The sequence below is a fragment of the Coregonus clupeaformis genome, chromosome 12 (assembly GCF_020615455.1).
Source record: "Coregonus clupeaformis isolate EN_2021a chromosome 12, ASM2061545v1, whole genome shotgun sequence".
Classification (NCBI taxonomy): Eukaryota; Metazoa; Chordata; class Actinopteri; order Salmoniformes; family Salmonidae; genus Coregonus; species Coregonus clupeaformis.
In genome coordinates, this window is record NC_059203.1 from 30765468 (window position 1) to 31053825 (window position 288358).

The 288358-nt window shown below is 45.5% G+C and overlaps 9 protein-coding genes and 5 non-coding genes across 23 annotated transcripts; 2 read left to right on the forward strand and 12 right to left on the reverse strand.

The window, feature by feature from the left end:
* The first annotated feature begins 4207 nt into the window (after window positions 1-4207).
* LOC121577766 (lysyl oxidase homolog 2A) lies at window positions 4208-63556 on the forward strand. Of its 3 annotated transcripts, none has more exons than XM_041891641.2 (14): window positions 4216-4535; window positions 6733-7067; window positions 9366-9541; window positions 28113-28321; window positions 33281-33497; window positions 45037-45220; window positions 49735-49886; window positions 51968-52135; window positions 55258-55423; window positions 57328-57568; window positions 57894-58009; window positions 58230-58366; window positions 60835-60946; window positions 62407-63556. In XM_041891641.2, the coding sequence occupies exons 2-14, from the start codon at window positions 6773-6775 to the stop codon at window positions 62478-62480; spliced, it is 2247 nt and encodes a 748-aa protein (XP_041747575.2). In that variant the 5' UTR covers window positions 4216-4535; window positions 6733-6772; the 3' UTR covers window positions 62481-63556. The 3 variants fall into 3 exon arrangements, with proteins under 3 accessions (XP_041747577.2, XP_041747575.2, XP_041747576.2); XM_041891642.2 differs by lacking the exon at window positions 4216-4535 and adding an exon at window positions 5693-5812; XM_041891643.2 differs by lacking the exons at window positions 60835-60946; window positions 62407-63556 and having other exon boundaries at window positions 4208-4535; window positions 57894-58033; window positions 58230-58321.
* On the reverse strand, window positions 61115-67197 carry r3hcc1 (R3H domain and coiled-coil containing 1). Its single transcript, XM_041891644.2, has 9 exons — window positions 67124-67197; window positions 66829-66972; window positions 66338-66475; window positions 65401-66070; window positions 64815-64987; window positions 64510-64580; window positions 64226-64321; window positions 63911-64035; window positions 61115-62241 (listed from the first exon to the last, which is right to left on the reverse strand). Exons 1-8 carry the CDS (start codon window positions 67135-67137, stop codon window positions 63923-63925), a joined length of 1419 nt encoding a protein of 472 aa, XP_041747578.1. The 5' UTR covers window positions 67138-67197; the 3' UTR covers window positions 61115-62241; window positions 63911-63922.
* Window positions 67198-68973: 1776 nt separating this feature from the next.
* Window positions 68974-71765, reverse strand: golga7 (golgin A7). 2 transcript variants are annotated; one of them, XM_041891646.1, is made up of 6 exons: window positions 71669-71765; window positions 71242-71367; window positions 70906-71058; window positions 70574-70675; window positions 70308-70367; window positions 68974-69013 (listed from the first exon to the last, which is right to left on the reverse strand). In XM_041891646.1, exons 1-5 carry the CDS (start codon window positions 71675-71677, stop codon window positions 70320-70322), a joined length of 438 nt encoding a protein of 145 aa, XP_041747580.1. In that variant the 5' UTR covers window positions 71678-71765; the 3' UTR covers window positions 68974-69013; window positions 70308-70319. The 2 variants fall into 2 exon arrangements, with proteins under 2 accessions (XP_041747580.1, XP_041747579.1); XM_041891645.2 differs by lacking the exon at window positions 68974-69013 and adding an exon at window positions 69121-70008.
* Window positions 71766-78179: 6414 nt separating this feature from the next.
* Window positions 78180-82191, reverse strand: LOC121577765 (60S acidic ribosomal protein P0). Its single transcript, XM_045223800.1, has 8 exons — window positions 82124-82191; window positions 81514-81622; window positions 81003-81178; window positions 80623-80710; window positions 79977-80123; window positions 79389-79574; window positions 78763-78903; window positions 78180-78418 (listed from the first exon to the last, which is right to left on the reverse strand). Exons 2-8 carry the CDS (start codon window positions 81565-81567, stop codon window positions 78263-78265), a joined length of 948 nt encoding a protein of 315 aa, XP_045079735.1. The 5' UTR covers window positions 81568-81622; window positions 82124-82191; the 3' UTR covers window positions 78180-78262.
* LOC121578832 lies at window positions 78998-79126 on the reverse strand. Its single transcript, XR_006002835.1, has one exon. It is a non-coding gene; the product is annotated as a small nucleolar RNA SNORA63 (small nucleolar RNA).
* On the reverse strand, window positions 79716-79864 carry LOC121578830. Its single transcript, XR_006002834.1, has one exon. It is a non-coding gene; the product is annotated as a small nucleolar RNA SNORD15 (small nucleolar RNA).
* On the reverse strand, window positions 80251-80379 carry LOC121578834. The gene has a single exon (XR_006002837.1). It is a non-coding gene; the product is annotated as a small nucleolar RNA SNORA63 (small nucleolar RNA).
* On the reverse strand, window positions 81304-81432 carry LOC121578833. The gene has a single exon (XR_006002836.1). It is a non-coding gene; the product is annotated as a small nucleolar RNA SNORA63 (small nucleolar RNA).
* A 6310-nt stretch (window positions 82192-88501) lies between the features above and the next one.
* Window positions 88502-145321, reverse strand: LOC121577764 (paxillin-like). 3 transcript variants are annotated; one of them, XM_045224055.1, is made up of 11 exons: window positions 145134-145321; window positions 104662-104852; window positions 104317-104402; window positions 104079-104209; window positions 103688-103883; window positions 103359-103482; window positions 92804-92962; window positions 91878-92051; window positions 91061-91142; window positions 90515-90663; window positions 88502-90256 (listed from the first exon to the last, which is right to left on the reverse strand). In XM_045224055.1, exons 1-11 carry the CDS (start codon window positions 145144-145146, stop codon window positions 89990-89992), a joined length of 1572 nt encoding a protein of 523 aa, XP_045079990.1. In that variant the 5' UTR covers window positions 145147-145321; the 3' UTR covers window positions 88502-89989. The 3 variants fall into 3 exon arrangements, with proteins under 3 accessions (XP_045079990.1, XP_045079992.1, XP_045079991.1); XM_045224057.1 differs by lacking the exon at window positions 145134-145321 and adding an exon at window positions 106388-106445; XM_045224056.1 differs by lacking the exon at window positions 145134-145321 and adding an exon at window positions 106355-106438.
* A 208-nt stretch (window positions 145322-145529) lies between these two features.
* Window positions 145530-158430, forward strand: LOC121578564 (coiled-coil domain-containing protein 63). The gene is made up of 10 exons (XM_041892932.2): window positions 145530-145981; window positions 146389-146526; window positions 146788-146910; window positions 147401-147582; window positions 147681-147865; window positions 148013-148230; window positions 148707-148781; window positions 148967-149159; window positions 157337-157528; window positions 158205-158430. Exons 2-10 carry the CDS (start codon window positions 146398-146400, stop codon window positions 158348-158350), a joined length of 1443 nt encoding a protein of 480 aa, XP_041748866.1. The 5' UTR covers window positions 145530-145981; window positions 146389-146397; the 3' UTR covers window positions 158351-158430.
* A 3310-nt stretch (window positions 158431-161740) lies between these two features.
* On the reverse strand, window positions 161741-166767 carry LOC121578563 (myosin regulatory light chain 2, ventricular/cardiac muscle isoform). Its single transcript, XM_041892931.1, has 7 exons — window positions 166702-166767; window positions 164302-164394; window positions 163348-163423; window positions 163118-163222; window positions 162818-162896; window positions 162675-162723; window positions 161741-162393 (listed from the first exon to the last, which is right to left on the reverse strand). Exons 1-7 carry the CDS (start codon window positions 166702-166704, stop codon window positions 162289-162291), a joined length of 510 nt encoding a protein of 169 aa, XP_041748865.1. The 5' UTR covers window positions 166705-166767; the 3' UTR covers window positions 161741-162288.
* A 4118-nt stretch (window positions 166768-170885) lies between these two features.
* Window positions 170886-221833, reverse strand: LOC121577763 (citron Rho-interacting kinase-like). Of its 5 annotated transcripts, XM_041891633.2 has the most exons (41): window positions 221752-221833; window positions 221342-221531; window positions 218975-219080; window positions 218387-218530; window positions 217992-218111; window positions 212462-212632; window positions 212004-212057; window positions 211694-211747; window positions 211130-211270; window positions 210873-210998; window positions 210255-210350; window positions 209871-209987; window positions 201013-201122; window positions 200663-200837; window positions 200046-200243; window positions 199765-199818; window positions 199431-199628; window positions 198950-199143; window positions 198488-198623; window positions 193717-193821; window positions 193354-193494; window positions 192936-193043; window positions 192374-192572; window positions 191541-191690; window positions 191382-191405; window positions 185956-186093; window positions 180342-180522; window positions 180013-180104; window positions 179733-179837; window positions 179304-179473; window positions 178881-178925; window positions 178242-178322; window positions 177847-177982; window positions 177439-177578; window positions 176989-177190; window positions 176697-176825; window positions 176425-176505; window positions 176212-176290; window positions 175946-176116; window positions 171504-171894; window positions 170886-171128 (listed from the first exon to the last, which is right to left on the reverse strand). In XM_041891633.2, exons 4-41 carry the CDS (start codon window positions 218528-218530, stop codon window positions 171105-171107), a joined length of 4980 nt encoding a protein of 1659 aa, XP_041747567.1. In that variant the 5' UTR covers window positions 218975-219080; window positions 221342-221531; window positions 221752-221833; the 3' UTR covers window positions 170886-171104. The 5 variants fall into 5 exon arrangements, with proteins under 5 accessions (XP_041747567.1, XP_041747569.1, XP_041747570.1 ...); XM_041891635.2 differs by lacking the exon at window positions 191382-191405; XM_041891636.2 differs by lacking the exon at window positions 178881-178925.
* trnaa-ugc lies at window positions 188827-188901 on the reverse strand. Its single transcript has one exon. It is a non-coding gene; the product is annotated as a tRNA-Ala (tRNA).
* A 39986-nt stretch (window positions 221834-261819) lies between the features above and the next one.
* On the reverse strand, window positions 261820-264381 carry LOC121578794 (cysteinyl leukotriene receptor 2-like). The gene is made up of 3 exons (XM_041893172.2): window positions 264135-264381; window positions 262954-263344; window positions 261820-262823 (listed from the first exon to the last, which is right to left on the reverse strand). The coding sequence occupies exons 1-3, from the start codon at window positions 264139-264141 to the stop codon at window positions 262004-262006; spliced, it is 1218 nt and encodes a 405-aa protein (XP_041749106.2). The 5' UTR covers window positions 264142-264381; the 3' UTR covers window positions 261820-262003.
* Between the last annotated feature and the right edge of the window lie 23977 nt (window positions 264382-288358).

Genomic DNA, 288358 nt, shown 5'->3' on the forward strand with positions numbered 1-288358 from the left:
CCCTGAGGGGCCCCCGTGTTGAGGATCAGTGTGGCAGATGTGTTGTTGCCTACCCTTACCACCTGGGGGCGGCCCGTCAGGAAGTCCAGGATCCAGTTGCAGAGGGAGGTGTTTAGTCCCAGGGTCCTTAGCTTAGTGATGAGCTTTGTGGGCACTATGGTGTTGAACGCTGAGCTGCAGTCAATGAACAGCATTCTCACATAGGTGTTCCTTTTGTCCAGGTGGGAAAGGGCAGTGTGGAGTGCGATTGAGATTGCCTCATCTGTGGATCTGTTGGGGCGGTATGCGAATTGGAGTGGGTCTAGGGTTTCCGGGATGATGGTGTTGATGTGAGCCATGACCAGCCTTTCAAAGCACTTCATGGCTACTGACGTGAGTGCTACGGGGCGGTAGTCATTTAGGCAGGTTACCTTCGCTTTCTTGGGCACAGGGACTATGGTGGTCTGCTTGAAACATGTAGGTATTACAGACTCAGTCAGGGAGAGGTTGAAAATGTCAGTGAAGACACTTGCCAGTTGGTCCGCGCATGCTCTGAGTACATGTCCTGGTAATCCGTCTGGCCCTGCGGCCTTGTGAATGTTGACCTGTTTAAAGGTCTTGCTCACATCGGCTACGGAGAGCGTGGTCACACAGTCGTCCGGAACAGCTGGTGCTCTCATGCATGCTTCAGTGTTGCTTACCTCAAAGCGAGCATAAAAGGCATTTAGCCTGTCTGGTAGGCTCGCTTCACTGGACAGCTTGCGGATGGGTTTCCCATTGTAGTCCGTAACAGTTTGCAAGCTCTGCCACATCTGACGAGTGTCAGAGCCAGTGTAGTAGGATTCAATCTTAGTCCTGTATTGATGCTTTGCCTGTTTGATGGTTCATCTGAGGGCATAGCAGAATTTCTTATAAGCATCCGGATTAGTGTCCGCTCCTTGAAATCGGAAGCTCTAGCCTTTAGCTGGGTGCGGATGTTGCCTGTAATCCTTGGCTTCTGGTTAGGATATGTACGTATGGTCACTGTGGGGACGATGTCATTGATGCACTTATTGATGAAGCCGGTGACTGAGGTGGTATACTCCTCAATGCCATTGGATGAATCCCGGAACATATTCCAGTCTGTGCTAGCAAAACAGTCCTGTAGCATAGCATCCGGGTCATCTGACCACTTTCATATTGAGTGAGTCACTGGTACTTCCTGCTTTAGTTTTTGCTTGTAAGCAGGAATCAGGAGGATAGAATTAAGGTCAGATTTTCCAAATGGAGTGTGAGGGAGAGCTTTGTACGCGTCTCAGTGTGTGGAGTAAAGGTGGTCTAGCGTTTTTTTTCCTCTGGTTGCACATGTGACATGCTGGTAGAAATTATGTCAAACGGATTTAAGTCCCCGGCCACTCTTGTTTGCTTATAGCCTTAAACAGCTTGTTGAGTGTGGTCTTAGGTGCCAGGGTCGGTTTGTGGTGCTAAATAGATGGCTACGAAAAATATAGATGGAAACTCTCTTGGTAGATAGTGTGGTCTACAGCTTATCATGAGGTACTCTACCTCAGGCAAGCAATACCTCGAGACTACCTTAATATTAGACATCGCGCACCAGCTGTTATTGACAAATAGACACACACCCCCACCCCAAGACGTAGCTGTTCTGTCCTGCCGATGCATGGAGAACCCAGCCAACTGTGTATTATCCGTGTCGTCGTTCAGCCACTACTCGGGGAAACATAAGATATTACAGTTTTTAATCTCCTGTCGGTACGCAGACGAATCCTCACAAGGCACCCTGATCTCTGCCCCTGTATTTCCTTATTTTCTTCATGCGAATGACGGGGTCATCAGTTACTCCCCAAACCTGTAGGTTCATGAATTTCATATGGGCATATTTTACATAAAATACAGCTCTCGTACATTTGTTCAGTCTCCCTTTCTGAATACGTCTGGTCGTCCCATAGACTGGTCACTCTTCATGGACACACAGCTGGGAACAGGTGAGTCTGGTCTCCTGCTGCATTCGGCTTCAACACCACAGAGACATACCTTCAGTCTCTAATGTATGCTGTCTAATGATTATGTACAAGCTCAGATACATACATGTGGTCCTCTGTAGCTCAGCTGGTAGAGCACGGCGCTTGTAACGCTAAGGTAGTGGGTTCGATCCCCGGGACCACCCATACACAAAAAAAAAAATGTATGCACGCATGACTGTAAGTCGCTTTGGATAAAAGCGTCTGCTAAATGGCATATTATATTTATTATTATATACATGTAGGCTGTACAAAACAGTGTACAAAAACGCACTGCACATACTCACGTTCGCTCGCAAACGCACACACACTCTTTCTCTTTTTCTTTCTTTCTTTCTTTCTTTCTTTCTTTCTTTCTTTCTTTCTTTCTTTCTTTCTTTCTTTCTTTCTTTCTTTCTTTCTTTCTTTCTTTCTTTCTTTCTTTCTCTCTCCCTTTCCTCCCACCTTTTAGCTTTTGTGTTGGTGTCATGTTCCCCAGAGAGACTTATTTTAGAGACAGTGCCCCTGTTCTCTCTCTCCTCAGAGACACTTATTGAACGTATAACCAAAGACATCCAGCATACAGTATGTTACAGTCAAATAAAACAATAATACAGAAGGTCTTATGATGGTCATAAAACACAACAGCTAAAGGAAAATACAATGAAGCACAATAAAATCAGCAATATCTGGAAACATCTTGATAGGGATAATTTGGGAATATGGAATACCTTTTCTATAACATTTATATTTACATTTCTAATTAGTTTTTTTTGCAGTTTCTGTGTTTCTTGTTCTCTTCTCATGTCTGTGAATTATTTATATCTCGGATCCAAGGTCAATGATACAGACTGTTGCCTTCTCAATGTTGTATCAATAAACCAGCTCACAGTCTAGTGAAACAAATTGTCACGTTTGCATAAGCACCTGTTTTAGCCTTTAATAGTATTCCTTTACTAGAATAATTACTGTAGCCTATAATATTATTTGTAGGTTGTGCTTTATCTAGGTAGAGATTGTGATAACAATTGCACTAGATAAAATCCTTATCTCTATTATGTGGATAGCTCTCCTTCCTTTGTTACTAGAATCAGACAATACATTTAATATGTTTTCATCATTAGTTGGGTCCTTACATTGTTGTGGCCTGGAATCATAACTAGAACATCTCCAGATCAACTCACTGAAGTTTTTTCATTTCTGTTCTTGAAGACGCTTGAGAAATGTTGTTTGTGCACCTCTTAATTAAATAACATGTACTTTACCTTCTACAACTGATCTTTGGATACCATAATCCCAGAAATAAATGACGGAAGGGAAAGTTCTGGGTGTACAATAATATTGTAATGATAAGGAATACATCTCTTTTAAACACCTAACCCAACTTTTAAATGAGCAGACTGACTCAAATGACATTGCTTGGGATAGTTGTATTATTATTATTTTTTATTTACTTAAAGGAAACTAGAGCTGGTGTGATCTTACTCATGCAGTAGCCTTCAGTGCCCTCTGTTAGTCACTTGGTGGTGGAACAGCACAGCGATATCAGACCTCAGGCTACAGTATGCTAAGTCTATGGCCCAGTTTGAATACCTTTTGGATATATTAAATGCACTCTTCCTTCCTCGAGGAAATCAATAATCTGACATGGAAAGGTGGTGAACGCACTGGAGTGGAAAACATGTTTTTAACCTATCCTCTCACTTCCAGATCAGTGATTATCTTAAGGAAGGATACATTTGAAAGGTAGGCCTACTGATAGGACTACCATAGATAGGACTTATACCTAGTTTAACTACATGTCAGAGTCAGATACTGGAGATACTCAACCAGGTCAGAGTGAGGGGGTATCTATCTCAACCACTTTGCCTTTACTTAACATTGACATTGAATATGTTGAAAACTTCCATCACAGTCTTCCCAGACTAGATTAATATCCACTTGTCACTTCAGAACATTATTGTTCACAAGAGTTTGTTCACACCTCTAGAAATGTTTTGTTGTTGAAAGTGCTGGGAGTCTGTCCACTGACATTCACATTCTTCTAATATTAGAATGTTCGTGATGGTAGTTTAGGCTGCAATGATGTAGGCATGCTAGTCTCTTGTATTGGGTTGCAGCTGGTGCAATCTAATGTCAATTTTAGGGGATCTATATAGCAAGCCTTTATGGAAAAGTAACCTAGGTAGGCTATTTGTTTTGGTGGAAATGTTGTTTTCTTCCCCTAGCAACAGGCCAAACGTATCGTAATAGTCTTTAAAACAAGCCATGTTTTGCTGTTTTCGTAACCCCCCTGTGGACACCGGGCAGGAAGGATGCCGAAGACGTCATGACTGCAGGACTCCGCTTCCATAGATAGGCCTATTACGGGAGGAGGAGAAAGTTTCGAGGAATCACCGGAGTGAAGGTGGTTATAGGACTGAGGCGGACCTGTTGAGGCAGAGGTTGGAGGCTGCAAAACATATTCAATAAAGGGATCAAGTCACTGCGGCAGCATAGACATTCGATTGAAACGGTTCTCCTTTTGGCGCGAGGGCGTCTTCTGCATTTCTTCAAGTAAGTGGGTCTTTTGTATGCATGTTATAGTTGTTAAATTTACAGATCCAATGCATTTTAATTAAATAACGATCGTGAATAGCCTTTACGCGCATTATAATCGTCAACATGAGGTTTGATCAGGCTATATGGTTGTTCTGAATAGCAGTAAGTTCGACTAAAGGTATGCTAATTGAAGGAAATGATGTTCCATTTAATCCCGTAGCCACTGTATTTAATATGTATAGTTAACTTGTTTTTCAATTTGCTCCACATTTTTCTTTAAAAGCCACCGTCAATTACTTGTTGTATTAAAGTTTACTGCCCACTTAATAATTAAACGATTAGACACATCAAAGGGAAGGTAAAGTGACATGGATACTAAATAGCTTACTTGATTAATAAATGGTGCAATTCAAATCAGCAAAAAAAGGACTTAAATAGCCTACTTCACACGCCAATAATTAAAAAAAGTTTGTCCTCTTATGTTGTAATAAGGGCTTTGAGTCTGTTAAACTGTCTCAACGTGATTGATCTTGATTCTGGATTGTGAACGATCAAACCAAGTTATCATATTAAGCCTGTAGGCCTAGCACATTCTACAGTCATTTGCTCCCCAAAATACTTAAAGTTGGAAAAAATATAGCGTTTAATCATACCCATGGCATGTAATAGCTATCCAAATCAACATTAGAACTACTAACCCTGGCCTTAACTTGCTTTGTGTACAGGAGCACATAAATTATGGATGTGGTATTTTGGACTTGTAAATCTACTTGAATATCGACTTTGGCTGCCTGTTTCTGGGAAACTGTTGCTGGGACTTTGATATGTGTTCTTTACTGTTTGAGGTATTTATATTACTTCAATATTTAATGAAATCAAGCTCCTTGTTTTACTGCTGCTGAAGTGATTGCAGCTTTTGAATCTGAATTCAGAGCCACATTGTGGTTGCAGACAGTTAGATTCACCATGGAGTGGAGTTTAGTTTGATAGGTCAGGGAAAGATTGAAAGCCAGTCAGAAATGTTGAAAAAGTGGGGACAAATCACTTTTAATATGTTTCGATATAAGAAACGTCCGGGTTATATATAATATGAAGGGAAAACAATGATATTCATGAGTACTTGATTAAGGGTGATTATTTTGAACTTTGCCCCCACGCCAAAGTTTGTCATCACCATGACGTCTACAGGGAAAGTGGCCCCTGGCTGGGGCTTACAAGTTGCAGGGCTGTCCCGTCACCCCCCTCAAAGACCACTCTCCGTTGACACTTTCATGGCCTGGCTGAAAAGAGAGGTAAAGCAAAAATTCCCTTTATCTGGTTCCACAGCCCTGAGGGGTAGCATGAGCTCTGGCCCAGCGAGAGATGAAAAGATAGGAACATGCGGAACATAGCATGAGCCCACATGTGAAACGCATTAGGCCCACAAAGTTGAGTCCCTGTCTGGGGCATGCCATTCCTTCAGCCCAGCAACAGCAGAAACCTCAATCTGTGCTGCTGACGACCCTAACACAAACTTCTCTCAGTAAATGGTGAAGCAACACAGTTTCATTAGCATAATAATTAGGGCGCAATCATTTTTTGGGGTCTAAAATGTGTTAGGGGGAATTTTCACTTCAACTTTGAACTGGATGGGGACATCTTCCCATCCATCATTCCAATCATCTCTCTCTCTCTCTTGCTCTCTCGCTCTCTGAAACTAAAATCTCTCCTTGTTCACCGCAAGATAAATCTGTTTTGCGACCACCATCCCCAATCCTCAGTCCACCCTGGAATTGTGGTGAGGTCTAGGTTGTTGGAGAAGGCTGTGAGGCTGAATGTCTGCCAGATAGCCAGTCTCTAATGACTGCTTGATGACTGACAACTGAGGATGATGTCAAAATACAAGAAGACTCTTATTTCTGGCCGATGAAATGCAACACATGCTGAGCGTGTGACTCAAACCACTCACCACACAAACTGTAGCTGGTCCATTGAATAAGCTTCCGTTTTCTGTTGGTATTAGATATTCAATCATTTCAGAAGTCCCTCAATTGTTAAAAGGTGTAAAAAGAAAACTTTTTATACACTCAAGTTTGAATTGAAATATGACCACATTCATTTCAGCAACCCATAGCACAATACAGTCTTCAAGTTGCCTAAATGTAGTTGAATACATTACCTTGCTTATTTCAGTCATTCATTGGTCATTCTGGTTCGTGTCTCCCTCCTCCAGTTTACGTACAGTGCGGTGAGTTCCCTGCCCTTTCCGAACCATGCCGTCTCGGTGCCCTCTCCTGTGTTGCCTAGCCACGATACTCTGTGTGTGGGCACTATGCCAGGCCCAGTCGGACACTGAGCTTCCCCCTGGCACCCCCATCATCCAGCTGCGTCTGGCAGGGGACAAACGCAAGCACTACGAGGGCCGGGTGGAGGTCTACTACAATGGCGAGTGGGGCACGGTGTGCGACGACGACTTTTCTATCCATGCGGCCAACATAGTGTGCAGAGAGCTGGGCTACGTGGAGGCCGTGTCCTGGTCCCCGTCCTCCAAGTACGGCAAGGGAGAAGGTAATGAACACAGAGGAGTAGGGGCTTAAAGGGATTGTTCAGTAACATGTTGTAATTGGAAATCCACTTTGACCATTAAGACTTAATTAAAGGGATAGTTCAGCGAAATATATAACAAAATATATTTGTTTCCTTTGAGAATCAATGACAGACTGCAACAATAATTGGGTCCAGCATATTGTAGCACGGAGTGGTCCAATATTTGGAATTAGAATGATCATCATTCTTGTAACGTATTCCAGAGAGACTTTTTCTATTACCCTGGAAAGTTAGAAAGATGAGATGCAGTATGTCCCTCTTTGCAGGAACTATGATTATGATTAAGGAGGAGATGTCTCAATGGGAACACATGAGTCTTTGACGATGGGAGGTTGGGTTAATAACATCTTTCATCTGGCTTTTATAGAGAGCAGCCAGAGCTCCATATATCTCAATACTGTTCCATTTACAACCTTCAATCAGATTTATGGAGTTGGGAAAGTCATTAGACAATACTAGAGATATTCTTACAAGACAAGGGGGATGATGAGATTATGTCTATGTGTCTGGCTTAGTGTGTTTCCATTTTCCAGTCTTTTTCCCCTCGCAGAGGTAGATTGGTGTGTATCAGCTAGCTAGACTTTAATGGGGAAAACAGTGTTTTTTGAGGGATTACGGTCCCAGACAGGGGAAACGTGCTGCATTAGTTACGGGATTTCCATGGAACATATGACTCTGTTCTGAGCTGCTGAGATAGAAGTCATATAATGTCAGTGGTGTCTAGTTCACTGCATGTGCAGCCCAAAGGGTTTCTTGATCTTGAACTATGTAGACTGGAGAGTTGGGAAAGCTGGGAAAGTTAGGCTTTTGTCGCAGCCAGTATACTGTATAGGTATCATAGGAATAAAGTGTGAATATCCACCAGCATAGGCCCAACATTCCCAGAGCAATTCTGAAACTTTTACAATCACAAAACGTTATCAAAATGTTATCTGCTGGGTGTTTCCTGCCAGGCAGCTGTATGTACTGTATAAGGAAGTATAGATAGAACTGAAGTCAGTTGTAAGTATTAGCTAAGAAGTAACATTTATTGTTGTGGCTCATATTCATCTTCTCCAGTGTCTGGGTTATAGACTACAGAAAGAGCCTGAGGCATATTCTGTCTTTACATGATCAATGTGCTGCCTCGGGTTTCCCTCATCCCACACCACTGATTCAGACTATTCTGGAACACATAGCTGGAGAGCAGACTGACTGATGATCCCCACCATGTAGTTGGATTGGATTCCAACAATGTAATGTGGTTGTAGTGGTCTGTTGTGATTGATTAGACCATTTAGATTAGTCTAAAGAGCCATACACATTTTTTTGACAGGTGATGGCAACAGAAATTCTATAACACTTATATCTTGCATGAAATTGTCAAATTTGGTCAGTCTAACCTAAGCGAAAAGGTGAGTTGTCATGAACTGTCATGATAGAAGTTAAAGGTCCAATGCAGCCGTTTTTATCTCAATATCAAATCATTTTTGGGTAACAATTAAGTACCTTACTGTTATTGTTTTCAATTGAAATGGTCAAAATAAACAAAAATAGCTTTTTAGCAAAGAGCAATTTCTCAAGCAATAATTTTGCTAGGATTGTCTGGGAGTGGTCTAAGTAGGGAGGGGAAAACTGAAAACTAGCTATTATTGGCAGGAAGGTTTGGATATCTCTTTCTTATTAGTCAATTAACAAAATTTCAGGCTGCCTTTTCAAACAGCTCTTACATTAAAAGGGCATTATCATCATTTTAACAATATTATTTCAACCTCATAGTGTGGAAATATATATACAACACAGGAACATCACATTGTTTTTGTTTTTTTGTCATTTAGCAGACGATCTTATCCAGAGCGACTTACAGGAGCAATTAGGGTTAAGTGCCTTGCTCAAGGGCACATCGAAAGATTTTTCACCTAGTCGGCTCAGGGATTAGAACCAGCGACCTTTCGGTTACTGGCACAACGCTCTTAACCACTAAGCTACCTGCCGCCCCGACTTTGACTGCACTGGGCCTTTAAAAATCCTTAAAAAATTGATTTGAGAAATATCATGGCCACTTTATGAAGGTCCTGGACCCAGATTTTGCCTAGTCCTGGACTTAAAATGAATTTCAATGGAGAATATACAGTACATTGAAAGTATGTTTTAGTCCACAATGAGACTGGCCCAAAGGTGTTGTCTGTTGACGCTTCAAATTGATATAGGGCGTTGGTGAGGGTTCCCTTACATTCATGTGTGGTCATCAGAGGTGTCTCCGTCCCCCATTGTTCATAGGTCGGATCTGGCTGGACAACGTCCACTGTTCGGGGCGGGAGAGAACACTGGCCCAGTGTAAGTCCAATGGCTTTGGAGTGTCCGACTGCAAACACTCTGAGGACGTGGGAGTGGTGTGTAACCAGAGACGCATCCCCGGCTTCAAGTTCATAAGTACCTTCACCAACAATGTGGAGGTAAGCCTAAAAACATAAAGACACGTGAGCGTATAGAAATACAGACATGCGCACACACACACACACACGCGGAAAAGCACGCAGGCACCTTCATACACACACTTTGTAGGTGGAAGGGTAGGGAGGGAGGGAGGTGGAAGGGTAGGGAGGGAGGGAGGTGAAAGGGTAGGGAGGGAGGGAGGTGGAAGGGTAGGGAGGGAGGGAGGTGGAAGGGTAGGGAGGGAGGGAGGTGGAAGGGTACACTCTTAGAAAAAAAGGTGCTATCTAGAACCAATAAGGGTTCTTCGGCTGTCCCCATAAGATAACCCTTTTGGGTTCCATGTAGAACACTTTCCACAGAGGTTCTACATGGAACCCAAAAGAGTTCTACCTGGAACCAAAAAGGGTTCTACCTGGAACCAAAAAGGTTATCCTATGGGGACAGCATAAGAACTGTTTTGTAACCGTTTTTTCAAGAGTATCGGGAGGAAGGGAGGTAGAAGGGTAGAAAACAGGATGATGTCTGTGTAATCTTTTATGAGATATTCATGAGAAATGAATTCACATTCCATCCAGACAAAGGGTTCCATTTAAAGGTCTGGACTGTGATTGTAACTAAGGATGAATCAACCAAGAGTTCCTGTAGAGAAAGTTAACTTAGCACCAACAGAGACACATATCGTTGGTAATGTTTGTTCATTGAGAGGGGGTCTGTGTACACAACACTAATCCTTGAGTTTAGTTTAATTCAAGATTAACTGTAGCTGTATTGATTTTGACACTTCGCTGGGAGTTGAAAAATAGCCTTAGCTAAGTTTAGGGATCACACTAAGTTTTGACTTTGACTTTTGACTTCACAGGATGAAGCAGATTTTGCAATTCTGCAAATACTGTTTATTTCGGTTTCACTTATTTAGAATGACTTTAAACGTCTAGAAAAGGTTAAAAACAAACCAGGGCTTGAACATGTTAAATTAAACCTATCAGGGCAACAGGGACATTGAGAAAGTATTTTAGGTTGAGACTTGCTCAGGAGAGAAAATGTGAATGGAACCAGACGACGAAAGGGGAACCCACCCAGTAGGCCAGGAAACGTGACATCATACAACGCCAACAGACATGACAGAGGTGGGCCACATTTTAAAACTTCCACTAGTGCTCTCACATTCGCCTACAACAGGAAACGAGATACATTCTAGCCCACTGCACTATGGTCCGTCTGTGGCCTGAGGACTTTACCACAGTAGGCCCTTCTTTCTTGCATAACCATGGTGACGGCCCAGTTGAGAACCCATCTCTGCCCCTCTCTGGTGTCTGGGAAGCTTACCAGGTGACTCACAGGGACCCAGACCCTGCTGACTGGTGCGGAGGAGATGACGACAGTGTGGATGAAACACACACACACACACACAGGGGGAATACCATCCCATGATGTTGATGAGAGCACCTCTGTGCTGGGATGGAAATTCTGTGTGGGTTTATAAACATAAAGGAAGGGGGGCATTCCTGCTTTAGCATGGAATACTTCAACACTAATCTAAAACTCCTGCCGTCCACCATACAGACAGCAAGGAATAACATGACTATGGCCATTTATGTGAGCCTAGCTCAACCAGTAGTGTTTGTGTTTCCTTTGAATGTGTTTGAAATTAAATCTGAGTTTAAAGCCATCTAAAACTGAGAGGCCAGTCTGTGGTTAATCATTTTAACAGTTAGCAGTTGAGAGCAGCAGGATAGTGAAATGCCACTGACTGCGCTAGACTAGAGAATTGGCGGTGTTCAAATTCCAGTGGATTCTTCTCCAGTGTCTGTTTTCACTCGACTTCATAAGATAACAAGACCCTGGAGAACGTCTCAGATCCCTGTGTATCTTTCTCATGAAATGAATGATCAGCTCTATGAGAAGGTATGAGGAAAAGGGAGAGTGGAGGAAGAGAGGCATTGGAATAGGACATGTGGTCATGAAATGAACTACGACTTTCAAGGCTTAATGAAGCCTTCATACACCCTTTATAAAACGACATGCTTCATAAATGATTCATAAGCTTCTAGCTTGGAATCTAAATGGGAAAACTTAGTTCAATAGATGAATCCCTATCCTCAAACTTCACACTGTTCTTTTTATACCTAGATGTCTGCTATACATGAACAAACGGCGCCCTCCCACTGTTTATTTGTGCCCTGTTTATATTTAAGTCTCTTTGGGTATTATTACAGCTAACTGTCCCCACTATGTAAATATTTCCCTGGATTGACCAGCATCTTTCAACTAGCAGGGGACTGGACTGGGAAAATGTATCGTTTCGCCCCTTCACCAAGCCTGACCTTGGGTCAGAAACAGGAACAAGCAGCTCCTGTCTTCCATTCATTCCTGGAATGAAGTGGTATTCTATTCAGGGTTTCCAACCAGGTCATGCCCTGAGCCAACTGTGTCAATATGCCTTTATGTAACTAGACCCAACCAGACACAACTGTGCTACATGCTAATGCTAATTCAGTTATTAATATTTCCCAAGAGATATACTCCTACAGTATCTTGTGTGTGTGTGTGTGTACTCTACACTAGTTAGGTGTCAAAAAGGAACACAAGACCACACAGATTGGGCAATTACATTAACATTTTACCACAAATGATAGGTTGTCCATAATGAAGACATCAGTACTGCAGCTGACTAAAAGTTGTCTTTCCAAAATTTCAGCTAAATCGATGCGCCTTTTGTGGAAAAAGTAGACACTGAATTCTCTCCATCTCTTGATAATCGTTTCACAGACTCGCATACATATTTTTTGTTATTTAAGCAAAACTTAAACGTCATGATATACTTGCCTATGACCATTTCTTCCATCTCACGTTACACTGGGACTTTCAAGTGTCTCCTAGCATTTATCCCTTATAAATCATCTCAGTTGTTCAGCTCTGCTCCAGGCAGATTCTCCTTGTATGTGTTAACCCCCTGCTTTCATCTATCCAAGCAGAGCATCCCAGACCCCCACAGAGCTGTGTATTTACCTTTGACCCCTGTCATCTAGCTACAGTATTTCCTGTAAGTGATGTCAACATTTATTTAGTGCCGCCTCATGGTGACCTTCTTTGGTCAATATTAGCCATGTTTTAACAATGGAACTAGATCAGCTCTGTGTGTCACACCCTGATCGGTTTCACCTGTCTTGTGCTTGTCTCGTCAAGCTTACCCGTGTTTTTCCCGTACTTCAGACCAAAACGTTAGGAGGTGGGCAGGAAGCATTGTTTATCATTAGCTAACTAACACCATGATTCAACAAGGTTGGCGGCTCACGTAATGCTGCACATGCAGCTAGGGATAATGGCATGCCACACGTGGAACCAATCGCCAAGGTGCCTGGGGAGTTGGCTCTCAGATGGACAGCTGGGAGGAGCATGCTGCGGTGCCTCGATGAGGGATATTCCGTGGGGCCGGGTTACAAGCCGTATCGTATGATGTATAGTTTTATTATGTAATTAGGATGTATGTAATGAGGATGCACATGAGTTATCTCCTGATTTTTCCTTGTAGTTTTTTAAAATGATCCTACCTACAGTATCTATAACATCTTTGATTATGCTTCATGATCGTGAACGTTGAATTTTCAGCATCGATCTAGGCAGAGACACACCAGCACCCGTGCAATATGAACTCTCTGGTGTGTTCAAGCCTTTAGGGCCAGTTTTCTGGACTCAGATTAAGCCTGGTACTGGATTAAAAAGCAAGATCAATGGAGAATCTCAATTGAAAGTGCCTTTTAGTCCAGGTCTAGACTTAATCTGTGAAATCAGCCCAAAGAGTGTAAAGTCATTGCATGTTTTAATGAGTTCTTCTTGCCCCAAGTACTTATGAGTTATGACAAGACATGATGTGAAGTCCTTCCATAAGAAGAGCAAAGCAGCAGCTGCTAACACTTGACAGACACCGATAACGATTGTGTCTGTTGCTCCCTGTCCAAACATATTTTCAACATACCGCCTAGCGACCAGTTATAATAACCCAACATGATGGAAGTGGGCCTTTGAGGTCCATATACAGCTACAGGGGGAGCAAAGGTTGCATTCCACAGAGCAAACTAAGGTGTCCGTTTCCAAAAATCGGATTCTTCACATTCTCCCTGCAGTACAACAAAGGGAAACTCGAGCTTCAGATTTGTATTTGTATGTGTATTTATTACGGATCCCCATTAGCGGCTGCCAAGGCAGCAGCTACTCTTCCTGGGGTCCAACCACAATTTACATACAATAAAACAATACATAACACAACACCTTATTACACATTACTCTACCATTGTGACACTCTGGCTCCATGGACTTTGATATTTGAGCCAGGGTTGTTCATTGTCTTTGGTTTGGGTGTATTTCATTTGGTGGTGTTGGGGATGGGTGAGTTTCATTTTGTTTGTGTCTAGTGGTGATTGGTCTATGACTCCCAATCGGAGGTAACGAGTGTCAGCTGTCGGCTCGTTATCTCTGATTGGGAGCCATATATATTCTGTGTGTTTTCTCCTTTGTTTTGTGGGTTATTGTTTCAGTGTTCCATGTTTCTGTCAGTGTTACAGAGGACTTCACTATCGTCATTTGTTGTTTTTTCGTGGTTGCTTTATTCAATAAAGTCATCATGTTCACTCCACGCGCTGCGTATTGGTCCGCTTCCTCAGACGATCGTGACAGAATAACCCACCAAAAAAGGACCAAGCAGCGCGTCCAGGAGCAAAGGGTCTGGACATGGGAGGAACTGTTGGACGGTAAAGGGTCCTGGACGTGGGAAGAAATCCTGGACGGCATGGATCGCCGTCCATGGAGCGAAACAGAGGAGAGGCGACGGAGAGAGGAGCAACGGGCGTCGGCAGAGCCAACGTCGGAAGGACGAGAGGCAACCCCAAGAAATTTTTTGGGGGGCACATGGCTTAGGCGGCTGGGCAGCAGGAGGCTGCCACAGGGAGACGTGGAGAGAAGGCTATCGGATTACGGGAGCCATTGGCGAGTAGAGGAAGGGAAGTTGTTGCGGCACGGCGTGAGAGACTGATGTGTGTTACCAGTCCGGTCCGGCCCGTTCCTGATCCCCAGTTAAAGCCAGTGGTGTGTGTTCCCAGTACGGACCGGCCTGTTCCTACGCCACGCATCAAGCCCACGGTGTGCGTCGCCAGCCCAGCCCGGCCTGTTCCTGCTCCACGCACAGAACCTACGGTGTGCGTCGCCAGCCCAGCCCGGCCTGTTCCTGCTCCACGCACCAAGGATACGGTGTGCGTCGACAGCCCTGCCCGGCCTGTTCCTGCTCCACGCACCAAGGATACGGTGTGCGTCGACAGCCCTGCCCGGCCTGTTCCTGCTCCACGCACCAAGCCCACGGTGTGCGTCGCCAGCCCAGCCCGGCCTGTTCCTGCTCCACGCACCAGGATACGGTGTGCGTCGACAGCCCTGCCCGGCCTGTTCCTGCTCCACGCACCAAGGATACGGTGTGCGTCGACAGCCCAGCCCGGCCTGTTCCTGCTCCACGCACCAAGGATACGGTGTGCGTCGACAGCCCTGCCCGGCCTGTTCCTGCTCCACGCACAGAACCTACGGGGTGCGTCGCCAGCCCAGTCCGGCCTGTTCCTTCTCCCCGCACTAGCCCTGAGATGCGTGTCCTCAGCCCGGTACTCCAGTTCCGGCACTACGCGCCAGGCCTAAGGTGCGCCTCAGACGGCCAGAGTCTGCCGTCTGCCCAACGGGCGCTTGAACTGCCCGTCTGCCCTATGGCGTCTGAACTGCCCGTCTGCCCAACGGCGCCTGAACTGCCCGTCTGCCCAACGGCACCTGGACTGCCCGTCTGCCCAACGGGCGCCTGAACTGCCCGTCTGCCCAACGGCGCTTGAACTGCCCGTCTGCCCAACGGCGCTAAAGCCGCCCGTCTGTACTGAACCTGCAAAGCCGCCCGTCTGCCATGAGCCTTCAGAGCCGTCCCGCCAGACCGGAGCCGCTAGAGCCGTCCGCCAGACAGGAGCCGCTAGAGCCTTCCGCCAGACAGGATCAGCCAGAGCCTTCCGCCAGACAGGATCAGCCAGAGCCTTCCGCCAGACAGGATCAGCCAGAGCCTTCCGCCAGACAGGATCAGCCAGAGCCTTCCGCCAGACAGGATCAGCCAGATCCGTCAGCCAGCCATGAGCAGCCAGATCCGTCAGCCAGCCCTGAGCAGCCAGGTCCGTCAGCCAGCCCTGAGCAGCCAGATCCGTCAGCCAGCCACGAGCAGCCAGATCCGTCAGCCAGCCATGAGCCGTCCCAGCCAGGATCCGCCAGGGCCGTCCAGCCAGGATCCGCCAGAGCCGTCCAGCAAGGATCCGCCAGAGCCGTCCAGCCAGGATCCGCCAGAGCCAGCCAGCCAGGATCCGCCATTTAGTCCGGTGCTGCCCCCTAGCCCGGTGCTGCCCCTTAGCCCGGTGCTGCCCCTTAGTCCGGTGCTGCCCCTGAGTCGGTACTGCCCCTGAGTCCGGTACTGCCCCTTAGTCCGGTACTGCCCCTTAGTCCGGTGCTGCCCCTTAGTCCGGTGCTGCCCCTTAGCCCGGTGCTGCCCCCTTGTCCCGGTGCTGCCCCTTATCCCGGTGCTGCCCCTTATCCCGGTGCTGCCCCTTAGGCCGATGCTGCCCCTTAGTCCGGTGTTGCCCCTTAGTCCAGGTGGGGTTAGTTGGAGGGTGGTCTTGGGAGGAGGCTACCGAAGCAGGTTGTGACTGTGGTGGGGTGGGGATCACGACCGGGGCCAGAGCCGCCACCGTGGACAGACGCCACCCAGACCCTCCCTAGTCCTGATATTGGTGCGCCCGGAGTTCGCACCTTTAGGGGGGTACTGTGACACTCTGGCTCCATGGACTTTGATATTTGAGCCAGGGTTGTTCATTGTCTTTGGTTTGGGTGTATTTCATTTGGTGGTGTTGGGGATGGGGTGAGTTTCATTTTGTTTGTGTCTAGTGGTGATTGGTCTATGACTCCCAATCGGAGGTAACGAGTGTCAGCTGTCGGCTCGTTATCTCTGATTGGGAGCCATATATATTCTGTGTGTTTTCTCCTTTGTTTTGTGGGTTATTGTTCCAGTGTTCCATGTTTCTGTCAGTGTTACAGAGGACTTCACTATCGTCATTTGTTGTTTTTTCGTGGTTGCTTTATTCAATAAAGTCATCATGTTCACTCCACGCGCTGCGTATTGGTCCGCTTCCTCAGACGATCGTGACAACCATAACATATTTACAATACAAAATCAATAATACAGCAAAATAACAATATTAAAATGTGTGTGTTAGCATGTGTTTTTTTTATTTTTTTGTTGGGGGTAGATCAGCTTAATATTGCAGATAGATTGTAACTTCTATCAATGTAATTGTCTGCATCACTTCCAATCCCCCATGTTTTTTATATATATACTCCCCTTTATTACTTTTCAACCCCGCCATCCTTTCCCTACTTGGGGTAAATTAGTGAACAACAATGCCCAGGCCTCTACTTCCAGCCTATACTTACTATCTACACCTTATGGACACAGTCAATTTTACAATAATTATATTTTATTTGTTTTTGCTCCTGAACTTCTTCTACTCTCAACCTCTCCGATCATTTTCATGATGTCCATCCGGTTTGCTTCTATATGCCATATCTTTCTAACTGTGCTCTTTCCCAAAAGCTCCCAACATACAACCTATATACTTATTATGGACACAGTAGGCTTACATTATTAGTTATCTTGTTATTATTTGTTGTTATTTGTTATTAGTCCCATCCTTCAACTCCCTTCAATACCTCCCATCTATCTCTTAACACCATCCATATAGGATTTCTATTTGCCGTTCCAAATCAAATTGAATATTTTTTTCTCATATAAATTAAAAAACTGTTCGCTAGGCGTAGGCAAGACCATAAGCAAATAGGTAAACTGGGATAATACTAAAGAGTTAATCAGGGTGATTTTTCCACAAATTGACAGGTATTTACCTTTCCATGGTAGTAAGATCTTATCTATTTTTGCTAACTTTCTATTAAAATGTATTGAAGTGATATGTATTCCGAGTATATCCACATCACCATCAGACCATGTTATTGGTAAACTACATGGTAAAGTAAAAATTGTATTTTTTTGTGATCCAATACGTAATATAGTACATTTGTCATAATTTGGTTGTAATCCAGATAGGTTAGAAAATGTATCTAGATCCTCTATCAGGCTGTGGAGGGATTCTAGTTGTGGATTTAAAAGAAAACATGAATCATTAGCGTACAATGACACCTTTGTTTTTAAGCCCTGGATTTCTAATCCTCTGATATTATTATTGGATCTGATTTTAATAGCTAACATCTCGATGGCCACAATAAATAGATATGCCAATAGTGGACAACCTTGTTTCACTCCTCTTGACAGTTTAATACTTTCTGAGAAATAGCCATTATTTACTATTTTACTCCTAGGGTTACTATACATGATTACTATACATGATATTTGCATTGCTACTGAGTAACCCTTCAATTGTTCTCCACTAATTCCCCCGCTAAAGCCCCTCCCCATCCCAAGTTGAGCCGTCATCCCAGTGATCGGCATCCCACCCATGTTCCTCCGGATCCCTAAGGCCCCGAGAGGCCAGGACCCATCCATCGAAAACAGCACACAGTGCCACCCACAAAACAGAAGCAGATTAACCGCCAAAAGCATTTCCAATGCTGTCACCTCTATATATATATATATATATAAAACTATTTTTTTTAAATTATGCATATCCTATTTTCCATCATTATCAATTAATATGCGTAATAATGTTGGCAGTTCATGCGTAGGATTTTAACATATAACCCGGATTGCCATTGTATTACATTTAATTTATTGACAAGCAATTATTATCCTAGCAAATAATTCCCGTGGTCCATCCCATACCCCCCCCCAACATCCCCACCCCCTCACAACAGATGCCGGACAAACACACACGCACATACTCACATACTCCAACACACTCAACCCCCCTCCTCCACAATTCACCATAAAATCAGATACTCAACGGCTGTTATATCCCAGAGTCCAACTCAAGAAAGAACCTGATTTAAGAGTGCACATACAGTTAAAGCTGATTGAGAAAGCATGCAGATTGAGCAGAAATTGACAACAATGTGAGATTTGATTAATCTACTTAATCTATGTCAAGTCCTAGTTGATGGAGATCAGATCCACCCTCTTCACCTGAGACACAAACACTCTGATCCCCTGTTGTAACCATTTCCCCAAGCATCTCCGTGCGGTCAGACCTTTGATTATTTTGTGCCACCTGGGCCACAATGATAAACCTCCTCTCTGAATGTCTGAGTGTGACCCCCTCCCCATGGGTTACTGCAGCCAGTGTTGCCAGCACTGCCACTACCTGGGTGGGGGTACCCCACCGGAATCCCCACCGGCTAGGTAAAAGGTCGTCAAGGTTCTCATTAGCAGCTTTGAGAATTTCCTTGTATATAATGCTCTCCCATCAGGGGGCTCTGGCTTTGTAGGACCAACCCTGCCAGGTAGGCTCAGAATCATGAGGGGGCGGTGCTACTCAAGTAGGTCTCTGACCGCATTTATTTCTCTGTTTAGGCTGCATACTCACAGCAGGTCCATAAAAGAGATAGGAACTTCTCTTTGGTGTATGGGTCGCTCAGGTGGGTGTCCAGGTTATAGGGTTAGGGATCTTTCCGTCATGATAGGACAATAAAAAATTAGATTAGATGTATACTATATTTAAAAATGTATATCCCTCATCTACACAAAATTGAAAGCTCTCTCTCACTACCCCTGCTCATAGACCCCCGTCGGCTCTGGGATATGCAACCATTTCCCCTCTCACTCACTTAACGCCGCACCTTTTCAAACACAAAAATGCACACCACATGGTTGACTGCGGAAGAAATGGGCCGAGCGTGCAAACACACCCGCATCCACACCTGCCGCAAGGGGGAAAGGACGCCAGAGAGAACACAGGACCAACCACAACAACCATCCGCCAAAACAACAACCACCTGCCAAAAAAGCCATGTTCTAATTATTTGTATTTAAAGATGTATTATTCTGCTTGTTATCTTTTCTTGTTATATCGTTTTATCCTTTTATAAAATACTATACTTACTATAAATGTTCTTTAATATTACAATCCCTATCATTGCTAGTATTGGGTGCTCCATTATTCGACTCCTCTATTACAACTTTTAGAATAGCCATGGAGTAGTCTTTGTGTCTCTGAACATTTGGTTGTCGATATACAGTTTATCCACCACGAGTGCAACACGTTGCCCTTTTAATCTGTTTTCCTTGAGGATTGGATATAGAACTTTGCGCCTTTCTGCAATCTCCCTCGGGAACTGATCATTCATGCCTATTTTCGTGCCAGCAAGTCTTTTCCCTAGGCTTTTAACCATTGCTTTATCTTTAAAAAAAGCAAATTTGGCAACGATTGGGCGCTCATATTTCTGTCCTCTTTTTCAGAAACGGTGTACACGTTCGAGTTGGATTTTATCGACAGCCTCGAGTGGGATTTGTAGCGCTGTATGCAGGAAGTCCTTCATAATATTCTCTGTTATTTCTCCCTCCTTTTCCTGAATACCCGTAAGTACTAGATTTTCTCTCATCGATCTAGTCTAGTAAGGCTTCTCTCAGAAGGTTGTTCTCCTTTTTAAGTTCCCTAACGTCCGTTTCCATCTTAGAGACTGTCACTTTTAATTTTTTGGTTTCTTTCTCCATTACCAAAGCTTTTTCGTCACTCATTTGAAGACTCGCTTTCAACTCTTTTACGTCCTTACTGGCCAATTCTAGTATGCCCAATTTGTCATTTATGGACTGATACAGGTCGCTTTCCACACTTACCAGACCCAGTGGTGAAAAGCATATATCATCTGTATCAGTAGATGAGTCCCGTTTCCTCTTGGGGATCGGCTCTCCACGCTTATCTTCCGCCATGTTTGGGTGTTGCGTGTTGTTGTAATATTTGTCGATATATTTCTCTAGCCTTATGATCTGTTTTGTGTTATTATCCAGATTGAATTATATTAACTGCGAATATATGAAATGCTAATATTTAGTCTAACTTACTGATTTTGAATATTATGTTTTTATCTTGAGGTGGTTTGTACCGCTTTCTATTCAATACGCCATCTTGTCTACGCGCACCCTGCGAATGCTGTGTTTGTGTGCCTGTGTGTGTGTGTGTCTCTTCACAGTCCGCGCTGTTCTATAAAGTGTAGTTTTATCTGTTTTTGAAATCTGATTTTACTACTTGACTGAGTTATATGATGTGGAATAGAGTTCCTTGTAGTCATGGCTCTATGTAGTACTGTGCGTTTCCCGTAGTCTGTTCTGGACTTGGGGACTGTGAAGAGACCTCTGGTGGCATGTCTCGTGGGGTATGCATGGGGTGTCCGAGCTGTGTGCCAGCATTCCAAACAGACAGCTCGGTACATTCAGCTTGTCTACACCTCTTTAAAAAACAAGCAGTGATGAAGTCAATCTCTCTTCCACTTCCAGGAGAGACTAACATGCATGCCATTAATGTTAGCTCTCCGTGTACTTTTAAGGGCCAGCTGTGCTGCCCTGTTCTGAGCCAGCTGTAATTTTCCCAAGTCCCACCTTGTGGCACCTGACCACACTACTGAACAGTAGTCTAGGTGCGACAAAACTAGGGCCTGTAGGACCTGCCTTGTTGATAGTGTTGTTAAGGCAGAGCAGCGCTTAATTATGGACATACTTCTCCCCATCTTAGCTACTGTTGTAACTCAAGTTCTGTGGGACAAGATGGTTGGAGGGTTTAAGAGTTTAAGGGTTGAGGGCGGCAGGTAGCCTAGCGTTTAAAGCATTGGGCCAGTAACGAAAGGTTGCTGGTTTGAATCCCCGAGCCGACTAGGTGAAAGGTCTGTCGATGTGCCCTTGAGCAAGACACTTAACCCTAATTGCTCCTTTAAGTTGCTCTGGATAAGAGCGTCTGCTAAATGACTCAAATGTCAATGTAAAAATGAGCGAGGGGAGGAAGGGTTGATGCATGTTTGGCTGGAGAACAAGGAACATGTATTAGGCGGTGATGGGGCCGTCGGACCAGAATGTCCTTCTTTATCGCCTTCCCTAACGCCTCACATGTTCGACAGCTGTACCAAATCGCTCAAGGTTTAGGACTTTTTCAGAATTATGATGCGTAGCTAGCAAGCAATGGTGTTGCTTCTCATGTTTTCATCCATGCTTGGCATGTTGAATTCATAAAAAACCCTGGCCTTATGTGCTGTTGTTATCATAGGAAAAAGTGTAAATGAGATGAAGCAACAACAAGATGTGGAAGTCAATGTAAAGGCTTTCAGACTTTTTTTTATCAGGACTGCCTAGGCCTAGGGGGTAGCGGCTAGGGGACCAATTGGGATTCTTGGAAAGGCTCTGTTGCTAACAAGACTCCCCTTGTTAGTTAGATTCCTCCTGTTTTTAAATAAAAGTGTGTGTCTACTACATACAAATAATGATGATAAGCCTAATATTAGATTTTATAACAGATTTCATATATTTGGCACTACTTTTTTCACTACTACTTCTCAATTCACCATTGACTCATCGAGGCTGTAAGAGCAGTGTCAGACTGGAATGTAGTGACGTGCTGTGTGTGTGGTGCTTTCCACTGACTGGACACATAAGGGTTTAGTCTGCTGGTAGGACTGATGGAACTTGGCCCTGCTTGGCTTGTGTGAGTGGGGGTTATGAGGGTGTTGAGCAGTGGGCCTAGTCTAGGCATGTGTCAAGGGTTTCTACTGTTTTCCTTGTACTTTCTGTCTCGCGGGATAGTTACACAAGAGTAGATATTCCAGATGCCAAACACACAAATCCGCACGCACACAGACACACACACTTGTTCCAGTCAGTTAGAGTGAAAGCCTATGAAACGGCAAGGCTAGGGGCAGATGTGAAAGCAATTTCAAATAATTTCTTTTTTTCTGGCTAGGGCTCTTTCGCTACTAAACTGCGGCAGCATGATTAACATACATTTTCCTATGTTTAGTACGAGTTAACCTAACGTAGCAGGCATAAAAATACACCTGAGTGGTGTCCCCACATTTTTCCTGAGAAACGGAAGTTAGGTTGAAAATACTGTATCCCTGAAAACCGGAAACATCTTCTTTCTGCCGACCCCGTGGAGAGTGAGTACGAGTAGACAGGCACGTGTTAGCCCAACGTGAAGCATGGTGAAGCAGGGGGGTGAATAAGAGGAAAGAAATGCACAGTAGTTTCAGGCTGTTTCAATTACTGGAATGACCGTGGCCTGCTTCACATTCACACAGACACCTACAGACGGACGGGGAACCCAGTCAGAAAAACATTCTGCCCTATTCCAGATGGCTGCTGTGGAAATGGTTGAGTAATCACTAGGGTATTGTATTAAAAACTCTAACTTACATGAGGACATTCCACTAGTCCAGTCCACTAGTACTACCATTATCACTTTGAGAAGTCCATTGAACTGGCAATGACAATTTTTTTGACATATTTACAGTGCCTTCAGAAACTATTCACACCCCTTGACGTTTTCCACATTTTGTTATCTGTAAGGTCCCTCAGTCAAGCAGTGAATTTCAACCACAGATTCAACCACAAAGAACAGGGAGGTTTTCCAATGCCTCACAAAGAAGGGCACCTATTGGTAGATGGGTCAACAACAAAAAAAGCAATTAGATACTATATTTCTGTATTTTCTTTTCAATAAATTTGCAAAAATGTCTAAAAACATGTTTTCACTTTGTCATTGTGGGGTATTGTGTGTATATGGGTGACAAAAAAATCATATTTAAACCATTTTGAATTCAGGCTGTAACACAACAAAATGTGGAATAAGTCAAGGGGTATGAATACTTTCTGAAGGCACTGTAATTGTTGTGAACAGTCTTAGGATAAATCATACAAGCAGTCTTGTTAGGCCCTAGCGGTGAAAGTTCAGGAACTCCCACCCACACACAAACACATACATATGTTTTTAGTTATGGCGAATTACTCTCTTATTTTAAGTATTTAACTACATGATTACTACGTCTCGAATTTGGCTCTGCCAGGGCTCTCACCTCCTCCCTGTAGGCTGTCTCATCATTGTTGGTAATCAGGTCTACGACTGTTGTGTCGTCAGCAAACTTGATGTACATGGCCATACAGTCATGGGTAGGGCTGTGGCAGTCATAAAATTATGTTAGCCGGTTATTGTCATGCAAAAGACTGTCGGTCTCACGGTAATTGACTGTTAATTGACATAAACACATTTAGAATCTCAGGCCTCCACCCATACAAGCCATATACAAGCTACTGATGCGCACCTTTGGAACATCTATATTTTAAAAAAAGTTTAATAAATCAATTTAATATACACCATCACAATAAATCCATTATTCATTTTAGGCAGGTCTAAAGAAACATTATGATATGAAGAAAGTGTATTTCAGAAGAACAGAAGATGAGTTGGCCTGCTGTATGTTCTCTGGCTATGCACCATGCCATAGGCTGTAGGCTTGTTCGTTTAGCTGACAAGATATGCTTATACAGTGAGGGAAAAAAGTATTTGATCCCCTGCTGATATTGTACATTTGCCCACTGACAAAGACATGATCAGTCTATAATTTTAATGGTAGGTTTATTTGAACAGTGAGAGACAGAATAACAACAACAAAATCCAGAAAAACGCATGTCAAAAATGTTATAAATTGATTTGCATTTTAATGAGGGAAATAAGTATTTGACCCCTCTGCAAAACATGACTTAGTACTTGGTGGCAAAACCCTTGTTGGCAATCACAGAGGTCAGACGTTTCTTGTAGTTGGCCACCAGGTTTGCAAACATCTCAGGTGGGATTTTGTTCCACTCCTCTTTGCAGATCTTCTCCAAGTCATTAAGGTTTCAAGGCTGACGTTTGGCAACTCGAACCTTCAGCTCCCTCCACAGATTTTCAATGGGATTAAGGTCTGGAGACTGGCTAGGCCACTCCAGGACCTTAATGTGCTTCTTCTTGAGCCACTCCTTTGTTGCCTTGGCCGTGTGTTTTGGGTCATTGTCATGCTGGAATACCCATCCACGACCCATTTTCAATGCCCTGGCTGAGGGAAGGAGGTTCTCACCCAAGATTTGACGGTACATGGCCCCGTCCATCGTCCCTTTGATGCGATGAAGTTGTCCTGTCCCCTTAGCAGAAAAACACCCCCAAAGCATAATGTTTCCACCTCCATGTTTGACGGTGGGGAGGGTGTTCTTGGGGTCATAGGCAGCATTCCTCTGCCTCCAAACACGGCGAGTTGAGTTGATGCCAAAGAGCTCCATTTTGGTCTCATCTGACTGATTCGTCAGTGGATCTGTTGGGGCAATATGCAAATTGTAGTGGGTCTAGGGTGTCAGGTAAGGTGGAGGTGATATGGTTCTTAACTAGCCTCTTAAAGCACTTCATGATGACAGAAGTGAGTGCTACCGGGCGATAGTCATTTAGTTCCGTTAACTTCGCTTTCTTGGGTACAGGAACAATGGTGGACATTTTGAAGCAGGTGGGGACAGCAGACTGGGATATGGAGAGATTGAATATGTCCGTAAACACTCCAGCCAGCTGGTCTGCACATCCTCGTGAGCATCGGGTGTCCGCGTCGGGCGGCTCAATGTTGTTTTCCTCTATGTGGGCGAAGAAAGTGTTTAGCTCGTCCGGGAACAAGGAATCGGTGTCCGCGACGTGCCTGGCTTTCCCTTTATAATCCGGGATTGTCTGGAGTCCCTGCCACATACGTCTCGTGTCTGAGCCGTTGAATTGCGACTCCACTTTGTCCCTGTACTGTCGCTTTGCCTCTTTGATTGCCTTATGGATGTCGTAGCTGGTCTGTTTTACACGTTCGTGTTCCCAGTCACCATACCATAGTTAAATGCGGTGGTTCACACTTTCAGTTTTGCACGAATGCTGCCATCTATCCACAGTTTTTGGTTTTGATCAATTCTAATCGCCACAGTGGGAACAACATCCTCTATGCACTTCCTAATGAACCCAGTTACCGAGTCAGTGTATACGTCGATTCTATTCTCAGGGGCGACCCTGAACATTTCCCCGTCCACAAGATCAAAACAATCGATTGGTGAGACCAACGTTGAACAGTCCTTACCACGGGAACGTGCTGTTTCAGTTTCTGCCTATAGGTGGGGAGGAGCAGAATGGAGGTGTGATCTGATTTGCTGAAGGGAGGGCGGGGGAAGGCCTTGTAGCCGCCCCAGAAGGGAGAGTACCAATGATCCAGGGTCTGTGTTGCGCTTGTAGCACAGGAGATGTGTTAATAGAATTTTGGTAGCGTTTTCCTCCTTTATTAAAGTCCTTTATTAACGTCCCCAGCTATAGTAAATATGGCATCAGGATATGCAGTTTCTAGTTTGCACATATTCCAGTGTAGTTCCTTAAGAGCCGTCACAGTAATCATGAAACAAACCCCTCCACCTTTCTTTTTCCCGGAGAGTTCTTTCTTCCTGTCCGCGCGATGGACAGAGAACCCCGCTGGGTGAATGAATAGGGATAATATATCCGGAGAGAGCCATGATTCCGTAAAACAGAGTATGTTACTCTGGAAGGAGATCCTCACCCTGAGCTCGTCTACTTTATTGTCCAGGGACTGAACATTAGCAAGTAATATACTCAGAAGCGGTGGCTGGTATGCATGCCGCCTGAGTCTGACTAGGGCCCCACTCCTTCTACCGCTTCTCTGGTGTCTGTGTTTTGGTGCAGCCCCCGTGATAAATAGAGCTGCCTCGGGAAGTTTAAACAAAGGTTCCAGGTCAGGGAAGTTTAATTTCTGCTTGAATTTCTGGTGAATGACCACCGATCTTTCCAGCTGTAGGTAATAATACAAGAAACGTTCTGAGGAAATAACTCAAGAAATAACATAAATATATAAATAAAAATACTAGAAACAGGGTGACCATGTCTGTCGGCGAAATCATGTAAATCTTGTGATTTATAAAGGTCAATAGTTCTGAGACACTGGTGTCAGAAACTTCCCAAAATAAAGTTACCATGTTTGATAAGCACGATTTCGACATTCGTACCCCTTTCATGCAGTCAAATGATCAAATTGCCCTCTAGTGGCCTCATGGGTGGAATATTATTAATATTTTTCATAATTTCATTGATGAGACGGTTTTAAGAGCCACCACTTCAAACTGGCCTCCCCTCCTCCTGTCATGTATTTACATTAGAGAGAAACCTTGCCCGTTTTGCGTCTAGAACCTCAGAGTCCTTTCAAGGCACTCTGCCCATGACCACATGACCACGCTCACCCTGCCTTGCTCTGCTGTTTTGATGGAAACTCGTGATTACATTTATGAAAGACAGTCTTCTCTCTCGCCACTGTGGTCAGTATTCGGGTGACTGGGGTCTCTGCAAAAACAGTCTGATTCAGTCACGTCTTTCCCTCCACTGCACATTTTTGGTGTTGAGGGGATCCAAACATTCCCAGAGGCTGACACCATTTCTGGAAATACCCCCATTTTTATTAAAAGCTAATGTTTCTGGATTCTGGATTCACACAGAAATGTTGGACTGGCTTTCTCCAGGGGCGAGATGACTGGGTTGTTGAAGAAAAGGCTGAGCTCAGCATTCATAGCTTAGCAAAGCAGTTTTTAAAGGGTTGGCACTCAGCACTCCGTGTCCCCACAATACACATTACAGCCCAGCCAGGAGTTAGACTGTGGGTCTATGGCTGTATGGGCTTTAATAGGGGGCTGAACAGTCAGAGGTCTATAACATGGATGCGTGAGGGAGCATAGAGCAGTCTTCACACGCAACCTAGAGGTCAAAGGTGAAGACGCCACTCTCCTTTAAGGGTCCTTAGGACAGACAGAGGAGGGTAATTGAGGACCATGACCCCCCTACTGACCAGTTGGGTTTACAGACCCATAGTATAGGGTTAGGATTAAGGTTGACCGGAGGTAGGAGAGGACCACACAGCCTGCCTCAGCCCTCAGCCCTCAGGCAACAGCTTTTGTTTTCACTGTTATTGTAGCTTGGTGAAAAGGGCAAGCAATTCTTAATTTTTGTTATGTTTGATCAAGATAGCATAAAAGCGTGACTTTTTACACGTGTTTTTGCAGCACCACCTCTTGGTATTTTACTGATTGATTATGATTGAGAGAAGATCAATGAATTGAATTATTGATTATGCAAATGTCGTTCCCCTAGTCCCAATCACTCATATTCTCAACGTCTTATTTACTTTCTCAACAGTTGCGTAACATAGGCCTACAGGAACAGAAACATCACCAACATTTTTATAAAATAGATTGATGATGTGTGTGGTTAAAGGTTATCTCCATGTTGAGAAGTTAATCTGTTGATGTATGTTCCTTCACCCTGAACTCACCTCTCTGGTCACGTTGCTGATAGAGCACAACAAATTCCAGACATTCATATAGGGTTAACTAAAGCAGTGCAGTTTTAAGGCAAAAATGCACTCAAAAATGAAAAAGAAGGGGTCCATACCATGTCCTGAAGCAAATCAAATTAGTTTCATTGATAATCTTCATGTGAAATAATAACTGATTGAATTTGACTGTGGCTGATCCAGGGTCTCTGTATATCTCTTTATCTGCAGAGTCTGAATGTCCAGGTAGAAGAGGTGCGTATTCGGGCTATCTCCTCCCAGCGTAAGAGGGTCCCCATCACAGAGGGATACCTGGAGGTGAAGGACGGAGGGAAGTGGAGACAGATCTGTGACGAAGAGTGGACAGAGATGAACAACAGGGTCATCTGTGGGATGTACGGCTTTCCTGGAGAGAAAGGATACAACACTAAAGTCTACAAGTAAGCCTTACTATTACTAGTTCATTACTGTGGACTAACTCCTTCAGCCTTACTATTACCAGTCCATTACTGTGGACTAACTCCTTCAGCCTTACTAGTCCATTAATTGAATATTAATAATTGAATATGCCATTTAGCAGACGCTTTTATCCAAAGCGACTTACAGTCATGTGTGCATACAATTTTTTTAAACGTATGGGTGGTCCCGGGGATCGAACCCACTACCCTGGCGTTACAAGCGCCATGCTCTACCAATTGAGCTACAGAGGACCACGGACTATCTCCTTCAGCCTTACTATTACTAGTCCATTACTGTGGACTAACTCCTTCAACCTTAATATTACTAGTCCATTACTGTGGACTAACTCCTTCAGCCTTACTATTACTAGTCCATTACTGTGGACTAACTCCATCAACCTTAATATTACTAGTCCATTACCAGTGGTGTAAAGTACTACTTAAGTAGTGTTTTTTGGTATCTGTACTTTACTATTTATATTTTTGACTACTTTTACTTTTACTTCACTACATTCCTTAAGAAAATAATGTACTTTTTACTCCATACATTTTCCGTGACACTCAAAAGTAGGCCTACTCGTTACATTTTGAATGCTTAGCAGGACAGGACAAGGGTCCAATTCACACACTTATCAAGAGAACATCCCTGGTCATCCCTACTGTCTCTGATCTGGCGGACTCACTAAACACAAATGCTTCATTTGTAAATTATGTCTGAGTGTTGGAGTGTGCCCCTGGCTACCCGTAAATTTAAAAAACAAGAAAATGGTGCCGTCTGGTTTGCTTAATATAAGGAATTTTAAATTATTTATACTTTCACTTTTGATATTTAAGTATATATTAGCAATTACATTTACTTTTGATACTTAAGTGTATTTAAAACCCAATACTGTCACGATCGTCTGAAGAAGCGGACCAATACGCAGCGCGTGGAGTGAACATGATGACTTTATTAAATAAAGCAACCACAAAAAACAACAAACGACGATAGTGAAGTCCTCTGTAACACTGACAGAAACATGGAACAAAACCCACAATACCCACGAGAAAACACACAGTATAAATATGGCTCCCAATCAGAGATAACGAGCCGACAGCTGTCACTCGTTACCTCCGATTGGGAGTCACCTGAATAATCACGAACAATCACCACACATAGAAATGAAACAACCAGAATACCCAACATAGAAATACACCCAAAAGAAAATGAACAACCCTGGCTCAATACTCAAAGTCCATGGAGCCAGAGTGTCACAGTACCCCCCCTAAAGGTGCGAACTCCGGGCGCACCAACATACAGTCTAGGGAGGGTCTGGGTGGGCGCTCTGTCCATGGTGGCGGCTCTGGCACTGGTCGTGGTCCCCACCCCACCATAGTCACTACCCGCTTACGTAGCCTCCTCCAAATGACCACCCCCCAACTAAACCCCACAGGATTAAGGGGCAGCACTGGACCAAGAGGCATCACCGGACTCAGGGGCAGCACCGGACTAAGGGGCAGCACCGGGCTAAATGGCGGATCCTGGCTGGCTGGCTCTGGCGGATCCTGGCTGGACCGGCTCTGGCGGATCCTTGCTGGACGGCTCTGGCGGATCCTGGCTGGACGGCTCTGGCGGATCCTGGCTGGACGGCTCATGGCTGGCTGACGGATCTGGCTGCTCGTGGCTGGCTGACGGATCTGGCTGCTCATGGCTGGCTGACGGACCTGGCTGCTCGCGGCTGGCCGACGGATCTGGCTGCTCATGGCTGGCTGACGGATCTGGCTGATCCTGTCTGGCGGAAGGCTCTGGCTGATCCTGTCTGGCGGAAGGCTCTGGCTGATCCTGTCTGGCGGAAGGCTCTGGCTGATCCTGTCTGGCGGAAGGCTCTGGCTGATCCTGTCTGGCGGAAGGCTCTGGCTGATCCTGTCTGGCGGAAGGCTCTGGCTGATCCTGTCTGGCGGAAGGCTCAGGCTGATCCTGTCTGGCGGAAGGCTCTGGCTGATCCTGTCTGGCGGAAGGCTCTGGCTGATCCTGTCTGGCGGAAGGCTCTAGCGGCTCCTGTCTGGCGGAAGGCTCTAGCGGCTCCGGTCTGGCGGACGGCTCTGAAGGCTCATGGCAGACGGGCGGCTTTGCAGGTTCAGTACAGACGGGCGGCTTTAGCGCCGTTGGGCAGACGGGCAGTTCAAGCGCCGTTGGGCAGACGGGCAGTTCAGGCGCCGTTGGGCAGACGGGCAGTCCAGGTGCCGTTGGGCAGACGGGCAGTTCAGGCGCCGTTGGGCAGACGGGCAGTTCAGGCGCCGTTGGGCAGACGGGCAGTTCAGGCGCCGTTGAGCAGACGGGCAGTTCAGGCGCCGTTGGGCAGACGGCAGACTCTGGCCGTCTGAGGCGCACCTTAGGCCTGGCGCGTAGTGCCGGAACTGGAGGTACCGGGCTGAGGACACGCATCTCAGGGCTAGTGCGGGGAGAAGGAACAGGCCGGACCGGGCTGGCGGCGCGCACCGTAGACTTGGTGCGGGTGGCAGGAACAGGCCGGGTCGGGCTGGCGACGCGCACCGTAGACTTGGTGCGGGTGGCAGGAACAGGCCGGGCCGGGCTGTCGACGCACACCGTATCCTTGGTGCGTGGAGCAGGAACAGGCCGGGCAGGGCTGTCGCGCACACCGTATCCTTGGTGCGTGGAGCAGGAACAGGCCGGGCTGGGCTGGCGACGCACACCGTAGGTTCTGTGCGTGGAGCAGGAACAGGCCGGGCTGGGCTGGCGACGCACACCGTAGGTTCTGTGCGTGGAGCAGGAACAGGCCGGACTGGGCTGGCGACGCACACCGTAGGTTCTGTGCGTGGAGCAGGAACAGGCCGGACTGGGCTGGCGACGCACACCGTAGGTTCTGTGCGTGGAGCAGGAACAGACCGGGCTGGGCTGGCGACGCACACCGCGGGCCTGGTGCGTGGAGCAGGAACAGGCCGGGCAGGGCTGTCGACGCACACCGTGGGCTTGATGCGTGGAGTAGGAACAGGCCGGTCCGTACTGGGAACACACACCACTGGCTTTAACTGGGGATCAGGAACGGGCCGGACCGGACTGGTAACACACATCAGTCTCTCACGCCGTGCCGCAACAACTTCCCTTCCTCTACTCGCCAATGGCTCCCGTAATCCGATAGCCTTCTCTCCACGTCTCCCTGTAGCAGCCTCCTGCTGCCCAGCCGCAAACCATGTGCCCCCCCAAAAAACTTTTTGGGGTTGCCTCTCGTCCTTCCAACGATGATGGCCCTGCTGACGCCGTTGCTCCTCTCTCGCCAGGGCCTTGATCTTCCCCCAAGGTCCCTTGCCCCCGAGCATGTCCTCCCAGGACCACGATTTGCCCACCTGGGCCATCGCCAGCCTCTCGATCTCCTTACCAGGCGCTTCCTCCCATGTCCAGCTGTCTTGCTCCTGGACACGCTGCTTGGTCCTTCTATGGTGGGTTTTTCTGTCCCGATCGTCTGAAGAAGCGGACCAATACGCAGCGCGTGGAGTGAACATGATGACTTTATTAAATAAAGCAACCACAAAAAACAACAAACGACGATAGTGAAGTCCTCTGTAACACTGACAGAAACATGGAACAAAAACCCACAATACCCACGAGAAAACACACAGTATAAATATGGCTCCCAATCAGAGATAACGAGCCGACAGCTGTCACTCGTTACCTCCGATTGGGAGTCACCTGAATAATCACGAACAATCACCACACATAGAAATGAAACAACCAGAATACCCAACATAGAAATACACCCAAAAGAAAATGAACAACCCTGGCTCAATACTCAAAGTCCATGGAGCCAGAGTGTCACAAATACCTTTAGACTTTTACTCAAGTAGTATTTTACTGGGTGACTTTCAATTTTACTTGAGTCATTTTCTGTTAAGGTATTTTTACTTTTACTCAAGTATGAGGATTGGGTACTTTTTCTACCACTGTTCATTACTGTGGACTAGTTCCTTCAGCCTTACTATTACTAGTCCATTACTGTGGACTAACTCCTTCAGCCTTAATATTACTAGTCCAGTACTGTGGACTAGCTCCTTCAGCCTTAATATTACTAGTCCATTACTGTGGACTAGCTCCTTCAGCCTTAATATTACTAGTCCATTACTGTGGACTAACTCCTTCAGCCTTAATATTACTAGTCCATTACTGTGGACTAACTTTTCTTACTAGTCCATTACTGTGGACTAGCTCCTTCAGCCTTAATATTACTAGTCCATTACTGTGGACTAACTCCTTCAGCCTTAATATTACTAGTCCATTACTGTGGACTAACTCCTTCAGCCTTAATATTACTAGTCCATTACTGTGGACTAACTCCTTCAGCCTTAATATTACCAGTCCATTACTGTGGACTAACTCCTTCAGCCTTACTATTACTAGTCCATTACTGTGGACTAACTCCTTCAGCCTTAATATTACTAGTCCATTACTATGGACTCACTCCTTCAGCTGTGGACTCCTGAGTTCCTTAATATTTTACAGGCTATGAGATCAGGAGTCAGGAGGGTCAGCTAGTACATTTTAATATTAGCACTCCTCACCTCCATCAACCCTCCAGACAAGATGATTATACTCATTATCAACACGGTTGAGCTAACCTAAAATGTGCTGTGCAGTGGGGTTAGCCAATTCCAGAAGTCATTGTACTTTTAGCACCAGATGCAGATGGGCACAACCTTGCTCTTAAAACTGTCAATAAATAAAAGTCTAAAACTCCCAAGTTGAACTGGAAAATGTCTTCATTCAGGAAGGGTAGGGTAATATTTCTGTAAGTGTTTTATGTATTAAAAAACAAGGTTGTTTGTATAATGTTTCCTCATCTGGTACTGTAGAGAAGATCATGTTTTCACAGCAGGCTAAAATAAAAAATAACCATTTTAATTCAGTGCAGTTCAACTCAATTCAATCTCTTTGTTCTCCTGTCTCAGGCTGCTGGCCAAGCGGAGGAAGAAGAACTACTGGGACTTCGGGGTGAACTGCACGGGGAACGAGGCCAGCCTGCACGGCTGTAAGCTGGGCCGCAAGGTGGATCTGAAGGAGAACGCCACCTGTGAGAAGGGCATGCCCGTGGTGGTGAGCTGTGTCCCAGGACGGGCTTTTGCTCCCAGCCATGCCCAGGGCTTCAGCAAGGCCTACAGAGTGGAGGTAGGTTGAATCATCTGGAACGAGAGAGAGCTTAGAATTCCATATAGAAGTGATTTATAGGACCTCTGTGTGGGAGGAGGCTTATGATGGAGATGTGATTACTACAGTTTGAGCTGTCTCTGGCCTTGTATCTTGTATTTACATTTAAGTCATTTAGCAGACGCTCTTATCCAGAGCGACTTACAGTTAGTGAGTGCATACATTTTTCATACTGGCCCCCTGTGGGAATCAAACCCACAACCCTGGCGTTGCAAGCGCCATGCTCAACCAACTGAGCTACACGGGGTATTGAAATTGAAATCATTCAGAAGAGGAGAAAATTATGAAAGACAAACCTTAGGAAAGTCCTGAGTTGTTAAAGACATGCTTCGGAACTTTGACGACTACTTTGGGCTGGATGTGTTAATGTGTTGTTCATACGTGCATAATCTATGAGTATAATTACTGTTTTACCTCAATTAGCCACAAAATCCCTAGTTTGAAATAAACTGTTTTTCTGGAAGCTGTGCTGCGCCATATTCCCTAAATTTTTCCCCACGTGGGCCAGCCCCCTAAGAATTCGAGTTCTAGCCAATGAGCTAGAGGTCTTCATGGATCCACCTGTACCCGAATACCCGAGACCCGAGTGGTTCCGGATCCAGAATTCTAAATAATGTCACAGGTCTTGGTCAGACCTGATATGATTGTCACGGGTCTCGGGTATGTGTAATTTTAACTGACTTGTCCGGAAAGGCCCATACAGATCCAAACACGACTGCTGCAAAAGAGAGTGAAATGTTATCATTTATGCTGCTGCTCTCGCTTTTTACGAGCATGGCGCGTGTAGCTTGTTGTTGTTGTTGGCCAATTATAAGTCATCAAAGCAGCCTCCATGTGTGACAAAAGTTAGGAGATATCTAATCAATGGAAGATGGAATTCAAATGACGGAATTAAAAGTTAAAGGAGAAGGACAGGCTACAACGACCAAGAGCCAACAGGTAGGCTGCTACTTAATATTCTGAATGGAGTTGTTGTTATTTGTAACTGTAGGATGAGAAAGCGCATGCACTGCAGCCTCAATTAGCCTAGCTAGCTAAGGTACTATGTATTCATATTTGATGATAAATAACCTAGCTATGTCAGCTATTAGTCTACTATAGTGCGAGTCTGTCACGGTTTCGGCCGAGGCTGCCTCTCTCCCTTGTTCGGGCAGGTTTCGGCGTTCGTCGTCTCCGGAATTCTAGCTGCCACCGCTGTATGTTTCATGTTCGTTTGCTTTTGTCTGTTTGTTTCCACACCTGTTTCTGTTTTGGCGTAATTAGTGTCCTATAAGTTTCTCGTTGTGTTTGTCTAGTGTTGTGTGTAATTATTTCCGTCAGTATTGTGTTTTGCTCGGTTGAGCTTATTCTCCACTGCGCTGGAGCAGTTTCGCACCTGTGTGTGCACAGTACATTTTTGTCGCACCTGTTTGTGCGCAATTTACCTTTCGCCTTCGTGCGTGTTTTTTCGCTTTCGGGCTAAGTTGTCCTGTTGCCTTAGTTTGGCCAGTAATACAGCCTTTGGAACATTCAGTCTGAGTCCTGCGTTTGATTCCTACATTACACCTACAACACGCCCTGACAGAATTACACACCATCTATGGAATCAGCAGGAGCCGGAGCAGCCCAGACGAGACTGGAGGCCCAGGTTCGGGACCAACAAGATCAGCTCCTGCAGATGGGGACCGCCCTGCAGGAGGTGATTTCCACCATCCGAGGCTGGGGTCCGCCTCCACCGCCTCCCGCCCTGCCAGCACCATCGGCCAGCCCGCCCATTCCAGCGCCGGAACCTCGAGGAGTCCGACTATCTCTCCCGAGGGCCTACGACGGAGCCGCGGCTGGGTGTCAGGGATTCCTACTCCAGGTGGAGCTATACCTGGCCACAGTGCACCCGGCACCTTCAGGGCATGAGAGCGTGTCCGCCCTGATCTCCTGCCTGGCCGGAAAGGCGTTGGAGTGGGCCAACGCGGAGTGGAGGAAGATCGACGCCACGACGATTACTTACAACGAGTTCTCCCGCCGCTTCAGGGCGGTGTTTGACCATCCCCCGGAGGGGAAAGCGGCGGGGGAGCGTCTGGTCTTCCTCCGGCAGGGGAGGAGAAGTGCCCAGGAATTCGCGCTCGAATTCCGTACGCTAGCGGCAGATGCAGGGTGGAATGATCGGGCCCTCATCGATCTGTACAGATGTAGCCTACGAGAGGACGTCCGTCGGGAGCTGGCTTGTAGGGACACCAGCCTCTCCTTCGACCAGCTGGTTGACATGTCCATCAGGCTGGATAACCTACTGGCTACCCGCGGACGTCCTGCGGAGGGTCCGCCCATTTCACCCTCCAGCGCCTCCGAGCCGTGTCCTATGGAGCTCGGGGGCGCTGGCGCTAGAGAGAGGAGGAGTCGGCAGGCTAGGGGGTCCATCCACTGCACCAACTGTGGTCGGGGAGGACACACCGCGGCTAGGTGCTGGGGATGGCCTCCTAGGGGAGATGACGACAGGTCCCGCACTGGGGATTCCCTCCAGGTGAGTAGGCGCCCCACTCACCCAGAGCTCACTGTTGCCCATTTTTGTATGCCTGTACGTTTTCCACAGGTAGCACCTCATTCCCAGCATAAGGCGCTGGTAGATTCAGGCGCGGCTGGGAATTTTATTGATAAAAAGTTTTGTTTAGAGTTAGGGATTCCCCTCATTCCTGTTGATGTTCCTTTTCCCGTTCACGCCCTAGATAGTCGTCCGTTGGGTACGGGCTTAATCAGGAGGTCACGGCGCCACTTAGGATGTGTGCGCAGGGGGATCATCAGGAGATGATTCAGCTGTTCCTGATTGACTCTCCTGCGTATCCGGTGGTGCTGGGCATGCCCTGGTTGAGTACCCATAACCCAGCTATTTCGTGGCAAGAGAGGGCTCTGATGGAGTGGTCTGCTCAGTGTGTGGGTAGATGTTTGGGCGTTTCCGTAGGGGCTACCTCGGTGGAGAGTCCAAACCAGGTGCCCGCATTGCACGTTCCACCTGAGTATGGAGATTTGGCTATTGCGTTTAGTAAGGCGAGGGCGACGCGGTTGCCACCCCATAGGCAGGGGGATTGTGCGATAGACCTCCAGGCAGGAGCTGCGCTCCCACGGAGCCATGTGTATCCTCTGTCTCAGGAGGAGAAGAAAGCTATGGAGATTTACATAGACGAATCACTGAGACAAGGATACATACGGCCTTCCACTTCCCCCGCGTCCTCGAGTTTCTTTTTCGTGAACAAAAAGGATGGTGGTTTGCGCCCGTGCATCGATTACCGTGGTCTCAATCAGATTACGGTGAAGTATAGTTATCCACTCCCGCTGATTGCGACCATGACTGAGTCGTTGCATGGGGCGCGTTTCTTCACGAAATTAGATCTCAGGAGCGCGTACAACTTGGTGCGCATCAGGGAGGGTGATGAATGGAAAACAGCCTTTAGTACCACCTCGGGCCATTACGAGTATCTGGTCATGCCATACGGGTTGATGAACGCTCCGTCAGTTTTCCAATCATTTGTGGATGAGATCTTCAGGGACATGCAGGGGCAGGGGGGTGGTGGTGTACATTGATGACATTCTCGTGTACTCACCTACCCGTGTCGAGCATGTGGCCCTGGTGCGCAGAGTGTTGCGGAGGCTGGTGGAGCACGACCTGTATGTGAAGGCAGAGAAGTGTCTGTTTTTCCAGGAGTCGGTCTCCTTTTTGGGTTATCAGTTGTCTGCGTCAGGGGTGAAGATGGAGGTAGACCGGGTGTCGGCCGTGCGTAATTGGCAAACACCAACCACTGTGAAGGAGGTGCAGCAGTTTTTGGGGTTTGCAAATTACTACAGGAGGTTTATCCGGGGTTTTGGACAGGTGGCAGCTCCCATCACGTTTCTGTTGAAGGGGGGTCCGGTGCGTCTGCAGTGGTCGGCCGAGGCGGACAGGGCTTTTGGGAGGCTGAAGGACCTGTTTACCTCGGCCCCGGTGCTGGCGCATCCGGATCCCTCTTTGCCGTTCCAGGTAGAGGTGGACGCGTCGGAGGCCGGTTTAGGAGCCGTGCTTTCCCAACGGTCTGGCGCGCCACCTAAACTCCGCCCCTGTGCTTTTTATTCTAAGAAGCCTCAGTCCGGCGGAGCGGAACTATGACGTAGGGGACAGGGAGCTGTTAGCCATGGTACAGGCTCTCAAGGTGTGGAGGCACTGGCTTGAGGGGGGCTCAACACCCTTTCCTCATTTTGACGGACCACCGTAACCTGGAGTACATCCGGGCGGCGAGGAGGCTGAACCCTCGCCAGGCAAGATGGAGTATGTTCTTGACCAGGTTTACTTTTAAGATCACGTACATCCCTGGGTCACAGAATGGCAAGGCAGATGCGCTGTCTCGGCGGTATGACACGGAGGAGAGGTCCGTGGAGCCCACTCCCATACTGCCTGAGTCGTGTCTGGTGGCACGGTAGTGTGGGGAGGTCGATGCTGAACTCGAGCGGGCGTGTACGCACCGACCCTAGTCCACCACAGTGCCCGGAGGGTCGGAAGCACGTTCCGCTCGAGGTTCGGGATCGATTGATCTATTGGGCTCACACGTCACCCTCCTCTGGACATCCGGGTATCGGCCGGACAGTGCACTGTCTTAGTGCCAAGTACTGGTGGCCCACGTTGGCAAGGGATGTGAGGGTTTATGTTTCCTCCTGCTCGGTGTGCGCCCAGTGTAAGGCGCCTAGACATCTACCTAGGGGTAAGTTGCTACCCCTGCCCGTTCCACAACGACCATGGTCCCACCTCTCAGTGGACTTTATAACAGACCTTCCCCTCTCCCAAGGGAATACTACCATCCTGGTCGTTGTGGACCGGTTCTCTAAGGCCTGTCGTTTGCTCCCCATGCCGGGTCTTCCTACTGCCCTACAAACTGCCGAGGCACTGTTTACCCATGTGTTCCGGCACTACGGGGTACCCGAGGACATTGTGGCTGATCGGGGTCCCCAATTCACCTCCAGAGTCTGGAGAGCGTTTATGGAGCGGTTGGGGGGTCTCGGTGAGCCTCACCTCGGGTTACCACCTGGAGAGTAATGGGCAGGTGGAACGCGTAAACCAGGATGTGGGTAGGTTTCTCAGAACATACTGCCGGGACCGGCCGGAGGAGTGGTCAAGGTACGTTCCCTGGGCCGAGATGGCCCAGAATTCCCTACGCCATTCCTCCACTAACCTAACTCCATTTCAATGTGTGTTAGGTTACCAGCCGGTTCTGGCACCCTGGCAGCAGAGCCAGATCGAGGCTCCTGCGGTGGATGAGTGGGCGCGGCGCTCGGAGGAGACTTGGAACGCTGCACACGTCCACCTGCAGCGGGCCCTCCGACGTCAGAAGGCGAGCGCTGATCTCCACCGCAGTGAGGCACCGGTGTACGCACCTGGTGATCGAGTCTGGCTCTCTACCAGAAACCTGCCCCTCCGCCTGCCCTGTCGGAAACTGGGTCGGCGGTTTGTAGGGCCATTTAAAGTCCTGAGAAGGTTGAACGAGGTATGTTATAGATTACAGCTACCTGTGGAGTATAAGTGTATTAACCCCTCGTTCCATGTGTCCCTTCTCAGGCCGGTGGTAGCGGGCCCACTCCAAGAAGATGAGATCTTGGAGACTCCTCCGCCCCCGTTGGACATCGAGGGGGCACCGGCGTACTCCGTGAGATCCATCTTGGATTCGAGACGTCGGATGGGGGGTCTCCAGTATCTAGTGGAGTGGGAGGGGTACGGTCCGGAGGAGCGGTGCTGGGTGCCGAGGAGAGACGTTTTGGACCCGTCGCTCCTGACGGAATTCCATCGGGTGCATCCGACGCGCCCTGCTCCGCGTCCTCCTGGTCGTCCCCGAGGCCGGAGTCGGCGCACGTCTGGAGCCGCGCGTCAAGGGGGGGGTACTGTCACGGTTTCGGCCGAGGCTGCCTCTCTCCCTTGTTCGGGCAGGTTTCGGCGTTCGTCGTCTCCGGAATTCTAGCTGCCACCGCTGTATGTTTCATGTTCGTTTGCTTTTGTCTGTTTGTTTCCACACCTGTTTCTGTTTTGGCGTAATTAGTGTCCTATAAGTTTCTCGTTGTGTTTGTCTAGTGTTGTGTGTAATTATTTCCGTCAGTATTGTGTTTTGCTCGGTTGAGCTTATTCTCCACTGCGCTGGAGCAGTTTCGCACCTGTGTGTGCACAGTACATTTTTGTCGCACCTGTTTGTGCGCAATTTACCTTTCGCCTTCGTGCGTGTTTTTTCGCTTTCGGGCTAAGTTGTCCTGTTGCCTTAGTTTGGCCAGTAATACAGCCTTTGGAACATTCAGTCTGAGTCCTGCGTTTGATTCCTACATTACACCTACAACACGCCCTGACAGAGTCGGCTTATTGGTTGGTTGGTGTCTGTCATCTCTCCCTGCCTGCTCCCCGTGCCACTCGCTCACAGTACGGACCCTCCCCCACCTGCTATAGTGGTTCCTCTCTATCCCTCCTTTCTCGCTTTATCAGCTCCGGTTAATAAAGTAGCTTAAAAAATGAATTGTCTGCTGCTTCCATCACTCGGCACGGGGTCTGTATCCAACTAGGTCTATACGGAACGGGTCTAGTTGTCCTCGGGTCCGTTCGGAACGGGTCTCTATATTACATTTGATTTATTTATGCATATCGTGTCCGGGTGGGAAAGCCCCAGGTCCATTTTGTAACGGGTCCAACTTTTTGGACCCGTGGAGACCTCTACAATGAACTTCAGCCCATTGCCATTTGTGTGATAGCTAGCAAGATGCACACACAGCAGAGAGAGAGAGAGCAATGACGTGGTGCACATATCTGCACATTTTTGGGGACCACTTTTGGCTCGTGAGCGCTACTTTCAGAACTACTGGCTAAAAAGTATACAAAAGTACCGGATAATCTCTTTAATGTTATGTAAAATCGACTCTTCTTAGATTTCTCCAAGCACAGCTACATTGTGAACATTCTGTTTTCATGTGATTAAACTCAGGAGACCCCATCTGTAGAACTCTGTGTTGGAACACTTTACTAATGAGTCATGAACTCTGGACTAAATAGAGAATAGATACACTAAATAGACATACTTTTTTTAATTATTTTTTTATTTAACCTTTATTTAATGAGGTAAGCCAGTTGAGAACAAGTTCTCATTTACAACTGCGACCTGGCCAAGATAGAGCAAAGCAGTGCGATAAAAACAACAACACAGAGTTACATATGGGGTAAAACAAAACATAAAGTCAAAAATACAACAGAAAATATATATACAGTGTGTGCAAATGTAGCAAGTTATGGAGGTAAGGCAATAAATAGGCTATAGTGCAAAATAATTACAATTAGTATTAACACTGGAATGATAGATGTGCAAGAGATGATGTGCAAATAGAGATACTGGGGTGCAAATGAGCAAAATAAATAACAATATGGGGATGAGGTAGTTGGTGGGCTAATTTCAGATGGGCTGTGTACAGGTGCAGTGATCGGTAAGGTGCTCTGACAACTGATGCTTAAAGTTAGTGAGGGAGATAAGAGTCTCCAGCTTCAGAGATTTTTGCAATTCGTTCCAGTCATTGGCAGCAGAGAACTGGAAGGAATGGCGGCCAAAGGAGGTGTTGGCTTTGGGGATGACCAGTGAGATATATACCTGCTGGAGCGCATACTACGGGTGGGTGTTGCTATGGTGACCAATGAGCTAAGATAAGGCAGGGATTTGCCTAGCAGTGATTTATAGATGGCCTGGAGCCAGTGGGTTTGGCGACGAATATGTTGTAAGGACCAGCCAACAAGAGCGTACAGGTCACAGTGGTGGGTAGTATATGGGGCTTTGGTGACAAAACGGATGGCACTGTGATAGACTACATCCAATTTGCTGAGTAGAGTGTTGGAGGCTATTTTGTAAATGACATCGCCGAAGTAAAGGATCGGTAGGATAGTCAGTTTTACGAGGGCATGTTTGGCAGCATGAGTGAAGGAGGCTTTGTTGCATAATAGGAAGCCGATTCTAGATTTAACTTTTGATTGGAGATTCTTAATGTGAGTCTGGAAGGAGAGTTTACAGTCTAACCAGACACCTAGGTATTTGTAGTTGTCCACATACTCTAGGTCAGACCCGTCGAGAGTAGGGATTCTAGTCGGGTGGGCGGGTGCCAGCAGCGTTCGATTGAAGAGCATGCATTTAGTTTTACTAGTGTTTAAGAGCAGTTGGAGGCTACTGAAGGAGTGTTGTATGGCATTGAAGCTCGTTTGGAGGTTTGTTAACACAGTGTCCAATGAAGGGCCAGATGTATACAAAATGGTGTCGTCTGCGTACAGGTGGATCTGAGAGTCACCAGCAGCAAGAGCGACATCATTGATATACACGGAGAAAAGAGTCGGCCCAAGAATTGAACCCTGTGGCACCCCCATAGAGACTGCCATAGGTCCAGACAACAGGCCCTCCGATTTGACACATTGAACTCTATCTGAGAAGTAGTTGGTGAACCAGGCGAGGCAGTCATTTGAGAAACCAAGGCTATTTAGTCTGCCAATAAGAATGCGGTGGTTGACAGAGTCGAAAGCCTTGGCCAGGTCGATGAAGACGGCTGCACAGTACTGCCTATTATCGATCGCGGTTATAATATTGTTTAGGACCTTGAGCGTGGCTGAGGTGCACCCATGACCAGCTCGGAAACCGGATTGCATAGCGGAGAAGGTACGGTGGGATTCGAAATGGTCGGTGATCTGTTTGTTAACTTGGCTTTCAAAAACTTTCGAAAGGCAGGGCAGGATGGATATAGGTCTGTAACAGTTTGGATCTAGAGTGTTACCCCCTTTGAAGAGGGGGATGACCGCGGCAGCTTTCCAATCTCTGGGGATCTCAGACGTTACGAAAGAGAGGTTGAACAGGCTAGTAATAGGGGTTGCGACAATTTCGGCGGCTAGTTTTAGAAAGAAAGGGTCCAGATTGTCTAGCCCAGCTGATTTTGTAGGGGTCCAGATTTTGCAGCTCTTTCAGAACATCAGCTGTCTGAATTTGTGTGAAGGAGAAGTGGGGGGGGGGGGGCATGGGCAAGTTGCAGCGGAGGGTGCAGAGCTGGTGGCCGGGGTAGTGGTATCCAGGTGGAAAGAATGGCCAGCCGTAGCAAGATGCTTGTTGAAATTCTCGATTATTGTAGATTTATCAGTGGTGATAGTGTTTCCTAGCCTCAGTGCAGTGGGCAGCTGGGAGGAGGTGCTCTTATTCTCCATGGACTTTACAGTGTCCCAAAACTTTTTGGAGTTAGTGCTACAGGATGCAAATTTCTGTTTGAAAAAGTTAGCCTTTGCTTTCCTAACTGCTTGTGTATATTGGTTCCTAACTTCCCTGAAAAGTTGCATATCGCGGGGGCTATTTGATGCTAATGCAGTACGCCACAGGATGTTTTTGTGCTGGTCAAGGGCAGTCAAGTCTGAGGAGAACCAGGGGCTATATCTGTTCTTAGTTCTGTATTTTTTTAATGGGGCATGTTTATTTAAGATTGAGAGGAAATTACTTTTAAAGAACAACCAGGCATCCTCTACTGACGGAATGAGATCTATATCCATCCAGGATACCTGGGCCAGGTCAATTAGGAAGGCCTGAAGTATTTTAGGGAGCGTTTGACAGTGATTAGGGGTGGTCGTTTGACCGTGGACCCGTTACGGACGCAGGCAATAAGGCAGTGATCGCTGAGATCCTGGTTGAAGACAGCGAAGGTGTATTTAGAGGGTAAGTTAGTCAGGATGATATCTATGAGGGTACCCATGTTTACGGATTTAGGGTTGTACCTGGTAGGTTCGTTGATAATTTGTGTGAGATTGAGGGCATCTAGTTTGGATTGTAGGATGGCCGGGGTGTTAAGCATATCCCAATTTAGGTCACCAAGCAGTACGAACTCTGAGGATAAATGGGGGGCAATCAATTCACATATGGTGTCCAGGGCACAGCTGGGGGCTGAGGGGGGTCTGTAGCAAGCGGCAATAGTGAGAGACTTATTTCTGGAAAGGTGGATTTTTAGAAGTAGAAGCTCAAACTGTTTGGGCACAGACCTGGATAGTATGATAGAGCTCTGCAGGCTATCTCTACAGTAGATTGCAACTCCACCCCCTTTGGCAGTTCTATCTAGACGGGAAATGTTGTAGTTGGGGATGGACATTTCAGAATTTTTGGTGGCCTTCCTAAGCCAGGATTCAGACACTGCTAGAACATCAGGGTTGGTGGAGTGTGCTAACGCAGTGAATAACTCAAACTTAGGAAGTAGACTTCTGATGTTAACGTGCAGAAAACCAAGGCTTTGACGGTTACAGAAGTCAACAAATGATAGCTCCTGGGGAGTAGGAGTGATACTGGGGGCTGCAGGGCCTGGGTTAGCCTCTATATCACCAGAGGAACAGAGGAGGACTAGAATAAGGATATGGCTAAAGGCTTTAAGAACTGGTCTTCTAGTGCGTTGGGTACAGAGAATAAAAGGGGCAGATTTCCGGGCGTTGTAGAAAAGATTCAAGGCATTATGTACAGACAAGGATATGGAAGGATATGAGTACAGTGGAGGTAAACCTAAGTGTTGGGTAACAATGAAAGAGATAACATCACTAGAGGCACCGATTGAGCCGGTCTCGGCGTGTATGGGGGGTGGAACAAAGGAACTATTTAAGGCAGTTTGAGAGGGACTTGGGGTTCTACAGTGAAATTGTATAATAAGAACTAACTGGAACAGCAATAGGCAAGGCATATTGACATGGGAGAGAGGCATAAAGCAATCACAGGTGTTATTAGAGAGAGCTAAGACAACAACTGGTAATGGCGATAAAGTTTGGGCTGAGGCTAAACAGAATAAACAGGACAGGGTACCGTGTAAAGGAACAGTCCAGCAGGCATCAGCTGTGCAGCTGAGTGATCATAAGGTCCAGTGAACAGCAATATGTGAATCCGAGAGCATTTCAAATTGGTGCTTCAGCACAGCGAGCAGGAAGCACGGTTGTAGTTTGCGTGTGCTAGCGGGCCGGGGCTAGCAGATGGATCTTCGTGGTCGTCGCAACGGGAAGCCTGTTGAAACCACAGACGATTATGTCGGCATACCAGTCGTGATGGATCGGCAGGGCTCCGTGTCGACTCTAGGAGGTCCCGTCCGGTTGACAGAGAGGTAGATAGCCGGGAAATGTGCTTGACTCAAGGCTAGCTCAAGGCTGATTAGCCAACAACAACGTTCATTTGGTTGCAGCTAGCTAGTTGCGATTATCCAGAGTTAAAGGTCCAGTGAATACTGAATAGATACACTGAATAGATACAGTACACTGATCTCAAACCCCCCTCTCTCTCTCATAATAAGTCATAATTAGCCCAAAATGTATGAAAAAATACAATATTGTTTGTCTGTGTGGATGTACTAACAAAATCGATATGGACTGCTACAGTAAAGAATACATACAGATGTCTCAAAGTAAATGTCTCATTGGACCTATTCAAAACAGTATGTCAACTGGATGTGAACTATTGTTTCTCAGTAACAGAAGGCCTAACTGTTGTACCATGAATCGTCTCCGCAGCAACCCCTGGTGCGTCTGAGAGGCGGGGCCAACATAGGAGACGGGCGAGTGGAGGTGCTGAAGAACGGCGAATGGGGCACCGTCTGTGATGACAGCTGGAACCTAAAGGCAGCGTCCGTGGTGTGTCGAGAACTGGGCTTCGGGAGTGCCAAGGAGGCCCTCGCTGGAGGCAGGCTGGGACAAGGTAGGTCTTCTCTCTCTCTCTCGCGCTCTCTCTCTCGCGCTCTCTCTCTCGCTCTCTCTCTCTCGCTCTCTCTCTCTCGCTCTCTCTCGCGCGCTCTCTCTCTCTCTCTCTCTCTCTCTCTCTCTCTCTCTCTCTCTCTCTCTCTCTCTCTCTCTCTCTCTCTCTCTCTCTCTCTCTCTCTCTCTCTCTCTCTCTCTCTCTCTCTCTCTCTCTCTCTCTCTCTCTCTCTCTCTCTCTCTCTCTCTCTCTCTCTCTCTCTCTCTCTCTCTCTCTCTCTCTCTCTCTCTCTCTCTCTCTCTCTCTCTCTCTCTCTCTCTCTCTCTCTCTCTCTCTCTCTCTCTCTCTCTCTCTCTCTCTCTCTCTCTCTCTCTCTGCCAGGTAAATGCATTCTACATGCCAACCAAGTATATTCACCATCTGTAATGGAATATGGAATCATTGATCCATAGTCATCTGATAAGTCTCAGACCAACCACCTTCTACCAGAGCCTTTTGAATCGCTGCCATCATCCACTATTAAGATACAGTATAACCACACAGTGACTCTGTAACATACTGTCTTTTCTACTGTGTTTCTCTATCTGCTGTCAGACCATCTTGGCTCTACTTTCAGAGAAGACACTGCCAGAGAAATGTTCCTGTCCAGTCACATGCTGGAGACAGACACAGCAGGAAGGGAGTGATCATATGTATTGTTGTGGAAAATCCAATATTTTCACATGGATTATTTAGTCTTGCTAAATGTTTTAAAAGGGAGAGAGAGAACCAGAGGTGGGACCAAGACACTATTATTAGAGTCACAAGAAAGTCTTAAGTTACAAGGTCCGAGTCTCAAGTCCAGTCCCAAGTAGAACGGGTCGAGTCTCAAGTCTAGTCCCAAGTAGAACGGGTCGAGTCTCGAGTTAAGTCCCAAGTAGAACGGGTCGAGTCTCGAGTCAAGTCCCAAGTAGAACAGGTCGAGTCTCGAGTCCAGTCCCAAGTAGAACGGGTCGAGTCTCGAGTCAAGTCCCAAGTAGAACAGGTCGAGTCTCGAGTCCAGTCCCAAGTAGAACGGGTCGAGTCTCGAGTCAAGTCCCAAGTAGAACGGGTAGAGTCTCGAGTCAAGTCCCAAGTAGAACGGGTCGAGTCTCGAGTCAAGTCCCAAGTAGAACGGGTCGAGTCTCGAGTCAAGTCCCAAGTAGAACGGGTCGAGTCTCAAGTCATCTCCCAAGTAGAACGGGTCGAGTCTCGAGTCAAGTCCCAAGTAGAACGGGTCGAGTCTCGAGTCAAGTCCAAGTCGTGCATTCTAAGAGCAAGTCAAGTCAAGTAAAAAATATATATACATGCAACTACAAATCTTTGTCTATTTATTGAGGGCTACCAGACAGCCCTTTTCATCAATTTGTCTACAACATATTTTGATTATGTAACAATTCATTTTAACAACAAATTCCAAATGCAAGCTTCATAAGTAATTGATGAATTTCAAGCAATTTTGACATACCAAAAGACCAGTAGGCCTATGCTAGAAATTGTTGCTTGATGCCCCAATGCTGGTGAGTTTGCAAAGTAAACCGTTCATATTCTTGATCACCAAACATTCTTTGGAGCTGCATATTTATGGAAATCATATCTCCCTATAATTTGACGTTTGCGCTGCACCCGATCCTATAGCAGTACAGCAAATCACCAATCTGTTCGCTAGCTCAGTAGTTCTCTAACTTTTTGACCCGTGGCCCCCCAAAAGCAGTGGTACAAAACTTGCGACCCCTGCGCACGCACATACACGCACAATGGCTGCGCAAATGTAGCCTGTCATTACAGCCATAAACGGCAATTCATTTTCAAAAGTTAATATACAGAAATAAACTATGTTTTACACCTGCATTTTTAGCTGAAAGTAATTCATGTTAGCAGACAATATCAAGTCACTTCTCTGGAGTCCAGAGCAAGCAGCATCATAAGGCCAACTGGGTAGCCCTTTGCTTCCTCACAAATACTGTCATTAATTTGCTAGAATATGTTACATTTTCATCCCATAATATTGAAGGCAGTGCGATGTTACAGCTACAGTATCTTTAGACATATAGCCAGTAGCCACCCAAACTAGGCCTGTCTGAAATATGAAAATTATTTAATGAAATCGCCAGGTAGCCTATTATCGTTCTGGCGAAGATGCCTCCATAGTCGTTTTCTAAATTGTATTTTATATGGATAATATACAGTGGGGAGAACAAGTATTTGATACACTGCCGATTTTGCAGGTTTTCCTACTTACAAAGCATGTAGAGGTCTGTAATTTTTATCATAGGTACACTTCAACTGTGAGAGACGGAATCTAAAACAAAAATCCAGAAAATCACATTGTATGATTTTTAAGTAATTAATTTGCATTTTATTGCATGACATAAGTATTTGATACATTAGAAAATAAGAACTTAATATTTGGTACAGAAACCTTTGTTTGCAATTACAGAGATCATACGTTTCCTGTAGGTCTTGACCAGGTTTGCACCAACTGCAGCAGGGATTTTGGCCCACTCCTCCATACAGACCTTCTCCAGATCCTTCAGGTTTCGGGGCTGTCGCTGGGCAATACGGACTTTCAGCTCCCTCCAAAGATTTTCTATTGGGTTCAGGTCTGGAGACTGGCTGGGCCACTCCAGGACCTTGAGATGCTTCTTACGGAGCCACTCCTTAGTTGCCCTGGCTGTGTGTTTCGGGTCGTTGTCATGCTGGAAGACCCAGCCACGACCCATCTTCAATGCTCTTACTGAGGGAAGGAGGTTGTTGGCCAAGATCTCGCGATACATGGCCCCATCCATCCTCCCCTCAATACGGTGTAGTCGTCCTGTCCCCTTTGCAGAAAAGCATCCCCAAAGAATGATGTTTCCACCTCCATGCTTCACGGTTGGGATGGTGTTCTTGGAGTTGTACTCATCCTTCTTCTTCCTCCAAACACGGCGAGTGGAGTTTAGACCAAAAAGCTCTATTTTTGTCTCATCAGACCACATGACCTTCTCCCATTCCTCCTCTGGATCATCCAGATGGTCATTGGCAAACTTCAGACGGGCCTGGACATGCGCTGGCTTGAGCAGGGGGACCTTGCGTGCGCTGCAGGATTTTAATCCATGACGGCGTAGTGTGTTACTAATGGTTTTCTTTGAGACTGTGGTCCCAGCTCTCTTCAGGTCATTGACCAGGTCCTGCCGTGTAGTTCTGGGCTGATCCCTCACCTTCCTCATGATCATTGATGCCCCACGAGGTGAGATCTTGCATCTAGCCCCAGACCGAGGGTGATTGACCGTCATCTTGAACTTCTTCCATTTTCTAATAATTGCGCCAACAGTTGTTGCCTTCTCACCAAGCTGCTTGCCTATTGTCCTGTAGCCCATCCCAGCCTTGTGCAGGTCTACAATTTTATCCCTGATGTCCTTACACAGCTCTCTGGTCTTGGCCATTGTGGAGAGGTTGGAGTCTGTTTGATTGAGTGTGTGGACAGGTGTCTTTTATACAGGTAACGAGTTCAAACAGGTGCAGTTAATACAGGTAATGAGTGGAGAACAGGAGGGCTTCTTAAAGAAAAACTAACAGGTCTGTGAGAGCCGGAATTCTTACTGGTTGGTAGGTGATCAAATACTTATGTCATGCAATAAATGCAAATTAATTACTTAAAAATCATACAATGTGATTTTCTGGATTTTTGTTTTAGATTCCGTCTCTCACAGTTGAAGTGTACCTATGATAAAAATTACAGACCTCTACATGCTTTGTAAGTAGGAAAACCTGCAAAATCGGCAGTGTATCAAATACTTGTTCTCCTCACTGTAAATGTAGGCCTAATCTGTTTTTGTCAGGCAAAACCGGAGAAAATGAAGCAAGTGCTTTCTGGTCTTGGTATGCGCACCCCCATTTGCACACCAATGCTGATGACCGGTCATTGGTCAACAAGCAAGACAAGCAACACATTTCGGAAGACACATTTAGCTTTAAATCATTCAGTTGTGCAACTGACTAGGCATCCCCTTTCCCATGCTGCGGCTACTGTCTCTGGCTGCGTGGAGAGTAATCCATGGAGACTCTGTGCCACAAAATGAGTGACAAAACGTTACAAAACCTGGCCACATAATGTCAAAGTCGAGTCCCAAGTCTTGAGGCTCCAAGTCTCAAGTTATTTTATTTTATATCAAGTCATCAAATTTGTCAAGTCATGTGACTCGGTCCACACCTCTGGAGAGAACAGTTCAATGTTCCCAAGTGCCCTACTCGAATGGGTCAGAGTTGTCCTAAAATTGGCAGGAAAGTTAATTTCAACTCTCAGAGTGTGATTCTACTCCTGTTAGACATCATTGCCATGCATTTAAACATAGTGGGCCGGTTTCCCAGACACAGATTAAGCCTAGTCCTGAACTCAAAAGCTCTTTCAATGGAGAATCTCCATTCTGTCTGTCTCCTGGAGTATTGAAAGCATAGTTCTGTGATTGAGAGAGTGGGATGGAGCTGACTCCAGGTGTGTCTTCTTCTCTCCCCTGTAGGAATGGGCCCAGTCCATATGAATGAGGTGGAGTGCTCTGGCTTTGAGAAGTCCCTCACAGAGTGCTATTTCAACAGAGATGCCCTGGGCTGCAGTCACGAGGAGGATGCTGCGGTTAGATGTAATGTTCCTGCCATGGGCTTCCAGAACAGAGTGAGTAGGCCTAGTACATGCCCACCGCTTATGGGTATTACTCATATAGTACTTGTGTATTACTCATACATAACTTGTATTAGTGGGTAAGAGCATTGTGCCAGTAACCGAAAGGTCGCTGGTTCTAATCCCCGAGCCGACTAGGTGAAAAATCTGTCGATGTGCTCTTAAGCAAGGCACTTAACCCTAATTGCTCCTGTAAGTCGCTCTGGATAAGAGCGTCTGCTAAATGACTAAAATGTTGTATAGTACTTGTATATAACTTGTATATAAGTCTATTGCCAACTGTTGCCAAATGCAAATGAACAAATCCACTGAATATTTGTTTGATGTCATCTGTGGATGTGCAAACTTTAGAGTTGTTGTGATTCCATCATTAATGCCAACCACACATTTTTGCCAAACTATTTTCATAATAGAAGAAATGCTTTCATGTTTTCTAGCTTCTCAAAATACTTTAGGTAAAGCATTTCACAGCCAAAGATTTGTTTTCTCAGAAGAACAGAATACTCAACACAGATTAGGGAATATACCTCATATTTGAATCAAGTGTCTTTTTTGGCTCATAATAAACATCTAATATGTGGCCTAGTGGGTGGTCTAGCGCAGTTTGTTTTTTTACTGGGGTCCGCGGAGGTACTGCAGGGGGTCCGCAAATGTATTATTATAATTTTTATAAAAAATATATTGGGATTTTTTTATGTGAAAAAAGACAATTTTATGAATATTGCTAGCTGCAAGAGATTTTTTTACCTTTATTTAACTAGGCAAGTCAGTTAACAACAAATTCTTATTTACAATAACAGCCTACACCGGCCAAACCCGGACAACTTGTGCACTCCCAATCACATCCGGTTGTGATACAGCCTGGAATTTGAACCAGGGGGTCTGTAGTGATGCTTCAAGCACTGAGATGCAGTGCCTTAGACCGCTGCGCCACTCGGGAGCCCAGAATACCACCGTAAATAGCATTGTTATGTCTCTGCGTCCAGTATAAAGGAAGTTAGAGGTAGTTTCACAAGCCAATGACAGAAAGTCTAAAGGAAGAGTTAGCATGGTAGCGGTTCTTGTTCATCCGACACTGCGGAAGTAGATAAATGGCTTCATTGACAAAATCTCAAACTATCCCTTTAATATGGAGGAAGTTACAGTCATTGGAGCTAATTACAGAGTTTCTTCTGTATAGAAAATTCTTAGGTAGGCCGTCTAAGTGGTACATTTCGGGATGGAAAAACAGTTTCAGTGTCAACTTAAACAACTAAAACCAGATATAAAACGTGCAGAAAAGATATTGAAATATATCTTTTTAGATAATACAATTTTTGAAAACTAATAATCAAATTAAAGCTAGACAGTCAGGGAGAATCAAAAATAAAAATAAAACAGCCATTCAGGGCACATGCCCATTGATTTTATTATATTTGAGCAGAGGAACAAAGCATTAGCCATGGAAAAATGCACAGAATTGCAGGAATTTAGCTTTAAAACTTCAAAATTATCTCTCAGCTCCATGCCAAACTGTGTAGAATTGCTAGAAATTAGCTTCAAAACTGCAACATGTTATCTCAGCTCAATGGGAAAATGTGTAGAATTGCAGAAAATGTGCTTTACAACAGCAACATTTTCTCTACGCTGCCAAGATATCTTTCTAGCTAATAGACTATGTTAGAGTTTACACTTCCTCTTCCAATGAACTGTGGGGAGGTCACAATAATGAAACTATCTACCAAATCTATTCATTTTAAAATGTTGATTACTTCTACTTGACATTATCATTCACCTGATGATAAGGCAAGATGTGATTTTAAATTGTTTTGCTAACATATGATAAAGGCCCCTTTGTCACCGGTTTGCCTGGGCGGGGGTCCCTGGGCTAGACCCTTGGTATAATGGTCTAAGCCGCTGCCCCTAGAACACATATACTTCTGCATCATGGGTTCCAAACCGACCCACTGCTATCTCAGCACACGTTCTCCTCCTGTCTTTCCTCTCTATCTCTGGCGTGTCCAATAAACCCAAAACATATGAGCAGAATGGGACTGCCTTTATAAACATCTAATCTCTCCTTTACTGTGTTGCAGCTGCGTCTGAGTGGAGGGCGGAACCCGTTTGAGGGGCGTGTGGAGGTGCTGGCGGAGAAGAACGGCTCGCTGGTGTGGGGCACGGTGTGCAGTGATAGCTGGGGCACCATGGAGGCCACGGTCGTGTGCAGACAGCTGGGCCTTGGGTTCGCCAGCAACGCCTTCCAGGTGCGTTTACACACATCAAACTCTCATCCCATTGGCTGGTCAGCCAGACGATCAAAAGCCTAACATTCTTTGACAAATGGTCAATTTCATCTCAGAATGTTTTGGGGATTATTTCGATATCCTGTATAGTAAAACTATTACTATTGCATTTCCTGTTTCTGTGTAAGTATCGACAACATGTAATAATATCAAGGGTCAATTATACCTTTTGTGTGATTTTGTGATTGGAACTCACAGATAAGCACAGGTTTTTACCCCAGTGTTATTTGTGTGGATGTTGGGGAAATAGTCACGTCTAACACTGGTGCTATTACTTCATAAAAGTACATTATTTGGTCCTCCTGTGTTTCAAGTTGGCCTCATTATATACGTCAGAGCCATATAATCACCACCAGCAAACCTCATATATCCCTATGGGTCTGATATACACCCTTTAGCTGTAAACAGCTGGAGATGCTCACTAAAGGAAACGGGCTCTGACCTTAGAGTTTATAGTCTCCACACTGACTAAGGGGATGGAGTGAGGAGAGGCTACAGGCTAGCCTGGGTACCATAAACATGTACAGGCATGTGGCGTATGTGAACTGTATACACTTGGTGGTGGGGAGTCCGTTCCTGCTCTTTGAAGTTTAATTGGCCCACCACCATCAGCAACCCTATATACAATTAAGTCATTTAGCAGACGCTCTTATCCAGAGCAACTTACAGTTAGTGAGTGCATACATTATTTTTTATTTTGGCCACCTGTGGGAATCGAACCCACAACCCTGGCATTGCAGACACCATGCTCACCAACTGAGCTACATCACTGCCGGCCATTCCCTCCCCTACCCTGGACGACACTGGGCCAATTGTGCACCGCCCCATGGGTCTCCTGGACGCGGCCGGCTACGAACCAGGATCTCTAACGGTACTGCTAGCACTGCAATGCCTTAGACCACTGCGCCACTCAGGAGTATAGGCTAGATACGCTTTTCTGCTGACGTACCAGACCTATTAGTGTTGCTATTTTGATTATTTGCTGTGTTTAAAGGGTTATACAAGAGCTATCTTTAGTCCCACGGTGTGTATATACACCAGCTTTATGTGCATTCTTTATCAATTTCTTTTTTCTTGGGGTTCGGACGAGTCTACTGTTTGAGAGACTGTCATTAACTATTTGCAGTGTACTAACAAGTGCTGAATGCCACTGGCAGTGGTGATATAAGTCTGGAAAGTATTTATGAATCATGGAAGAACTGGGTTGATGGGAGGGAGAGTTTAATGAGTGGAAATTGGACTGGGCTGATAGAGCTCAGAGTAATTGTGTGATTAAGTGTGACTTCGATTATTGTGTACTAATCCACCTCTTAATGGCAGTCTACATCAAATTGTCATGATGTGTTTGGGGATCCTTTAAATGTACTAGAACGCACGCACACACGTGCACAGACAGACAAACAGACAGACACACAGAAAGACACACATTTCTTATTTGTATTTCTCGTGTGTTTTTGTTCTACCTTATGTTATGTTTAGTGTTACATTGATATTGATTATTGCATTGTTGGGTTTGGAACTTGCTAGAAAAGCATTGCACTGTACTTGTGCACGTGACATTAAAACTCGAAACTTTCCTGCAGAGATACAGTCATGTTATGTTAACAGAGAGGTTAGTCTGTTACAAAAGCCTGGTGGTGTGGAGAGCAGAGCAGAGTCCGTCCCGTGGAGAGTAGAGCAGCAGCAGATTACATTTACGTCATTTAGCAGACGCTCTTATCCAGAGCGACTTACAGTTAGTGAATACATTTATTTTTATACTGGCCCCCCGTGGGAATCGAACCCCAAACGCCATGCTCTATCAACTGAGCTACATCCCTGCCGGCCATTCCCTCCCCTACCCTGGACAACGCTGGGCCAATTGTGCGCCGCCCATGAGTCTCCCGGTCACAGCCGGCTGCGACAGAGCCTGGATTCGAACCAGGATCTCTAGTGGCACAGTTAGCACTGCGATGCGGCGCCTTAGACCACTGCGCCACTCAGGAGACTGATTAGAGACTGATTAGAGAACAGTCCATCATCAAACACACACAGCCTCCTGGCAGCCTGCTCTGGTGCCTCTTTCCTGACTTACTGCTCTGCGCTCTAAGGATGTGTCCCAAATGGCAACCTATTCCCTATATAGTGCACTACATTTGACCAGAGCCCTATGGGTCCTCCCAAACCACCATCCGCCCTCCCCATCCCACCCACCCGTACTCCTTTTCTGTGGGAGATCTCGGAAATAATGAGTTTTACAGGATTATTCTCTTGGCTTTGGGCTTCGATATAGATGCATACAGATGATACAGTATAAAGAGGCTGAGTCAGATCCATGAGGACAGTTGTAATACATTACTCACTCACTCTCTTTCTCTTTTTTTTTCTCTCTCTCTCTCTCTCTCTCTCTCTCTCTCTCTCTCTCTCTCTCTCTCTCTCTCTCTCTCTCTCTCTCTCTCTCTCTCTCTCTCTCTCTCTCTCTCTCTCTCTCTCTCTCTCTCTCTCTCTCTCTCTCTCTCTCTCTCTCACTCTCTCTTTAAATATGGTTGAGTTTTACAGCAAAAGACATGACATAGCAACATTTAACTTCAGATGGAGTGACTTTGTTTCCTTAAGGATCTTGCTACTTGCTTTAGAAAGCCTCATCACCAGAAACATAAAATCTAGAAAACATCCACCAGGGAAAAAGAGGCCTAACCAATATCCTGCTCTTCACTTCCTCAATTAAATCTTGTCTATCTTCTCAAGGAGTTTTGGACAACAACTATCAGAATGGGTTCTACTAGGTAGATGTTGCCGTATCCGAACAATAGCAAAATTAGGGTTAAGTGCCTTGCTCAAGGGCACATTAACAGATTTTTGCACCTTGTCGGCTTGGGTATTCAAACCAGCGACCATTCGGATACTGGCCCAGTGCTCTAACCGCTAGGCTACCTGCCGCCCTATAGCTATGCAGGTTCATGACCTGCAGGGATGGAAATGTAGATAGGGAAACCTCTTGCTTTAAGATTATGAAATTACAGTTTCCCCTCTTAAGTTTAGAGAATTAAAGCTGGGCCTATGTTTGATCAGTTTGCCTGTGTGGTGTTATTTCTCCCTACCAGGAGACGTGGTACTGGCCGGGAGATGTGAGGGCTGATGACGTGGTGATGAGCGGGGTCAGGTGTTCAGGGACGGAGATGACCTTGGCCCAGTGCCTCCATCACGGGAAACACCTCAACTGCCCTCGAGGGGGAGGGCGCTTCGCTGCTGGAGTCTCCTGCTCCAAGTGTAAGTCACTGATGATAACTACTGTCTGTAATTAAGGCCTAGATTCAATCAGATCAAGAGTTAACCGGCAATAGCAGACACCCGTATTGCGGAAGTTTTGGCGGTTTCGGCGGTTTCGGAGGTGGAACCGCTTTGGAGACGTCAAATCGGTGAGCAGTTGCTCTTGCGATCATTGTCACGAAGCCACACCCATCCCACTCACGTTAGAAGTTCAGAACAAGAAAGTGTAGGCTATATAGAAATAATTACACTCAAATTGAAAAATCATTCAACAAAATAAGGATTTCTATCATCCTAATCAAGGTGTAGATTACATCTCACATTCCAGTGTTCAAACTTTTAAATAAGGCTGCATGGGATTTCTGTTAATGCAACTCCATGCAGCCAATGGCAATGTCTGCTTTACAGTGGTGGAAAAAGTACCCAATTGTATAACTTGAGTAAAAGTGAAGATACCTTAATAGAAAGTTACTCAAGTAAAAGTGAAAGTCAGATAGTAAAATACTACTTGAGTAAAAGTCTAAAAGTATTTGGTTTTAAATATACTTAAGTATCAAAAGTAAATGTAATTGCTAAAAGATACTTAAGTATCAAAAGTAAAAGTAAAAGTATAAATAATTTTAAATTCCTTATATTAAGCAAAGCAGATGGCACCATTTTCTTGTTCTTAAAATGTATGGATAACCAGGGGCACACTTCAACACTCAGACACTATTTACAAAAGATGCATGTGTGTTTAGTGAGTCCACCAGGCCAGAGGCAGTAGGGATGACCACGTGTTCTCTTGATAAGTGTGTGAATTTGACCATTTTCCTGTCCTGCTAAGCATTCAAAATGTAAGGAGTACTTTTGGTTGTCAGGGAAAATGTATGGAGTAAAAAGTACAATATTTTCTTTAGGAATGTAGTGAAGTAAAAGTAAAAGTTGTCAAAAAATATAAATAGTAAAGTAAAGTACAGATACCCCAAAAAACTACTTAAGTAGTACTTTAAAGTATTTTTACTTAAGTACTTTACACCACTGCTGCTTTAGGTACAGTATAATGCCAGCAGCCACTTGTGGATTTGGCAGTTCCACCTCCGACACGTCAAAACAACCGCTATGCGGATGTCGACTAAAGCAGATCGGGATTGAATAGAGCCCTAAGACCCTGAAAAACTCTTGACCAACCCTCAACCCTAATACTCAAGGCGCCACTGCAGGCACACAACACATGCAACAACCTCTGCAATCGTTAGATGATTAGTAATAATGAACAATAAAATCACCATTCCATTCCAAATCACTCCGCGTGTCGTGCCTAAGAACAGCCCTTAGCCGTGGTATTGCTTCAATATATTCCACTCATCTGAATTTCATTGATACACTGTAAGCTGATGAATTTCAAGCAGAGACAGGCGATAGTGTATCAGTTGACTAGTCATGTAGAAAATGTGATCTTGTACAATATTGCATGGGCCAGAATGGCATACAACACTGCGCTACGTTTTTACAGTAGCCAACTGCTTGACAATAGCCCTATTTCTGATTATTTATCCTACTTATGTACTGTATAAGGATAATGAAACTTTAAGACTGACATATTTCTCAACATGCTCACAACTTGCCATTGGATACAAATGTGTATTTTTTGCTATTGGATTAAATGGTAGTTAAAATGACTAAATGGTGTATTAGTGACTAAACTAAATGTTCTCATTGTATTTCATGAAAAACTTAGATTTTGCATGAATTTCTCAGGGATGAAAGATGTGTGAAACCCCAATGAATGAACAATTAAATGTTCTAAACATAAGATAAGTGTTATCAGTTTAGAGTTTTGAAAATATACCACTTATATCTGAACAATGTGCCAAAGTGATTGAAAGAAAAACTGTAACAACCTCTCCTGCCCTGGCACGCAGCGGCCCCAGACTTGGTTCTCAACGCTCAGGTGGTGGAACACACCACATACCTGGAGGACCGTCCAATGTACATACTGCAGTGTGCCAACGAGGAGCACTGTCTGTCCAGCAGTGCCGCCACTGCCACACCCTCCTCCTACCGTCGCCTGCTGCGCTTCTCCTCCCAGATCCACAACAACGGACAGTCCGACTTCCGCCCCAGGGCTGCACACAACTCCTGGGTCTGGCACGACTGCCACAGGTAAAGTGGAGGATGAATTCTTTGGTCCTTCAGTTTAGTAATTTAGTTATGTAGTGGAAGCTATGATAAAGGGGGCTGGACAAAGGCATGCAAACAAGCATCATGAGCAGGAACTCTTTGTGAGTATTACATGAGTTGAGAACAATCACAGTGCTGGAATAAAAGTCCTCTGGAGGTTGTTATTGTCGCAGCCTTGTGAGATCATACATTTGTGGTCATCTTGAGGCAGTGCCTGCTGTGGTTGTACAAAGGCTGGTTATGATGATGATGAAGATGAGGAGGGTGGTGATGATGAACATGATTGACTGTCTATCTCCCGGTCCAGGCACTACCACAGCATGGAGGTGTTCACCCACTATGACCTGCTGAGCCTCAATGGCACCAAGGTAGCAGAGGGACACAAGGCCAGCTTCTGTCTGGAGGACACCCAATGTGAAGAGGGTAAAGAGTGTTAATGTGAAAAGGGTAAAAAGGCTTTAATGTGAAAAGCAAATGATTAATATTATCACGACAAACCTCTTGACTACATTCCTGATTCTCTGCTCTAACACTCTTCACTGTTGTCTCTCTGATCTAACACTCTTCACTGTTGTCTCCGACCTAACACTCTTCACTGTTGTCTCCGACCTAACACACTTCACTGTTGTCTCTGGCCGGGCAGGTATTGAGAAGAGGTACGAGTGTGCTAACTTCGGGCAGCAGGGCATCACTGTTGGCTGCTGGGATACGTACAGACACGACATCGACTGTCAGTGGATAGACGTGACAGACGTCGTGCCAGGAGACTACATCTTCCAAGTGAGAATCTTATTGAATTTTTATTCTTTCAAAATGTTTGTTTTTCCCCCCAGTTAGAATTTAAAATAACTATTATATTAGAATAGACATGTGATTCTATACATCCAAATATGAAATAGGAGCAAGGTGCTTGTCTTACATGAGAATCTTATAATAAACTGGGAGTAGTGACAGTTCTTCCAATCACTTTTGGTTCCATGGGGATAACAGGAGTCAATTCATTTCAATGGAATCCACATTTAGTCATTCAGCTTGTCACTTTCCCAGCATTTTATAATTGTTACAATTTCACTTAAAGCCATCTGTGTTGGCAGCATCTACAGTGAGGGAAAAAAGTATTTGATCCCCTGCTGATTTTGTACATTTGCCCACTGACAAAGACATGATCAGTCTATACTTTTAATGGTAGGTTTATTTGAACAGTGAGAGACAGAATAACAACAACAAAATCCAGAAAAACGCTTGTCAAAAATGTTATAAATTGATTTGCATTTTAATGAGGGAAATAAGTATTTGACCCCTCTGCAAAACATGACTTAGTACTTGGTGGCAAAACCCTTGTTGGCGATCACAGAGGTCAGACGTTTCTTGTAGTTGGCTACCAGGTTTGCACACATCTCAGGAGGGATTTTGTCCCACTCCTCTTTGCAGATCTTCTCCAAGTCATTAAGGTTTCGAGGCTGACGTTTGGCAACTCGAAACTTCAGCTCCCTCCACAAATGTTCTATGGGATTAAGGCTAGGCCACTCCAGGCCACTGCTTCTTCTTGAGACACTCCTTTGTTGCCTTGGCCGTGTGTTTTGGGTCATTGTCATGCTGGAATACCCATCCACTACCCATTTTCAATGCCCTGGCTGAGGGAAGGAGGTTCTCACCCAAGATTTGACGGTACATGGCCCCGTCCATCGTCCCTTTGATGCGGTGAAGTTGTCCTGTCCCCTTAGCAGAAAAACACCCGCAAAGCATAATGTTTCCACCTCCATGTTTGACGGTGGGGATGGTGTTCTTGGGGTCATAGGCAGCATTCCTCCTCCTCCAAACACGGCGAGTTGAGTTGATGCCAAAGAGCTCGATTTTGGTCTCATCTGACCACAACACTTTCACCCAGTTCTCCTCTGAATCATTCAGATGTTCATTGGCAAACTTCAGACGGGCCTGTATATGTGCTTTCTTGAGCAGGGGGACCTTGCTGGCGCTGCAGGATTTCAGTCCTTCACGGCATAGTGTGTTACCAATTGTTTTCTTGGTGACTATGGTCCCAGCTGCCTTGAGATCATTGACAAGATCCTCCCGTGTAGTTCTGGGCAGATTCCTCACCGTTCTCATGATCATTGCAACTCCACGAGGTGAGATCTTGCATGGGGCCCCAGGCCGAGGGAGATTGACAGTTCTTTTGTGTTTCTTCCATTTGCGAATAATCGCACCAACTGTTGTCACCTTCTCACCAAGCTGCTTGGCGATGGTCTTGTAGCCCATTCCAGCCTTGTGTAGGTCTACAATCTTGTCCCTGACATCCTTGAAGAGCTCTTTGGTCTTGGCCATGGTGGAGAGTTTGGAATCTGATAGATTGATTGCCTCTGTGGACAGGTGTCTTTTATACAGGTAACAAACTGAGATTAGGAGCACTCCCTTTAATAGTGTGCTCCTAATCTCAGCTCGTTACCTGTATAAAAGACACCTGGGAGCCAGAAATCTTTCTGATTGAGAGGGGGTCAAATACTTATTTCCCTCATTAAAATGCAAATCAATTTATAACATTTTTGACATGCGTTTTTCTGTTGTTATTCTGTCTCTCACTGTTCAAATAAACCTACCATTAAAATTATAGACTGATCATTTATTTGTCAGTGGGCAAACGTACAAAATCAGCAGGGGATCAAATACTTTTTTCCCTCACTGTATATGGGTGTATATATGGATGTATTGAAGAATGCATAGATGGATGTATAGATGGATGTATAGATGCATCCTTTCCATTGTCTTCTTTACGTATAGGGATACAGAAACCTTAACTGAAACTGTAGTCTTCTTTGTATATGGCATCATGCCTGTACCTATAATCTCTCGTGGACAGAGCTACGTAAACATAACTGGTACCATAGAATCTGTTGGGAAGGAATGGGATGTGTGGGATAACGAGCAGCAGTAGTTCCGGAGTTTGGGTTTTTTGTCACAGGTTATTTGAACAAATCACAATTTTGCAGGTGTTAGCATCTTTCGAATTTCGGAAGGGGAGGGGAAAACTCCACATTTGACATGTGTTTTTCTGGATTTTTTTGTTGTTATTCTGTCTCTCACTGTTCAAATAAACCTACCATTAAAATTATAGACTGATCATGTCTTTGTCAGTGGGCAAACGTACAAAATCAGCAGGGGATCAAATACTTTTTTCCCTCACTGTATTTTGGTAATAGCAAGAGTATCTGGGTTCTCTGATGACATCATCAATACGTTGTTTCTCTCCCCAGGTTGTAATCAACCCCAACTATGAGGTGGCAGAGTCCGACTACACCAACAACATTATGAAGTGCAGGTGTCGATACGATGGCCACCGGATATGGACGTACAACTGTCATATAGGTGAGAGACTGGATGACAACAGTGGCGATTACTGGCTACAACAGTATTGAATGTGATGGACACAATGAACTTTTCATGTTCAAATACATTTTTTCTATGGATAACAAATGACCACATTCCAAAGAGGCTTACATTCATTTAGTAAATAAATGGGTGAAAAGGCAATCGCAAAATTCAAAAACATTTTAATGAGATAATGTACTGACATAATACTAACATATTCACAAGGGATTGTCCCCAAACACGTGTGCTTTAAGGTTTGTCTTACAAACTGGAGAGCCAGACATCAACCAATTTCCTCTGCTGGATCATGTTGGCCATTACAAATATATATATATCATAAAACACCAAAAGACAATGGCATATAACAGAACCCTATATAATAATTGCATTCTATTTTTTTAAATCCCCCTGGAAATGCTCGTAAACATAAATATCAACTTGAAATAAACTTTTAAAAAAGTTATCAAGTTTATCGTTCAGCTTGAATGTTTCAGAAAATGTTTGAGTGAGTTTTTAGCATTAGAAATCAACCATTTTATTAATTGCGTAAAATGGCAATCCTGAATAGTTGCATCGAGTTGTAATTGCATCTGCGGACGTTTTTTTCTTTCAAAAACAAAATCAAACTTTATTTACATAGATGACTTAAAAGATAATTAATCACATGTTTATCTGAAACCTACAACATGAACGATCCAGATTTGCTTTCCTAACAGAGTTGTCCATATCCTGTATTTTTATTCCATCTCCTGACAGAACATCTGTCTTCATTTTTATTCTTTCCATTTTATTTTTGCTACGCAAGTACACAATGTAGAAATTAGGCTTAATAGGAATTATACAACCGGTGTATCACCAACTTTATCCATCTACGTATGGACGCAACCAGCGTAAGTTAAATTATCTGTTAAATGTTTGGCAAATTACGAAGTTAAAATACAGTAAGAACTGTGGACACCCCCCCACCCCACAGTGTAACACAATGCCCCATTCCCTTCATAACTGATGCCTGATTCACACTATAGGACCAAAAGGAGCCAAGCCAAGCTGTACTGGGCCAGCCTGGTTACACATCCACAATAGTTGTTGGAACCGTGATAGGAAAGACAATGTGAAAAGAAAATATCCAAGTCAGCATTGTATGGTTTGGGTCGGCCCTATAGTGTGAATGGCATCAACAATGAACAATGGGAACTTGAGAAAAGGAACAATACATTGGACAGCAATGGTCTGCCAGTTATTTATTAGCAAGGACATCTGTAGTTGTGTAGTCCAGTTGTAGCCTGACATTCCTGCAAAAGATCATGAAAACAATCAGTTCAAAGAGAGAGAAGGCTTGTGAAGACATTTTTTTACCATTGTAATTATATGGACTAATTTCTATTGACAACCAGTGTAGCCGGTGCTATCAAACTGTGGCCACTATTGAATGAGTGCAGTTCTTCTCTCCTCTTCAGGTGGCTCGATGAGTTCTGAGTCAGAGGAATCCTCTTTCCCTGGCCTCATGAATAACCAGCTGGGACACAGGTAGTGTGGATGGACTCAATAGAAAGACCGGGAATGACCAGCAAGACTGTTGTGACATTACCAACCACTAGAGGGAGCGCTGTACTGTGTGTTCCCTCCCTATTGGTGCTGGATGAAAATTGAAAAGCCTATCACACCTCAATGCCAACGTTTGATATAAGGATGTTGCAGACGAAGAAGCACCGCTGTCTTTACTGATTTCACTAATTTCTGTAACATGTACTGCGGAGTGCTGGTGCTATCAAATCCGTCATATTTATATGTATCTAACTCTTCTGGTCCACCATAAGGACAAAAAATAAAATAAAATAAAAACATTTGACATGACACCTGCTGCACCTTGAGACAGTTTCTTACTGTTTTTTGTTTTTTTAAGTATATTGTGTTGAGCAGGAAATTATGCAACTATGAAGTGGGTGGGAAAGTAGCAGAAGAGTCTTACTTCCATTGAGAATATACTTTAACTGATTAAATAAATTATTTGTCAATTTAGTGCAGTTTCATGCCAGTCTATGATGTGACAATTTGGTAGGAAGCCATTGTAAATATAAATAGGAAGAACCCATTTTTGTCTTGCTGTATGGTATTCACTAAGGATAAGGCAATATTATTACAACCATATAGCTACCACTTAACAGCAACTTTGTTTTTCATGAATGCATGATTTAGGTAAAGGTGTGAGTTATTCATGCAATTTGTGTTCTGATTCTGCCCAAGTTAACATATCTTGCATCACTTAATATATAACCTCTGGGAACATATTTAAAACCTTTCATCTTAGGATCCTAAGATAAATATACATTTTAGTCTTATCAGCATATTTCGCTCAGTTTAGTACATTTTTCAAAGATCCATTTTATTACATTATTACCATCATGGACTCTAAAATCGGTTTGTTTTCTCGATTGTATACGTCACGAATGATCTGTGAAAATGAATGTTTGCATCATTTTGTCCTATGTTTGTGATACAGCAACTACAGGGCCCTTCATTTGACAAGGGTGCTCTTTACATTTACATTTTAGTCATTTAGCAGACGCTCTTATCCAGAGCGACTTACAGTTAGTGAGTGCATACATTTTCATACTGGCCCCCCGTGGGAATCGAACCCACAACCCTGGCGTTAAAAAACACCATGCTCTACCAACTGAGCTACACGGGACTTTACTAGATGGGTGATTGTCCTGTACTGTATACAGTTGAATGTGGAAAATAATTTTGTGCTTGCATGTTTTCTGTAATAAAAAAGAATAAAACAAGCAAACCATGACATGTTCTTGTATTGATTTCTTAAACTGAGACTCAGCACTATGCAGTGATCACAAGCAGCAACGTGAACCAAAGACATTTCAGAGTGAGGCCCGGTAGTTTCGTCATCCCAATACTGTGGTTTACTTTGTGTATTTCTGAGTCTACGTTAAACGGCCATCTCACCTGCTGTAGCGGTCAGAAACGTTGTGAGGGCGCTCCACCTCTCTGCAGTCCCAGGGCTCTGGATACCATTCTGCGGGCCACCGCAGAGTCTGTCCGTGGCCTCTCCTTCACCGGCTGGATAAACTCTGGGAAATACAGAAGCATTTTATATTAGAGTATGGAATAAAGAGATAAGAACACGCTAATAGTATGGGACCAACAAGTTATAGTTACTTACAATGAAAACATTATTTACCCAGATAGCAGATACCACTTCATTTAAATTATTGTTTCTTAGTGCTACTGTATAGAGAGGTAACAAGACAAGGACAATACCGGCACGTCTTATGGCTTTCCCTTTTGCCTGCTTGCTCCCGTCAGACAGAGTGCGTGTCTTCAGGAGAGGGTGCTGAATGGAAAGCGCATGGAGGGCTAAACACAAACACAGGGTTGATTCAAAGACTCATCTCTGATGTCATTAGAAAGAACACCAACTTCCCCTCACCTAAGGCCAGTAGGCCACACAACCAACTCCAATGTGCCAAAAGAAACTCGTGACTCATCTTGGGACTTAAATATCCCTCAAAATATGAAAAAATAGATATACTCAAAAACCATACCTGCAGATTGACTGGAGAACACGCCCAGGGCGTGAGTGTTGTCCACCCACTTAATCTTCATGCCTTCGTCGCTGGAAGACAGACAGAGACAAGACTGGGAGAGTTAGACAGCCCTTATGAGTGTGCTGTGGGCTTTAATGAGAGGCATTGGGAGGCTTTCACCTGTGCTGCAAGGCAAAGTTTTCCCTATGTACAGATCTACGATCAGCTTCCCCTCCCCCAATCCTAACCATCAGTGGGAAAAAAGTTAAACTGATCCAAGATCAGCGTCTAGGGGAAACATCACCCTACTCGGAGGCGTTTACCTGTGGTCTGCAAAGGCATCCAGCAGGTCGCCTGTTTTGAACATGGCCGGGAAGTCGTAGATCTCGATGACGTGGGCAAATTCGTCCTGGTTGATCCACACGTTCTCAAAACAAGAGTAGTCGTTGTGGGCGTGTTCGATGGCCACGTCAGTCTCTGTCAAGTGGGCCTTGATCTGACGAGAAATTAAACCAGTTATTGACAGATATAACAACCTATCCCAATTAAGTGTTTCTCAGTAATCCCTTTACATATACAAATGTGAAATATAGCCTATACAGTAAGAACTGTGGACACCCCCCACACCACAGAGTAACACAATGCCCCATTCCCTTTAAAACTGATGCCTGATTCACACTATAGGACCGAAAGGCTAGCTTATACCTGAAAATATATAGTCTATTTAACTTGAGGACAATCCAAAATGTCATGGTCATTTGTTCCATTTTCAAATGGATTTACAAAAACAAAAATATTAGTCTCATAATTGAAGTAATTTGAAGAAATGAACAGAAATTATATAATCCCCATAGATCAACCCCCCCACTCCATTGTTATGGAATTAGTCTGAACTTCACCACACTGTACCTCTTGGCTAAAATCAGCAGCATTGCTAGCAGCATCCTTGGCTGGTGTTGTATGAGAGGCATGGTGTTGGTGGGATGTCACATTGCTACTGCCCACAGACTCCTCCATCAGCACCTCCTCTGCTACATGTTCCTCCTCCTCCTGGTCTTCCTTAGTCTGGTCCTCCAGGGTCATGGCCATGAAGTAGGACACAGTCTGGTCCCAGGCGGGGGGCCAGGGGCAGGGCTCCTCTACAGAGAAGCGAATGAAGTCGTCCTCCTGCCCAGCGCTAGAGGTGGTGGTGCTAGAAGGCAAACTGTCCTGGTTGGTGTTGGCCTGTGTTTCTGACGGCGTTCCCTCCGGGGTGTCTGAGGAGCAGCAGGAGCAGGACTCTGAGGTGGAGGTGCAGCCCGAGGTGTTGAAGCTGAGAGTGGGCAGGGGCAGGTCGAGGTCCACCCCTGCTGGTGGTCCGTGGAGGGAACTGCCGCTGTCCCGTTGCCTGTCCCTAGCCGCCCTGGGGACGTAAATGGCCTTGTCAGGACGTTTGGTGTTACCCCCGCTCCGCCGGGTCAGTGGGTTGGGTCTGGGCTGGGGGTCCGTTCTGCTGCTCTGCATCCCCATAACTCTCCTGGGAGCCTCATCGTAGAAACTGGTGTTACTGTCTGTGTCGCTTTCTTCCCCCAGATCCAGCCTGGCACAGACAACACACCATACTAAAGTCACCATGTAACGCTGTGAAATAATGGGCAATAATTCACATTAAGATGCCCCTATACCATGTAGTTACTTTAGAACTACTTTGGCAGCCAGACTTGATCAATTTAATGTACACTGTGACCTTATAATATGGCATATGAATTTGTATTTACCAGTTGTTTATCCAGGAAGTCCCATTGAGGTCAGAATACTTATTGTACAAGGCAGACCTGAATGTAAGACCTTGTTGTGTGTGCTCTACCTGAGGTGAGAGTAGCAGACAACTACCCTACGTCTCCAGCCCTCCCCCACGGAGAAGGTGGCGAGGTTACGGTGGTTCTCAGTGGTTTTGTGAATCAGGTAGCGAAGTCTGCTTGATAGAGGGGGGAAGAGTAGGGCACTGGGGAGGGAGGGGACAACACTCAAGCCAAAGCTTATTACATTTACATTTACATTTTAGTCATTTAGCAGACGCTCTTATCCAGAGCGACTTACAGTTATTGAGTGCCTCCATTTTTTTTCATTTTTTTTTTTAGGGGGACATCCAATAAGTGTCTTTGATGACATCAACTCACAGATAGACTTTGATCACCTGTAGGTACATTATGATCTGTAGGTACATTATGTCTGTGACACGTTGCTAAATGCCATTGGCAATTAACGTGAAATGGCATGGACAGGGAATGTGTCCCACAAAAAAAGTACAAGCCCTCAATTTATGATTGTGACAGAATGCAGGAAATGGCAGCTTACCTTTTCTGTTTTCCTCTCTGTTGGTAAGCATCCAGTTCGTGCAGGACTGTGTGAACAAATTCATTTTCTTGCTTGGGAAGATAACAGCCATCAAAACAAGGAAACGCCAGGGTGGCCAAAGGGGGTGATGTTGGCACTTTGTAGCTGTAAAAATAATAGTATATTTCATGATCAACGGTGGGGATGCAGTTGACTCAGTGTGACAACCGTTCATATATACATCAGTGTGGTGACAACAACCCAATGCTACGGCTAGCAAGCACTTTGTTCAGAAATAAAACATTTCCAGGCTTACGTTAAGTTCCCCATCAGCTAAATCCCACATTTACAAGGGGCGGTAGCTTTGTCCAATATTATGTATCCACTGCACTGCCCATACCAGGGTTCTCCAACCCTGTTGCTGGAGAGCTACCCTCCTGTAGGTTTTCCAGTTGTTACTAACCTGATTAATTTGATCAACCAGCAAATTCTTAGAATCACGTGCGCTAGATTAAGGTTGGAGCGAAACCTTACAGGACAGCTCTCCAGGAATAGGGTTGGAGATCCCTCCGTTGCTAAGTTTAGCTAGCTAGCTAACTCTGTTGCTATAGCTAGCTAGCAAATGCTGAACAGAAGCTATTCAATCAAATTATGCAATTATAATAAGAGATTTTGTTTTAACCTTTAGTTTATCAGTTGAAAAGATGCCCAAGTAATAAATTACCAAGCAAAAAAAGTAGAGAAATAATTCCAAACGCACACACACAACGCTTGAAGAAAAGAAAAAGCAGCCAGCCCCCATCCAAATAATTGTAATTGTGCCCCTTGCGAACTGGCGCAGAATGCATTCATAAACTGTTTAGTTATTGCTAACGATGACTAACTCCATTTTTTAGTTGTCATTTTTAGCAGACGCTCTTATCCAGAGCGACTTACATTTTTTTTTCTTCATACTGGCCCCCCGTGGGAAACGAACCCTCAACCCTGGCGTTGCAAGCGCCATGCTCTACCAACTGAGCTACACGCAGAATATTGTTGACTGCCATTAAAAATGGTATTCACTCATTTGCAGTTGTCTAGCTATGATCACTGGTTATCTTGTAAAAAAAAAAAAAAACTGTGATGTGTGCTATATTTAACTGAGTATGTCTTTACAGATTATTCAAGAAAATAGTTTATTTATAGATACACATTACACTACATATAATAACAAGAACAATACAATAGATAGGAAATAAAAGCCAGGCTTGGGATTCAAAGCATGCTTAAGGTTTCTGTGGTGGTTTTGTGGTCAATAATTATTTACACATATTGGACAATATCAAGGATAGGGGTAGTCTAGAAACTCCATAATTATGTTGAACCACAGTCAGGGTTGGAGTCACAATTCCTGTCAATTCACATTCAGTCAAGCTAAGCAGTGAGAACATTGATGTCATATCCCAGTATGTGATTAACAATTTCATCAAGATTCATAAATTAAACTAGCAAATGTGAAAACCTGATTCATATTAGCAATAACAGGCAACCTGTGTGCTTAAACACTGTGGTGAACGGTCACTATAAAACAGACACCATAATACAGACCCACACAACATGTTGCATACAAAACAAGTTCATATTGAATAGCCTGTGTCTACAAGGTGACCAAAAGTACACACACACCAAATCAATAAGTTATCTTCTGACAATTATACTGAACAAAAATATAAACGCAACATGTAAAGTGTTGGTGCCATGTTTCATGAGCTGAAATAAAAGATCCCAGAAATGTTCCATACACACAAAAAGCTTATTTCTCTCAAATTTTGTGCACATCCCTGTTAGTGAGCATTTCTCCTTTGCCAAGATAATCCAGCCACCTGACACGTGTGGCATATCAAGAAGCTGATTAAACTGCATGATCATTACACAGGTGCACCTTGTGCTGGAGACAATAAAAGGCCAATCTAAAATGTGCAGTTGTCACAACACAATGCCAGACAACTCAATTGGCATGCTGACTGCAGGAATGTTGACCAGAGCTGTCGCCAGAGAATTTCATGTTCATTTCTCTACCATAAGCCGCCTCCAACGTCATTTGAGTGAATTTGGCAGTACGTCCAATCTGCCTCACAACCGCAGACCATGTGTAACCACGCCAGCCCAGGACCTCCACATCTGGCTTGGGATCGTCTGAGACCAGCCACCCGGACAGCTGATGAAACTGAGGAGTAATTTTGTCTGTAATAAAGCCCTTTTGTGGGGAAAAACTCATTCTGATTGGCTGGGCCTGGCTCCCCAATGGGTGGCCTATGCCCTCCCAAGCCCAACCATTGCTGCGCCCCTGCCCAGTGATGTTAAATCCATAGATTAGGGCCTAATTTATTTATTTCAATTGACTGATTTCGTTATATGAACTGGAACTCAGTAAATTTGTTGAAATTGTTGCATGTTGCGTTTATATTTTTGTTCAATATACATACAAAAGGTGCAGTAACATTTTAGCAAAAGTTCTAGTTGGTTTTTGAGAAGTACAACTTAGAAGTACCTGAAGTAACACATTATAACCCAGAAACTTTGCAATGTTACTGTACATCGTTTACGTTTGTAACTTCCAGGAACAAGAATCCATGAGTCCGGAACATGCTAGCACCACCCCAGTACCACTCATTGTTTTTGTTTAAGTAAACAAATCTGAATTGTGGTGGTTTAAAGTTTCTCCTGGCCCATAGACTACTGTCAAGGTAAGGAACCATCTTACTAATGATGTAATTTTAGTGAAGCAGAGGATATATTAAAATACAGGTTTAAAAACTGTGGCTGAACTATACCTTTAAAGGCTATTTGCATGGAGCTATTACACAATGCACCTTTAATTACGAGTAAGGGTTTAGAAATAGCAATATAAAACAAAATGGCACCATTCATACTAAAGGTGTGGTCTTGCTTCACTAGAATAAGACTTTTCACATGTTCAAATTAATCATCTCAATAAACATGTAAAAAATAGGGAGTGTTGGTCTCTGTGGGAGTATGAAAAATGTATGTACGCACTACTGTAAGTCGCTCTGGATAAGAGCGTCTGCTAAATAACTAAAATGTAAAAATGTAGATATAGGCTACTAGCACACATAGCCCATACCTTACGTGAAATAAATAAAAACAATCATTGATGGGTGTGGTGAGACAATTGGGAAGCACCAGGTGAAATAGGCCATCCTGCATAAGAGCAAAAACAAAAACACCTCAAATTAACAATCCTGTGAAAGTAGTCCTGACAGCTGGAGGCTGGGAGCAGTGGATTTGTGAAATAACATTGCTTATCTGATCATTGCTGCTCATTAACCAGAGGGAATGTAAGTCAAGACATGTCATTTGACAGTATCTACAAGTCAATATTATTCTATTATTTCTAGTTATTTAGACACTAAGCTCGTGAGGTCGCTGTGAAACTTATTTCCATTGGTATCCCCTGTTAGGGTTAACAGGATGAGAGAAACTAATCTGACAACACTCACCTTTGGTGTGGTTTATCTTCCGGAGCCAATGCTTCGATCCTCAAAGATGGTGATTTCAACCTGGGGAGGGGTTAGTTAAAGAAGCTGGGATCCAGCAAATGCAAGACAGTTACACAAGAAAGGTCTAGTTGTGCGTCCCAAATAGCATCCTATTCCCTTTATAGTGCACTACTTTTAACCAGAGCCCAAGGAAAATATATGGGGATTATGGTGGCATTTGGGATGCAGCCTCTGTTAGTGTGAGCCTCTGGGACAGTAAAGGATACAACCCTGAGACCTCTCTCTATTGGGTCCGTCAGCAGCAGTCCCAGAGGAGCGTAGATCTTCTCATTCTGCTCCTTGATGAACCTAGCGATCTTCTTCAATACCTAGAGACAAAGAAAGTAAGCCCTTTCACCCATTAATTGCTTGGCCTCATAAAATGACTACACCTAATACGGCCACTGGTCCACGACATAAAACATTGTTTCAACATATTCCCAATATAGTAAGTGCACTACTTTAGACCAGGGCCCACAGGGACACGGATTGTTTTTATTTGGAATGTTCTAACAACCCTTGGCCTACATACTTCTATGGAGAAGACTGAAGGACCTACTTTCTCATAATGGGTCTCCATACAGAGGAAGATAGTGTAAGCTGTCATGCAGGCCAAGCAGCCCTCCAGGTAAGACTTGCCACCTATTTTCTCAGCCTCAGCATAGAGGTTGTTCAGCGTCTGTATTGTCTCCTCGAACTGCTGCCTGTCAACCTGAAAAAAATTATGCCCATCGACCCCTCAGTAAGAGGTATGCACGACCAAAGTCACTGAGAAATAATGATCCTTTCTTGGGGGTCTGGAGAAGTACACTGACTACACGAACTGAAAGAATGTATGACAATTGTATTTGAACCATGGTCTGCTTAGTAGCTGTGTGTGTGTGTAGTCTCATACCCTAGACTCCAGCTCAGAGGGGAACTTGGTCTGGAACCTGCAGATTGTACCCGAGTTGTAGTCCCGCTGGACATACACTTTGGAGGCGACAGCTGCTTGATGTTGCAGGTCCTGCAAGTTGTGCGTCTGAAAGCATGAATTGAATAAACATCATGGGATCATTTGCGTCCATCATTAGTCTAGTTATTAAGCTAACCCAAAAAGCTATCTAGCTAACTACACGGACAGACTGACAGAAGGCTCAGTCTGGACAGAGGGCTAGCTAACGTTAGCCATACTTGTTGACAGCATCTTGATTGGCTAGTGAACCAAGCACCACAGTACAGGCAGCCACCAAATGGTGGAATGTATATCCACAAGTTCAGTTGGTTAGACACGGCTTAGTTGTCAATGCCTAAATACAGTTAAAACAATCAATGTAATTTACCTCAGCCATAGTGGATGTTTAACTTTCAGCTAGCTTCTTCGGGTAGTACTTCCGGACAGGCTGAAAGCTTCAATGAGTATGCTGCCGCTTTTCTTTTCTTTTCTTTTCTTCTTCTGCTTCTTCTTCGATGAGGTTTAACGGCGGTTGGCATCCAATAAATATAGCATTACTGCCACCTACTAGACTGGAGTCCAACTCCCTTATAGTTTGCTTGAAAAAATAAAAAGATAAATAAACAAATACCCTACCATCTAACACAGGGGTGTCAAACTCATTTTAGCTCAGGGGCCACATGGAGGAAAATCTATTCCCAAGTGGGCCGGACCGGAAAAATCATGGTATATATAACTTAAAAACAACAACTTCAGATTGTTTTCTTTGTTTTAATACGATCAACACACAACATAAAGCTGGAGCCTGAGGACAGTGTGTCCAAAATAGTACAAGCACAACATCACTATTAATCATAAAACACGTCAAGTTTATTTGAAAATTCTAAAGAAAAAGAACACACAAACACACAATGCCTCAGTGATTAACAGAACTGTTTCACAGATCACAGAACTATATCAGGGTGTCATTTCTCAGGCAGAAATGTAGATACAAATAATGAAATCCTGTTCCCCAAACAAGTGCAAGAACCACAGAGTCAAGAATAGGTTAAATATACAAATAAAATAAAAACAATTAAAAACAATAGCACATCAACATAAAAACATATAAACATAAAGCTGGAGCCTGAGGACAGTGTCCAAAAGCACAACATCACTATTAATCATAAAACACCTCAAGTTATTTGAAAGTTCTGAGGACAAAGAACACACAAACACACAATGCCTCAGTGATTCACAGAAGTATATCACAGATCACAGAACTATATCAGGGTGTCATTTCTCAGGCAGAAATGTAGATAAAAATAATGAAATCCTGTTCCCCAAACAAGTGCAAGAACCACAGAGTCAAGAATAGGTTAAATATACAAATAAAATAAAATCAATTAAAAACAATTGCACATCAACATAAAAACATATAAACATAAATCTGAAAGCGTTGCTCAAACTCCCGTAACAGTCCCGTTATTTTATCTTTGAACCGCTTCATGTCTGCCACATGTTGGGTCGCGCACACATTTTTCAGACAGGGGAAGTGAGCTGCATCACCACCGGCAAGTTGCGTCTCCCACAATGACAGCTTCAACTTGAAAGAACGTATGCTGTCATAATACTGCGTGACAACTTTGTTGCGCCCTTGCAGCTGTTTGTTCAAGTTATTCAGGTGCTCTGTAACATCCACCATAAATGCAAGGTCCTGCATCCATTCTGCGGAATGAAATTCTATCACTGGTTTGCCCTTTTCTTCCATGAACTGTTCAATTTCTTCTCGTAAATCAAAGAAACGCCTCAGCACAGCACCTCGGCTTAACCATCTTACCTCAGTGTGGTATGGCAGGCCATAGATGTGGTCTTTCTCTCTGAGAAGGCTGTCAAACTGACGGTGATTCAGGCTTCTGGATCGGATGAAATTAACAGTTTGGATGACCACCTTCATGACGTTATCCATCTTTAATGACTTGCAACACAAAGCCTCCTGGTGCAAAATACAGTGAAAAGTCAAAAAATCACGTCCTCCATTTGCAGATTGCACTTTCTCTCTGAACTTTGTCACAGCGCCTGCTTTTTTCCCGATCATTGAGGGCGCATCATCTGTAGCCAGGCTGACAGCGCGGGACCAGTCCACTCCGACCCTGTCCAGCGCGCCGAGAGTGCAGTAAAAATATCAGCTGCTGTCGTTGTATCTGTCATCGGCACCAACTCCACGAACTCCTCGGTGACGGTCAATGTGTCATCAACTCCGCGGATGAAAATGGCCAGTTGTGCAACATCTGTAATGTCCGTGCTTTCATCAATTGCAACCGAAAACGCAATAAATGACTTTACTTTTTGCTTCAACTGGCTGTCCAAATCCACTGAAAGATCGGAAATCCTGTCTGCAACTGTGTTTCTTGTCAGGCTGATATTTGCAAAAGCCTGCCGCTTTTCAGGGCACACAATCTCCGCTGCCTTCATCATGCATGTTTTTTCAAATTCACCCTCACTAAATGGTTTTGAAGCCACTGCGATTTCATTAGCAATGAGGTAGCTAGCTTTCACTGCAGCGTCACTGATGTCTCGGCTGTGAGTAAACACAGACTGCTGTTTCTTCAGATCCCCCAACAGTTCATTCACCTTCTCTCATCTCCGCTGTCCTTGAAAGTTGTCATATTTGTCGGCATGAAGACTCACATAGTGGCGACGAAGGTTATATTTCTTTCAGCACTGCAACATGCTCTGAACACACCAAACATACAGCTTTCCCATTCAATTCCGTGAATAAATAGGATGACCATTTTTCTTGGAACACTCTGCACTCTGAGTCCACTTTTCTCTTTTTTGACAGAGACATATTGGGGCAATGAGGGTGCCAAAGCACATAATGTTAAAAGTAGAAGCCGTAATAAATATCGCGGGCAAAACAAAGTAGCTCATTGGCTGCACGTGCTTGACCTACTTGCTCTGCCCCGGTATAAACAGTTTGCTTGCTTAACACAATTGCTATTTATTGAAAAATTGCAGCGCATTTTTATACTTTACAACAAAAAACAAAAACAAAACAAAAAACAAAAAATTCTAACACTACACTCACATAATAAAAAAATAATGAAAATAATAAAAAATAACACTACCCTACTCCACTATTTAAATCTATTTATTCCTTCCTCAGGCCAACAACCTGAAAAGATGGGACACCACTACTTAACACTCCCTGTAACTCTTCTGATGTCAAGTCTTGCACACCCAAATACCTCTCTGCAGCTGCCACCACAACCTCAATTTTCTGCGACTTAGGTTCCATCCCTGCAGTACAGTTGATAACCATTGCTATAAATGCTAAAAATCCAATCTTACTGAAACATATATCACTTGTTGGCCTGTCCCTCTGTACTGGTACAGATCTACTACTCACACCACTCCTCTCAGGATCCCTCCCCCTTGACCCATCTTCCTCTACTTTCTTCCCTGCCTCAGCATATGACAACTTCTGCACTACTCTAACCCTGGAAACCTCAACCTGCCTCTCTCGCACGGGACATTTCTGATCCCCAGCCCCATGGGCACCCCTACAATTAACACATACCACTACTTTCCCCAATGCTACACATGCTTTTGTCTAATGCCCTTCTGCATACTTCTCACACCTAGGAACCTACCTCCTACACACTGCTGCCACATGCCCATAAGCTTGACACCTGTAACAATGTAATGTATTCGGCACAAAAGCTCGTACAGGATAACTTATATATCCTAACATCACTTTGTCGGGCAAAGACTCAACATCAAAACTCAAAAGAACAGACAATGACTGTTTCACCACTCACGCCATCCTGTCTGCGTCGCACCAAATGATGAGTCAACTTTTACATTTACTGCTACCCCAGTAATCACTCCTTTCAATGGCACCCTTTTCGTGAGAGCAAAACAATTCACATCTCTTGCCCCCATTAGTTTAACACGGAGTGCCTGCTCCCTCTGACCAGCAGAAACACAAACAATTATCACAAGACCACTTCTGGTTACCCTTACCGATTCCACAGCACCCAACTCTGTTTTCACCCACCCTGAAACCACAAATGGATCAGCCAAAAGGCAAGGGTCCACTTTTTCCAAAAACTTCACTCCTACTGTCACAGACTCATCTTTATCCTCCTGATAATGATCACACTTCCCAGTTGGATGTTTCCCAACCAATTTCAATGTACTATTGAACCTTGTGTGCCCCAGTCTCAGCCTTGTGACTACACTGTCCTCCCTTCTCTCTCGGTCTGAGGACGTCCCTCCCTCCCTTTTCCTGGATCTTATACAGGTGTCTTCCCTTACTCTCGCTGTTCCACAACTCTTGCTATTTGTTTTTAACCACTGTTCTTATTAAACCCTTGGCTTCTGTTTTACAATTCCAGAGCCTGCTTGGCAATAACATCCACCTCCTCTTCCACTCTACTCCCACATGAGCTGGTACCCAGAGGAACATCACAAATATCCCCATCTGTTTCACCGTCCACAAGCACTGCAAAACCGCATACTATATGATACATCCTGTCTGCTCTGAGACGCAAATTAATTTAAGCTCATCAGTGCTGCACAGGTGTCAAAGCAGATTACTACCCTGTCTGGCCACACCTCCTCCACCCACTCTGCAGCCAATAGTATGGCCAACAACTCCATTGTGTAAACAGATCAATGATCTGTTGCTCTTTGTCACTGCCACCTTAAACTCAGGAACACTAAAAGCTGCACCTGTCCTCCCTGTTTTAGGGTCCTTATATACATCTGTGAATATATTAAAGAAAGCATATTATTGTGTTCTCTTACAACTGAATCTACTCCTTCCTCAACATCTCTAACCCTCTCTAGCAACCCTAGATCTATCACTGGCTGAGGGAGAAACCAAGGGGCTAGGAGAACAACCGAGGGGTTCAAATAAGTGCATTATACACACCTCCACACGTGCAGGACAGAGGTAATCTAGTCTAGTTTCTGAACTTAATTAATCCTCTGCCACAAATGTATAATCTATGCAATCGCAAGTCTACCAAAGGGTATTTGTTTATTTCTTTACTCATTGACATCTACAGTGCCTTCGGAAAGTATTCAGACCCCTTCACTTTTTCCACATTTTGTTAAGTTACAGCCTTATACTAAAATTGATTAAATGAAACAATGTCCTTAGCAATCTACACACAATACCCCATAATGACAAAGCGAAAACAGGTTTTTAGAAATGTTTGCTAATTTATTGAAAACAAAAAACTGAAATACCATATTTACAAAAAGTATTCAGACCCTTTGCTATGAGACTCGAAATTGAGCTCAGGTGCATCCTGTTTCCATTGATCATCCTTGAGATGTTTCTACAACTTGGAGTCCACCTGTGGTAAATTGAATTGATTGGACATGATTTGGAAAGGCACACGCCTGTCTATATAAGGTCCCACAGTTGACAGTGCATGTTAGAGCAAAAACCAAGACATGAGGTTGAAGGAATTGTCCGTAGAGCTCCGAGACCGGATTGTGTCAAGGCACAGATCTGGGGAAGGGTACCAAAACATTTCTGCAGCATTGAAGGTCCCCAAGAACATAGTGGCCTCCATCAATCTTAAATGGAAGAACTTTGGAACCACCAAGACTCTTCCTAGAGCTGTCCGCCCAGCCAAACTGAGAAATCGGGGGAGAAGGGCCTTGATCAGAGAGGTGCCCAAGAACCCGATGGTCACTGACAGAGCTCTAGAGTTCCTCTGTGGAGATGGGAGAACCTTCCAGGACAACCATCTCTGCACCACTCCACCAATTAGGCCTTTATGGTAGAGTGGACAAACGGAAGCCACTCCTCAGTAAAAGGCACGACAGCCCGCTTGGAGTTTGCCAAAAGGAACCTAAAGGACTCTCAGACCATGAGAAACAAGATTCTCTGGTCTGATGAAACCAAGATTGAACTCTTTGACCTGAATACCAAGCGTCACGTCTGGAGAAAACCTGGCACCATCCCTACGGTGAACCATGGTGGTGACAGCATCATGCTGTGGGGATGTTTTTCAGTGGCAGGGACTGGGAGACTAGTCAGGATCGAGGCAAAGAACAGAGATCCTTAATGAAAACCTTCTCCAGAGCGCTCAGGACCGCAGACTGGGGCAACGGTTTACCTTCCAATAGGACAACGACCCTAAGCACACAGCCAAGACAACGCAGAAGTGGCTTCGGGACAAGTCTCTGAATGTCCTTGAGTGGCCCAGCCAGAGGCCAGACTTGAACCCGAGCGAACATCTCTGGAGAGACCTGAAAATAGCTGTGCAGCAACGCTCCCCATCCAACCTAACAGTTTGAGGGGATCTGCAGAGAATGGGAGAAACTCCCCAAATACAGTTGCGCCACGCTCGTAGTGTCATACCCAAGAAGACAAGGCTATAATCGCTGCTTCAACAAAGCAAAGGGTCTGAATACTTTATGTAAATGTGAGTTTGTTAATAAATTAGCAAAAATGTCAAACCAGTTTTTGCTTTGTCATTATGGGGTAGTGTGTAAATTGATGAAAAATGCAATTTTCTCCATTTTAGAATAAGGCTGAAACGTAACAAAATGTGGAAAAAGTCAAGGGGTATGAATACTTTCCAAAGGCACTGTATATTCTTGGTAGTTTCCATATTGTCAAGCATTTTGTCCTCCATGGCCAAAGGAAAATTTAAGTAGCGAACAGTCGCAAACTCATCTTTGCTTTGTCACAGGTTGCAAACTTGCCTGCCTTTCGTGTCAGGATACTCTGAAGAGGTATAGTCTCCACAAAAAGTTTTTATTTTACTGCATATTGAATAGTCTGACCTGACAAGAACCTCATTCACATGTTCCATACCAATTAGGTTGTGGCCCAAAACCTGAATTTAAATACACTCAGCCAACTGGCTAAAATATGAACACAAAGGTGGTTTGATTTTTCTGGAGGTTTTTATTACATTCAATGATATTCTTGAATTTGGTTAGCAACCATAAGAGCAGAGTTGGTTGCCTTCTAGTCGAATAGGCCGAAGCCCATGTCGTCGTCAGAGCCCTCCTCAGACTCCTCCTTGGCCTCCACCTTAGCGGCGGCCGGGGCAGCAGCAGTCTCGGCCACAGCCACAGGAGCAGCAACAGCGAAGGCAGTGGGGTCAGCCAGGTAAGCTTTCACCTGGGAAAAGAGGGGGTAGAGAAGCAATGTTAACTAAAATGTAGAACTCTATGGATATAACGTGCCAATGGATGACCTGGTGTCAGACATTGTGGCCCCATTCCAGAATCAAACTGTGGCCCCTTTTCCCTATGTAGATGTTACAACCAAGGATTTGACAGGCATAAGTGATGTGGTGAACATTCCTCAACTAGAGGGCAAGGTGGCGCTACAACCATATTACTTATACAATTCTTTGACTTACAGCAACATCCTGGGGGCTAGGTTGTGTGTGGACTGGGCCAGCACTTGGTCAGTCATCCATTTCAATACTATGTGGTCCAAATGGGGGTGGGACGCCATACCTTTTCTGCCAAGGGGAAGGAGTAGTCAGTCTCCACGGCAACAGCCAGGACTCTCTTGTATCCGTTGATGATGGTGTGGGGGATGGAGGCCAGAGTGGGGTATCCGATCTCAAGACACACACTGGCGATGTTCCTCACACCCTGAAAGACAACAAGTTGTGGTCAGGACAGGCATGACAGCAACTTTCAGCTTTTCACTCAAGTGTGAATGTTCCAATACATATTTAATAAATTTGTGTCTGAAACCAAGCGTCCCTGTCAGCTGTGGGATGCAGACAGACAGGGATAGTAGGAAACTAGTTGATGTGTGCAGGGGGAACGACAGAGCAGCACTGAACAAGCTGCACTGTAACTTATCCTGCTTCCTCAAAAGCTACAAGAGAATAAGTTCCTGAACTTGACAGCTAGACTGTTGTAGTCCTCTTCAATGGATCATTTTCACTTGTTTTTAGAACACTACATATGGAGACAAGACTAAGGAAGAAGGGGAAACGAATTAAGACTTAATAGGACAGTACTACATTTTAGTCCGTTTCATTTACTATTCAAGGCACCAATAATAATAATAAACTGGTTTTGAGTCATGGACTCAAAGTATCTTTACAAGGCAGTGTGCGCTTCCTCACCTCCAGGAACCTGGCGTGCAGAGCATCCTCGGTAATGTCGAGCACCTCAGGGCTATAGACACTACCGTTATCATACACCTGCTGGATGAGCAGACCGAAGGAGAAGGGCGAGATGTTCAACATGTTGAGCAGCGTGGCCTCACTGGCTCCCACCTTGTCTCCAGGCTTGATGAGCATCACATCGCTCTGTAGCGAGAAATTAAGGGTTCAGACCATTAGTCTACAGTTTTTCGTTTTCTAGAGAAGAAAACATTACAATACTAATCCTACACAAATCAGAACTTGTGTATTATACGCAACATAGCCTAGCAACATCAATCGGGAAACCCTTCTCAGACAAATGCCTCGATGTCTTCAACTGTAAAGACACACTGCTCCGGGGAGCTGAACCCAGAGACACAGAACGTGACACTGACCCAGCTACCCCAGAGACAGACTATGTCCCGTTCCGACTCGTCATCGTCTCATCACTGAAGAACCTCTTATTTAGAGGGTGACTGAATGTAATTCCACCATCTCATTAGTCTAAAGTAGAGCTCACTAAGCATAGACTGGCTGAGGACTTAAAACTGCAGTCACCACACTCACCAGGATTTCAATGGTTCCTCTGGAGATCTTGGTGGTGATGCCCAGGGCCTGGAAGAAGGAGGTCTTCTCAGGACCAAGCCCAGTGTTCTGGGCTGGCACAGTCACGTCACAGGGGGCAATAGCGCCGGCACGGGCAGCAGCTGGCACCTGAGAGTCAGAGGTTTGAGGTTAGGGGGCAATCCAGCTATGGCTCCCATTCAAACAAAAGAGCAGAGTCCATGGATACATCCCAAATGATGCAGCCCATGAGACTGAGCAAAATCAACAGGAAATTGTGTCTGAGACCAAGCGTCCCTGTCAGCCGTGGGATGCAGACAGACAGGGATAGTAGGAAACTAGTTTATGTGTGCAGGGGGAACGACAGAGCAGTACTGAACAAGCCGCACTGTAACTTATCCTGCATCGTTATTTCATATTTTTAAGCAAACTCCAAAAACAGGATTCTACATCAAGGGCTATACCGTCTATTACAAAATAATAACATTGTATGTGTTCCAAATGGCACCCTATCCCCTATATAGTGCCCTGGTCAAAAGTAGTGCTCTATAAAGCAAATAGGGTGATATTTGGGACCCCACCCCAAGTTGACAATTCAACAATAAGACCAGAGGTTCCAACAAAGGGCCTGGTTAGAAAGAACATCCACCTTGTTGGCCAGCAGCATATCCCGGATCTCAGCCAGGTCCTCCTTGGTGAAGACGAAGCCCACATTTCCTTTGATGTGGGGCAGCAACCTGTGAAGACAGTAACAATGTCAACATTGCACATAAAACCGCAAATGATACACAAATAGCAAAACTGAGAAAAAGAGTGTCTGAGACCAAGTGTCCTTGTAAGCCATGGGATGCAGACAGACAGGAATAGTAGGAAACAAGTTGGTGTGCAGGGGGAACGACAGAGCAGAACTGAACAAGCTACACTGTAAATTATTCTGCTTTGCAAATAGCCAAATCAGTGGTCATTAGATGTAGATTTTTACATTTTCACCAAGAAATTCAGGCCAAAATGTGTTTGTTCGAAACTTACTTCTCCAGGGCAGGATTGTTCTCCAGGTGGCCACGGATGGCTTTGCGCATCATGGTGTTTTTACCCATGAGCACCACAGCCTTCCCACGCAGAGAGAGACGAATGGCCTGCATCTGCTTTGAGCCCACATTGTCTGCGCCCACAATGAAGCATTTGGGGTAATCATCCAGCAGTTGCTGCAAAGAAAAGCAAAAGTTAGTCAAACAACCAGCTCTAAATTCACTGTTTGAGGAAATGTAAACCCTCTACCATCGGATAAGCAAGACTATGCAACATATTTTCAGTTAGTTACTGTGCAAAAGTGTCTGAGACCAAGCGTCCCTGTCAGCTGTGGGATGCAGACAGGCAGGGATAGTAGGAAACTAGTTGATGTGTGCAGGGGGAACGACAGAGCAGTACTGCACAAGCTGCACTGTAACTTATCCTGCGTTGTAAGTGGCCAATCATAAGATGGGGTTCTATACTTCCAAGCATCATTGTTTTCAAATTCAAAAGTGGTATGTCAACCTACGATGATCTTCATGAAATAGTTGGACTTCCACGTGGTCCTGTCTTCCCTCGGCATCTTTGCAGTGCTTCGAAGGATCGCTTAAACAGCTGGTTTAAAGACAGTATATTATCTAAGGAAAATAAAATGTGATTTTAGACATGCAGCAGGTTCAAATCAATAACACCGATCAGTAACTAGCAACATAGTAACTATAGCCATCTAACTGGCACAGTCACTCACCCGGCACTAGCTTCCAAGCAATAGCGGTTACACGGCAAAAAATTATCTTTAGCAACTAGCTGACATTATAGCAAAGTGTATACCGTTTCTCTATAGCTAGTTCCGACTTGTATACGTAAGTGGCTTTATGATGAACCGGTATATTGATAACAAGTTAGATAAAATGTTACAGAAATAATGGTCGCACGTGGCGGTAATCACACGCAGCGCCGAATAGGCCGCACAGACAAAATACATTACAAACTAAGAATAAGTCATCATAATTATATTTTTATATTAGCATAGTACTGTAGTTTATTGTAATATACAAATAATTTTTCAACCAATCCAGCAAAACACATTTTAACGCGTAATCCTACAAGGAAAACTCAAGCCCATGAAAATCCCTTACCTCACCGTCAGGACGTGTGAAAGAAAGAGAACGACACAGGAAGCGAAGAAGTCATATACAGCGCAAACATTTCTTCTTCTTCTGCTGTGGATTTTATATGGTGGTTGGCATCCAACTTTAAGGTGCATTACCGCCACCAACTGGACTGGAGTGTGGACCAGAGACAGTGAAGGTCTAAATCCTACCCAATAATCTCGTCTCCCTAAGGAAACGAAATACATAATGAAATACTACATCCCCTGAAGATTTCTGCAGCAGTTAACTTAATCCTGGCTCTTCAACCCCATTACTCCTCAAATCTAATAACAATCGCTCCCTTTCTCTCACATATTTCTGGCACTGAAATAGAACATGTTCCACTGTCTCCATCTCCTCCTGACAATGATCACACCTCCCAGTCGGTTGTTTCCCCACCACTTTCAATGCCTTGTGTGTCCCAGTCTCAGCCTTTCCAGACTACACTTTCCTCCCTTCTCTCTCAGCCTGAGGACTCCCTGCCCCCACCTTTTCCTGGATCTTATGCAGGTGTCTTCCCTTACTCTCCCTGTTTTGCTTTACTGATTGACAATTCCATCTCAACATTATGATGTTTAAGTCTGCTTGGCAGTAATATCCACTTCCTCATTCCCCTCTACTCCCACATGAGCTGGTACCCAGAGGAACATCACAAATACCCCCATCTGTTTCACCCTATACAAACACTGCAAAACCTCATACAATACATCCTGTCTGCTCTGAGACACACATTAATTTAAACTCATCAGTGCTGCACAGGACTCAGAGCAGATTACCTCGACTAACCGGTGCCCCCACACATTGACTCGGTACTGGTACCCTCTGTATATAGCCCCGCTATTGTTATTTTTACTGCTGTTCTTTAATTATTAGTAACTTTTATTTTGTATTATTTTATATTGTATATTTTTTTGATTTTTTTTTTGTATTCGTTCTTAAAACTGCATTGTTGGTTAAGGGCTTGTAAGTAAGCATTTCACTGTAAGGTCTACACCTGTTGTATTCGGTGCATGTGACAAATAACATTTGATTTGAGATGACTACTCTGTCTGGCCACACCTCCTCCACCCACTCTGCAGCCAATAGTATGGCCAACAACTCCATTGTGTAAACAGATCAATGATCGGTTTCTCTTTTGGTCACTGCCACCTTAAACTCAGGAACACTAAAAGCTGCTCCTGTCCTCCCTGTTTTAGGGTCCTTAGATCCATCTGTGAATATATTCAAGAAAGCATAGTATTGTGTTCTTAAATGTTCACTTACAACTGAATCTACTCCTTCCTCAACACCTTCCTTCCTTACCCTCTCAAGCAACCCTAGATCTATCATTGGTTGAGGGAGAACACAAGGTGGGATAGCAGGAAGGGGCTAAACTCCCTCCCAAACAACCCCATCTATCTTGCCATGCAATTGCCTATCCACCCAAAGCTTGTATTCAGAGTTTGTTCATGTTCCCAGCACTCTAGGAGCACCTTTTTTGTAGGATGTGTAACCTTATGTCCTTGTAGGTTGACCCAATATGTCATGGCTAGCTGTTGTCTTAACTTTAACGGCATCTCTCTCAACCACTGGGGAGGTCCTGAGTGCTCCACAACATATTCTTAGGGCTTGGGCCTGGATAACATCTAGCTTTTTTAAAGATGTCAGAGCTGCTGATCCATATGCTATGCTTCCATAATCCATTGATGACCTTAACAGCGCTATACATCTCATTTTCAACGCCATTCTATCTGCCCCCCACTCCATTCCTGACAAGCAACGCATCACATTCAATATTTTCTTTCCTTTGACAACTACTCTGTTGCCATTCGAGTGTCAAACCAGACCCCCAGAAACCTAAACCCTCCCAACCTATCCAGAGTCCTTCCATACAACTTCAAGTATATTTCCTCCCCAACCTTCCCTCTAGAAACAACACAGTCTGTTTTCTCCACTGAAAACTTGAAGCTCCACCTGAGGGACCATTTCTCTACTTCACTAATCTCTTCTTTAACCCTTCTGGCTGTTGGGTAATATTTCTCCCCCTCTTCCACAGCGCTCCATCATCCGCAAACAATGACCTCCCAATATCAGGTTACAGCACAAACAGCCAATCACAATCTATTACGACTACTCTTGTCCACAGACATTATTGGCCACCATCTGAGTCAATCATTTGTCGGTTGCAGTCTCTGGGTGCGTTCGTTTTATGCCCCTGTCCACACCAGCAGTGCACTACCGGAGCGGAGCCAGTAGGGAATGCAGATTAACGGTGACGGGAGTTTGTCAAGATCAAAAGAAAAATAGATGGCGCAAATTATAAAATAAAACTAAAAGACCCATCCATACCCATCTGCTTATAGTCTAAGCTCTGAGCATTCATTGTGTGTGTCTTGTGTAGTTGAGGCAAAAACCATGACAGTGTCAGAAATAAAATATGTATTTATTGGCATCAATCACATTTAATTAAAACGTATCAGCAATCAGGTAACATGTAGCCAGCCCAGAAAACATGACAACAAAGGTACATGGGGAAATAAAACATTTGAGAGGAAAAGGAAAATAGTTCCCGTCAGATAAATTATGGAGATCAAATGATTAAAACAAAAAAAGGCTAACTTTCCAAAAAAAGGCAGAGAGTAGACTCCCTAACCAGACAGGTTGCCTCCCACATAGGTCTGGGATTTCCGAGACTACAGAGAGCAGAGAACTAAAGCAAATACATGTATGCAATAGCATAAATTAAATGTAGATAAAAAAACAATTACAATCCCTGATAACTTACATAGGGTGTAAATAGTTTTTGAAGGGCCTAGAGATACACCAAAGCAAACATGCCCTCAAGCCTCTCTTTAAAGGGGCCCAGTTCCATTCCAACATTTAGGCTGGTGCCTAAACCTGAGGCCATAGCCACCATCAAGGAATCTTTCCAGTAATTTGAGGAACTCGTTCAATGTTGAAGTGTAACTGTCCAGGACTAGATTCAGGCACTCTGGCAGCACATACACCGGTTTTCATGGTCTATGCTTCCGGTCTCCAAAGCACGGCTATAAAGGCTACCAGAGTGATATTTCACTGAGCTTATTTCACAGAGCTTGATACATTATTTGGCACACTAACTTGATCATTCACTGAAAAATTTAGGATTTACTGTCTTAGAAAGAGAGCCCGTCAATAAGAAGTACTATTCACCCTACTTCTGTTACACCTCAATCTATACATTGCAAAATCCAAAATTAATTTAGAATATTACATTAGCAGCATTTCCTCAACCAGGCTAGGTGAAATGCCTCTGTGGATTCATCACGTTCATGTCAACACAGTTGCACTACTAGAGAAGCTCAAGGAATCTATGGCACAGCAAGGCTGAAAGTGCTTAAAACCCTACGTCTCAGGGGGTTGAAGAAACCAAACCTTTCCAAACACATCAGAAATGGCATCCCAGCCTGAGGAGGGCAGACCCAAAATGTCAGTCACCCAATAGCAACATGTAGTAATTTTACAGCAACGAGTACACACTTTAAATCTGCCGACTATACTGTGCTGCAAGGCCATCCTCATTGTTTGCCCCTCTAAGTTATTTGCACCTCTTTTGCTGACCCCCAAAACTCAGAGGTGCATCTCAAGTCTAAAATGGCTTCTTCATTTACACTTCACTGTAAGCTATTGGCTGGGTGACAGCAATATTAAGGTTGTATTCCAGGTGTTTGCTTTCGCCTGTCCAGTACTTTCACATCAGTGCATATGGAGGAAAATAGATGAGGAGAGGAAGCCACTTTAATTGTTTGAGATGCAACCCAGGACACTGGCTGGTGCAGCCATTGTTGTTCAGCGACATAATGGCTTCACCAATCCGATCGCAGCAAGGACTTGGAAGTCCACCATATACAGAGAGCTCCAAAAATATTGGGACAGTGAAACATTTTTGGTTGTTTTGGCTCTGTACTCCAGCACTCTATTTGAATTGATATGATGACTGAGGCTAAAGTGAAGACTGTCAGCTTTAATTTTAGGATATTCCTATCATGCAATGATTACATCAAGCATGTGACTCCACAAACTTGTTGGATGCATTTGCTGTTTGTTTAGGTTGTGTTTCAGATTATTTACCATCAATTTCAATTGGGCACAAAATAATGTAGTGTCATTTTGGAGGTACTTTTATTGTAAATAAGGATTGAATGATTCTAAACACTACTACATTAATGTGGATGCTAACATGATTACGTTTAATCCTGAATGAATCGTGAATAATGAGTGAGAAAGTTAGACGCACAAATATCATACCTCCAATACATGCTAACCCCCCTGTTATTATATATATATATATATATTTTTTTTGTTGTCATTTAGCAGACGCTCTTATCCAGAGCGACTTACAGGAGCAATTAGGGTTAAGTGCCTTGCTCAAGGGCACATCGACAGATTTTTCACCCAGTCGGCTTGGGGATTAGAACCAGCGACCTTTCGGTTACTGGCACAACGCTCTTAACCACTAAGCTACCTTCCGCCCCTAATAATGGTGAGAGGTTAGTATTTTTTGGGGGTATGATATTTATGGTTCTAACTTTCTCACTCATCATTATTAACAATTCATTCAGGATTATCCATAATCATGTTAGCATCCACATTAATGTAGATGTGTTTAGAAACATATTCTATTTACAATAAAAGTGACTCCAAAATGACACTGTAATTGATGACATTTTTGCATGCTAGGAAAATGGGACCAAATATTAAACTTTTGACTGCTTTAATACACAAGTGAATTTGTCCCAATACTTTCGGACTATGAACAAAAAAAAGTGCTGTAATTTCTAAACGGTTCACCCGATATGGATTAAAATGCCCTCAATTTAAAGTCTGTACTTTAACATCATAGTGATTGTAGCATTTCAAATCCAAAGAGTTGGAGTACAGAGCTAAAACAACAAATGTGTCACTGTCCCAATACTTTTGGAGCTCACTGTAACTCAGTGTTAAATACATTGCATTGAAAATTTGGCATTAGCACAAATATCTTAATTCTTTCAAAGTGTTTAGAAATGAAAATGAAATATATATATATATATATATATACACACACACACCACACCCAATGTGCCAAGGGATCACAACTGGTGTGGAAACCATTTAAAATGAATTAGCAAAAAAATGTGTAAAGTTAAAATCCCTTCTTCACAATGACTCAAATATGAAACATTACAAGGTCACTTTTCTTTACAGTGGATGATTAAATAAGTAAATCAATTACAAACATAAAAAACAAAACGCTCAAACCTGCCCCATTGCAGTGATTTGAGATCAGTTAACAAAGAGATCTAGGTGCCATTATTGACTGGGGGTCAGGGTTGGGTAGGTTACTTTCTAAATGTAATCCATTACATGTCCAAAATTGTAATCAGTAATGTAACTTTTGGATTACCCAAACTGCGTAACGTAATCTGATTAGGCCTCCTTTCACCTATTTTTGGATTACATTCCCCTTAAAAAAGGTCCAATGCAGCAGCTGTTATCTCAATATCAAATAATTTTGGGGTAACAATTAAATACCTTATTGTGATTGTTTTCAATTCAAATGATCAAAAATAAACCAAAATAGCTTCTTAGCAAAGAGCAATTTCTCAAGCAAGAATTTTCCTAGGACTGTTAGGGAGTGGTCTGAGTAGGGAGGGGAAAACTGAAAACTAGCTGGTATTGACAGAGATGTTTTGTACCCTAAAAAGGTATCACAGTATTATTCCAACCTCAGTGTGGAAAAATATATAAAACAGAAGAAAATCACGTTTTTGACTGCACTAGGCCTTTAAGAGGCATTAGAAGTAGACAAAAAGGATCCATCAGATGCATTTGGTGTATCATCATAGTAGTCTCAGACCTGTGCTCAGACTCACTCAGGTGAAACAAGCTTAAACTTGTGGCTTTTTACAATAGTTTTACTGGTAATGCAACTGATCAGTTACTCTCCTACCCTGATAGGGGTGCGTCCCAAATGGTCCCCATATACCTATATAGTGCACTTATTTTGACCAGAGCCCTATGGGCCCTGGTCAAAAGCAGTACACTTTATTGGGAATAGGGTGCCATTTGGTAATCAGTCCAGGTACTGATTCCAGATCAGTGTGTGTCCAGATTACCATGTGACTGAGGACATCACAGGAACCCAGGGTTGTTCGCAAAAGGTTTTGGGGATGACATGGCTCTCAAGTCCATTAGAAATGGCCCTGTTGCCTGAAACCCAACTACGCGTGCGGTATGCGTGTATATATATAATATATATATATATATATATATATATATATATATATATATATATATATATATATATATATATATATATATATATATATATATATTTATTTATTTATTTATTTATTAGGGTCCATATCTATGCCCATAGAGCCAGCTCTTTGCATATCAGTGTGAGCTAAAGAGTGACAACACTACGCCATGTCACTAAACCAAATTTTGCTCAAATTTTGTGATTGTATTAGCAATTGGCAGCAAATACATTAAAAGGACCAAGCCTATCTGTATTACTTTGTCTTTAAGTAACTGTGGGAAAACACACACATTGTCAGTAGCTAAATTTACACCAAAACATTGCCCCAAGAAATGCACTCCCCATTCACTCTGAATTAATTCATTTTAAGACTTGGATAAATGTGTGTGCTGTTTCAAATCAACATGCTCCAGTATTTTCCTCATAGAAAGAGAGAAGCCTTGCCTGGTTACACCAGACTGGAGAACACTGTGCTCTGTTTGGTTGCCAGGCTAAGTAAGAGATGCCTCCCTACCCAAAGCTAATGGAAAGAGAGGGATGAGCAGAGTTCCTACGAGATCAAAAGAGGTGCGGTACCCAAAACTCACCCAAACACCCCCACCCTCTGTCCACATAAAGGGCAAGACAATATTCAAATGTACGTTCTTTTGAAATCAGATTCACATGAATGAGAATTCATATGAGAATCGGTGAAGCAAAGACTGATGTACTAAAAATAGAAATGGAGAGTCCATAGCACAAAAAGAGCAGTAGTCTGGAGTGTGTGTGTGCCTCTAAAACAATGTGTGTATTATTTTGGACAAACTAATTTGAGAGTTAAACAAATTAGGAAAAGGAATATGGATCTACTAAATCTGTGTTGCTGAGCCGTCCTCGTAAGTATATGAAAGTTTCCATAGGAAAAGTGTACAAAAATAGGACCCTGATATCTTGGCCGTACCAGGCTGTAAAATGCCCCCATGAGGGTCGTAGAGAGGGATCTATGATTGAGTTGAGAGTGAGCACCAAGTGTTTGAATTGGTCTTAGAGAAGAGAAAGGAAGGAGGGAGAGGCGAAAGCTTTTCCTCTTCTCCGAGTTTAAAATCTGTCGGTGCGTTTTAGATCGAGAGACAGTTTATAGGTATGTATTTGCAATTGCACCGACAGTGTTTTACAACTACAAAAATAAATGTTGGACTGATTACTCCAACTCCTCCAAATAGGCACCTGTAGGGAGAGCTGTGGTTTTTCTAATGGCCAGGCTCATCTCAGCTACATGCACAGTAAGGAACAACTCTGCTTCCTCTTCATCATCATAGCCACTGACAGCCTTCTATTCCAGCCTACACCTTTTGAGAAACACACTCACCTGTTGTCCTGATTCTCTTCTTTGTCTTTGAAGTGTGCACCTGTGTACTCCTTCCCACACATTTAAAAAGCATTGGATAGGATTGGCCTGGAGTTTCCACCATATTTCTTACAACTGTTATTTCCTTTTAAATTCATTAAGGGAAGTGAGCAAGTGCACACTTAGGGCAGAACAGTAGAGAATTGGAACACAGCACGCACACACGGATACGCACACACACAGGCTGGGGGAGGCTAGCTCCCTAGCTGAAGAGCTTGATGAAGCAGCCCTGGCAGTAGGGCTTGTCATTCTGCTCCTTGAAGGTGCCCTTATTGAGCTGCTTGAGGCAGAAGGCACAGACAAAGTGCTCGGGGTGGAACTTCTTGGCCATGGCCGTGATGCAGCGGCCTGTGATGGGCTTCTGGCAGCCCGAGCAGAGGGATCCGCGGCGCTCATGGTAGTGGCCCTCACAGTAGGGCTGACCCTCGTGCTCAAAGAAGCTCCCGTTCACAAAGGGGGTGAAGCACTCCTGTAATGCACAGAGAGGTGGGAAGAGAAGAGAAGGAGGTTTTCACAAAATGGCTGAGGCAATCAAGGCTTTCTATACTGTTTTTGGAAATACCTAAAGAACTGATTAGAATAGGTAGAATCTATTGCACCCAAAACCGATTTGGTGAAGGTGCTGGAGGCAACAACAAAAATAATCTGTTTCAAGAACTGTATGTCTCACCATATGTAAATGAGGGATAATAAGCTTAGAATAGCACCACAGCACACACCCACTTACCCTGCAGACAAAGCACTCGGGGTGCCAGAGGGAGTTGAGGGCTGATATGTAGTTCTCCAGGATGGCGCGGGTACAGCCTCCACACTTGGGCGCAAACATGTCAAAGTAGTCCTTCCGACAATATGCCTTCCCATCCTTCTCATGGAAGCCTGTAGGGAGGAGCAGAGGACACTGCCTTTAGCTCTCTCTCTCGTCTTGAGGAGAGGACAGAGACAGAAGAGGAGAGGACAGAGAGAGAAGAGGACAGAGAGAGAGAGAGAGAGAGAGAAGAGGACAGAGAGAGAGAGAGAAGAGGACAGAGAGAGAAGGGAAAGAGAGAGAGAGAGAGAGAGAGAGAGAGAGAGAGAGAGAGAGAGATAGAGAGAGAGAGAGAAGAGGACAGAGAGAGAAGGGAAAGAAGAGAGAGAGAGAGAGAGAGAGAGAGAGAGAGAGATAGAGAGAAGAGGACAGATAGAGAGAGAAGAGGACAGAGAGAGAAGGGATAGACAAGAATAGAGAAGAGATAAAGGGAGAGAGAAAGGAGAGCGATAAAGGGGGGTAGCTTACCCTCTGGGCCAAAGAAAGCTCCACACTGAGCACAGAAGAAGTGTTCTGGATGCCAGTTCCTGTCCAGCGCCGTCACCACTTTCTGTAGGGGACAAATGCAGTTAGCATATGGAATTCATAATATCATATTTTTAGGTATTTTGCCCATTTTGTCTATAGCCAGCAGATGGCAGCACTGCAGAGGACAGAGTAGCATAGAGCCGTGTGTCTAGTGAGGACAGAGTAGCATAGAGCCGTGTGTCTAGTGAGGACAGAGTAGCATAGAGCCGTGTGTCTAGTGAGGACAGAGTAGCATAGAGCCGTGTGTCTAGTGAGGACAGAGTAGCATAGAGCCGTGTGTCTAGTGAGGACAGAGTAGCATAGAGCCGTGTGTCTAGTGAGGACAGAGTAGCATAGAGCCGTGTGTCTAGTGAGGACAGAGTAGCATAGAGCCGTGTGTCTAGTGAGGACAGAGTAGCATGTCAGAAGAGAGAGAGTAATAGAAAGAAAGGGAGTGATATGAATACACCACACAGGACCAATGAGGAAGCTTGTTGCCACTGAGACTCATCTGGCCTATCCTGAGGCTAAAGTTCAGTCGCTCTCCTCTTCCCTCCTTTCTGCTGTGGTGCCTCACCCTAGGCAGTGTGTGTGTGAGCACGCTCGTTCGCTCGCATGCGTGTTCATGTGTGCAGCGTGTCAGTGCAAGGATATGAGTGAGTGTTGACGTGTGGAGTGAGACAGGACACACTAATGAAAAACAGAGATGGTGTGTGGAGAAGATGGCTCAAAGCTTGGTCTGTGGCATAGTGTGTGTGTGTGTGTGTGTAATACTAACGTCCAGGATAGGTCCATTACAGTAGTGGCAGCGTGGGGAGAAGAGGTCGTGGTAGTCCTTCTCACAGTAGGGCGCTCCGTCCCGCTCAAAGAAGTTTCTGGAGCCGATCTCCTCTTGACAGTGGGTACACACAAAGTGCTCTGGGTGCCATGTGCGCCCCATGGCGGTCACCACCTGGGCACAGGGAGGAGAGGGCACAAGACAGACACTTACAATCTAATCTAGCAGCCCAACCTGAACTGAAATACAGGATTTTGTGAATCTGGGCTTGTATTAATAAACCGTCTCGGAGTAGGAGTGTTGATCTAGGATCAGGTCCCCCTGTCCATGTAATCTTAATCATTATGTTCTAAAAGGAAACACTGATCCTAGATCAGCACTCCTACTATGAGAGTTTTTACGAGTATGGGCCCAGGGGTGAATCCTAACCCGAGATGTACGTATGACCTGAACTCAGTTTCCCATGCCAATGTCCCATTGACATCAATGCATGATTGATTTACACCGGCTAACAGTGCATTTCTCCAGTTCAGATTCAGCCCTCAGTGTGGACATTGACCTTTCTATGGTGGTTGTACTTCACTTCATTTCCATTAGGAGCTCAAATGGATTATATGGGAGAATGCAAACCATGCAAGCAGCTCAGGACAACAGGGTGAGTTAACCAATCTAACCATGACCACATTATTCACACCTACATGGACTTAGGATATCCAAAAGGAAAGAAACAACCCCAGATACATGGAATTCATTAAATAGGGACCAGAAAATGTATTTAATAAGCTCAGTAAAGTTGAATGTGAGTGTGTGTGTCTGTGTGCGTGTGAGTGAGTGTGTGCATGCAGCCTGTATGTGTTCTGCATGAATGTGGCCTCTCTGTATTTGTGTGTGTGTTTATGTGCGTCTTCCTGTGTGTATAAAGTTACCTGTCCAACGATGGGCTTGTTGCAGGCCCCACACACTCCCTTGGCCACAGTCTGGACGCCCAGTTTATGGAGGTCTGACTGGAGGCTGCCCAGCATGTTGTCCAGCTTGTTGGCCTGTTTGGGGGGAGCCGTGGGTGTGCTCTTCCCCTGGGCCAGGATCTGTGGATGGGTCACACACAGAAAGACATGTCAAATAAAGAAACAGATGCACAGAAACTCACATAGACAACCACACACGCATACAGAATCACACACGCACACAATACAGTTCCCCAAATAGAGCTCCCTTCCAATTCATGTTATGCTCAATTTATCACATAAAACCTAATTAATACGTAGAAGAGTCTCTCTTCAACAACTACCCTGATTACATCTGAACGTAATTGCCCCTATGAAGTAATTTCCCCTCGGGGTTATTATTATTTTATATTGAATTGAATGTGTGTCTCCATAGACATGGCAGTAATTATTCTTGGCGAAACAGATCACCCCCCCCCCACCGGGTTTACGTGACATCCCACAGAAATCAGTGTTTTTAATGACTGAAATGGAAAATGCCACTGGCATTGCATTCCAGACTAGAATGAACATGTAAGATTCATCACATAAAGCCTTCATAACATAGAGCACGGCAGTCCGACTCTGAGACACTTCAATCTGACTACTGTCTCCAAGAGTAACTCTGCTTATCGGCTACCTATAGAGCCCATTGATAGTATGTGTGTGACAATGTGTGCTGTTGATGGGCAGAAGCAAGGTGGGAGGGAACTACACTTCTCGAATGGTGTGGTCATTGGAGATTTCTTACCCAGTCTCATTCCACAGAGGGAAAAAATAGCCTGTCCGTTACAAACGCAAACACCAGGGAAAATGGTCACACATAGGCAGACTTCACTCTAACAAAAGGCAACCCTCAGTAATCAACAGACCTTTGTTAAATCAAATACCAACTTTGCTTCTGGCCTTGCTGTGTTTGTTAAAGGGGAACGGGGATGGAACGAATTGGGACAGACTAGAAAATATATCAAGAGTCGTAGTGGCATATCATAGCAGTATCTTAACAGAAGACTATGCAGTCACCTAATTCATGAGTCAAGTTATTTCAACCTGTTCAGATCTGTTTGGCCTTGATTAAAAAGGCTTGTTAAGTTAAATAGTCAAAAGTCAGGTTTGCAATGCTTATGGTGGAGCACCATTGCGGGAAGTCCTCTTGGAGGTGGGAACTGTGCTGTCATGCTCCAGATTAGGTTTTGGTGGCATTGCAAGCCAACCATTCCAGCGCCATGACTGGAGCCAAGACAGTGTGTCAAACACCGATGAGAGGGCCATGAAGTCCCCGATGCTGCTCTCAAAGCATGGCATGGACCAAGTTGGCGCCACCAGAAGTCATTCTCCAAAAACCGAGACGGTTCAGTCGCCAGCCTGGTGTCATGCTCGTAATCTCTACAGAATGGATTTCACACATCCTTAAAGAGTTCCTACATCATCACAACCCCACTCCTAGACTCTTGGTGCAGCAGTGGCTAGAGATAGGGCCCAAAATACATCTGTTTTCTAGACACACACGCACACACACACACACACACACACACACACACACGAGAGATTTGGTTTTTACAACACATGTCCACTGACACAAACGACTGAAATATAAACCAGGAGATAGAGAAAAGAAAAATGAGAGGCAGAATAGGACAAAGAGAAAGGGAGAAATAGAAAAGAGAAAACAGAGAAGGAAAGACGAACAATGTGGATTGAGTGTCCCATGCCTCCATTGGTGGGAAGATGGGATCATATTCGGTGTGGCAGCCAACAGACACAAAGACCTTGGGGGGAGGGAGCGGGGTGACAAGCTTGAGCGGGGGGCTGGGGGTTTTGGGTGGGGCAGGGGTACGTTTCCTAGGTGGAGGGGTGGGCTCTCTGTGGATTGACGTCTAGGGAGGGGTGGGCTGACACTCCACAGGTGGGGGGATAGGGGTGCGTGGTGGGGGAGGGGTGGGCTCCCTGGGAGGAGGCGGGGGAGGAGGCAGGGTCGGAGGGGTCTGCTTGACAGGGGGTGTCTTTTTGTGCACCGGAGAGGACTGCGGAGGGGGGATGACTTTTCTCTGAGGGACAGGCGAGTCAGGCGGAATGATGATCTGGGTGTGGGAAGAGACAGAGAGCAGGAAGAGAGAGACGTCAAAGATGAGTCAAATGAAACCACAGGAAATAGAAAGCCTCAGGTGGTGCAAAGAAAACATGATTTCTCAACAGGTGGTTATAGAAGAATACGGTTGAGAAACTGTTTGCTAGTCATTGTCCATATGTGTGGAATAGAAAATGGCCTTGGTAACGTTAGTCTAGAATAACAGCACTAATCAAGAAACAAACTACTGGAAGGTGCTGTATTTCTCTAGCAGGTCCAAATGTAGCCCATGAGATGACTTATCACTGGCTCCGGCCACCTCTCTGTACCTTGTCCACCACCGGTGAGGCCCCGGGTGCTGGGTGTTGCTTCCCCATACCCCCATGATGACAGACATGTCCGGGGTGCTGTGGAGCCAGAAACGAAAAACACCAGGAAGCACAGTCCTTCAAGCAAGGTCCCTTTGCATCAATAGGCAGATCGTGAAAGTCAAAGGGCACTCCACTCGACTCCATTCCACTCTTTTCCGAGGCAGTCCATTTCACACCTGCTAGGCTGCAGTATGTGAGCATGCTGGCTGATTGAACATGTAGCAAATGGCCATTCTTCTGAACGCAAAAACCTACACAATGTGCAAAACATAAACTAGAAAATCTAATGCAATACACAGGCGGACGTAAAATGCAAGCAGCAAAACCGACAGTCTTTGACTCTTGCAGTAATGTCACTGTAGAGAAGCAGCTCAAGTCCTGCTAATGTCCATAAAAGTAGCTCCTGAAACATGGTTCCACAGGCCTAGATAAACCCTCTCTACTCCACTTGCATGTTTTAGGTTTTCCCCCCTTCCACCCAAACATGTGCACAGAGAATGTGTGTTTGTGTGTGTACAAGGGAAACAAGAGAGGACCAACTACCTAGCCCTGGGGGACACCAGTAGTGAGACCACATCGTGCAGATACAGACCTTCTCCACATCACCTGGAAGAAGCGGTACTAGGTCCTCTCTTATTCTCCATTTACACCAAGTGTGTTTGTGTACATGTATGGTGATTCATTACCCCAAATAAGATTGATTTCTAGATTGAGTCTTCAGAAAATCACCTACTTGAGGAGGTCCTCTGTAGCAGGACCTTCTCTGCTAAATGGCATATATTATATACTAGGAGAGATACACTACATCACCAAAAGTATGTGGACACCTGCTTGGTGAACATCTAATTTCAAAATCATGGGCATTAATATGGAGTTGGTCCCCCCTTTGCTGCTATAACAGCCTCCACTCTTCTGGGTTTTCCACTAGATGTTGGAACATTGCTGCAGGGACTTGCTTCCATTCAGCCACAATAGCATTAGTGAGGTCGGGCACTGACGTGGGCGATTAGGCCTGGCTCGCAGTCGGCGTTCCAATTCAACCCAAAGGTGTTCGATGGGGTTGGGGCGGCAGGTAGCTTAGTGGTTAAGAGCGTTGTGCCAGTAACCGAAAGGTTGCTGGTTCTAATCCCCGAGCCTACTAGGTGAAAAATCTGTCGATGTGCCCTTGAGCAAGGCACTTAACCCTAATTGCTCCTGTAATTGCTCTGCTAAATGACTAAAATGTAAAATGTAAATGTCAGGGTTCTGTTCAGGCCAGTCAAGTTCTTCCACACCGAACTCGACAAACCATTTCTGTATGGACCTTGCTTTGTGCACAGGGAAATTGTCATGCTGAAACAGGAAAGGGCCTTCCACAAACTGATGCCACAAAGTTGGAAGCACAGAATAGTATGCTGTAGCATTAAGATTTCCCTTCACTGGAACTAAGGGGCCTAGCCCAAACCACGACAAACAGCCCCAGACCATTATTCCTCCTCCACCAAACTTTACAGTTGGCACTATGTAATCGGGCAGGTGGGGTTCTCCTGGCATCTGCCAAACCCAGATTCGTCCGTCGGACTGCCAGATGGTGAAGCGTGATTCATCACTCCAGAGAACGCGTTTCCACTACTCCAGAGTCCAATAGCGGCAAGATTTACACCACTCTAGCTGACGTTTGGCATTGCGCATGGTGATCTTAGGCTTGTGTGCGGCTGCTCGGCCATGGAAACCCATTTCATGAAGTTCCCGACGAACAGTTATTGTGTTGACGTTGCTTCCAGAGCAGTTTGGAACTCGGTAGTGAGTGTTGCAACCGAGGACAGACCATTTTTACTCGCTACACGCTTCTGTGGTTCCGTTCAGTGAGCTTGTGTGGTTCCGTTCAGTGAGCTTGTGTGGCCTACCACTTCGTGGCTGAGCCGTTGTTGCGCCTAGACGTTTCCACTTCACAATAACAGCACTTACAGTTGACCGGGGCAGCTCTAGCAGGGCAGAAAGCTGACGAACTGACGTGTTGGAAAGGTGGCATCCTATGACTATGCCATGTTGAAAGTCACTAAGCTCTTCAGTAACGTCATTCTACTGCCAATGTTTGTCTATGTAGATACCTCCGTACCTTCAGGCTCTCATCAGTCCCTACACCCAAACGAGGGCATTGCGTTCATCCACCTCTGGCCTGCTGGCCCCCCTACCTCTGCGGAAGCACAGTTCCCGCTCAGCCCAGTCAAAACTGTTCGCTGCTCTGGCACCCCAATGGTGGAACAAGCTCCCTCACGACGCCAGGACAGTGGAGTCACTGACCACCTTCCGGAGACACTTGAAACCCCACCTCTTTAAGGAATACCTGGGATAGGATAAACTAATCCTTCTACCCCCCCTTACCCCACCACAAAGAAACAATATATATATATATTGTAAAGTGGTTATCCCACTGGCTATAAGGTGAATGCACCAATTTGTAAGTCGCTCTGGATAAGAGCGTCTGCTAAATGACGTAAATGTAAATGTAATGTAATGTAGATTGCACGGCCGTATGCTCGATTTTATACACCTGTCAGCAACTGGTGTGGCTGAAATAGCCGAATCCACAAATTTGAAGGGGTGTCCACATACTTTTCTATATATAGTGTATAATCTAGCATATTTACACAGGAGGTGGCAAGCTACACACAGCTGTGCAGTGAAGGTTTGCATCACACTTGATTGTGCAAGTGACAAGCTCAAACGAATCCTCACAAAGCTATGCACACAGTCATAAATGCAAGTTGAGACATGCAATATAGCCGTAAACAAAGCACAGTTGAAATTTCAACATGGACCATGGAAGGCAGTCAACCCTCTTGACTTTTGCGCTGACTTTTATCCTTGTGCAGTTCACAATAGTCAACATTCTCCACAAGGCGTAAAACAAACACTCCATGCATCACATCTCAGGTAAAGCAAGACGGTAAAACTTTGATCAGATGCCCAATATATTCCTATATTATGTCCTTATGTGTCCTCCAGTGGAGGCTCGTGGTAGGAGCTATAGCAGGACGAGCTCATTGTAATGGCTGGAATGAAATAAATAAAACGGAGTCAAACATGTGGTTTCCATTTGTTTGATACCCTTCCATAAATTCCATTCCAGCCATTACAATGAGCCCATCCTCCTATAACTCCTCCCACCAGCCTCTTCTGGTGTCCTCATGTTGTGTTCACGTGAGCTGCTCTCCCAAAATAAGAGCCCATCTCAATCACTTCAACATGAAAATAGCACAGTGACATACTGTTAAAGAGCTAGATGGAACTTGAATGATGGTGGAAAAAGCCTGATCACAGCTTTCACCATTCTATTTCACTTCACTTATCAGTCTGGCTAAATCCAATAGATGGGTGTTTTGAATAAGAAGTGGGTGGGTTTAGGACAAAATAAGGCCGTCCTCTGATTGATTGAAGGTGATCCAATCGCTGACAAGTTCATTTTGAATAATGCTCCTCATTACAGACTCAAACAGTTTCAATGATGAGAAATCCCATACTGATAAGTGAAGTGAAAAAAGAATGGCGAATGCAGCGATCATACCGATTCCACCAGGCTAGAATGAGCAATCATCTGATAGAAAAGCCAATGGCACCATATCACAAATATACCACCACAATTGTATATTTGTGATAATTTAAGGATACACGGGGAAGAATATGTCACAGTGGGGATTTGGTCTCAAAACTTGGCCTAATAAAATAAAAAAACATTTGGTGCCTTAGAGCCCTCAGACTCTTGTGCGTGCCAGCTTATTTTGGAGAACGTTGTTGCGGATGGGTGGCCTGCTGGAAGAGAGCGTCGTACTTGGCCCGACACGGACAACTTCTCCACGGCCGAAGGCTGGTTCAGGGGCAGGTCCAGGTTGGTGTCTGGGGTACCTGGGCAAGTTGATGGGGTCAAACAGATGTCTATCCAGCTGGCCTCGGCAAGGGGAGTCATCGTCCCCTCGCGCCTGTCCAGAGGCGTGATGTGTCCTGGGTAAATCCCTTCCTCCCTAGTTCTTTACTCGTCTCCTGCAATGGCATAAAGCTCCTCTTTGTCCTGATGGGTCTCCTTGGCATGCTCCACTTCTCCCTCTGGTTGAGTCAACTCGAAGTACAGCAATCTGTTGAGGGAGTCCTCCAGCAAGGACTCCCGACATTTACACATTATCCCCAACTCAGTACATGCAGTAGTGTGCTCTGGGGGCTGAGCAGCAGGTGTGTTTGACTGGTTCTCCTTCGGTGGGGAAGATGGAGCAACGGGGGCTAAGGGAGGAAGGGTGTTCATTTTAGGAGTGGGACTCTTGGCAACCGGAAGAGGACTGGGGCTCTTGGCAACCGGAACAGGACTAGGCGTCTTGGCAACAGTTACAGGACTAGGCATCTTGGCAACAGTTACAGGACCAGGCGTCTTGGCAACAGTTACAGGACCAGGCGTCTTGGCAACAGTTACAGGACCAGGCGTCTTGGCAACAGTTACAGGACCAGGCGTCTTGGCAACAGTTACAGGACCAGGCGTCTTGGCAACAGTTACAGGACCAGGCGTCTTGGCAACAGTTACAGGACCAGGCGTCTTGGCAACAGTTACAGGACTAGGCGTCTTGGCAACAGTTACAGGACTAGGCGTCTTGGCAACAGTTACAGGACTAGGCGTCTTGACAACAGTTACAGGACTAGGCGTCTTGGCAACAGTTACAGGACTAGGCGTCTTGGCAACAGTAACGGGACTAGGGGTCTTGGCAAAAGTTACTGGATTACGCGTCTTGGTGGTTTTTGCATCCACTGCAGGACTGGGGGACTTTTCAACTGGAGCAACAGTAGGATTGAGGTTATTTGGCAAAGTATGGCTTGTGGTGCTATAGACCACAGTGAAGGACTATGTGGGAGGTCAGTGTAGTTCTCACGCTGGGATCAGTTTCTACTCCCAGCTGTGTGTGGATCTGGGTGTACTGGAGGCTCTGGGACAAGGCCAACAGAACGGAGGCTGAAGCTGCTGAGAAGGGGGGTGGAGAGGGTAGGGGCAGAGCAGGCATCTTCATCTATGTGGAGTTCTAAAGGAACAGGGTTACAGGAGGGGAACGTGTCACTGGGGGGCTCCAGCTGCAGATCCACAGGCCCAGTTGGGTCTCTGGTTACAACTACTGGGGCAGCAGACTGTCTAAGGAGGAGGGTTCTGATCCTTGACTGAGCAGTAGAGGTTCTATATTGACAGACAACTGAGAACCAGACTGGAGATGGAAGACAGTAATAATAGGAGACAAAAAAAATTAAAAATAAAAGGAGAAATGGTTTGAGGAGAGGTAGGAATGGGAAGTTACCACAGTGGCAGACATGCATCATGGCAAGTCAATCATGACCATTTCCACAAAGCCTTGTTAAAAGTGGCATAATATATCATAGTGATGAATATAGAAATAATTCACATTCCTCACTTACAAACCTCACAGTAGCTATGTTTCCATCCAAATTGGAGACATACTTTCATGCAAATATTCTAAAATCTGCATAAAGACAATATACGCATTTTCCCACCAGTGGTGTTTCGACCAAACTGACTTGTTGTGGATAAAAAGCAGCGTGTGACGACGTAGTGCTAATAAAATAATTAAAATAATCAAAAGGTACCTTTCCGCTTTCATGTACCGAATAAAAATCTAATGTGTGTTTCTATCACATTTTCAACTCATTGGTTAGTCACAAAAACTGTTGCGTTAAATAGCAAATGTGCCCACTCTGGTCTTGGCAGTGTGGGTAGGCTAGCCTACATGATGAGATTATTATTATAGAAAAGAGAGATATTTTTTTTGTCAAACAGCAGCCAAGGGTCAAATCATCATGTCACCAGAATAAGACCCTCAATATTTATTATAAAGGAACATCAAGCTCATCACTGTGCACTTTTCACCAACCTGTGAAGTTCATCATAATTCATCTGTAGCCCAATAAACTGCCTGATTTCCTGAGTCGTAGTGGGAGGACTACACAAATATCATCACGTGACTCCAAATGTACAGTGCATTCAGAAAGTATTCAGACCTCGACTTTCCCACATTTTGTAACGTTACGTATTAAATAAATGTTTTTCCTCAGTCTACACACAATACCCCATAATGAAGTGAAAATAGGTTTAGACATTTTTGCAACTGAAATACCTTATTTACATAGATATTCAGACCTTTTTGCTATGAGACTCAATATTGAGCTAAGGTGCATCCTTTTTCCATTGATCATCCTTGACATGTTTCCACAACTTGATTGGAGTCCATCTGTGGTAAATTCAATTGATTGGACATGATTTAGAAAAGGCACACACCTGTCTATATAAAGGTCCCACAGTTGACAGTGCATGTCAGAGCAAAAACCAAGCCATGAGGTCGAAGGAATTGTCCATAGAGCTCCGAGACAGGATTGTGTCGAAGCACAGATCTGGGGAAGGGTACCGAAAAATTTCTGCAGCATTGAAGGTCCCCAAGAACACAGTGGCCTCCATTATTCTTAACTTGAGGAAGTTTTTAACCAAGACTCTTCCTAGAGCTGGCAGCCCGGCCAAACTGAGCAATTGGGGGAGAAGGGCCTTGGTCAGGGAGGTGACCAAGAACCCGATTGTCACTCTGACAGAGCTCTAGAGTTCCTCTGTGGAGATGGGAGAACCTTCCAGAAGGACAACCATCTCTGCAGAAATCCACCAATCAGGCCTTTATGGTAGAGTGGCCAGACAGAAGCCACTCCTCAGTAAAAAGCACGACAGCCCGCTTGGAGTTTGCCAAAAGGCACCTAACGGACTCTCAGACCATGAGAAACAAGATTATGTGGTCTGATGAAACCAAGATTGAACTCTTTGGCCTGAATGCCAAGCGTCACGCCTGGAGGAAACCTGGCACCATCCTTACGGTGAAGCATGGTGTTGGCAGCAACATCCTGTGGGGATGTTTTTCAGTGGAAGGGACTGGGAGACTAGTCAGGATCGAGGGAAAGATGAACGGAGCAAAGTACAGAGAGATCCTTGATGAAAACCTGCTCCAGAGCGCTCAGGACCTCAGACTGGGGTGAAGGTTCACCTTCCAATAGGACAACGACCCTAAGCACACAGCGACGCTCCCCATCCAACCTGAATACATTTGCAAAAAATACAAATGTTTTTGCTTTGTCATTATGGGGTACTATGTGTAGATTGATGAGGGTAAAAAACTATTAAATCCATTTTAGAATAAGGCTGTAACGTTACAAAATGTGGAAAAGTCAAGGGGTCTGAATACTTTCCGAATGCACTTTACTTCGGTATGATGCTATTCTATCAATATTTGCGCATAAAGGTGTTTCCACCACCATTTCTCGCATAATACATTTTACAGACACAAAAAGATCCCACTTTGTGAAGCGTATTTTGTTTTGTCGACATTTGGAAAGTTTACAGACAAAATTAGCAGTTTCCATCACGCCTGTCATTTAAAAAAAATATCCGACATGTACTTCACTCACATAAAAAGGTTGGAAACCTGGGTATTACAATAACTTGTTGTATTGTGGGATCGATAAGGTAAATGATAGTAACTGCCCGACCCAATGTACATTACATTCTAGACCACAGGATTCTACCTGTGTGAAGAACCCCCACATCAATGCCAAAAATAAATATACATTTACAACCTACCTTTTTAAAGCAACCTCAGTTGACTTTCCACCACCCGGTTTCTAATCAATATATTTATTTGAATGCACATTTCACCCTAAGTTACTTCACCCAATCTGTACCTGCATAGTACTCTTTCTCATCTTTCACCCCACCCACCCTGACACCCACCCCCCATCCATCCATCCTAGATATTTTGTGTGCATGTATTGATATGTAGGCTGTGTGTGCCGTTTGAACATTTATGTAGTTCTGTCCTTGAGCTGTTCTTGTCTATTGATGTTCTGAATAATGCATGTTTTATGTTTTCTGTGGACCACAGGAAGAGTAGCTGCTGCTTTCGCAACAGCTAATGGGGATCCTAAAAAAATACCAAATACCACACTCACCGGTCTCTTTCTCATCCACCCACCCTCGTAACAATCTTTCTGTAAAACTCACGTTGCTCTGGACTTTGAAGTCGGACAGCGAGGCCATGAGCTCGTCAAGCTCCCGCGTGGCGGAGGAGGCTGAGATTCTGGCCTGCAGCTGGGAGGGCGTCTCCTCCTCCACCAATGGGGTAGGGCTAGAGATCAAATAAACAAACATTAGGTCATAATAATGAGCGTAAAATGACCAAAGTCAAACATGAAAAACACAAAAGGACATAGCACGATCTGTGAGTAAGATTAAACGGTCTTCCGGAACTTGAGGTGCAGTGCCATTGCTTTGCGGTCAATTGTCCCCCATTTATGGTGATGGCAACGTTTTTGACCAGCTCTAATCCTTACATGGGAGAGGGCACAGAACTTTCTAGCTTGTCCAGGAGGCTCTTGGCGCTGGGGCGCACGTCTTCGATGACCCTGGTGGCCACACTGCGTTTGGGCTTCTCCATGGTGGGGCGAGGCACCTTGCCGGCCCCCAAAACCCCGTTCGCCTGCACATAATGGGTGGTGCTGCTGGAGGGGAGGGGCGGGGCTGACTCTTCTGCAACACAGGAGGATAAAAATAAACATTTACATATTGCCAGGTTTCAACAACTGCAACGGTCAAAAGACAGTGACTGTTAAATGCTTTTATGTACCAAATAGGGTTTTCTACGTGTGGGCCCTGGTCAAAAGCAGTGCACTATAATAGGGAATAGGGTGCCATTTGGGATGCACACATAATGGTGTAGCGTACCCTCAGTGGGAAAGGAGGGCGTGTTGTGCTGCACGGCGTTGAGCTCTAAAAGCAGCCGGTCCAGCTCCGACAGGTTGCAGCCCAGGGAGGAGCTCATGGCAGCCTCCGTACTCTTCTGCTTGTTGGGGAAGCTGCAAGAACCAACAGAGAGAGACACACATCAGTAACAGACATATGATGTTAATTTTGTCCTGTGTAGCTACATACAAAGTGTATTGTTAATGATGATCATTATTACCTGTAGACGTGGTCCTCTTCGCTTCGGGGTAAGGGGGGGCTACTGCTGTCCCTGGACCACAAGCTTTTCTGTGCAGGGCTGTAGGACTAAGAAAGGATAGGTCCATCTTTAGAAGTGTAGTAGGAGTGTTCTAGATGGGTAATGTGGTAAATGGGTGTATGTCAGGGGTGTACAACTTTATTCTCAATGTGTCATGTGGGCACAGGCTTTTGCTCAACCAATCATAGTCTTCACCAAGCCTTTATTAGTTGAATCAGATCTGTTACAAACTTGAGCAAAAGCCTGAACCCACACCAGCCTTGTGCGTGTGTATGGGAACACAAATATGTATATATGTGTATGTACCTGTGTGGACAAGGGGGTGGAATCTAGGGGGTCAAGCAAGGTTCCGTTCAGGGCCTCAGCAGAGGGAGGTGGTGGTACAGGGGGAGGGGCCTGTCCTCCCGTGGGGAAAGAGTAGGGCGACTCGTCCGGCGGAAACACTGGCCGCTTGGAGATGTGGGAGGTCGTCGACTCCAAGTCCGCCAGCAAAGCATCTAGGAATATAAGAGTAAGACCCTTTTAATATTTATTCCTATCCTGGTAGACTGATGTATCTGGCCTGGTAGACTGATGTATCTGGCCTGGTAGACTGATGTATCTGGCCTGGTAGACTGATGTATCTGGCCTGGTAGACTGATGTATCTGGCCTGGTAGACTGATGTATCTGGCCTGGTAGACTGATGTATCTGGCCTGGTAGACTGATGTATCTGGCCTGGTAGACTGATGTATCTGGCCTTATAAATCAAAAGCAGAGCTGTCAAAAGTTGACCTGGTGTAAACAGAAAATCACTGACAAGATTGACAACCTGAACATAGGGCAATCACCTTGCTTATTTGATTGCATCTCTCAAGGAGAAGTTTTAATTTTAAAAAGTAGGTTATTCCTAGACTTCTCATCATCTCATGTATTACAATGACGGACAACACAAGCCCGCCACTAGTCTACTGTAATTTCAAACAAATTTGTTGTGCAGGTTTATTTTATATTATCATGGTATGACCTGTGATCCCATCATCATCCTTGTCAACATCCTCCTCCTAGTCATCAATAAGTACCCTTGACAGCTTGATGTTCAGGCACTTTCCCAACATGTCCAAACACAGCCAGATGTAACATTTTGACATTTTAGGAGGTGCAGCAGGGTAGTAATTCACTTCACTGAATCATCTGCACTGTCACCACACCTTTGGTTACTCGTTTACCCTGCTGTACACTGCTCTATTGCTCCCAGAGTTTCACTGTTAATTGGTGTGAAGTAGACCGCAGCGAGACATAAAAGCTTTGGTAACACTTTACAGTAAAATGTATAATTTTTAAACTATGTATATACACTATTAGTAAGCGGTTTATAAAATGTGCCTAATTAGAAACCCTTAAAAATCATTTTAAGTACGTATACTTTAATCTATGGAGTTAGTCTACTAAAGCTTTCTCTGGCCAGGTTGTAATCACTCACTGTCAACCAATTGTTGCTTTCCACCTTTGATACAAGTGGTAAAGCTAGATCATGTTCTTCCCATAAGAAACACCCAACCCCAATTTCCCACTCTAAATGCAGCCATTCTATCTGGGTAAACAAAACGGCTAGCCAGTTAGCCACCCAGTTGGTGGGCAAGAAGAGAACGAGGAAGGTGACATCATCTACACCTAAATCTATATGAACCACCATTTCTGTTACACACCCATGTTCCTTATACTGAGATGACTTCTCTTAAGCTCTTAAGTAGTTGCCTCTGATTTCACAAGTGTGTGAAACTGTGTTCAATAAAGACCCTCTCCTGCACTACGAATACATTCCCTACTCTACTCTCCAATGGACTTGACTTCAGTCATCAATATTAAACAGAAAAACAAACAAGCACAATCCATAAATGAACTGTGAACGACGTATGTACGCACCTACACTTCAAGAAGTCAAGAATACAGTCACACTAAACATAACTGATGATGACAAAAGGTGAGAAATACAGGAAACATTAGTGGAAACAACATACCCGAGGCGATAAAGAAGACTAGTACATACACACCCCGGGAGGACGAAGAGAGGAATGCAAAGGAAGACTGTGGAAGAGAGCAACCCAAACACACTGGCTGACAGGCAGGAACTGCCACCCTTAACACCAGAGACTAGTAATGAGAGACTGAGATGGGAGGAAGGAGGAGGAAAGGGCAGGAGGGGAGGCGTCACTTTTGGTGGCAGCGGGAGGATTAGGTTTACCCCTAGCTATGCCAATTTGAAGTTTCAGTCTTCTTGGCTCTCTGAAGGCTGAGGTAAGAGTTTGTTCACACTCACACGACTGCTGCAAAGAACGGTTTACAAACTAGGCAAGTAGAGCCAACACATTACAAGAAAGCCTGAGAAAAACATGAAAAAGTTGTGTCAGTGAGAGGGAAAGTTGTGAAAGAGGGAGGGTGGAGGGGAGGGTAGAAAAGAAAGAGACCATATCAGAGTGCCATGCACATAGAGGGAGTGGTGTGAGAGTGGTAATTAAATTAACCCTTCCTTCACCTGGGCTGCTGTTCTGTCGGTCTCAAGGTTCATTCCAAGTGTGCTTGAGTTCAGTGACCAAGTAATTTAATGACATAACACACTCCCTCATCGGTATGGAGTGGCTGAGATGGAGTATCCCATGGCCCAAGGAATCATGGATACCAAAAGACAGACAATGGTGACAGCTGGGCTGGGCACTGGATCCACTTTGGCTGGAGTTGGCGTTAGCATCATTAGCATGCTGGATAACGACAGGGCTACCGAAGCAGAGGGGTTTGCTGACTGACTCCGAGACACTGTAAACATTCCAGTGGATTTGATTCTGGATACAGCAGAGCCAGGTGTTTATTCAACTACAGCTAGATACTCTCTTTTAGGGGAAATATATAGCAGCCTAACAACCAACCAACTGCCCAAAGGTTGAGGGAAAAGTAAAAAACCTCAGCATCCAAAGTCAGTCTTCATGCCGGACAACAGCAATGCTCAAAATATCAATTTCCGTTTGATTTCCAGCAGAAGGCGTTTCAACAATGTTTTTGTGGGGAAGGTTCTGTACTAGTACACCTACCAGCAAAGACGCAGAGTCTCTTTAGGTTAAGGCCAGCCTCCAGTTATTATTTCTGGTAGTTCTGAGGCCTCAGAACATGAAGGAAACAGATTGCAACGGGTTGTGCAATAAGGAGGCTGGGGTTTTGACATTTCTTGTTGTAGACCTAAGCATTCGTGTGGAGGCCTATAAAAGTGTCAGTCCTCTGTGCCAAAGGGGTGAGGAGAACATTTTACATTTGAGTCATTTAGCAGACGCTCTTATCTAGAGCGACTTACAGTAGTGAGTGCATACATTTTCATACTTTTTTTCCATACTGGTCCCCTATGGGAATCAAATCAGTTGCAAGCGCCATGCTCTATCAACTGAGCCACACGGGAATATGCAATGACACATCAGCTCATAGCCAGCCATTCACATGCTCTGCTCCAATATCCAAACTCAAATACCATTCAGAATGAAGCAACATATTGGGAATGCATTCGAAGGGGTGTGCTAGTGTGCATATTGGAACTTGACTGTGCACTCTTGCCTGTTACTAGGCCATCCAGTGGTCGGGAGGGAACTGCAGTAGAAGTTAAAAGTACCCTGAATGAGGGAGAGGCAGTGTCCGAATACCCATACTAGCGTACTACATACTTAAACTGCACACTAAGTACTCTTCGTCGCATACTATTTAGCATGTACAGTTTAGTAAAAAGTATGCAGTATGCCACAGCCGCAACACAGTAGCAGCTCCTGACTGGCTCAGTAGGTAGGGCAGGGCCGAGTGCCGGTGGATTTCTCAAAATTCAACAGACATGAATCGCATTAACCAGCCTGATAATAGCTCATTTCTAATTCAATTAATTTCTCTAAACTGAATAGAATAGGCCTACTCAGGCTGGTTAGAGGCAGATATTACATATACCCTAGCCCATCTATCCTATTTAAGGACCGAAGACAGAAACAGATAATTTGGTTCCAGTTAAACATATTTATTAGTGAAACCAAAGTGCTGTAACATATACAAACTAATTCACATAGACTAGTAGGCTACACACAAACCTTTCAAATGTTCAATTAAAACGCTATTGCACAGAAAAACGTGGACAGTCGGGTGCATCGCAAATTCTGCTGGACAGCAACATAATAAACTAAAGCACTGATCATTGGGAAGGAGATCAGAATGACTGCTAAGGCTTGATCCATAAATTAAATAGGTAGCCTAGCCTACAAACCTAAAATAATCCACACATATGCGCCTGGTGGGTGAAGAGATATTTGCACAACAATGTTTGTTTGTGCTGCCTGCTAGCTGTGATCAAAACCACCATTTGTGAATGTGTTGAGTAAATTAAATTGTGAAATTTGCCCACCAAAGGATATAAAATCAGCTGTAACACACATAACATTGTAAATTATACACTAAGCATGCATTTTCCATGTAATAGGCTACCAATTGGATTATGGTATCTTAACATTATGATTCTCATATACACTGCTCAAACAAATAAAGGGAACACTAAAATAACACATCCTAGATCTGAATGAATGAAATAATCTTATTAAATACTTTTTTCTTTACATAGTTGAATGTGCTGACAACAAAATCACACAAAAATTATCAATGGAAATCAAATTTATCAACCCATGGAGGTCTGGATTTGGAGTCACCCTCAAAGTTAAAGTGGAAAACCACACTACAGGCAGATCCAACTTTGATGTAATGTCCTTAAAACAAGTCAAAATGAGGCTCAGTAGTGTGGGTGGCCTCCACGTGCCTGTATGACCTCCCTACAACGCCTGGGCATGCTCCTGATGAGGTGGCAGATGGTCTCCTGAGGGATCTCCTCCCAGACCTGGACTAAAGCATCCGCCAACTCCTGGACAGTCTGTGGTGCAACGTGGCGTTGGTGGATGGAGCGAGACATGATGTCCCAGATGTGCTCAATTGGATTCAGGTCTGGGGGACGGGCGGGCCAGTCCATAGCATCAATGCCTTCCTCTTGCAGGAACTGCTGACACACTCCAGCCACATGAGGTCTAGCATTGTCTTGCATTAGGAGGAACCCAGGGCCAACCGCACCAGCATATGGTCTCACAAGGGGTCTGAGGATCTCATCTCGGTACCTAATGGCAGTCAGGCTACCTCTGGCGAGCAAATGGAGGGCTGTGCGGCCCCCAAAAGAAATGCCACCCCACACCATGACTCACCCACAGCCAAACCGGTCATGCTGGAGGATGTTGAAGGCAGCAGAACGTTCTCCACGGCGTCTCCAGACTCTGTCACGTGCTCAGTGTGAACCTGCGTTCATCTGTGAAGAGCACAGGGTGCCAGTGGTGAATTTGCCAATCTTGGTGTTCTCTGGCAAATGCCAAACGTCCTGCACGGTGTTGGGCTGTAAGCACAACCCCCACCTGTGGACGTCGGGCCCTCATACCACCCTCATGGAGTCTGTTTCTGACCGTTTGAGCAGACACATGCACATTTGTGGCCTGCTGGAGGTCATTTTGCAGGGCTCTGGCAGTGCTCCTCCTGCTCCTCCTTGCACAAAGGCGGAGGTAGCAGTCCTGCTGCTGGGTTGTTGCCCTCCTACGGCCTCCTCCACGTCTCCTGATGTACTGGCCTGTCTCCTGGTAGCGCCTCCATGCTCTGGACACTACGCTGACAGACACAGCAAACTTTCTTGCCACAGCTCGCATTCATGTGGCATCCTGGATGAGCTGCACTACCTGAGCCACTTGTGTGGGTTGTAGACTCCGTCTCATGCTACCACTAGAGTGAAAGCACCGCCAGCATTCAAAAGTAACCAAAACATCAGCCAGGAAGCATAGGAACTGAGAAGTGGTCTGTGGTCACCACCTGCAAAACCAGTCCTTTATTGGGGGTGTCTTGCTAATTGCCTATAATTTCCACCTGTTGTCTATTCCATTTGCACAACAGCATGTGAAATGTATTGTCAATCAGTGTTGCTTCCTAAGTGGACAGTTTGATTTCACAGAAGTGTGATTGACTTGGAGTTACATTGTGTTGTTTAAGTGTTCCCTTTATTTTTTTGAGCAGTGTATTATAGCTTATGGCTTTTTCATTTTACTTACGTCATGACAGATGATTATAGCTCACTTCCTGTAAAATACATAGGCCTACATGGACATGAATGGGTACTTGGGGTAAAGGAAATTGTGGCTTTGACTTGCAAACATTGTTGTGCAAAGTCTCTTTACCCACCATCAACATCTCTGCAATCCTCCTCCATGCCATTGACCTTCTGATTTTGTCTCTATTCTAAAATCATTCTCAGCAAATAAACGAGGTAGAATTACAACTCCCCACGCCACGCTTTCCTTTTTGACATTTTTAAATTAGCCTACAAATTGCCAGCTCCTTATTTTCATGTACAGTATCTAGAATACAAGGGTTGGATTTGCACTAAACAATTAAATGTCACAAAAATCATGTAGAAAATCTGGTTTATGGTTAGCCTCATATACATTATTTTACATGTACATTTTAGTCATTTAGCAGACGCTCTTATCCAGAGCGACTTACAGTTAGTGAGTGCATACATTTTTCATACTGGCCCCCTGTGGGAAACGAACCCACAACCCTGCCGTTGCAAGCGCCATGCTCTACCAACTGAGCTACAGGAGGCCATTATCTACTGGTATCATTTTAAATCGAGAACATATACCTAGCTCATCGGTATGCAAATTATGTGTGTGTTTAGCTATTCTCTGCTTCAGATGTACAATGACAAGGGGCATATTGATTGCGCATGCCCATATGGCCAGTAATGCCATCATACTGTAGGCCTATGGCTGCATTGGTGATGCATGCCATTATGATAAGCTAGAAAATGGGTTCACATGTGATATCCTGAGACAAAGTGACCAATTGGATAGCTCACAACTGGACAAAAAGGTCATGTTCATTTGAGAAAGCAACACAGAAACAGACAGACAGATCCCCTTCACACCTTTTTATTGCAGAATTGTGATCTGTGATGAATGAACACTGACACTAATTAATCTTGAAAAATGATTTTTAAGTTAACAATTAAACACTTCAATGAACAACATTGAATTAATCAAAATATAATTTCAAAATGTACAAATAATCTAACTTGTTTGTAAACGTTAGACATCTTAGTAAAGTAGGCTATTATTACTAAAGCATCATTTCATGTATACAAAAAAAGTCCACAGCAGAGGTGACCAACCTTGCTCCACTCCCTGATCTACTGAGTGAGCAGACTTCTATTCCAGGCCAGAAATAATACACATTATCAACTAATTAGGTTTGATAAGTTGAATCACGTGTTAGTGCTGGGCTGGAACAGAAGCCTGCACACCCAGCATACCTCCAGCAGAAGGATTGGCCTGCTGCAGTTGTAATACGTTTGTAGCCTACATTGTGTGTGACTTAACTGTATTGTTGTATATAACATTTGCTAACACAAGTACACATACAACCCATGGCATAAAAGGACGTGCAAGCAGTCTTTTGGACATTCACTGGGACCTCTTCATCTGCAGATAGGCTTTCGCAGCTCTCCATATCGGAGGACAGACATCAAAGAAACATGCTTCACTTTATTACAATTAGACAGCCCTGACCATAATCTCTGTCTGTCTTCATAGTTTTCCCTCTCTAGTGTCTAAAACTGGAGAACATTTTCATGTCATCCCAAAACCCTATCTAACTAGTACACCTACTCCCTTTTCTGACAGCTGGAGCAGAACATCGTTTCGCCCTCTTCCATTGCTGTTATCTTCAAATGCAATTGGAGCATGAGTTTTTAATTTACAATGATAAACAGGCCTATATTAAAATAACAAGCTAATATGAAGTTAACTAGCTAGAGTATGTAAAGTTGGCTAGCTAGCTAACAAGCAGCTCATTAGCCTACACACAGTGGCCTGCTGTAGCTAGCTAGCTAATAACAAACATTTTCAAAATGTATACAGTGAGGGAAAAAAGTATTTGATCCCCTGCTGAATGATCAGTCTATAATTTTAATGGTATGTTTATTTGAACAGTGAGAGACAGAATACCAACCAAAAAAATCCAGAAAAACGCATGTCAAAAATGTTATAAATTGATTTGCACTTTAATTAAGGAAATATGTATTTGACCCCTCTGCAAAACATGACTTAGTACTTGTTGGCAAAACACTGCAATCACAGAGGTCAGACGTTTCTTGTAGTTGGCCACCAGGTTTGCACACATCTCAGGAGGGATTTTGTTCCACTACTCATTGCAGATCTTCTCCAAGTCATTAAGGTTTCGAGGCTGACGTTTGGCAACTCGAACCTTCAGCTCCCTCCACAGATTTTCTATGGGATTAAGGTCTGGAGACTGGCTAGGCCACTCCAGGACCTTAATGTGCTTCTTCTTGAGCCACTCCTTTGTTGCCTTGGCCATGTGTTTTGGGTCATTGTCATGCTGGAATACCCATCCACGACCCATTTTCAATGCCCTGGCTGAGGGAAGGAGGTTCTCACCCAAGATTTGACGGTACATGGCCCCGTCCATCGTCCCTTTGATGCGGTGAAGTTGTCCTGTCCCCTTAGCAGAAAAACACCCCCAAAGCATTATGTTTCCACCTCCATGTTTGACGGTGGGGATGGTGTTCTTGGGGTCATAGGCAGCATTCCTCCTCCTCCAAACACGGCGAATTGAATTGATGCCAAAGACCTCGATTTTGGTCTCATCTGACCACAACACTTTCACCCAGTTCTCCTCTGAATCATTCAGATGTTCATTGGCAAATTTCAGACGGCCCTGTATATGTGCTTTCTTGAGCAGGGGGACCTTGCGGGCGCTGCAGGATTTCAGTCCTTCACGGCGTAGTGTGTTACCAATTGTTTTCTTGGTGACTATGGACCCAGCTGCCTTGAGATAATTGACAAGATCCTCCCGTGTAGTTCTGGGCTGATTCCTCACCGTTCTCATGATCATTGCAACTCCACGAGGTGAGATCTTGCATGGAGCCCCAGGCTGAGGGAGATTGACAGTTATTTTGTGTTTCTTCCATTTGCGAATAATCGCACCAACTGTTGTCACCTTCTCACCAAGCTGCTTGGCGATGGTCTTGTAGCCCATTCCAGCCTTGTGTAGGTCTACAATCTTGTCCCTGACATCCTTGGAGAGCTCTTTGGTCTTGGCCATGGTGGAGAGTTTGGAATCTGATTGATTGATTGCTTCTGTGGACAGGTGTCTTTTATACAGGTAACAATCTGAGATTAGGAGCTCCCTTTAAGAGTGTGCTCCTAATCTCAGATCGTTACCTGTATAAAAGACACCTGGGAGACAGAAATCTTTCTGATTGAGAGGGGGTCAAATACTTATTTCCCTCATTAAAATGCAAATCAATTTATAACATTTTTGACATGCGTTTTTCTGGATTTTGTTGTTGTTATTATTCTGTCTCTCACTGTTCAAATAAACCTACCATTAAAATTATAGACGGATAATTTCTTTGTCAGTGGGCAAACGTACAAAATCAGCAGGGGATCAAATACTTTTTTCCCCTCACTGTACATACATACATACATACATACATACATAAGTGGAAATTATGACCTGTAGATGAACATGCACACGCCTGATCCACTTATAAGGAGAGATGGACCAATCCAGACCCAATGTCCAGTTGGCTCCTCTGACAACGCTGATTACAGATTAGGATTATAGCCCACTGCTGCAGGAGATAGCACTTTTACGGAAACAGGTTTCCAGGCCAACTAGTGCTTAATAGAAGCCTCCTGTCCCATCCCCTTTCCTCGGACTGAACCCTTTCCCTCCCCCACTCTCCTTCTCGCTCTCTCTCTCTCTGTCACTTAAACAGACTGATTGTTTTCCAGACGATGATGTGGCCCAGCAGAATGTTTGTTGGAGCTTCATGGCGTTCCAGGGGCTTCTATTCTATTCATGGCGTTCCATTTTTGACATGCGTTTTTCTGTATTTTTTTGTTGTTATTCTGTCTCTCACTGTTCAAATAAACCTACCATTAAAATTATAGACGGATAATTTCTTTGTCAGTGGGCAAACGTACAAAATCAAGCAGGGGATCAAATACTTTTTTCCCTCACTGTACGCCTACGTCCACGAAGCGGCCAATCTTTTGGAGCGAAGATTTGTCAAGAGGAGGTGCCGCTTTTGGTCGAAACGAGCGGCTTCGCTGTATCACTGCCTCTGGGAGAATCTCAATCTCTCGTGTCCCCCCTTCTCGCCTCCTTCTCAAAACCCATTGGAGGAAAGGTCAGAGGGGAGGGACCTCTGGCTTTTTTATCCAATGGGTTATGAAAAGGAGAGAGGACGCGAGGGGTATGCAACCGAGATTCTCCCACAGACTCTGAGTAGCCTTCCATCAGGCTACCAAAGGTTGCACCTTTGCAGAAAACATCATGTCCGGTAGATCGCAGGCTGTCAATGAGTAGCTCGCAAGTAGATACTGAGAAATAACCAATAGGCCTAATTTTACATGATAAAATCTGTGAAACAATTTCTCCCCATGCTGTTTCAAATCAAATCAAATTTTATTTGCAACATGCGCTGAATACAACAGGTGTAGATATTACAGTGAAATGCTTACTTACAAGCCCTTAACCAACAATGCAGTTTAAGAAAAAAATTAAAATGGCAAATAATTAAAGAGCAGCAGTAAAATAAAATAACAGTAGGGAGGTTATATACAGGGGGTACCGGTACAGAGTCAATGTGCGGGGGAACCGGTTAATCGAGGTAATATGTACATGTGGGTAGAGTTAAAGTGACTATGCATGAATAATAAACAGAGTAGCAGCAGCGTAAAAGAGGGGGTTGGGGTGGGGTGGGGGGGGGGGGGGGGCAATGCAAATAATCCGGGTAGCCATGATTAGCTGTTCAGGAGTCTTATGGCTTGGGGGTAGAAGCTCTTAAGAAGCCTTTTGGACCTAGACTTGGCGCTCCGGTACCGCTTGCTGTGCGGTAGCAGAGAGAAAAGTCTATGACTAGCTGGCTGAAGTCTTTGATAATTTTTAGGGCCTTCCTCTGACACCACCTGGTATAGAGATCCTGGATGGCAGGAAGCTTGGCCCCAGTGATGTACTGGGCCGTACGCACTACCCTCTGTAGTGCCTTGCGGTCGGAGGCCGAGCAGTTGCCATACCAGGCGGTGATGCATCCAGTCAGGATGCTCTCGATGGTGCAGCTGTAGAACTTTGAGGACCCATGCCAAATCTTTTCAGTCTCCTGAGGGGGAATAGGCTTTGTCGTGCCCTCTTCACGACTGTCTTGGTGTGTTTGGACCATGATAGTTTGTTGGTGATGTGGAAACCAAGGAACTTGAAGCTCTCAACCTGTTCCACTACAGCCCTGTCGATGAGAATGGGGGCGTGCTCAGTCCTACTTTTTATCCTGTAGTCCACAATCATCTCCTTTGTCTTGATCACGTTGAGGGAGAAGTTGTTATCCTGGCACCACACGACCAGGTCTCTGACCTCCTCCCTATATGCTGTCTCATCATTGTCAGTGATCAGGCCTACCACTGTTGTGTCGTCGGCAAACTTGATGATTGAGTTGGAGTCGTGTCTTGCCATGCAGTCATAGGTGAACAGGGAGTACAGGAGGGGACTGAGCACGGACCCCTGAGGGGCCCCCGTGTTGAGGATCAGCCTGGCAGATGTGTTGTTACATACCCTTACCACCTGGGGGCGGCCCGTCAGGAAGTCCAGGATCCAGTTGCAGAGGGAGGTGTTTAGTCCCAGGGTCCTTGGCTTAGTGATGAGCTTTGAGGGCACTATGGTGTTGAACGCTGAGCTGTAGTCAATGAATAGCATTCTCACGTAGGTGTTCCCCTTGTTCAGGTGAGAAAGGGCAGTGTGGAGTGCATTAGAGATCGCATCATCTGTGGATCTTTTGGGGCGGTTGAACATTGGCTAATAGGATTGATGGAAGAGGCAGTTTACTCGCTCGCCGTCGGATCCTTACAAGGCACCCCGATCTACTTCCACGATTTCTCAATCTCTTTCTCATGCGAATGACAGGGAGTTGGGCCTTGTCGGGTGTCTGTAGGATATCCTTCGCGTCCGACTCGTTGAAAAAAAAAATCTTTGTCCAATACGAGGTGAGTAATAGCTGTCCTGATATCCACGATATTTACAGGCATTTAACACCATTCTGCATTTTGCCATCTATTTTCCCAAAATCAAAATCGGTTAAATCACATTGTTAAAATGTTTTCATTCAGTTACAAAAGTAACAGTCCTGCTTGAGGCACATATGCGTGCGCACCGTGGCCGCTTGCGGTTACAATGTAGCCAAGCTGTGTCTGTATGCGCCTATGCACAAAATGAAAAAGCACAGGGTATTTGTACCTCGATAAAACAGCTCTGCTTTGCTTGGTAAGTATTATCGACCAAATAAGCCATTTCTACCCTCGTTGCATCAAATATGTATGCTGCTGAGAAGTTTTAAACATTGTCATGGTGACACTGACTGCTCTTCAAACTAAAAAAAGCCCATGTCAAAAGGTTGGGATGGGCATGAGTAAAAAAATACATCAAATACTGTTAAACTATTTGGTGGAATGTGCTTTGTGGCTGCCCAAACGTCAAGTGTTATTTTTGTATTTAACCCTTTTTCCTCCACAATTTCATGATATCCAATTGCGATTGTCTCATAGCTGCAACTCCCCAACAGGCTCGGGAGAGGTGAAGGTCGAGACATGATCCTCCGAAACATGACCTGCCAAACCATACTCCTTAACACCCGCCCGCTTAACCCGGAAGCCAGCCGCACCAAATGTGTCGGAGGAAAAACCGTTCAACTGATGACCGAAGTCAGCCTGCAGGTGCCTGGCCCGCCACAAGGAGTCGCTTGAGAGCGATGAGCCAAGTAAAGCCCTCCCGGCCAACCCCTCCCCTAACCTGGACAACGCTGGGCCAACTGTGTGCCGCCCTATGGGACTCCCGGTCACGGCTGGTTGTGACACAGCCTGGGATCGAACCCGGGTCTGTAGTGACGCCTCAAGCACTGCGATGCAGTGCCTTAGACCGCTGCACCACTCGGGAGGCCCTGCAAGTGAAATTGTCTCAAAGACAACGTAAATTTGGTTTGACTCTAGTGTTCCATTTGTAGGCCTACATGTGCATTTGCGGGGCACAACAAAAAATGCAGTCCTCCCTAAATTCCCTTTCCCCTCTGTGTGGCACTCACTCAATTGCATTATGACTGTTCCCTCTACACACGCGTCCTGAGTGCACACACACACACACACACACACACACACACACACACACACACACACACACACACACACACACACACACACACACACACACACACACACACACACACACACACACACACACACACACACACACACACACACACACACACACACACACACACACACACACACACACACACACACACACACACACACACACACACACACGTTAGGCCTACAGAAATAAATGCCTATAAAAACGTACCTAACTGATGGGATACACAAGCTACATTCCTTGCCAAATGACAACCGTTTTATCACAAATGCAAAATGGACTGGTTGATTGAAGTAGGGAAATATGTGTTCCAACAATGAGCTGCAGTTTTGGAATAATTGCGTTCCATCTATTTTCCGCTTAGGCTACTTTGCGAACTGCTAGTGGCATTTAGAATTGCTTAGCCTAGGGCTAGGCTATAACCCCCCTAAACATAGACAGGTTTCACACTGAAAATATGCCAAAAACAGTTTGATAAAGACAAAGAGCGTATTTTCATCAGAATCATTAAATTCAATGTAGAATTGTCCATTTAGAAAACTCCAAACAGGCAGAATAAACTAAATTGAATGTCTATATATTGAAAAGACAGATTTTCTTCAAATAGCCACCCTTTGCCTTGATGACAGCTTTGTACACTTGGCATTCTCTCAACCAGCTTCATGAGGTAGTCACCTGGAATGCATTTCAATTAACAGGTGTGCCTTGTTAAAAGTTAATTTGTGTAATTTATTTCCTTCTTAATGCGTTTGAGCCAATCAGTTATATTGTGACAAGGTAGGGGTGTAATACAGAAGATAGCCTTATTTGGTAAAAGACCAAGTCCATATTATGGCAAGAACAGCTCAAATAAGCAAAGAGAAAGGACAGTCCATCACTACTTTAAGACATGAAGGTCAGTCAATACGGAAAAGTGCAGTCGCAAAAACCATCAAGCGCTATGATGAAACTGGCTCTCATGAGGACCGCCACAGGAATGGAAGACCCAGAGTTACCTCTGCTGCAGAGGATAAGTTCATTAGAGTTACCAGCCTCAGAAATTGCAGCCCAAATAAATGCTTCACAGAGTTCAAGTAACAGACAAATCTCAACATCAACTGTTCAGAGGAGACTGTGTGAAATCAGGCCTTCATGGTCGAATTGCTACAAAGAAACCACTACTAAAGGACACCAATAAGAAGAAGAGACTTGCTTGGGCCAAGAAACACGAGCAAAGGACCTGTTGAAATGTGTCCTTTTGTCTGGAGTCCAAATTGGAGATTTTGGGCGAACGGATTATCTCTCTCCGCATGTGTATTTCCCACCGTAAAGCATGGAGGAGGTGTTATGGTGTGGGGGTGCTTTGCTGGTGACACTGATTTATTTAGAATTCAAGGCACACTTAACCAGCATGGCTACCACAGCATTCTGCAGTGATAAGCCATCCCATCTGGTTTGGGCTTAGTGGGACTATCATTTGTTTTTCAACAGGACAATGACCCAACACACCTCCAGGCTGTGTAAGGGCTATTTGACCAAGAAAGAGAGTGATGGAGTGCTGCATCAGATGACCTGGCCTCCACAACCCCCGACCTCAACCCAATTGAGATGGTTTGGGATGAGTCGAACCGCAGAGCGAAGGAAAAGCAGCCAACAAGTGCTCAGCATGTGGAAACTCCTTCAAGACTGTTGGAAAAGCATTCCAGGTGAAGCTGGTTGAGAGAATGCCAAGAGTGTGCAAAGCTGTCATCAAGGAAAAGGGTGGCTACTTTGAAGAATCTCAAATATATGTTGATTTGTTTAACACTTTTTTGGTTACTACATGATTCCATATGTGTTATTTCATAGTTTTGATGTCTTCACTATTATTCTACAATGTAGAAAATAGTAAAAAATTAAGAAAAACCCTTGAATGAGTAGGTGTGTCCAAACCTTTGACTGGTACTGTACGTATGTATGCATGCATATATACATATATATGCATATACATATATACATATATATGCATATACATATATACGCACACATATACGCATAAACACATATATACGCATAAACACATATATACGCATAAACACATATATACGCATAAACACATATATACGCATAAACACATATATGCATATATACACTGTGATGTCACGAGAGGCTGTGTCCTGGAGGGACGTTACATCCCCCTGAGGTGGCTGCAAACCCAGACAGCTATGGCTCCATCTGCTGGTATGGTCGGGAACTCCACCCCTCTATGGCCAATCTTCCCACGCAGCTGAAACAAATGAGGAGCTGATGAGCTGAAGGTTTGGGAAGGGAAGAGACACACTGAGGGGAGTGTGTGGGGGTGAAGAGACACAGTCTCCAACCTGGGCTCTCTGGAGGACAAAGAGTGCTGCACGTCCACTTCCATGAGGAATATAAGGATTTGGAGATACTTACCTTTGGGAAATACTCACCTTTGGATATATGCACCTGTGGAAATACGTGAGAGACATTTGGAAGGACTTTTTGCTGGGTTGGCCACTAGCTGCAACGTGGACTACAGTAAGGCTGGGGAAAAGTTATCTGAGCGAGTGAGAATTATGATTTTGGATGTGGAAGAGACATCCCTGAACTGTTAACCCTTAAAGAGCCACAAGAGAACAGAATTTTGTTATATTTTCGTTAATTTCCCAAGACCTATAATAAAATCCTTGTTTTGTTTGAACCTTGTCTCCTTGCACTACTTGAGCAATCCCGCTGAAAGCTGTGTAGCCTCTCGTGACGTCACAGATGGTGGAGAATACGGGCACGCTCAAGCGTTAATAGTGCATGTCAGAGGAGGATACCGAAGGTTTGATCACCCAGTTTTCCAAGTTGGCCGTAGGCTCCCCGCCCGACTGAAATGGAGGACATATTGAAAGCCCTTGTTGCTGGCCAGCAAGCCCAGATGCAAGCAAACGTGGCTCTCTTGGAGGAGCAAAAGAAAGCCAACCTTCTGAAGGCAGAGGAATTGCAGTTGCAGAGACAGAGGGTGGTCCAAAATACCCGCCCAATAAAGGCAAGTGACTTTATATCTAAGATGGGAGCTACCGATGACATTGAGGCATACCTGCATGCATTTGAGGCCACGGCCACTAGGGGAAGCCTGGCCCAAGCAACAGTGGGTTGGGCTGTTAGCCCCCTTTCTAACCGGGGAATCGCTGAATGCTGTCCGGGACCTGGGCCCTGACCAGGTTACTGACTATGATGCCCTGAAGTCTGAGATCCTCAGCAGATATGGACTCACAAAGTTTGGTATGGCCCAGCGCTTTCACAGCTGGACCTTCCAACCAGACCAACCTCATCGGGCGCAGATGCATGAACTTGTCCGAATCGCAAGGAAATGGCTGGATCCGCAGAGGAATACAGCAGCGGCGGTGGTGGAGGCCGTTGTGGTGGATCGTTACCTACGCGCCCTGCCTTATGAGGCAAAACGGGTCATCAGTCAACAGGCCTTGACCACGGCTGATCTGACCGTGGAAGCTGTGGAAAAGTACCAGGCCACAGCGGAGATGCTGAATGCTTCCCGAAAAGACCCCAGGAGTGCGGCCCCACCACAAATGGGAAGAACCCGTCCAAAGGACCATATGAGGTCATTGAACGCATGGGAGAAGTAAACTACAAGGTGAGGCAACCAGATAAAAGGAAAACTGAGCAGATTTATCATGTTAACCTTTTAAAGAAGTGGCACGCCAGAGAGGCGCTGTTCAGCTGTCTACCCCCCACAGAGACCAAGGAACCGGCGCGAGAAGAGGTTCAGCTGGGTCCAAATCTGTCCCCACATCAACGACAGATGGCCCTGGAACTCGTGGAGCAGAACCAGGATGTCTTCTCCTCCCTTCCGGTCACACAGAGGTGGTCCAACATGAGATCCGCACCATGCCTGGCCGAACGGTAAACCAGCGCCCGTACCGCGTGCCAGAGGCTCGTAAAGTGGTTATACAGAAGGAGGTAAGGAAGATGCGGGAGTTGGGAGTAATCGAAGAGTCCCACAGTGCCTGGGCAAGTCCCATCGTACTAGTTCCCAAGCCAGACGGTTCAGTACGATTTTGTAATGACTATCGAAAGTTGAATGAAGTGTCTGAATTTGATGCATACCCAATGCCTCGTGTCGATGATTTAATAGACTCCTTGGGGCATGCTCGTTTCCTAACCACTCTTGATCTCACAAAGGCTACTGGCAGGTGCCCCTGACCCCGGCGTCTAAGGAGAAGACAGCCTTTGCCACCCCGGAGGGGCTCTACCAGTATACCCGACTTCCGTTTGGTCTCCACGGGGCACCTGCCACGTTCCAACGCCTGATGGATCGAGTCCTTGCGCCCCACAAGAGGTACGCAGCGGCTTATTTGGATGATGTTGTTATACAAAGTCCGGATTGGGCCAGCCACATACCCCGGGTACAAGCGGTGCTGGATTCGCTCAGGAAGCAGGGCTCACGGCAAACCCGAAGAAGTGCAAGCTGGCCTTCAGTGAGACAAACTACCTGGGGTACACCATTGGGCGGGGGTTGGTCAAACCACAGGAAGCCAAACTGGGGCCATACAGGACTGGCCGCAGCCCATCACCAAGAAGCAAGTAAGGTCATTTTTGGGCCTCGCTGGCTACTATAGACGCTTTATTGCAGATTTTGCTACCATAGCTGCACCGTTGGACGGAGCTGACGACCAAACGCCACTCACGAATGGTGAAGTGGAACCCTGCGGCGGAGGCGGCTTTCCTCAACCTGAAGCGAGCACTCTGCTCCAGTCCGATCCTGGTAGCACCAGACTTCAAGAAGGAATTCATTGTCCAAGCGGATGCTTCGGAGGTGGGTCTGGGTGCTGTCCTCACCCAGGCACATGACGGTGAAGAACATCCCATTCTCTACCTAAGCAGAAAGTTACTTCCAAGAGAGAAGAACTATTCAACGGTGGAGAAAGAATGTCTGGCTGTAGTCTGGGCCCTGGAGTCCCTTCGGTTCTATCTCCTGGGCCGACGTTTCATGGTGGTATCTGATCACGCCCCTCTGCAGTGGATGGCCAAGAACAAGGAATCAAACAGTAGAGTAACCAGATGGTTTTTGAGCTTGCAACCGTTTAACTTTTCTGTTGTCCACAGGGCTGGCAAGCACCACGGCAATGCGGACGCCCCTCTCCCGGCGTGATGCCTTCTTCGCTGCCTTTACCCGACGAGGACGTCGGTCCCGAGGAGGGGATGTGTGATGTCACGAGAGGCTGTGTCCTGGAGGGACGTTACATCCCCCTGAGGTGGCTGCAAACCCAGACAGCTATGGCTCCATCTGCTGGTATGGTCGGGAACTCCACCCCTCTATGGCCAATCTTCCCACGCAGCTGAAACAAATGAGGAGCTGAAGGTTTGGGAAGGGAAGAGACACACTGAGGGAGTGTGTGGGGGGTGAAGAGACACAGTCTCCAACCTGGGCTCTCTGGAGGACAAGAGTGCTGCACGTCCACTTCCATGAGGAATATAAGGATTTGGAGATACTTACCTTTGGGAAATACTCACCTTTGGATATATGCACCTGTGGAAATACGTGAGAGACATTTGGAAGGACTTTTTGCTGGGTTGGCCACTAGCTGCAACGTGGACTACAGTAAGGCTGGGGAAAAGTTATCTGAGCGAGTGAGAATTATGATTTTGGATGTGGAAGAGACATCCCTGAACTGTTAACCCTTAAAGAGCCACAAGAGAACAGAATTTTGTTATATTTTCGTTAATTTCCCAAGACCTATAATAAAATCCTTGTTTTGCTTGAACCTTGTCTCCTTGCACTACTTGAGCAATCCCGCTGAAAGCTGTGTAGCCTCTCGTGACGTCACAACACATATATACGCATACACACACACACACACACACACACACACACACACACACACGCATATCCCAGTGCCACCCAGGATCCATTTTCTGCCCATTCATCTAAAAAGTCAGGCTTTTGCCAAGACACTTCTGCATATCTTCAATTATCGTGTCTTGAATGGTCATGTCTTCAAAAATCTCTTGCTTTTAGGTTACGATTAGCGAACTAAATCGATTTGACACACTAACGCAGACAAAATGCTCCATTGGAGCATGTCGTCAATTATTCACCTATGTAAGCCATAACTGTTTTATTTACTGCACATGGATGATATGTGTAGCTGCTCAGTATATAAAATAGATAGCTGCCATCAGCTAACGGGTTTCAGTATTGCATATTTTTCACCACTCCGCTTCATTCTAATCTAGATCAACCGGTGTCCGTTGCAGACAGAAGAGGGCGACATTGAATTGAGCACACACAGACACACGAGAGTGTGTTCAAAAATAAAGGCACACAAAAAAATACTAGACTGACCACAGTATCGGATAGAGGACACTGCTCTGGACAAGACAGAGTACAGACCACCCAAACGGCAAACCTGGACTGGTCACTAAGAGCCAGGAAACTGGGACAAGTCAGCCAAATACATAATGGATGTCAGAAAATAATTTTGTTAAAGGGGCAATCTGGGATTCAAACAACAAAGCGGTCACCACACCACTTTTTGGTATACAGAGGAGGGTGATGGGCTAGCTAGAGAATCTTAAAACACTCAAAAACAAATCAGAGAATTGCCCCTTCAAATACTAAAATTGTTCAGTCAGGCTAGCCTATTAGAGACTATTTAGGAGCATTAGGATATTTCTGAATGGAGTGTGGCATGCATGGCTACACCTACTGCTTTCAAAATAATGACGTAACATGACAACAAATGCACACACCATGCACACAAACACACACAGTCACACACCATGCACACAAACACACACACAGTCAAGATTAAAATGATCCAGAGTACTTTACTCCTCAGATGAGACAATCCAAACACATACAACCTCATCCTTTATTTTAGGTCACATTGAGATGGGCATCTCTTTTTCAAGTGAGCCCTTGAGCACAAGAATAACTTAAAAAGGCATGCTCAAGCATCAATGCAGCCCTTGTAACACAGCCCATTAACACTTCCTGTCCAAGGCCCTGTGCACATCCATGTTGCAATCCAGAACATAAGCAATAAAAACATCTCAATAAATGATGCACCAGAAAAGCCCTGGGTCGTATTCATAAGGGCACACTGTAGAAAAACATTCTACAACGGAAAAGGAAAACAAGTAATGAGTATTTCTCATTGAATGCTAGTTCCTGGTAGTCCCTCCCTGTTTAAGTTAGTTTTCTTCCGTTTGGTGCCTAATGAATACCACCCAGGTCAAAGACTCTCTGAGATATTGTACCAACTCTAAAGTGATCAAATATTGCTGCACAGGGGCACATTCTCTCTACCCTACTCTCAATTTCACACTCCACTCCTCTAGTTCTGCTTCTCTCTCCAACACTAAACAAGCCAGTAGGGGATTGTGGGGACCCTGTAGACCGACAAAAACAAAATGACCAACCCAAATGCATTATTTTCAAACGATTTCTGGGACTAGAGTTTGCGTAAATGACTACAACCCATGTCTTATTTCACAAAATGTGCAGATGCATAAGAATCCACAAATCTACAATGTTCACGACGAGCAAGAGGCTTTACTGTTTCAGTGAGCACTTGACTAGGCCTAGACAGATACTGGTTAATGGGGAGTGCTGCTGACCAGACCACTGACCAACCAGAGGCGGATGTTTGTCTCTGCCTGGGCTCTGAGCGGTTCTGTCTCTGTTCTGGAGGCCAATATGGGTCACAGGGTCCAGGACAGGCCTGTCTTTGTCCCCCTCCGCTTGGACACAATGAGAGGGGGAGGAGGGGGACGGCCCCTGGAACGCCATGAAGCTCCAACAAACATTCTGCTGGGCCACATCATCGTCTGGAAAACAATCAGTCTGTTTAAGTGACAGAGAGAGAGAGAGCGAGAAGGAGAGTGGGGGAGGGAAAGGGTTCAGTCCGAGGAAAGGGGATGGGACAGGAGGCTTCTATTAAGCACTAGTTGGCCTGGAAACCTGTTTCCGTAAAAGTGCTATCTCCTGCAGCAGTGGGCTATAATCCTAATCTGTAATCAGCGTTGTCAGAGGAGCCAACTGGACATTGGGTCTGGATTGGTCCATCTCTCCTTATAAGTGGATCAGGCGTGTGCATGTTCATCTACAGGTCATAATTTCCACTTATGTATGTATGTACAGTGAGGGAAAAAAGTATTTGATCCCCTGCTGATTTTGTACCTTTGCCCACTGACAAAGAAATTATCCGTCTATAATTTTAATGGTAGGTTTATTTGAACAGTGAGAGACAGAATAACAACAACAAAATCCAGAAAAACACATGTCAAAAATGTTGTAAATTGATTTGCATTTTAATGAGGGAAATAAGTATTTGACCCCCTCTCAATCAGAAAGATTTCTGTCTCCCAGGTGTCTTTTATACAGGTAACGAGCTGAGATTAGGAGCACACTCTTAAAGGGAGCTCCTAATCTCAGATTGTTACCTGTATAAAAGACACCTGTCCACAGAAGCAATCAATTAATCAGATTCCAAACTCTCCACCATGGCCAAGACCAAAGAGCTCCCCAAGGAAGTCAGGGACAAGATTGTAGACCTACACAAGGCTGGAATGGGCTACAAGACCATCGCCAAGCAGCTTGGTGAGAAGGTGACAACAGTTGGTGCGATTATTCGCAAATGGAAGAAACACAAAATAACTGTCAATCTCCCTCAGCCTGGGGCTCCATGCAAGATCTCACCTCGTGGAGTTGCAATGATCATGAGAACGGTGAGGAATCAGCCCAGAACTACACGGGAGGATCTTGTCAATTATCTCAAGGCAGCTGGGTCCATAGTCACCAAGAAAACAATTGGTAACACACTACGCCGTGAAGGACTGAAATCCTGCAGCGCCCGCAAGGTCCCCCTGCTCAAGAAAGCACATACAGTGGAGAGAACAAGTATTTGATACACTGCCGATTTTGCAGGTTTTCCTACTTACAAAGCATGTAGAGGTCTGTGATTTTTATCATAGGTACACTTCAACTGTGAGAGACGGAATCTAAAACAAAAATCCAGAAAATCACATTGTATGATTTTTAAGTAATTAATTTGCATTTTATTGCATGACATAAGTATTTGATCACTTACCAACCAGTAAAAATTCTGGCTCTTACAGACCTGTTAGTTTTTCTTTAAGAAGCCCTCCTGTTCTCCACTCATTACCTGTATTAACTGCACCTGTTTAAAATTCGTTACCTGTATAAAATACACCTGTCCACACACTCAATCAAACAGACTCCAACCTCTCCACAATGGCCAAGACCAGAGAGCTGTGTAAGGTCATCAGGGATAAAATTGTAGACCTGCACAAGGCTGGGATGGGCTACAGGACAATAGGCAAGCAGCTTGGTGAGAAGGCAACAACTGTTGGCGCAATTATTAGAAAATGGAAGAAGTTCAAGATGACGGTCAATCACCCTCGGTCTGGGGCTCCATGCAAGATCTCCCCTCGTGGGGCATCAATGATCATGAGGAAGGTGAGGGATCAGCCCAGAACTACATGGCAGGACCTGGTCAATGACCTGAAGAGAGCTGGGACCACAGTCTCAAAGAAAAACATTAGTAACACACTACGCCGTCATGGATTAAAATCCTGCAGCGCACGCAAGGTCCCCCTGCTCAAGCCAGCGCATGTCCCGTCTGAAGTTTGCCAATGACCATCTGGATGATCCAGAGGAGGAATGGGAGAAGGTCATGTGGTCTGATGAGACAAAAATAGAGCTTTTTGGTCTAAACTCCACTCGCCGTGTTTGGAGGAAGAAGAAGGATGAGTACAACCCCAAGAACACCATCCCAACCGTGAAGCATGGAGGTGGAAACATCATTCTTTGGGGATGCTTTTCTGCAAAGGGGACAGGACGACTGCACCGTATTGAGGGGAGAATGGTGGGGCCATGTATCGCAAGATCTTGGCCAACAACCTCCTTCCCTCCGTAAGAGCATTGAAGATGGGTCGTGGCTGGGTCTTCCAGCATGACAATGACCCGAAACACACAGCCAGGGCAACTAAGGAGTGGCTCTGTAAGAAGCATCTCAAGGTCCTGGAGTGGCCTAGCCAGTCTCCAGACCTGAACCCAATAGAAAATCTTTGGAGGGAGTTGAAAGTCCGTATTGCCCAGCGACAGCCCTGAAACCTGAAGGTCTGTATGGAGGAGTGGGCCAAAATCCCTGCTGCAGTGTGTGCAAACCTGGTCAAGACCTACAGGAAACATATGATCTCTGTAATTGCAAACAAAGGTTTCTGTACCAAATATTAAGTTCTGCTTTTCTGATGTATCAAATATTTATGTCATGCAATAAAATGCAAATTAATTACTTAAAAATCATACAATGTGATTTTCTGGATTTTTGTTTTAGATTCCGTCTCTCACAGTTGAAGTGTACCTATGATAAAAATCACAGACCTCTACATGCTTTGTAAGTAGGAAAACCTGCAAAATCGGCAGTGTATCAAATACTTGTTCTCCCCACTGTATGTATGTATGTATGTATGTATGTATGTATGTATGTATGTATGTATGTATGTATGTATGTATGTATGTATGTATGTATGTATGTATGTATGTATGTATACATACTGAACAAAATATAAATGCAACAATTTCAACAATTTTACTGAGTTATATGAAATTTAAGGAAATCAGTCAATTGAAATAAATTCATTAGGCCCCAATCTATGTATTTCACATGACTGGGCAGAGGCCCACCCACTGGGGAGCCAGGCCCAGCCATTCAGAATGAGTTTTCCCCCCAAAAGTGCTTTATTACAGACAGAAATACTCAATTTCATCAACTGTCCGGGTGGCAGATGAAGAAGCCTTAAGTGGAGGTCCTGACTCCTGGCCTAGCGTGGTTACACGTGGTCTGCGGTTGTAAGACCGGTTGGACGTACTGCCAAATTCTCTAAAACTACGTTGGAGGCGGCTTATGGTAGAGAAATGAACATTAAGTTCTCTGGCAACAGCTCTGGTGGACATTCCTGCAGTCAGCATGCCAATTGCACGCTTCCTCAACTTGAGACATCTGTGGCATTGTGTTTTGACACAAAACTGCACTTTTTAGAGTGGCCTTTTGTACCCAGCACAAGGTGCACCTGTGTAATGATCATGCTGTTTAAATCAGCTTCTTGATATGCCACACATCAGGAGGATGGATTATTTTGGCAAAGGAGAAATGCTCACTAACAGGAAAGTAAACACATTTGTGCACAAAATTAGAGAAAAATAAGCTTTTTGTGTGTATGGAATTTTTCTGGGACCTTTTGTTTCAGCTTATGAACACTTTACATGTTGCGTTTACAATTTTGTTCATATTTTTATATATATAAAAAAATTTAACATACAAATAATTGTATATACAGTGGGGAGAACAAGTATTTGATACACTGCCGATTTTGCAGGTCTTCCTACTTACAAAGCATGTAGAGGTCTGTAATTTTTATCATAGGTACACTTCAACTGTGAGAGACGGAATCTAAAACAAAAATCCAGAAAATCACATTGTATGATTTTTAAGTAATTAATTAGCTTTTTATTGCATGACATAAGTATTTGATCACCTACCAACCAGTAAGAATTCCGGCTCTCACAGACCTGTTAGTTTTTCTTTAAGAAGCCCTCCTGTTCTCCACTCATTACCTGTATTAACTGCACCAGTTTGAACTCGTTACCTGTATAAAAGACACCTGTCCACACACTCAATCAAACATACTCCAACCTCTCCACAATGGCCAAGACCAGAGAGCTGTGTAAGGACATCAGGGATAAAATTGTAGACCTGCACAAGGCTGGGATGGGCTACAGGACAATAGGCAAGCAGCTTGGTGAGAAGGCAACAACTGTTGGCGCAATTATTAGAAAATGGAAGAAGTTCAAGATGACGGTCAATCACCCTCGGTCTGGGGCTCCATGCAAGATCTCACCTCGTGGGGCATCAATGATCATGAGGAAGGTGAGGGATCAGCCCAGAACTACACGGCAGGATCTGGTCAATGACCTGAAGAGAGCTGGGACCACAGTCTCAAAGAAAAACATTAGTAACACACTACGCCGTCATGGATTAAAATCCTGCAGCGCACGCAAGGTCCCCCTGCTCAAGCCAGCTCATGTCCAGGCCCGTCTGAAGTTTGCCAATGACCATCTGGATGATCCAGAGGAGGAATGGGAGAAGGTTATGTGGTCTGATGAGACAAAAATAGAGCTTTTTGGTCTAAACTCTACTCGTCGTGTTTGGAGGAAGAAGAAGAATGAGTACAACCCCAAGAACACCATCCCAACCGTGAAGAATGGAGGTGGAAACATCATTCTTTGGGGATGCTTTTTGCAAAGGGGACAGGTCGACTGCACCGTATTGAGGGGAGGATGGATGGGGCCATGTATCGCGAGATCTTGGCCAACAACCTCCTTCCCTCAGTAAGAGCATTGAAGATGGGTTGTGGCTGGGTCTTCCAGCATGACAACGACCCGAAAGACACAGCCAGGGCAACTAAGGAGTGGCTCCGTAAGAAGCATCTCAAGGTCATGGAGTGGCCTAGCCAGTCTCCAGACCTGAACCCAATAGAAAATCTTTGGAGGGAGCTGAAAGTCCGTATTGCCCAGCGACAGCCCCGAAACCTGAAGGATCTGGAGAAGGTCTGTATGGAGGAGTGGGCCAAAATCCCTGCTGCAGTGTGTGCAAACCTGGTCAAGACCTACAGGAAACGTATGATCTCTGTAATTGCAAACAAAGGTTTCTGTACCAAATATTAAGTTTGGCTTTTCTGATGTATCAAATACTTATGTCATGCAATAAAATGCAAATTAATTACTTAAAAATCATACAATGTGATTTTCTGGATTTGTGTTTTAGATTCCGTCTCTCACAGTTGAAGTGTACCTATGATAAAAATTAGAGACCTCTACATGCTTTGTAAGTAGGAAAACCTGCAAAATCGGCAGTGTATCAAATACTTGTTCTCCCCACTGTACATATATTTAAAATGTTATACAAATATTTGTTTTTTTTGTTTAGTTTTTTCAAAATCAACAGTTTTCTACTTTTTGGGGGACCAGTCACAAGTGGGGCGCCGCCTCTAACATCATGTCACTCCCTGTTCACAGGCACTTTCCTCACTGCACTAAAAACTGCTATGGTGAAAACCCTTCTGAAGAAAAGTAATCTAGATTCTTCAACTCTTAACAATTTTCAGCCAATCTCCAACCTTTCATTCTTAAGCAAAATTATGGAGAAATTGGTTTTCAAACAGGTAAATGAATTTAAGTGTCAACTGTATTTAAAAAAACTTCCAGATCTGGTTTTCATGCCCACCACAGCACAGAGAGAGCCTTAAAGTGGAAAATGATCTTAGAGCCAACACAGATGCCAAACAGTCCTTTTACGCTTAGATTTAAGTGCTGCAATCGACACGGTTGACCATGATGTCCTTCTGGACAGACTGGAGAGGTGGGAAGGCTTTATCCGTTCTAGAGTTTTTTTTGTCACCATTGGTGAACATAATTCAGAGAAAATACATATCACATGTGGCATTCCACAAGGTTTGATTTTGGGTCTGGTACTGTTCAGTTTATATATTCTACCCCTTGCCAGTGTTATCAGAAAGCACAGCATTGATTTTCACTGCTACGCAGACGATACATAACTTTACATTTGTGTCACCAGAGGATTTTAGCTCCATGGACAAACTATTTGACTGTATTAGTGATTTAAATACTTTGATGGCTCACAATTTCCTCCAGCTAAATCATGACAAGACCGAGGTACTTACTGTTGGAGCCAAAGCACAGAGAGAGAATCTAGCCGCACATTTTAATTCACGGGCAATAAAGATAAAACACCAGGTAAAAAATCTAGGTGTTATTTTAGATTCTGAACTAAATTTCTAATCACACATTAGGAATGTGACCAAAATAGCTTTTTAACCACCTGAGGAACATTGCCAAGGTGTGGCTGTTTCTCTCTCAGGCTGACAAAAGCATGGATGAGTCTCTTTGTATTACAAGCAGGCTTGACTACTGTAATGCTCTCGTCTGGTCTACCCAAGAAAGCCATTGGTCAACTGCAAAACATACAGAATGCTGCAGCACGGGTACTGACCAAGACCAGATGGAGAGTACACATTACACCGGTTTTAAAAGGTCTCTGCACTGGCTGCCTGTGAGATTTATAATTAATTTAAAATATGTTTCTATTGGTTTTTAAATCAATTCACGATTGTGCACCCAAATACATGTCAGACATGCTTTTAAGTTATGTACCCAGCAGGTCCCTCAGGTCCTCTGGCACTGGCCTTAACTATCCCAAAGCCTAGGACCAAGAGGCAACCTTTAGTTATTATGCCCCCAGCCTCTGGAAAAGCCTGGCAGAGAACCTGAGGGGGGCCGAAACTGTGGACATATTTAAAAGAGATCCTAAAACACATTTTTAGCTTTGCTTTCCTTAGGGTGTAGAGCACATTGCATTGCATTACATGTCTGAAAGGTGCTGTATAAATAAAGCTTGATTTGATTCTGGCAATTAATTTCCAGCGATATTGCCCATCTGTCTGTTTGGTGCACGAGTTTGTCTATCACTCCATATGTAGCTAGTTAGCAATGCTAATGATAACCGTCTTGTGGGTAGACGGAAAGACTTTCCACAAAAACCTTCTAAATTAAAATGTTAACTGCAAAGTAGGCTTACCTGACAGAACTATATCATGATTATTTGTATCAATTGGGTGGCCATTGTTTTGCTAACTTTGCTGCAGCAGTAGGCCTAACAGCAGAAACATCACTAGACAGAAACATTCTGCTCTTGCTAGATGTGCAATTAAGGTGAATTACACTCAAATCAAAATGTGTAGGATTTTTCTTTCTTTTTTTTGGGGGGGGGGGGTGGGTCTGTAAAAAAAACTATTTTAATGTGATTTAAAGAGGGACTGCCTTTAAAAACAAACAAATCCCTCTGAAAAACGGACTTTGTGGCATCGATATAAGTCAAAATTGACTACAAAGTGTAAATGGGATAATTTGTCATGAAGTCAGTCTCGTCTAAAACGGAGTTTGGAACATCCGTGAGTCACGGGTAAATGAAGGTTGGGTTTTGATTTGACGATGTCGATTTGCCAACTAACATGGGGTGAACAGCTGCGGTGATGGCTCTCTATCCAATTGCGTAGACCAGGGGTGTCAAACGTCCGGCCCGCGGCTTTAATCCGGCCCGCGAGATGATTTAGAAAAAAATATATAATAATAATAATAATTAATAATAATTTTGTAAAGTATAAAAATGCGCTGCAATTTTTCAATAAAATAAACTGCTGTTCCAATTGCATCCACTGGATGGCGCAATAGCAATTGTGTTAAGCAAGCAAACTGTTTATACCGGGGCAGAGCAAGTAGGTCAAGCACGTGCAGCCAATGAGCTACTTTGTTTTGCCCGCGATATTTATTACGGCTTCTACTTTTAACATTATGTGCTTTGGCACCCTCATTGCCCCAATATGTCTCTGTCAAAAAAGAGAAAAGTGGACGCAGAGTGCAGAGTGTTCCAAGAAAAATGGTCATCCTATTTTTTCACGGAATTGAATGGGAAAGCTGTATGTTTGGTGTGTTCAGAGCATGTTGCAGTGCTGAAAGAATATAACCTTCGTCGCCACTATGTGAGTCTTCATGCCGACAAATATGACAACTTTCAAGGACAGCGGAGATGAGAGAAGGTGAATGAACTGTTGGCGGGTCTGAAGAAACAGCAGTCTGTGTTTACTCACAGCCGAGACATCAGTGACGCTGCAGTGAAAGCTAGCTACCTCATTGCTAATGAAATCGCAGTGGCTTCAAAACCATTTAGTGAGGGTGAATTTGTAAAAACATGCATGATGAAGGCAGCGGAGATTGTGTGCCCTGAAAAGCGGCAGGCTTTTGCAAATATCAGCCTGACAAGAAACACAGTTGCAGACAGGATTTCCGATCTTTCAGTGGATTTGGACAGCCAGTTGAAGCAAAAAGTAAAGTCATTTATTGCGTTTTCGGTTGCAATTGATGAAAGCACGGACATTACAGATGTTGCACAACTGGCCATTTTCATCCGCGGAGTTGATGACACATTGACCGTCACCGAGGAGTTCGTGGAGTTGGTGCCGATGACAGATACAACGACAGCAGCTGATATTTTTACCGCACTCGTCGGGCGCGCTGGACAGGGTCGGAGTGGACTGGTCCCGCGCTGTCAGCCTGGCTACAGATGGTGCGCCCTCAATGATCGGGGAAAAAAGCAGGCGTTGTGACAAAGTTCAGAGAGAAAGTGCAATCTGCAAATGGAGGACGTGATTTTTTGACTTTTCACTGTATTTTGCACCAGGAGGCTGTGTGTTGCAAGTCATTAAAGATGGATAACGTCATGAAGGTGGTCATCCAAACTGTTAATTTCATCCGATCCAGAAGCCTGAATCACCGTCAGTTTGACAGCCTTCTCAGAGAGAAAGACCACATCTATGGCCTGCCATACCACACTGAGGTAAGATGGTTAAGCCGAGGTGCTGTGCTGAGGCGTTTCTTTGATTTACGAGAAGAAATTGAACAGTTCATGGAAGAAAAGGGCAAAGCAGTGTTAGAATTTCATTCCGCAGAATGGATGCAGGACCTTGCATTTATGGTGGATGTTACAGAGCACCTGAATAACTTGAACAAACAGCTGCAAGGGCGCAACAAAGTTGTCACGCAGTATTATGACAGCATACGTTCTTTCAAGTTGAAGCTGTCATTGTGGGAGACGCAACTTGCCGGTGGTGATGCAGCTCACTTCCCCTGTCTGAAAAATGTGTGCGCGACCCAACATGTGGCAGACATGAAGCGGTTCAAAGATAAAATAACGGGACTGTTACGGGAGTTTGAGCAACGCTTTCAGATTTATGTTTATATGTTTTTATGTTGATGTGCAATTGTTTTTAATTGATTTTATTTTATTTGTATATTTAACCTATTCTTGACTCTGTGGTTCTTGCACTTGTTTGGGGAACAGGATTTCATTATTTTTATATACATTTCTGCCTGAGAAATGACACCCTGATATAGTTCTGTGATCTGTGAAACAGTTCTGTTAATCACTGAGGCATTGTGTGTTTGTGTGTTCTTTTTCTTTAGAATTTTCAAATAAACTTGACGTGTTTTATGATTAATAGTGATGTTGTGCTTGTACTATTTTGGACACACTGTCCTCAGGCTCCAGCTTTATGTTGTATGTTGATCGTATTAAAACAAAGAAAACAATCTGAAGTTGTTGTTTTTAAGTTATATATACCATGATTTTTCCGGTCCGGCCCACTTGGGAATAGATTTTCCTCCATGTGGCCCCTGAGCTAAAATGAGTTTGACACCCCTGGCGTAGACAGTGAAACAGACCTGTCCAGCTGCTCCGACTTTGTTTAGGTAAGCCAACATGTCGCCATTTCTTTACTTGAGAAATACTGCACCAAACACCTTAGATGTAAAATTGCGCAACTAAAACATCCTCGTCAAAAATAATTACAGATTTCTTGAGTTCTTAGATTCATTCTGTGGATTTTGAGGAAGTGAAATAGGCTTCCGCATCTACAGTGTCTCATGGGGAACAAACATCATTAACCAAACACGGAATCAGTCAGGAAACACACCTCCAAGATTGAAATCTCGTTTTTCTCATAAGTAACAGAAAAACAACACGTGCCAATCGGCGTGTTCAGTGGCTCTTTAAGCATTGACATGGACTCTGAATAACAATTTTCATTGTTTCTTTATGAATAAACAGAGAAAACATATTTTGGGAGAATACAGAAGACAATTTTATGGGGTGTGTCATGACAAATCTTGTGCAATAACCATTATTTTACCAGGTATATATTGGACAGAAAACACATTCTGTACACCAAGGACCCGGGGAAGAGTTGCAGGGTAAATGAGAACAATATGCCTTTTTGAAAGCTATTACAAATATATATTTTTTTTAAATAGTAGCTTGCGACACTATATATATATATTTTTTTTTTGTTAGTAGCTCTCATGCTAGAAAACATTGCAGACCTCTGCCCTAGTCACTTACGCTTCACCACAGACGCACACATACAAGCAAGCACTGTCACATGCAGCCTCCCAGACATACAGTAGGCACCCAGTCACTCAGAGATAGGACTGCTGTGCTTTGCATTGAGAGTTAATTGCACATGGGCCCTCAGGCAATCTCCCTCTGCCCCACACACCAAGACTGACAGACAGTGACAACTAAGATATTTCACTGATCCCAATCACTCGCCCACTCACTCAGACAGACAGGCCCTTTAAATACAATAAAGCGTACTGTCCCCGTCTGGTATATTCCCATAACCTTAGGCCTATATTTGATCTTACACTGGGCTATACGTGCACAGGCACAGCATCTTTAGCTACATTCTATATTATCAACACTTACACACACACACACACACGTAGTGGTCCCCTATGCAGTGTGATGGTGAGTATTAGAACCAGATGACAAGAGGAGTCTATGCATGTCAGTTCTTGTTTGGGGGTAACTTACCTCACCCAGCCCACTCCTTCCTGTGCACCAACAGCACTCCAAACTCTAACTGGCATGTTTTTGTTTTTGATATAAAGGCCTACAGAGCGTCACGAAGACATCATCCAACACTAATGAGCTGAGCGGACATGAGTATACTGACGCTTCAGAGCAAACAGATTTCACACTCTCACACACACTACATACATTTCTAGCAACCAAGCAGAAACAGATTGCTCTCTGGTACATTTTACCCTCCTTTTTCTGCACACAAACATGCACGTACACACACACATTTAGCAGGAGACTATTTCACATTCATGTCTTGTTGGTGCATGCCTAGCCAATGGGAGCTGGGCTAGCTGCCTCTGATGTAGGCTGTATCTTGGAAGTGAAGGAGAGGGAGACTTGTTGGGCCCTCTCTAACATCACACAGAGCATCAACAGCATACCACATATGATAATGCAATGATGACATCACACATGGTGACCTGCATGATCTGATTCTGCAGTGAATCCACAGAGGATGTGTCCCAATGGCACCTTATCCCCTATATAGTGCACTACTTCTGACCAGAGCCCTGGTCAAAAATTGTATACTATAAAGGGAAGAGGGTGCCATTTGGGATGCAGCTACAGACACAGCCCTGGTCATTGGGATTGGCATCTCCAGGACAGAAGAGTCAGAAGAGAAAGGAACCAGCAACAGGCATTGGTCTGGTCTTCAGCTGTCAATGGGACTGAGCCCACAGCTTCCTGTGAGGTGTACCACAGGAATCCTGCAGAAGTTGAGGGTGGGTGTGCAGCTGTAGAGCTAGGCTATAGTCCTAGCAGGGCATAGTGCATGAAAGAGCATGTATGTGCTTTCTTAAAAGTTTCATTTCTGCTAAAAGGTATTGATTGGCAAGGCAGAATGGAGGGGGGTCTTTGAGTGTATTGTGTGCACTCAGTAAGGCTCTGCGTGTGAGAGAGAGAGAAGTGTGTGCATTGGTTGTTTGTATATTTTATCCCGTGGTCACAGGGGCATAGACCTAGATATTTGAGATTGCACCTGTAAGTGTAGTTCACAGTGCACTCACTGCTCTGGTGGTCCCAATGCTGTGGTATGTGGAGAAAGTGGTTTGGAACACATGTATAACACACAACAGAGGAAACTAGTCGAGAATAAGTTGAAGTGGTCTGGTGTGTTTTTGCCTTTCACATCCACTCACTAACAAGTCAAACACATTTAAGAGGAGTAGGATGTAGGGTGTGTTCGAATGTGTTAGTGTACTCTTCTCATCCTCCTCCTGTGTGTGTGTGTTTATGCGTAGGAGCCAGGCATGGGTCAGGGCTGTGTGGGGTGAGTGAGTGCCAGAAATAGACAGAGTCCATAAAGCATGTGAGAGAGGCTATCTGAGCACTACCTCAGCACTTCAGAGAGAGACGAGGACGAACTTGCTGGGTAAAAATTAAAAAGTAGTTTCTCCTATAGGAGACAGAGCTACCCTCTGTCCCTCTTTCCATCAAATACCTCTACCTACCTAGGCTAAACCTTCCCGGTAAACACTTTACCAGTCCTTTTTCAATGAAATAACTGAGTAATTACTAAACTCTAACTCGGTCATGAGATGAACTAGGACTCAGTAAAAAAGTATGAGTAAAAAAATATGTGAATTAAGTGCTTATTTTATGAAAGGGACAGTACAAAATATAGTTTAACTTCCTCCCTTCCTTGCTCTGAGATGTGTTGTGCCTCGCCTCCCACACCCTCCAAGAATCTATATGACAACATTTACAACCCCTCACTGCACGGTTATAAGGCCACACTGGATTGTGCAACTCTCCTTTTTGAGGGAAGACTTTAAGGGGAAGCCCTTCAACTCTAAGGGGAGAAGGTGTGTGTATCCGATTCCCTATATAGTGCACTACTTTTGACCAGGGCCAATAGAGCTCTGGTCAAAGGTAGTGCTATACAGTGGGGGAAAAAAGTATTTAGTCGGCCACCAATTGTGCAAGTTCTCCAACTTAAAAAGATGAGAGAGGCCTGTAATTTTCATCATAGGTACACGTCAACTATGACAGACAAATTGAGAAAAAAAATCCAGAAAATCACATTGTAGGATTTTTTATGAATTTATTTGCAAATTATGGTGGAAAATAAGTATTTGGTCACCTACAAACAAGCAAGATTTCTGGCTCTCACAGACCTGTAACTTCTTCTTTAAGAGGCTCCTCTGTCCTCCACTCGTTACCTGTATTAATGGCACCTGTTTGAACTTGTTATCAGTATAAAAGACACCTGTCCACAACCTCAAACAGTCACACTCCAAACTCCACTATGGCCAAGACCAAAGAGCTGTCAAAGGACACCAGAAACAAAATCGTAGACCTGCACCAGGCTGGGAAGACTGAATCTGCAATAGGTAAGCAGCTTGGTTTGAAGAAATCAACTGTGGGAGCAATTATTAGGAAATGGAAGACATACAAGACCACTGATAATCTCCCTCGATCTGGGGCTCCACGCAAGATCTCACCCTGTGGGGTCAAAATGATCACAAGAACGGTGAGCAAAAATCCCTGAACCACACGGGGGGACCTAGTGAATGACCTGCAGAGAGCTGGGACCAAAGTAACAAAGCCTACCATCAGTAACACACTACGCCGCCAGGGACTCAAATCCTGCAGTGCCAGACGTGTCCCCCTGCTTCTGTCCAGGCCCGTCTGAAGTTTGCTAGAGTGCATTTGGATGATCCAGAAGAGGATTGGGAGAATGTCATATGGTCAGATGAAACCAAAATAGAACTTTTTGGTAAAAACTCAACTCGTCGTGTTTGGAGGACAAAGAATGCTGAGTTGCATCCAAAGAACACCATACCTACTGTGAAGCATGGGGGTGGAAACATCATGATTTGGGGCTGTTTTTCTGCAAAGGGACCAGGACGACTGACCCGTGTAAAGGAAAGAATGAGGCCATGTATCGTGAGATTTTGAGTGAAAACCTCCTTCCATCAGCAAGGGCATTGAAGATGAAACGTGGCTGGGTCTTTCAGCATGACAATGATCCCAAACACACCGCCCGGGCAACGAAGGAGTGGCTTCGTAAGAAGCATTTCAAGGTCCTGGAGTGGCCTAGCCAGTCTCCAGATCTCAACCCCATAGAAAATCTTTGGAGGGAGTTGAAAGTCCGTGTTGCCCAGCGACAGCCCCAAAACATCACTGCTCTAGAGGAGATCTGCATGGAGGAATGGGCCAAAATACCAGCAACAGTGTGTGAAAACCTTGTGAAGACTTACAGAAAACGTTTGACCTGTGTCATTGCCAATAAAGGGTATATAACAAAGTATTGAGAAACTTTTGTTATTGACCACCATAATTTGCAAATAAATTCATTAAAAATCCTACAATGTGATTTTCTGGATTTTTTTTCTTCTCATTTTGTCTGTCATAGTTGACGTGTACCTATGATGAAAATTACAGGCCTCTCTCATCTTTTTAAGTGGGAGAACTTGCACAATTGGTGGCTGACTAAATACTTGTTTCCCCCACTGTATGTAGGGAATAGGGTGCCATTTGGGACATATCCAGTGTATCCATAAATATTGATGGGGTGTAGTGTGATAAACATTCATGGCATGATTCTTTGGACACTAAGGACATTTTGAAGGAAGGGAGATTTCCCTTTGGTCATTTAGAAGGTTGTATGATTGCAACTACACCACTTAGGTGGGTGCAGTCGCTTAGGCAAGGAGCCACTTTCTCCTCCATTGGAAAACAAACCACTACCCTTCTCATACTACTGAGCCAAGTCAAACAGAGCCGAGCCAAGCTATACCGGGCTGGCCTGGCTATGCATCCACCATAGTTGCTGGAAGCGTTCTAAAGGACAATGTGAAAAGAACAGCTGGGCCAGTACAGTACGGTTCAGATTGTCCCCTATAGTGTGAATCAGGCATAAGAGTCAGTAGGCACCATGCTGCTCTTGCGTGTGTCATGCGAACCCGCTTCGCTCAGTCCTCCAAGTGTCAGGGCAGCACTTTTTTTAACATCCAAAATCAGATTATACATTTTTAAAAAGGACCTCACACATCACATGGTACCTTATATCAATATCATGAGGCATACTTGTACAGGACATGTATTACCTAAGTTAAGATGTTATTGTGGTGCATTTTTTGCATCCAATTAAATGCATGTTTAGCATCCAATTATGTGTTTTTCGGATGACTGAGTAAATTTAACCTCATGGTTGCCATGTATAACAGACAGACCAAGACACACCATCCCACGCACCCACAAATATGATTTGCCTCCTACATTATTGCATTGTTGAGTGAGTGTGAATTGGGTGTGCAACACCTGTAAAGACAATACTGTAGATAGGTGCCTCGGACTGTCACAAATACCTTAACTTGTATAGCCTAGTCGGTTTTGAGACTCTGCAATACAATGAACTGGGAGTGCTTTCTCTAATCACTTGTTATGGGTACCTTATGATGATCGAAGCTACATGTTCTCCACCTACAGTACTACAGCCATTCCATGTTGTTTGCAGCAAACCATAGCATGTAGGCTAGCTATTTTGGGAAGCATGTTTATTCAGGTTTACACCACTATTCATTACTAAGCCCATAAGGTTGCTAGCTGACACAGATCTGCCCACATAAACGTTGGTCGGTTTGTGTGGAGCAAGGACATTCATTGTAAAATCAGATTAATTAATTTTGTAAGACAACAGATGGTGTCTCATTGTGGACAGCACGCACAATTAACCCCAGTAGTCAAACTGTGGCTGGGGGTGGGGGTGTTGTGTTTCAGCATGACTGACCAGATAGCAAAATGAATGAACTCCCTACTCATCCTCTGTACATGGACAACATAATTGGCTTAGATCAAATATGTCAGGACAGAAGTGGTAAACCTGTAGGAAACCTTGTGGTCCTCTGTAGCTCAGCTGGTAGAGCACGGCGCTTGTAACGCCAAGGTAGTGGGTTCGATCCCCAGGACCACCCATACACAAAAAAAAAAAAGAATGTATGCACGCATGACTGTAAGTTGCTTTGGATAAAAGCGTCTGCTAAATGGCCTATTATATTAATATTATTAACCCAGATGCACACACAGTAACAGGTGCACTTGGCAAGAACTCCCCAGCTTGCTGCTGTCTTCACTCAACTTACCTTGGTAAAACATGAAGTTATATATTCGAGAATAAAAAAAGAAAGTCAACATTTAGAGATTATCATGAGAAAAATAAAACACATAGCAGCAAAAAGGGCAGTGGAAGGAAGAGATGTTTTCAAACCTGAGGCTATAGTCTATGGATCAAATCAATGACTGTATATACGCCCCAACTTGTGAAGTAGCAGAGGTGTGCGCCTGTGGCTACAGATTCTTCAACACTGCAACAGTGTTGAAAGATGAGTGTGCATGGAGCGATTTCAGTGCCAACAGAAACTGTATTTGAATTCAATATTTATGAATTTTAATATCATTTTTTAATTTTTTTATTTGTAATGCACAAATTCAAATAACTGAATTCATAAATGTAACTTGTATTTCATGATTTGAAACTGAATTGAATGAATATTGCATTCAGTTTTAATACTGCATTAATTGTCTGTGTATCAAGTTTCCAAACTATAATTTCAAGTTTACCAAAGTTTTAAATATTCAACTTCTCAGATACATTCAGATTCAGTTTTCAAATTGAATTCTCTAAATCCAGATTCAAAATTAGAGACGGCATCCTGGTACTTTGCCAGCAAGGAATGGTAGAAGAAGAGAACAGATTGAATCAAACACTGTTAAAACAGGTTTCTGGTGGTTTCTGAAGCCAATGTGGCATGTTGAATATATGTTCTTCCTAATAATAATAATAATAATAATAATAATAATAATTATTATTATTATTATTATGACCCCATTCCTGAAAGCTAAGGACTCTCTGGAACATGGTCATGCCTTCTGTTCCCCTCTATGATGCTCACAGGATGTGCAGAAGGGAGTGTGACAAAAACAGCAATTTAGCCCTCTTAGCAATATACAGTAGTTGAATAGCCCTGTCATAGTTATTCTCTTGTGACTGACTTGGTTTCGAACCGGGTCTCCTGCATGTCACAAGAATGTGTTAGTTCACTTAGCTAAAGCCCATAGGGATGAGATCAGGAAGTCATTGTAAAAGATGATACGCTGCTTGCTTAGCGAGTACCACTTCCCCCTGATTCAGCTCATATCGAGCCTCAAACTCAGGACCTCTGCCTCGAAAACCCACGTGACCGCCCTCCTGAAGTGTTCCAACCCACCGTACTATTGAAAAATGCCTTCTTCAATTGAAAAGGGGTGGCACTTCAGGCTGATGAGTGAGTTTCACAGATCCCCATCTGCTAGATTTACCCCTCAGTGACCCCAGCGGTTGAGCTGAGCGAGTAACTTGTCCGAGACCTGAAAATTACATTGTCCCGCACACAGGAGACATCAGTCAAACTAACACGTCTTCAGGTCTCAGGCAATAAGGTTGCTCATCACATGCATGGATCATCAAACCACCTCATGGTCCCGTATAGCTCAGTTGGTAGAACATGGCGCTTGCAACACCAGGGTTGTGGGTTTGATTCCCATGGGGGACTAGTACGAAAAAAGTATGAAAATGTATGCACTCACTACTGTAAGTCGCTCTGGATAAGAGCATCTGCTAAATGATGTAAATGTAAAATGTTGCACTCATTAAATGGGGTGCACGGATCCTTCTGTTTGTCATAGAAAGTGTTGTTGTTGTGCAGGAGGGCTGAGTTGGAACCGTGATCTCTAAGTATGAGGTTAAAGGGGGGTGAAATGTAACCGAGGTCCACGCGCTTTTGATGAGTAACCTTGCTGGAGACTTGTTAGCGTCCTGGACCATCCCTATGGGCTTTAGCTAAGGGGAGTATCACAGTCTTGTGACATTGAGAGCATCCTGTCGGGCTGTATCACTGCCTGGTACGTCAACTGCACCACCCACAACCGCAGGGCTCTCCAGAGGGAGGTGCGGTCTGCACAACGCATCACCGGGGGCAAACTACCTGCCCTCCAGGACACCTACAGCACCCGATGTCACAGGAAGGCCAAAAAGATCATCAAGGACAACTACCACCCGAGCCACTGCCTGTTCACCCCGCTATCATCCAGAAGGCGAGGTCAGTACAGGTGCATCAAAGCTGGGACCGAGAGACTGAAAAACAGCTTCTATCTCAAGGCCATCAGACTGTTAAACAGCCATCACTAGCACAGAGAGGCTGCTGCCTACATACAGACTTGAAAATCACTGGCCACTTTAATAAATGGAACACTAGTCACTTTAATAATGTTTACATATCTTGCATTACTCGTCTCATATGTATATACTGTATTTATACTATCGTAATAATGTTTACATATCTTTCATTACCCATCTCATATGTATATACTGTATTCTATACTATCTATTGCATCTTAGCCTATGCCGCTCTGACAATGACATTGCTCATCCATATATTGATATATTATTATTCCATTCCTTTACTTAGATTTGTGTGTATTAGGTTTTTGTTGCGGAACTGTTAGATATTACTTGCTAGACATTACTGCACTGTCGGAACTAGAAGCACAAGCATTTAGCTACATTCGCAATAACATCTGCTAACCATGTGTATGTGACCAATACATTTGATTTGATTTGCAGGAGACCTGGTTCGCACCAAGTCAGTCACAAGAGCAAGATTAATTAGGGAGTGGAAAAGCTTTTCCTTAGAAGGGCTATTCATCTATTTCATAATGGGGGCCAAATAGCTGTTTTTGTCAAACTCCCTTCTAATATGTCCATAGAGGGGAACTGAAGCTTTCAGTAATGTGATCATATTAGCTTGTAGCCAACAGTTCAAGCACTTGAGCCAAATTTATAGGAAGAAAATACATTCAACATGCCACATTGGCTTCAGAAACCTGTTTAACACAGAGCGGGTTTCATTCTCTGTTCTCTTCTACCATTCCTTGCTGGCAAAGTACCAGGATGTTGTCTCTGGTTTTGAATCTGAATTTAGAGAACTGAATTTGAAAACAATCTGAACGAATCTGAGAAGCTTAATATATGAAACTTTGGTCAACTTTAAATTATAGTTTGAAAACTTGATACAGACAATGAATGCAATATATACCATATTGAAACTGAATACCAGTATTTAATTTAATTTTAAAACAATGAAATATGCATTCAATTCAGTTTCAAATCATGAAATACAAGTTCAATTTATGAATTCAATGATTCAATTTGTGCATTACAAATTCAAAAATATTACATTAAAATTCAATATCTAAATACAAATTGAAAAATATTGAATTCAAATACAGTTTCTGTTGGCACTGAAATCGCTCCATAAGTGTGCATGCATGGTCGCTGTCATCAATTTAGTAGCATTTTCCATAAGCAATGTACGCGGCAAAACTGCATACAGGCTCGATACAAATTGTCAATCTGTCATGTAGCAGCTAATTAAAAAGTTGAGATACAAGTCAACAGATCTGGGACGACTACAATCGAGCGGTTAAAAACGAGAGGCGGCATCGATTGAATCCCTGCCGGATTCATTTAGCTGGATGTGCACACATTGCTAACACAGAGCAAATGTGTTATTGAAAACCAATGTTGGTGTGTTGCAAAGTATCCATGCTTATTGGGTAGCAACAGATTTAACAATAATCACGGGAACTAGCTGTCTATATTCCTCCCTCTCGACGCCAAGGCAAAGATCCCGTTTTCAGAACCTCCAACCTGCCGATTCCCACGCTGTGTAGCAGGCTAGCTGGATAATAACTGGCTCTATAACGTTAGCGACATTTGTGGTCCTGTGCTATAGTTAGCAACAGCTAGCACAACATACCTGATGTTGTGCGCTGAGGAACGAGCGCTATGCAGGTAATTTGGCAGTACGAAAGAGTGGGAACAATTCGGACGCTCTACTGTTAGCTAGGAAATAACACCACGCGAACTTACCTAAATCATCCATAGTGGTAGCAGAAGGAGTCGGATCTACACTACGAACCGGGCCGGTTGTCCTTAGATTCGATTGTTGGTCGCTCTACCTACACTGTGGCTTCTACAGAGAAACGCCAGTAATCTGAATGCAGTACAGAAGTTTTCAGTTCGCTGCTTGCCTGCTACACTCAACAATAAAATGCAGTCATGGGGACAAGCAGCTCGCCCCCACCTGGAGCCTCCAAATTTACCAGTAGGAAAAGTCTGGCTGCTACATTTTAACTTTTAGCTATAGGCTGCCATCTAGCGGCAGTGGGCCAATTAAGGATGTTTTGATTAAAGCGACAACGTGGGATTTGTTTTTCAGCGAAATGGCAGCCCCACCACTTGTTTTGGGCTGAGGGAAGCTCTTTATTTGGCAAGCTAAATGGCACGCACACAATTCCAATTTACACAACCAATGTTTCTTTATTGGATATGTATAACCTATCTATAAACTGAAATCAACTGTAGTCCTTTGCATCTAGTCCATGTACAGGTTCCCGATCTTGTTTCACCATTCCCGCCAACCTATGATAGAACAATTGACATTGCGTCAGAGGTGATCATCATGGAATTATTTAAGAATTCTAAAATGTGTTCTAAAAATCACGGTACTCTTTATAGCGACAATAGTAAGTGAGATCCACATAATTTATTTTTCTTTCATTCTATTTTATAAAGTCAATAACGTATCATTAGCCTTGTCAATATAATTGAAAAAACCGTGGAGACATTGGTGAAATACCAATCATCAGCGAGATAAGTTTAAAAATAATAATTCACCAACTAAGATATCGAAGACTACACGGCCTAGGCCGAAACTGGTAAGTGGTGCTATCTGGAAAATTATTTGTTGTAGCCTGGTAGGCCTATTGGAAACGAATAATTGATTTACGCATGTGTGAAACTATTACCCTTACAAAAAATATTGCAGTTTTGAAACTGCAGTAAAAGTGCAGTAACTAGAGACCACTGTGGTATTTTTGACGCAGTAATTGCAGAATAACTGCAGTGTACTGCAGTTGAACTGCAGTTACACTGCAAAATTAGTGCAGTAAAATAAACGTATTATTTTGGACGCAATATTTCCAGCATGCTGCAGTTATACTGCACTCTGACTGCAATCTGTTTTTGTAAGGGTAATTATTGACCAAGTAAAATCAAGAACGAAGTCGGTCCTTTGAATCTGACTGCATAACCATTTGATGTATTTTCCAATAATGTCACACAGGCCAAAATAATGCCCGAAAGAAATCCGAAAAAGACTGACGACCTTCACGAGCAACACCAGCGACTCCTTGTGGACAACGACAGTTACCTGGTTGCCATCCGAAAAAAGAAGGAACACCTTGCCAGTCTGGACACCAAGGTACGATATGGCCAATTAGAATGACTGTTGCTAAATGACTGGCTAACTGACTGTTGCTAAAATTGCAAAGTATTGACTTGTGAATAATAATAATATATTTAGTTATTTATATACTTTTCATTATACAGATAATCTCAAAGACGTTTAAAAACTAAAAACATAAGTACATGTAGGCCTAATTCTTGGGCTGGACAATTAATATAATTAATAGAGTTAAACTCAACACAACTCAACTTTATTGATCCCCTCTTCCCCATGCAGATGAAGGCGATGCAGACCAAGCTGTTGCAGAGAAAGAAGGAGATGGGTGGTAGGATCTGCACCCTCAAGAGACCTCTTCATCAGAGGAAGCACATCCGCATCATGGAGGACCGCGTAAACCAGGTACTGCTATCATCACCACACAACCCTAGATCTACACTCACACTGTTGACTGTTTGGTTTGTTTGGCAGTCATCATCACAGAATCCAACATCCATTCAACAATCTTACATTTATACAGTCACACACAAATCAATCACACATCACAAAACCGTGGCGGCATACATTCAACACTCACAAAATCACACAAACCTACATCCATTCCTCACTTACTCTCGATTTTTGTTGTGTGTTTGCTATGAATCAGTTATGACCAACATAAAAGGATTCTATATATGTAAGATGTACCCAGAATGTAATTTCCATTATACAATGGTTGTTCCTGGACACGCAATCTGATTGGCAGAGAGCGAGGCGTACAAAGCCATGCTAAGACTATGTTCAGTTCAGTGTAATGTATTAAATTCCTAATTGATTTGGTTCAAACTAGTTTGCAATGTGTGAGGTGATTTGAGCATCATCTTTATATTGTTCTTATCCTGTGGTTTTGCAGGCTACTAAAAGCTTTGACAAGTTGCTGTGCAAGAACCAGGCATTGCGTGATGAGATTGACCACCTGCGGCGCCAGAGGTGCTCCTTCGCCCTTATGTACCAGCGTCTGAGCAGAGAGCTACAGTCCCAGCACAACGTCATGGAAGACCTTGTGGAGAAGTCTGTCCTCGCCTACGACCAGAGGTCAGAGCTACAAACACTGTGTCTGTTTGGTGGTGTGCAGAAGCCTGTTCTTGCGCTTGCCCAGCTTAGAAAATGTGGGCTGTATTTGTGTGTTCTAGGTCCGAGGCCCTGGCCCGCATGCTAGCTGTGAGGGAGCGTAGAAAGAAGGACAGATCTTTCTGCCACACTGAGATGACTGAGCTGAAGAGGGTCATCGACCACGAGTTCAAACTCCGCAGTTTCATGGTCAAAAAGTCCAAGGAAAGTGTCCCCATGGGCGAGGACGAAGATGCCAAAAAGAGAAGTACGTTTTAGAATCATGCTTAACATTATACATCTTACAGTTGTTAATTGAATGGTTGCTTGTTTAGCCTAGAGGCTAGAGGCCTTTCTCGAGCTACATCAACCTTATTGATCGATGCTTCATGGCAGTGTTTTGTCCTTGGTGCAGGGACCGAGCAGGCTCAGTGTGAGCGAATGGGAGGAGAGAGTCTGGAGACGTACCAGGCTGTGCACCGGCTGCTCGTGGAGGTGAGCGGCGACAGCGACCTGCGTCAGATCGGCAGGACGTTTGTGGAGAACGAGGAGAAGAGCTTTGCTTACTTCAACTACATCAACGAGCTGAACAACAATAGCACCATGCTGAAGGACCGCATCAACAAGCTCAGGGTCAGGGTCCACACACATACACGCTCGCTCGCACACACGCCATGCACGCACACGCACGTACACACACAAACACAGGATGGGAGTTCATGTGTTGTAAGCTTGTAAAACTAGACAACTGCATCGCAGTGCTAACTGTGCCACTAGAGATCCTGGTTCGAATCCAGGCTCTGTCGCAGCCGGCCGCGACCGGGAGACTCATGGGCGGCGCACAATTGGCCCAGCGTCGTCCAGGGTAGGGGAGGGAATGGCCGGCAGGGATGTAGCTCTGTTGATAGAGCATGGCGTTTGCAACGCCAGGGTTGTGGGTTCGTTTCCCACGGGGGGCCAGTATAAAAACAATTATTTAAAAAACACACAAAAAAAATTCACTAACTGTAACGCTCTGGATAAGAGCGTCTGCTAAATGACGTAAATGTAAATGTAAATAAAACTAGACAAGGTTATATGACCGTGTTCTGCTGCTCTCTCCCCCACAGACTGAGATCCTGCGCTTTGAGCTGGAGAACAAGCAGTATGATCAACAGTGGCAGGGCCAGCTCAAGGAACTGGAGGTAAGGTTTTTGTTTTTAGGAAGTTTTAGTTTGACTTTGCACAACTTTTCCCTGCTCTAATGGGTCTGCTGGTGCTTCCTTGTGTATTTCTCTGTCTGACCATGCCAATCAGTTTCTCTCCCCTATATCAATCTGTTTTCCCCTTCATCTTTTGACTTTGCCTTTTTGTCTCTGGTCCCTCTCAGAGAGAGCTGGAGCAGCGTCGTGGCCTGGCCAATAATTTGGAGAGCCAGTACACTGTGGTTCTGAAGTTCTTGGACCAGCATAAGACGGCCATCGCCCACCTGTTTGACAAGATGAAGTGTAACTCTGCTCCTATCACTGGCAAGCTGGGCTGCAGCGCTCAGGTCACTGATGACAACGTCACCCAGTTTATTGGTAGGTGGACATTGTTGGACAACCCCTCTCTCTCAGGCTGTTGGCAATGCTAAAGCACTCATAAGAACAAAGATTTTAATGAATCCCAAAGAAAAACTCACAAACAAGATATTCAAGTTATTACCATTTTACCATGCCATTTCTAAATAAATACCTGGTAATGTGTCACGGTTTCGGCCGAGGCGGCTCCTCCTCCTTGTTCGGGCAGGTTTCGCCGGTCGTCGTCTCCGGAGTTCTAGCTGCCACCGCTCGATGTTTCGTGTTTGTTTGGTTTTGTCTGTTAGTCACACCTGTTTTGTGTTAGGTCTCGTTTAGCACCCTATTTAGTTTCCTTGTTGTTAGGTTTGTGTTGTGTGTGATTGTTCGTGTCGTGGTTGCGCTACCTGTTACGGTACGCTATTTTCCGTAGTTTCCTCCTTGTGTTTAGGAGAGATTTACGCACCTTTGTGTGCGCTTGCATTACGCCTGTGTGCGTCTTTTTGCCTCCGGGCTGTTGTGGATTATTTTTGTGCTAAGTAAAGTCTTGTTGGACTTACCCTCTGCTGCCTGCGCCTGATTCCACACCACACCTATACACAGCAACGTGACAGAATCACACACCACCAGATGGAATCAGCAGGAGCACCCGTCGACCCCATGGAGGAGCCGTCTCCTTGGACACGAGCACCGGATCAACCGTATCGGGCACGCCTTGGAGGGCGTCATGGACACCCTTCGTCGATGGGGAGACCAGCGGGTTCCCATAGCCCCACCTATCGCACCATCACCTTCACCACCGGACAACCAGCCCGTCCATCGACCGGAACCCAGTGGGATTCGGCTCTCGCTCCCGAGGGCGTACGACGGCACCGCTGCCGGGTGTCAGGGGTTCCTCCTACAAGTGGAGCTCTACATTGCCACCATACACCCGGCGCCCTCGGGATACGAGAGCGTGTCCGCCCTCATCTCCTGTCTCACCGGCAAGGCGTTGGAGTGGGCCAACGCTGAGTGGAGGGGAATAGACGCCGCCACCGTCACGTATGCGGAGTTCTCCCGTCGCTTCCCGTGCGGTCTTCGACCATCCACCAGAGGGGAGAGCGGCGGGGGAACGTCTATTCCACCTCCGACAGGGGATGAGGAGCGCTCAGGCGTTCGCACTGGAGTTTCGGACTCTAGCGGCTGATGCGGGGTGGAATGAGAGGGCCCTCATAGACCACTTCCGATGTAGCCTTCGGGAGGACGTCCGCAGGGAGTTAGCCTGCAGGGACAGTACACTAACATTTGACCAGCTGGTGGACATGGCCATCAGACTGGACAACCTGCTGGCGACCCGCGGACGTCCCAGGTGGGGGCCTCCCATTCCACCCTCCAGCGCCTCCGAGCAGTGTCCGATGGAGCTTGGAGGTGCTGGCGCTAGAGGGAGAGGAGGTAGGAGCCCGAGGGGGGCAGTCTCCTGCACCAAGTGTGGGCGCGGAGGGCACACCGCGGCTAGGTGCTGGGGAGGGTCCCCTGGTGAGGGAGAGAGCCGGTCGTACAGTGGGGAGTCCACCCAGGTGAGTAGGCGCCCTACTTACCCAGAGCTTTCTGTCGTGCACATTACCTTACCTGTTTGTTTCCCACAGGTTGCACCTCGGTCCCAGCATAAGGCGCTAGTCGATTCAGGCGCAGCTGGGAATTTTGTAGACCGGAGATTCTGTATTAAGTTAGGGATTCCCCTCCTTCCAGTCGACAAACCCTTTCCTGTACATGCCCTAGATAGTCGTCCGTTAGGATCTGGGTTGATTGGGGAGGTCACAGCGCCACTTAGGATGAGGACGCAGGGGGTCATGAGGAGACGATTCAACTCTATCTGATCGACTCTCCTGCGTATCCGGTGGTACTGGGGCTTCCCTGGTTGATGACCCATGATCCTACTATTTCGTGGCGAGAGAAAGCTCTTAAAGGGTGGTCTGCTCAGTGTGAGGGGTTATGTCTGGGTGTTTCCGTAGGGGCGACCTCGGTGGAGAGTCCGAACCAGATGTCAGCACTGCACATTCCTCCTGAGTATGAGGATTTGGCGCCGTGTTCAGTAAGACCAGAGCGGCACAGTTGCCACCTCATAGACAAGGGGATTGTGCGATAGACCTCCAGACAGGAGCAGCGCTCGCGGAGCCATGTGTATCCTTTGTCACAGGAGGAGAAAAAGGCAATGGAGACTTACATTGCCGAGTCTCTGAGACAAGGATACATACGGGCCTCCACTTCTCCCGCGTCCTCGAGCTTCTTTTTTGTGAAGAAAAAGGATGGAGGTTTGCGTCCGTGTATTGATTACCGCGGTCTCAATCAGGTGACGGTGAAGTACAGCTATCCACTTCCTCTGATTGGGACTATGACGGAGTCCTTACACGGGGCAAGGTTCTTCACAAAATTGGATCTCCGGAGCGCATATAACTTGGTGCGCATTAGGGAGGGCGATGAGTGGAAGACAGCATTTAGTACTACATCCGGCCATTACGAGTATCTCGTCATGCCATATGGGTTAATGAATGCTCCATCAGTCTTCCAATCGTTTGTAGACGAACTTTTCCGGGACATGCAGGCGCAGGGAGTAGTGGTGTACATAGATGATATTCTTGTGTACAGTGCTACTCGGGCCGAGCATGTAGCCCTGGTGCGCAGGGTATTGAGGAGACTGTTGGAGCATGACCTGTATGTCAAAGCTGAGAAATGTCTGTTCTTCCAGGAGTCAGTTTCCTTTTGGGTTACCAGTTGTCTGCGTCGGGGGTGAGAATGGAGGTGGACCGTGTGTCCGCCGTGCGTAATTGGCAAACCCCAACTACGGTTAAAGAGGTGCAGCGGTTCTTGGGTTTTGCGAATTACTACCGGAGGTTTATCCGGGGTTTTGGACAGGTGGCAGCTCCCATAACGTCTCTGCTGAAGGGGGGGTCCGGTGCGCTTGCAGTGGTCAGCTGAGGCGGACAGGGCCTTTGGGAGACTGAAGGACCTGTTTACCTCGGCCCCGGTGTTGGCGCACCCGGATCCCACTTTACCCCTTCCAAGTTGAGGTGGACGCGTCTGAGGCCGGTATCGGGGCAGTTCTTTCTCAACGATCCGGTACACCACCTAAGCTCCGCCCCTGTGCTTTTTATTCTAAGAAGCTCAGTCCGGCGGAGCGGAATTATGACGTAGGGGACAGGGAGCTGTTAGCCGTAGTACAGGCCCTAAAGGTGTGGAGGCATTGGCTTGAGGGGGCTCAGCACCCTTTCCTCATTCTGACCGACCATCGAAACCTGGAGTACATTCGGGCAGCTAGGAGGCTGAATCCTCGCCAGGCTCGATGGACTATGTTTCTCGCCCGGTTTGTGTTCAAGATCACTTACATCCCTGGGTCCCAGAACGGGAAGGCAGATGCTCTGTCCCGTCGGTATGACACGGAGGAGAGGTGCGTGGAGTCCATTCCCATACTACCGGAGTCTTGTCTGGTGGCACCGGTGGTGTGGGAGGTCGATGCGGAGATCGAGCGGGCGTTACGCACCGAGCCTAGTCCTCCCCAGTGTCCGGTGGGTCGGGTGTACGTCCCGCTCGAGGTCCGGGATCGGCTGATTTATTGGGCTCACACGTCCCCCTCCTCTGGACATCCGGGTATTGGCCGGACGGTGCACTGCCTTAGTACGAAGTACTGGTGGCCAACGTTAGCCAGGGATGTGAGGGTTTATGTCTCCTCCTGCTCAGTATGTGCCCAGTGTAAGGCGCCCAGACACTTGCCCAGGGGTAAATTACAGCCCCTGCCCGTTCCACAACGACCCTGGTCTCACCTCTCGGTGGATTTTGTTACCGATCTTCCCTCCTCCCAGGGGAATACCACCATCCTGGTCATTGTGGATCGGTTCTCGAAGGCCTGTCGTCTCCTTCCCCTGCCGGGTCTTCCTACGGCCCTACAGACCGCTGAGGCTCTATTTACTCACGTCTTCCGGCGTTACGGGGTGCCCGAGGATATAGTGTCCGATCGAGGCCCCCAGTTTACCTCCAGAGTCTGGAGAGCATTTATGGAACGTTTGGGGGTCTCGGTGAGCCTTACCTCGGGTTACCACCCGGAGAGTAATGGGCAGGTTGAACGAGTCAACCAGGATGTGGGTAGGTTTCTGAGGTCATATTGTCAGGGCCGGCCGGAGGAGTGGGCGAGATATGTGCCCTGGGCCGAGATGGCACAGAACTCTCTCCGCCACTCCTTGTCACGCTCTGGCTCCGGGACTGTGTAGTTTGAGCCAGGGTGTATTCATTTGGTTGTGTTGGGTATAGGGTGTGTTCATTTGGTTGTGTTTGGTTTTGGTTGTAGTGTCTTGTCTCGTCATGTGACTCCCAATCGGAGGTAACGAGTGTCAGCTGTCGGCTCGTTATCTCTGATTGGGAGCCATATTTAAACTGTCAGTGTTCACCTTAGGGTGGTGGGTTTTTGTTCCTTTGTTTCAGTCTGTGTACTGAGGACTTCACTATCCGTCATTGTTTATTGTTTTCTCGTTCGTGCACTTTAACTTTAATAAAGTCATGTTCGCTACAAACGCTGCGCTTTGGTCCACTCCTTCCGTAGACGGTCGTGACAGAAAAACCCACCACAAAAGGACCAAGCAGTGCATACAGGAACACCCGCAGGAGAGAACGCTGGTGGATGTCCTCCTCGGCTGGGGACATATTACGCAGGAGGAGGCCGTCCCGGTACCGGAGGGCGATGAAGGGGGGAGAACCTGGCAGGAGAGGAGCAACGGCGTCAGCAGGGCCATCGTCGGAAGGACGAGAGGCACCCCCAAGAATTTTTTAGGGGGGGGCACACGGCATGGGCGACTGGGCAGCAGGAGGCTGCTACAGGGAGATGTGGAGAGAAGGCTATCGGATTACGGGAGCCATTGGCGAAGTAGAGGGAGGGAAGTTGTTGTGGCACGGCGTGAGAGACTGATGTGTGTTACCAGTCCGGTCCGGCCCGTTCCTGATCCCCAGTTAAGGCCAGTGGTGTGTGTTCCCGTGCACGGACCGGCCTGTTCCTACTCCACGCACCAAGCCCACGGTGTGCGTCGCCAGTCCAGCCCGGCCTGTTCCTGCTCCACGCACTAAACCTACGGTGTGCGTCGCCAGCCCAGCCCGGCCGGTTCCTGCTCCACGCACTAAACCTACGGTGTGCGTCGCCAGCCCAGCCCGGCCTGTTCCTGCTCCACGCACCAAGCCTACGGTGTGCGTCGCCAGCCCTGCCCGGCCTGTTCCTGCTCTACGCACCAAGCCTACGGTGTGCGTCGACAGCCCTGCCCGGCCTGTTCCTGCTCTACGCACCAAGCCTACGGTGTGCGTCGACAGCCCTGCCCGGCCTGTTCCTGCTCTACGCACCAAGTCTACGGTGTGCGTCGCCAGCCCGGTCCGGCCTGTTCCTGCTCTACGCACCAAGCCTACGGTGTGCGTCGACGGCCCTGCCCGGCCTGTTCCTGCTCTACGCACCAAGTCTACGGTGTGCGTCGACAGCCCTGCCCGGCCTGTTCCTGCTCCACGCACTAAACCTACGGTGTGCGTCGCCAGCCCAGCCCGGCCTGTTCCTGCTCCACGCACTAAACCTACGGTGTGCATCGCCAGCCCTGCCCGGCCTGTTCCTGCTCTACGCACCAAGCCTACGGTGTGCGTCGACAGCCCTGCCCGGCCTGTTCCTGCTCTACGCACCAAGCCTACGGTGTGCGTCGACAGCCCTGCCCGGCCTGTTCCTGCTCTACGCACCAAGTCTACGGTGTGCGTCGCCAGCCCGGTCCGGCCTGTTCCTGCTCTACGCACCAAGCCTACGGTGTGCGTCGACGGCCCTGCCCGGCCTGTTCCTGCTCTACGCACCAAGTCTACGGTGTGCGTCGCCAGCCCGGTCCGGCCTGTTCCTACTCCACGCACTAAACCTACGGTGTGCGTCGCCAGCCCAGCCCGGCCGGTTCCTGCTCCACGCATCAGGCTCACGGTGTGCGTCGCCAGCCCGACCCGGCCTGTTCCTGCCACTCGCACCAAACCAGGGGTGCGAGTCGCCAGCCTGGTCCAGCCCGTTCCTGCTACTCGCACCAAGCCAGGGGTACGAGTCGTCGGCCTGGTCCAGCCCGTTCCTGCTACTCGCACCAAGCCAAGGGTGCGAGTCGTCAGCCTGGTTCAGCTCGTCCCTGCTACTCGCACCAAGCCAAGGGTGCGAGCCGTCAGCCTGATCCAGCCCATTCCTGCTACTCGCACCAAGCCAGGGATGCGAGTCTTCAGCCTGGTGAGGCCTGTTCCGGCTCCACGCACCAGGCAAAGGGTGCGTATCGTCTGCCAGGTCCGGTCCATTCCTACCTCACGCGCCAAGCCAGGGGTGCGTGGCCGGAGGTCCTGATCCAGCAAGCGGGGTCAGATCGGACCGGGGGCACTACGGGGGAGTGAAGTGGGGTGGTGGTCAAGCCCGGAGCCGGAGCCGCCTCCGAGGAGCAACACCCACCCAGCCCTCCCCCATTTTTGGGGTGTAGGCGCGGTCGGAGTCCGCGCCTTTAGGGGGGGGTACTGTCACGCTCTGGCTCCGGGACTGTGTAGTTTGAGCCAGGGTGTATTCATTTGGTTGTGTTGGGTATAGGGTGTGTTCATTTGGTTGTGTTTGGTTTTGGTTGTAGTGTCTTGTCTCGTCATGTGACTCCCAATCGGAGGTAACGAGTGTCAGCTGTCGGCTCGTTATCTCTGATTGGGAGCCATATTTAGACTGTCAGTGTTCACCTTAGGGTTGTGGGTTTTTGTTCCATGTTCAGTCATTGTCACTGTGGACTTCACTATCGTCATTTGTTTTGTTGTTTTCGTGGTTGCTTTAATTTAATAAAGTCAACATGTTCGCTCAACACGCTGCGCCTTGGTCCACTTCCTTAGACGATCGTGACACTCCTCCACCCAACTAACCCCTTTTCAGTGTGTATTAGGGTACCAGCCGGTTCTGGCACCATGGCATGAGAGCCAGATCGAGGCCCCCGCTGTGGATGAGTGGGTGCGGCGCTCGGAGGAGACGTGGGACGCTGCACACGTCCATCTGCAGCGTGCCATACGTCGACAGAAGACGAGCGCCGACCTACACCGCAGTGAGGGGCCAGTGTACGCACCTGGAGATCGAGTCTGGCTCTCAACCAGAAACCTGCCCCTCCGCCTGCCCTGCCGGAAGCTGGGTCGGCGGTTTGTGGGGCCTTTTAAAGTCCTGAGGAGATTGAACGAGGTGTGTTACAGGTTAGAACTACCTATTGATTACAAGAATATTAACCCCTCGTCTCTCCTCAGGCCGGTGGTAGCTGGTCCACTCCAGGACTTTGAGATTGAGGAGACTCCTCCGCCCCCGTTGGACATCGAGGGGGCTCCGGCGTACACGGTTCGGACCATCCTGGATTCGAGACGCCGGATGGGGGGTCTCCAATATCTCGTGGAGTGGGAGGGGTACGGTCCGGAGGAGCGGTGCTGGGTGCCAAGGAGGGACATTCTGGATTCGTCCCTGATGACCGAATTCCATCGTGGTCATCCTGCGCGCCCTGCTCCGCGTCCCCCTGGTCGTCCCCGAGGCCGGAGGCGGCGCGCGGCTGGAGCCGCGCGTCAAGGGGGGGGTACTGTCACGGTTTCGGCCAAGGCGGCTCCTCCTCCTTGTTCGGGCAGGTTTCGCCGGTCGTCGTCTCCGGAGTTCTAGCTGCCACCGCTCGATGTTTCGTGTTTGTTTGGTTTTGTCTGTTAGTCACACCTGTTTTGTGTTAGGTCTCGTTTAGCACCCTATTTAGTTTCCTTGTTGTTAGGTTTGTGTTGTGTGTGATTGTTCGTGTCGTGGTTGCGCTACCTGTTACGGTACGCTATTTTCCGTAGTTTCCTCCTTGTGTTTAGGAGAGATTTACGCACCTTTGTGTGCGCTTGCATTACGCCTGTGTGCGTCTTTTTGCCTCCGGGCTGTTGTGGATTATTTTTGTGCTAAGTAAAGTCTTGTTGGACTTACCCTCTGCTGCCTGCGCCTGATTCCACACCACACCTATACACAGCAACGTGACATAATGTCTGTACCATCAAATAAAGTGTAACCAAATTGGCAGTACAGTATATGTAACACTCACACAGTATCTCACACAGGCAAAGCAAAAATGGAACAAATGGAACTCAGACTTCTAGAATGAGGGACACATACTCACCAATAGACACTCACTCATCCCGTCCTGTCTGCACCACCACAGGTATCCTGGAGGAGGAGATTCACCGGCTGTTGATTATCCTGTCCCAGTGCAGCTACAAGGAGGCTGATGAGATGGAGCTGCCCCCTCAGAACCCCCTGCTGGTCAGCTACAGCCTGCTGCCCGCCGTGACCCCCTCTGCCACAGAGGCCCCCTCCTTCGACGACAGCACCACCGAAACACTGTTGGGCCTGGGTCAGTACTGGTACAGTAGAGCCTTCCAACCCAAATGGCACCCTTTTCCCTATATTGTACCATGTTGTGCTGCTGCTATGTTATGTTGCTACCGTGTTGTTGTCATGTTGTGTTGCTACCATGCTGTGTTGTCATGTGCTGCTGCCATTCTGTGTTGTTGTCTTAGGTCTCTCTTTATGTAGTGTTGTGTTTTGTCCTACATTTTTAATTTTAATCCCAGCCCCCGTACCCGCAGGAGGCCTTTTGCCTTTTGGTAGGCCGTCATTGTAAATAAGAATTTGTTCTTAATTGACTTGCCTAGTTAAATAAATAAACAATACACTATAGTGTAAAGAGGAGGAAGGGAAGCGCTACTAAGGTACACAATAGTAAATGTTGGTAGACAGAAGGTGCTCTTTGGTCAAGGGGGTGAATTGGTCATCAAAAAGAAAGGAGGACCAAGGCACTCTTCATATAATTATTTAAAATGCCTTTATTAGTATGGCATGTTCAATAGAAACAAGATTTTTAAAAAATCTGACGCGTTTCGGCTGCATGGCCTTCGTCAGGGAGTACAAAGAAATAATACAATGTCCTTAAAGTCAACACTAATCGCAAGTTACTTTTAATACTTCAAGTGGAGTGTGTCGGTGTTGTGCTCCCTTAACTTTGTGTGTTTGTGTGGTGTGTCTTACAGGCAGCGAGCAGCCTCTGGACTTCCAGACCCTACGTGAGCGGGTGCTGCCCTGGGTGATGCATACTGAGCAGGGTAAGGTGCCCAAGGCCCCGTCCGCCCCCTTGAGAGGAAAGAAGAAGGTGGGCTTCAACCCCAAGTCTGCCTGAGCAGGAGCCTCTGACTCTCACATGACATGGTGCTCACATACTGCGTTGTTTTAATCTCAATTAAACCATTACAGCATTTAGCTTTAGTCCCTGGTCTCAGTAATCTGTTCATTGTTCTATGTGTCCTTTGACCCTGGTTGCCCCCCCCCCCACACACACACACACACACACCACTGCTTTTGAACAGGTTTGTTCCCATTGTCGGAGGAAATACCACAGCTCATCTAGGCCCTTATCTCTAGTCCCCCACCCCAGGAAAGATGCTTCATTTTGGGCAATGAAATAACAAACGGTGGGTGGCTCAGGGCTTTGCACCTCTGCGTCAAGGTCTCCCAGCATGGCCAGGCACCAGCTCAGTGGAGTAACAACATGTTTTACGGGGATCACTGGCTGACAGCTTAGTGTCTGCCCTGCCTTTGGGATGCATCATGCAGTGTAACGTTACCCCGTAACCTCATCACATGCACTAAAATAAACACTGGGGCTTTGTCTTTCCAAACCAAACCCCATGTTTGGATGGAGAGTGTTAGGCCCCTCTGTACCTTGAAGACCAGTGTGATGCCAGAAGACGGCCATCTCTGCTACCTCACTGGCTCACATTGCTCCTCTCTAAATACAGAACTTAGTCTTAGGGGATCCATGATGCTTTCAGCTGCTGGGCAGGACTGCTGCCAAAACCAAACTAAAACCCTGAATCAGTTTATAAACCAGTTGAAAAGCTCTCCCTCACTGAACAGATCAATTGAACCTCACAAACTCTGCTCGTGGGCTGTTTGTGAGCAAGCAGCATTCTCCTAATACTATTTTCAACCCATACTAATGTCATTAACCCCTGATGTAAACTCTCTTGCTTGTGATGAAACCATACAGATTAAAGGTATGGATTTTGTGTATTACTTATTTACAACACAGTTTGGCTGCAGCAGTTATGTGATCAACTTGGGCAAAATAATTGAATAATTAAGGGAAGCATACATCCATTGATACATAGACTTGGTTTGTTGAGTTGATACAGAATGTCACTTTTAGCAGATCACATTCATTCCAATATGTCATCAGAGGTGGAAAAAGTACTCAATTGTCATACTTGAGTAAAAGTAAAGATACCTTAATAGAAAATGACTCAAGTAAAAGTGAAAGTCACCCAGTAAAATACTACTTGAGTAAAAGTCTAAAAGTATTTGGTTTTAAATATACTTAAATATCAAAAGTAAATGGAATTGCTAAAATGTACTTTACTATCAAAAGTATAAGTATAAATCATTTCAACTTCCTTATATTAAGCAAACCAGACGGCACAATGGTCTTAAAAATAAATAAAAATAACAATAGCCAGGGGCATACTCCAACACTCAGACATCATTTACAAACTAAGCATTTATATTTAGTGAGTCGGCCAGATCAGAGGCAGTAGGATGACCAGGGATGTTCTCTTGATAAGTGTGTGAATTGGACCATTTTCCTGACAAAATGTAACGAGTACTTTTGGGTGTCAGGGAAAATGTATGGAGTAAAAAGTACATTATTTTCTTTAGGAATGTAGTGAAGTAAAAGTAAAAGTTGCCAAAAATATAAATTGTAAAGCAAAGTGCAGATACCCCAAAAATCTATTTAAGTAGTAGTTTAAGGTATTTTTACTTAAGTACTTTACACCACTGTATGTCATCAGTCAATCAAGTAAACAAAGGACATTGAATATACAGTACCAGTCAAACGTTTGGACACACCTACTCATTCAAGGGTTTTTCTTTATTTTTACTATTTTCTACATTGTAGAATAATAGTGAAGACATCAAAACTATGAAATAACACATATGGAATCATGTAGTAACCAAAAAAGTGTTAAACAAATCAAAATATATTTTATATTTGAGATTCTTCAAATAGCCACCCTTTGCCTTGATGACAGCTTTGCACACTCTTGGCATTCTCTCAACCAGCTTCATGAGGTAGTGACCTGGAATTCATTTCAATTAACAGGTGTGCCTTGTTAAAAGTTAATTTGTGGAATTTCTTTCCTTCTTAATGCATTTGAGCCAATCAGTTGTGTTGTGACAAGGTAGGGGTGGTATACAGAAGATGGCCCTATTTGGTAAAATACCAAGTCCATATTATGGCAAGAACAGCTCAAATAAGCAAAGAGAAACAACAGTACATCATTACTTTAAGACATGAAGGTCAGTCAATCCGGAAAATGTCAAGAACTTTGAAAGTTTCTTCAAGTGCAGTCGCAAAAACCATCAAGCGCTATAATGAAACTGGCTCTCATGAGGACCGCCACAGGAAAGGAAGACCCAGAGTTACCTCTGCTGCAGAGGATAAGTTCATTAGAGTTAACTGCACCTCAGATTGCAGCCCAAATAAATGCTTCACAGAGTTCAAGTAACAGACACATCTCAACATCAACTGTTCAGAGGAGACTGCTTGAATCAGGCCTTCATGGTCGATTTGCTGCAAAGAAACCACTACTAAAGGACACCAATAAGAAGAAGAGACTTGCTTCGGCCAAGAAACACATGCAATGGACATTAGAGCGGTGGAAATCTGTCCTTTGGTCTGATGAGTCCAATTTTTAGATTTTTGGTTCCAACCGCCGTGTCTTTGTGAGACGCAGAGTAGGTGAACGGATGATCTCCGCATGTGTGGTTCCCACCATGAAGCATGGAGGAGATGGTGTGATGGTGTGGGGATGCTTTGCTGGTAACACTGTCAGTGATTTATTTAGAATTCAAGGCACACTTAACCAGCATGGCTACCACAGCATTCTGCAGCGATACGCCATCCCATCTGGTAAGGCGCTTAGTGGGACTATCATTTGTTTTTCAACAGGACAATGACCCAAAACACACCTCCAGGCTGTGTAAGGGCTATTTGACCAAGAAGGAGAGTGATGGAGTGCTGCATCAGATGACCTGGCCTCCACAATCACCCGACCTCAACCCAATTGAGATGGTTTGGGATGAGTTGGACCGCAGAGTGAAGGAAAAACAGCCAACAAGTGCTCAGCATATGTAGGAACTCCTTCAAGACTGTTGAAAAAGCATTCTTCATGAAGCTGGTTGAGAGAATGTCAAGAGTGTGCAAAGCTGTCATCAAGGCAAAGGGTGGCTACTTTGAAGAATCTAAAATCTAAAATATATTTTGATTTGTTTAAAACTTTTTTGTTTACTACATGATTCCATGTGTCATTTCATAGTTTTGATGTCTTCACTATTATTCTACAATGTAGAAAATAGTAAAAATAAAGAAAAACCCTTGAAGGAGTAGGTGTGTCTAAACTTTTGACTGGTACTGTATATTATGCTCTCTAAGGGGATGCTTCAAAATAAACATTTATTATCAGAGGTGCAAGAAGTAACAAACTGAGGATCTCTTGACAAAAGACACGAGTTACAATTATTTATTGAAAAGTGATCAGATTGTATAATAGCTATTGAATATGGATTCAACCATTTGTCTGAGCAGACCATTTACACACATTTGGCTTGACAGTTTGCTTAACCACTGTCGATGAGGGGAAAACACAAGCAGATGCATCACAGGTGGCCAGTTTAGAAGGTGGCCAGTTTAAAAGTGTCTTGAGCCTTTTGTAGAAGGTAGAGGCCAGTGAGTTTCCCTCTGGTCCTTTCCCTCCTCTTCCACGGTGGGGCTGCAGGTGGTGGGGGCTCTAGCTATGGTCTCTTGGTATAGGCGACCTGGGTGGGGAAGTGTGACTGACAGACAAAGGAGCCAGTGAATTATTCCGGGGTGGTCCACATCACCTGATCTGAGAATGTAAGTGGGCGGGGAAAGCACACAGGACCGTGGGTGGAGCCTGGAGATGATAGATGACAGCCGACAGCTGTTTTGAGGATTGAAATAGAAGCTCTAGAGTCTCTCGGGTCGAGAGCTTCTATTTCTATCACTTTGACAGACACGCTAAAGGAGCAGTGAGTTAGTTACTCTTGGTCCTTCTCTTCTCCGTGTGTGATGATGTGCACAAGGTTTTTGTAGTCTACATTTCCTGCCACGTCTGGTGGGAAGGCTCCAAACATTTGCTCCATCTAAGAAAACCATCAAGATGATTTAGTGACTCAATCAGTGACACATCATACACATCACAACAGATTCTAAGCAACACGCAACATATTTATATATGAACTGTGTTGTTACTGATTGAGTGGCTATGAGTTTAATGAAAATAGTTTGTCTGCTGTTGATAGATAGTTGTATGTACAAGGGGTCCAGGGCTTGTGTGTGTGTGTTTGTGTGTGTGTGTGTGTTTGTATACAGTATACAGATTATAGCTTATAGTGTGTTTAGGGTATGTTGGTTGGGCTCTAACCTCTTCAGGAGAGAATCTGTCCGCCTGTGTCGTCAGCATCTCGGTCACACTGAAGAGGAGCAAGAACAAGGTGTTTAGGACATTAACCTATAATCTATAGACCCGTTTACACACACACAGGGACACACACACTGGGTACTCACAAGTCCTTCCTCAGGACTCCTTTTCCTTCAGGGTCAAATACTTTAAATGCGTTGAGGATAGTCTCCTCTGGATCAGCACCTACACAGAGAACACCTCTAATTAGAATGAAATTGATGGGTAGGCAGACATTTGGATTACATAGACAGGAGTTACAATACGGAAATAAGGAGGGACAATGTCAAATTACGATTCAGGCACATCATCTGGTAAACCTTTGGGAGAAAGTGACATTCAGTACTGTTGCAAAATGTAGCAGGACGTTTAACCAACTGAACGCATCCCTTGTTTGCACACCTCACCTTTTAGCTTCTCTCCAAACATGGTGAGGAAGACGGTGAAGTTGACTGGGCCCGACGCTTCTTTCAGCATCTCATCTATCTCCTCCTGCTTCACGTTGAGACGGCCTGTTACATGGACATGGGTCAGTACCATTGCTTTCATTAGGCCAGGTCGTTATTGTAAATGAGAATAAGTTCTCACTGACCTACCTGATCAAATAGATAAATAATAGAATAGATCTTCAACCCACCCAGTGCAGCAAAGGTGTCCCTCAAGTCGTTTTTGTCAATGAATCCATCTCGGTTTTGGTCCATGATGGTGAAGGCCTGTCAACATGGTGGGTTAACATTTAATGGGAGACTTGTGAGAAGACTCATACCAGTAACTAGAGTTTGTCTGTGTGTGTATGTGTTGGGAGGAGAGTGACAGTAAATCCCATGGGCTACAGATGGCGCCACTCTGCATATCAAATCAGTCTATGTGCCAGAGTTCAGTAAAGTGGTAACACCGGCATCTTCAGCCCACACGTTATCCCCATTCCAGAATACGGGGTTCTCCTCCCTTACTTTTCTCCCTTTGTCTTTCCAACTATCTAAATAAATATCAAATATGAGAAAGAGAGGAGGGATTCGTATATAAATCTTTGTCAAAACAATCCCATCGATGCTCTCTGGAACATGGATCCCTGAACATTTTTCCTAAGCCTTTATTCGTAGTTGCTGTATTTATATGATGTTACTCCCCAGGGTTTAAGAGTGACATCCAGGCCAGGGCATGCTTCCCATTCTATCCCCAGCCCTGGCTAATCACTGATGACAGGGCCTGAATGCCTGGCTGTGATTGAAAGAGCGACACCGCTCATACCACATGCCTGGTTCATGGCTGGGGCAGAGAGACAGGTGGACAATGGACAGAGGGACATGTAAACCTACAGGCTTACAGAGATGCTGGATTCACACTACTATAGGGCCAAGCTGTGCTGGCCTGGTTACAAATCCACCATAGTTGCTGGAACTGTGCTGGAAAGGACAATATTAAAATAAAATGTCTGCGCTAGCAGAGTACAGGTCGGGTTGGCCCTATAGTGTAAATCAAGCAGTACAGTAGAGGTAGAATGGGTTATGCACTAGGACCCAGACAGAAAGGGGTGCAGGGGGACTGATGGACTGTCATCATGGTAATAAGGGGAGAGGCAGATCCTTACCTCCTTGAACTCCTGGATCTGAGACTGCTCAAAGATAGAAAATACATTAGAGTTGGCTCCCTCCGCTGACTTCTTCTTTGCCTTCTTGGGTGCCTTTGGCGGGAGGTGGAAAAGGAGTAGATCCATGAAGCCTGGTGGGTTGGTCTACCCTGAGCTGATTTATGCTAGCGCCACTCAGAGCCATATATTAAGAGAGTTAGGCCAATGTGGTTTCTGCATTATGAAGCATTTACATTTTGACACTACAACATTCTATGGCAGCCATGTTAGCTCCCTATTAACATTACAATGGATAATATTTAAACAAAGCTGTGTAACTGAATGTCTAGAATTAGAACAATATTCCAAAAGTTGACCTAACTGTCTAAATATATGTCTCTGGCGCCAGTGTTACTATGGACACAATACATCTATTGGGATATAACAGTTTTTGCCAGGACCACCCCTGAACTAACTCAACTAAATGCTATGAATTAAGGAGTTATCCTGCCCAACTTAAAATACATTACATTTTAGCATTGTATGAAGTAAACATACAGGATGGAATACTAAACATACAGTATGTACTCTACCAGTCAAAAGTTTGGACACACCTACTCATTCAAAGGTTTTTCTTTATTTGTACTATTTTTTACATTGTAGAATAATACAATGAGATTTTGTATTTGAGATTTTTCAAATAGCCACCCTTTGCCTTGATGACAGCTTTGCACACTCTTGGCATTCTCTCAACCAGTTCCCACATATGCTGAGCACTTGTTGGCTGCTTTTCCTTCACTCTGCGGTCCGACTCATCCCAAACCATCTCAATTTGGTTAAGGTCGGTGATTGTGGAGGGCAGGTCATCTGATGCAGCACTCCATCACTCTCCTTCTTGGTCAAATAGCCCTTACACAGCCTGGAGGTGTGTTGGGTCATTGTCTTGTTGAAAAACAAATGATTGTCCCACTAAGCCCAAACCAGATGGGATGGCGTATCGCTGCAGAATGCTGTGGTAGCCATACTGGTTAAGTGTGCCTTGAATTCTAAATAAATCACAGACAGTGTCACCAGCAAAGCACCCCCACACCATAACGCCTCCTCCTGCAAGCTTTACGTGGGAAATACACATGCGGAGATCATCCGTTCACCCACATCGCGTCTCACAAAGACACAGCGGTTGGAACCAAAAATCTCAAATTTGGACTCCAGACAAAAGGACACATTTCCACCGGTCTAATGTCCATTGCATGTGTTTCTTGGACCAAGCAAGTCTCTTCTTATTATTGGTGTCCTTTAGTAGTGGTTTCTTTGCAGCAATTCGACCATGAAGGCCTGATTCAAGGTCTCCTCTGAACAGTTGATGTTGAGATGTGTCTGTTACTTGAACTCTGTGAAGCATTTATTTGGGTTGCAATTTCTGAGGCTGGTAACTCTAATGAACTTATTCTCTGCAGCAGAGGTAACTCTGGGTCTTCCGTTCCTGTGGTGGTCCTCATGAGAGCCAGTTTCATCATAGCACTTGATGGTCTTTGCGACTGCACTCAAAGTTCCGTATTGACTGACCTTCATGTCTTAAATTAACGATGGACTGTCATTTCTCTTTGCTTATTTGAGCTGTTCTTGCCATAATATGGACTTGGTCTTTTACCAAATAGGGCTATCTTCTGTATACCACCCCTACCTTGTCACAACACAACTGATTGACTCAAACGCATTAAGAAGGAAAGAAATTCCACAAATTAACTTTTACCAAGGCACACCTGTTAATTGAAATGCATTCCAGGTGACCTCCTCATGAAGCTGGTTGAGAGAATGCCAATAGTGTGCAAAGGGTGGCTATTTGAAGAATCTCAAATATAAGATATATTTTGATTTGTTTAACACTTTTTTGGTTACTACATGATTCCATATGTGTTATTTCATAGTTTTGATGTCTTCACTATTATTCTACAATGTAGAAAATAGTAAAAATAAAGAAAAACCCTTGAATGAGTAGGTGTTCTAAAACTTTTGACCGGTAGTGTATGTGTTAATCATGTTCCAACTGTTAGAATGTAACATACTATAAACAAAGAAGATTAGAATAATGTCAAAACTGAAATATCTTCATGGAAATCTCCAGATGGACAGACAAATGTTGTTCTTTGCAATGCAGTTCGTTAATTTCTTCCAGTTTCATATTCATTATTCATCCTCAGCAGAACATGACATCGGACATCAAATATCAATAATCAAATCATCTATCGAGCTGTTCTTCAAGCTAAGCATATACTGTCTATCTCTCTATATAATACATTTGTCTACTCTAAGGATGCAGCGGAGTATCACATTCCCTTGCCTCTACCCCCACCCCTTTGACATAGTTGAGCGTGACAGAGATCAAAAAGTGGAACAGCACAGCACGGGGCAGGCACTTACCATGGCTGGAGCTGGAGGAGGGAGGATGGGTGTGATGCGCAGAACAATGGGACTCCCAAAGTGCCACTGAACAATGGAGCGTGCTTTGTCTGGTCTTATGTAGCCTACATGTACTCCATTCTACTGGCCGATATAAATAAACCATGCCTTCTTTAGGAAGTGACAGGTAAAAGACAACCCCGAAACATACACACACACACACAGAGAATAATCCCTTGTGCCCCCTTCCCCAAGGTTCATTCTCAACTCTCAGAGTGGAATAACAGTGGTTCAGAATAACAGGACCTTGCATTCTGAAAGGTTAACAGAACCCAATACTCAATCTCTCTTTCCTACTCCTAGAGAGCATGGCCTATCCCCCTCGCTCTCTTACTTTGCTTTAAAAGTGCAGCTGACTGCCCAAGTGTGAGTGATGATGCCTCAAACTCAAAGCAGAGGTGATGCCCATTCAACCCACACCCCATATTGTGGTGGTAGACAAAACTAGAGGAACTAAGAGCCAGCTGTTAAGTCGGCATGGTTTTAACGGAGGCATAGCCCCAATTACCCAGCCGGCTACACCCTTTTCACACTATCGTGCAGACCTGAACCGTACCGGACTGGATCTTCTTCACATTGTCCTTTCCAGTATAGTTCCAGCAAAAATGGTGGATGCGAAACCAGGCCAGCGCAGTCCAGCTCGGCTTGGTTCGGCTCTGTGAAAAAGGTTTTTAGCAGCTAGTATGCCATCTGCCTCTAGTAGGCTACTACCGCTACCTCTATCCTCCTGAATTTGTTGGATGTGTGCCTATGCCCTGCCATTACATGTTGATATTTGTGTTCATCTAAGGCCAATGAAACAATCATTTAAAAGATGAAAGGGAGTGTGGGCATATGATAGCTTATTAAGCCATTATTTATTGCCCTGCTGCTGTCAGAGGAGTGTGTGTCTGGCAGGCTGGGTTAACGGTGGATCAAGCCCAGTCACTTCTCTCACATGCTTCCATACATATCACCCATTTACAGGGCACTCAATCTACTCAAGCTGTCACCTTTAACCGAAAGGAGACCAGGAAAGGAAGCTGTTCAAAATCATTTGCACCCAGAGTTCCACGTTCCAAACTCAGCAGTAGAACATTAGCTAGGTCCCACATACTCAAGTATGACCCTGGTGACACAGAGAACAGCACCTTAAAATGTGCTAATTATATTTACAGAGTTCACAAGTTACCCAATACCACTCCTGTCATGCTGGCAAGGGAAAGTGCTAAAGTGCCAATCAGTGAATAGGGTGTTAGGGGCAGGGGGATGAACTCCAAACAGAGTCTGGGTGGGTGGCAGATCTATATAAAGGTACTGAGTCTGACATGCTAAAATCATTCTTCACCTCGTCATTGCCATCCTTCTCACTTTGGCATATGTCACTTCTGGCATATGTCAGTCAATGGCATATGTCACTTCTGGCATATGTCAGTCAATGGCATATGTCACTTCTGCTATCATATTTGTCCCTTCACAGCATGGGAAGGAGTCTCTAGTAACTTATTTATTTGAGGTCGAAAAGTCGCATCTTTATTACAGCTGTCTGCATCTAAACGTTAAAGCAACATGTATGAAGAGTTCGTCTGCCACTCACTCACCCAGCCCCTCTGACAATTGTTATTGGGCAGGCAGCTGAGAGTTATTCGCAGTTTAAAGACACAAATAGCTGCTGCAGCTCTGCATGCCAGTGGCTCTAGAATGGGATGGCATTGTCTCAGTGAGGCTTGGGCCGTTAGTGAATTAGCAGGCTAGTGGAATCATCAGACTACTATAAATACCCAATGTGCATTGTTATCCCAACACTCTGGACATGGATAAGTCACACGCACACAAAATCTTTCTTTCTCTCTCACTCAGTGTCTCTCACACACAATTCCACATCGGCCACACACACACGATTTATTCATCAGACACACACAAAACAACAGGATACGTGCCGGAGTCTGGTGTAGCAGTCTAACCTCCCGACTCCAGACCACATATGCCCCCTCGGTGACAGAGGTATGAGCCCTGCCTCGGCCGACTGTCTGTGCCCTTAACCTCTTTCTGTACCCCTCTCTATGTCTGTCTCCCCACTGCAGGTACTTACATCTGTCCTATCAAAAACAATAAAAAATTGTAAAAAAACCCATCAAAACAACAGGATATGACAGGAAATAAAGACATTGGTTATGTTTAATATTGTGTGACAAAAATCTACAGGGAAAGCTAGTAAATCATTTGTAAGACATCAACATCATCATCATCATATCGAGAACATGTTTCTCATCTAAACGGCATCAGCAAAATGCACAGATCTCACATTGGTATTTTGCTGCTCGCAAAGTTTCCAAAAAGTGAAAAAGTGGAGGGCTGGACTTAGGTAGCAGATGGTAAATTGATAGGCACGTATGAAATGAAGTCAATTTACAACCCTGTACACTCCCGCCCAGATGCTGAGTAAAATATGCATATAGATGATGTGAGCAAAATGTTTATTATTGCACATGTAGGCTAACCTGTTCTACAAGAATTTGCTACGTGACCTTTCACTGCTACACTGAATTTAGGTTGTGATGGGGGGACTGATGTTAGGCAAATATAAATAATAAGTACATCAAAAGTAAGTTGGTATATTAAAGTATAAAGAGTTGGCTTATGTGACTAAAAATACCATATGTTCTTGCTGCGTGAGGTTTTAGCAGTAGGAAAATGTCACCCATAATAGTTCAGGAGAATTTGAAGGAAAATTCAAATTGAACGCAAACTAAAACATGTATAAATATAAATGTTTTCTATCGCTCACATGCTCCAGTGTCGAATCGCCTTCACATTTCACTGAAATGAAGTTGATGCTGAAGATCATAGGATATTTCTTTTCGATTTTCGTTTTTGTACATCCATGCCTTTAACAAATCAGTCAAAGTAAAAACAAATCTTCATCAATCAATCATAAACAACAATTTGGGGGGTATATACAAGAGGGTAAGGGAGATTGTGGTAAAAAAGGAATATTGAAGTAGTATGTTGTAGCTTAATGATTTCTCAAGCCGCATGTTTGCTTTTGCATTACACAAGATGGGTCCAAGGCAAAACATTTTAGTCATTTTAGCAGACGCTCTTATCCAGAGCGACTTACAGTTAGTGAGTGCATACATTATTTTATTTTTTATACTGGCCCCCTGTGGAAATCGAACCCACAACCCTGGCGTTGCAAACGCCATGCTCTACCAACTGAGCTACATCCCTGCCGGCCATTCCCTCCCCTACCCTGGATGACGCTGGGCCAATTGTGCGCCACCCCATGGGTCTCCCGGTCGCGGCCGGCTACGACAGAGCCTGGATTCGAACCAGGATCTCTAGTGGCACAGCCTTAGACCACTGCGCCACTCGGGAGGACGTTTTAAAACAATAATATTAATTTGACATTCAAGAAGACATACATGTAACAATCACTTTTCTCTTTAACAAAAATAGACGTGGCTTTTCCAGCCTTGAGGTTCCCTTTCAGTATCTATAAAAAGCAAGGCTCTGTCTGAAATGGTACCCTACTCCCTATATAGTGTACTACTTTTGACCAGATCCCTGTGGGTCCTGGTCAAAAGTAGTGCAGTGTATAGGGAGTAGTGTGCCATTTCGGACTAAACATAAGTCTGCCTATTTACAGTGTCAAATAGCATTATGATTATTTATAAAGGTCCTGTTCCAAGAGTCAGCTGGTGCTGGGGATTGTGGGTAGAGCAGTTTTAGTGTGTTTTAGTGTAGTCATCTAGCTCAGGGATGGACCTATCCTAGAAGACTGCAGTGTGTGTTTAGACTTTATTCCAGATAAACTCTAACAAACACACCTAATTACACTTGATCTAAATTGAAGACTTTGTTTAGTTGATGATTTGAATGAGGCGTATTAGTGCTGAGCTGTAACAAAAGCCTGCACACACAGTGTGTCCCTCTAGGACCGGAGATGCCCACCACTGATCTAGCTGATATGCACAGGGGTGAGAGAAAATCCAGGAGAATGTTTAGTTGTGTTTCTAAACTCTGAGACTCATCTGTAAATTTCCTGGATTTAATTTAGCAGATATTCCAAGTGTTTATCTCAGTGTTTGTGACAAATGTTGTTTAAGTTGTTTTGGTTCTTGCAGACTTCATATGTTGGATATAAAAAATGATTTGTTACTGTATATCAACATTGCATTAACCATGATTTATTCTAGTAAAATCCCATAGTTATGACATTCAGCATTGACAGTGGGTCTTCAACGCTTTAGCTGCTTTTCCTATTGGGCTCTCTGGGTGATGCAGTATTCTGATCCACCTGCTATTCCCTAACCCGGGGAAGAACTGAGTCCTGTGCTGTGCTGGGGATGTCACTCTTCTGACTGGTGTGACATTGCTGTCACTCAAACAGATGATTGATCCCACACCTGTACAGAAAGATCAGAGACAGATAGGGTCAGGCGATAGGGCACTAACACAGAAGTTAGGCAGAGGAACTTACATTACCTGGTATCATTAAGGCTACATCAACAGAGCAGATTGATCACTGGAATAGGAAAGTATTATAGAAAAATACATTTTCAAGTAATTCAGCATATCCAAAGAAAACTATGCCACATTGAAAAAGACAGAGCATGGGGCCATAGGGCTCTGGTCAAAAGTAGTGCACTAAATAGGGAATACGGTTCACAAGTCACCCAATACCACTCATGTTATGTCCTGTAATTCGGGCAAGGGAAAGTATGAATCAGTGAATAGGGTGTTGGGGCTATTTGGGAGGCATACATAGTCTACTCTCTAACCTTGTTGACCGTGGTGAGGGGTGTGCGACCGGAGCTGGTGTGGAGTCTCTGGCGAACTCCATGCTGCTGCTCCTCAAACCCCTGTCCCGGCGACCTCTCCCTCCTCACGTCCCGGTCCATCAACCTCCCTGGGGAGCGACCGAGGCGTGGGTCCCCCCCCAAGGCTCTCCCTGGAGACCTGGCCAGACGGGGGTCCATCATCATCCTGCCACTGGGAGACTTTTCCCTCTCCACCGAGTGTGGCCGGCGGCCGGGCGACTTGTCGCGGCGGAACTCGGTGCGGGCCTCGCGGTAGCGGTGTGGCGTGCCCGGGTCACCGTGCAACGCGGGGCTGGCCGCCAGGCGCTTGGTGATGTGCTCGTTGTAGGAGGGCGGCCCACGCTTGTTGGGGCTGTGGATGAAGAGGAAGTGTTGGAGAGACCCATTGTGGAGATGGAAAGGGCAGGGCACGGCGCCACAGGACAAAGATCACAGGATAAACAGCATTACATAGTGTACTGCTGGTGTGATGTGAGGGGGAGTATCAGGATGAAGTTACTGAAACAGCAACTTATGCATTCAGCTTGAAGAAGTGATCTTGGTACAAAGTGGTCCATTAAATATATATTTATATTAAGCTAATGTCAATCATAACTATGGCTAGTGTAATACTCTCAATAGCTATGTAAAATTAAATCAAGACAGTACAGTAGCAAGCAATGGCTTTGGATGTCGAGAAAGCAATTCTCATTGAAATCCCTGAAGATAATGGGTTAGCCACTGTCGCAGTAGGAGACAAAAAATTAGCAAGTGTAAAGGACAAAAAGGAGATATGGTTGATTCTGTCACTGCACATTTGTATCCATCGATGGATTGGAGAGCCAAAGACATTTCGTCATATCGTCACCATGTTAGCTCCAGAAGTAAAATGTCCCATTTTATATTACACTGAGGATTATGGAATCAATGATATGACAACTCCAGCTGGTCTTTTTCCTAGCACTTTAACAAACATCAATTTTCCAGACATAAATTGCACAGAAAGAGTACGATGTATGGATAACGGCTGAATGAGGGTTGACAAATTACATTTTGGAGGGACTTCTCAAATTCTGTCTTTGTACTCTTATTTATTTATTTATTTATAGTAAAACATATTTTTGGTGAAGATGAAAAAAATTAAACCCTATGCCACTCTTCAACCATCTATTCGCTTCTTTAAACATCATGAAACCCACAAGGTCAAAAGCACTGTATGGGAGGGTGGTTAGAAAAGCACTGTATGGGAGGGTGGTTAAAAAAGCGACTCTAAACGAACAGTCACATTAATGCAGCTGTTTGATTGGTAGATACAGGGAGTCTCAGAAAATACAAGTAGTAACCATACTTTATTTACCATAATTTATTTGACCTTTTAAATAAACATGGCCTTACTTAGGCTTTGTTACAAATTAAAAAGGCACACTTCCTCCTGCAAAGAATAAACACCAGCATTAATCCAGGTCTCATTAATCCAGGTCTCATTAATCCAGGTCTCAGATATGCATGGTGTATCAGATGGAAGAATACCATTACCAGAAAGCTCACAAGTTATGTATGCCAACCTATGTCACCCGTATGCAGACAGGTGCCACGAGTATGCCAGACTATGCCACGTGTATGCCAATTAATGCTATGGAGCGATTCAGTGCCAACAGAAATTGTATTTGAATTCCATAATTTTGCCTTTTTGTATTAGGATATTGAATTGAATATTTTTGCATTTGTAATGGCCAAATTAAATAACTGAATTCATAAACTGAACCTGTATTTCATGATTTGAAACTGAATTGAATGAATATTGCATTCAGTTTTAAAAATCAATTTCAATTTAACTGAATATTAAAATTCAATATTTATACACTGCTCAAAAAAATAAAGGGAACACTTAAACAACACAATGTAACTCCAAGTCAATCACACTTCTGTGAAATCAAACTGTCCACTTAGGAAGCAACACTGATTGACAATACATTTCACATGCTGTTGTGCAAATGGAATAGACAACAGGTGGAAATGATAGGCAATTAGCAAAACACCCCCAATAAAGAAGTGGTTCTGCAGGTGGTGACCACAGACCACTTCTCAGTTCCTATGCTTCCTGGCTGATGTTTTGGTCACTTTTGAATGCTGGCGGTGCTTTCACTCTAGTGGTAGCATGAGACGGAGTCTACAACCCACACAAGTGGCTCAGGTAGTGCAGCTCATCCAGGATGGCACATCAATGTGAGCTGTGGCAAGAAGGTTCAAGGTTCAAGTGTATCAAGTTTACCAACTATAATTTAAAGTTTACCAAAGTTTCATATATTCAACTTCTCAGACGCATTCAGATTCAGTTTTCAAATTCAGTTCTCTAAATTCAGATTCAAAACCAGAGACAACATCCTGGTACTTTTCCAGCCAGGAGAGGTAAAAGAGAACAGATAGAATCAAATACTCTCTGTGGTAAACCGAAGCTTCTGCCGGTTTCTGAAGCCAATGTGACATGTTGAATTTATTTTCTTCCTTTGAATTTGGCTTTAGTGTTTGAACCGTTTTGGCTATAAGCTATTATGACCCCATTCCTGAAAGCTAAGCCTCTCTGGAACATGGACGTGTCTTCTGTTCCCCTCAATTCAGTTTTAACTCATGAAATACAAGTTCAATTTATGAATTCAATAATTCAACTTGTGCATTACAAATTAGAAAACATTAAATTCAAATTCAATATCCTAATTCAAATTCAGATGATGGGAATTCAAATTCAATTTCTGTTGGCACTGAAATCGCTCCATATTATGCCACCTGAATGCCAACCAGTGCCACCCATGAGAGGCTCCAGTCCACACCACCATCGTGCACTTCAGTGATTAGTGGTGGAAATTAAACAATAGCTAAATGAATCCTAGAGCGAGGAGAAGTCATAATGAATTCCTATTGTAACCACGACTGGCCCAATTCTGCCTCCACTAACCAGTGTAACCATTAACTAGCCCAGCCAACAGAAGGTGCAGTGACGAAGAATCCCATTGTTCCTCCAATTCCCAGAATTCCCATTGTTCCATTGTACCACCACCAAACAACCAATGATGGACAGTATCTCTATGCATGCATACCCAAGTGGTGTGTATGTGTTTCTGTGTGTGTGTGTATGTGTGTGTGAGAGAGAGAGGGAGTGAGTGAGTGAGTGATTGATAGAGAGTGAGTGAGAATTAGTGCTGAGCGATTAGTGCTTTTTGTGGTCGGTTTGGTTTCAGTTTGATTATGAAAAAATAATCACGGTTTTCTATTTTGATATATATTTTTTACATTAAATGCACTATTGTCACGCCCTGACTCAAGGGACTCGTATTTGTTGAGTCAGGGTGTGTATTTTCTGTGTTGTGTTTTGCTATGTTGATTTTCTATGTTTAGATCTGGTATGTGTAGATCTATGTTGGCCGGTGTGGTTCCCAATCAGAGGCAGCTGTCGATCGTTGTCTCTGATTGGGGATCATACTTAGGTAGCCTATTGGCTCTAGTTAGTTGTGGGATCTTGTTCCAGTTATGGTATGTTTGTGTGTTACCTTGGACTGTTGTTTTGTCGCGTGTTCGTTCGTTTAAATAAACATGTATGCTTATCACGCTGCGCCCTGGTCTCACCAGTCTATAAACGATCGTGACAACTATGCATTATGTGGGTTGAATGCTGTAACACAGAATAAAACAATTCATAAAAGTCCCATGATGGTAGTGACTGCCCATTACTGCTTATCACTTACCATCATTAAGTCACATTACTTTAATAAAATATTTCAGTTGTTGTGTATATTACATTTGCTTTATTTGATGACTTTATTATTTAATTCCAAGTCATCATCTCATCTCTATAGAGCTGCTGCCTATGCTGTCTGACAAAATCACTATTTTAGTAGTTCTTCAAAGTAAATAAGGCATACTTTTATGACCGCTGAATACAAACTATCAATCATGAATTTTCAGGTACAGATACTGTACCTCATCAAGCAACTGCTTTCTATCCCTCTCGATCAGCATTCTTCTCTCTTGTCTGCCCGACACTAACCTTATGTAGCAGGCGTAAAAGAAACATACCGGCGCGCAATGGATTTCGGCCATTGTAGTTAATTACCATGTTTACTGCGCTGAAATATGTAGAATTTTGTCCTGTTGGAAACTACAACTGCTTACTACATCGCACAGTTTGGGCTTGATCTGATTTATCTCTAGAGAAACTAAGCAATGTGCGCATTGAGCTCACAGAAAAAAACCGAAGGAGATGGAATTCAAATAATTGAGCCAAGGTCCATCAATTAGTTGTTTAAAAACCGAAAAGAAAAACCCACATTTCGGCTAATCACTTAGCACTAGTGAGAAATGAGTGAGTGTAGGGTGAGTGAGTGAAAGAGAGAGAAATAAATCAATAGAAAAAGAAAGATCCAGATAACCTGTGTCCAGAGCCATTCCTCTGCAGCTCCCCCTCCTGTCCCAGGTTCCCCTTACAGCAGATGACCCGTAGCTTGTTCTGGTAGGACGAAGCCAGGTAAATGGCCCCAGAGGAGATGGCTGGGCCCAGGTAGCGCGGGTTGGGGATGTCTAGGTGAGCGTACGAGTGGGCCCTGAACAAGACACAATACCCCTATTGACATCTTACAATGTTATGCTAACTCATTCAGGGTTTCAGTAAACTAAAGGATCATTGAGGTGGTCTTACCCTAGAGCAGAGTGGCCCTGGACCTCAATCACATCCAACGAGTTGAAATAGGTCACAAACAGGTAGGGTTCTCTGTAGGCTGAAATGGAGAGGAGCACTCTGTGTTATAAGCATGTATGAGCACTTATAATGTCTTATAACACTTTTCTAGATTGCAATGCTCCAATCCTTCGGAGATTATCCTTATAGCGGTAAAACATTATTTTGACTTACCAAATGAGAGCGGCAGACGGCTCCATTTGATGTCCTCACTTCGACTCCTGCGGCCGTACTCGTCCACAAACACCCCAAACTCTGGACAGGGAATCACCACAAGCAGAAATTAGCAATAATTCTTGCAGGTAAACTGTGTGGAAATTGATAGTAGCACTTTCACTAATCATAATGACAGCAGACACTCTCCCTCTCTCACACACACACGCACACAACCACACACACAACCACACACACAGCCTATAGAAGTGTGTATGAAACATGTGTCTGACCGTGGAAGCAGAGCAGGTACTCGTCTTTCTGCGGTGCCTGGGTGACCTGGATGATGGAGATGGGGAAACTGTGGGAGGAGGCCGCAAAGACGGCCGAGGCTAAAGTCACATCGTTCTTATCCAGGAACTCTGCAAGAGAGAGGTCCCCACACCAATCAATCAACCAACTATAGAAAAATAACAGTTTATTTTTGGACAAGTCCAGGTAGTCCCTCCCTGTTTCAGTCCGTTTAACCCGAGATAACAGCGTCTACCATTAACTTGCATCCTGTGTGAGGAGTCGTTGATCTACCTTCCAGTATGTACTGCTTCATCTCGATCTCGTAGAACCTGTTGGTGCCGATGATGATGCTGTAGCCTGTGAAGTGGATACAGCTGCAGGGCTCTAACGTCTCAATCTCCTTCTTGATGCAGAACTTCTTGAGGCTGTCGTTGTAGCGCAGGATGGTGATCTTGTTGGGCATAGCGGCACATATACACGTGCCATTCTCAATCTGCACAAGGGACAAAAACAAAAAACAGTCGGACAATAATCACTCCAGAGATATAGCGTAATCAGTTGTGTCTACAGTTTCAAGGAATGTAACAAACAACTTGATGCATCATCAAAAGGTATGTGAATAATTTGCTATGCGCTATGCCTATGACTGAGACTCATTTTTATACCAGAAAACATTGTTTCATTCTATTTCGATAAGATGAAAAAAATCCACGAAGAGAAACGCAAATTGGTGGCTCACACCTTGCCAGAGGAGAAGAGGTGGCATCCCTTGACCGTCTCAAAGATGTATGGGCTGAGATCTGGCTGGGCCGGGAGGTGGGACTGAGACAGAGACTGCTTCACCTTCTTGATCTCCACCAGACACAGGGCCCGCTCCTCTCCTGGACCAGACATGGTATAGACATAATCACTCATTAATAAAGCCCTTTTTACATCAGCAGTTGTCACAAAGTGCTTTTACAGTAAGCACAAACACCTACAGTACCAACTGCATACTCCATCCCACACACAATAACACAGTTGGGATAATAAACAGATACTACACTGTATTAAGATTCTTCATAATCTTGGTACTACTATACTGTTCGGTGAACTACGCTCACGTGCTACAGCAACCTTACCTGGACACAGTTTGTGCCCAACACTGACCAGTAATTATGAGCAGCTTGTCGTGCTCCTTGAGGATCCGGATCTGGAAGACGGAGGCCAGCCCGGGGATGTGAGTCAGGCTGTTCTTAATGACGTTCAGGGCATACAGGCCCTCCTCAGAGCCAACCAACACTATCTATGGAGAGGGAGAGAGAAGCCCACACAGTTAGAATGGGAAAATAGCAACATGACCCATCCGCATACATATTTTGCTGTTGAGAATTGAGCAAATAAAGCCATGTTTCTTTCACATTCTTGTGAATGATCTATTTAGATAGCCAAGTATTATTCCATCCATGATAAAGGTATATCTCAAGGCCATATCATTTACTGTATGTAACAATTGATACCAATTGTTGACCTACTTCCACATATGGTTTAGTTGCAGGACCTACCTGGTCAGTGAGGGGCAGGGTGCAGTTAATGTCCAGCCGGTCGTCTCCCTCCAGCTTCAGCAGAGAATTCCCTAGAAGTTTCTGTCATCATATAGGAGAGGGAAAGCAACACAAGTCAGCAGGTTATATGCACAATGGCTGTGACAAGAGGCAAGAGGGTAGCAGGACAGAGCAGGTGATGACACAGACATGACTGTGAGCTGCTAGGTATGGACACTTGGGGAAAAAAATATCATAAAATCAAAATGAACAACAGACACTTGAAACAACTATAAAGACATAGCAATGGATGGTGAAACTATCAATCCCTAAACAATAGACCAAACCAATTGATCAATCAATCAATCTTTGGGCTGCATTGGTGGGGCGTAGAGTACATGACCATTAACATGGAAGTGCATGCATGAAGCCAGGGGACGAAGCTGCACAGCAGTGCCATCTCACATACAGGCGCTGCATGAGTGCTGCATGTGTGGGTGGGTATGTGGCTGCCTTTCAGGGCGTGAGAGTGTATGTTTGCATTTACTGTATGTGTGATTGAGATGTGTAGTTTGTGTGCTTGGGTATGTCTGTACAGTAAGTGTGTGTACTGCATGCTCTGTCGGCCCAAGCATAAGGCAGGCTCATGCAGATCTTTACCTGGACCAATGGGGAGAGGTTCTTCTGTCTTTTAGGAACAGCTGTCTACAGTGTGGTCAACAACACCCCAGTGTATTTACACATTCAGTGTAAAATATATGTGTAAAATATGTATTCATACATCAAATCATTGACAACAAACACAGACAGTAGAGGGACAACATGCAGACAAAGAGAGAGGGAAGGGGAGAGAAAAGACTATTGAGTGGGAATACACCTGACCCTACTCTCCAGCAAAAACCAAGCAAGTCTTGCTCTCTCATGTTTGAGTGTGGTTCATCTATAAACTTTAATGCACTAGTAGGATAACTCAGATGCAGACCTTGAAAGTTACAACAATATTTCAAATATCAACTGACTAGAGATTGAAGACTGCTCTCTAGATACACACACACACACGCACACACGTACACACACACTCACCGTGTCAGCCTCCACCTTGTCCTTGGAGCCCCTGCTGCCAGCTACGACTGACTCCAGGACAGCTACCCAGCGCTGCTTGTCTGGGAAGCTGGGAGCCATGAAGTATAGGGACTGGCCGGGCCAACAGGTGGTGTGGGGGTGAGACTCCAGCTTTAGGATGTATGGGATGTCTGCACACAGCGCACCAAAACATCAAGATGACAGATTGAAGAAGCATGACTTGATCACACACCCACATCTGATTAAGCTACTTAAATGAGTAAAAGCTGGAGGAGTCATCTAGAACTTTTGTTAGGTTTAATGCAGGGACCATTAACTTCGCTTGTTCCGGATGGTGGATTTTTGCAGAAAATCAGAAGTTGAGACAGGTGGACCCTCATCTACTTGTGCACAGTATGAGTGCATTAGACAGGCGCAATGTAACCGTACCTGACTTAGCCGTGTTGATGAGCTCCGAGGCTCCCACAGCTCCATGGATGGTCACCTCTCCGTCAGGGAGACACAGCTCAAACTCCTCCTCTGGCTTCAGAGAGTCTGGAAACACACCAGGGTCATATTCATTAGAGCAAACCGTAGTAAAATGTTTTACAACGCTAAACAAAGAATTACCATTTCCTATTGGATAAGTCCCAGGAGACCATGGTCATGAAAACACTGCCAAAACACTGGTGAATAAACACTAAAGGGGAGTCAAGTCAAGGAGCAGTACCTTCTCTGGGTTCAGAATCATAGATGGACACCTTGGTCCCATCCAGCACCACGTACTTCCTCTCCCAGCCTTGCTGACCTCGCCTGGAGTTCCTGCAGAGACGCACACACCTTACATTATGAACCAGAACATTCACAGGTGTTACATTTTCCCTGTAAAGGGCCCTACCCAGAGCTCATTCCCAAGAAAGAGGAGGAGGAAGGAAGGAAAAATACGTTTAGTTTAAAAAGGGCTTTACAAAAGATGATCTAAGTGCTCTACATAAAGCAAGGTAAGGCAGGTAAACAGAAGAATGTCCATAATAAAGGGGTTACTATGAGAACACAGACCTGGGTTGTTTCATCCAGCCCTCCAGGCGTACGTGGCCAGTGGCCTCTTTGAGCTGAAGGGCAGGGGAGTTGGCCTTCTCCCGACACAACGCCTCTGAGAAGTGGGTAGCATACTCCGCCGGCAGGCCGCACGTGGCAGGAAGGCTGGGCGAGCACTTGGGGTGGCACATGGTGTGGCACTCTACAGTAGACCAGGAAGAGAGACAGAAGGAAAGGCATTAATTCTGGAGGAGTGATTTTAGAGTTATGGTGGCTGAAAACAAGTAATAACATGCCATTTAGCAGATCCAAAGCGACTTATAGTCATGTGCGCATACATTTTTATGTATGGGTGGTCCCGGGGATCGAACCCACTACCCTGGCGTTACAAGCACCATGCTCTACCAATTGAGCTACAGAGGACCACAGTACTCTGAGAAGTTGTGTTGTCAATCTATTTTATCTTCATACCTGCATACGAGTGTCAGGAATCATTCAAAAACTTATTATAGAAAATAATGACTACAAACTAGGAAAGTTTGATTTCAAGAAAAAGTTTAAATATATGGAATTATGTAGTAACCAAAAAAGTGTTAAACAAATGAGATTCTTCAAATAGTCACCCATTGCCTTGATGACAGCTTTGCACACTCTTGGCATTCTCTCAACCAGCTTCATGAGGAATGCTTTTCCAACAGTCTTGAAGGAGTTGCCACTTGTTGGCTGCTTTTCCTTCACTCTGCGGTCCGACTCATCCCAAACCATATCAATTGGGTTGAGGTCGGGGGATTGTGGAGGCCAGGTCATCTGATGCAGCACTCCATCACTCTCCTTCTTGGTCAAATAGCCCTTACACAGCCTGGAGGTGTGTTTTGGGTCATTGTCCTGTTGAAAAACAAATGATAGTCCCACTAAGCACCTTACCAGATGGGATGGCGTATCGCTGCAGAATGCTATGTTAGCCATGCTGGTTAAGTGTGCCTTGAATTCTAAATAAATCACAGACAGTGTCACCAGCAAAGCACCCCCACACCATCACACCTCCTCCTCCATGCTTCACGGTGGGAACCACACATGCGGAGATCATCCATTCACCTACTCTGCGTCTCACAAAGACACGCTGGTTGGAACCAAAAATCTCAAATTTGGACTCATCAGACCAAAGGACAGATTTCCACCAGTCTATTGTCCATTGCTCGTGTTTCTTGGCCGAAGCAAGTCTCTTCTTCTTATTGGTGTCCTTTAGTAGTCGTTTCTTTGCAGCAATTCGACCATGAAGGCCTGATTCACGCAGTCTCCTCTGAACAGTTGATGTTGAGATGTGTCTGTTACTTGAACTCTGTGAAGCATTTATTTGGGCTGCAATCTGAGGTGCAGTTAACTCTAATGAACTTATCCTTTGCAGCAGAGGTAACTCTGGGTCTTCCTTTCCTGTGGCGGTCCTCATGAGAGCCAGTTTCATCATAGCGCTTGATGGTTTATGCGACTACACTTGAAGAAACGTTCAAAGTTCTTGAAATTTTCCGGATTGACTGACCTTCATGTCTTAAAGTAATGATGGACTGTCGTTTCTCTTTGCTTATTTGAGCTGTTCTTGCCATAATATGGACTTGGTATTTTACCAGATAGGGCTACCTTATGTATACCACCACTAACTTGTCACAACACAACTGATTGGCTCAAACGCATTAAGAAGGAAAGAAATTCCACAAATTAACTTTTAACAAGGCACACTTGTTAATTTAAATGCATTCCAGGTGACTACCTCATGAAGCTGGTTGAGAGAATACCAAGAGTGTGCAAAGCTGTCATCAAGGCAAAGGGTGGCTACTTTAAAGAATCTCAAATATAAAATATATTTTGATTTGTTTACTATATGATTCCATATCTGTTCTTTCATAGTTTTGATGTCTTCAATATTATTCTACAAGGTAGAAAATAGTAAAAATAAAGAAAAACGCTGGAATGAGTAGCTGTATCTAAACTTTTGACTGGTACTGTATATTAAATATTTCGGTTGTAAAATAGTTGCTAATTAGCACAAATTTGAGAGTTAAAAAACAGAAATCATAGCTACAGAAAGCTGAAAACCTCTCTTCAGCTGTGAAAACATGATAGCGGTATTTTACCTGCATTTGGATTTTAAAATGTTATACAAATCAGAACACCTTTCTTTCTCCGGGAGCATTTCTTTCCCCGAGAAAGGAGAGAGAGAGTGGCTCGATCAAAACAGCAGCAGGCCTCAGCAAAAGAGGTATACAGTGCCTTGCAAAAGTATTCATCCCCCTTGGCGTTTTTACTATTTTGTTGCATTAGAACCTGTAATTTAAATGGATTTTTATTTGGATTTCATGTAATGGACATACACAAAATAGTCCAAATTGGTGAAGTGAAATGAAAAAAATAACTTGTTTCAAAAAAATCTAAAACATTAATAACGATAAAGTGGTGCGTGCATACAGATGAAGTCGGAAGTTTACACCGCCAAATACATTTAAACTCAGTTTTTCACAGTTCCTGACATTTAATCCTAGTAAAAATTCCCTGTCTTAGGTCAGTTAGGATCACCACTTTATTTTAAGAATGTGAAATGTCAAAATAATAGTAGAGAGAATGATTTATTTTAGCTTTTATTCCTTTCATCACATTCCCAGTGGTTCAGAAGTTTACATACACTAAATTAGTATTTGGTAGCATTGCATTTAAATTGTTTAACTTGGGTCAAACGTTTCGGGTAGCCTTCCACAAGCTTCCCACAATAAGTTGGGTGAATTTTGGCCCATTCCTCATGACAGAGCTGGTGTAACTGAGTCAGGTTTGTAGGCCTCCTTGCTCGCACACGCTTTTTCAGTTCTGCCCAGACATTTTCTATAGGATTGAGGTCAGGGCTTTGTGATGGCCACTCCAATACCTTGTCTTTGTTGTCCTTAAGCCATTTTGCCACAACATTGGAAGAATGCTTGGGGTCATTGTCCATTTGGAAGACCCATTTGCGACCAAGCTTTAACTTCCTGACTGATGTCTTGAGATGTTGCTTCAATATATCCACATAATTTTCCTTCCTCATGATGCCATCTACTTTGTGAAGTGCACCAGTCCCTCCTGCAGCAAAGCACCCCCACAGCATGATGCTGCCACCCCCGTGCTTCACGGTCGGGATGGTGTTCTTCGGCTTGCAAGCGTCCCCCTTTTTCCTCCAAACATAACGATGGTCATTATGGCCGAACAGTTCTATTTTTGTTTAATCAGACCAGAGGACATTTCTCCAAAAAGTACGATCTTTGTCCCCATGTGCAGTTGCAAACCGTAGTCTGGCTTTTTTATGGCGGTTTTGGAGCAGTGGCTTCTTCCTTGCTGAGCGGCCTTTCAGGTTATGTCGATATAGGACTTGTTTTACTGTGGATATAGATACTTTTGTACCTGTTTCCTCCAGCATCTTCACAAGGTCCTTTGCTGTTGTTCTGGGATTGATTTGCACTTTTCGCACCAAAGTACGTTCATCTCTAGGAGACAGAACGCGTCTCCTTCCTGAGCGGTATGACGGCTGCGTGGTCCCATGGTGTTTATACTTGCGTACTATTGTTTGTACAGATGAACATGGTACCTTCAGGCGTTTGGAAATTGCTCCCAAGGATGAACCAGACTTGTGGAGGTCTACAATTATTTGTCTGAGGTCTTGGCTGATTTCTTTTGATTTTCCCATGATGTCAAGAAAAGAGGCACTGAGTTTGAAGGTAGGCCTTGAAATACATCCACAGGTACACCTCCAATTGACTCAAATGATGTCAATTAGCCTATCAGAAGCTTCTAAAGCCATGACATCATTTTCTGGAATTTTCCAAGCTGTTTAAATGGCACAGTCAACTTAGTGTATGTAAACTTCTGACCCACTGGAAATGTGATACAGTGAATTATAAGTGAAATAATCTGTCTGTAAACAATTGTTGGAAAAATTACTTGTGTCATGCACAAAGTAGATGTCCTAACCGACTTGCCAAAACTATAGTTTGTTAACAAGAAATTTGTGGAGTGGTTGAAAAACCTAAGTGTATGTAAATTCCGACTTCAACTGTATGTATTCACCCCCTTTGCTATGAAGCCCCTAAATAAGATCTGGTGCAACCAATTACCTTCAGAAGTCACATAATTAGTTAAATTAAGTCCACCTGTGTGCAATCTAAGTGTCACATGATCTCAGTATATATACACCTGTTCTGAAAGGCCCCAGAGTCTGCAACACCACTAAGCAAGGGGCACCACCAAGCAAGCGGCACCATGAAGACCAAGGAGCTCTCCAAACAGGTCAGGGACAAAGTTGTGGAGAACTACAGATCAGGGTTGGGTTATAAAAAAATATCAGAAACTTTGGACATCCCACAGAGCACCATTAAATTCATTATTAAAAAATGGAAAGAATATGGCACCACAACAAACCTGCCATGAGAGGGCCGCCCACCAAAACTCACGGACCAGGCAAGGAGGGCATTAATCAGAGAGGCAACTAAGAGACCAAAGATAACCATGAAGGAGCTGCAAAGCTCCATAGCGGATATTGGAGTATCTGTCCATAGGACCACTTTAAGCCGTACACTCCACAGAGCTGGGCTTTACGGAAGAGTGGCCAGAAAAAAGCCATTGCTTCAAGAAAAAAATAAGTGTTCGCCAAAAGCCATGTGGGAGACTCCCCAAACATATAGAAGAAGGTACTCTGGTCAGATGAGACTAAAATTTAGCTTTTTTGCCATCAAGCAAAATGCTATGTCTGGCGCAAACCCAACACCTCTCATCACCCCGAGAACACCATCCCCACAGCGAAGCATGGTGGTGGCAGCATCATGCTGTGGGGATGTTTTTCATCGGCAGGGACTGGGAAACTGGTCAGAATTGAAGGAATGATGGATGGCGCTAAATACAGGGAAATTCTTGAAGGAAACCTGTTTCAGTCTTCCAGAGATTTGAGACTGGGACGGAGGTTCACCTTCCAGCGGGACAATGACCCTAAGCATACTGCTAAAGCAACACTCAAGTGGTTTAAGGGGAAACATTTAAATGTCTTGGAATGGCCTAGTCAAAGCCCAGACCTCAATCCAATTGAGAATCTGTGGTATGACTTAAAGATTGCTGTACACCAGCGGAACCCATCCAACTTGAAGGAGCTGGAGCAGTTTTGCCTTGAAGAATGGGCAAAAATCCCAGTGGCTAGATGTGCCAACATACCCCAAGAGACTTGCAGCTGTAATTGCTGCAAAAGGTGGCTCTACAAAGTATTGACTTTGGGGGGGTGAATAGTTATGCACGCTCAAGTTTTCTGGTTTTTTTTGTCTTATTTCTTGTTTGTTTCACAAGAAAAAATATTTTGCATCTTCAAAGTGGTAGGCATGTTGTGTAAATCAAATGATACAAACCCCCCCAAAAATATATTTTAATTCCAGGTTGTAAGGCAACAAAATATGAAAAATGCCAAGGGGAGTGAATACTTTCGCAAGCCACTGTAAGGGCAGGTAGACGCAGTCTGGAGCCCTGGTAATGAACATAATGCAGTGGTCTGGGACATTGCTCATGAGCTCAACAGCAGTGCTACCACAACAGTGATGATGAGGAAGAAAGGCAGTGCAGTACAGTAGGACCTACTAACCTAGGCAGGTGGCGGCCTGGCGTCCAAAGTGCACGGTGTCCAGGCAGACAGCACACTTGGTGGCCCTCATGTTGAGTCCTACGGTGAAACGATGGGGGATGTTGTGGTGCATCCTCTCCTTCACACGACGCCCATACTCTACAACAAGATTGAGGGAGGAAAAGAGACAGTGAAAATGAGTGAAAACTAGAATGAGTGAGTTTGCAGTGGTCTTGCACATACAGTGCATTCGTAAAGTATTCAGACCCCTTGACTTTTTCACATTTTGTTACGTTACATCCTTATTCTAAAATTGATTAAATAATTTTTTTCCCTTATCAATCTACAGTCAATACCCCGTAATGACAAAGCAAAAACAGGTTTTTTGAAATGTTTGCAAATGTATAAAAACATTAAAAAATGATACATCACATTTACATAAGTATTCAGACCCTTTACTCAGTACTTTGTTGAAGCACCTTTGGCAGCGATTGCAGCCTCAAGTCTTCTTGGGTATGACGCTGCAAGCTTGGCACACCTGTATTTGTGGAGTTTCTCCCATTCTTCTCTGCAGATGCTCTCAAGCTCTGTCAGGTTGGATGGGGAGCGTTGCTGCACAGCTATTTTCAGGTCTCTCCAGAGATGTTCGATTGGGTTCATGTCCGGGCTCTGGCTGGGCCACTCAAGGACATTCCGAGACTTGTCCCGAAGCCACTCCTGCGTTGTCTTGACTGTGTGCTAAGGGTCGTTGTCCTGTTGGAAGGTGAACCTTCGCCCCATTCTGAGGTCCTGAGCGCTCTGGAGAAGGTTTTCATCAAGGATCTCTCTGTACTTTGATCCATTCATCTTTCTCTCGATCCTGACTAGTCTCCAAGTCCTTGCCGCTGAAAAACATTCCCACAGCATGATGCTGCCACCACCATGCTTCACCGTAGGGATGGTGCCAGGTTTCCTCCAGATGTGACGTTTGGCATTCAGGCCAAAGAGTTCAATCTTGGTTTCATTAGACCAGAGGATCTTGTTTCTCATGGTCTGAGAGTCCTTTAGGTGCCTTTTGGCAAACTCCAAGCGGGCTGTCATGTGCCTTTTGTTGTGGAGTGGCTTTCGTCTGGCCACTCTACCATAAAGGCCTGATTGGTGGAGTGCTGCAGAGATGGTTGTCCTTCTGGAAGGTTCTCCCAATTCCACAGAGGAACTCTGGAGCTCTGTCAGAGTGACCATCAGGTCCTTGGTAACCTCCCTGACCAAGGCCCTTCTCCCCCAATTGCTCAGTTTGGCTGTGCAGCCAGCTCTAGGAAGAGTCTTGGTGGTTCCAAACTTCTTCCATTTAAGAATGACAGAGGCCACTGTGTTCTTGGGGACCTTCAATGCTGCAGAAAGTTGTTGGTACCCTTCCCCAGATCTGGGCCTCGACACAATCCAGTCTCGGAGCTCTACGGAGAATTCCTTCGACCTCATGGCTTGGTTTTTGCTCTGACACGCACTGTCAACTGTGGGACCTTATATAAACAGGTGTGCCTTTCCAAATCATGTCCAATCAATTGAATTTATCACAGGTGGACTCCAATCAAGTTGTAGAAACATCTCAAGGATGATCAATGGAAACAGGATGCACCTGAGCTCAATTTCGAGTCTCATACCAAAGGGTCTGAATACTTATGTAAATTAGGTATTTCTGTTTTTATTTGTAATAAATGTTCTAACATTTCTAAAAACCAGTTTTCGCTTTGTCATTATGGGGTATTGTGTGTAGATTGATGAGGAAAATGTTGATTTAATCCATTTTAGAATAAGGCTGTAACTTAACAAAATGTGGAAAAAGTCAAGGGGTCTGAATACTTTCCGAATGCACTTTATATTGTTTGTGTCACTTAAAAGTTCCTGACATGAAAAAGCAGCAGTTTTTTGACAGCAAGACTAAGCAAGTGGTATACGAGGCATAGTATACCCAAAAAATTATCTGCACTTGCATGTTCTCTGTTCTAGTGACATAACCATGACTATGAGTTGGATCATGCAGATGACAATGTCTGTAGGTATTTATAAAAGATGTAATGGTTTAAGATCTACTTAGCTTTGCAAAAAGAAAGGCTGGTTAACCCTTTACACTCATCCCTGTATACGGGTTGAAAATGGCAGATTTGGGCAGTGATAAGCACCTAAATTGGAACACAGTGGCTGTATGGTAACATGCTATAAATGACGTCAGAGCTCACCGCTTCACAGCTCTGTATGGGTTTTGACTGACAGCCTTTCTAAACTTGAGCACCGCACACGACAAGACGTTGCCCCCATAATCCCTCCCGCTAATTGGGGAATTTCTGCACATGTTTTGTTGTCTGAGTGAGTGATTTGCTGTAAATTAAGATGACTCAATATATTTCGAAGATGAGATGTTGAGGATTATAATAAATACCGCTTTGATGTCATACAAGCAAGCCAAACAACCGTGAGTCCAAATGTGCACTTCACATTTCCATATCATAAAACTCATGTCAATACAGTGTCAATGTTTATGATCACTATGTTTGATGTACAGTTACAAGATGACATGTCGTCATACCCTGGGTTGTTCTGAACAGAATGAGCCTGTTTGTCTATTGTGAAGAGAATTTTCCGCGCAACACGCACCTGAATGCACGCACCTGAATGAACACGACTCCTTTCTACGAGCACAAAAATTTATATATTTTCTCTGAATTGCCCTGTGAAAGCCTAACACTGTAAGATCGTATTTTATAACTTAGCTAGTCATGTTGGCAATATAACAAGCTTTAAAATGATGTCCACCTGACCCAGATTGCGATTTATTTACATTTTACATTTTAGTAATTTAGCAGACGCTCTTATCCAGAGCGACTTACAGTTAGTGAGTGCATACATTTTTCATACTGGCCCCCGTGGGAATCGAACCCACAACCCTGGCGTTGCAAGCGCCATGCTCTACCAACTGAGCTACAGGAGGCCCATTTATAATGGGACGTTTTTGGATGGCGTGTGATGGGGTTCCAAAAAAAACTACTACAAGTGTGCTTAACCTAGTTCCTCAATGGCACAGCTGGAGACTGTTCTGAAAGTGCATTGAAATGACTTAGGAACCCTGCACACCTTGGAGAGGTGTGTGGCCATTGGAGACACCAGTTAGTCCTCTCACTCAAACCCTTGGAATTGTTTTGTCTTATGTTGCACCTACACCACATTTTCCAGGAATATTCTTATGTTACTGAATGTATCCAGAGTATTTTCAGATTTCGTTATCAACAAATGCAGCGAACTGTAAACCAGAAGTCCTGAACCTTACCCTCTTCTTTGCGTTTGAGGGCGTTTGGCACAGAATTTAATATAACTCAGTGGCGGTTACATTTGCCAAGACCCACCCCCATCTTGTTTACCAACTGCTGGAGCATTTCCTGATTGCATTCTGAATCACTCGCTATTTTTGCCTACTGATACTCTAGACACTTGTTCCTTCAGCCAATAACCCTGCCAGCATCACATCATGGTTTCTGTTAGGAAACTTTGGCGCCGAACAATGTGACCGGCAAGATTTCAATATACAGGACATTTGAGAAATGTACCGGACATCTATATATGCATTGGGTGCTTAACGCATTAGGGCATCCACCCAAGGTGCTCAAAATCACATTTTGATTATTGTAATTAATCTTACCAGAATAGAAATTAGCCTGTAAAGTTTTAATAAAATAAAGGAGAATTATGTTCTTATACTAACATGACAGGTTTTATTGAAAAGCAAAACATTGCCCATTGCATATTCATCCCTGTAATAAATCATAAATGAATATAAAAAAAAAAAAACAGTAATAAAACCCAACTTCTAAATATTATATTTGTATAATATAATTTGCGAACGACCCTATAGGCTATTTGTATGAAAATTGTAATTAATAAATAAACAGCGGTTTTCAAATACAATCTAGGCCTCTCTAATTTGATTTAGCCCTAATAAATAACAAAATATGTCCGTCTACGAACACCAGGGCCAGCAGGTCATGGCGAGAAGGAATACAGCTTTTGTCAAATTCATATCAGATTTGTCTTTTTGAAGCAGGTTAGGAGAATTTACGCAGCAGTTTAGGAGAATTAATGTAGCAGGTTAGGAGAATTAGGTTAAGGTTAAGAAAAGGGTTGGGGTTTGCTAAAATGCGCAAAAAATTAATAACTTTTGACATTTGTTTGACAAAAGCTGGACCCTTCTAGCCATGACCGGGTCGGCCCGTAGCACCACAGCAGTGGAAAGAGGACACTCTAGGCGGCCACAAAATGAAGAAATTATCAAACTGATGTTGGACAATCAAATTCGATATGTAAATAAACAAAATTGGTTAAGGCTGGTTCATTGAGAGAAAGCTTATTTTACAATTCTCCTGTGAAACGAGGCCCGTGCCATGCATTTATGAAAGCACTGGTTTCCAAAGATCAAATTATATCTCACTCTTTTTACAGTTCTACTGGATGATGTTAATAAATGTTATGTTTATTGTAATTTGAATTATAGTGGGGTCGTGACTTGTGTAATGTGTGATATACGTGGCTTATTGATAACAACTCTGTGCCTAGTGAGTACAACTCTCCAATGTGAATAGTTGGCAACGATGTTTCGTTTCCAAATACTCCTGAATAAGCTCAACTAAAATGCACCAATTGCGCATGATACACATCATTACTTTAGTCTATCAATCCATTCCAATCTTCATACTATTAACATGCATTGCTGGCGTCTATACTACATGACACAGAGGTGGCATATATTGATCTTGCCTAGGGCGGCAGCAGAACTTCTAGGACCGGGCCTGACGAACACAAGAATTTGCCTCTAATTTACTTGTGTTTGCGGCAGACGATGGCCTGCTCAAAGTGAGCCACTGCTGTTGGGAAGTCAAAACTGTCCAACTCCTTGGAGCAGCTTGCGATGCGCATCAGCCTCGTTACTTTGTCCTCGAGAAGGTGTGATCTTGAGGCACTCTTTACTCTGTTTTGGAGAAAGAATCCCCTCACACTAGAAACTGGGATAATCAACACAATCTTCGTCAATTTTGCCAGTCGGGGTACACTTAGCTGAAGTCCCTTATGAGGACCTATTTTGCTTTGTCAAGTAAATTTCCAAGCAGCTTGAGGATTTATTTGCCTTTGAAGTTGGAGCACATCGACTGGTATTTAAAATGTTTTTTTAAACAAACAAAAAAAATAGCATTATTTTGCAATGGATTTTTTTCCCCAGGACAATTTGGCTGGCAACAATTTGATTTATCTGCTTAAAAAAACCAAAAAATTGCCAAAAGATAGCATTTACCGGCTAATGGAAACCCTGCATCACATGCACCTCAGATGCAGACAAGCATTGTAAATGTGCCCCATGAACCAGTTACAGCGAAGAGATGAACACAACAAGCACAAAAACAGTTTCAAACTGGGAATACACTTACTTTCAAAAGTTACTCTTCGCTTCTCTGTGAGCAGAATAAGAGAGAGAAAAAAAAGAGTTCTAAAAGTGGCTAGGTGACAGCAGAAGATAGCAAGGCGAGAGAGAAAATGAGAGAGAGAGAGAGCGACAAAAGACAGAGAGCAGGGGCTGTGGGACTTACCCTCTGGAGTGGAGCTCTCCTTGCAGCGGGCAAGGAGGCTGCTGGGGTTGGGCTGGAGCTCAGGGGACTTGACGATGGCCGACATGAGGATCTGCTGGCGGGAAGAGGCAGGCATGGCCGGGGCATGCTCTGAGGCTTTGAAATGGGCCGCTGGGGGGAAAGTTGTACAACTGAATGCATTTAACTAAAATGTGTCTTCCGCATTTAACCCAACCCTTCTGAATCAGAGAAGTGCAGAGGGCTGCCTTAATCGACATCCATGTCTTCGGCGCCCGGTGAACAGTGGGTTAACTGCCTTGCTCAGGGGCAGAATGACACATTTTTACCTTTTGACAGCTCAGGGATTCAATCCAGCAACCTTTCGGTTACTGGCCCAACACTCCTGCCCGCCAGGCTACCTGCCACCCCCGGGGAGGAAGGCAGGGGAAACGTTAGCCTTTGGGTACATCTGGCACACTTCGACACACCAGAAACGTTGCTTCATGTCCCCATCATCAATATACAATGACCGTGTTCAAATACTTCAAAAACGTATCCTCACTCCCCTGAATAAAGACAGCATTCCACTGGACAGCTCTCCCCAATATTATGTCAGATCAGTGAGAAGTTCAAGGAAAGGACAGGATACAGTCCAGGATTTGAACCAGACACTATGACAACCATCAGGGCATATATTCACAAACAACTCAGTTTTGCCTTTTAGATCATAATTAATAATATTGCATGGACAGGGGGGCACCTGATCCTAGATTAGCACTCCTGCTCTCAGAGGCTTTATGAATATGGGCCTAGATCCTGTAAGAGGTTGTTGCCAACACCACCCACCCTCTTACCCTCTTCTCTTAGTGATCTCAGCTCTATCCTCATCTTCTGCAGGGCCTCCTCCAGGTCTGAGCAGCGTGTCCTCTCCTTCTCCAGGGCCACCTTCATGTCACTGTACTGCATGGGCAGCGCCGGCTGAGCCTGGGCCCCGGATCCCCCAGCACCGTTCCCATTGGACCCCAGCTCCTCACGGCGACGGCCAAAGATACCCTGGCAGGAGAAAGAGAGGGTGCTTCTCTCACATACAGTGACATTATAATGTCTCTGTGTGTGTTTTCATTCTCGTTGAGATAACATTTACATTTTAGTCATTTAGCAGACGCTCTTAACCAGAGTGACCTACAGTAGTGAGTGCATACCTTTTCATATTTGTTCGTACTGGTCCCCAATGGGAGTCAAACCCACAACCCTGGCGTTGCAAGTGCCATGCTCTACCAACTGAGCTACACGGGACCACGATAAATGAAAAATCTGTGTGTGTGTGTGTAGTGAGTGTCCTCTCGAAGAACAATAAACATCTGCTCCTATGCAGACTGTGCGATTTACCAGATTTCCATCACTGAGTTCTCTCACCTTCTTCTTCTTGGTGGGCTGGTCCATTTTGGCCTGTAGGAAGTCAATCAGTTTGGTCTGCTGAGAAATGGTGCCCTCCATCTTGACTTTCTCATGAGAATAGACAGCCTGAGTGTGGTGGGAGAAGAAGAGGAGCAACATCTCAGAATCAGCCTCAATATAAGAGTACCAGCTAACATCTCAAATTGAACTAGCTGTAGCAGCTGTGTTCCAGCAACTATGGCGGATGTATGGGTCGTATTCATTAGGGAACGCAACAGAAAACTTTTCAAAGCGAAAATTAGCGTTTCTTATTGGACAAGACCACGTAGTCCCTCCCTGTTTCAGTCCGTTTGGTGCCTAATGAATACCTCCCAGGCCCGTACAGCTCAGCTCAGCAGTGTAATAACAGTCTAAGTGGGAGTGAGTGTAATGTCACCTGAATGTTCTCCAGCTGGTACTCCAGGTCGGTCCTCTCAGTCTTCAGCAGGTCAGTCTGATCCAGAGCATCCTGCAGGCCCTGGGTCAGACGGAAGATGTGGCTCTTCTGTAGGTCCATCTGCTGCTGCAGCTTGCCTTGCTGTGGTGGGGAGGTCACCACACAAACACACATCATTCCAAGACAAGCTAAAGCTATTTTGTTAACTCTTTACAGTTCTATCTCACTTGGGCTCGTCTTCACAAAAAGTTTCAGAGGTGAAGTGCTGATCTAGGATCAGCCCCCCTATGTCCATGTTATCTTATTCATTATTATTTAAAAGGCAAAACTGATCCTAGATCAGCACTGTGAGGTACTTTCTACCTCATCCATCAGCCTCTGCTTCAGCTCCCTCTCTGTCTCCAGTTTCTGCTGCAGGGTGCGGGCGTTCATCTCCAGCATGGTGTGCTTCTTCTCCAGGTCATTCAGCTGACAACACACAGATAAAAAATGTGTGTAAAATAATCATAATATTATGAACTAGGTGGTTCGAGCCCTGAATGCATATTGGCTGACAGCTGTCGTCGTCATCGTCGGGTGAGGTTGTGTCTCTCTCTGGCGGGAGGTAAGCTTGGCTTATATGGCTTATATACATCGTTTGGGCTTTGTCGAGTAAAGCTTAAACAATGTATTTAGATTGTAGTTAGGTATTGTAGGTAGTTATCGTGGGTTGTTGTATGTAATTATTGTAGGTTAGTATTGTATTCGGCTGAGCCCGGTGAAGCACGAAGCTAGCTAACCCACTATCTGGACTAGCTAGCGGGTAGCTACTGGTAACTATTAGCAACTGTGGATAGTTGTTTCACGCCTGAGAGTACCTGTAATTACGCCAGCTAGCTGCCTACAATAATTACATACAATAATGCCTACCATTCAGCTGTTTTTCTAACCTCATTGTCTGAAGCGTTAACGTTAGGTAGTAAGTGGCTACTGTGCTTGAAATTTAGCTAGCTTGTTGCTACATGGATAGCTACTAGTAAACAATAGCTGGAACGACCTAGCGAACAGACGCGAACTGGCTGAGTCAATTCAGTGGCTAGCTTTGCACTTGGCTAGCTAACAGTAGCTGCTAGGGGTAAGTTATAACCTACATTTGTGTTTTGTTTTTACATACTGGTAGCCAGAGTCGTTCAAGGGAATTCGGGACATGGGTGACTAGTTAACGTTAGCTTGGCTCTCTCTGTGTGTTCGTGCCGTGGGAGGAGGGGTTTCTTCTTTGTCTGAAAGCAATGGCTAGCTAGTATGCTAACTATTCTAGCTAACTAACTGGCTGAATAAGTTGACGACGGACTCGCTCAAGCTGTCGGGACTAACCCACAACGTTAGACACGGACACGAATGATCTGCTTGGCGTGTTGACACACTGGTGGTTTGTTGTGGCCGAGTATTGGTGCTAAACCGTGTTGTTGGAGCCCGGCATGCTAGTTGGTTGTGGCGTCTTATGACTAGGTGCCCTGGACAGTTTTCACGGAAGAATACTGTACCAAGTTAACTAGCTGAATAAACTAAGTTAGTCTATTCCTAGAAAACATTGAACCACTGTAGTTTACAACAATTATAGTTTCTGAGGTGGAAGTTGGGAGAGTTATATTTGGGTGTTTCAGTGAAACGTAAGTGAGGGAGGCCCCGCTCTCTCGCTTTCCCAGATGTTTAGTTCATTTCATTCCTATCTCCTTTGCATTATTGTAGCCATTTTCTGTAGCCTGTCAACTATGCCTCTGTCTATCCCTGTTCTCTCCTCTCCGCACAGGCTATACAAACGCCTCACACCGCGTGGCTGCTGCCACTCTAACCTGGTGGTCCCTGCACGCACGACCCACGTGGAGTTCCAGGTCTCCGGCAGCCTCTGGAACTGCCGTTCTGCGGCCAACAAGGCAGAGTTCATCTCAGCCTATGCTACCCTCCAGTCCCTCGAATTCTTGGTGCTGACGGAAACATGGATTACCACTGAAAACACTGCTACTCCTACTGCTCTCTCCTCGTCTGACCATGTGTTCTCGCATACCCCAAGAGCATCTGGTCAGCGGGGTGTTGGCACAGGAATCCTCATCTCTCCCAAGTGGACATTCTCTCTTTTTCCCCTGACCCATCTGTCTATCTCCTCATTTGAATTCCATGCTGTCATAGTCACTAGCCCATTCAAGCTTAACATCCTTGTCATTTATCGCCCTCCAGGTTCCCTTGGAGAGTTCATCAATGAGCTTGACGCCTTGATAAGTTCCTTTCCTGAGGATGGCTCACCCCTCACAGTTCTGGGTGACTTCAACCTCCCTACGTCTACCTTTGACTCATTTCTCTCTGCCTCCTTCTTTCCACTCCTCTCCTCTTTTGACCTCACCCTTTCACCGTCCCCCCCTACTCACAAGGCAGGCAATACGCTTGACCTCATCTTTACTAGATGCTGTTCTTCTACTAATCTCACTGCAACTCCCCTCCATGACTCGGACCACTACTTTGTATCCTTTTCTCTCTCGCTCTCCTCCAAAACTACTCACTCTGCCCCTACTCAGATGGTAATGCGCCGTCGCAACCTTCGCTCTCTCTCTCCAGCTACTCTCTCCTCTTCCATCCTATCATCTCTTCCCTCTGCTCAATCCTTCTCCCTCCAATCTCCTGATTCTGCCTCCTCAACCCTCCTCTCCTCCCTTTCTGCATCCTTTGACTCTCTATGTCCCCTATCCTCCCGGCCGGCTCGGTCCTCCCCTCCTGCTCCGTGGCTTGATGACTCATTGCGAGCTCACAGAACAGGGCTCCGGGCAGCCGAGCGGAAATGGAAGAAAACTAAACTCCCTGCCGACCTGGCATCTTTTCACTCCCTCCTCTCTACATTTTCTTCATCTGTTTCTGCTGCTAAGGCCACTTTCTACCACTCTAAATTCCAAGCATCTGCCTCTAACCCTAGGAAGCTCTTTGCCACCTTCTCCTCCCTGTTGAATCCCCCCCCCCTCCCCCTCCCTCTATGTGGATGACTTTGTCAACCATTTTGAAAAGAAGGTTGACGACATCCAATCCTCGTTTGTTAAGTCAAATGACACTGCTGGTCCTGCTCACACTGCCCTACCCTATGCTTTGACTTCTTTCTCCCCTCTCTCTCCAGATAAAATCTTGCGACTTGTGATGGCCGGCCGCCCAACAACCTGCCCGCTTGACCCTATCCCCTCCTCTCTTCTCCAGACCATCTCTGGTGACCTTCTCCCTTACCTCACCTCGCTCATCAACTCATCCTTGACCGCTGGCTATGTCCCTTCCGTCTTCAAAAGAGCGAGAGTTGCACCCCTTCTCAAAAAACCAACAATCGATCCCTCTGATGTCAACAACTACAGACCAGTATCCCTTCTTTCTTTTCTCTCCAAAACTCTTGAGCGTGCCGTCTTTAGCCAACTCTCTTGCTATCTCTCTCAGAATGACCTTCTTGATCCAAACCAGTCAGGTTTCAAGACTGGTCATTCAACTGAGACTGCTCTTCTCTGTGTCACGGAGGCTCTCCCCACTGCTAAAGCTAACTCTCTCTCCTCTGCTCTTGTCCTTCTAGACCTGTCTGCTGCCTTTGATACTGTGAACCATCAGATCCTCCTCTCCACTCTCTCCGAGCTGGGCATCTTCGGCGCGGCTCACTTTTGGATTGCGTCCTACCTGACCGGTCGCTTCTACCAAGTGGCGTGGCGAGAATCTGTCTCCGCACCACGTGCTCTCACCACTGGTGTCCCCCAGGGCTCAGTTCTAGGCCCTCTCCTATTCTCGCTATACACCAAGTCACTTGGCTCTGTCATATCCTCACATGGCCTCTCCTATCATTGCTACGCAGACGACACACAACTCATCTTCTCCTTTCCCCCTTCTGATAACCAGGTGGCGAATCGCATCTCTGCATGTCTGGCAGACATATCAGTGTGGATGACGGATCACCACCTCAAGCTGAACCTCGGCAAGACGAAGCTGCTCTTCCTCCCGGGGAAGGACTGCCCGTTCCATGATCTCGCCATCACGGTTGACAACTCCGTTGTGTCCTCCTCCCAGAGTGCGAAGAGCCTTGGCGTGACCCTGGACAACACCCTGTCGTTCTCCGCTAACATCAAGGCGGTGACCCGATCCTGTAGGTTCATGCTCTACAACATTCGGAGAGTACGACCCTGCCTTACACAGGAAGCGGCACAGGTCCTAATCCAGGCACTTGTCATCTCCCGTCTGGATTACTGCAACTCGCTACCTGCCTGTGCCATTAAACCCCTACAACTCATCCAGAATGCCGCAGCCCGTCTGGTGTTCAACCTTCCCAAGGTCTCTCATGTCACCCCGCTCCTCCGCACACTCCACTGGCTTCCAGTTGAAGCTTGCATCTGCTACAAGACCATGGTGCTTGTCTACGGAGCTGTGAGGGGAACGGCACCTCCGTACCTTCAGGCTCTGATCAGTCCCTACACCCAAACGAGGGCATTGCGTTCATCCACCTCTGGCCTGCTGGCCCCCCTACCTCTGCGGAAGCACAGTTCCCGCTCAGCCCAGTCAAAACTGTTCGCTGCTCTGGCACCCCAATGGTGGAACCAGCTCCCTCACGACGCCAGGACAGCGGAGTCACTCACCACCTTCCGGAGACACTTGAAACCCCACCTCTTTAAGGAATACCTGGGATAGGATAAAGTAATCCTTCTACCCCCCCTTACCCCACCCCCAAAACATTGTAAAGTGGTTATCCCACTGGCTATAAGGTGAATGCACCAATTTGTAAGTCGCTCTGGATAAGAGCGTCTGCTAAATGACGTAAATGTAAAATGTAAATGTGGTATATCAGACCGCAGACGGTATACCACGGGTATGACAAAACACATTTTTTGACTGCTCTAATTACGTTGGTAACCAGTTTATAATAGCAATAAGGTACCTCGGGGGTGCGTCGTGCCTAAGAACAGCCCTTAGCCGTGGTATATTGGCCATCTAAAACACCCCCCGGGCCTTATTGCTTAAATATAACATGCCATTTAGCAGACACTTTTATCCAAGCGCCTTACAGTGCATATTTTCTTAGTATATTTGACCCCAACAGGAATCAAACCCACAAACCTGACGTTGCTAGTGTCACGCTCTACACAAGACTCACCATATCAGAGAGACTCTCAGCCTTCAGTCTCTGTTCTTTCAGAGCTTGCTGCAGAGACGAGATCTCCGCCTTGTGCTCCCTGACTGCTAGCTCCACCGCCTGGCGAGACTGGGTACTGCGCTGGTCCGCACGCAGCCTATGCACACATGGAAACATAACATTCACTGTGTGTGCACAGCTGTGTGTTGGTAGGAAACTATGTTTGCATGATTAGTATGTGTGATACCAGTGTGTGTTTTGTGTGCAGGCCTTTGCGAATGTCAATATGAGATGAGCACATTTGTATATACTATGTAGTGTGTATGGGTGTTTGATGTGTGTTTATGTATGATGGTGTGGGTGTGTATGACACGTGTGAATGTGTGTACATATTAACGCTTGTGCGTGTGTGTATATCACCTGCTCATGTTACGTGTGTGTATGATACCCGGCGTGTGTGTGTGTGTGTGTGTGTGTATTTGCCTGTTCTGCTTCTCGTTGTCCATCAGGCGCTGCATGTCTCGGGTCCTCCTCTCGGCCTGGTTCTTCTCGTCCTCCAGGGCTCCCCTCCAGGCCTCCCACTGTCTCTCTTTCTCCAGCAGCTCATCATTCATGCTCTCCAGCTCCACAACCTGTTCCTCCAGCATGCTGCACGTTGTCTTCAGAGTCTCAATGTTCTACAGGCACACCAGTCACTTGTTTCATTTTGTCTTTATGTAACTAGGTATGCCTTTATGTAACTAGGTATGCCTTTATGTAACCAGGTAAGTCATTGAGAACACATTCTCTTTTGCAATAACGACCTGATACACTTGTCGCTTCCTATGCTGAGTCTGTATACATCTCTAGGTCCAGTTGATCTTCAGCGTCTCTATGTTCTACAAGCAGTCATTGAACGTATCACAAACATTCAACAAACATTCAGGAAGTTAAAGGGAACAAATGATGAGCAGACGTCTGTCACCTGTTTCTGGTTGTTGAGGTGCATCTCTCGGTCGGCCACCTCGCGGCGGAGGCTGTCCACGTCCTGTCCCAGCTGCAGGCGGTCGTCCGTCTCGTCCGAGGCCTCATCCAGCTGCTTGGATAGGTAAAAGTTCTGTCTGTTCAGCTCGGCGTTCTCCTGGCTCAGCTGGGTCAGCTGCTCCTCCAGGTCTGTGATCACCTGATGGGGGGGGGAAACACATACAAACGAACAGAATTCAATAAGTACATGTTTCATTGCTTTGCTTGAACGCACAAAAAGTCAACATGCTATACCGCCATTTCCTGCGTTTGGAATGCCGACAATTTCTACTTACTGAGCAACTGTCTCTCAGGGCGTCAAACTTGCGTTGGATTTCATCTCTGTGAGCCTGAAAAAAACAAAATAATTATGGGTTCGATTCCCGGGGCCACCGACAACTAAAATGTACGCACGAATGACTAAGTCGCTTTGGATAAAAGCATCTGCTAAATGGCATATATTATTATACATTATTATTCTTGACCTCAGTGTGATTTACATAAGTCAGGTTGGTTGTGTATATGTGTGTTGACTTGTCTGGTTGTCCTGCCAACGTCCTCTCATATCCTGTCCTACCCTGAGGGCAGTGATCTCCTCCTCGGCCTCGGCGGTGGTGTCCTCCAGCTCTGTCTTGGCCTGCTGCAGCTGGCTCTCCAGGGCGTGGCGTGCCGCCTGCAGCCCGCTGATCTGGGACTCCCGCTCCTGCAGCGACAATGTCAGCTCCGTCACCTGACGCTTGATCTCCAGCTTCTGCTCCTCGTGCTCCAGGCCCATCTAGAACACCAAAGGTTAAAGGGTCAGAGGTTAAAGGGTCATCGCTTTGCTTTGGATTTTATAATACATGGGTTTCTAAGGTATGGATTGTTTTTTTGGAACAGTAAAGTTGCTTGAGGTGATGTATCACTTGAAACTGCATGCAAGTAGCTTTGTGCAAATACCAGCCAAAGTCAACACTTTTAGGGCTGGTTTCCCAGATATTGATTAAGCCTGGTCCTGGCCTAGAAATCACTTTCAATGGAGATTTTTCACTGAGCATGCTTTTTAGTCCAGGACTAGGCTTATTCAGTGTCTAGGAAACCAGCCAATAAAGTCTTATTGTTGCACCATACAGGTGGCCCTTTCCTCTGGATCCTCTCCCATTTATCCAATTTCCCCTCTGGGGATCAATAAAGTTTATTCACTTCAACTCTCACCTCTCGGAGCCTGGTCTCCATCTCCAGCAGACGGCTCCTCTTGCTCTGCTCCTGCTGGTTCATCTTCTCAAGGTGCTCCTCCAGCTTGGCGTTCTGGGCCTCCAGCTTCCCCGCCTGGGACTCAAGGTAGAACTTCTGCTGCCTCAGCTCCGAGATCATCTCCTCCTGGGCTTTCCTGCCACAACCACAGCCAGACAGAGAGAGAGACCATTGAGGTTTCAACCCAAAAATGCATTGTTTGGGGAATAATAGTAAACTTGTTCGGTAACGTATGCAACTTTGGTTCTCTGAGGGGATGGCATGAGGGTTTAGTTGGGTGTGGAGTCCCAGTTGAAGGCCACAACACTCACATGTTTTTCTGGGTATAGATGCTACTGTTAGTGGCTAGCTTGTTGGCCTCGGAGAGTTCGTCGATCCGTTGTTCCAGATTCTTCATCTTGGAGTCCATAGCGTTGATGGTCTGAAAAAAAAAAGTGCATCACACTTTGATGTAAATATGTGAAATAATATGTGAAATAAAACCCAAATGTAATGCATTTCTACATTTCAATTTAAGGGAACATAATGTGAAAACTGTGCCAGGGCGGGTGTGACAAAATTTCACGATGTCACGGTTCAGACAGACGACAAGAGGACCACAATTGCGTCACACCAGAAAGTTTATTTAAACTTAAGGGGAAAGGGATGTAGGGAGTGAGTGAAGGCTCCAGGGGTTATCCCGTCCGATGTGCTGGGTCTGTGCCTCCCCCCAGTGGCAGCGATGCGTCCGATGACGCCGGTGGTTGGTGGTCCAGAAGTCCTGGGGGGGGAGGAAACACAGACACAACGGGGCGGATGAAAACAGGCAGAAGTACAGTTCAAGGGAAATCCAAATACGTTGTAGCAAGGCAGAAGGCTGGTCAGAGTTACCGGGGTCGAAGAGTAGTCAGGAGTCGTAATGGCAGAAAGCAGGTCTGGTTTTCCTGGGGCAGAAGAGTATCCAAGAATCAGGCAGGTCCGGGGTCACAAAACAGGGGTGAGCCAGAAGCGCGAGCACACAGGTTCCGGGTGTGAGCTTTGCAGACGATCTGACAAAGGAGAGCTGACAGACGGGACTTTAAATACTGGGAGAGGTTAGTGGGTAATGCAGCGCAGCTGGCAGAGTAATTAGAGCCGAGCAGAGCAGGGACAGGTGGAGCTCGTTAGGGCTGAGTAGAGAGAGAGAGATGAGCAGAGTGGAAGATAGTGGAAACACATTAAGGTGGTAACCCGGGTGGAGTGAGAGGGCTCATGACAGAACCCCCCAAGGGACGGCCCCAGAAGTCCCAAGAGCAACACCACGCCGGGCGGGAGGAGGGGAGCCGGAGGAGGGCTAGAACTCCTCCGAACGGTCCGAGCGAACGCCCTCATCCTCGGAGGAAGCCGGAGGGCCGTGGTCGGGGAGATGGGACAGGTCCCGAGACAGGATCAGGCACAGGACAGGAAGCCGAGCGGGCAGGGACGGTTAGGGATCCCTCTGGGGCGGCCCCCTACGGATTGCAGGTTGATCAGGATGCCGTTGGTGGAAGGCGGTGATGAGAGTCCTATCCACAATCCGACTAGCTGGCACCCAGGTCCTTTCCTCAGGTCCATAGCCCTCCCAGTCAATGAGGTACTGGAGACCCCTACCCCTCCGTCTGGACCGAAGCAGGCGGCGGACGGTGTAAACCAGACCACCATCGACGAGCCGTGGAGGAGGAGGACAAGGCGCAGCAGGGACCAGCGGACTCTCATGAATGGGCTTAATCTTAGACACATGGAAAGTGGGGTGCACCCTCATGGAATTAGGCAGTTGGAGCCGGACAGCAGTTGGGCTAATCACTCTTATGATAGGGAATGGGCCAATGAACCGAGGTGCCAACTTCTGCGACTCCACCCTGAGTGGCAGGTTCCTTGACGACAACCACACCCTTTGACCAACATGGTAGGTGGGAGCAGGGATTCTCCGACGGTTGGCCCCGGTAGTGTAGCTGGCAACGGATCTGAGAAGTGTGGCTCGGGCCTGTGACCAGGTGCGGCGACATCGACGGGCAAACGCAAGTGCAGATGGGCAAGTAACCTCCCCTTCCTGACTGGCAAATAGAGGAGGCTGGTATCCGTAAACACATTGGAAAGGGGACATACCGATGGCAGAGCAGGTCAGAGAATTGTGTGCGTACTCCACCCATGTCAATTGCTGCGACCAGGAGTGGGGGTTGCGTGAAGTCATGCATCGCAGTGCCTTCTCGAGCTCCTGATTTGCCCGCTCTGACTGCCCATTGGATTGGGGGATGGAATCCGGAAGTCAGACTGACTGTGGCTCCCAGCAGGTGACAGAACTCCTCCAAAAAGCGGAGGAGAATTGTGGACCACGGTCCGAAACTACATCCTTTGGCAGTCCGTGGATCCGGAAGACGTGTTCCAGGACCACCTGGGCGGTCTCCTTGGCGGTTGGGAGCTTGGGGAGGGGAATGAAGTGTGCCATCTTGCTGAATCGGTCAACTATGGTGAGAATGACGGTCTTGCCCCTTGAAGGGGGGCAGCCCCGTGACAAAGTCAAGGGCGATGTGAGACCAGGGACGTCTGGGCACAGGCAGGGGCTGCAGCAATCCGGCTGGGGGCTGGCAGGACGACTTGTGTTGGTTGCAGATGGGGCAGGCTTGGACGAATTCCCGTACATCCTTTCTCAGAGCGGGCCACCAGAACCTCTGGGCGAGCAGGTTGTAAGTGCGGGTGGAGCCAGGGTGACAAGCTAGGCGGGAGTCATGTCCCCACTGAACGACCTGGGACCTTAGGTTTTCGGGGACAAAAAGGCGGTCAGCTGGGCAAGTGCTGGGACCGGGCTGGTTACGGAGAGCTTCCAGCACCTGTTCCTCAACAGCCCAGGTCAGAGCTGCTACGATGCAGGGACTTGGCAGAATCGACACAGGATCCTTGGAGGGGTTGTCATCCTTCTGGAATTGACGGGAGAGGGCGTCTGGCTTGGTGTTGCGTGATCCAGGCCGGTATGACAGAGTGAAATTAAACCTGGTGAAGAACAGGGCCCAGCGGGACTGCCTGGGGTTCAACCGTTTGGCCGTGCGGATGTACTCCAAGTTCTTATGATCGGTCCAAACGAGAAATGGAATGGTGGACCCCTCCAGCCAGTGACGCCACTCCTCCAAGGCAAGCTTCACAGCCAGCAGCTCTCGGTTCCCTATGTCGTAATTGCACTCAGAGGGGGACAACCGACGTGAGAAAAAGGCACAGGGATGGAGCTTCCCATCCTCCGCAGCCCACTGAGAAATCACAGCACCAACTCCCACATCCGAGGCGTCCACCTCCACAATGAATTGCCGGTCCACGTCAGGCATCTGGAGGATGGGAGCGGAGGTGAACCTTACCTTGAGGGTACTGAAGGCCTTGTCGGCTGCTGGGGTCCAGGTGAAGGGTTGCTTGGTGCTGGTTAGAGCAGTGAGAGGGGCAGCAACGGTACTGTAGTTCCGGATAAACTTTCTATAGAAGTTAGCAAACCCCAGGAAACTGTTGCAGCTTCTTTCTGTTCTCCGGAACTGGCCATGACGTGACTGCTGATACTTTGGCAGGATCCATTTGGATACTTCCCTCTGCCACTATGTACCCCAGGAAGGCCACTGTCTTGACGTGAAACTCACATTTCTCTGCCTTGGCGTAGAGGGAATTCTCCAGAAGACGATGAAGGACTTGCTGGACATGGCGGGTGTGTTCAGACAGGTTTCTGGAGTAGATTAAGATGTCATCCAGGTAAACGAAGACAAACTTGTTTAACATGTCCCGCAGTACATCATTCACTAGAGCCTGGAACACAGCAGGAGCATTGGTGAGGCCAAAAGGCATAACCAGATACTCGTAGTGGCCTGTTGGTGTATTGAATGCGGTCTTCCATTCATCTCCCTCCCGGATCCGCACTAGGTGGTAAGCGTTTCTGAGATCCAACTTGGTAAAAACAGTGGCTCCCTGGAGCAACTCAAAAGCAGAGGTGAGCAGAGGGAGAGGGTAACGGTTTTTCACTGTGATGTCGTTGAGTCCCCTGTAGTCGATGCAGGGGCGAAGAGATCCGTCCCTCTTCCCCACAAAGAAGAAGCCAGCACCAGCCGGAGATGAAGATGAACGGATCAATCCTGTGGACAGAGAGTCATTGATGTAGTCCTCCATGGACCTTCTTTCAGGAGCAGACAACGAATAAAGACGACCCCTTGGAGGGGCTGTTCCAGGGAGGAGGTCGATGGCACAGTCGTACGGTCGGTGAGGGGGCAGAGATGTGGCTCTTGCTTTGTTAAACACTTCTCTGAGACCATGGTAGCATTCTGGGACATGGGAGAGGTCAGGGGCGGAGTTAGTAGGTACTGGCCGAGGGGGGTAGCGGCAGCAAGCAGGCAGGTTCGGTGGCAGTCCTCTCCCCACTCCCTGATCACCCCGGTCACCCAGTCGAGCTGAGGGTTGTGCCGGCGGAGCCATGGGTAACCCAGGATGAGGGGTTGGCCTGGAGAGGGGAGCAGGTGAAACTGGATAGTTTCCTGATGGTTTCGGACAGACCCATCAAGACCGGGGCCGTGACATGAGTGACCGATCCGAGTAAGTGTCCGTCCAGTGCCCGGGCAGGAATAGGAGGTGTCAAACGGAGGTTCTCCAGTCCCAGTTGGCGTGCCAGCTTGATGTCCATTATGTTGGCTTCGGCGCCAGAATCCACCAGAGCAGCCAGGGTGTGAGTAGAGTCAGAGAGGCGGAGGTGAACTTGCAGCAAGGGTTTGCGGTCGGAGGACTGGGTGGTCATTGAGCTCAACCGGACTCCCCCTATGCCCGGTGAGCTTCGGCTTTTAAAGGGCAGGTTACCACACGATGTCCATCACCTCCACAATAGAGGCAGAGGTTTGAGGTGAAGCGGCGCTGGCGCTCTGCAGGAGTGAGAGAGGCTCGCCCAATCTCCATAGGCTCAGACTGATCAAGCTGACTTGGGTGAGTGGCAGTAGCTGACAGGAGCCCAGTCGGATCTCTCCGAATGCCGGTAGTTGGTGGACCTTGGCGCCCCCTCTCACGACGACGGGTCTGTATCCTTCTGTCGATCCGGACAGTCAGTGCGATGGCTTCATCAAGAGTGGAAGGCAGTTCATGGGAGACCAACTCGCCCTTGATATAGTCTGCCAAGCTATGGAAGAACGCGCCCACCAACGATGGTGTGTTCCAAGAACTTCGTCTTGCCAGGGTTCGGAAGTCGATGGAATGGTCTGCGACTGTACGTCTGCCTTGTCGAATACTGAACAGTTCACGAGACGCCTCTGCGGTTGGTGAATCCAGGTCAAACACCTTCAGCATCTCCTCAGCAAACAGGTCGAAGGTTGCACATGCGGGGGGTTTGACGTTCGAACTCTGCTGTTCCCCAGAGTCGAGCTCGGCCCGTCAGGTGAGTGATGGCATACCCGACCCTAGCCCCCTCCGTGGCGAAGGTCCTTGGCTGCAAGGAGAACTGAAGTCGGCAGCTAGTCAGGAATGGCCGGACCTGGGTAGAATCGCCGTTGAACCGCTCGGGGTTTCCAATCTTGGGTTCCGGGGCAGCGGCTGAAATGACCGGGGCAGGTAACTCGGAGGCAGGGCTGGTGGGCAGACTGGCTGGGATAAGGTTGGTGAGGAGTTGGATGATCCTGGCGAGTTGTTGTTGCTGCTGCTGGGACTGCTGCTGGTGCTGCTGGAACTGCTGATGCTGTTGGTAGCCGACCTGAAGCAGAGAGGTGATGTCGCCGCTCATGCGGCCTAGCTCTCTCTCAGTGTGTTCCAGGCGTAGCATGGCGGTGGGTTGCTCAGGTTCTTCGGTTTCCATGTCGGGGGAAGTGTGCGCTGAGTCCATGATGGTCAGATCGTACTGTCACGGTTCAGACAGACGACAAGAGGACCACAATTGCGTCACACCAGAAAGTTTATTTAAACTTAAGGGGAAAGGGATGTAGGGAGTGAGTGAAGGCTCCAGGGGTTATCCCGTCCGATGTGCTGGGTCTGTGCCTCCCCCAGTGGCAGCGATGCGTCCGATGACGCCGGTGGTTGGTGGTCCAGAAGTCCTGGGGGGAGGAAACACAGACACAACGGGCGGATGAAAACAGGCAGAAGTACAGTTCAAGGGAAATCCAAATACGTTGTAGCAAGGCAGAAGGCTGGTCAGAGTTACCGGGGTCGAAGAGTAGTCAGGAGTCGTAATGGCAGAAAGCAGGTCTGGTTTTCCTGGGGCAGAAGAGTATCCAAGAATCAGGCAGGTCCGGGGTCACAAAACAGGGGTGAGCCAGAAGCGCGAGCACACAGGTTCCGGGTGTGAGCTTTGCAGACGATCTGACAAAGGAGAGCTGACAGACGGGACTTTAAATACTGGGAGAGGTTAGTGGGTAATGCAGCGCAGCTGGCAGAGTAATTAGAGCCGAGCAGAGCAGGGACAGGTGGAGCTCGTTAGGCTGAGTAGAGAGAGAGAGATGAGCAGAGTGGAAGATAGTGGAAACACATTAAGGTGGTAACCCGGTGGAGTGAGAGGGCTCATGACACACGAGGCAGCACTGTATCACAATATTTGAGACGTGGATGCAAAGTGATCCTATCTATTTATGAAGGCGAAGGTTTACATCACACACAAAATAATGTGTTCATTGTTCATCACTCCCATGAAAACACAGACATCTGAAATTGTTGAAGAAATGGTAGAAGATTGTAGCCAGACCCATATACAGTGGGGGAAAAAAGTATTTAGTCAGCCACCAATTGTGCAAGTTCTCCCACTTAAAAAGATGAGAGAGGCCTGTAATTTTCATCATAGATACACGTCAACTATGACAGACAAATTGAGGAAAAAAAATCCTGAAAATCACATTGTAGGATTATTAATGAATTTATTTGCAAATTATGGTGGAAAATAAGTATTTGGTCACCTACAAACAAGCAAGATTTCTGGCTCTCACAGACCTGTAACTTCTTCTTTAAGAGGCTCCTCTGTCCTCCACTCGTTACCTGTATTAATGGCACCTGTTTGAACTTGTTATCAGTATAAAATACATCTGTCCACAACCTCAAACAGTCACACTCCAAACTCCACTATGGCCAAGACCAAAGAGCTGTCGAAGGACACCAGAAACAAAATTGTAGACCTGCACCAGGCTGGGAAGACTGAATCTGCAATAGGTAAGCATCTTTGTTTGAAGAAATCAACTGTGGGAGCAATTATTAGGAAATGGAAGACATACAAGACCACTGATAATCTCCCTCGATCTGGGGCTCCACGCAAGATCTCACCCCGTGGGGTCAAAATGATCACAAGAACGGTGAGCAAAAATCTCAGAACCACACGGGGGACCTAGTGAATGACCTGCAGAGAGCTGGGACCAAAGTAACAAAGCCTACCATCAGTAACACACTACGCCGCCAGGGACTCAAATCCTGCAGTTCCAGACGTGTCCCCTGCTTAAGCCAGTACATGTCCAGGCCCGTCTGAAGTTTGTTAGAGTGCATTTGGATGATCCAGAAGAGGATTGGGAGAATGTCATATGGTCAGATGAAACCAAAATAGAACTTTTTGGTAAAAACTCAACTCGTCGTGTTTGGAGGACAAAGAATGCTGAGTTGCATCCAAAGAACACCATACCTACTGTGAAGCATGGGGGTGGAAACATCATGCTTTGGGGCTGTTTTTCTGCAAAGGGACCAGGACGACTGATCCGTGTAAAGGAAAGAATGAATGGGGGCATGTATCATGAGATTTTGAGTGAAAACCTCCTTCCATCAGCAAGGGCATTGAAGATGAAACGTGGCTGGGTCTCTCAGCATGACAATGATCCCAAACACACCGCCCGGGCAACGAAGGAGTGGCTTCGTAAGAAGCATTTCAAGGTCCTGAGTGGCCTAGCCAGTCTCCAGATCTCAACCCCATAGAAAATCTTTGGAGGGAGTTGAAAGTTCGTGTTTCCAGCGACAGCCCCAAAACATCACTGCTCTAGAGGAGATCTGCATGGAGGAATGGGTCAAAATACCAGCAACAGTGTGTGAAAACCTTGTGAAGACTTACAGAAAACGTTTGACCTGTGTCATTGCCAACAAAGGGTATATAACAAAGTATTGAGAAACTTTAGTTATTGACTAAATAATTATTTTCCACCATAATTTGCAAATAAATTCATTAAAAATCCTACAATGTGATTTTCTGGAATTTTTTTTCTCATTTTGTCTGTCATAGTTGACGTGTAGCTATGATGAAAATTACAGGCCTCTCTCATCTTTTTAAGTGGGAGAACTTGCACAATTGGTGGCTGACTAAATACTTTTTTCCCCCACTGTATTCAGACTGGGACTAAATATAAAAGCCATATAAATTAAACATATGGCTCTGATTGTAGCTACTGTATTGAAACGCTAAAAGAATTGAATACATAGGCTAAGGCTACATTTAGGTGTAGGCCAGAATCCCTTTCTGTCAATGTCAAATGTCGTCTGGCTCTGGTCCTAAAGCCTATTAGCAGGAATTACTCAAGTCTATCACATTAACCAGATTACAGACTTAATCCAGGACTTTGCAGAGCAACCCGGTGTAACGGAATACTCTGAATTATCTCAGCCTTTAACCTCCACAAGATTCCCATTGACAAATTGAGCGTAGCGCCAAAGAAAACAAACAGAACTTAGCCCATAAACATGTCAGAGAATCTGTCCTCAAACAAACACAAGCTGTAGCAGAAGTCTCTGAGCCTCCTGCCTACGTGGTCCCTTTTATTCAGCTTGCTCGCTTAATTGGCTTGCTCCTCTTCTATAACATGCAGCTTATGATGTGCTTCATTCAATGTTCTCATCTCCACTTTTAGCTACAGTCTCGCGACTGACCGACTTACACACAAGCGATTTAATTCACATTAATGTTCACTTTGCACAGAATTTTTATCTCCAAAATGCAAGCACTGTTGCACTTTACAGCCCTGCACGTACTGTATGGACAATCAACACAGCTTTGTGAGGAACATTTTTAAATAACTAGAATCGAAGTGCAGTCAGTTAAAAAGTGCAAAGCGAGTACGCTAGTTAAAACTTTTTCAGCTGCGCCTTGTTTCATGTTGGTTTCTTAGCACTGTTTGATCACTGAATTGAACAGGAGAAATAAGGCTGGAGCAGAATTGATGAGGTTGGCAGAGAAACAGAAGTAGAACACAATGTACATCTCTGTGAAAATGGTCCTTACTGCTTTCTGTTCACTGAGGAGCTTGCACTTCTCCCGGGCCTCTTCCTGGTGCTGGGCCCGTTTGGACTCCAAGCTCTCCTTCTCTGCCAGGTCCACCTTCATCTGGGCCTCAAGGACCTGGGTAGTGTTCAGTAGGGAGAAAAACTGGTTGAAACTGAGTGAAATGTGGAGGTACTACCGGACCTTGTCCAATAAGAACACAAATTTCAGTATTTCAGTTGCAAAAATTATTTTGCTACGGTCTGCCGTATTGAACATGACCCCTGGTTCAAGGGGATCAACAAAGCCAGGTGACCAGGTAGCTGACTTTGGCCACACTTTTCAATATATAAAAACAGCCTGTTCATCATGCAGGTCGCAAGGATGACTGAAAGTCCACTCCACCTTCATTTTGTCCTCGTAGAGCCTCTCCTTCTGCACCAGGTGAGCCTCCATCCGCTGGGCTGTGGACTGGGTCTCCCTCAGGTTCTCCTCCAGCTCCTGTACCAGCAAACACACACAGCCATTAATATCCACAAGTACACAACGTAACAAGAATAAACTACTAAATGAACAGAAAAGGAAACACAATATGGATGATGAAAGCACTATCCACACTGTCACTAAGTCCATTACAGAGAAACTTGCTTGGAAGAGCTGTTTGTCCATGACACAGTGGTAGTGGTGGCCTTTCATGCTGGCGTGCAGCCCAGCCAGCGTGAATGTGTAAGGAAAGACGTCCCCTGTGTGAGCGGCGGATCTGTTGTGGCTTGTGACAGCAGGCGGGACATCCCAAGTGATAAAAATGTGTGCGTGTGCATGCAATGGGGCAGCATGCAGGGTATTTCCTGTGTGAGTGTGTGTGTGTGTGTGTGTGTGCGCATGCGACTGTGCATTCTATACGACTGTGCGTGTATGTGCCCACTCTACCCTGTGTTCTGGGATAAGGGGGTAAGGCAGAGAGGGATAGAGGAGTGGTGGGGGGTCACTGTATTAAGAGGAGCCTTATCCCTCATCTCTCACCAGGATCTTATCAGCCATCTGCTGGATCTGCTGGGATTTGGTCTGGATATCGTCCTTCAGCTTGTTCTCCCTCCGCTCCACCATCTCCAGACGCTTCACCTGGTTCTCCAGGGTCTTCTTACCCTCCTGCAGGACACACAACGTTCAAGTTCAAGTTCATAATAATTCCCACAGGACAGTCAACAACACTGAAATACATTATATTACAATACAAACAATAAAACAAACAAACACAAATATGACTGTATAGTCTGTACCTCGGTCTCTCTTAGACGTCGTCGGAGGGTGTCGCTGGGGTCGGCCTTGCCTCGCAGGCGCTCCAGCTCCCGCTCCAGACGTTCTTTAGCATGCCGGATGTTCTGCAACAGCTCTGTGGCTTCTGTGCTGGCTTTCACTGCCTGGGGGTCAAGGGTCAAATGAGACACCGTATGGAGACAACAAAGCCCCTTAGGTTTCATTACTTTTTAATGCCAAGTTTTCCAACACCGAGGGAGCAAAGGGCATGACACAATACACATAAATGGCACTGGCATTTAGCCAAGAATAGTTGTTTCTCACGACTTGTGTGAACTGTGAATGTCTATGACTCATTACATTAAAACTATTCAGAGCTATGTACCTATTGGACCACAGTGATAACAGCTGATGACTAACTATTCATTTGGGTCCATTAAAGGGATAGGTCGACCTTTTTGGCAATTAAGGGCTTAATTGCCAAAATGTCTAACAAATGTCAAATTATTAGTTAAAGCAAATCCCCATAGTGTGTGTGTGTGCGTGTGAGTGTGTGTGTCGTCAGAAGAAAACAATAGAAAATGTACCTTGGAAAGTTTGTCTTGGAGTTCCTGGATTTTCACTTGCTGTTCAGCATTGGTCTGAAAAACAGTATGAAAGATTAACTGACTGTAATGTCAATGTGTGAAATTGATCTATCAATAATGGGACCTAATCTCTGCACGCTGAAGAAGGCGGAGGCCAAAACGCATCAGTGCAAGGCTATACATACATTTTTGATATTATCCATTTAATTCTCTATGGTAAAATTAGGATTCAGAACCCAACCATTTTTGAAGAGTATGGGTGAGCACATTGTCTATTATCTCCTCAGCAATACAGTTCATTACGACATACCTTCTCCAGTTTGGAAAGAAGCTCCTCTACCTCTGCTTTCCCTTGCTCCTTCGCCTTGAGAACAGAAATATGCCATTTAGCAGACGCTTTTATCCAAAGCGACTTACAGTCATGTGCGCATACATTTTTACGTATGGGTGGTCCCGGGGATCGAACCCACTACCCTGGCGTTACAAGCGCCGTGCTCTACCAATTGAGCTACAGAGGACCACAGACATGTTAGCATTCACAGTTCACAACAACTGTAGATTACTTTTAGTGGCAACACAGGGAAAACCTCCACTCTTCTGGCCTACTCAGTTTCTCGCACGCACGCACGCACGCACGCACGCACGCACGCACACACACACACACACACACACACACACACACACACACACACACACACACACACACACACACACACACACACACAAACACACACACACACACACAAACACACAAACACACACAAACACCTTCTGGATTCTCTGCTGGTAGTCCACAGCCTTCCTCTTGAGTTCCTCGCTGGTGTTCCGGGAGTCTCGAAGCTCTGACTCGTACAGGTCACTACGGCGCCGGGCGGCCGACAGGTCCTCTTCCAGCTGCCTGATAGTGACCTGCATCTCCTCCAGCTGGGCATGGTACTCCTGGAGCAGAAGGCAAAGGAAGAGACATAATATACAGTGTTGTGTTCGAGACCACCTTACTGGTAGATACACTATATATACAAAAGTATGTGGACACGCCTTCAAATTAGTGGATTCGGCTATTTCAGCCACACCCGTTGCTGACAGGTGTATAAAATTGAGCACACAGCCATGCAATCTCCATAGACAAACATTGGCAGTAGAATCGCCTTACTGAAGAGCTCAGTGACTTTCAATGTGGCACCGTCATAGGATGCCACCTTTCCAACAAGTCAGTTCGTGCTAAAGCTGCCCCGGTCAACTGTAAGTGCTGTTATTGTGAAGTGGAAACGTCTAGGAGCAACAACGGCTCAGCCGCGAAGTGGTAGGCCACACAAGCTCACAGAACGGGACCGCCGAGTGCTGAAGCAAGTAAAAATCGTCTGTCCTCAATTCCGAGTTCCAAACTACCTCTGGAAGCAACATCAGCACAATAACTGTTCGTCGGGAGCTTTATGAAATGGGTTTCCATGGCCGAGCAGCCGCAAACAAGCCTAAGATCACCATGCGCAATGCCAAGCGTCGGATGGAGTGGTGTAAAGCTCGCTGCCATTGGACTCTGGAGCAGTGGAAACGCGTTCTCTGGAGTGATGAATCACGCTTCAACATCTGGCAGTCCGACAGACGAATCTGGGTTTGGCGGATGCCAGGAGAACGCTACCTGCCCCAATGCATAGCGCCAGCTGTAATGTTTGGTGGAGGAGGAATAATGGTCTGGGGCTGTTTTTCATGGTTCGGGCTAGGCCCCTTAGTACCAGTGAAGGGACATCTTAACACTACAGCATACAATGACATTCTAGACGATTCTGTGCTTACAACTTTGTGGCAACAGTTTGAGGAAGGCTCTTTCCTGTTTCAGCATGACAATGCCTCTGTGCACAAAGCGAGGTCCATACATAAATGGTTTGTCGAGATCGGTGTGGAAGAACTTGACTGGCCTGCACAGAGCCCTGACCTTAACCTCATCCAACACCTTTGGGATGAATTGGAACACCGCAGCGAGCCAGGCCTAATCGCCCAACATCAGTGCCCGACCTCACTAATGCTTGTGGCTGAATGGAAGCAAGTCCCCACAGCAATGTTACAACATCTAGTGGAAAGCCTTCCCAGAAGAGTGGAGGCTGTTATAGCAGCAAAAGGGGGACCAACTCCATATTAATGCCCATGATTTTGAAATGAGATGTTCGAGGAGCAGGTGTCCACATACTTTTGGTCATGTAGTGTATCATAAGTTGAAACGTCTTTCCTACCTACTGGATAACGATGTCATTCTTCTGTGAGCTGCTCCATGTGACAACCAGTTGAGAGCTGCACGCTCTTGCTGCCTGCAGATGATATTCTGCTGAAACTAGACTATGTGTGCTGCGCACATGTGAATATATTTTACGTGCTTTGCGAATGTGTAGGCTACTTTGTGCATGATTTCTCTATTGTCCTTCATCATTAATAAGTTGTATACCTCCACTACACTACTTTGATACACAACAGAACGTATTAAGAAGTGCGAATAGGCAATGCCCTCTGAAAAACAAATAGTGGGTATAGGGCGTATACCTGCGTATATCCTCCACTACACCACTAGCCCTTTGTGTTTTACAAAACGTGCACTCTCCTACATGATTGCTGGTATTACCGTTGCTGTCCTTTCAGCATCACAAACCTGTCACACACTGAAGGCCTATGGCCAATAGGTTCGCCACTGCGCAAACATGTCTATAATACATATAAAGACTTATGTTACAATTTCCCCCTGTCTCCCCAGACTAATAGTGAGCATGCAACGTTCCAACAATTTCCCCCACTCTTCCCTATCAGCAAGTCAAGTAAATTCGGACAAAGTTATAGGATATTTTTCAATGAAAGTAAAGGACAGTAATGTTACCAGTAAAGTAGGAATCCCAGGTTTCAATAGGTGAAAATATATACATTTTTCAAGAAAGGAGTGTGTATATTTGGCCTGGCGAAGCGCTTTTCTGCGCTGACTGAATAGAAGCTGATAATTATGTTCTTTACTCCGCTGGTCTCGGCAAGAAATTACAAGTCCTCACTGTCGGAGACCGAGTAGAAATGTATCTGACACTAGACAAGACCGAGACACTGAATATGTGCATTCGGAAAGTATTCAGACCCCTTGACTTTTTCCACATTTTGTTACGTTACAGCCTTATTCTAAAATGGATTCAATAAAAAAAAATCTAATCAAATTACACACAATACCCCATAATGACAAAGCGAAAACAGATTTTTAGATTTTTTTGCAAATTGATACTAAATTAAAAACAGAAATACCTTATTTACATAAGTATTCAGACGCTTTGCTATGAGACTTGAAATTTAGCTCCGGTGCATCCTGTTTCCATAGATCATCCGTGTGATGTTTCTACAACTTGATTGGAGTCCACCTGTGGTAAATTCAATTGATCGGACATGATTTGGAAAGGCACACGCCTGTCTATATAAAGGTCCCATAGTTGACAGTGTATGTCAGAGCAAAAACCAAGCCACGAGGTCAAAATAATTGTCCGTAGAGCTCCGAGACAGGATTGTGTCAAGGCACAGATCTGAGGATGAAGAGAACCAAAAACATTTCTGCAGCATTGAAGGTCCCCAAGAACACAGTGGCCTCCATCATTCTTCAATGGAAGAAGTTTGGAACTACCAAGACTCTTCCTAGAGCTGGCTGCCCGGCAAAACTGAGCAATCAGGGGGAGAAGGGCCTTGGTCAGGGAGGTGACCAAGAACGCGATGGTCACTCTGACAGAGCTCCAGAGGTCCTCTGTGGAGATGGGAGAACCTTCCAGAAGGACAACCATCTCTGCAGCACTCCACCAATCAGGCCTTTATGGTAGAGTGGCTAGATGGAAGCCACTCCTCAGTAAAAGGCACATGACAGCCCGCTTGGAGTTTGCCAAAAGGCACGTAAAGGACTCTCAGACCATGAGAAACAAGATTCTCTGGTCTGATGAAACCAAGATTAAACTCTTTGGCCTGAATGCCAAGTGTCACATCTGGAGGAAAACTGGCACCATCCCTACGGTGAAGCATGGTGGTGGCAGCATCATGCTGTGGGGATGTTTATCAGCAGCAGGTACTGGGAGACTAGTCAGGATCAAGGGAAAGATGAACTGATTAAAGTACAGAGAGATCCTTGATGAAAACCTGCTCCAGAGCGCTCAGGACCTCACTTTCCAACAGGACAACAACCCTAGGCACACAGCCAAGACAACGCAGTAGTGGCTTCGGGACAAGTCTCTGAATGTCCTTGAGTGGCCCAGCCAGGGCCCAGACTTGAACCCGATCGAACATCTCTGGAGAGACCTGAAAATAACTGTGCAGCGACGTTCCCCATCCAACCTGACAGGGCTTGAGAGGATCTGCAGAGAAGAATGGAAGAAACTCCCCAAATACAGGTGTGCCAAACTTGTAGCGTCATACCCAAGAAGACTTGAGGCTGTAATTGCTGTCAAAGGTGCTTTAACAAAGTGCTGAGTAAATGGTCTGAATACTTATTTAAATGTGATATTTCAGTTTACTTTTAATACATTTGCAAATATGTCTAAAAACCAGTTTTTGCTTTGTCATTATGGGGTATTGTGTGTAGATTGATGAGGAAAATAATTAATTTAATATATTTTAATCCAAGGCTGTAAGGTAACAAAATGTGGAAAAAGGGGTCTGAATACTTTCCGAATGCACTGTATATCATATATAATAATATAAGTTGTCCTGTGTGGCTCAGTCAGTAGAGCATGGTGCTAGCAATGCCAATGGTCGTGTGTTAGATTCCCGCTAGGGGCCTCCTATACATCAATATGTATGCATGCATGACTAAGTCATTTTGGATAAATGCAGGGGTCTCCAAACTTTTATAGCGGGAGAGCTAATTTTTAATAATTAAACATCGCGAGCTACTCATACATTTCCCCCTAGCTTTCAAATAGGCTCTCTTTGTATTTTTCGGAATTCTGTTTTCTCTGTTTTATTTTTCCTGGTTTGGGATTTTTCCGTTTTTCACTCTCAAAATTACAATTATTCATAGAGAAACAATGAAATTGGATGTTCTGAGTCCATGTCCATGCTTAAATCACAAATGGAAAACCATTTTAGAGGGCTGAAAAATCTTTATCTCTAACTGGCTACACGAAGTGAATGATAGACAAATATGCGGCACCACAGACATACAGGGGCAATGATGCTGGAAATTAATTGGGAGATATTGTGTTACCTTTAACTTTTTAAGCCAATTGTTTCTGACTAGGGGTGGGATAATGTCAATGTGGATTTGATTGGATAGTAGCCGGGAGCTTGAGGTGTCTTATACTTGTGAGATTTGTTTATTACATTTTGCGATGGAACACGTGAAAAATACATACACTTTCAGAATTGTTTGGTGAGCTTATCATAGGTGGGCTGTGAGCTGCTCGCAGCTCGTGATCGACCTGCTGGAGACCCCTGCTATAATGACATCCACCCTTCAGGATGGCAAACATCTTCCTTACAATCATCATATCGTCAATAAAAAGTCATTTTTTCCTTTATGAGTCACAAACCCATTTCTAATTGATAATATCCGACTAGGGCTGGTTTGTTTTACTAACAGCAGTAGAATGAGCCGCTCATTGAGACATTTTACATTTACATTTTAGTCATTTAGCAGACGCTCTTATCCAGAGCGACTTACAGTTAGTGAGTGCATACATTTATTTTATTTATTTTCATACTTGAGATGGTGGGGTTAAATGGCTTGTACTAACAGCAGTAGAATGAGCCTCTCATTGAGACAGTGGGGTTGAAAGGCTTGTTGTACTAACAGCAGTAGAATGAGCCTTTCTGCTGCTGGACAGTATATGATGATGAATCACAGACAAAGAGAGGCTTGCTAAGCCTGATGATCCCTATAAGGTTCTCACTGACCATTCAGTGATTTCAGGAGTCCTGATCATAGATATACATCATTGGTTCTTACTAGAGTGCATTTTATTTGTTTTAGATTTTGGGAAAGTCTACAAACTGGTGTTTCCCTTAGAAGAACATCTAACAAGGGGAGATGTCTTGAGTTTGGGACACAGTCTTAGTTAGTGTTTGTGTTACAACTCAGCAAGGCAGAGGGTTAGTTAGTAGGTTTGGTGCCGTATGTATCAGTGTCTCAGAGTAGGTGCTGATTTAGGATCAGTTTGGCCTTTTACATCATCAGGATAGGCTAAGATGGATGGACAGGGGGGCCTGATCCTAGATCAGAACTCAGACTCTGAGATGCTTGATACATACGACCCTTGGTGTGAATTAAGTAAGCATGCTGTTCACCGGTAAGGGAGTGTACCTGTTCCTTGATCTCCTGCATCTTGTTGCTCTGCTCTCTGATGTCATGCAACAGCTGCAGAGCCTTGTCATCCTCCTGAGACACCTCCACACGGGCTGCCTCCAGGCTGTGCTTTAAGCTCTGTGGAAACACATGCACAAATAACACACACATACATGCATGCACAAAAAACACACACAAAACACATGCACACGTGTTACTTTGTAATTAAATCAGAATGCATAAAAATATATCACCTCAACATTTATTTTACTGCAACATGGATGTAATAGTATACATGCTATAAGGTACTCACACTGAACTGAACTCTGATATAGTTACTGTACGTATAGGTGTAGATAAGAAACCAACACACTGACATATTTTGGGATCATGCACTCTAATAAGGTACTCACGCTGCACTCTGTGATGTAGGTGGCCAGGTCCTGCTCCAGGATGGTCCTCTGGGTCTCAGAGGCCTTAAGCTCCACATCCTTTTGGTGCAGAACTGACTCCAGGTCAGTCATCTTGAGCTGAAACCTAGAGATCTCCTGCTCCATCTAGAGAGTAAGCCACAAGAGACACCAAATCTGAATATTGTACTGTCACTCAAAGGTTTCTCAGAGTTATATACATTTTGTCAAAGGAAAAGCGATATTATCACTAAAAAAGGAGCTTGACGTTAAAGTTTGCCCTATATCACTGTAAATGTCACGAGATATCTCCTGCCCCATCTGGTAATCAATACATAATTCATTAACTGTTACTGATTGGGTTAAAAGCTGATTCTAGATATGATTATATTGGTTATAGTTGCACTGAAATCAATACCCAGCTAGAGAGTCTGCCATGTATGCTATGCTGCGCAGCATCTACATTCTAACTCCACTACAACCTCCTAATTTCTCTCTGATTTCAATTAGTTATTAAAATAAAGATAAAATACTCATTAACATGTGGCCCATTTCCAGGGAAAAAGCTAAAAAACTAAAGCTGCACATTACCTTGTGACATTTGTCTTGAGTTTCAACTAGTTATTTGCTTTTAATATGAAGCTTTTTCTCCATGGAGTTGGTTTTGGCAGGAGAGTTGAGGCATGAAGCCACTGCCCTAGGCAAGACATAGGGGAGAACACATTTAATACACCATTCTTTGCAACAAAAAAAATAACATTTTTAATTGAACGCAAAGGCTTATGCTCCTTGAGTTTGACAAATATCTACTGGCACTCAATAGCTTATTCTATACAGATTCTAGGCCATCGACTAGCCTAGCGTATTTCATGACTGCCATTCAAGCTCAACAATAATGCATTTATAATACCATTTCATTTAGCTTCGCTTCAAAACAACTAGGCCTATTTCTCCTCAATATAATTTGGTACAACGTCCATCTATTCTAGACTATGTTGAGTCAAACTGAAAAGTCAAGATAGACTCGGCAGACATTGAATTTGAAGTCAATCCTCTAATGCTTCTAATGCTTAGAAAGTTCATTTGTGGTAATTAAATGACTAATTGAGATGATTAAGATATGAAAGGGAAGGTACAATAAATCGACCGCTTGATGTTGGAGGACGGAACTATCGACTTAAAATACAAGTGAAGAAAGTCTCTTATTTTATCATAACCCCCAAAACAATGAAGCCTATGTTTTTGTTGTCATAGGAGTAAACAAATGACGTCTAGGCCTAACTCTTCAAGTTATGTTTTTTGAAGGCTAAATGAAGGCTAATCTTGCTCTGTGTCATTCCTTCACCACTACAGATACAGTATATCATAGAAATTAAGTGCTATGTGTAAGCGTAAATCTCACAGGGATGAAATGCACTGGGATATTGATCCATTTAGTTTTCTGGCCCGCTCGGATGGAAAACGTGAATGACATGAATGAATATTTGCATATGCATACAATATAGATTCCACTTTCACCAATATCTATCACAGAGAATCTTGTTTACACAACGACATATGGTCCGTCAAATTGTGACCATGAGAAAATTGTAAAACGCTAAACTATAGAAATCTGCTGTGTAAACACAGATTGAGTGAGTGATCAGGACCACCAACACAGATTGAAACATTTACATTTTAGTCATTTAGCAGACGCTCTTATCCAGAGCGACTTACAGTTAGTAAGTGCATACATTTTTCATACTGGCCCCCCGTGGGAATCAAACCCACAACCCTGGCGTTGCAAGCGCCATGCTCTACCAACTGAGCTACATTTTCCCCTCATTGGGTTTAATGAACATTTTAATAAATGCTGCATATGTAACACAAGCAACTTCTGTCTTGATTGAGCTGCTTGTTTGTTATCATTAAAAGCAGTACAAAAAAGAAAACCAAGAACAGATCACTGTTTGTTAAGAGATCTACAGCACTGTGGGAGAGAAGAAGAAAAAGATGTGAATGTAAAAACAGGGAAGAGAGAGGTGGAGAGAGAAAGAGAGAGAGAACAATGGGGGTGGGGACAAATAACATCCTGGTTTCCATAGAAATACATTCTCTTCACCAATCTGCATCCCTCCTTTCTCTGACTAGCCGAATCTGGCTTTTTGCTTGATCTTTTTTTTATGCCTTTTCTTCCTCCTGCTCCTCTGTATCTTCACTAGCAGCTTCTGCAATTAACCTGCCACAAGGAACAGTCAGTGCTAGAAATGCAGCTGGGGGATTATTAGGGAATTAGCATTTAGCAAGCCACTAACTAGTTGAGTCAATTACCAACCAAACCACCCTGCTTTTAAACTGGCAAAGCAGCTATACACCGCGCGGCAATAACAAAGACAGAGCCCCTTAACATGCACGCAACTGCGGGGAGGAGGGTTGTCTCCTCTACCTCACAGCAGTGCACGACATCGAAACACTCACCGGAATACCAACCAGCTCTGATAGTTCAATAATAGCAGCAAGCTACATTATCCTACCACACAGCTCTGATCGGTCTGATCTCCACAGCAGTTGAAGAGGTAGACAGATGCCAACAAACCACTGGCACTCGTCTCATTCTCAATCCCAACATTCATTTCTCAATCAGACAGCTGTGTTTCAATGGTAAAAACAGTCAGTTAGAAAGCATGAAATAGGGGTTTGTCTCCAAGGAGACAGGAGAGAGGGGGGGAATCCCCTCATTGTCTGACAGCACATCGCCACTAAACCCATTATAAAGCCACCAGCCAAGCACTGCCACTGCAGACTATAGACCCAGGCAGCATATAGAAAGACGTGGTTGGAGGACACCTGGAGAGTGTTGCCGTGGAGATGCTCAATATCAACCCACTAGGCAAACATGCCACCACCTGTGACTGACACTTATCAAGGGGAGAGGAGAGGGGTTCGGCTGACTGACGCAGCTCAAGGTACAGTACTTACTCAGACTTGGCCAGCGCTGTCAACGCCCTGCTGAAGAACCAGCCTAGACAGGGCAGGTCCTGGCCCTGGAAGCCCGGCCGCAGGGGGTGTCGCTGAGCATCCGCTCGCCGGGACCAAGGCTTCTCCAGAGGCTCCTCGAAATTGGAGTTATCATCTTCGGCGCGGAGCGTCGGCACGAAGGGAGGGGGGGCTGCGGGAGAAGGGGAGGGAGAAAAGAACGAATGAGGGAGAGAGATAAGCCGTGAAAGAGGCAACAGATTTTTTTTTAAACGGGGGAAGTGATAGAAGAGTGAGGCAAGAGAGGGGATGTAGCGCAGCAACTCGCGTGCACACGTGCACACACACACACACACACACACACACACACACGATTTCCTCTGCCTCCCTCCCTCTTTCCCATTAATACTTACACTGTAGTGTCTCCCTCTCTCTCTTTCACTGCGGCAGCTCCGGCTAATCAGCTGGAGCCACAGCCGCCAAAGCACAGCCCTATAGCCTAGCGCGCTATCTGCTCTGCTCTGTACTCACTCAACCGTCAACAAACACAGCCCCATAAATTAGCACAACACACAAACACAAACCAATCACACACACCCACACACAATTCTGCATTTCAGACACACAGCAATCACACCATTTTATGATAATCTTTAACAGCATTTTATCCCTACGCAGTATTTGAATTCACTAACGTTTCTTTGATAATAGCATATTTGACAAATAGCTCATTAATCTGGGCGGGTGAACAGCCACACAGGTCACATCTGATATGACAGACAATTAACAGAACATGTCAATGGAACAAAGGATCCTAATAGCTCTATGATCAAGTGCCGGGACAGGCGACACTCACAACTGAATTTAGCTACAATTTTCTTTCCATCAGGGTCAACACATCATGGTTATGGGAAGGAAAGACATTCCAGTAGATCCTCTTATAAAAATAGAATTGCTCACAGTAATTATAATTTCACAGGTTCGTCTATTTACGCTGACAACAATTGTAAATAGTGACCATCAATGAGGAAATGTGCCATATCTGGTCAATTAAAGGCTCTTGCCATCTTCTTATCACATCTCTCAAAAATCTCAGTGCCTCTCAGTGATTCTGAGCTCTACCACACAAGCTTTTCTCTCATGAATATGTTCCCTCATCCTAGTGTAATGAATAGGCTATACATAAGAGTATATATACAGCCTTTTGCCAGCACGCCTGAGGATCCCACACACAGTGATCTGTTCTCACCATCCTGTCTATCTATAGTCCCGTGTGGCTCAGTTGGTGCCGCATGGCGCTTGCAACGCCAGGGATGTGGGTTCGATTCCCACGCGGGACCAGTATGGGGAAAAAATAAAGTATGAAAATGTATGCAATCACTACTGTAAGTCACTCTGTATAAGAGCTTCTGTAGCACTACAAATAACATAAGGTAGAACAAAAACACACTAAAAATAAGAAGAACATGAGAAAGTAAGCAGATATATACAGGGTCAGTTCCAATTAGGGCTGTGGCGGTCATAAAATTTCGTCGGCTGGTGATTGTCAAGCAAATACTGCCGGTCTCATGGTAATTGACCATTAATTAACAGAAACACATTTAGCAACTCCTGACTTCCACACATAGCCTACAAGCCACTGATTCAGACCTTTGCAACATCTACATAAAAAAAAGTATAATAAATCCATATAATATAGCCTACACTTTCCCAATAAATCCATTATCTATTTTAGACAGGTCTAAAGAAACATGATATGAAGAAAATGTGGTCTATTTCAGAACAGAATAGCATACTGTGGGGATCTATTTTCTTACAACTAGATGTGATGCCTAGCTTAGAAAGAATACATTAATGATTAAACATAATAGGTTTGTGCTGTACTGATATAGATTGTTTAACATAACAAGCTGTTACTAATGTGAGGAACCGTTAGGGGGTAGGCTGAGACAGGCTTGTGACTCACACAGCCTCTTTGTTAAACCGCTCAAGGACATGTGTTCTGCTACAAAGAAGGACAAACTATGTCTGAGGTTGCTGACTCGAGACAAGTTGTAAAGATAACAACTAATGCCTGGCATCAGTGAAGCGCCAAGGGGCTGGGACCAGCCTGTGCGCCATCGATAGGTTGGGTAAGTTTAAACCACACCCAGCCTCTACTCTGACAGGCCCAGCAGGGAGCGGGAACTATCTCTGTCAGAGTATTTAAAGAAGAACTTATAACAATGGCTCAGTTGTCTGACTTCCCTGCGTGATTTTTCAGTGGGCCCGTATATACGAACATCTTTTTGCCATTCAAGTGTTTGCATTAATTAAAATACTAGTCTATTTTAGAAGACGTGTATTGACCTCTTTTTGTTCCTATACCAGATTTGAATTGACGCAACTGAACAATACTCTGAGTTGTCCTTATGTTAGGTCCTGATCTGGCTATGCCATATGGCTGTGGGCTACACTAGTTCATTTTGCAGACAAGATTTGCTTAGAATTCCGTGGCATTATTTTATATTATTTTATAGTAATTACATTTACATTTACGTCATTTAGCAGACGCTCTTATCCATTGTGTCTTACAAATTGGTGCATTCACCTTATAGCCAGTGGGATAACCACTTTACAATTATTATTTACAACTCAAGGATGAGTTGATGAGCGAGGTGAGGTAAGGGAGAAGGTCACCGGAGATGGTCTGGAGAAGAGAGGAGGGGATAGGGTCAAGCGGGCAGGTTGTTGGAGGGGCCATACAAGTCGCAAGATTTTATCTGGAGAGAGAGGGGAGAAAGAAGTCAAAGCATAGGGTAGGGCAGTGTGAGCAGGACCAGCAGTGTCATTTGACTTAACAAACAAGGATCGGATGTCGTCAACCTTCTTTTCAAAATGGTTGACGAAGTCATCCACAGAGAGGGAGGAGGTGGGGAGGGGGAGGAGGATTCAGCAGGGAGGAGAAGGTGGCAAAGAGCTTCCTAGGGTTAGAGGCAGATGTTTGGAATTTAGAGTGGTAGAAAGTGGCCTTAGCAGCAGAAACAGATGAAGAAAATGTAGAGAGGAGGGAGTGAAAAGATGCCAGGTCCGCAGGGAGTCTAGTTTTCCGCTCGGCTGCCCGGAGCCCTGTTCTGTGAGCTCGCAATGAGTCATCAAGCCACGGAGCTGGAGGGGAGGACCGAGCCGGCCGGGAGGATAGGGGAGCACAGAGAGTCAAAGGATGCAGAAAGGGAGGAGAGGAGGGTTGAGGAGGCAGAATCAGGAGATTGGAGGGAGAAGGGTTGAGCAGAGGGAAGAGATGATAGGATGGAAGAGGAGAGAGAAGGGAGAGAGAGAGCAGTAGGTTGCGAGCAGCGCATTACCATCTGAGTAGGGGCAGAGTGAGTAGTGTTGGAGGAGAGCGAGAGAGAAAAGGATACAAAGTAGTGGTCGGAGACATGGAGGGGAGTTGCTGTGAGATTAGTAGAAGAACAGCATCTAGTAAAGATGAGGTCAAGCGATGTGCCTTGTGAGTAGGGGGGGACGGTGAGAGGGTGAGGTCAAAAGAGGAGAGGAGTGGAAAGAAGGAGGCAGAGAGAAATGAGTCAAAGGTGAAAGTAATGAAGAATACAATTGAACAAAGCTGAATAAAATAGAAAGGATATTTTCCAGTGTTGAGCGGTTAACAAAGGAACAGGTTCTCCTATATGCTTCATTTAGAGTTATTTATGAAACTTTAGTTGTGATACAATCGTTGGGCTATATGTTTAGATTTTTAATACATTCTAAGGCTGCATGATGCGACTCTAATGATGATTTGAAAAAAGTCTCAAGAAAGGCATGAGCTCTGCTTTGTTTTTTTTTGCGCTGGCTGTACACACTTCATCAGTCTCTCATTCACAATTTGACAAGCACTTGATAATGCCTTGAATTTCCCAGCGGCATCCCATTTGTGTGGCCTTAATGTCCCCTAAATAAATCCATGCCATTTGCGGCCAGTGGCCGTTGTGCCCTTGGGCTGAATATAATAATTATAATTCCCTTCTCCCTGCATGCTGTGTGCTCCGAAGCACCTCTCACTCACATGGCTCTCCGTCATGTGATCAGGTCTTTCTCACAGGCTACAAGTGAAGACAGACACATCGGAGACGCAACTGCGCGTATCCTTATCCAATTCTGAAGTGCATATTGAAGATATTGGAAGAACTGTCCACATTTACTTTTCGTCAGCCAACAAGATGAGTAGGCCTAACAAACAGCAAAAGCACTAGCCTATGTCAATCTACTATCCCCCATAGTACAAATGTTGACCTATTCTGTGCGAGAAATAAATATTCCAAACATAGTCTGGTACAGTTGTGAGATGCGATAGATCCCAAATTAATACAACCACTAGCTTCAAAAAACCTTTTTTATGCAATGAGGCTGATGCAACAGATCAGAACGTTTAGCTTAAAATGTTAATAGACTATTAGGCTATTTCTTCACTTTATAAACGCTGCAATGCACACACTGCAGTAGGCTATAAGCCAAATGTTCCATTAGCGGAAAACACCATTATCAAAAGTGACCGCAAATGCGATTATGCATATACAGTCCCTTGCAAAAGTATTTATCCCCCTTGGCGTTTTTCCTATTTTGTTGCATTACACAACCTGTAATTTAAATGGATTTTTATTTGGATTTCATGTAATAGACATACACAAAATAGTCAAAATTGGTGAAGTGAAATGAAAAAAATAACTTGTTTCAAAAAATGTGAAACAATACATAACGGAAAAGTGGTGCGTGCATATGTATTCACCCCTTTGCTATGAAGCCCCTAAATAAGATCTGGTGCAACCAATTACCTTCAGAAGTCACATAATTAGTTAAATTAAGTCCACCTGTGTGCAATCTAAGTGTCACATGATCTGTCACATGATCTCAGTATATATACACCTGTTCTGAAAGGCCCCAGAGTCTGCAACACCACTAAGCAAGGGGCACCACCAAGCAAGCGGCACCATGAAGACCAAGGAGAAGTACATGTGGAGAAGTACAGATCAGGGTTGGGTTATAAAAAAAGATCAGAAACTTTGAACATCCCACGGAGCACCATTAAAACCATTATTTAAAAAATGGAAAGAATATGGCACCACAACAAACCTGCCAAGAGAGGGCCGCCCACCAAAACTCACAGACCAGGCAAGGAGGGCATTAATCAGAGAGGCAACAAAGAGACCAAAGATAACACTGAAGGAGCTGCAAAGCTCCACAGCGGAGATTGGAGTATCTGTCCATAGGACCACTTTAAGCAGTACACTCCACAGAGGTGGGCTTTATGGAAGAGTGGCCAGAAAAAAGCCATTGCTTAAAGAAAGAAATAAGCAAACACGTTTGGTGTTCGCCAAAAGGCATGTGGGAGACTCCCCAAACATATGGAAGAAAGTACTCTGGTCAGATGAGACTAAAATTGAGCTTTTTGGCCATCAAGGAAAACGCTATGTCTGGCGCAAACCCAACACCCTCACACCCGAGAACACCATCCCCACAGTGAAGCATGGTGGTGGCAGCATCATGCTGTGGGGATGTTTTTCATCAGCAGGGACTGGGAAACTGGTCAGAATTGAAGGAATGATGGATGGCGCTAAATATAGGGAATTCTTGAGGGAAACCTGTTTCAGTCTTCCAGAGATTTGAGACTGGGACGGAGGTTCAGCTTCCAGCAGGACAATGACCCTTAGCATACTGCTAAAGCAACACTCAAGTGGTTTAAGGGAAAACACTTAAGGGTCTTGGAATGGCCTAGTCAAAGCCCAGACCTCAATCCAATTGAGAATCTGTGGTATGATTTAAAGATTGCTGTACACCAGCGGAACCCATTTACATTTTACATTTTCGTCATTTAGCAGACGCTCTTATCCAGAGCGACTTACAAATTGGTGCATTCAACTTATGATAGCCAGTGGAACAACCACTTTACAAATATTATTTTTTATTTTATTTTTTTTGGTTCTTTTTTTGGGGGGTGGGGTAAGGGGGGGTAGAAGGATTACTTTATCCTATCCCAGGTATTCCTTAAAGAGGTGGGGTTTCAAGTGTCTCCGGAAGGTGGTGAGTGACTCCGCTGTCCTGGCGTCGTGAGGGAGCTTGTTCCACCATTGGGGTGCCAGAGCAGCGAACAGTTTTGACTGGGCTGAGCGGGAACTGTGCTTCCGCAGAGGTAGGGGGGCCAGCAGGCCAGAGGTGGATGACCGCAATGCCCTCGTTTGGGTGTAGGGACTGATCAGAGCCTGAAGGTACAGAGGTGCCGTTCCCCTCACAGCTCTGTAGGCAAGCACCATGGTCTTGTAGCAGATGCGAGCTTCAACTGGAAGCCAGTGGAGTGTGCGGAGGAGCGGGGTGACGTGAGAGAACTTGGGAAGGTTGAACACCAGACGGGCTGCAGCGTTCTGGATGAGTTGTAGGGGTTTAATGGCACAGGCAGGGAGCCCAGCCAACAGCGAGTTGCAGTAATCCAGACGGGAGATGACAAGTGCCTGGATTAGGACCTGGCGCTTCCGTGTAAGGAGGGTCGACTCGCGAATGTTGTAGAGCATGAACCTACAGGACCGGGTCACCGCCTTGATGTTAGCGGAGAACGACAGGGTGTTGTCCAGGGTCACGCCAAGGATCTTTGCACTCTGGGAGGAGGACACAACAGAGTTGTCAACCGTGATGGCGAGATCATGGAACGGGCAGTCCTTCCCTGGGAGGAAGAGCAGCTCCGTCTTGCCGAGGTTCAGCTTGAGGTGGTGATCCGTCATCCACACTGATATGTCTGCCAGACATGCAGAGATGCGATTAGCCACCTGGTTATCAGAAGGGGGAAACCCATCCAACTTGAAGGAGCTGGAGCAGTTTTGCCTTGAAGAATGGGGAAAAATCCCAGTAGCTAGATGTGCCAAGCTTATAGAGACATACCCCAAGAGACTTGCAGCTGTAATTGCTGCAAAAGGTGGCTCTACCAAATTTTGACTTTGGGGGGGGTGAATAGTTATGCACGCTCAAGTTTTCTGTTTTTTTGGTCTTATTTCTTGTTTGTTTCACAATAAAAAAAAGTGGTAGGCATGTTGTGTAAATCAAATGATACAAACCCCCCAAAAATCTATTTTAATTCCAGGTTGTAAGCCAAAAAAATAGGAAAAATGCCAAGGTGGGTGAATAATTTCGCAAGCCACTGTAATGCTCTTATTATAAAAGGTGCATTTTAATGCTCCACAAATTTCTTGTTAACAAACTATAGTTTTGGCAAGTCGGTTAGGACATCTACTTAGTGCATGACACAAGTAATTTTTCCAACAATTGTTTACAGACAGATTATTTCACTTATAATTCACTGTATCACAATTCCAGTGGGTCAGAAGTTTACATACACTAAGTTGACTGTGCCTTTAAACAGCTTGGAAAATTCCAAAAAATGATGTCATGGCTTTAGAAGCTTCTGATAGGCTAATTGACGTCATTTGAGTCAATTGGAGGTGTACCTGTGGATGTATTTCAAGGCCTACCTTCAAACACAGTGCCTCTTTGCTTGACATCATGAGAAAATCAAAAGAAATCAGCCAAGACCTCAGAAAGATAATTGTAGACCTCCTGGTTCATCCTTTGGAGCACTTTCCAAACGCCTGAAGGTACCACGTTCATCTGTACATACAATAGTACGCAAGTATAAACACCATGGGACCACGCAGCCGTCATGCCGCTCAGGAAGATGGAGATGAACCTACTTTGAACGAAAAGTGCAAATCAATCCCAGAACAACAGCAAAGGACCTTGTGAAGATGCTGGAGGAAACAGGTACAAAAGTATCTATATCCACAGTAAAACAAGTCCTATCGACATAACCTGAAAGGCCGCACAGCAAGGAAGAAGCCACTGCTCCAAAACCGCCATAAAAAAGCCAGACTACGGTTTGCAACTGCACATGGGGACAAAGATCATACTTTTTGGAGAAATGTCCTCTGGTCTGATGAAACAAAAATAGAACTGTTTGGCCATTATGACCATCGTTATGTTTGGAGGAAAAAGGGGGTTGCTTGCAAGCCGAAGAACACCTTCCCAACCGTGAAGCACGGGGGTGGCAGCATCATGCTGTGGGGGTGCTTTGCTGCAGGAGGGACTGGTGCACTTCACAAAATAGATGGCATCATGAGGAAGGAAAATTATGTGGATATATTGAAGCAACATCTCAAGACATCAGTCAGGAAGTTAAAGCTTGGTCGCAAATGGGTCTTCCAAATGGACAATGACCCCAAGCATATGTCCAAAGTTGTGACAAAATGGCTTAAGGACAACAAAGTCAAGGTATTGGAGTGGCCATCACAAAGCCCTGACCTCAATCCTATAGAAAATGTGTGGGCAGAACTGAAAAAGCGTGTGCGAGCAAGGAGGTCTACAAACCTGACTCAGTTACACCAGCTCTGTCAGGAGGAATGGGCCAAAATTCACCCAACTTATTGTGGGAAGCTTGTGGAAGGCTACACGAAACGTTTGACCCAAGTTAAACAATTTAAAGGCTACGCTACCAAATAATAATTGATTGTATATAAACTTCTGACCCACTGGGAATGTGATGAAAGAAATAAAAGCTGAAAGAAATCATTCTCTCTACTATTATTCTGACATTTCACATTCTTAAAATAAAGTTGTGATCCTAACTGACCTAAAACAGGGAATTTTTACTAGGATTAAATGTCAGGAATTGTGAAAAACTGAGTTTAAATGTATTTGGCTAAGGTGTATGTAACCTTCCGACTTCAACTGTACCATTATCATGCACCTGTCTCGAAACAGGGGCAGGGGGAAAAATACATGCCATCTATGCACTTAAATAGCGAATGGAGGAAGCTTTTACCGTGGTTAATTTTCATGCCAGCCAGGTAGGCTATACTCCTGTTGTAAAGAGAAGCAATGTGCTTAATATTAGGAAAGTTGAGAAGTCAATATTGTAAGCCTATAGAAAGCTGATGGTATCCTCTATTTAATAGAGGCCATCACTCGGTTTTCTCACGCAATTGCACAGCCTATAGAAATGTTACGCAACATGAGCTCATGGGCTCTCATGAAGTGTTTGATTAGATTTTCGATTACATTTGCATTGATGTCAGAGTGATTAGAGGGACAATAGAGTGCTGAGTACCAGAAAGTTAGCACGTTTGGTAGGCTACTAAAGACCATCAGCAGCATTAGAGCATTAAACAGTCGAAGTGGAATTTGACTGCCTTCATGACTTGTGACCAGTGTGGCAGTAATATGGTCACCGTAACAGCCCTAGTTCCAATACCATATTTACAATGTGCAGGGATACTGGAGTGATAGAGGTAGATATGTACAGTGGGGGAAAAAAGTATTTAGTCAGCCACCAATTGTGCAAGTTCTCCCACTTAAAAAGATGAGAGAGGCCTGTAATTTTCATCATAGGTACACGTCAACTATGACAGACAAAATGAGAAAATAATATCCAGAAAATCACATTGTAGGATTTTTAATGAATTTATTTGCAAATTATGGTGGAAAATAAGTATTTGGTCAATAACAAAAGTTTCTCAATACTTTGTTATATACCCTTTGTTGGCAATGACACAGGTCAAACGTTTTCTTTAAATCTTCACAAGGTTTTCACACACTGTTGCTGGTATTTTGGCCCATTCCTCCATGCAGATCTCCTCTAGAGCAGTGATGTTTTGGGGCTGTCGCTGGGCAACACAGACTTTCAACTCCCTCCAAAGATTCTCTATGGGGTTGAGATCTGGAGACTGGCTAGGCCACTCCAGGACCTTGAAATGCTTCTTACGAAGCCACTCCTTCGTTGCCCGGGCGGTGTGTTTGGGATCATTGTCATGCTGAAAGACCCAGCCACGTTTCATCTTCAATGCCCTTGCTGATGGAAGGAGGTTCTCACTCAAAATCTCTCGATACATGGCCCCATTCATTCTTTCCTTTACACGGATCAGTCGTCCTGGTCCCTTTGCAGAAAAACAGCCCCAAAGCATGATGTTTCCACCCCCATGCTTCACAGTAGGTATGGTGTTCTTTGGATGCAACTCAGCATTCTTTGTCCTCCAAACACGACGAGTTGAGTTTTTACCAAAAAAGTTATATTTGGTTTCATCTGACCATATGACATTCTCCCAATCCTCTTCTGGATCATCCAAATGCACTCTAGCAAACTTCAGACGGGCCTGGACATGTACTGGTTTAAGCAGGGGGACACGTCTGGCACTGCAGGATTTGAGTCCCTGGCGGCGTAGTGTGTTACTGATGGTAGGCTTTGTTACTTTGGTCCCAGCTCTCTGCAGGTCATTCACTAGGTCCCCCGTGTGGTTCTAGGATTTTTGCTCACCGTTCTTGTGATCATTTTGACCCCCACGGGGTGAGATCTTACGTGGAGCCCCAGATCGAGGGAGATTATCAGTGGTCTTGTATGTCTTCCATTTCCTAATAATTGCTCCCACAGTTGATTTCTTCAAACCAAGCTGCTTACCTATTGCAGATTCAGTCTTCCCAGCCTGGTGCAGGTCTACAATTTTGTTTCTGGTGTCCTTTGACAGCTCTTTGGTCTTGGCCATAGTGGAGTTTGGAGTGTGACTGTTTGAGGTTGTGGACAGGTGTCTTTTATACTGATAACAAGTTCAAACAGGTGCCATTAATACAGGTAACGAGTGGAGGACAGAGGAGCCTCTTAAAGAAGAAGTTACAGGTCTGTGAGAGCCAGAAATCTTGCTTGTTTGTAGGTGACCAAATACTTATTTTCCACCATAATTTGCAAATAAATTCATAAAAAATCCTACAATGTGGTTTTCTGGATTTTTTTCCCTCAATTTGTCTGTCATAGTTGATGTGTACCTATGATGAAAATTACAGGCCTCTCTCATCTTTTTAAGTGGGAGAACTTGCACAATTGGTGGCTGACTAAATACTTTTTTCACCCACTGTATAGGGGTAAGGTGACTAGGCATCAGGATATATGATAAACAGTAGCAGAATAAACAGTAGCAGTTTTTTTTTTATTCTCCACACATTCAAAGTGAAAAATAAGGAATCCTCTTTAGTATATTCATTACCTTTGGTATTTACAATTGTGTCACTGTCTGATGTGTGATCATTGAAAGTAAATCTTTTACCTTTTTATTAGCAGTGAGCTTGGCAGCTGAACCAAAGTCTGCTAGCTTGATGTGTCCTGTGCGATCAATGAGAACATTATCTGGTTTGACATCTCTGCAACAGGAAAGAAGTGAGGATGTGAGAGAATGCAGGAGAAAGCAAATGGTAATGGAAGGACAAGGAGGAGTCGAAACCAGACCAAACAATTTGACCTCAACCCAGGTGAGCGATCTTACAAAGAGTGAGTATGATTTTGCTCTTATACTTGTAGTAACCTTATTTGAACCTTGACCCTACCAGTCACACTGTTATTCTGGGATTCACATAAGCAGTACACAGGTGTGTAGCACATCTGAGCGTATTAAAAGTGTGGAATTTGGAATTCACCTGTGGACAAAGCCCTTCTGATGCACAGCGTGGATGGCTGCCCACTAATTCGGCCAGGTAAAACTGGGCCATGGCCTCATCAAACTGCTCCTCATGTCTGTTCATCAGGGTCATCAGGTCTCCACCCAAATACACGGAAATTAAACACACATATGCATAGTACCGTGACAATCATATCAGACAGACTGGAACCTGCCTTGTGTGGCCAAATGGCTTGGTGTATTTTGTGTTTATTTCAAACCAAGCAAAAAGACAAGCATTACCACCACACCCAGACCACACAGTTTCTATGGTCATTGGTCATATATTAAACCACCAAAAGCTCCAAAATGTGTCTGTAAAGCAACAATGTCTCTTGTATTCTAGCAGTGCAGTGGTTGGTCCATGAATTCTAAATATAAACAGGAAGCAATGAAGGCAGCAGCTACCAGTCGGGATGTTAATAAAAGTTATGTGACGAGAAGCATACAGCAACGCATGAATGGTCGGGGAGTCTGAATGAACAGCAGCATTCTAAAGACGTTACCTAGCAACAGGGTACTGAGAGACACTTTGGAGCAGTCTGACACTTGGGTAGAGATGGATTCTTTGTATTTTCACTGGGCTCAGTATGGAAGTGTAGGCAGAGTAGAGCTGGGGGCGGGGGCTGACTGAGCTGAAGCAGACATGGAAAATAATTTATTTATAATTTGAACCGCTCAGCTCCCTGACAGAATATCTATTAGGCTGTAGTTCCGAGCAGCAATGCATTTCTCATTTGGCATTTGTATTGGATATTTTACTACCACTAAATTCCCAGGAACAATTGGACAGAGCGTTCCAGCTACAGACGGAGTACAGAGAGGAAAACACACAATAGTAGTGATGAGGTAAAGTGGGGAAAAACATGTAAACTGGCAATTTCAAGGGCCACATTTGGGCTTTAGAAATTGAATGACAGTCCATAACCCTGTATGAGTAGGCCTAATGTGGAAGGCATTTCTATTTATGTTGATACACATGGAAATCTACATGTGACTGCAATGCCTTTCGATTTCTATTACTGTGCCAAAGGGAGAATTGACCCCGATAAAGATTGCTTTTTCACAATGTTCAGCCCTCTGGCTCAAAAAAGGCTGCGAAGGAACGAAGATCAAACCAATGAACGGTGCTTGGACAAAACAAACTTTACTACGGTCTATAGATGCTATTCATGCATTCATTCTGTCTATATACTTGTTTTTGTTATCAAAAGGAAGGCCTGGCAGCATGCATACCCTGCAAACACTATTCATCAATAACATGTTATGAAAATCTATAGTACTGTACTGTGTATCTTTGGGGAATCAGCCTGAAACAGATGGTGCATGGCGCTATCTATTGGTCATATGATGTATTACAATGGACAGCCTAGATAGGCAAATTGCACAGAAACCCGGGCTCTCTGGACTGACAAAGCTCAATGCAATGAAACATTAAATTAAACTACCTCATGAAGCTGGTTGAGAGAATGCTAAGAGTGCGAAAAGCTGTCATCAAGGCAAAGGGTGGCTACTTTGAAGAATCTCAAATATAAAATATATTTTGATTTGTTTAACACTTTTTTTGGTTACTACATGATTCCATAAATGTTATTTCATAATTTTGATGTCTTCACTATTATTCTACAATGTAGAAAATAGTTAAAATAAAGAAAAACCCTTGAATGAGTAGGTGTGTCCAAACTTTTGACTGGTACTGTATATATACATGTATATAGATATTTTGCAAACATGGTACAATTTTCAAAGATTGACTAGTCAGTCAAAGGTGAATCCTTGCTTCCATTTAAAGCAGCAATCAGCAGTTGAAACAAAAACAAAGCGCCCTCCCTGCCCTTGTTTTGGTAAAAAGCTGAGGGATGGGGCTGGAGAAATGTAAGCACTCTCAAAATTATAGACAGCTATGGATGCAAGGACATGATATCAAAATGATAGTTTAACCATGTTTTGAGACTATATGGTGTTTGTTTACATTTACTTTGTTTACAAACATTGGAGTAAAACAAGTGTATATTTTGGGTTCTGATGGGATAAGACAGTTGAACTAAGCTGATGAGGAATTTCTAAGTTATATTCTTCAAGAATCAATGGGTACATTAATTAATTTATAAGTCCAAAAATGTATGTAGCAACTGCAGATTGCACCTTTAAGTCGAATTTCCATGCAGTCTCTTTGACATCGATACATGACTAAGTGAAAAATTATGACTTCAGTGGAATTTAGGATTTGGCCCCACAATGAATAACTTTGGGACAGAATGAAAATCAATGTATCTTACATTTTCTTGGGAGCGTAGGCCAGCCTTCTCCATGACCTTCAAGGCACACACATCTACTGTGGATCTCTCTCGGCCCACCTGTACTTCAGCGAAGCAGCCGCGCCCCACCACCCTGCGCTTCTCAAAGTCCCACAACCGTGGCTGCAACTCATGTAACTCTGACACCACGTCAGAGATTGAGTGTCAAACACACACACACACACACACACACACACACACACACACCCACACACACACACACACACACACACTTAAATAGGAGTGGAATAAAATTCAAAATTTACTGCAAGCATACTGTAGTAAAAAAGGGTAGCTGCAAATCAAATACTTACACTTGTTGACAAAGTTGGCCACATATTCTATGTTCATCAGGTCTGGGGACGAGCACTCCTGGTAGAGAAGGAGCAGCGCATCCATCAGCTACTCCCGTGACACACTAGCCCCTCCCTGTTGGCCATGGATGTGGATCTTTCCCTGGAGTGAATATAAAGCAACAGGGGCATACATGCGTCATTCTTATCAACTAAATGAAGCGCACTAACGACCCACCTGGACCAGAGCTAGCCTGGCACCCACCATCGACTCAGAACTTGTTGAACCTTGATCTGTAGTAAACAAAGTAGCTAGCTAGTTTATAGCCAAATGATTAAGAGTAAGTATTTCTAATGTTGTTTTCATTATTATCTCTTACTAGCCCATCTATGACGGCAGGGGTGTATTCATTAGGCTACGTCTTGCAACGAAGCCGTTTACTGTTTTAAGAACCAAACAGAAGAAAACAGAGCAAATAGAACGAAACTGGGAGGGACCTACTTGAATTTGTCCAATAGAAACTCTCATTTTCATTGCAAAATGTTTTCTGTTTGGAGTAAACGGTTTCTGTTGCAGAATCGGCGTAATGAATACACCCCAGTACATCAACTACCTAGTTAGTTACATCAGGCAGCAATATCCACCTGCAGCAGTGAATGGTGATGGGATCCAGAGACTCCAGATCCTTCACGTTCCCTTGATATTTGAACTTCAATATCAAGGGATATATGAGCAGCAATAACGTTAGCTAGGTTAGCTTGCCCTGGATAATTCAATAACCATTAGGTTTGATGTTAAACTGCATTTTTACTACTTGGTGAAATTAAACACGTCCACCCCTTGCTAATCAGGAGACTGGGGTATGTTGGGACTGTCATTACAATCACTTTAAGGCAACCTGCTAAAATGAAGCTGCCAACATATGGAAAGCCATTTTAACATATATTCATTTAATTTAAAAAAACAAAAAATAATTCAATTTTTTTATATCCAAAAATTATTTATCGATAATTAGAATTTTAGGCAGTAGTTGTGTTGTGGTCAGTGGTTGTGGTCATTAGTTGTGGTCAGTAGTTGTGTGGTTGTGGTCAGTAATTGTGGTCCTCTTCACCCTCATCATCATTTTATCCTACACTGCCATGTGCTCCTCTGTGTCTGTGAGTATCCATAGCAACGGCTCCATTTGGGCTGCTCCATGACGAGACCGAGCTGTTAGCTGATGTTAGCTACCTACTTTACACTAAACTCTGACAAACAGCTGTAACTTTTTATTGGTAGAAAATATTTCTGTTAGGATTTTTGATCTGAAAAGCAGAGAAGTTGAGGAAGATTTTTGTCTGACTTGTTGGGGGAGTGGTCAAAATGGCAGTTGTTTGGAAAAAGTTTGGAAAAAATGTGTTAATACAGTTACTAAAACAGCTGTATCGTTAAATCCGTAGCAGATATATTTGTTCTGTGAACAGATTTGAATAGCAGAGAAGTAGTGTCTTCCAAAAGTATTCATTGCCCTTGGTGTTTTTCCTATTTTGTTGCATTACAACCTGTAATTTAAATGGATTTTTATTTGGATTTCATGTAATGGACATACACAAAATAGTCCAAATTGGTGAAGTGAAATTAAAAAAATTACTTGTTTAAAAAAATTCTAAAAAAACATTACGGAAAAGTGATGCGTGCATATGTATTCACCCCCTTTGCTATGAAGCCCCTAAATAAGATCTGGTGCAACCAATTACCTTCAGAAGTCACATAATTAGTTAGATTGCACACAGGTGGACTTTATTTAAGTGTCACATGATCTGTCACATGATCTCAGTATACAGTGGGGAAAATAAGTATTTAGTCAGCCACCAATTGTGCAAGTTCTCCCACATAAAAAGATTAGAGAGGCCTGTAATTTATTTTCATAGGTACATGTCAACTATGACAGACAAAATGAGGAAAAAAAATCCAGAAAATCACATTGTAGGATTTTTTATGAATTTATTTGCAAATTATGGTGGAAAATAAGTATTTGGTCAATAACAAAAGTTTCTCAATACTTTGTTATATACCCTTTGTTGGCAATGACACAGGTCAAACGTTTTCTGTAAGTCTTCACAAGGTTTTCACACACTGTTGCTGGTATTTTGGCCCATTCCTCCATGCAGATCTCCTCTAGAGCAATGATGTTTTGGGGCTGTCAGCTGGGCAACACGGACTTTCAACTCCCTCCAAAGATTTTCTGTGGGGTTGAGATCTGGAGACTGGCTAGGCCACTCCAGGACCTTGAAATGCTTCTTACGAAGCCACTCCTTCGTTGCCCGGGCGGTGTGTTTGGGATCATTGTCATGCTGAAAGACCCAGCCACGTTTCATCTTCAATGCCCTTGCTGATGGAAGGAGGTTTTCACTCAAAATCTCACGATACATGGCCCCATTCATTCTTTCCTTTACACGGATCAGTCGTCCTGGTCCCTTTGCAGAAAAACAGCCCCAAAGCATGATGTTTCCAACCCCATGCTTCACAGTAGGTATGGTGTTCTTTGGATGCAACTCAGCATTCTTTGTCCTCCAAACACGACGAGTTGAGTTTTTACCAAAAAGTTCTATTTTGGTTTAATCTGACCATATGACATTCTCCCAATCCTCTTCTGGATCATCCAAATGCACTCTAGCAAACTTCAGACGGGCCTGGACATGTACTGGCTTAGGCTGGGGGACACGTCTCGCACTGCAGGATTTGAGTCCCTGGCGGCGTAGTGTGATACTGATGGTAGGCTTTGTTACTTTGGTCCCAGCTCTCTGCAGGTCATTCACTAGGTCCCCCCGTGTGGTTCTGGGATTTTTGCTCACCGTTCTTGTGATCATTTTGACCCCACGGGGTGAGATCTTGCGTGGAGCCCCAGATCGAGGGAGATTATCAGTGGTCTTGTATGTCTTCCATTTCCTAATAATTGCTCCCACAGTTGATTTCTTCAAACCAAGCTGCTTACCTATTGCAGATTCAGTCTTCCCAGCCTGGTGCAGGTCTACAATTTTGTTTCTGGTGTCCTTTGACAGCTCTTTGGTCTTGGCCATAGTGGAGTTTGGAGTGTGACTGTTTGAGGTTGTGGACAGGTGTCTTTTATACTGATAACAAGTTCAAACAGGTGCCATTAATACAGGTAACGAGTGGAGGACAGAGGAGCCTCTTAAAGAAGAAGTTACAGGTCTGTGAGAGCCAGAAATCTTGCTTGTTTGTCGGTGACCAATTACTTATTTTCCACCATAATTTGCAAATAAATTCATTAAAAATCCTAAAATGTGATTTTCTGGATTTTTTTTTCTCAATTTGTCTGTCATAGTTGACGTGTACCTATGATGAAAATTACAGGCCTCTCTCATCTTTTTAAGTGGGAGAACTTGCACAATTGGTGACTGACTAAATACTTTTTTTCCCCACTGTATAGACACCTGTTCTGAAAGGCCCCAGAGTCTGCAACACCAGTAAGCAAGGGGCACCACCAAGCAAGCGGAACCATGAAGACCAAGGAGCTCTCCAAACAGGTCAGGGACAAAGTTGTGGAGAAGTACAGATCAGGGTTGGGTTAAAAAAATATCCGAAACGTTGAACATCCCACGGAGCACAATTAAAGAATATGGCACCACAACAAACCTGCCAAGAGAGGGCCGCCCACCAAAGCTCACGGACCAGGCAAGGAGGGCATTAATCAGAGAGGCAGCAAAGAGACCAAAGATAACCCTGAAGGAGATGCAAAGCTCCACAGCGGAGATTGGAGTATCTGTCCATAGGACCACTTTAAGCCGTACACTCCACAGAGCTGGGCTTTACGGAAGAGTGGCCAGAAAAAAGCCATTGCTTCAAGAAAAAAAAAAGCAAACATGTTTGCTGTTCGCCAAAAGGCATGTGGGAGACTCCCCAAACATATGGAAGAAGGTACTCTGGTCAGATGAGACTAAAATTTAGCTTTTTGGCCATCAAGAAAAACGCTATGTCTGGTGCAAACCCAACACCTCTCATCACCCCGAGAACACCATCCCCACAGTGAAGCATGGTGGTGGCAGCATCATGCTGTGGGGATGTTTTTAATCGGCAGAGACTGGGAAACTGGTCAGAATTGAAGGAATGACGGATGGCGCTAAATACAGGGAAATTCTTGAGGGAAACCTGTTTCAGTCTTCCAGAGATTAGACTGGCAAGGAGGTTCACCTTCCAGCGCGACAATTACCCTAAGCATACTGCTAAAGCAACACTCAAGTGGCTTTCTCTCCTCTCTCTCCAGATGAAATCTTGCGACTTGTGACGGCCGGCCGCCCAACAACCTGCCCGCTTGAGCCTATCCCCTCCTCTCTTCTCCAGACCATTTCCGGAGACCTTCTCCCTTACCTCACCTCGCTCATCAACTCATCCTTGACCGCTGGCTATGTCCCTTCTGTCTTCAAGAGAGCGAGAGTTGCACCCCTCCTCAAAAAACTACACTCGATCCCTCCGATGTCAACAACTACAGACCAGTATCCCTTCTTTCTTTTCTCTCCAATACTCTTGAGCGTGCCGTCTCTAGCCAACTCTCCTGCTATCTCTCTCAGAATGACCTTCTTGATCCAAAACCAATCAGGTTTCAAGACTGGTCATTCAACTGAGACTGCTCTTTTCTGTGTCACGGAGGCTCTCCGCACTGCTAAAGCTAACTCTCTCTCCTCTGCTCTTATCCTTCTAGACCTATCTGCTGCCTTTGATACTGTGAACCATCAGATCCTCCTCTCCACCCTCTCCGAGTTGGGCATCTCCGGCGCTGCTCACTCTTGGATTGTGTCCTACCTGACCGGTCGCTCCTACCAGGTGGCGTGGCGAGAATCTGTCTCTGCACCTCGTGCTCTCCACTGGTGTCCCCCAGGGCTCAGTTCTAGGCCCTCTCCTATTCTCTCTATACACCAAGTCACTTGGCTCTGTCATATCCTCACATGGTCTCTCCTATCATTGCTACGCAGACGACACAATTAATTTTTCCCCATTCTTCAAGGCAAAACTGCTCCAGCTCCTTCAAGTTGGATGGGTTTCCCCCTTCTGATAACCAGGTGGCGAATCACATCTCTGCATGTCTGGCAGACATATCAGTGTGGATGTCGGATCACCACCTCAAGCTGAACCTCGGCAAGACGGAGCTGCTCTTCCTCCCGGGGAAGGACTGCCCGCTCCATGATCTCGCCATCACGGTTGACAACTCCATTGTGTCCTCCTCCCAGAGTGCAAAGAACCTTGGTGTGACCCTGGACAACACCCTGTTGTTCTCCGCTAACATCAAAGCGGTGACCCAATCCTGCAGGTTCATGCTCTACAACATTCACAGAGTACGACCCTACCTTACACAGAAAGCGGCACAGGTCCTAATCCAGGCACTTGTCATCTCCCGTCTGGATTACTGCAACTCACTGTTGGCTGGGCTCCCCACCTGTGCCATTAAACCCCTACAATTTATCCAGAACGCTGCAGCCCGTCTGGTGTTAAACCTTCCCAAGTTCTCTCATGTCACCCCGCTCCTCCGCACACTCCACTGGCTTCCAGTTGAAGCTCACATCTACTACAAAACCATGGTGCTTGCCTACGGAGCTGTGAGGGGAACGGCATCTCCGTACCTTCAGGCTCTGATCAGACCCTACACCCAAACGAGGGCACTACGTTCATCCACCTCTGGCCTGCTAGCCCCCCTACCTCTACGGAAGCACATTTCCCGCTCAGCCCAGTCAAAGCTATTTGCTGCTCTGGCACCCCAATGGTGGAACAAGCTCACCCACAACGCTCTGGATAAGAGCGTCTGCTAAATGACTAAAATGTAAAACATTTAAATGTATTGGAATGGCCTAGTCAAAGCCCAGACCTCAATCCAATTGAGAATCTGTGGTATGACTTAAAGATTGCTGTACACCAGCGGAACCCATCCAATTTGAAGGAGCTGGAGCAGTTTTACCTTGAAGAATGGGCAAAAATCCCAGTGGCTAGATGTGCCAAGCTTATAGAGACATACCCCAAGAGACTTGCAGCTGTAATTGCTGCAAAAGGTGGCTCTACAAAGTATTGACTTTGGGGGGGGTGAATAGTTATGCACGCTCAAGTTTTCAGTTTTTTTGTCTTATTTCTTGTTTGTTTCACAATAAAAAATATGTGGCATCTTCAAAGTGGTAGGCATGTTGTGTAAATCTAATGTTACAAACCACACCACTCTACACATTTTAAAGTTTGTAAGAGGAGTTGAGTGTTAAAGAAGAAGAAGAAGAAGAAGAAGAAGAAGAAGAAGCATGTCGAACATTTAACTATACAGCAGCTTTTCATCTAAATCACATTGCATATAGTGTTGCACACTTGAATAATATAATGATTCACAAATGTGTGGATATTTGAAAAGCATAGAATTTTCTATTTGGCTAACCGAGCAAAAATGCTGTCTACTGGTATTAAGGTAATTCTTGCAGAAACATGTGGTGTGGGAAAGCCGTTGTCTTTACACTGTACCACTCAGAGATGTCTCCCACACTACCTCCAGAGATAGTGTGGGAGACACCTCTTAAAGAGAGATTTGAATTAAACAACTTCTTCCGTGGTGCCCCAAATTCCTAATGAGTTAATTGTTATATGATTAATTTAATCGAGTGACAATTAAACATAGATAGGTGATTTGATAAATAACAGTCATACATTAAAGTAAGTCACGTCATGACAGCAGGAACTGGAACACGCTGTCGTACACTTCAATCCAGAGCATCCCAAACATGCTCAATGGGTGAAATGTCTGGTGAGTATGCAGACCATGGAAGAACTGGGACATTTTCACCTTCCAGGAATTGTGCACAGATCCTTGCGACATGAGGCCGTGCATTATCATGCTGAAACATGAGGTGATGGTGGAGGATGAATGGCACGACAATGGGCCTCAGGATCTCACTACGGTATCTCTTTGCATTCAAATTGCCATAGATAAATTGCAATTGTGTTTGTTGTCCGTGGGTTATGCCTGCCCATACCATAACCCCTCCGCCCCCTCTGGAGCACTCTGTTCACAACGTTGACATCAGCAAATCACTCGCCCACACGATGCCATACATGCTGTCTGCATTCTGCCCGGTACAGTTGAAACCGGGATTCGTCGGTGATTCAAGGTGCACTTCTCCAGCGTGCCAGTGGCCATCGAAGGTGAGCATTTGCCCACTGAAGTCGGTAGTGCTCATGTAACAAAAGCAATAAAAAAAAGCATTTTTTATAAAAAATGTAATTATTATTCGAAATGTGGATATTGATAATTGCATTTTTGATATAAAAAAGTATATGATAATTACCTTTTATGGGGGCGGGATTACATTTGCATGCTCCTACATACAGTTGCTAGTGAAAGTCTACACACCCCTTGCACAGTCTTCACATTTACTGCCTTAAAATTAAATCTAAAAAGGGATTACTTTCGAAGTGAAAGAAAAATTATAGAATATTTTCCTAATTCATAAAAAAAAAAAATTATTGCGTATGTCCTCACACCCCAGAGTTAATACTTGGTGGAAACACCTTTGGCAGCAATTACAGCTGTGAATCATTTTGAAAAATATTCTACTAACCTTGCACAACTCATAGGGCAACATATCCATTGTTTTTCTCAAAATTACTCAAGCTCAGTAAATTTGTTTGGGAATCATTGATGGACAACAATATTCAATACTTGTCACTGATTTTCAAGCAGATTTAGGTCAGGACTGAGACTACTAGACCATTCAGGAACACTCAACACCACTTGGAAAGCCATTTGGGTGTGTCTTTGGCATCCTTTCGTATTTATTTTGATCCTAACATACTCCCCAGCCCCTGCCGGTAAACAAGCAAACCCATAACATGATGCTGCCACCACAATACTCACTTTATTGGGTGGTGCGGTCTGCCGAACGCATTACCATTACCTCAACTACCTCAACTGGCCGGTGCCCCCCGCACATTGACTCTGCACCGGTACCCCCCTGTATATAGCCTCCCTACTGTTATTATATTTTACTTCTGCTCTTTTTTTCTCAACACTTTTTTGTTGTTGTTGTTTTATTTTACTTTTTTATAAAAAAAAAAAGCATTGTTGGTTAAGGGCTGTAAGTAAGCATTTCATGGTAATGTTGTATTCTGCGCATTTGGCAAATAAAATGTGATTTGATTTGAACTACCCGCCCTCCAAGACACATACAGCACCCGATGTCACAGGAAGGCCAAAAAGATAATCAAGGACATCAACCACCCGAGCCACTGCCTGTTCACCCCGCTATCATCCAGAAGGCGAGGTCAGTACAGGTGCATCAAAGCTGGGACCGAGAGAATGAAAAACTGCTTCTATCTCAAGGCCAACAGACTGTTAAATAGCCATCACTAGCACATTAGAGGCTGCTGCTGCCTATTGAAATCACTGGCCACTTTAAGAAATGGAACACTAGTCACTTTAATAATGTTTACATATCTTGCACTACTCATCTCATATGTATATACTGTATTATATTCTATAATATTCTACTGTATCTTAGTCCATGCCGCTCTGTCATATGTATATATTCTTAAATTCCATTCCTTACTAGCTTTTGTGTGTATTGGGTATATGTTGTGAAATTGTTAGATATTACTTGTTAGAAAGTACTGCACTGTCGAAGCTAGAAGCACCAGCATTTCGCTACACCCGCTATAACATATGCTAAACACGTGTATGTGACCAATAAAATTTGATTTTGATTTGATTTGATGAGAAACAAGATTCTCTGTTCTGATGAAACCAAGATTGAACTCTTCGGCCTGAATGCAAAGCGTCATGTCTGGAGGAAACCTGGCACCATCCATATGGTGAAGCATGGTGGTGGCAGCGTCATGCTGTGGGGATGTTTTTCAGTGGCAGGGACTGGGAGACTAGTCAGGAGAGATCCTTGATGAAAACCTGCTGCAGAGCGCTCAGGACCTCAGACTGGGGCGAAGGTTCACCTTCCAACAGGACAACGACCCTAAGCACACAGCCAAGACAACGCAGGAGTGGCTTCGGGACAAGTCTCTGAATGTCCTTGAGTGGCCCAGCCAGAGCCCGGACTTGAACCCGATCGAACATCTCTGGAGAGACCTGAAAATAGCTGTGCAGTGACGCTCCCCATTCAACCTGACAGAGCTTGAGAGGATCTGCAGAGAAGAATGGGAGAAACTCCCCAAATACAGGTGTGCAAAGCTTGTAGTGTCATACCCAAGAAGACTCGAACTGTTATCGCTGCCAAAGGTGCTTCAACAAAGTACTGAGTAAAGGGTCTGAAAACGTATGTAAATGTAATAATTCAGTTTAAAAAAATTTATACATTTGCAAAAATGTCTAAAAACCAGTTTTTGCTTTGTCATTATGGGGTATTGTGTGTAGATTGATGATGGAAATAAGAAATTAGAATAAGGCTGTAAAGTAACAAAATGTTGAAAGATTCAAGGGGTCTGAATACTTTCCGAATGCACTTGTATGTATGTATTTATGCATCTATTTGGTGATGCTGTGCTGTTTGTTGAGATGCAAGACAAATTTCCCGGAAGGGACACACAATAAATAATAATAATTATCAATAACATCAAAGGCTGCACTAAAATCTAACAATACAGCTCCAACTATCGTCTTATTATTCATAAATTTTTTACTAACAGGCAGCAAACTGATTGGGCGGCTGTTAGAGCCAGCAAACGGTGCTTTACTATTTTTAGGCAGTGGAATTACGTTAGCTTCTTTCCATGTCTGTGGACACACACTCCTTTAGGCTTTGGTTAAAGATATAGCAAATAGGGGTGGCAATGCATTCTGCTACCCTTCTCAAGAGTTTCCCATCAAGGTTGTCTACACCTGGTGACTTATAATTATTGATGGATAACAATAGTTTTTCCACATCTCCCAAACTGACTTGACCAAATTCAAAACAGTAATCCTTCTCTTTCATTATTAGATCTTAGAGGGGGTTATATTCAGGGCATGTTGTTCTCCTGAGTGGCGCAGTGGTCTAAGGCACTGCATCGCAGTGCTAACTGTGCCACTAGAGATCCTGGTTCGAATCCAGGCTCTGTCGCAGCCGGCCGCGACCGGGAGACTCATGGGCGGCGCACAATTGGCACAGCGTCGTCCAGGGTAGGGGAGGGAATGGCCGGCAGGGATGTAGCTCAGTTGATAGAGCATGGCGTTTGCAACGCCAGGGTTGTGGGTTTGATTCCCACAGGGGGCCAGTATAAAAAAAATATATATGTAATCACTAACTGTAAGTCGCTCTGGATAAGAGCGTCTGCTAAATGACTAAACATGTAAACATGTTCAGCCTAGCTCCCACAAATTTGGAGGAAAGGGTTACATTGGCTGGTTAGCTAGCTATCGTTAGCTACATTTTCAATGGTGGTGTGGTCAATAAAGCTAGCCAGTTAGTAAACAAAGCAACACAAGTATAATTTTATATTTCAAAAATACTCCATGAACAGGCTCTGCATTTCAGGAAGCACATTCGCAGTACCCCAGGTGACCTGTTCAATAAAACACTGTGCCACTATTATTATAACACTGTTTTAACTTCAAAACATAAAACACTATAATTGTATGGATGGTCAGTGCATCCCCATAGCGCTGTCTATGAATTTGAGAGTGATTACATTTCTTCAGCCCAATCCCTCAGCTGTGGAGGGGGGTCCGCTTTGTTGTTTTTCAAATCCCAGATTTCCCCTTTAACAGTTACAGTTGTTTTGCAATGTGCATGAAACTGTTAAGACTACTTAAACCAGGCCTACATAGTCTGAGAGCAAAACAATGTTCTGAATGATGCATAGGGCCTCCTGGGGTTTGTTGTGACAGTGGATGGATCTTCTCTGTGTGTTTCTCTCACGGGAACAGAGAGGGACATGCAGTGTTGCTGCGTGCTGGCTACCCCACGCCTCTCTGTGCTTCTGTAAACAGTGAAGTATTAGTGGCCTTGTCAATGAACCCACCATAACTCTTATGTCATTGCCTGTCTCTCAGCCCCCTGAGTCAGCCTATATTGCCCATTATCATCGCACCTTGCTCAGTTTCATGCTCTAAGTAGACAGTTTCCCCATCCACACAGATCTAGGATCATGTACTGGCCTACCCCCTACCTTATCCTCATCATCAGGAAGGTATAAAGAATATCTGACCCTGTGTCAGTCAGTGGTTAGGGGTAACTTGTTAGTTTCACTGCACCTTAGTGACTGACTGCTGCTCCCTCTTCCTTCCACCACAGGGTTGTGCGGTCTGTTGAGGTCCAAACACACAGTGTAAAATCCCTTCTTTTCTCCACATTCTCTCTTCGGCTATTGTGATGCCAAAGTTTTTATTTCCAACTCATCCAGAATGATTTCTGACATTAAAGACAGAGACCAGCTGGATTCAATTTATAGGTTTTATTTCAGTACAGTAAATACACAAGTTAGTCTCCATAAATACAAATGATGAGAGCTAGGGGAATAGTTGTCTCGCATTGCCAAAACTCCAAAATCACGTCGTTGTCACACTCCCTTGGAGGTCTGTATTGCAAAAATGGTTTGAATGGTCCACTGACTCCCAGCGGCAAGATTTTGATTGGATGTTACATTTCAAGAACCCTCCCCCCACATGCCCGTTGAAGGGGGTGGTACGTGTTATGTTCGTCACTGTTTACCGACCGGGTAGGCCACATTTTGTAGAAAGTTGTTCCGTATGCTAGCTAGTTGAAGAAAAGATGGAGGAAAAAATGTAATTGTGTTTTGCCAGAAGTGTGCACTACATAAAATGCATAAAATTAAGTCGATGAAGGCATTACAACTCTGATTGAACACTCTACAAAATAAAATATAAATTTTGGCGTGTTCACCTATAGGCTATGGTAAAAGTTTAGTGTATCAAGTGTGGCCGACAGTCTGCGATTTATTGAAATTAAAAGTGGATAAATCAATGGTAGTAGTAGATTCTCCTCTGATAATCAGGTTTGTGTTCTGAATTCTCAAGGAATCACCACCGCATACGCGAGTCAAATAGCTTTGGGACACATTTTAGTCAATTAGCAGACACAGAGCGACTTACAGTTAGTGAGTGCATACATTTTCATACTGGCCCCCCGTGGGAATCGAACCCACAACCCTGGCGTTGCAAATGCCATGCTCTACCTACTGAGCTACACGGGGGGCTGTGTATTGACTTCCGACACAACATCGGGAGTCTGTGTATTGGTTGGACTCTCTGAGTTGTGCATCGTTCTGTTGACTGGCGGCAGAAAATAACCCTACCACAATATAGCCGGCTTCACCGAAAAACGTTTCCTGTCAAGAATGGAATCTGTATAATCTCTAGGAGCACTACCTACCAGATGTAAAGTGAAACGTGTCCCTCGCTACCAAATAAACATCTGAATCCAACTTTTGTCCAAGCCTCACCATATTCCTGCTGTGTGTGAAGTGCGTGGTCGAATGGCAGCCCGCTGTATAACTCAGCAGGAATATGGCAAAGTTCAAATCAAATCAAATCAAATTTTATTTGCCACATGCGCCGAATACAACAGGTGTAGACCTTACAGTGAAATGCTTACTTACAAGCCCTTAACCAACAATGCAGTTTTAAGAAAAATAAGTATTAAGTAAAAAATAAAAAATAAAAATAATTAAAGAGCAGCAGTAAAATAAAATATCAGTAGGGAGGCTATATACAGGGGGTACCGGTCGAGAGTCAATGTGCGGGGGCACAGGTTAGTCGAGGTAGTGACTATGCATAGATAATAAACAGAGAGTAGCAGCAGCGTAAAAGAGGGGGTGGGGTGGGGTGGGGGGACAATGCAAATAGTCCGGGTAGCCATGATTAGCTGTTCAGGTGTCTTATGGCTTGGGGGGTAGAAGCTGTTAAGAAGCCTTTTGGACCTAGACTTGGCGCTCCGGTACCGATTGCCGTGCGGTAGCAGAGAGAACAGTCTATGACTAGGTTGGCTGGAGTCTTTGACAATTCTTAGGGCCTTCCTCTGACACCGCCTGGTATAGAGGTTCTGGATAGAAGGAAGCTTGTCCCCAGTGATGTACTGGGCTATACGCACTACCCTCTGTAGTGCCTTGCGTTCGGAGGCCGAGCATACCAGGCAGTGATGCAACCAGTCAGGATGCTCTCGATGGTGCAGCTGTAGAACTTTTTGAGGATCTGAGGACCCATGCCAAATCTTTTCAGTCTCCTGAGGGGGAATAGACTTTGTCGTGCCCTCTTCATGACTGTCTTGGTATGTTTGGACCATGTTAGTTTGTTAGTGATGTGGACACCAAGGAACTTGAAGCTTTCAACCTGTTCCACTACAGCCCTGTCGATGAGAATGGGGGCGTGCTCAGTCCTATTTTTTTTCCAGTAGTCCACAATCATCTCCTTTGTCTTGATCACGTTGAGGGAGAGGTTGTTATCCTGGCACCACACGGCCAGGTCTCTGACCTCCTCCCTATAGGCTGTCTCATCATTGTCGGTGATCAGGCCTACCACTGTTGTGTCGTCTGCAAACGTAATGATGGTGTTGGAGTCGTGCCTGGCCATGCAGTCATGGGTGAACAGGGAGTACATGAGGGGACTGAGCACGCACCCCTGAGGGGCCCCCGTGTTGAGGATCAGCGTAGCATATGTATTGTTACCCACCCTTACCACCTGGGGGCAGCCCGTCAGGAAGTCCAGGATCCAGTTGCAGAGGGAGGTGTTTAGTCCCAGGGTCCTTAGCTTAGTGATGAGCTTTGAAGGCACTATGGTGTTGAACTCTGAGCTGTAGTCAATGAATAGCATTCTCAAGTAGGTGTTCCTCTTGTCCAGGTGGGAAAGGGCAGTTTGGAGTGCAATAGAGATTGTTTCATCTGTGGATCTGTTGGGGCGGTATGCAAATTGGAGTGGGTCTAGGGTTTCTGGGATAATGATGTTGATGTGAGACATGACCAGCCTTTCAAACACTTCATGACTACAGATGTGAGTGCTACGGGTCGGTAGTCATTTAGGCAGGTTATCTTAGTGTTCTTGGGCACAGGGACTATGGTGGTCTGCTTGAAACATGTTGGTATTACAGACTCAGTCAGGGACATGTTGAGAATGTCAGTGAAGACACTTGCCTGTTGGTCAGCGCAGGCTCGGAATACGGGTCCTGGTAATCCGTCTGGCCCTGCGGCCTTGTGAATGTTGACCTGCTTAAAGTTCTTACTGACATCGGCTATGGAGAGCGTGATCACATAGTCATCCGGAACAGCTGATGCTCTCATGCATGCTTCAATGTTGCTTGCCTCGAAGCGAGCATAGAAATGATTTAGCTCGTCTGGTAGGCTTGTGTCACTGGGCAGCTTGCGGCTGTGCTTCCCTTTGTAGTAGTTTTCAAGCCCTGCCACGTCCGACGAGCATCGGAGCCGGTGTATTTCGATTCAATCATAGTCCTGTATTGACTCTTTGCCTGTTTGATGGTTTGTCGGAGGGCATAGCGGGATTTCTTATAAGTGTCTGGGTTAGAGTCCCGCTCCTTGAAAGCTCTACCCTTTAGCTCAGTGCGGATGTTGCCTGTAATCCATGGCTTCTGGTTGGGGTATGTACGTACGGTCACTGTGGGGACGACGTCATCGATGCACTTATTGACTAAAACTGTCTGAGAGATATCGGGAGAGAGAAGAGGGGGGATGGAGGTACGGTTATGTGGGGAGCACAGGAGGTTGGTGGCACCTTAATTTGGGAGAACGGGCTCTTGGTAATGACTGGAGCGGAATGGGGAGAAATCTGTACATCCAGCAGGAGCAGAGGACACACTGGAAAACACTTGCTTTTTCACATGTACCACTCAGAGACACCAGGGCACATAAAACTGCACTTCATTGCAGCCTTGAAAGATGAGTAATCTAATCCCAGAGTTGTGATGGCTACTTCAGCACTGGGAATGGGGGTAGACTTTAAGGGTGTTCATAATGTAGTCAACTATGGGCCACTTCAAGACCTTCCGTCCTACATGCAGGCATATAGAAGAGCGGGGAGGGACGGCACAAGCTCACATTCACTTATCCTGTACCATGGAAGGCACCTTGTTGGAGTTTCAGATAAGATGAGACTGTATGTGTCAAACAGTACCAGCTGCAGCCGGGTGAAACTGTTACAGCTCTTTGATGATGAGGTCACGCAATCAATATCACCCAAACATGACTGCTGTGACAATTGTGCTACCTCATGCAACTGCAAGGAGAGGCATGCAGGACAACAATTACAACCAAGACATACATTGGTCAGTGAAGGGCATAGGCAGTACCTGAGAGAGAAATGACATGACCTTGCACTTGAGATGGTGCACACAGGTGTTCATGGTAGAGGGAGCATACTTAAATTCACACAGGACACCGGATAAGACAGGAGAATAACACCATATATAACAGACTGACCCTAGCCCCCCGGCACATAGACTATTGCAGCATAGATACTGGAGGCTGAGACAGGGGGGGTCGGGAGACACTGTGGCCCCCCGTCCGACGAAACCCCAGGACAGGGCCAACCAGGCAGGATATAACCCCACCCACTTTGCCAAAGCACAGGCCCCACACCACCAGAGGGATATCAACAGACAACCAACCTACTACCCTGAGACAAGGCTGAGTATAGTCCACGAAGATCTCCTCCACTGCACGAGCGCGAGGGGGCGACAAACCGGACAGGAAGATCTTGTCAGTGACTCAACCCACTCAAGTGACACACCCCTCCTAGGGATGGCATGGAAAGCACCAGTAAGCCAGTGACTCAGCCTCCGTAATAGGGTCAGAGGCAGAGAATCCCAATGGAGAGACAGCAAGGGCGGTTTGTCGCTCCAGTGCCTTTCCGTTCACCTTGGCACCCCTGGGCCAGACTACACTCAATCATAGGACCTACTGAAGAGATGAGTCTTCAGTAAAGACTCAAAGTTTGGGACAGAGTCTGCGTCTCTCACATGGATAGGCAGATCATTCCATAAAAATGGAGCTCTATAGGAGAAAGCCCTGCCTCCAGCTGTTTGCTTAGAAATAGCCCTACTGTCTATAATCACTGAGGTTTTGTGGAATGATGAACACTTGAGTGATGATGATTATGATGATGATTCAGAGTTGGGACAACTTGGGGCTTTTGTAAACATGACTGTGTAGTGTGTATACATGAGGACTTGTACATCCTGTGTTGATTAATATTTTTGTCATTTTAGCAGACGCTCTTATCCAGAGCGACTTACAGTTAGTGAGTGCATACATTTTTTCATACTGGCCCCCCGTGGGAAACGAACCCACAACCTTGACGTTGCAAGCGCCATGCTCTACCAACTGAGCTACATACTGTAGGTATGTAGTCTAGGATATTATTGTTGTGAAAACCGGCCCTTTTACCATTGAGCTGTATGGAATAGTAGAATGTATGCCATACACGCACTGTAAATAAATAATTTAGCTTAAAGATTTGTTCTAATACTCATTTTGAGTTATCTAAAGCAGGGTTTCCCAAACTCGGTCCTGGGGCCCCCCTGGGTAGACGTTTTGGTTTTAGCCCTAGCACTACACAGCTGATTCAAATAACCAACTCATCATTAAGCTTTGATTATTTGAATCAGCTGTGTAGTGCTAGGGTAAAAACCAAAACGCGCACCCAGGGGGGCCCAGGACCGAGTTTGGGAAACCCTGATCTAAAGTATAGAGAGGGCCAAGTTGTGACCGGTCACCCATAGTTACTTGTTCATAAAGTGCGTTTTTTTTTCTTTCAGTTTTCTCCTTCACTTCACTTCAATAAATAATTCAGATTTGGAAACATCAACGCTCAGTGGATTATATGACTTTATTGCAAATGAACTTGTAATTGCCTTTTTGGATGAAATAAGTAACAAAGTGTACTACAATAAACTTTCAAAGTAGAAAATGTGTGGGCTTTCCCCTCAGTGTTGGCCCAGAGAATTGGGAAAAGGCTAGGCTATAGCAGTTGTGTTACTGCTCTTGCACGGTGTACACGTCACAGCCCATAAAACGTATACAGTTTCAGACAGCAACAACAGGAAGAATATTAACAGTACATAACAAAGTAATTACACAAATAAATGGTACAAAAAAGGTACATTATAATATTTTCAGTTAAAATAATTACACAAAACAATGCAACAAAGAATGTAACGTTATTAGTAGCGGTGCGTGGGTGAAATCACTGCGGAAGCCAAGCCAGAAAAAAAAAGCCATATTACAACCTGTGTTTTGATAATTGCGTTGTTTGCTCTATAACCTGTTAGTTCAAATGCCTTGCAACCGTGATATATAGGCCTAAGGCCAAGACAATAATAAGAATAAATTCAACCACACCTTTGTTTCATCACAAAACTGGAGAGGAGTCTCTGTCCGGTGAAGTCCACAAAGCAAACAGTTCCATGACCTACAGCATGGTCAAGCAAGTTAATGTTTCCGACATTTTTGGACTACTAAATGACTATTGATTTAGAACCACAGAGAGTTACCGCAAGTCAGAAAGAAAACAGGAGCTGCCTCCACTATTCCAGCACCATTTCAACTTCAACAACATCAAATCACCTATGCTTAGTCTAATACAGTAACAACTAAAAGACAGTTCAAACAACGTGAGCTAAATATGATGTGACTGTCCATGGTTCTGACTTCTCTGTGCGTGCGTGCATTTGTGCAACTAGAAAAAACATGTTGACTCTACTTGTAGAGAAACGCCAATGCCATCCTCCTCTCTTTCATGTTGACGAAACGGTCTATGACTCTGTCATACAGTACACGCTTAAATGTTTTGTTGTCCTAGGCTATCTAGCTAAAATGCTTGCTTGCTAGCCTAACTTCCTTTCATGGGCAACAATGCGCCAGGCCAGCTAGTTAACATTAGCCTACTACATCTAGCTACATATTGAACTTCCATCCTCTCATGCCAGGGGCACAATGTATGAATTTATGGTTGGATCAGAATCGTGTTATAATCATTGGCCTGTACGGAGAATTTAAAAAGTCAAAATCCCTGTCTCCATCCGTGGCTAATTTAGGAAAGGACCAATTTTAGCTAGCTAGCCACCGGAGGACGACAACACAACGAGATGCAACAATTCAAGTTTTTTTTCTGTCAATTACGTTTGCTCTCGATGTGATGTGATTGGAGTGAAGCCAAATCCAAACTGGCTTCCCTTGACACGTTCTTTTGGTGCGCCAGGACCATTCACAGTTGAGCTCACTCAGTTTAGCTCAACGCTGATTGGCTATTATTTTATACTTTTTTTTAAATCAAAGGAGGCCAAATGTTCGTTGGCTTCCCTTGCATTAAATGCAATGGGCGGCAACAATGTCATACTCTTTTTGACCAGACAGCATCAGATAGATGGCCTAAACATACAAAGACAGAGGGGCGCTGTTTTGCTTGCTCGGATGATTTCTCAGGTGAGATACATACAGCTTCTTGTGAATTGAAGGAAAATTATGAAACACGGAGAGACAAAAAATTAATAATTTAATTTCTTTTTTTCTTGGTACATTTTTTGGGGGAAGCCTGGCTTCCCTTGGCATCCATGAATACACGCCACTGAATGTTATAAAAGTAAATACACATGTTTTGTGAGTCTACATTGTCATTGGTTTCAGTACAACTTATTCTTTCCTCTTTCTTACATTACTTCCGTAGCTGTGGCATTTAAGATAACAATTTCCATTCTAGGGTCTCAGCACTACAGCTGAAATCAACTGTCAACGTTTGTGTGTCTGTCTGCGTGCCAAACGAGCAGACAGTTTGTTCTTCTCACGGTGTAATTTCAGTTTGTGGTTGCTGATCCACAACACTAGTTCCTCATGTCCAATTTGTGCAACAGGTTTATTTGGATGTTATGGAAGCTTTGGTTAAACCTGCCAGGTGTCAAAGTAAACACCTTCTAATCAAGAAGCCCACTTACTATATGGTTTATGTCCTCAGATGTATTTGAGTTTGAGTGCTTTCCAGACTCTGGCTTCAGCTCACAGTCTTCATCAAATCGCTGCATGAGGTCTGCCTGCTCTCCAATGGTCCTGCTGACTTTCTGTGCAATGTCAAACTGGACTAGGGCCTCTTGATGTTGGATGAGGTCTTTTGTGAGGCGCACATGGCGTTCGCATCTCTTGCATCAAATACAGTTATCAGTTACTTCAATGTCAAGGAAAAAACGAACTATGTTTAAATTATCTAGGCTACAATTGTCACTATGATCAACTGAAGATATTATTAAATGTCACATCGCTGCTCCCCTCCGGCGCTTTGATTCGCCGGTCTACTGAGCCACCGGTCTGAGTGCACCACCTCGGCAACACCGGAATGGAAACCCAACGCACCCTAATCACCTCCAGCACACCTGCACCTCATCATCTCATCAGCACCCCTATTTAGCCCTGGACTGTTCTGTAATATGTTGTGTGTGATTGTTTCGCTTCGTGTCATTTACTCTATCTTTGATATTTCTCCTTGTCATTGTTAAGTAAACCTTGAACTTGTTAATTCCTGCGTCTGCGTCCTGCCTCTTCGTATACTCAGTACTCGTCACAGAATCACACACCAAACGAAAATGGATGCAGCAGGAGTTTCCCAGTGCCTCGACCAGCACCAGCAGCAGCTTGCCCAGTTGAACGCCGCCATGCAGTAAGTGCTCCAAACTCTGCATAATCTGCCCAGCGCTCCGGTTCCACCCCAGGGAGCGGCGAGTACCCCCAATCCACCTGTTCCCGTGCTATCACCCACTTCTGCGGGAACCCTCACCCTACCGGAGCGCTATGAGGGAAAAACTACTTAATGTAGCTGCTTCCTGCTACAGGTTTCCCTTTATCTGGTGCGTCAGCCTGGGGCATATCCATCTGACCAAGCCAGGATAGTGCTGGTGATTTCACTACTTAAAGGAAAGGCGCTGGATTGGGCCACGGCAATCTGGGAAGGAGAGGAGGCAGTGGCACTACCCTAACCCACCTTCCTCGCTTGGTTCAGGGCGGTGTTTGATCATCCCACGGAGGGAAAGGACGGGGTGAGCGTCTCCTCCATCTACAACAGAGAGAGGGGCCCGCGTCCAAGTACGCTCTAAGCTTTCGCACGGTGGCGGTGTCTTCCGGCTGGAATGAGCGTGCTCTGCGCACGGCCTTCAGGAGAGGCTTACGGGAGGACATCAAGATGGAACTTGCACGTCGGGACGACGAGATGGACCATGATACCCTCATCACCACGTCCATCCATCTTGACGACATGTTGAGAGAGAGACGACATTCCCAACACCTCCTGGAGCCTCGATGCTCACCCCATCTGTGCTATGGAAGCCGCCCTGCTTCCGAGTCATCACCCATGGAGGTGGGCAGCACCCCCTACACCACCACGGACCACAGATCTCCTGGCGGCTCCCTATCTAGGCGGTATGACTCCCGTCGCCGCTCCATGAGTGTTACGTCAGCTCCTATCACAAAACCATTCTTTTTAGTTCAAATAACAGTTTCTGGTTATTCCTTCTCTTCCATTTCTACTGCTACGATAGATTCCGGATCAGCGGAGAACCTTATAGATAGGGAGCTGGTCTCCGAAAGAGGTTGCCCACCGTGCCACTGCCATCTCCGCTACACGTCACCTCACTGGACAATAAACCCCTTGGATCAGGCACCATTATGCACGTCACTCTCCCCATCATCATCACCATTCCGATAATACCGGAGCACCACGAAGAGCTGTCATTCCACATCGTCACGTCACCCCTTCACCGGATCGTCTTGGGATTGCCCTGACTCAGACTGCACAACCCCACCATCAATTGGAGCACCAAGAGGATCACAGCCTGGTCTACCTCATGCCGGAAGACCTGCCTGCCGGTGGTTTGTTGTTCCACATCAGTGGAGAGTCCGGAGTCCGCCCTCCAGCCCAACATTCTACGTGAGTACGCAGCTCTCTCCAATGTCTTCTCTTCATTAAAGGCTACGTGTCTCCCTCCTCACAGGCCCTGGGACTGCGCAATTGACCTGCTGGAGGGACAACACCCCCCGAAGAGTCGCATTTACCCCCTTTCCATGGCGGAGACTGAGGCCATGGAGAAGTATGTGGCGGAGACCCTGAAACAGGGGTTCATCAGACGCTCTACCTAGAATTTGCTCTTTCCTTCACAAAACAGCATGACAGGTCCCGTTATCTCTTCTAAATCCAGTATGTAGTCTGGTTGCAATAAAGACGATTTACAAAAGGTTATGTTTGTTCCTGATACAGTCGTACGGTTCACCACAAACATGGCATACATCAACATATTTTGATGGGGTTTTAATCCGCAATTTCACGGCCATCTTCACCCACTGTTGCTCCTATGACACTAATCTAGTGAGCACCTCCGCCCAAGCAAGGCATTGACTGGTCCTTTCCCCCTTCTGATAACCAGGTGGCGAATCGCATCTCTGCATGTCTGGCAGACATATCAGTGTGGATGACGGATCATCACCTCAAGCTGAACCTCGGCAAGACGGAGCTGCTCTTCCTCCCGGGGAAGGACTGCCCGTTCCATGATCTCGCCATCACGGTTGACAACTCCGTTGTGTCCTCCTCCCAGAGTGCAAAGAGCCTTGGCGTGACAGACGCGAACTGACGCGAACTGGCTGAGTCAATTCAGTGGCTAGCTTTGCACTTGGCTAGCTAACAGTAGCTGCTAGGGGTAAGTCATAACCTACATTTGTGTTTTATTTTTACATATTGGTAGCTAGAGTCGTTCAAGGAATTCGGGACATGGGTGACTAGTTAACGTTAGTTTTGCTCTCTCTGTGTGTTCGTGCCGTGAAGGAGGGGTTTCTTCTTTGTCTGAAAGCAATGGCTAGCTAGTATGCTAACTATTCTAGCTAACTAACTGGCTGAATAAGTTGACGACGGACTCGCTCAAGCTGTCGGGACTTATATACATAGTTTGGGCTTTGTCGAGTAAAGCTTAAACAATGTATTTAGATTGTAGTTAGGTATTGTAGGTAGTTATCGTGGGTTGTTGTATGTAATTATTGTAGGTTAGTATTGTATTCGGCTGAGCCCGGTGAAGCACGAAGCTAGCTAACCCACTATCTGGACTAGCTAGCGGGTAGCTACTGGTAACTATTAGCAACTGTGGATAGTTGTTTCATGCCTGAGAGTACCTGTAATTACGCCAGCTAGCTGCCTACAATAATTACAAACAATAATGCCTACCATTCAGCTGTTTTTCTAACCTCATTGTCTGAAGCGTTAACGTTAGGTAGTAAGTGGCTACTGTGCTTGAAATTTAGCTAGCTTGTTGCTACATGGATAGCTACTAGTAAACAATAGCTTGAACGACCTAGCGAACAGACGCGAACTGGCTGAGTCAATTCAGTGGCTAGCTTTGCACTTGGCTAGCTAACAGTAGCTGCTAGGGGTAAGTTATAACCTACATTTGTGTTTTGTTTTTACATACTGGTAGCCAGAGTCGTTCAAGGGAATTCGGGACATGGGTGACTAGTTAACGTTAGCTTGGCTCTCTCTGTGTGTTCGTGCCGTGGGAGGAGGGGTTTCTTCTTTGTCTGAAAGCAATGGCTAGCTAGTATGCTAACTATTCTAGCTAACTAACTGGCTGAATAAGTTGACGACGGACTCGCTCAAGCTGTCGGGACTAACCCACAACGTTAGACACGGACACGAATGATCTGCTTGGCGTGTTGACACACTGGTGGTTTGTTTTGGCCGAGTATTGGTGCTAAACCGTGTTGTTGGAGTCCGGCATGCTAGCTGGCTGTGGCGTCTTATGACTAGGTGCCCTGGACGGTTTTCACAGAAGAATACTGTACCTAGTTAGCTAGCTGAATAAACTAAGTTAGTCTATTCCTAGAAACATTGAACCGCTGTAGTTTACAACAATTATAGTTTCTGAGGTGGAAGTTGGGAGAGTTATATTTGGGTGTTGTGGTGAGGGAGGCCCCGCTCTCTCCTTTCCCAGATGTTTAGTTCATTTCATTCCGATCTCCTTTGCATTATTGTAGCCATTTTCTGCAGCCTGTCAACTATGCCTCTGCCCATCCCTGTTCTCTCCTCTCCGCACAGGCTATACAAACGCCTCACACCGCGTGGCTGCTATCTCTCTAACCTGGTGGTCCCTGCACGCACCACCCACGTGGAGTTCCAGGTCTCAGGCAGCCTCTGGAACTGCCGTTCTGCTGCCAACAAGGCAGAGTTCATCTCAGCCTATGCTACCCTCCAGTCCCTCGACTTCTTGGCGCTGACGGAAACATGGATTACCACTGAAAACACTGCTACTCCTACTGCTCTCTCCTCGTCTGACCATGGGTTCTCGCATACCCCGAGAGCATCTGGTCAGCGGGGTAGTGGCACAGGAATCCTCATCTCTCCCAAATGGACATTCTCTATTTTTCCCCTGACCCATCTGTCTATCTCCTCATTTGAATTCCATGCTGTCACAGTCACTAGCCCATTCAAGCTTAATATCCTTGTCATCTATCGCCCTCCAGGTTCCCTTGGAGAGTTCATCAATGAGCTTGACGCCTTGATAAGTTCCTTTCCTGAGGATGGCTCTCCCCTCACAGTTCTGGGTGACTTCAACCTCCCTACGTCTACCTTTGACTCATTTCTCTCTGCCTCCTACTTTCCACTCCTCTCCTCTTTTGACCTCACCCTCTCACCATCCCCCCCTACTCACAAGGCAGGTAATACGCTTGACCTCATCTTTACTAGATGCTGTTCTTCTACTAATCTCACTGCAACTCCCCTCCATGTCTCCGACCACTACTTTGTATCCTTTTCTCTCTCGCTCTCCTCCAACACTACTCACTCTGCCCCTACTCAGATGGTGATGCGCCGTCGCAACCTTCGCTCTCTCTCTCCCGCTACTCTCTCCTCTTCCATCCTATCATCTCTTCCCTCTGCTCAATCCTTCTCCCTCCAATCTCCTGATTCTGCCTCCTCAACCCTCTTCTCCTCCCTTTCTGCATCCTTTGACTCTCTATGTTCCCTATCCTCCCGGCCGGCTCGGTCCTCCCCTCCAGCTCCGAGGCTTGATGACTCATTGCGAGCTCACAGAACAGGGCTCCGGGCAGCCGAGCGGAAATGGAGGAAAACTAGACTCCCTGCGGACCTGGCATCTTTTCACTCCCTCCTCTCTACATTTTCTTCATCTGTTCCTGCTGCTATGGCCACTTTCTACCACTCTAAATTCCAAGCATCTGCCTCTAACCCTAGGAAGCTCTTTGCCACCTTCTCCTCCCTGCTGAATCCTCCTCCCCTTCCCCCCCATCCTCCCTCTCTGTGGATGACTTCGTCAACCATTTTGAAAAGAAGGTTGACGACATCTGATCCTCGTTTGTTAAGTCAAATGACACTGCTGGTCCTGCTCACACTGCCCTACCCTATGCTTTGACTTCTTTCTCCCCTCTCTCTCCAGATAAAATCTTGCGACTTGTGACGGCCGGCCGCCCAACAACCTGCCCGCTTGACCCTATCCCCTCCTCTCTTCTCCAGACCATCTCCAGTGACCTTCTCCCTTACCTCACCTCGCTCATCAACTCATCCTTGACCGCTGGCTATGTCCCTTCCGTCTTCAAGAGAGCGAGAGTTGCACCCCCTTCTCAAAAAAACCAACACTCGATCCCTCTGATGTCAACAACTACAGACCAGTATCCCTTCTTTCTTTTCTCTCCAAAACTATTGAGTGTGCCGTCTTTAGCCAACTCTCTTGCTATCTCTCTCAGAATGACCTTCTTGATCCAAACCAGTCAGGTTTCAAGACTGGTCATTCAACTGAGACTGCTCTTCTCTGTGTCACGGAGGCTCTCCCGCACTGCTAAAGCTAACTCTCTCTCCTCTGCTCTTGTCCTTCTAGACCTATCTGCTGCCTTTGATACTGTGAACCATCAGATCCTCCTCTCCACCCTCTCCGAGCTGGGCATCTCCGGCGCGGCTCACTCCTGGATTGCGTCCTACCTGACCGGTCGCTCCTACCAAGTGGCGTGGCGAGAAGCTGTCTCCGCACCACGTGCTCTCACCACTGGTGTCCCCCAGGGCTCAGTTCTAGGCCCTCTCCTATTCTCGCTATACACCAAGTCACTTGGCTCTGTCATATCCTCACATGGCCTCTCCTATCATTGCTACGCAGACGACACACAACTCATCTTCTCCTTTCCCCCTTCTGATAGCCAGGTGGCGAATCGCATCTCTGCATGTCTGGCAGACATATCAGTATGGATGACGGATCACCACCTCAAGCTGAACCTGCAGACGGAGCTGCTCTTCCTCCCGGGGAAGGACTGCCCGTTCCATGATCTCGCCATCACGGTTGACAACTCCGTTGTGTCCTCCTCCCAGAGTGCGAAGAGCCTTGGCGTGACCCTGGACAACACCCTGTCGTTCTCCGCTAACATCAAGGCGGTGACCCGATCCTGTAGGTTCATGCTCTACAACATTCACAGAGTACGACCCTGCCTTACACATGAAGCGGCACAGGTCCTAATCCAGGCACTTGTCATCTCCCGTCTGGATTACTGCAACTCACTGTTGGCTGGGCTCCCTGCCTGTGCCATTAAACCCCTACAACTCATCCAGAACGCCGCAGCCCGTCTGGTGTTCAACCTTCCCAAGTTCTCTCACGTCACCCCGCTCCTCTGTACACTCCACTGGCTTCCAGTTGAAGCTCGCATCTGCTACAAGACCATGGTGCTAGCCTACGGAGCTGTGAGGGGAACGGCACCTCCGTACCTTCAGGCTCTGATCAGTCCCTACACCCAAACGAGGGCATTTCGTTCATCCACCTCTGGCCTGCTGGCCCCCCTACCTCTGCGGAAGCACAGTTCCCGCTCAGCCCAGTCAAAACTGTTAGCTGCTCTGGCACCCCAATGGTGGAACAAGCTCCCTCACGACGCCAGGACAGCGGAGTCAATCACCACCTTCCGGAGACACTTGAAACCCCACCTCTTTAAGGAATACCTGGGATAGGATAAAGTAATCCTTCAACCCCCCCTTACCCCACCCCCCCAAAAAAAAAAAATATATATATATATATTGTAAAGTGGTTGTCCCACTGGCTACCATAAGGTGGATGCACCAATTTGTAAGTCGCTCTGGATAAGAGCGTCTGCTAAATGACGAAAATGTAAATGTTGCGAGGCGTCATTGATTTACACCAGGTTCCAACCCTTTTTTAGCTGATTTTGTGCCATGGACTCCCCCAGGAAGCCTGGTTCTCGACAAGGCTAGGTGAGGAGAAGGAGGGGGGTGGGGAGGAGATGGCAGGAAAGGAAGAGTGAACTATACAAACAAAAAGAAATGCAGCAAAGAAAACACAGACTAGCTTATATACACACATTGTAAATCCATGACGTGGTACACACCTCCTCCTCTTGGGAGGTGTGGAGGGAATGGAAACAACAGAGAGCACACCCACACAGTGCCTCAAAAACCTAAGGGTTAGTGTCTTATGGCCCTGGAGGATGTGAGGGTTCAGTCTTCGGTGTGTGGTTCTGGTTCAGGCCTCCATTTTGCACGTGCAGCAAAGTGTCTCTGATTCTGGAGAGTGTAGCTAGGGGTTCAGGTCTCAGTGTCTGTAAGTAGAGGTGGGGTACAGGGCAAATAGGTTTGGAACCCTTTATAGACTGTCTTCCACAGGGCTGTGTGTGTCTGGTAGGGACCCAGAAAGGGTTTGGGGTGGAGCGAAGGGTGTGTCTGGCATTGTTGGTGTTGTAGGCATTGTGGGAATAGTCCTCTTCCTGCGAGATAGCAGCAGGCTGCCCTGAGTGAAGGAGGAGGAGAAGGACTGTCGTCGTGATGAGGCATTGCGTATGACCGTTCTGAAGGACTCCCCGGAGCAGTAGTACAACAAAGGGTTCACTACACTGTTGGCCGCCGCCAGACACAGCGTCACCACCAACACCCGCTGCAGCGTCACCGTAGCAACACAGCCCCACCTGTCCACCACCGCATGCAGGTGCAGCGAGCGAGCCACGTGATATGGGAGGAAGCATAGCAGGAATGTGCAGATCACCATGGCGACCAGACGCAGAGACCGGCGCCGGCGACGACGTCTCCCCGGGTTCTGCCTCTTGTTCCTGTTCAGGCTACCAGTCAACCCTACTAATGACGAGGCCGTAGCTGTCAGTCGGCGGATGATGCTGCCGTAGCAACCGAGGATGGTGACGAATGGGATCAGGAAGCCGAATGTCATGCCCACGTAGTTGAGAATGAAGATCATCTTCCAGGAGGCAGGGTTACGGGGCTCGAAGCAGCGTGTTAGTCCCGCCCTCACCCAGGTCCCCGAAAACAGGAATGGGACTGAAGCTCCGCCCACAAACAGCCAAACGCCCAAGCAGGCCAATGAGGCACGAAGGGGCGTGGCAAAGGCTCGATGACGGAGAGGCTTAAGCACGGCCAGCCAACGGAGCACGCTCAGTCCAGTAAGGAAGAGAACGCTGTAGGAAAGAATAGTTAAAGTTTATTAGTTAGGTGTCTTTCTGGGCAACCTGTGTAAACTCACATCATGATAGCACTAACACCTTCAGATAATTAGGTTGTGTGTGTGTGTGCGTGTGTATACTGTACCTGGTGTAGAGGTTGAGATAGAAGCAAAACACACACAGTCGGCACAGCCAATCAGGGAGGTCCCAGCGAGCGCCCCTGAAGTAGTAGGCCAATCGCAGCGGCAGGGTGAGGGAGAAGCATGCATCTGATAGGGCGAGGTTGGTCATGAGGACGGAGGACGCGGACCATTTGGGCGTCAGTCGCAGGAACACGAACAGCGCTCCACTGTTGCTAAGCAACGCCATAGGGAACACCAGTAGGTAGGTGACAGTATAGGCTCGGTACTTAAATAACTCGTCATCACCACTACATGACTGGTTGCTATTCAATGCTGTCGTTGTATGGTTACCATGGTGAATGATCACTGGTGGAAGGGTGTATTCGAGCCAGTGGGACGTTTCAAGCCACGGAGCTGGAGAGAGACACAGACGCATCATCATCGGCGTAATTATCACTATCATTACCATAATCATCTTCATCATCATTACCATCATCATCGTTATTATTACCATCTTCATCACCACTATCTCACCCATTATCATCATCGCTATCACCATTATCACAATATTCGACATCGTTGGCATCATGACCATTGACCATCCTTTCAATCATAATCATAATCATCATCATCATCATCATTATCATCATCAGCAGAATCATTTCTATTATGTAAGTCGCTCTGGATAAGAGCGTCTGCTAAATGACGTAAATGTAAATGTAAATGTAAATGTTATTTAACTATTAGGGAAAGGTGGCGCTATTACCATGTTGCTTAGACCTGCCTAGGCCCTAGGGTTTAAGGGTGTGTGGTTGTTTATGAACAGGGCCACCATAGACAAAATAGCACTAGGCAGTTACTTTGGAATGAGGAAGTGTGTCCTCAGGTGAACACGAGTTATGTTGTTCTGTTTGTGTAGGTCTGTTCGCTGATGCAAATGTTACAAACCACAGGCAAATGATCAGTTATACCTGCCAGCCTGAGGCAAAGGCTATGTTAACAACAACAACAACAACAACGCACTATATATACAGTACAACAGTCAAACAGCATTCTGCTGTAAACAAATACTACAACCTATATGTGAGTACAATGACCTCTGCCAAGAGGTCTGGACCTTTATACCACAGGATGTAGTGTGCTCACCTTGTATGGAACTAACTGTTTCAACAGATGTGTGTGTGAAGGAGCTGCAGTCACTCACTTGTCATTCTGTCAGAGCGTGCTCCTGCATTCTGTTGTACATTGTCCGTGGAACATCAAATAGTGTCTGCCTGTCGTGTCTTGTTATCAGATACTACAGTACTGGTAGATTATTGTTAGAAGTCCCTTCCGTCTAACTATACACATCTGGAGTCTTCTGAGTCTGTCCAGTCAAGACAACCCCGATAGTATAAACTGTGTCTTCATTAAAACTCCCTCTCCTCTCCTCTTCTCTTTTCTCCTCTCCTTTCCTCTTCTCTCCTCTCGCTAGATACGTCAGGTGTCGTGTTAGTCGGTTTGTTGGAGTCTGAATAGTTTGTGCACTCTTTATACAGTTTATAAGTGTGGGGGGGGGAGAGTTTGTGGTGGAGTTCCATGGAACACAAATGGTATGACTACTGGGCAGAATGCCAACTCAACGACCCGCCTCTCTCTATTTCAATTTTCAAGATTTATTTGTCACATGCACAAGTACATTGAAATGCTTAACTTGCAAGCCTTACCCAACAGTGCAGTATTCAATATAAAAACGAATAACAAAAATAAAATAAAAGACACAAAATAAACACAAGAAATAAGAGAGGAAGCTATATACTGTACAGGGTCAATTTACAATGTGCAGGGATACTGGAGTATTTGAGGTATCTATGTACATTGTGACGTCACGAGAGGCTACACAGCTTTCAGCGGGATTGCTCAAGTAGTGCAAGGAGACCAGGTTCAACCAAAACAAGGATTTTATTAAAGGTCTTGGGAAACTAACGAAAGTATAACACAATACTGTTCTCTGGTGGCTCTTTAAGGGTTAACAGTTCAGGGATGTCTCTTCCACATCCAAAATCATAACTCTCCCTCGCTCAAATAACTTTTCCCCAGTCTTACTGTCTTCCACGTTGCAGCTAGTGGCCAACCCAGCAAAAAGTCCTTCCAAATGTCTCTCACGTATTTCCACAGGTGCATATATCCAAAGGTGAGTATTTCCCAAAGGTAAGTATCTCCAAATCCTTATATTCCTCATGGAAGTGGACGTGCAGCACTCTTGTCCTCCAGAGAGCCCCGGTTGGAGACTGTGTCTCTTCACTTCCCAAACCTTCAGCTCATCAGCTCCTCATTTGTTCCAGCTGCGTGGGAAGATTGGCCATAGAGGGGTGGAGTTCCCGACCATACCAGCAGATGGAGCCATAGCTGTCTGGGTTTGCAGCCACCTCAGGGGGATGTAACGTCCCTCCAGGACACAGCCTCTCGTGACATCACACATCCCCCTCCTCGGGACCGACGTCCTCGTCGGGTAAAGGCAGCGAAGAAGGCATCACGCCGGGAGAGGGCGTCCGCATTGCCGTGGTGCTTGCCAGCCTGCTCTCTCTTCAACTCCTCCAACTCTAGGACCAGGGACTCAGCCTCCTGTTGTCTCTCCTTGAGTTTCTTACTGAACGCATCAGCCTTGGTTTTAGCAGAGTTTAGCTTCTGTTGAGCAGCTTTCAGTTCCTTCTCTCTCTCTGCCTCCGCATTCTTCATCTTGTTCTCCAACACCTTGTACTTCTCCTCTGCCTTCTTCTGGACCTCCTTACTACTGCGCAGGGTCTCCTCACACTCCTCGATGGTCCTGCGCAGCCTCTCCAGCTCCTCCTGTTGCTTATGGAAGGAGCTCTGTTGGAGTTTAGCCTGGAGGATATCTAACTCTTCTGTCTTCATGTCTAACTGTTGCTTTAACAAACGATACCTCTCAGCGGTCCCCTTCAGACCAGACAGTTCTTTGTCCAGATTCTGTAGCTCCGTCTCTGTGTCGGTCTGGGCACCTGCCATCCCTATCAGAGCCCGGGCGGGAGTGAGTAATTCGGAGGATTGCACCGGAGCCTTCCCAGGATGAGTCTTGCCTCTCCGTTTCCGAGGTACTCGGGTTATCCTCTCCTGAGACTCTCTCCAGAGTGGGTAAAAGGCTGGGCAGTCTCGTCCAATTAGGACAGGGACGGGGAGGGAATCAACCACCCCCGCCGTCGTGTGTATGGTTCCCCGTGTGCTGGTCATTGTAAGTTCAGTAATGGGGTATTCTCTGGTGTCCCCATGGACACAGGAAACTGGGAGGACTTTCCCCGGGGTCAGACACGTTGGGCCCACCAAATCCTTACGCACCAGGGTGGCCCGGCTACCAGAATCCAGTAAGGCCTCCACATCATGGTGATTCACAGTTACCGGGCAGGTGGGGGGGTCGATCTGGGCCGCCATCTACGACTCCCAAGAGCGAGGCAACACGGTGTGTGGGTGCTGAGCTGGAGGACTCCGCAGTGGGCATAGGTTCATCGGCTGGTTTCCCACACTGCCAGGAGATATGTCCCATCTCCCCACACCGGTAACACTGTCGAGTTTCCCCCTCCTGGTGTACTCTTCTTGGACCCGCCTGGTTTCTGGCTCCCCTGGAGCCGGGATAAGTCCTGACGTGCCTGGGTTCGAGACCTTGGGGTCCTTTGGACGGGTTCTTCCCATTTGTGGTGGGGCCGCACTCCTGGGGTCTTTTCGGGAAGCATTCAGCATCTCCGCTGTGGCCTGGTACTTTTCCACAGCTTCCACGGTCAGATCAGCCGTGGTCAAGGCCTGTTGACTGATGAACCGTTTTGCCTCATAAGGCAGGGCGCGTAGGTAACGATCCACCACAACGGCCTCCACCACCGCCGCTGCTGTATTCCTCTGCGGATCCAGCCATTTCCTTGCGATTCGGACAAGTTCATGCATCTGCGCCCGAGGAGGTTGGTCTGGTTGGAAGGTCCAGCTGTGAAAGCGCTGGGCCATACCAAACTTTGTGAGTCCATATCTGCTGAGGATCTCAGACTTCAGGGCATCATAGTCAGTAACCTGGTCAGGGCCCAGGTCCCGGACAGCATTCAGCGATTCCCCGGTTAGAAAGGGGGCTAACAGACCAACCCACTGTTGCTTGGGCCAGGCTTCCCTAGTGGCCATGGCCTCAAATGCATGCAGGTATGCCTCAATGTCATCGGTAGCTCCCATCTTAGATATAAAGTCACTTGCCTTTATTGGGCGGGTATTTTGGACAACCCTCTGTCTCTGCAACTGCAATTCCTCTGCCTTCAGAAGGTTGGCTTTCTTTTGCTCCTCCAAGAGAGCCACGTTTGCTTGCATCTGGGCTTGCTGGCCAGCAACAAGGGCTTTCAATATGTCCTCCATTTCAGTCGGGCGGGAGCCTACGGCCAACTTGGAAAACTGGGTGATCAAACCTTCGGTATCCTCCTCTGACATGCACTATTAACGCTTGAGCGTGCCTGTATTCTCCACCATCTGTGACGTCACGAGAGGCTACACAGCTTTCAGCGGGATTGCTCAAGTAGTGCAAGGAGACCAGGTTCAACCAAAACAAGGATTTTATTAAAGGTCTTGGGAAACTAACGAAAGTATAACACAATACTGTTCTCTGGTGGCTCTTTAAGGGTTAACAGTTCAGGGATGTCTCTTCCACATCCAAAATCATAACTCTCCCTCGCTCAAATAACTTTTCCCCAGTCTTACTGTCTTCCACGTTGCAGCTAGTGGCCAACCCAGCAAAAAGTCCTTCCAAATGTCTCTCACGTATTTCCACAGGTGCATATATCCAAAGGTGAGTATTTCCCAAAGGTAAGTATCTCCAAATCCTTATATTCCTCATGGAAGTGGACGTGCAGCACTCTTGTCCTCCAGAGAGCCCCGGTTGGAGACTGTGTCTCTTCACTTCCCAAACCTTCAGCTCATCAGCTCCTCATTTGTTCCAGCTGCGTGGGAAGATTGGCCATAGAGGGGTGGAGTTCCCGACCATACCAGCAGATGGAGCCATAGCTGTCTGGGTTTGCAGCCACCTCAGGGGGATGTAACGTCCCTCCAGGACACAGCCTCTCGTGACATCACAACATGTAGGCAGGGATTAGGAGAAAGTGACTGGTAGCAGGATAAATAATTATAATTATAATAGTATGGCAGCAGCATAAGTGGTGGGTGGGTGTGTGTGCAAGAGTGTCAGTGTAGGCGTGATAGGCGGATATACAGTAAATGTAACCAGGGATGAAAAGTGACTGGTAGCAGGAATATATAACTACTTATAGTAATATACTAATGGTAATATATACATGTAAACAGGAATAATAGTGACCAGTAGCAGGATAAATAGATAAATACCTATGATAATGGCAAACAATAATCAATGAACAGCAGCATAGTGGTAGTAATAAATCTAATCAATAATAATTTTAGCAGCAGCGTAAGTGTAAGGGGGAGCAGTAGTGGTTAGCCGTTTAATAGTCTTATGGCCAGGGGATAGAAGCTGTTTATGAGTCTGTTGGTCTGAGCCTTGATGCACTGGTACTACCTGCTGGACGGGAGCATGGAGAACAGTCTGTCTCGGGTGGCTGGAGTCTTTGGCCATTTTTCAGGCCTTTCTCAGACACTGCCTGGCATGTACGTCCTTTCTTCTGGCTTTATCTACATCACCACATAAGCAAGTATGAAGATAACATATTAGAAACTGTCTGATCTTTTTTTGTCATATGCAAACGTCAGATGCAAATGTACACAGTTAGGAAGAGAGTGATAGAGCGAGAGAGAGAGTTCACTGGTATTGACTGTCATTCCTGCCTCAGGCCGGTTGGTGGGAAATGTGCCAGCGTTCTTTAGAAAGGAATGATGTGTTTTGGTATTTATTGAAGGTGAAACCTTGGGCTAAGGGCTTACTATTTGACCTGTGTTGTTGTTATTGAGCAGCCGGCAACCAATAAGGGGTAATAGGCTTAGGTGAGATGTTGATCAAGATATCAGAGGTTATGACCCCAAACTTGTAGGCTCCAGTGGGAGATGGGTGCTAGAGTGCAAGAGATCGGGAGTTTGTGAGTGGGACTGTGCACGCGAGGACAAATGGTCCATACAAGTGAGGATGAATGAACGCGAGTGCATCTCTCTATATGTAGCCTACTACAGTATATCGCTTCAGAATCTTGGGGTCATTACACTTGAGATATGAACTGGAGTGGATCCTTAAAGGGTACAGTGAGCTGAAATAAGATCATAAAGGTCCAACAGATTTACCATGATCATCTTCCAGCAGGGTTCCGGAACCATTGTGCATCATTGTGTCTGCTTTGACTGGATTTTAATTGGCTGCCCCGCTCCTGTCACTCTGGGGAAGCTGGCCTGGCCAGACCTTGTCAGGGGGGGTGGTGGGACAGTGGGGACACAAAGAGACCCTGCAGCCGCTGGCTGAATAATAGATGAATGTGAAGCACAATGACAAGAAAACCTGGGTTGAGATCTAAACAGGGGCCATTGGGTGACAGACAAGGCCAGTGAGCTGTGAGAGATTAGAGCCTGTTGAAGGACGGCTGCTCAGATTGCAGAGAGAGAGAGCGAGGGAGAGCTGCTCTGGTTCCTCCTGGCCAGGGCGCTCACAACTGCCACATATTAGGGACCTTGAGGCACCAACTCTACCATGTGCTTGGAGTCGAGCTAAAGGATTCAACACATGACCGAAATATATCTGCTAGAGAATATGTCAAACCCCACCACCTCACCTTAGCCTATAGCACCTTTCCCACTATTGTCCTGTGGCAAATTATCTCAGCGTTGAGTACAGTTGAAAGGATAGTATGATAAATGCAGACTACAACAGTATATCTTGAAGATAAATGAAACGAGGCATAGCTGTGGGAAGTAGGGGTGCTGAGGGTTGCAGCCCCCTATCCCCTAACTACTTCCCACGGCTATGAAACGAGGGCTAGAGAGAGAGAGAGATAGAGAGGGGTAACTGTAAGAAATAATGAAAGAGAGGGAGGGGTGGAGGGAGGAGTGACAGAGCGAGAGGGAGGATTAATACCCCTAAGGTCGATGTCCACACCCCCGCAGAAATCCAACTAACATAAAAAAACAACCCCATAAAAATCTGTCAGTTTAAGCTAGAGATATCCGTTTTTTTCTTGCATTGGATGCGTCTCAATCCACCGCATCCATCTATGTAACACTTCCGCATTTGCAGTGAAAGGTGACAGAGCTAGAGCTGTCATGAGCCCTCTCACTCCACCGGGTTACCACCTTAATTTGTTTCCACTATCTTCCACTCTGCTCACCTCCCTCTCTCTACTCAGCCTAACTAGCTCCACCTGTCCCTGCTCTGCTCGGCTCTAATTACTCTGCCAGCTGCGCTGCATTACCCACTAACCTCTCCCAGTATTTAGGCCCTGTCTTTCAGCTCTCCGGTGTCAGATCGTCTGCAAAGCTCACACCCGGAACCTGTTTGCTCGCGCTTCTGGCTCACCCTGGTTTTGTGACCCCGGACCTGCCTGTTTTTTGGATACTCTTCTGCCTCAGGAGATCCAGACCTGCTTCTGCCATTACGACTCCTGACTACTCTTCAATCCCGGTAACTCTGACCAGCCTTCTGCCTTGCTACTACGTATTTTGGATTTCCTTGAACTGTACTGCTGCCTGGTTTCATTCCGCCCTGTTGTGTCTGTGTCTCCCCCCCCCAGGACTTCTGGACCACCCACCACCGGCTTCATAGGACGCATCGCTGCCACTGGGGGGCACAGACCCAGCGCATTGGACGGGATCCCTGTTACCCCCTGGAGCCTTCATTCACTCCCTACTTCCCTTTTCCCTTAAGTTTAATAAACTTTCTGGTGTGACGCAATTGTGGTCCTCTGGTCGTCTGTCTGAACCGTGACAGTACGATCTGACCATTATGGACTCAGCGCACACTTTCCCCGACATGGAAACCGATGAGCATGAGCAGCAGTTCCAGCAGCAGCAACAACAACTCGCCATGATCATTCAACTCCTCACCAACCTTACCCCAGCCAGTCTGCCCACCAGCCCAGCCCCCGAGTTACCTGCCCCGGTCATTGCAGCCGCTGCTCCGAACCCAAGATTGGAAACCCGAGCGGTTCAACGGCGATTCAACCCAGGTCCGGCCATTCCTGACTAGCTGCCGACTTCAGTTCTCCTTGCAGCCAAGGACCTTCGCCACGGAGGGGGCTAAAGTTGGGTATGCCATCACTCACCTGACGGGCCGAGCTCGACTCTGGGGAACAGCAGAGTTCGAACGTCAAACCCCCGCATGTGCAACCTTCGACCTGTTTGCTGAGGAGATGCTGAAGGTGTTTGACCTGGATTCACCCACCGCAGAGGCGTCTCGTGAACTGTTCAGTATTCGACAAGGCAGACGTACAGTCGCAGACCATTCCATCGACTTCCGAACCCTGGCTAGACGAAGTTCTTGGAACACACCATCGTTGGTGGACGCGTTCTTCCATAGTTTGGCTGACTATATCAAGGACGAGTTGGTCTCCCATGAACTGCCTTCCACTCTTGATGAAGCCATCGCACTGACTGTCAGGATCGACAGAAGGATACAGACCCGTCGTCGTGAGAGGGGGCGCCAAGGTCCACCTACTACCGGCATTCGGAGAGATCCGACTGGGCTCCTGTCATCTACTGCCACTCACCCAGGTCAGCTTGATCAGTCTGAGCCTATGGAGATTGGGCGAGCCTCCCTCACTCCTGCAGAGCGCCAGCGCCGCTTCACCTCAAACCTCTGCCTCTATTGTGGAGGTGATGGACATCGTGTGGTAACCTGCCCTTTAAAGGGCCGAAGCTCACCGGGCGTAGGGGAGTCCGGTTGAGTTCAATGACCATCCAGTCCTCCGACCGCAAACCCCTGCTGCAAGTTCACCTCCGCCTCTCTGACTCAACTCACACCTTGGCTGCTCTGGTGGATTCTGGCGCCGAAGCCAACATAATGGACATCAAGCTGGCACGCCAACTGGGACTGGAGAACCTCCGTTTGACACCTCCTATTCCTGCCCGGGCACTGGACGGACACTTACTCGGATCGGTCACTCATGTCACGGCCCCGGTCTCGATGGGTCTGTCCGGAAACCATCAAGAAACTATCCAGTTTCACCTGCTCCCCTCTCCAGGCCAACCCCTCATCCTGGGTTACCCATGGCTCCGCCCGGCACAACCCTCAGCTCGACTGGGTGACCGGGGTGATCAGGGAGTGGGGAGAGGACTGCCACCGAACCTGCCTGCTTGCTGCCGCACTACCCCCCTCGGCCAGTACCTACTAACTCCGCTCCTGACCTCTCCAATGTCCCAGAATGCTACCATGGTCTCAGAGAGGTGTTTAACAAAGCAAGAGCCACATCTCTGCCCCCTCACCGACCGTACGACTGTGCCATCGACCTCCTCCCTGGAACAGCTCCTCCAAGGGGTCGTCTTTATTCGTTGTCTGCTCCTGAAAGAAAGTCCATGGAGGACTACATCAATGGCTCTCTGTCCGCAGGATTAATCCGTTCATCTTCATCTCCTGCTGGTGCTGGCTTCTTCTTTGTGGGGAAGAAGGACGGATCTCTTCGCCCCTGCATCGACTACAGGGGACTCAACGACATCACAGTGAAGAACCGTTACCCTCTGCCTCTGCTCACCTCTGCTTTTGAGTTGCTCCAGGGAGCCACTGTTTTTACCAAGTTGGATCTCAGAAACGCTTACCACCTAGTGCGGATCCGGGAGGGAGATGAATGGAAAACCGCATTCAATACACCAACAGGCCACTACGAGTATCTGGTTATGCCTTTTGGCCTCACCAATGCTCCTGCTGTGTTCCAGGCTCTAGTGAATGATGTACTGCGGGACATGTTAAACAAGTTTGTCTTCGTTTACCTGGATGACATCTTAATTTACTCCAGAAACCTGTCTGAACACACCCGCCATGTCCAGCAAGTCCTTCATCGTCTTCTGGAGAATTCCCTCTACGCCAAGGCAGAGAAATGTGAGTTTCACGTCAAGACAGTGGCCTTCCTGGGGTACATAGTGGCAGAAGGAAGTATCCAAATGGATCCTGCCAAAGTATCAGCAGTCACTTCATGGCCAGTTCCGGAGAACAGAAAGAAGCTGCAACAGTTTCTGGGGTTTGCTAACTTCTATAGGAAGTTTATCCGGAACTACAGTACCGTTGCTGCCCCTCTCACTGCTCTAACCAGCACCAAGCAACCCCTTCACCTGGACCCCAGCAGCCGACAAAGCCTTCAGTACCCTCAAGGTGAGGTTCACCTCCGCTCCCATCCTCCAGATGCCTGATGTGGACCGGCAATTCATTGTGGAGGTGGACGCCTCGGATGTGGGAGTTGGTGCTGTGATTTCTCAGTGGGCTGCGGAGGATAGGAAGCTCCATCCCTGTGCCTTTTTCTCACGTCGGTTGTCCCCCTCTGAGTGCAATTACGACATAGGGAACCGTGAGCTGCTGGCTGTGAAGCTTGCCTTGGAGGAGTGGCGTCACTGGCTGGAGGGGTCCACCATTCCATTTCTCGTTTGGACCGATCATAAGAACTTGGAGTACATCCGCACGGCCAAACGGTTGAACTCCAGGCAGTCCCGCTGGGCCCTGTTCTTCACCAGGTTTAATTTCACTCTGTCATACCGGCCTGGATCACGCAACACCAAGCCAGACGCCCTCTCCCGTCAATTCCAGAAGGATGACACCCCCTCCAAGGACCCTGTGTCGATTCTGCCAAGTCCCTGCATCGTTGCAGCTCTGACCTGGGCTGTTGAGGAACAGGTGCTGGAGGCTCTCCGTAACCAGCCAGGTCCCAGCACTTGCCCAGCTGACCGCCTTTTTGTCCCCGAAGACCTGAGGTCCCAGGTCATTCAGTGGGGACATGACTCCCGCCTAGCTTGTCACCCTGGCTCCACCCGCACTTACAACCTGCTCGCCCAGAGGTTCTGGTGGCCCTCTCTGAGGAAGGATGTACGGGAATTCGTCCAAGCCTGCCCCATCTGCAACCAACACAAGTCGTCCTGCCAGCCCCCAGCCGGATTGCTGCAGCCCCTGCCTGTGCCCAGACGTCCCTGGTCTCACATCGCCCTTGACTTTGTCACGGGGCTGCCCCCTTCAAGTGGCATGACCGTCATTCTCACCATCGTTGACCGTTTCAGCAAGATGGCACACTTCATTCCCCTCCCCAAGCTCCCAACCGCCAAGGAGACCGCCCAGGTGGTCCTGGAACACGTCTTCCGGATCCACGGACTGCCAAGGGATGTTGTTTCTGACCGTGGTCCACAATTCTCCTCCGCTTTTTGGAAGGAGTTCTGTCACCTGCTGGGAGCCACAGTCAGTCTGACTTCCGGATTCCATCCCCAATCCAATGGGCAGTCAGAGCGGGCTAATCAGGAGCTCGAGAAGGCACTGCGATGCATGACTTCACGCAACCCCCACTCCTGGTCGCAGCAATTGACATGGGTGGAGTACGCACACAATTCTCTGACCTGCTCTGCCATCGGTATGTCCCCTTTCCAATGTGTTTATGGATACCAGCCTCCTCTATTTGCCAGCCAGGAGGAGGAGGTTACTTGCCCATCTGCACTTGCTTTTGCCCGTCGATGTCGCCGCACCTGGTCACAAGCCCGAGCCACACTCCTCAGGTCCGTTGCCAGCTACACTACCGGGGCCAACCGTCTGAGAATTCCTGCTCCCACCTACCATGTTGGTCAAAGGGGTGTGGTTGTCATCGAAGAACCTGCCACTCAGGGTGGAGTCGCAGAAGCTGGCACCTCGGTTCATTGGCCCATTCCCTATCATAAGAGTGATTAGCCCAACTGCTGTCCGGCTCCAACTGCCTAATTCCCTGAGGGTGCACCCCACTTTCCATGTGTCTAAGATTAAGCCCATCCATGAGAGTCCGCTGGTCCCTGCTGCGCCTGGTCCTCCTCCTCCACGGCTCGTCGATGGTGGTCTGGTTTACACCGTCCGCCGCCTGCTTCGGTCCAGACGGAGGGGTAGGGGTCTCCAGTACCTCATTGACTGGGAGGGCTATGGACCTGAGGAAAGGACCTGGGTGCCAGCTAGTCGGATTGTGGATAGGACTCTCATCACCGCTTTCACCAACGGCATCCTGATCAACCTGCAATCCGTAGGGGCCGCCCCAGAGGGGTCCCTAACCGTCCGGCCCGCTCGGCTTCCTGTCCTGTGCCTGATCCTGTCTCGGGACCTGTCCCATCTCCCCGACCACGGCCCTCCGGCTTCCTCCGAGGATGAGGACGTTCACTCGGACCGTTCGGAGGAGTTCTAGCCCTCCTCCGGCTCCCCTCCTCCCGCCCGGCGTGAAGTTGCTCTTGGGACTTCTGGGGCCGTCCCTTTGGGGGGGTTCTGTCATGAGCCCTCTCACTCCACCGGGTTACCACCTTAATTTGTTTCCACTATCTTCCACTCTGCTCACCTCCCTCTCTCTACTCAGCCTAACTAGCTCCACCTGTCCCTGCTCTGCTCGGCTCTAATTACTCTGCCAGCTGCGCTGCATTACCCACTAACCTCTCCCCAGTATTTAGGCCCTGTCTTTCAGCTCTCCGGTGTCAGATCGTCTGCAAAGCTCACACCCGGAACCTGTTTGCTCGCGCTTCTGGCTCACCCTGGTTTTGTGACCCCCGGACCTGCCTGTTTTTGGATACTCTTCTGCCTCAGGAGATCCAGACCTGCTTCTGCCATTACGACTCCTGACTACTCTTCAATCCCGGTAACTCTGACCAGCCTTCTGCCTTGCTACTACGTATTTTGGATTTCCTTGAACTGTACTGCTGCCTGGTTTCATTCCGCCCTGTTGTGTCGTGTCTCCCCCCAGGACTTCTGGACCACCCACCACCGGCTTCATAGGACGCATCGCTGCCACTGGGGGGGCACAGACCCAGCGCATTGGACGGGATCCCTGTTACCCCCTGGAGCCTTCATTCACTCCCTACTTCCCTTTTCCCTTAAGTTTAATAAACTTTCTGGTGTGACGCAATTGTGGTCCTCTGGTCGTCTGTCTGAACCGTGACAAGAGCGGTGTTTGTCAGACCATGAGACATCCCGGAAATCTGTCTTCCCACAAAATCGTCTGTAGTGTTCGAACGGTTTGGTCTACAAACTATGACCCCTCTATGGAAAAATGTGAATCTCACTAGAACACGTACAGTACCGTTAAAAAGTTTGGGGTCACTTTGAAATGTCCTTGTTTTCGAAAGAAAAGCAATTTTGTTGTCCATTAAAATAACATCAAATTGATCAGAAATTCAGTGTAGACATTGTTAATGTTGTAAATGGGAGGCCCCGGTGCACAACTGAGCAAGAGGACAAATACATTAGAGTGTCTAGTTTGAGAAACAGACGCCTCACAGGTCCTCAACTGGCAGCTTCATAAAATAGTACCTGCAACACACCAGTCTCAACATCAACAGTGAAGAGGCGACTCCGGGATGCTGACCTTCTAGGCATAGTTGCAAAGAAAAAGCCATATCTCAGACTGCACATCTTAATCTTTGCTTTTTATTGGCCAGTCTGAGATATGGCTGGTGTTTTGCAGGTACTATTTAATCAAGGGTTTTCTAATGATCAATTAGCCTTTTAAAATGATAAACTTGGATTAGCAAACACAACGCGCCATTGGAACACAGGACTGATGGTTGCTGATAATGGGCCTCTGTACGCCTATGTAGATATTCCATAAAAAATCAGCCGTTTCCAGCTACAGTAGCCATTTACAACATTAACAATGTCTACCCCGTATTTCTGATCAATTTGATGTTATTTTAATGGACAAAAAAATTGCTTTTCTTTCGAAAACAAGGACATTTCTAAGTGACACCAAACTTTTGAACAGTAGTGTACATGTCGGTTGTTTTTCTCTAGGACACCCACAGACCTCACAAGACTTATGGAGACTGTTAGTGACAATAATAAGGGGTTAAATACATGTAAAAAATACAATTAAAATAAAGTTTCCTGATCTTTCTTATATCTCTCAGATATAGGATAGATGCTTCAGAACAAACTTATTTTAGATTTTTGTGGGGGGGACTATCTGTTGTTCCATGTAGTGAATCTGTTATTCAATGCGTTTGTATGGGCTAAAAGCATTAAGGCCAAATACATTTTTTCATCAAATATTTTTTGGGATATATTTTTTGATACTTCAAGTGGTTTTAAAATTCAAAATCAAATAGCAAAATGATCCTTGGTATGACCTTCTTAAAACAATTTCATATAGCTTAGTAGTACCCCCCACCCTCCCCCGGCTTAGACAGGACTTAGGCTCTTACAGTGCCTTGCAAAAGTATTCATCCCCCTTGGCGTTTTTCCTATTTTGTTGCATTACAACCTGTAATTTAAATGGATTTTTATTTGGATTTCATGTAATGGACATACACAAAATAGTCAAAATTGGTGAAGTGAAATGAAAAAAATTACTTGTTTCAAAAATTCGAACAAATAAATAACGGAAAAGTGGTGCGTGCATATGTATTTCACCCCCTTTGCTATGAAGCTCCTAAATAAGATCTGGTGCAACCAATTACCTTCAGAAGTCACATAATTAGTTAAATAAAGTCCACCTGTGTGCAATCTAAGTGTCACATGATCTGTCACATGATCTCAGTATATATACACCTGTTCTGAAAGGCCCCAGAGTCTGCAACACCACTAAGCAAGGGGCACCATCAAGCAAGTGGCACCATGAAGACCAAGGAGCTCTCCAAACAGGTCAGGGACAAAGTTGTGGAGAAGTACAGATCAGGGTTGGGTTATAAAAAAATATCAGAAACTTTGAACATCCCACAGAGCACCATTAAATCCATTATTAAAAAATTGAAAGAATATGACACCACAACAAACCTGCCAAGAGAGGGCCGCCAACCAAAACTCACGGACAAGGCAAAGAAGGCATTAATCAGAGAGGCAGCAAAGAGACCAAAGATAACCCTGAAGGAGCTGCAAAGCTCCACAGCGGAGATTGGAGTATCTGTCCATAGGACCACTTTAAGCCGTACACTCCACAGAGCTGGGCTTTACGGAAGACTGGCCAGAAAAAAGCCATTGCTTAAAGAAAAAAATAAGCAAACACGTTTGGTGTTCACCAAAAGGCATGTGGGAGACTCCCCAGACGTATGGAAGAAGGTACTCTGGTGAGATGAGATTAAAATTGAGCTTTTTGGCCATCAAGGAAAACGCTATGTCTGGCGCAAACCCAACACCTCTCATTACCCCGAGAACACCATCCCCACAGTGAAGCATGGTGGTGGCAGCAACATGCTGTGGGGATGGTTTTCATCGGCAGGGACTGGGAAACTGGTCAGAATTTAAGGAATGATGGATGGCGCTAAATACAGGGAAATTCTTGAGGGAAACTTCCAGAGATTTGAGACTGGGACGGAGGTTCACCTTCCAGCAGGACAATGACCCTAAGCATACTGCTAAAGCAACACTCGAGTGGTTTAAGGGGAAACATTTAAATGTCTTGGAATGGCCTAGTCAAAGCCCAGACCTCAATCCAATTGAGAATCTGTGGTATGACTTAAAGATGGCTGTACACCAGCGGAACCCATCCAACTTGAAGGAGCTGGAGCAGTTTTGCCTTGAAGAATGGGCAAAAATCCCAGTGGCTAGATGTGCCAAGCTGATAGAGACATACCCCAAGAGACTTGCAGCTGTAATTGCTGCAAAAGGTGGCTCTACAAAGTATTGACTTTGGGAGGGGGGGTGAATAGTTATTTGTCAGTTTTCTTGTCTTATTTCTTGTTAGTTTCACAAGAAAAAATATTTAGCATCTTCAAAGTGGTAGGCATGTTGTGTAAATCAAATGATACAAACCCCCCAAAAATCCATTTTAATTCCAGGTTGTAAGGCAACAAAATAGGAAAAATGCCAAGGGGGGTGAATACTTTCGCAAGCCACTGTATAGGTTAAGGTGGGATAGGAGAGGTGGAGAGTGAGACACAGATCTGTGTAGGAGAGGTACTGTGTAGAAACTGGGGTTCTTGGGGAGATCCCCAGCTCAACCTCAGCACGTACACAGAGGAGTTTAGCTCGCCTGGACGAGGGAAATCAGCTCTACCAAGCCGTCCTCAGCCCACCGTAGAAACAACCCCCACCCCAGACCGGTAATAACCAGGATGTACAGTAATATACCGGTAACAGCCATGGACAAACCACATAGACTGGTTAGGATTAGTGTAGTACAGTTAGAGTGGATGCTAATATAAAAATATAAACTTGCAGTTGTTGACATAAGTGTTAAAAGTTGATAAACCGGTATATTTCACTGTATTTTATGAAATGTCGATGTACTGCTTATGAATGCATTATGCACAGATTATGAGAGTTGTGTTATGAAGTCCTTACGTAGGCTCCCTTAAAATACTCTGTGATACCCAGATTGAATAGCAACTATCTACATTCTACTCACATCTGCCTGGTTAACACCCTGAGAATGGCACTGCACATGCTTGATTCCAATCTCTAGTCTGAATTGTATCAGTCTTTTCAAAAAACGGGACTAATTGATTGGATGAGGTGTTGCGGATGACAACAAATCTGCCTGTGTGTTTGCTACTTTTTCCTCTTGCCTCCTTTGTCCCCCATACTTTGACTCCATCTCTACATAACCCAGAATGAGGCCTAAGTCATCTCATGCTAATTGGAGGGCCATTGTTTATGTACATCTCTACAGGCCAGGGAGAAAGCTGCATGTCATCTATTATTCCCTCTCTCCGCTCCTGAGATGGCGTGTAAACAGAACCACAAGCTTTCCCTTTCTGACCCACAACATAATGCTTAATGAGTGTGTGTTTACAGTAACACATAGATACCGGATGTAGTACTGGATGTGTTTTTGGCCCAGGACAGTAGAGACACTCAGAACATACACAAAAAGCATCTGTAGAAATTGTCTTAAATCCTGCAGGTGTAATGCTTTTTTACTTTTTGTAAGCATGTATGAGCATTGAGAATGTCTTATTATAATATGTTATGTCTCGCTAATCTAGGACATTCAACTGACTCAAAATGGCTGTTATTTAGCCAGTATCATTATGACAGAAAAAAGGAGGGCATACATGCTTTTGACAAATCTTACAATGCATTATAACTACATTATAATGCATTATACCTGCAGGCTTTAAGTAAAGTGTTACAAAATCTTCTTCTTACACTAGTATTCCCATAATTATCCACAATGCTTCACCTGAGCCTACCAAACCAATCATCCATCTTCAGTGCCCAGAGTTGAGGGACAGATTTCTTATTTCCTCTCTTTCCTCATCTGCCCAAACAGGACATTCTGTTGCTCAGGAAACTACAGATGAGCCACAGGGCCTCCAGGTCAGTGTTCCAGGGGTCAGCTGCTGCTGTAAACAACGGATGTCCACTCTTCTCTCCTGTCCGGCAATTGTCTTTTCAGCATAACCCCGGTACAACTGTCTGTGCTCCATTCTACCAGTTCAACATAGACTTTTCATCTTCTCATCATCTCCCCCTTGTTCTGTGTCTGTCTGTCTCTCTGTGGGTGTGTGGGCAGCAATGTTCCCTCTAAACTGCGCGCACACGCAGCTCTCTCGGGACTGTGGCGCAGAAGAAATATCTGCGCACGACATTGAACTTCTAGAGTTTTCCCCGTTAGTTAACACTATCAACGTTTCCCTTTACTGTGGGAATTGTGTTCTAATCAATGCAATATTAGCCACTTTCAATGCAACATACCGAAACCAAACGAACTATGCAAGACTTAGTATGCAAAACTCAGTGGCGTGTATTCATGGATGCCAAGGGAAGCCAGGCTTCCCCAAAAAATTTACAACAAATAATAATTTTAAAAAACGTACAATTAGTTATCTTTTGTCTCTCTGTGTTTCATAATTTTCCTTCAATTCGCAAGAGGCTGAATGTATCTCACAGAAGAAAGCATCCAAGCGAGCGAAACAGCGCCCCTCTGTCTCTCTACGTGTAGGCCATCTATCTGATGTTGTCTGGTCCAAACCAGTATGACATTGAAGGAAGTGCTTTTGTTTACCCATAAGTGGCCACATGACCTTTGAAATATTTGAATCCTTCTTGAACTGTAATGTGATTTGTGGATTCAAATAAAGTATTTAAAATGTGTGTCTGTATTTAATGTAGGCCTACATAGGGCATTTTGTTGTGCAGTGTCTTATGTGGCTCTTCTTCCTCCAGATAGCAAACGTGCACGCTCTCTAAGTGCTGTGGATACAGAGCCACCTCGCATGCCTCACCTCAGCTCATCCATAACAATACACGTGCTGCCCTCTGCAGGCTGACTACACAAACCACAAATGACTGACCCCTCAATCAGAGGCCTGCAACTTCAACCACTCCTGAAAAACATACAGAGGTAGAGTATGAGGTATTCATTTCTTATGTCTTTTAGTTTAGGTTCTTTAACAGGACTGTCCAAATCAGTTAACCAGTGCATGTATTATTATAATGACGCACTGCATAGCTTACTGTCAGACCTGAAAATAAAGCAGTGAAGTGTTGCATATACACTGTTGATTTAAATCAAGATTGTGATTCCTAAGAAAGGTTGGCTGAGTTTGTCTCTGTGATTCATTCACTTGGGGAAAACTGTAATACTTAAGATTAATATGACTTGAAGTTGATTACAGTAACATGGATTCCTCCAAGTCCTTACAACAGAGGCCAGATGGCTCCCTGACGGATATCCAGCGTTACCATGGTGACCTCCATCCACACTCATCACAGGGACTCAGGTGTGAGTCTGACCTTTGAACACGTGTAAAAATTACGAATGGCCTTTGTCAACATATGAGACCTATAGAAAAAACATTGCCTCAATCAGTTTTTGACAGATACAAAATCTTTGTGTATCACCGTTATCCATTTGTACACCATACAGTACATTCAGCATTAATTCGATAGGGCATATCCAATTTATACGCATTAGTTTGTTGGGAAATTCCAACTGTCTGACATGAGAAAACTCAGGCCCTGAACATCTGAAGGGACTTCAAAATGGCAGCCTCCGGGAGGTAGGCACCTCTGATTCAGAGGGGTTGGGTTAAATGCGGAAGACACATTTCAGTTGAATGCATTTAGTTGTACATCTGACAAGGTTTTCCTTTCCTCGCACAGGCCCAGCAGTATTGGAGGTCCCACTCAAACACTACACTGAATTCATGGTACAGTACATGCTCTTACTTATCAGTACATCTCAGTACAGGTTCTCAGTAACACTATATTGGATAGCCCACTACAGACTGTATCTCAAGATATTGAACTATCCAAAGTTTCATTTATACAGTGTCAAATGAGGCATGTTATTCTGCAGCCAAGTTTACAGGTGGGGTAGATGGTGAATAGTTGCATGCCATTGCAGCTGCAGTTCACACATATTATGTCAGATGTATAGTTTTCATGTTACAGTGGTGGATACAGCTGTTTCAACGTGGTGAAACCTTACCAGGCTGGATACTACATAATTCATCCAGAGTTTGTGTCTGAGTGCCTACGCTGAAATGTGTTTAACCACATGTTCAATAAACAGATTTATCTGACATCTTCTGCCATGTGTGTTTATCTTGACAGCTGATTCATTTATTGCATTATTCGTGACTCATGTATACAGTAAAGTAAAATATCCTGAAATGGAAATAAAGGCAGAATGTTTCAACAGGCAAAGTCTGATTCTGCTGTGCTGTTCCACCACCAAGTGGCAAACAGAGAGTATTGTAGTAGTGAGCTCATACCAAGAGAATACTGACTTGGGCTGGAGTTGAGTTCCATCAGACCTGCTCTGTGGTTTCCATTTAATTGACTTTATTAATTATACAGAAAACTACATTGCAGTCGATTATGTTGAAGTAATTGAAAATTACCCCATATGGAAAAGATATAGAAGGATTTTACAAGATTCCTGTATGTTCTACCTGGAATTTACATACATATGACAGCAAATACATATACAAGATTTATAGAAGGTTCTTGTAATATCTGACTTATATGGCTGGGTAACATTTAGACAAAACGGAAATGTTGCATGCATTGTATAAAAAACATACAAGAGACAAAGCTAAACCTTCTAAGGTCTCACACACCGTGTGTACAAAACATTCAGACCACCTTCCTAATATTGAATTGCACCCCATTTCGCCCTCAGAACAGCCTCAATTCATCGGGGCATAGACTCTACAAGGTGTTGAAAGTGTTCCACAGGGATGCTGGCCCATGTTGACTCCAATGCTACCCACAGTTGTGTCAAGTTGGCTGGATGTCCATGGGGTGGTGGAGCATTCTTGATACAGGAGGAGGAGGAGCAGGTGAGGAATGGGGAAAGCAGAAGGAGGGGAGGAGGAGGAAAGGAGGAAAGGAGGAGGATGAAGAGACGAGGAGAAGGAGGAGGAGGGGGAGGAGAGGAGGAGGAGGGGAAAAGAAGGGGAGGATGAGGGGGAGGAGGAGGAGGGCAAGAAGGAGGGGGAGGGGAGGAGGAGGAATGACTTCGATAGCAGAAGTGAATCTATTTCATTATTAAGTGGGGATCCCTCAACAATCACTCTCAAGATAGCACATTGGTAGTAGTCAGTGACAAGTTCTCATTTACAACTGTGACCTGGCCAAGATAAAGCAAAGCAGTGCGGAAAAAACAACAACAACACATAGTTACATATGGAATAAACAAAACGTACAGTCAATAACACAATAGAAAATCTATGTACAGTGTGTGCAAATGTAGTAAGTTATGGAGGTAAGGCAATAAATAGGCCATAGTGCAAAATAATTACAATTATAATTTAGTATTAACACTGGAGTGATAGATGTGCAGAAGATGATGTGCAAATAGAGATACTGGGGTGCAAATGAGCAAAATAAATAACAATGTAAATAACAATATGGGGATGAGGTAGTTGGGTGGGCTAATTACAGATGGGCTGTGTACAGGTGCAGTGATCGGTAAGCTGCTCTGACAACTGATGCTTAAAGATAGTGAGGGAGATAAGTGTCTCCAGCTTCAGAGAGGTGTTGGCTTTGGGGATGACCAGTGATATATACCTGTTGGAACGCATACTACGGGTGGGTGTTGCTATGGTGACCAATGAGCTAAGATAAGGCGGGGATTTGCCTAGAAGGGATTTATAGATGACCTGGAGCCAGTGGGTTTGGCGACGAATATGTAGTGAGGGCCAGCCAACGAGAGCGTACAGGTCACAATGGTGGGTAGTATATGGGGCTTTGGTGACAAAACGGATGGCACTGTGATAGACTACTTCCAATTTGCTGAGTAGAGAGTTGGAAGCTATTTTGTAAATGACATCGCTGAAGTCAAGGATCGGTAGGATAGTCAGTTTTACGAGGGCATGTTTAGCAGCATGAGTGAAGGAGGCTTTGTTGCGAAATAGGAAGCCGATTCTAGATTTAACTTTGGATTGGAGATGCTTAATGTGAGTCTGGAAGGAGAGTTTACAGTCTAACCAGACACCTAGGTATTTGTAGTTGTCCACATATTCTAAGTCAGACCCGCCGAGAGTAGTGATTCTAGTCGGGCAGGCGGGTGCAAGCAGCGTTCGATTGAAGAACATGCATTTGGTTTTACTAGCGTTTAGGAGCAGTTGGAGGCCACGGAAGGAGTGTTGTATGGCATTGAAGCTCGTTTGGAGGTTTGTTAACACAGTGTCCAATGAAGGGCCAGATGTATACAAAATGGTGTTGTCTGCGTAGAGGTGGATGTGAGAGTCACCAGCAGCAAGAGCGACATCATTGATATACACAGAGAATAGAGTCGGCCCGATAATTGAACCCTGTGGCACCCCCATAGAGACTGCCAGAGGTCCAGACAACAGGCCCTCCGATTTGACACATTGAACTCTATCTGAGAAGTAGTTGGTGAACCAGGCGAGGCAGTCATTGGAGAAACCAAGGCTATTTAGTCTGCCAATAAGAATGCGGTGATTGACAGAGTCAAAAGCCTTGGCCAGGTCAATAAATACGGCTGCACATTACTGTCTTTTATCGATCGCGGTTATTATATCGTTTAGGACCTTGAGCGTGGCAGAGGTACACCCATGACCAGCTCGGAAACCAGATTGCATAGCGGAGAAGGTACAGTGGGATTCTAAATGGTCGGGGATCTGTTTGTTAACTTGGCTTTCAAATACTTTCGAAAGGCAGGGCAGGATGGATATAGGTCTGTAACAGTTTGGATCTAGAGTGTCACCCCCTTTGAAGAGGGGGATGACCGCGGCAGCTTTCCAATCTCTGGGGATCTCAGATGATACGAAAGAGAGGTTGAACAGGCTGGTGATAGGGGTTGCGACAATTTCCGCGGCTAATTTTAGAAAGAAAGGGTCCAGATTGTCTAGCCCAGCTGATTTGTAGGGGTCCAGATTTTGCAGCTCTTTCAGAACATCAGCTATCTGAATTTGGGTAAAGGAGAAGCTGGGGTGGGGGGTGGGGGGGGGAGGGGTGTGGCATGGGCAAGTTGCAGCGGAGGGTGCAGAGCTGGTGGCTAGGGGTAGCCAGGTGGAAAGCATGGCCAGCCGTAGCAAAATGCTTGTTGAAATTTTCGATTATCGTAGATTTATCGGTAGTGACAGTGTTTCCTAGCCTCAGTGCAGTGGGCAGCTGGGAGGAGGTGCTCTTATTCTCCATGGACTTTACAGTGTTCCAAAACTTTTTGGAGTTAGTGCTACAGGACGCACATTTCTGTTTGAAAAAGTTAGCCTTTGCTTCCCTAACTGATTGTGTATATTGGTTCCTGACTTCCCTGAAAAGTTGCATATCGCGGGGGCTGTTCGATGCCAATGCCGTACGCCACAGGATGTTTTTGTGCTGGTCAAGGGCAGTCAAGTCTGGGGTGAACCAGGGGCTATATCTGTTCTTAGTTCTGAATTTTTTGAATGGGGCATGCTTATTTAAGATGGAGAGGAAAGCACTTTTAAAGAACAACCAGGCATCCTCTACTGACGGAATGAGGTCAATATCCATCCAGGATACCCGGGCCAGGTCAATTAGAAAGGACTGCTCGCTGAAGTGTTTTAGGGAGCGTTTGACAGTGATGAGGGGTGGTCGTTTGACCGCGGACCCATTACGGACGCAGGCAATGAGGCAGTGATCGCTGAGATCCTGGTTGAAGACAGCAGAGGTGTATTTAGAGGGTAAATTAGTCAGGACGATATCTATGAGGGTGCCCATGTTAACGGATTTAGGGTTGTATATCTGTATTTCCCAGTCATGTGAAATCCATAGATTAGGGCCTAATGAATTTATTTAAATTGACTGATTTCCTTATATGAACTGTAACTCAGTAAAATATTTGAAATTGTTGCATGTTGCATTATATTTTTCTTCAGTGTACAGTATGTAGGAAATTCACCACAATCATGTCATTCATTGTTTGTCATATAAGGCATATAAGTTAACACATATACTGTACAAATACACTACTGACATATAAGTTCAAATATAAAAAATCTTACCAGATACTAATTAGATTACTTATTCTTTTAATTTTGTATTATTCAAATAATCTCTTCTGCCATAAAATATTCTTATTTGTTTTCCTGATTATTTTTCATACGGGTCACCATTAAAGGCTATGGGAATTATTACAACCTGTATATGTCACGGATTCTGCGAAGGCTGCCCCTCCTCCTTGCTCGGGCAGGCTTCGGCGTTCGTCGTCACCGGAATACTAGCTGCTGCCGATCTATGTTCTGTATTTCTATGTTGCACCTGTTGTCTATTGTTACACACCTGTTGCCCATTATTGTGATCACTCCTTCCCTATTTAACCCAGTGGCTCCCAATGTGTTTTGTGCATGGTTGTTTTTCGTTTCGTGTGTCGTTGGTGAGCGGGTTAGTTCCTCCCTGTGTGGAGGTATTCTGTGTTGTATTCTTTACTTATTTCAGTAAAGTACGTTTCTTAGAGTTCTGTGTCCTGCGCCTGACTTCGATCCACCGCATTACACTGACACTCGTGACAGAACCACGCACCATTTATGGAGTCAGCAGGTACAGCCAGTCAGTCCGAATTGATGGAGGAACGACTTCAATGACGGGAGAGTATCATCCAGGCTCTCGGCACCGCCATGGAGAGGGTGATGAAGACTATGGACCGTTGGGAGAGAGGTGGCCTTCCTACACCTCCTCCAACCACTCTACCACCCATACCACAGTACACCCCTTCGCCACCTGGGCCCAGTGGGATTCGGCTCTCGCTCCCGAGGGCATATGACGGTACACCAGCCGGGTGTCAGGGTTTCCTTCTCCAGGTAGAGCTCTACCTGGCAACCATTCACCCGGCGCCCTCGGGATACGAGAGCGTGTCCGCCCTCATCTCCTGTCTGTCGGGAAGGCGCTCGAGTGGGCCAACGCCGAGTGGGGAGGAATTGACGCTACATTGGTCCACTACGAGGATTTCACCCGCCGCTTCCGGGCGGTATTCGATCATCCACCATAGGGGAGAGCGGCGGGCGAGCGTCTGTTCCACCTAAGACAGGAGAGGAGGAGCGCCCAGGATTTTGCGCTGGAGCTCAGGACTTTGGCAGCCAGTGCCGGATGGAATGAGAGGGCCCTGATCGACCACTATCGGTGCAGCCTAAGGGAGGACGTTCGGCGGGAACTGGCCTGCAGGGATACCAATCTCAACCTGGACCAACTGGTGGAGATGTCCATCAGGCTGGATAACCTGTTGGAGACCCGCAGACGTTCTGATCAGGGCCCATTCATTCCAACCCCCATGGAGCTCGGAGATGCTGCGCTTAGGGAGACCAGGAGAGGGGCCGTCCCCTGCCCCAACTGTGGCCGCAGAGGACACACTCCCGACCACGGGAGTTCGACGGGACAGCGGAGCTGTGCCAAGGATTCCGTCTCCAACTGGAGCTCTACTTCTCAAGCATCCAACCGGTTCCATCGGAGCGGGAGAAGGTGTCCGCCCTCGTCTCCTGCCTCTCGGGGAAAGCCCTGGAGTGGGCCAACGTGATGTGGAATGAAGGAGGAGCCGCGTTGGAGAACTATGGGGAGTTCGCTCGCCTCTTCCGGGCGGTCTTCGATCACCCGCCCGAGGGTCGAGAGGCGGGCGAGCGGCTGGTCCACCTGAGGCAGGGGACGAGGACTGCGCAGGACTTCGCATTGGAGTTTTGGACGCTGGCAGCGGGGTCCGGGTGGAACGAGCGGGCCCTGATCGACCATTTCCGGTGCCATCTGCGGGAGGACGTCCGACGGGAGCTACCCTGCCGAGACACCATGGTGTCCTTCAACAAACTGGTGGACATGGCCATTCGTTTAGACAACCTGCTGGCAGCCAGAGGACGTCCTGGTAGGGGTCTTCCCATTTCCACCCCGGACGACTCGGATCCTGAGCCGATGGAGCTGGATGGAGCTGCCGGCCGAGAGAGCGGAGGAGGACAGCGACAGTGCCACTCTGGTGG

What these genes read in the sequence shown, in the direction of transcription:
- LOC121577766 (XM_041891641.2), top strand. Translation starts at nt 6,773, where the DNA reads ATGCCGTCTCGGTGCCCTCTCCTGTGTTGCCTAGCCACGATACTCTGT. An exon ending in TCGCCAGCAACGCCTTCCAG is followed by an intron (nt 52,136 to 55,257) that starts GTGCGTTTACAC and finishes TCTCCCTACCAG; the next exon opens with GAGACGTGGTACTGGCCGGG. An exon ending in TGGAGTCTCCTGCTCCAAGT is followed by an intron (nt 55,424 to 57,327) that starts GTAAGTCACTGA and finishes CCTGGCACGCAG; the next exon opens with CGGCCCCAGACTTGGTTCTC.
- r3hcc1 (XM_041891644.2), bottom strand. An exon ending in GTCTGCTACTCTCACCTCAG is followed by an intron (nt 66,071 to 66,337) that starts GTAGAGCACACA and finishes TGTCTGTGCCAG; the next exon opens with GCTGGATCTGGGGGAAGAAA. An exon ending in CTGCTGATTTTAGCCAAGAG is followed by an intron (nt 64,988 to 65,400) that starts GTACAGTGTGGT and finishes ATTTCTCGTCAG; the next exon opens with ATCAAGGCCCACTTGACAGA.
- golga7 (XM_041891646.1), bottom strand. An exon ending in TGGAGACCCATTATGAGAAA is followed by an intron (nt 70,676 to 70,905) that starts GTAGGTCCTTCA and finishes CTTTGTCTCTAG; the next exon opens with GTATTGAAGAAGATCGCTAG. An exon ending in TAGAGAGAGGTCTCAGGGTT is followed by an intron (nt 70,368 to 70,573) that starts GTATCCTTTACT and finishes ACCCCTCCCCAG; the next exon opens with GTTGAAATCACCATCTTTGA.
- LOC121577765 (XM_045223800.1), bottom strand. Translation starts at nt 81,567, where the DNA reads ATGCCGAGGGAAGACAGGACCACGTGGAAGTCCAACTATTTCATGAAG. An exon ending in ACTATTTCATGAAGATCATC is followed by an intron (nt 81,179 to 81,513) that starts GTAGGTTGACAT and finishes TTTTCTTTGCAG; the next exon opens with CAACTGCTGGATGATTACCC. An exon ending in AACAATCCTGCCCTGGAGAA is followed by an intron (nt 80,711 to 81,002) that starts GTAAGTTTCGAA and finishes CTGTCTTCACAG; the next exon opens with GTTGCTGCCCCACATCAAAG.
- LOC121577764 (XM_045224055.1), bottom strand. An exon ending in GTAATGGACCTATCCTGGAC is followed by an intron (nt 91,143 to 91,877) that starts GTTAGTATTACA and finishes TGTCCCCTACAG; the next exon opens with AAAGTGGTGACGGCGCTGGA. An exon ending in CCGAGTGCTTTGTCTGCAGG is followed by an intron (nt 90,257 to 90,514) that starts GTAAGTGGGTGT and finishes TGTGCATTACAG; the next exon opens with GAGTGCTTCACCCCCTTTGT.
- LOC121578564 (XM_041892932.2), top strand. Translation starts at nt 146,398, where the DNA reads ATGCCCGAAAGAAATCCGAAAAAGACTGACGACCTTCACGAGCAACAC. An exon ending in TTGCCAGTCTGGACACCAAG is followed by an intron (nt 146,527 to 146,787) that starts GTACGATATGGC and finishes TTCCCCATGCAG; the next exon opens with ATGAAGGCGATGCAGACCAA. An exon ending in CGAAACACTGTTGGGCCTGG is followed by an intron (nt 157,529 to 158,204) that starts GTCAGTACTGGT and finishes TGTGTCTTACAG; the next exon opens with GCAGCGAGCAGCCTCTGGAC.
- LOC121578563 (XM_041892931.1), bottom strand. An exon ending in AGATCCAGGAGTTCAAGGAG is followed by an intron (nt 163,424 to 164,301) that starts GTAAGGATCTGC and finishes CCATGTTGACAG; the next exon opens with GCCTTCACCATCATGGACCA. An exon ending in ACAGATTCTCTCCTGAAGAG is followed by an intron (nt 162,394 to 162,674) that starts GTTAGAGCCCAA and finishes TGGTTTTCTTAG; the next exon opens with ATGGAGCAAATGTTTGGAGC.
- LOC121577763 (XM_041891633.2), bottom strand. Translation starts at nt 218,530, where the DNA reads ATGGAGCAGGAGATCTCTAGGTTTCAGCTCAAGATGACTGACCTGGAG. An exon ending in ACCTCAACAACCAGAAACAG is followed by an intron (nt 199,144 to 199,430) that starts GTGACAGACGTC and finishes GTGTGCCTGTAG; the next exon opens with AACATTGAGACTCTGAAGAC. An exon ending in CTGAGAGTCTCTCTGATATG is followed by an intron (nt 193,822 to 198,487) that starts GTGAGTCTTGTG and finishes GTGTGTTGTCAG; the next exon opens with CTGAATGACCTGGAGAAGAA.
- LOC121578794 (XM_041893172.2), bottom strand. An exon ending in TATCTCAACCTCTACACCAG is followed by an intron (nt 262,824 to 262,953) that starts GTACAGTATACA and finishes TCTTTCCTACAG; the next exon opens with CGTTCTCTTCCTTACTGGAC.